The 279,826-nt window shown below is 42.6% G+C and overlaps 1 protein-coding gene and 1 long non-coding RNA gene across 9 annotated transcripts; one reads left to right on the top strand and one right to left on the bottom strand.

The window, feature by feature from the left end:
* Positions 1-47,656: 47,656 nt before the first annotated feature.
* On the top strand, positions 47,657-249,211 carry GRIK1 (glutamate ionotropic receptor kainate type subunit 1). 8 transcript variants are annotated; one of them, XM_077342505.1, is made up of 18 exons: positions 48,633-48,875; positions 165,106-165,273; positions 167,974-168,231; positions 173,660-173,841; positions 186,798-186,851; positions 189,115-189,288; positions 190,983-191,126; positions 197,965-198,072; positions 201,213-201,257; positions 204,524-204,637; positions 212,534-212,737; positions 216,014-216,237; positions 223,592-223,710; positions 229,024-229,241; positions 237,149-237,374; positions 238,503-238,753; positions 241,890-242,028; positions 248,719-248,876. In XM_077342505.1, the coding sequence occupies exons 1-17, from the start codon at positions 48,713-48,715 to the stop codon at positions 242,010-242,012; spliced, it is 2,775 nt and encodes a 924-aa protein (XP_077198620.1). In that variant the 5' UTR covers positions 48,633-48,712; the 3' UTR covers positions 242,013-242,028; positions 248,719-248,876. The 8 variants fall into 8 exon arrangements, with proteins under 8 accessions (XP_077198623.1, XP_077198624.1, XP_077198620.1 ...); XM_077342504.1 differs by having other exon boundaries at positions 48,639-48,875; positions 241,863-242,028; XM_077342508.1 differs by lacking the exons at positions 48,633-48,875; positions 241,890-242,028 and adding an exon at positions 47,657-48,380 and having other exon boundaries at positions 248,719-249,211.
* Positions 90,569-200,539, bottom strand: LOC143839869 (uncharacterized). The gene is made up of 3 exons (XR_013231918.1): positions 200,123-200,539; positions 167,938-168,099; positions 90,569-91,922 (listed from the first exon to the last, which is right to left on the bottom strand). It is a non-coding gene; the product is annotated as an uncharacterized LOC143839869 (long non-coding RNA).
* Positions 249,212-279,826: the final 30,615 nt, after the last annotated feature.

The following is a 279,826-nucleotide window of genomic DNA, read 5'->3' as shown; positions in this document are numbered from 1 at the left end:
AAACTGGGATTTTTCCAGTTCATGCCCATCTCTAATCTCCAGTAACCCTCACCTCCCTTGGCCCCTTACCTGCCACGCATGGCCATCAGCTCCCATCTTACCTTCACTCCCAAGTTCTATTATTACCTGGAGTGTTTATGCAATCACCCCTTTGGACTGACTTGTCCTGAACCAGAAGCACCCCAGGTCCTCTTGGCTTTCCCCACTGTATCAGTTTAAAAGCTGCTCTGCCACATTTTTGATATTAATTAACAGTAGCCTGGTTCTCTTTTGGCTCAAGTGAAGCCAGTCACTTTTGTACCTGTTCAGCTGTCTCAGAAAGTTTCTGAATGGCTAACAAATCTAAACTTTTCTTCCTGGCACATCTTTCTTATTCACACATTGAGACCTGTATAGCTGGCCCTGTGTGTAGAGCTGACAGCACTTCTGAGACCTACCTTTGAGGTCCTGTACTTTAACTTTTTGCATAGTTAACTTTTTAAACTTTTTTAACCTAAGTTTTTGATCCAGGACTACACAAAACTACATTTCCCAATATCATTGGTGTCAGCATGGGCTATGACTACTGATTCCCTACCTGCACAATAGGTTATCTAGACAGCATGTAATTCTGCAACCTTCAAACTAGGCAAGTCATTATGCAGTTACAATGTCTGTCACAGACGTTACTCCTTATATACCTAATTACTGAATCCCCACTACTCAAAGCCCACCTCCATCCAGTCCCTGATGGATATTCTCAGTACAAGAAAATATTGGTCTATCATCCAAAGGAGTCCTTTCTGAATGATCATATCCTTCCTCTTCAGACTGAACCCCTGAGACACCCTCCACAAAAGCAGAAGAGCTGTCAGAACAGGAATAGGACTGTTCCCTGAAGGTCTTAGCCTCAAGGGAACAAGCCTTCTGCTTGAGAACCAAAGACTATGAGTATTCCCTCATGATTTTCATCAAGTGGGTAGATAATCATGCATCTGGTGCTCTTTGTAAACCACTGGATAGTCCTTAGTCTCTTGCAGGTTTCTACCTTCATACATGGTTAGATGTTTAAAGATATCATAGTGAAGATTTCCATAGAAGGAAAGTGTCAAGCGTTGAAAGAACTCACAACTAGCTTCTTAATAATAAGAAAGCTTGCAGGTTTCTACCTTCAGGTAGAAACCGATAGAGGTCCATGAACCACTTTGCCGCCTTCCCTTCCAAGCACTCCCCCACAAAACGAATGCGCTCGGCATCGTCATTGAAGGTGAACCCAATGTCCATCATGTAGGCTTGAAGATGCACCAGGAACGACGGGAAAGTTGACGGATTACCCGAGAACTTGGCTTTGAACTTGTAGGTGCTCCGCATCTCCACTCCCCTGAGATGGGGAGGCAGACATCCCAGGCCCCAATCCATTGGAGCCCGCGCTCCACGACCAACTCCTACCGCTGCTCTCGCCGCCACCGCTGCTCTCGCCGCCACCGCTGCTCCAGCCGCTGCACCAGCCGCCGCTGCTGCTCCGTCCGCTGCCCCAGCTCCATCAGCAGCCGCCGCTGCAATTTGTAATCCACCGGCTCCAGCAGCCAGGCCTTGGGCCACGACTTGACCCAAACCCTGGAGTCCCGCTCCTCTCCCAGCATCGGCCCCACCAAGGCCGTCGTCTTCTTCCTCCTCCTGCAGCTGCACTGCCGCTCTCGCCACCGCCAGGGCTGCGGCTTCAGCTTCGGCGGCGGCATTCATCGCTGCCTCCTCGCGCTCCCTCAGGGTGGGAAGATCCCCCAGCCTTTGGCCGCCGGGCTCGCGGACGTCTACTTGCAACTCACGCAGCAAGCGTCTCGCCTCACACTGCTCTTCCGGATCCAACCGTCCCGATACACCCTGCAGCCAGCTGGTCACCTTGTCAAGTTTCTGCTGCAACTCCCGTCCCTCGAGGGTGGACGCCATCCCTTGGCTGGGCACCCCCATGGGCAGTTGATCAGGCCACTGCTCATCACCCGTCAGGTGGTCGTACTTCGATAGACGCCTGCGTTCGGTGATGTGCCTTTCCAGGAAATCTGCGTGACCCGGGGTCGCATCTCCCAAGGCTCTGACCATGCCCGAACTAAACGAGCCCGCGCCGGCCACTTCGCCCTGAGAGAAGTCCCACTCCAGGCCCTCTTCCTGCTCAGTATAGATATTGCCTTCGTCCTGCATGTTGGCAGGCGAAAGGTGTTGTGAGATTTTACTTAATGTCAAGCGTTGAAAGAACTCACAACTAGCTTCTTAATAATAAGAAAGCTTTATTGAGAAGCACTACAAACATCAAGACTGGCGAAGTCAAATCTGACTTGAGTACAGATTTGCTTCTTCTTATCAATACGATTCTCCCGCCCAAAACTTGAAAGTTCCCAAGGGAGGGGAGAAGGAGAGAAGAGACACATGCAATTAAAAACAGTGATACATTCTCATGACCTTGACTGGTTGATAGCAAAAACCTGGCCCAGCTGAAAGGCCTCAACAAGTGATAAGAGTTACAACAACATATTTTACTTTTACTAGTTAGCATGATTACAGGACCTGAAGCAGCCAGGCACCAAGCAATATAACTGTCATGGAAGAACTCAGGCTAATTTATGACAGAGATTCTAACAATCCTGACAGAAAGATATAGCAGCATAGCATCCTCCTTGATGAGGAGCTTTTACATTCCTTCTGAGGAAACCCAGATAAGAGGAATTCTCTCCTGCTCCCCCTTGAACGATCACAGTGAACTCTCAAGCCCAACTCCCTTGTTAGAAGTCCTGTACCAAGCACTGTGAGAAAGCCCCAGAGGGATTCTGTATGCCATTTACAGGGTCAGCTGTCTAATGTGCTAATGATGATCATGTTTGGTGGTCAAATGGATTTAATCTTCTGATTGAAGGACATCCTTATCATATATTTCTACTGAGCCACTCTCTTCCCATGCAGTCCTTCTTTGACATCAAGGTACCATTGTAAGTTTCATATTGGTAAGCATTTGACTAGCTCTGGATGTTAGACATAATTCTGCACAGTTCCAGAAGATACACTGAGTCGTTAGAGGACTAATTATTTAAATCTCTTGCAATGGTAATCTCTTTAAAAACTCTCTCTCTGATTGAGAAAGAAAGGATTTTTTTTCTAAGGAGAATGATAGCAGAAAAGTCTCCTTGCCTTTTGCATCTTTAGCCAGCATGAGTGAAATGTTTCATACCAAAAATATGCAGTTCTCAGGCTGGTTTTCTATGTATTACATTGTTAAATTTAACTACAGCAGTGAAGGAAATATATGTAAGGATGTAAGTGGGATCCACTTCATGAAACTTTAAAGTTTCATTATCAATATGAATGTACTGTGAGCTATCTTGCTGAGTCAATCCATATCCTCATAATAGATATTAACTACAACAATTCTGGCATATTTTGTTCATACTTCTTGGTATAGGTGCATGTCTCCTGTTCTACAAACGTGGCTGTTTAAGACTGTGCTTTTCTTTTCTTTTTATGATACATCTTATAAAATGATACAAACAGAGGATTGTTTTTTTTTTCACGCATTTTTCAGCACTCCAGTTTTACTGCCATGTGGGAAGATTTGGGCCTAAACTGCAGGGGGGCTGCAAAGGCTGCTTTTCAAGTTGCCATAGATGTGTCTGTGTGGCTAGCCAGCCCTGTACTGGATGAAGCAGGCCTGTCATTTAGCAGAAAGAGTGGAAGTAGGTCCATCAGAACCATGGAACTCTGTGCCTTGGCAAAGCCATGTTGGTCTTGCAAAAGAAGACTGAAGCTTTTAAAAATAAGTCTCTTGTCACTTTGGTTTGTCTCTTGTCATACTGATATTCCTTTATGGATTACTGCTCATATTAAACCGTGTTTTAATGACTGTGATACTTTAGGGGTTGTGCTATTGCTTATTTGCCTGGCAGCTACCCTGAGGGAATAAGCTCTTCAATATATAATACAGCAGTCTGGAACAGTGCCATATAAACACTAATAGCTATTCTTCTGTGATCACTACTTGTGAAAGCAGTTGTTCTCTTGCTGCGATGCCTGACATTGATGGTATCCCATAATGTTTGGTTATATCTGAGATTTTCTGAGTGGAAAGTATTGGGTTCAGAGGACTGCTGCTATTTCCTGTGATGTCTTCAGTACTAAATGCACTTGGGAAGCTTATTTTTCTGAGACAGTTTAAGATAGTAAGGTGAGGTTTATCTTGCATATCTTTGGCTCATCAAGAGCTAAGCTGAATGTCTGAGAATTCTTCAGACCATTTTGCATCTTATTGGTGACATCTGCTCTAATTTGGGAGGCATTTCTATTATTTAATGTACCACAGGCTCCCATTATCAGCTTCTCTGTTGAATATGGCATTTTCTACTATTTGGGTGCTGTTTTCATGTGTCTAGGTTGTTTTCTTTTAAAATAATTCTGCTCTAGGTATGTATTCAGATGAAATGTTTTTTGATTTATTTCATAAATCAATTGTTGAGTGATGCACAGCAGATAAGGAACAATGTTATGCTTCTTTTAACAGAGAATGTGGTATTCGTCACAGGGCTTGATTGAGCTTTACATTAACGTCATGTAATTCACAAGTCTTTTTTTCCTATGTCTTCAGTATGAATTTCAGGTTTCAACTAACTACATTAATTATCTTTGCATGACACAGGGGAGAGATTAGTAGGCTGTTGCTCTGAAAAGCAGTTGTAACAAAGGGGAAAGTTTGAAAAGGCTCAACTATGTCCCTCATTCTCAGAAGTAGAAATATTGTTAAAATTATTAATAGTTCCAGATAGAACTATTCAGTTTCACAAATGGTAAGATATTTGAAGCAGATGTCTAAAATATCTTTTCTGTTCCCCCTTTGGCTAATTGCAACCCAAAAATAAAACTGTGTGGCTGTGAGTGTAGGGTCTAGTTACAGGGCCAGTTCTGACCCAAGGCACTCAAATACTTGCTAGGGGCAGCATAAGAAGGTGAGTTGCTGTCAGTGTTGACCAGAGAAATACACTCTGGGTACTTACAGGCAGAATGCTCAGTGTGAGCCTTGCCTTCGTTCGTTCTTATATATCTGAAAATGGTCAGTTTCCAAAGGCATCTGCACTTGCTGTGCTTTCTAGTCAGGCGGGGGGTTGAAATGAGAGATTCTAAATTCATTGAGAGGATTTCCCCCTGCTTTTACACTCTGAAAAACATTATTCTTCCTTACAGGAGCAACTACTGAATTTGTCCAGTGCAGCTCCCATGAATGAAGCAGAGTCAATTTGTTCCTACCCATGCCAGGACAAACATTCCCACTCACTGCTGCCAATATATCTAATCAAATATTGTTAAAATCCATCTTCTTCCTTTCTACTTACTTCCTTCCTTTCTACTCATTTTACCGACCTCGGAAGGATGGAAGGCTGAGTCAACTGCTTGATGGAAGGCTTGAGCCGGCTGCTGGGATCGAACTCCCAACCTTATCGGCAGACAGCTTCAGACAGCATGTCGCTGCCTTACCACTCTGCACCACAAGAGGCTCTATAGAGCTAGACTGCACTTTATTCGAAGATGAGAAGGTTCTAGGATTTGAAGCCATAATCTGTTGTGGAAATCTTCTACCCTTCCTCAGTTGCTAGCAATAGAAAAGTGGGTGTTTCCCAGAATGTAGTAAGTTTATGGATGCCTGATATGATCTGGGGATCCCCTGGAATTACAGGTTATCTCCAGACTATAGACACCAGTTCACATAGAGAAAACAGATGTTTTAGAGCAGGGGTCATCAACTCCCGGTCCGCGGCGGTGCCAGGCCGCAAAGGCCACGGTACTGGACCGCCGGCAGCCACGCCTGCCTCCCCCCCACCCGCAAGGAGAAGGAAGGGAAGAGGCAGGCGCAGCCACCAGCACGCCGGTAACGCAAACGCGCATGCACGCAGTTGCTGCACATGTGCGTTAGCGCCCCCTGGTGGCAAAAACGTGCACGCGCAGTTGCAGCACATGTGCATTAGCGCCACCTGGTGGCGAAAACATGCATGTGCGGCAACTGCGCGTGCGCGTTTTCGCAGCACCCGGGCTGTCGGCTCTCCCCTCACCCTGGAGGTGGTCCCTGACCTAAGAAAGGTTGGGGACTGCTATTTTAGAGGATGGACTCTATGGCATTTTACCCCACTGAGGTCCCTGTTGCCCCAAGGTTCCCAAACTGGAATTGGCAACCCTAACCCCCTGCTGGTTGTCATGGAGGATCTGGAAACCCTAAATTCCAACTATGCAGTTGCATTTGAACTACAACTGTTTGGCCTGCAGCTACAATTGCATTTGAGCTGTCTTGAAACACAAGCCAGATCTGAAGATGGGTGAGAGCTGGTATGTGACAGCCATTTTGTATTGTAGAGCTCTCCAGTGTTTCTTCTTATGCTTTCTGCTTATATGAGAATGGAGAAGCTCTGATATCTGATGTTTTGAGCTCATTGGAGCTGGGCGGGAATGTGGTGTACTTATTGATAAATCAGACGACATGGCCTTTCAGGACAGCTGCAATCAGCGGTCTCCCTAGTTATGTTAGGCTGATTTAACTCCTGTAGTGTGACATAAATGCAGTTTCTCTGTTTCTCTAATTGGGTACAATAAAATTACTGATTAATTCTAATTCTGATATTCTTTATTCATCGATTATTTATGCTACAGTAGGAACATTAATCTTTTGGGTATAATAACATTCTTGTTTTAGGGAAGAAGGATAAACCATTAAAATATGTTCTGTCCATGAATGAGGGATGTCAGCCTCCAGGTGGGACTTGGAGATCCCTTGGAATTACAGTTTGCCTCCAGGTTATAGAGATTAAAATGATTTTTTGGAGGATGATTTCTATGGCATTAAATTCCAGTGAGGTTCTTGCCCTCCCCAGTTCTCCATCCCCAGTTCTTCAGGAGTTTCTCAATCTGGATCCAGCAACCCAGTGGCTATGGGGGACATGTAGTCCCTTCCAATGAATTAATGTTTGAAATTTTGATATAAACAAAAAATCACATTGTATTCCAAGAAACTGTTGGACTCAAGTTGTGCAGTTCAGGAAGTAACAGCAGGAGAGACAAAGGTATATCTTGCTTGGAGATGAAAAACTATTGTGAACCAGCCATGCCAAACTGCCAAGTGTGGATCTAGGCAGCATGTGAATAGTGGCAATGTGATCCTAAGAATGCACTTCTGGAAGCAAGAATTATTGAATAGATCCAAGTAAGAATCTAAGCTGTTACTTTTCTCAAGCCTCACCTATCCCATTGTATAAACTTCACACCCCTATCCAGGCCTGGACTGGTTCTGCGTTCACTTGTTTATTCCCGCTGTCAATCATTTCTGATACATGGTGAACGTATGATCAGAGCCCCACCATCCAGCTCTGTTTGCAGTCATTTCTTTAAGTTTTTATAAAGTCAATCCATTTACGTCTTTAAGCCCAACTACTCTACTCACAGTGAGTCCAGTAGCACTTTTGATACGAACAAAATTTTATTTTTGTGTGCATACATCCTTCATCAGATACAGAAAATAAATGATTCCCTTTGAAATTTGCCATCAAAGGGCATTTTCCCCAAAGCCAAATAACTAAAGTCCTTTTCAGCATGAGAGGTACTTCTGAATGAAGCTAAACCCTTTCACACCTTAAAGAAATCCTTCAACACAGTGATCCTCTAAACAAATGCTTGGAGGGCTTCATTTGTCCTGTTACCCAACGCCCAGGACTTGAACATACCATTTTTGCTCAGTCCCTACTCCCTAGATGCCATGTAGAGCGTAATATGAGACAGCAGCACCTGAAGGAAGATGCTTGCTTAACAGGGGACCTCTGGACTGCTTGCTTCCCAAGCCAGACCAGAGGCTTCTAGCAGAAAGGAAGGCACCTGACACGTGGGTGACCACATGGGGTATTGTTATTACTCCCCAGGACAGTGCAAATCATAAATGCGTTGTATGTGCAAACTGTGCACTCTCCCAGCAGGCAGAAGCTGGGGAAGGTGAAGGTTGTGCATTTGAGGAAAAAGCAGGTGCTGTTCTGAAATCTCCTATGAACAGCAACAAGGAAGACAAGATAGAATTACCACCCCTGGCTACCACATCCAATCAGAAACTGAAGGTAGTAAAGCAGGGCAGGCTGTCTTTTTGTATCGTCTCCTATCAGCCACTATAGAAATTAGCTTGTAGAGAGCTGCAGCTCTGCTGGCTTCTTTTCTCTTTCCTTCTCTTAGCACTGGGAGGCATATGGCTGGGAGGGGGGAGGAAAGTACCACACAGGGCCCCTGAAAGTGCAGGGATGGTAGCATGTGCTATGTTGTTAACCTGGCTATGCCCCATCCCATTCAATCCCTGTTTTAAATGTCCCCAAAAGTTTACAAATTGAAAAAAAATAGCCAGATTGAAATTGTGTAGGTTATATTAATTTTGGTAATTCCTAACAAGATTACTTGTCCCACTTAGTATATCCTCAAATTTCTGGTTGTATATTGTGACATTTTAATTCAGATATCTGGAATCTGTTCTCCTCTCTTTTGTCACTACTATTTGCTTTTGTTTCTCTTAAGCATGAGCAATAAACTCATCCCAGCAATTAAGGGAATGTGTTTGATTTAAATAGAAGCATATTTTGTATATTACTTATCTATATAGCTAATGACCTTCATTTAGATGCAACTTTGTGGTAATACATTGATAAATTTTTAGTATATGTTCTGGAATATTTCAGAAATTCTGTCATTCATCTGGATCACCTAACTCAATAGTCATATTTATCTACAGTGGATATTCAGAAAAGTAACACAATAGCCATTTAAAAGACATGGTTGCTATGTTGTTGACACTTTTAGGATAAAATGGTTTTGATAGCTACAACACAAACATTTTATATTTAGTATGTTATTGAATTAATGCAATTCTATAACAACAAGCCTTCTCTGCTAATTTCAAGGGGGATTTGTACTTAGCAAAATACATTTTAACACTCCAATGATCAAGTTCAGCAATAATCAGACATTTCACAAATACTTCTGCATCTATTATAAGCAGTCATAGCCTTCAAGAATTCAGAGAAGCAGAAAGCTGTAGATAGTATAGTGAGAATGCTGCCAACATCAGAATGATCTGTTGCATCTATCCCTGTGTAATGAAATGGAATGATTTTTCTTGACCCTTTTTATTAGCATTTTCATCTGTGTTTAAGCAATTCATAAGTTATATTTTGTATTCATTTCTTTCAATAACATTATCAGAATTCATGACAGCAGCCCAACAAGGATAAATTGTTCTTTCCATAACTAATGTCTTCTGTTCCATGTACTTGTTATAACTTAAGCGTTTACTGTAGTCTTAGACTTTCTTTTGAAAAGAACCATTGTTGTAAGTCACTGACTGTAAGAATATCAAATCCAATACATGACAAAAGAAGCTTCAAAAGGTTCTCCCCAAAAGCTGCAACTCCTCACCCAATTATGTTAATATTCCAAACAAAATCAGCAATAAGTAGTGGGAAATGCTCTTTAAAAGATATTTAAAAGACCCCTTCAGACCCTACAGGTGAATCTCTACTTCTTGCCCTTTTTGGTGGTAAAGTAGATGATGATGTGCCTGGAGGTATAAGGTACTTTGAAGTGTACCAGAGTGGTTCTAGAATGCTTGTAGTTGCTTGTGTTCTGAGGGTAGAGAGCAATAAAACACACCAAGAGGTCTGAGAGAGCAGCGATAATTTTTGGCAGAGAGCCAGAACCATTTGCTCTGTCTTCCAGGAGGGTCAAGATCAAATGCTGTTGTAAAGTACGATCTGGGTACTGAGATACTGAGAGCCCTGGGTGGATACTTGGGGTTCACGTTACCATGTTGGAGTAAATTCCATGTATCTGGACTGGGAGAGGCTTCCTGAGATCTGTAATAGGGATGCCAGACCCTTCAGTACAGATGGGAGGAATGCTCTGCTTTCAGGCTCTCAACATGGAAGAACACCAGAAATTAATGTGACATGCCTACATGGCCCACAACTGACATAGGCACATCAGAGATGTTGGGGGCAATGGTTGGGTTTGAAGGGCAAAACTCTGGTAGAAGCTAATTCTACCATAGAGGTTTTGTCCAAAAACCTGAAAGTCTCCCCCTGACATCCCCAACATGCCTGCATCACTTCTGGATTATGTAGGCATCTCATGTTAATTTCTGGAGTTCTTCCCTGCTCCTGGTAAGTACGCCGCCATCCCCTGCTGGCAGCTTTGAGGAGCCTGGCAACCCTAATCTGTAACAAGTAGGCTTGATAGATTCTAGCTTAATCTGTAGCAGCAAAGTATTTTTCTTGTTTAAGAGAGCAGACTGTGATTCAACTCTTACTTGCACATCTTAGATCACTGACCTGTATTCATAACATGCATGCACAGAAGAAGGGCTGGAATAGTTGGGAAGTTCTGTACTTTGTATTTTCTCAGAGGCAGCCATTGGTGGTGTTCCCCAAGTCATTGGTAATGTGGCAGGCTGGATTTCTTAACTTGGGATGGGGCCACAATGCAGAGAAACATTCTTTACATGTTCACATGCACAAGACACATATAAATGTACATTCTTTACAAGACACAACACACATGTAAGCACACACTGACACAAGGAGGGTTTATGATGAGTAGTATATAACCAATTCCAGTTGATGCTGAGTGTCCAGATTCATTTTGGTCTGATTTCTTGTCATGTTTTAAGATGGAAGCCTGGTAGACAATCGACAGAAGAGAGAACTGATCAGTATATTATTCAGGTATCATCAATATACTGATAATAGTTCACTCTATTTCTAATTTTTATCATTTCTAGCAGTGGAAGTCCTGGTCCATAAGAAAAGCACCACTAGATTTAGTCCAATATCTCATCTTATGCAATGAGTAATAAGTGCCAACAACAGGGCATGGAGGACAAGGCCCTGAGATTGCTTCCTAGCACTGATATTCAGAGGTTTATAGCCTCTGAGTGTGGAGGGCCCCTTTAGCCACCATAGCTAGTAACTACTGGTAGACCTATCCCCCAGAAATCTTTCTCATCCTGTTAAAACACCCGTCTATGTCTGTGGCCATCACTACATCATTTGGCAGCAAATTCCATACTTTAATCATGTTATATGTAAAGAATTTATCTAACCTAAATCTATTGCCCATCAGCTTCATTTGATTCTCTCAAGTTTTAATATGTTGGGAGAGGGAAAAACATTTCTCTTTGACAAATCTCTCTACTTTGTGCATGATTTTTAAAACCTCCATCATGTTCCCCTTTAGTTGTCTCTTTTCTAAAATGAAAAGCCTCAAACTCATAGGAAAGGTGCTCCAACACCTTAATCATCTTGGTTACCCAACAAGACAAAACTGATTATAGGGAAATACTAGTTTTGAATTAGGTCACCTTTTCCCCAAAAGCAATCATGTCTGGGGATTCTCTTTGGCTGGAAGCAAAAATACATAAGAACTGGCAATGCTCCTGGGACCACCATTGAAGCTGAAGGGCAAGGCCACAGTCATGGCCACTTGAGGAGATACAGCCTTATCTCCCTGATGCAGAAATGCTGATGTTGTGAACTTAGGCAGATTGTGAGTGGGCATCTCTTGTGGCACATCCTTGCATACACAGGGAATCGTTGATCGCTATTGTGGTATAGTAGGTGCATTTCCTCCAGACTAGGCTGGATTATGGTGATTTTTGGTGGTGTGTGTAGAGATCTTTGGTGGTGTGTGTGGGGAGGATCACTTGGGCATGAAATTGGGGTCACTGTGGGTAGGCAGGTAGCTGTGGGTTTCTGCATTGTGCAGTGGGTTGGATTAGATGACGTTGGAGGTCCCATCCAACTCTATAATTCTATGCAGAAGGAAATGTTGCTACTTCAGCCCTCTCCCTGGGAGTTTCCACATTGTATAGCCAAAGAGCCGCCTCTCTATTGTAGTATTGCAATACTGTTCTGCTGGGACTGTTCCATGGGGAGGTGCAGGAGGCACCACTACTAGCAATGCTTAGTGTGTAATCACTGTTAGTCATTCAGGTTTGAAGGTGAATTGCCTGTGTCTGCCACATGCATCACGTTTATACCAGTATAGCCCTGCTCAGGAAGAACAGTGCTGTGCTGTGCTGTGCTGCTTGCTTAACTGCAAGGGCATCTCTCTCTCCTTTCTGAACAGTACATACTTCCTGCTAGCCATGTGGCTCAGACAAAAATGTCTTGCCCCTTTAATAAAGACTGGAGGCTATATTGTTTACTAGGTGATGTTATTAGGAATCCACACTGAGGAAGAAAAATGCTATAATTTTGGATGCATGGTTTGGGAAAAATCTTTACTGTGATTGCTAGATTGTGGGCAGGACACTGTTGAATCAGGTTTTAAACCTGATTCAGTGATTTTTATGCACATTTTTGGCTTAGGAATTCTGGAATGCAGAATTTACTTTCATTCCATGACAAATTTCAGCTGCTCATTTTCACATATTAAACTTCTAATAAAGGTGCAGAACATTGAGGGCCATTCCGCACTCGTCCAAAATAGCACAATGGTTACAAATTGAAATCACTACAGTTTTGCCGTTATGCACAATGTCGTTGACAATCTGCAACACTCCTGAAACCGATCCGCAAAAAGAGCTTCGTTGTAGCGCTTTCAGGGAAATCCCAAAAAGTGGATTCACCCTCCGGAAAGCGCTACACTCTTGCAACCAATCAGCAACACTAACGGGAAGGTTCTGTGCATTACCATTGTTGCGGTTTCTGCAAAGTCCCTCCCCCTAGCTCTTTCCTCTGATCTTCCGGCGAAGCGATTGCCATTTTTTTTCTCCGAGCGAGCGGAGATCAATGCACCGGCGAGCCTTCGTTTACCCAGTGAGGCTTCCCTGGCTGCAGAGCTGTTTTAAGTCACCAAGCACGAAACAACACACAGCCCCGTTTGCTGGTTTATTTTCCCTTTATGTTTTACTGTATTTTTGGCCGAAAATCGCGCCCGTGCCGGGGGGGGTTCACTCGGGGGGAGCGTGGCAATGATGAAACGGCAGCTCAAACACCACCCGCTACCTAGATGGGTCTCTCCGTTGCAACGAATCAACGCAGATTCGTTGCAACGTTTTTTTTTTAAACTTCCTAAAAGGGAAAGGGGCTTTTTGGGATCATGATAATGGCCGCCCATTGGCTGCTTGACGGCCAGGGACGGGACAAGCTCAGCAATATCACTTCCTGGCTAGTGATTTTTGCCGAGACCGGAAACCTGTGGGAAACGATAGAAACGCAACTAGATTCCACTACAAAGCAAGGTATGCATAACGACAAGGTATGCATAATGGCGTTTTTTCATCCCGCAACCAATTTGTCACATAGATCCTGGTGCGGAATGGCTCTTACTCTAGACCTCCTGGTGGCTCAAACTGTAGGGAGGACCGAGCAGGAATAAGGGGAAGGAAGGAACAGTTGCAGTAATCCAAATTTGGGTCAGATCTCATACCCTTGTTTATCTATATTGCATAACCCCAGCTGAGGTGTAGTGATTCAATGTAGATGTCTGTATCTTGAGGAACTTCTAAACATTAGACATGCCACAACAGTATCTATTCTCTGCCTCTGATGTTTGCACAGGAGTTCTCAGTTATCTCCCTCCCCTTGTGCTTTTAAATGTACCCCAAATCTGTTACAAAATGCTACCAAAGCTTTTTCTTCTGCAATGACATAAAAAGGCTAAGGTTGCAACTAACACTACGGTAACCAGATGAACCTCAATAGTGCATGAAAAACTTGGCAGTGATCACTGGAAGGGAGTGAGTGGCTTGCCACTAGGGTTGCCAACCTCTAAGTGGGGACTAGAGATCCCCTGAAAATACATTGACAGAGATCAGTTCCTGTGGAGAAAACGGCTTCTTTGGACGGTGGCTTTTGTCATTATGTTGTTGTTGTTATGTGCGAAGTCGTGTCCGACCCATCGCGACCCATGGACAATGATCCTCCAGGCCTTCCTGTCCTCTACCATTCCCCGGAGTCCATTTAAGCTTGCACCTACTGCTTCAGTGACTCCATCCAGCCACCTCATTCTCTGTCGTCCCCTTCTTCTTTTGCCCTCGATCGCTCCCAGCATTAGGCTCTTCTCCAGGGAGTCCTTCCTTCTCATGAGGTGGCCAAAGTATTTGAGTTTCATCTTCAGGATCTGGCCTTCTAAAGAGCAGTCAGGGCTGATCTCCTCTAGGACTGACCGGTTTGTTCGCCTTGCAGTCCAAGGGACTCGCAAGAGTCTTCTCCAGCACCAGAGTTCAAAAGCCTCAATTCTTTGACGCTCTGCCTTCCTTATGGTCCAACTTTCGCAGCCATACATTGTAACTGGGAATACCATAGCCTTGACTAAACGCACTTTTGTTGGCAAGGTGATGTCTCTGCTTTTTAGGATGCTGTCTAGATTTGCCATAGCTTTCCTCCCCAGGAGCAAGCGTCTTTTAATTTCTTTGCTGCAGTCCCCATCTGCAGTGATCTTGGAGCCCAGGAAAATAGAATCTGTCACTATCTCCATTTCTTCCCCATCTATTTGCCAGGAATTGAGAGGGCCGGATGCCATGATCTTTGTTTTCTTGATGTTGAGTTTCAAGCCAACTTTTGCACTCTCCTCCTTCACCCGCATCAACAGGCTCTTTAGTTCCTCTTCACTTTCTGCCATTAGAGTGGTATCATCTGCATATCTGAGGTTGTTGATATTTCTCCCTGCAATCTTGATCCCAATTTGTGACTCCTCTAATCCCGCATTTCTCATGATGTGCTCCGCATACAAGTTAAATAGGCAAGGCGACAGTATACAGCCTTGCCGAACTCCTTTCTCAATTTTGAACCAGTCAGTGATTCCATGTTCAGTTCTCACTGTTGCTTCTTGACCTGCATATAAATTTCTCAAGAGACAAATAAGATGCTCTGGTATTCCCATCTCTTTAAGAACTTGCCACAATTTGTTGTGCTCCACACAATCAAAGGCTTTAGCATAGTCGATGAAGCAGAAGTATACGTTCTTCTGGTACTCCCTAGCTTTCTCCATGATCCAGCGTATATTGGCAATTTGATCTCTAGTTCCTCTGCCTCTTCGAAATCCTGCCTGTACTTCTGGAAGTTCTCGGTCCACATATTGCTGGAGCCTAGCTTGTAGGATTTTGAGCATAACTTTGCTAGCATGAGAAATTAGTGCAATGGTGCGGTAGTTTGAACATTCTTTGGCATTGCCCTTCTTTGGGATTGGAATGTAAACTGACCTTTTCCAATCCTGTGGCCATTGTTGAGTTTTCCAAATTTGCTGGCATATTGAGTGTAGCACTTTTACTGCATCATCCTTTAAGATTTTGAATAGTTCAACTGGAATGCTGTCACCACCACTAGCTTTATTGTTGCTCAGACTTCCTAATGCCCATTTGACTTCACATTCCAGGATGTCTGGCTCCAGGTCAGTAACTACCCCATTGTGGTCATCAGGGATGTTAAGCTCGCTCTTGTATAGTTGTTCTGTATAATTTTGCCACCTTTGTTTAATCTCTTCTGCTTCTGTGAGGTCCCTACCATTTTGGTCCCTTATCATACCCAACTTTGCATGAAACGTTCTCTTCATATCACCAATTTTCTTGAAAAGATCTCTGGTCCTCCCCATTCTATTGTTTTCTTCTATTTGTTTGCACTGTTCATTTAAGAAGGCATTCTTATCTCTTCTAGCTTTTCTCTGGAATTCTGCATTCAATTGGGTGTATCTTTCTCTTTCTCCCTTGCCTTTCACTTCCCTTCTCTCCTTAGCTATTTGTAAAGCTTCCTCAGACAGCCATTTTGATTTCTTGCATTTCTTTTTCTTTGGGATGGCTTTAGTTGCTACCTCTTGTACAATATTGCGAACCTCCGTCCATAGTTCTTCAGGCACTCTATCTATCAGATCTAATTCCTTAAATCTATTTGTCACCTCTACTGTGTATTCTTCAGGGATATGATTTAGTTCATACCTGAGTGGCCTAGTGCTTTTCCCTACTTTCTTCAATTTAAGCCTAAATTTTGCAACAAGAAGCTCATGATCTGAACCACAATCAGCTCCTGGTCTTGTTTTTATTGACTGGATAGAACTTTTCCATCTTTGGCTGCAGAGCACATAGTCAATCTGATTTCTGTGTTGACCATCTGGTGATGTCCATGTGTAGAGTCGTCTCTTGGGTTGTTGGAAAAGAGTGTTTGCTATGACCATTGCATTCTCTTGACAAAATTCTACCAGCCTGTGCCCTGCTTCATTTTGTACTCCAAGGCCAAACTTGCCTGTTATCCCGGTTATCTTTTGGCTTCCTACTTTAGCATTCCAATCCCCCATGATGATAAGCACATCTTTTTTTGGCGTTGCTTCTAGAAGGTGTTGTAGGGCTTCATAGAACTGATCAACTTCATCCTCTTCAGCAGCAGTGGTTGGGGCATAGACCTGGATCACTGTGATGTTGAATGGGTTTGCCTTGGTTTGCCTTGGATTCGAACTGAGATCATTCTGTCATTTTGGGGATTGTATCCCAAGACTGCTTTTCCTACTCTCTTATTGATTATGAAGGCTACTCCATTTCTTCTGCGAGATTCTTGTCCACAGTAGTATACCTGATGGTCATCTGAATTAAATTCACCCATTCCTGTCCATTTTAGTTCACTGATTCCTAAAATGTCGATGTTCAGTCTTGTCATTTCTTGTTTGACTACGTCCAGCTTGCCTTGATTTTTGTCATTATACCCCTCCCCAAATCCCATTTTGAGGGCTTCACCTCAAAAAAGACATTTCCCAACCCAGAGTTGGCCGCCCTACTTGTAACTTTGCCTTTCCCAAGCCTGGCTTAATCCTGGATCCCTAGGTCTGCTTTCTTCTGTGAAGGGAAGCAGTTTACAGTTGGGAATTAGCAGGCCAAGTCTGTTGGCTCTTCTTGAGGCAACAGCACTTGGTACTTTCACTAACAGAATAGGAGATGGTAAATCTAAGCACGAATCATGGTGAGTTTCTCTTTGTTCCCAGTCAACAGCATTCCTGCTTTGATTGTCATTTGTAATGCTTTGTTTCTCATATTAACCATTTTATTAAGATAACAAAGGCTACACCTCTTCTACAGAATATAATAGATTTGGAAACAGAATAGTTCAAGCAAACAAACAAACATCCTAATGCATGCAAGGAAAATAAACTCAGGGGGATTGAACTGCTACGTGCCTAACTAGTAAACAACCTGTATTTTCCATGGTTCCTCTCAGGTGATCACAAGTACTTGTCTAAGGCTGTGAAAATGTTTAGAATTTCCCTCCTCTGTGGTAGGAATTCACTTGTTGACAAACTAAAGCCATCTCTCATTGCTGGTATAAATACAGCATGTCATTTGTGACCTTTCTAAAGGGGGGAAATGTTTCTCTGGCAACAGGAGAAAGTAATGAGTTCTGGGTTGCTTTACAAGTTCTTCCCAAATGGGATAGCCAGGAAGAGACAGCTGCTTTATTGCAACAGCGCAACCATGCCCAGGAAAGCATTGTTGCAGGGCATCTCCAAGCTGCAAAGTACTGCAGTGTAAATTCACATGTTGTTCAAAAGACATCTTGCGCCAAGTATCTATCTACCAAACTCTGTTTTATTCCAAAGGAAAGGAATGTGTTCCCTGAGGAAGAGGTTTTTGTAAAAGAATGTTGCTTCAGTAGTCTCATGAATATTTTACAAGTAACTTAATGTTTCACTTTTAATCTTTATTAACAGAGTGAACAATGAATAACCAATGGCAGTTTAATGCCATTCAGATTGGAAGACTTAAGGCTAAACTACACATGATGCTGGGGATTCATGATACTGGCTGTGATGTGTCATTTAAAGTCCAATGCACCAAAAAGCCCCAGAGTGAATCAGGACCATGGTGATGGGCCAGAGGAAATTAACTCATTCCATTTCTCTCAGAAATCACCCCTTCCCCACCCCACAGGTACAATAGAGAGCTTTTCTCTCTCTCCCCCTACTAATAGAAGGTTAGGGGCAAGTTTTTCTTGAATATGGCACAGGGAATAGGGTTGGACCAGATACAAACCGCCCCCCATGGCTTTCTGAACATAAATTAACCATCTGGAATTCAGTCATAGATTTCATAGTTTTGCCCATAATATCCTATTAACATAATTGCCAAATGCATGCACTGTAAAATGGGCTCCCATAGGTCTGCCTGGAGGAGAGACAATATAGACAAAACTCTCTTAAAGGGAGCTTTGACGTCTCAAAAGCTTATACCCTGAAAATCTTGTTGGTCTGTAAAGTGCTACTGGTTTCAAATCTAGCTGTTCTATGGCAGACCAGCATGGCTACCCTCTGAAACTATCTTGATAGGATGAAAAGGAAACCTGTAATTAAAGGTATGGCTCAAAACCTGTTTGCCAATCAATTGTTCTCTAATACCAGTATTTCAGCACAACCTGAAATATTGAAATGCAAGGCATGTTTCAGCCCTCTTGCATTACAAGTCATGTTGCAAACAGTTAAAAAGAGTATGAGTCCAATAGCATCTTAAAGACTAACCAAACATGTGTAGCATATGAGGTTTTGTGAGCCACGGTTCACTTCTTCATGGAATCTGAAGAAGTCAGCAGCGACTGCCGAAAGCTCATACCCTACCACAAATTTTGTTAGTCTTTAACATCCCGCTGGATGCTTACTCTTTTGTACTACTACAGCTAGACTAACACAGCTATCCGCCTTGATCTATGCTGCAAACAGTCTTTGACTCCTCAGAAGGCCATGTCAAGAATAATGTCAGCAATAGGGATAAATAGGAAAATGTTGAGTGAAATCTGAATAAATCATAAGGAACATATATATATTTTGGTCATACATTCTCCTAATATGCTCTTGTCAACAAACTGTCATGCTAGGTCATATCCAAGGACAATTCCAATTCAGAGTAACATTGAAGAACTGAATGTTACTCATTAATATTAGAGGGAAAGGACAGAGATCATAAGTCATATTCTTAAAAGTTAACTGGTCAAAGTCTTTACCCTGAAGCTCCCTGGATCATCCAGGACAAATCATTATCTAGCATTATAATTTAGGACTGTAGTGAGGATAAATTAAGTATCTAAAATATTTCGCATATTGAAAACATTAAGTACTTTAGTACTCTGTAGGCACAGTTTACTCATCTTATCATGTACCAGATTGTGCTACATTATTCACCTGGTATTAATGCATATATAGCCCCTAATTCTTATCTTATCTTATATTTGACATTTTCCCAGTAAAACAACCATAATTTATTCTTTGTGTGGAAGTCATCATATGTCAGAGTAATGTGGCTGGCCTCCATGACAGTCATGACATCAACAAATCTCTCAGATTTGGCAGAGGTATCTTCCTACTTGATATGCAAAAAACATGACTTTGTAAATTAACCATATTGGGGAAATTGCCAAAAATTACCTGATGAGGACTGATTATCCTTCAGCAGCATAGAATATCAAGGGCAGATGAGAGTCCATTAAAGGAGAAAAATTCGAGGAGGGAAAATTAACTTGTGTAACCCCATGAAAGTTGATAAAATTTTGCTGGGAGATACTTGGAAGGAGAAAATCTCTAAAGTTTTGCAGATCACTCAGTTTGTAATATACATTACTTTTTTGTTTTTCTCCTTATAGCCATCAATGCACAATATATTTCTATATATTTGAAAGTTAGCATGGCCCCATATGCAGATATGTAAATCCTCAGATGGAGGCCATGTAGACACAAAATAAATATTTTTGCAAAGCTGGGACAAGAGAGTCTCATGTTTTCAGAATAATCCTGAAGTTAAAAGGGGGGGGGGGCACAAAAAATCCAAACAATTCAGTTGTCTGCAGAAGTATTTTCTGGATATAGGGTGTTTGTGATAAGGTGACCAGATTTTAACATTGGTAAAGTGGAACACCACTGACCGGGGGGGGGGGGGGTTCTTGATTAAAATTTTGGTCTATATGGAGCAACAAAAAATTTCATAGAATGCATAGAACATAAAAATAGTATTGTAATATATATATTTCTTAATTTCAACATAAGTACAATTTGTGGGACAATCTGGTCATCTTAGTTTGTGAGGAGGAGGTAAGCCAGGAAGAAAGAGCAGAAGATGCTGCCTTCTGTCACCCCCCCCCCCCAGCTGCTGAGTTGGTGAAACTGGAAACAGGTGGGAGAAGCAGGTACAGGATCTGGCTGCTCTCCCTGCTGCTGAGGAGGCAGTGCCTAGGTGCCAAAACTGAAGGCAGGCACGGGAGGAGGCAGAGGATGAGGCAGATGGTGAGTGGGTGGGCAGAAAGGAATGTGTTTGTCTTTTGTGGCCTTTCCTTGCATACCAGGGGATTGCTGGTTGCCACTGTGGGATGGTAGGTGAATTTCCTCCAGGCCAGGATGGATTCCGGAGATTTTTGATGGGGGAGGGAATCACTTGGACATGAAATTGGGGTCACTGTGGGTGGGAAAGTAGTTGTAAGTTCCTGCATTGTACAGAGGGTTGGACTAGATCAGTGGTAGTCAACCTGTGGTCCTCCAGCAAATGCCGGCAGGGGCTCATGGGAATTGTAGTCCATGGACATCTAGAGGAGCACAGGTTGAGTACCCCTGGACTAGATGACCTTGGTGAGGTGGTTCAGGATTTCCCCAGCCATTCCTGCTGCTAAGGTAGTGATGCTCCTTCCACTGGGGCCTGCTGTGGAATGATACTGAAAGGGGAAGGGATGAGAATCATTAATGCCCCCTGCTTACTGAGGTGGCAGGATAGATGTGGGCAAGGGGGGGCAGGATGTAAAGTCTGAGATGCCACAGGAGCAGCCCAGTCTTTTTATAGTGCTATCCTAAATTGTTCTATTGAAATCTTACTCTTGTTTATACATTGGAGCCTGTTGTGTTCTTAAGATTGCACTATTACACAGTTAAATTATTGTATTACAGCCTAGTGGGTTGTGGACACCTGATTTTATTCAGGTTTGGGAAAATGGCACATAAAGCTGATATATTTGGGGTATGGTAAAGAATACAGAACTGGGGGTGGAAGACTTTGAAATAAGTATTTATATTGTCCTTAGGTAGCCAGCTGCTTGGGGCCAATTTTGAAAGAAGAAGTCTGGAAATGAGTGATATGTATGATAGATAATGAGGGAAGTATATGTGAGTAGGTAGGATGACTAAAGGGCAAGGCCAATAAATATGTGATGAATTTCAGAAAATCTGAGAATATGAATCATTCTGTGAGAAATAGGTACTCAGCACTACAGAAGACCACACAGTAGAAAAATAGAGACAACAGATGGTTATATGTGTTCCCTGTCAAATTTTAGAGAAGAAAAAGGGTAGCAGCAAAATTTCCAGTGGACCATGCAAGAAGTGGAGGTAGTAGTTATAGATAAAACAAGGTTAATGAGTTTGAAATAGAAGGCTTGGGGATGCAAAGATGAACACTGCTGCAATTCATTTGTGGACTAGGCTCATGAGAGGTCATCTCACAGGTGCTAGTGGAGATTATCCAACTGCTTCTGAAAACTAGAAAAAAATTTCCAACCTTTACAGGATGTTACTGCTGATAATATATATTTACATAGGACTGGATGAATTTTCGGGCACAAATGAAATATTTGCAGACAGCTATTGTTTAGATCCCCTTCAAGGATCGCTGCCTTGCCATGTTGAAGGGCTTGCGTAGCTCAGTGAAGCTACCCAAGATGGACAGGTCATAGCTGAGAGCTCTGACAAAAGGTGATCCACTGGAGAAGGAAATGGCAAACCACTCCAGTATCTTTGCCATGAAAACTCTATGGACAGGTTCAAAAGGCAAAACGATATGACGCCGGAAGATGAGCCCCTCAGGTCGGAAGGTGTCCAATATGCTACTGGGGATGAGCAGACGGCTAGTATGAGTAGCACCAGAATGAACGAAGCCACTGGGCCAAAGCCAAAAGGATGCTCAGTTGTGGAGGGAACTGGTGGCGAAAAGACAGTCCAATGCTGTAAAGAATTTTATTCCATAGGAATCTGGAACATCAGATCCATGAATCAAGGCAAGCTGGATGTGGTCAAACAAGAGATGACAAGACTGAACATCGACATTTTAGGAATCAGTAAACTAAAATGGACAGGAATGGGTGAATTAGATGACCATCAGGTATACTACTGTGGGCAAGAATCTCTCAGAAGAAATGGAGTACCCTTCATAATCAATAAAAGAGTAGGAAAAGCAATCTTAATATACAATCCCCAAAATGACAGAATGATTTCAGTTCGAATTCAAGGCAAACCATTAAATATCACAGTAATCCAGGTATAAGCCCCAACCACTGCTGCTGAAGAGGATGAAGTTGACCAGTTCTATGAAGCCCTACAACACCTTCTAGAAGCAACACCAAAAAATGATGTGCTTATCATCATGGGGGATTGGAATGCTAAAGTAGGAAGGCAAAAGATTACCAGAATAACAGGTTTGGCAGTGGAGTACAAAATGGAGAAGGGCACAGACTGGTAGAATTTTGTCAAGAGAATACAATGGTCATAGCAAACACTCTTTTCCAACAACCCAAGAGACGATTCTACACATGGACAACACCAGACGGTCAACACAGAAACCAGATTGACTATGTGCTCTGCAGCCAAAGATGGAGAAGTTCTTTACAGTCAGTAAAAACAAGACCAGGAGCCGATTGTGGTTGAGATCATCAGCTTCTCGTTGCAAAAATTAGGCTCAAATTGAAGAAAGTAGGGAAAAGCACTAGGCCACTCAGGTATGAACTAAATCATATCCCTGACAAATATACAGTAGAGGTGACAAATAGCTTTAAGGAATTAAATCTGATAGACAGTGCCGGAAGAACTTTGGACGGAGGTTCGCAACATTGTACAAGAGGTAGCAACTAAAACCATCCCAAAGAAAAAGAAATGCAAGAAAGCACAATGGCTGTCTGAGGAAACTTTACAAATAGCTGAGGAGAGAAGGGAAGTGAAAGGCAAGGGAGAAAGAGAAAGGTACACCCAACTGAATGCTGAATTTCAGAGAATAGCTAGAAGAGATAAGAATGCCTTCTTAAATGAGCAGTGCAAACAAATAGAAGAAAACAATAGAATAGGGAGGACCAGAGAAAATTAGAGATATAAAGAGAAAATTTCATGCAAAGACTAGTATGATAAAGGACCAAAATGGTAGGGACCTAACAGAAGCAGAAGAGATTTAAAAGGGGGCAAAATTATACAGAAGAACTGTACAAGAGCGAGCTTAACATCCCTGATAACCATGAGGGGGTAGTCACTGACCTGGAGCCAGACATCCTGGAATGTGAAGTCAAATGAGCCTTAGGCTGTCTGAGCAACAATAAAGCTAGTGGATGTGACAGCATTCCAGTTGAACTATTCAAAATCTTAAAAGACGATACAGTAAAAGTGCTACACTCAATATGCCAGCAAATTTGGAAAACTCAACAATGGCCTCAGGATTGGAAAAGGTCAGTTTACATTCCAATCCCAAAGAAGGGCAATGCCAAAGAATGTTCAAACTACCGCACCATTGCACTCATTTCTCATGCTAGCAAAATTATGTTCAAAATTCTACAAGCTAGGCTCCAGCAATATGTGGACCGAGAACTTCCAGAAGTACAGACAGGATTTTGAAGAGGCAGAGGAACTAGATATCAAATTGCTAACATACGCTGGATCATGGAGAAAGCTAGGGAGTTCCAGAAGAACATCTACTTCTGCTTCATTGACTATGCTGAAGCCTTTGATTGTGTGGAGCAGAAAAATGGGAATACCGGAGCATCTTATCTGTCTCTTGAGAAATCTATGCGCAGATCAAGAAGCTACAGTGAGAACTGGGTATGGAATCAATGATTGGTTCAAAATTCACAAAGGAGTTCAGCAAGGCTGTATACTGTCGCCTTGCCTATTTAATTTGTATGCGGAGCACATCATGAGAAATGTGAGGTTATATGAGTCACAAATTGGGATCAAGATTGCAGGGAGAAATATCAACAACCTCAGATATGCAGATGATACCACTCTAATGTCAGAAAGCGAAGAGGAACTAAAGAGCCTTTTGATGCGGGTGAAGGAGGAGAGTGCAAAAGTTGGCTTGAAACTCAACAGCATTCTAAAAAGCAGAGACATCACCCTGGCAATGAAAGTGGGACGACAGAGAATGAGGTGGCTGGATGGAGTCACTGAATCAGTCGGTGCAAAGTTAAATGGACTTCGGGGAATGGTAGAGGACAGGAAGGCCTGGAGGATCATTGTCCATGGGGTCGCGATGGCTTGGACGCGTCTTCACACCTAACAACAACAATATTGTTTAGATCCATTGAGAGTGAAGCTGGAGCACAGGAAGGAGAATTAATGCATTTTATGTCAAAATTCATAATATGTTGATCATAAATATCTTAATGCTCTATTTATATGACTAGTTCCCCCCTCCTCCACAGGTGCCATCTAGCAAGAGTGGGTCAATCTTAAATTTGCATGTAGTTTACAGTCATTTATTTAATTCTGTTTATATTATATATAGTCTACTAAGTCTAATCAAGACCAATGCATGTAATTGGCAATGTAATAGGACTGGGAGCTGCACAAATTTGGAAATAAACTGTTGTCTAAACAAAGCATAAGTCTTGGTATTATATCAGTGAAACCACCATGTATTTTCTTGGACCAATCTATTTTGATGCAGCCCTGTTTCCTTTATAATGCCTTCCTGAATAATTCTGTTTTGCATGGCTTGGGCCCGTTCTACACACACTGGATAATGTATTTTCAATGTGTTATTGCAGCTGGATTTTTCTGTGCAGAACAGGATAATCTCCTAAAGTACATCAAAACTGCATTATCCAATGTGTTCATAATGAAACCACCTGTAGGGGAGCCTTCTTGATTCGCTCAGGCAGGCCATTCCACAGAGTAAGGGTTAGTACCATGTATAACACGTATAACAGTATTGGTTAGATATCAGGAATTTTTTTTTCACAGTCAGAGTAGTTCAGCAGTGGAATCCACTGCCGAAAGAGGTGGTGAGCTCCCCCTCACTGGTGATCTTTAAGCAACGGCTGGACAACTACTTATCATGGATACTTTAGGCTGATCCTGGATTGAGCAGGGGGGGTTGGACTAGGCGGTCTGCATGGCCCCTTATAGCTCTATGATTCTATGATTACTATCCCTAAAATGAGAAAAAGCTCAGTGAAACAATGTCTGAGGATCAGAAATTTAGTCTTATTTGGTGCTATGAAGAACATCTACAACAGTCCTAAGGGTTAAAAATAACAGTGTTGATTGATTTCTCACTTTGCAAAGGCATTTCATTATTGCTAAAAACACTGCATTATGTATCACAGTGGCTGTGGAGGTTGACCTATATCAAATGGATTGTTTCAATTAGCTGCACTTCAGGATAATTAAGAATCACAAGAAGCCCAAAGTGATCTATGGGGGAGGTTGGCAGTGCACTTATCAATGACAACATTACTAGAAGAGATATGACCGACCTTCCTTGACCTCAAGTTTGATCCATGTAGCAGAAAATGGCTGGAGTGTTATTCTACCTGCTGTCTTATTTTTGCCAACTGATGATGTTGATACAGATTTCCAGAGGTATTTCCAAGATTGAAAAATGGGCCATGCTGACGGAAATATATTATCTTGTCTTAGTTTGTATAGAAAACACAATGAAGTGTTTCTATTGGATCAAGATTGTCATCAGCTAGCTGCAGCAAATGCATTCATGCAGCAAAACAACGGAGTGGGCAGAATTTGAATTAGTCCATAGTTGAGGATCAAATCAGCCCAGGCTAGCCTGAAGTATGTGTGGGCCCACTGGGCCAGGAACAGTCCATACATTTCTAGGGCTTTCATTTTCATTTCTGAATGGTAACTATGATGGTTACTTTTACATGCTTCCCCACTCTGAAGTAAATTTCTCCTCCAAAAGAAAAATGTAGAGCTAGCCTTGTAGTGTGGTTTCGTAGTTACAAATGAAGCTCACTGTTCCACCCTGGTATAAACTGCACGGAGCTTTTATTCCAACCCAGATCGTTTCAGTCCCTGCCCTCTACACAGAATGCGATTTCCGTTTGTATTTTGGGCAATTTAAATTTTCCTTCTGCAGCAAGAAGGATTGATCTGGAGTGACCCTACCTTTATTGTGCAATATCTTAGAGTGCTTTTAATGCTCAATATCCGGATTGGGAAACCAAGCTCCGTGGTAGATAACCTCTGATAGGCCACCCCTGGTCATGTGACAAACTTGCCGTAAAGGAGAAGCCCGTAATTTCTATCAACTTCTGTCGGTCCTGGATTTTTCCTTCCTTCTCTGCCTTTTTCAATCCTCTCCACCACCCCCCTCCAAGAAAATAAAGAGGCTCCCTGCTTGGCTCCTCTCCCCCCCTTCAAGAAAAGAAAGAAAGACGTTTGTCTCCCCCACCCTTCTGAACTACCCTAACCACGTGCAGAAGACTTTCCTGTTTCAATGGGGGGGGGGGAGGAAGACCTGAGTTCAAAGCGATCTGAATTCAACAGGATTGACAATGGAATAAAAAAAGTAAGTGCAGACTCTGCCCCTGTTGCTGACAGATCTTTTTGGCTTTACTCAGCCCTGGAACTTTTGGGAACATACAGAGCCCCTTTTCTTATAAACTGATCAGAAAGGCACTGGGACATTTTTAATAACAAATAAATAATTTCATTTTACAAAGAGGAATAGGGAAGTAGGAATGAGAAATCAAACTTTCAAATAGAAAACAGATATTATTTAGTTAAAAGTCCTTAGTTACAGGCTTTTGAGATGTTCATAGGCCTATTCTTAGTGGTTGAGATTCATTTATAAAACAGAGGTTTTATTAGTGTATTTATATAAAAACACATCTTTTCATCTATTTTTATCCTTAACTCTCCTGACTTCTAGAAAGTGGGCATTCTTTTCCAATATTACCACTTTGTCCTTAGCTGGAAGTACCAGTATTCCACTGCCTACTGAGGAGTCTGAAGCATTTTCTCACATACATGAATCTGAGGAAATACCATCCCCTGATTTCCCCTTTCTAATTGGGCAGTGATCCTTTTTCCCTCCTAGAAGAATTCTCCTTCCAGTATGGCCTGAATTGGAAGTTAACACCTCACTGCCTGAATTCCCACTGTCAAGTGTCTACCCTAATTGAACAAAAACGACGTGGTTCTCCGTAAAAAGTTGCTACAGTAGTTTAATTGCTTTCTTTCTTTGTTGTTTTTGGCCTACATGCACTCAATAGCCAGCAATGCTGTGCTGTGCAAACTAGATTATTAAACACTCTGCTAACTTTTCTGGATATTGCATACCCATACCATGGGACCCGCCACTCTATATCCATAAAAAGAAGTATTGTGGGACTGATTCCACACTAGTGACATAGTTCAGATTTGCATTTTTAAAGGGTCAAGTATTCCATCCATTTCTACATTAAAATCCGCCTTTCCAGGCGCAGTCCTGAATTGCCCTCTGACTTATTAATCAGAGGAGTATGTTTGAATGTGCTCTTTTTCCTCAAATTCCAGTGCTCCATAAATTAGATTTTACCATGACTAAGGAGCCAAAGCATTGGCAGTGTTCATTATGTGTAGCAGCACAATCAGGGCCAAGATTTGGGGGCAAGAATGAGGTATGTTGCTGTAAGACACTTGGCAGCCAGCACTAGGAAGGCAACTAACAAAGCCAAAAACAAAGATGAGCTAAGTCAGCAATCATGAAAAGCTTTCAGCGCAGAAAGAAGGGAGCTTAGATATAGACAACCCAAGGTCCATAGCCAAAGAGAACAGGAAAGAATAAGTAACAGGCACAAAAGGCTGATATATTGGAGTGGATGAACACAGGCAAATAGCAGTAGGGATTACAAGGTACAAGAGTAAAATAAAGCAAAGCATCAGCAAGGCTTGGATTCAAGGCATCTGGAAAGTATTATATGCAGCAGGAATCAGAGGTGTCCATTGACCCTGTTGTTGTTGTTGTTAGGTGCGAAGTCATGTCCGACCCATTGCAACCCCATGGACAATGATCCTCCAGGCCTTCCTGTCCTCTACCATTCCCTGGAATCCATTTAAGCTCTGGACTACATGTATGGAGAAGACAAAAGTTGTATTAGGCTGAAAGAAGGAGCTGGCCTTTTTAAAAAATAGGGGGAAATGGAGTAAAGAGAAAAGGATGGAGGGAAGGTGGCATAGAATTGCCTGATCTTGTCATATCTCAGGAAGCTAAGCAGAGTCAGTACTTGAAAGGGAGACCACTAAGGAAGACTCTGCAGAGGAAATCAATGGCAAATCACCTCTGCTTCTCATTTGTCTTGAAAGACTCTTGCTGGAGTCACCATAAATCAGCGCAACTTGATGGCACTTTACACAAACACAAAGAGAAAAGGATTGTACCACTGATTCCAAACAATGGACTGCAGGCAGAGTTGAGGAGGATACAAGATGCTAAAGTAGCAAATGAAGGAGAGGGCAGGAGAAAAGAAAGGAAAAATCAATAATTAGTAAACAAAGAATCACTAATGGATGTTTTTACAAGGAACTGTAGAAAAGGAATTTCTGAAAAGTTAAATGAAAATAAAATGTTTTCTACACTGTGAGCTGAATGTAAGTGCCCACAAGGCAAATAGAGCTACATCAATTTAAAATAAAACCTACAATCCTTGTCCTAAGTACTTGTGCAGCAGCTTGGTTTCCACGCTATTTTAACAGCCCTTCTGTGTGGGGAGTTGTTGGTAGAGTTTAAATATGCAAAGTGGTTCAAAGCATCAAAGTGGTTCAAAGCACCAAAAGAATAAATGAGTTTTATTGTGATGATAAACAACTCTGTATAGAAAGAGGAGTGAGAGACAGAGACAGAAAGTGAGAAAGATATAGACTGTTTCTGCATTAGGGGACGTACCTTGTTTTAACTTCACTTTGGATTTCTTTTGGATGCTGTGAGACGATTCTAGTGTTTCTGAATTTGGGCTTTCATCCCCATATTTTCCAGGCTGAAAATTGCCACATGCTTTCTGTACTGAGTCTGATGGAAGCAGCCTCCCATCATGCTTTGCTCCCTTCTACTTTAAAAAAAATGCATTTTTTTCCAAAATGGTGCCTGCTTGCACCTTTGTTTTTGTTGTGCCCCTTAATCCCACCATTCTGCACCCTTGGTTGCCTCCCCGCCAAAGTGCCCTGAATGTAATTTTTAAAATAACGCCCTTGGTTATAACATTATAAAGCTACTGTGTAAGACTTTAAAAACTTTGAAACAGCTTTCAAATGCGGTCACCCCCTTTAGAAAAAAATAAGGCAGACTTTCAGAATGGAGGGAGGAAGGGGAGGAAGTGAGGGAGCATGGTGATTAGGAAATGTCTTAATGGTAGTTCAACTATGATTTTTACTGTGATTTTATATATTTCTTTATTTTTATTTATTATTATATTTGTGACCACTTCCCCTTGGAAACAGAAAAACAAGGAACCTATCCAAGGCAATAATCTTGTACTAACAATATATATTGTTATTCTATTTTAATACAATTCTTATATACATAAAGAATCAACCATAATGGTTTCGAGAAAATTTCCATTTTCAGTATCTTTTCTTCAGTGGATGAGTACTCCAATATAAGATTGTTGTAACAATAGTGAAAGTTAGTCAGTGTGGAAAAATCCTACAGTATTTCCTTATAATAGTGTTTTAATAATATCAATAGGCCATCAGCTCAAAGGTATTGGGGACCTGTATTGAAACTGAATATATATTGTTAGTATAAGAATATTGCCTTGGATAGGTTCCTTGTTTTTCTGTTGGTATTCTATTGTGAACCTTCCTTTTTTGTGTTGTCACCTCTCCTTGGCAGCAGAACTGGATTTTCCTCCTTCCCAACTCACCAGTCCCCCATGGGCCAAAATTGTCCTTCTCCTCCACACATTGCCTACTGGCCTCGGGAGGGGGGGGGTGCCTCCTGCCCTAGGTTTTCAGGGCATCCCGAGGCAGGACCCAAGTTATTCCACAGCCAACTATAGTTTCCAGGTAAGGGATAAGGAAAGGCCCATGTAGAGCAAGTTACAGAAGTCTAGCCTGGAAGTGACCATTGCCTGGCTCACTGTAACCAGATGCTCAAAGGACAGGTAGGATACTAGTAGCCTGTCTTGGCATAGATGGAAAAATACCTCCTGGGCTACTCTAATGATCTCTACCTCCATAGATAGGGAGGTGTCGAAGATCATGGAAGTAGGTATAATTTCAATCTGCACTCCATCCAGGGAGGGGAGGCACACTCCCCGGTCCTGCCCCCTTCTGCCAAGCCACAGGACCTCTGTCTTGGAGGTACTGAGTTTCAGGCAACTCTGTTTGAACCACCCAAACACTGCTTCCAAACATCTGGCAAATGTTTCCGGGGGGGGTCCAGTTAGCCATCCATCAGGAGACAGAGCTGTGTGACATCCACATATTGATGACAGACCAGCCCCCTGTGCCAACTGTGTCAACTGTGCCAGAGGGCACATATAGATGTTAAAAGACACAGAGGAGAGTATTGCCCCCATAGCAATACACAAAGAAGTATGTAGGAGCATGACAACTTCTCCCCTGCAGTCACCCTCTGTGTCCAGTTCTGAAGGAAGGAGATCAGGCATTGTAGGGCAGTCCCCCAAATCCCAGTCCCAGCAAGGTAATGGGCTAACATCTCATTGCTGATCATTATTGCATGGATTTCTGTGGCTAGGTGTTCCTGGGCCTGGTAGGGCACTAGTAGCCTCATTTGGCAAAGGTGGAAGAACTGGGCTGCCTTCATGACCTGAGCCTCCAAGGCAGAGAAGCATCAAAAGTCACTCAGAATCACAGAATCATAGAGTGTGAAGGGGCCATACAGGCCATCTAGTCCAACCCCCTGCTCAATGTAGGATCAGCCCAAAGTATCCTAAAGCATCCAAGAAAAATGTGTATCCAACCTTTGCTTGAAGACTGCCAGTGAGGGGGAGCTCACCACATCCTTAGGCAGCCTATTCCACTGCTGAACAACTCTGTGAATTCTCCCCCCCCCCGATATCTAGCCTCTATCGTTGTAGTTTAAACCCATTACTGCGCATCCTTTCTTCTGCAGCCAATGGAAACAGCATCCTGCCCTCCTCTAAGTGTCAACCTTTTAAATACTTAGAGAGGGCTATCATGTCCACTCTCAACCTCCTTTTCTCCAGGCTGAACATTCCTAAGTCCCTCAACCTATCTTCATAGGGCTTGGTCCCTTGGCCCCAGATCATCCTCATTGCTCTCCTCTGTACCCTTTCAATTTTATCCACGTCCTTCTTGAAGTGAGGCCTTCAGAACTGCACTCCAAAACTCCAGAGGCCTCCAGAACTGTCCTTAAAGAGGTCCTGAAGATGATGGACAAGGGTTCTGCAAGTTCTCCAGAAAGTTCTTTAAACACTCTCAGGTGCATTTCATGCGGCCCAGGGGATTTGAACTCATCCAGTGCAGCTAAATGCCTCTTGTCAACCGCTCTGTCCATGTCAACCTGCCACCCAGACACTATCCCTTGGCTACTGCCATCTCTAGATGTGCCTAAAACCTTTGACCTGTGGGAAAAAACAGATGTAAAATGGGCGCTGAGCCTTTCTGCTTTCTCTGCATCTTCTGTTATAGTGTGTCCATCTGCACCCAACAGTGGCCTATTGCCTCCTTTACTTTACGTTTGCTCCTCACATAACTAAAAAATCTTTTCTTGTTACAATGGGCTTCCCTGGCCAATCTTAGCTCACTCTCAGCTTTGGCCTTTCTGATGATTCTAAATTCCTGGCTGAGGTTGAGATCTCCAACTGTACTCCATCCAGGTAGGGAAGCCATGCTTCTTGATCCAGTCCTTTCCTATCTAGCCACAGGACCTCCATCTTGGAAGGGGTGAGTTTCAGGCAACTCTGCTTGAGCCAGACTGTCACCACTTCCAAGAAACTGGAAAAGTATCCAGGGGGAGTTGGGCTGTCCATCCATTAGGAGATACAGCTAGGTATTATCAGCATGCTGATGACAACGTAGCCTAAGCTGTGGACCAGCTTGGCCAAAGGGTACATGTAGATGTTAAACAGAGTGAGAGAAGGAACCATCCCTTGCAGTACTCCACAAGACAGTTGGTAACTGTGCAACTGGTTCTCTCCGGATGCTGCCCTCTGTTTGCAGTTCTGGAAAAAAGAGATCAGTCCCTGCCGTTTTATTCCAGCATTGGTGAGGCGGTGGGCTTACAAATTATGGTTGACAGCATCAAATGCTGCTGACATGTCCAACAGCACAAGGAGCACTGACCCACCTCTATCCAGCTTGTGCCAGAGGTCATCCATAACGGGGACCAGCACCATCTCCACCCTGTGGCCAGGCCGAAAGCCAGACTGGAATGGATCAAATGTTATACTGTGAACCACTTTAAGACTGCCAGAAGGGAGGGGCAGTGTATAAAACTAATAAAAATAAATAAAAATAACTAGCCTAAATACACTCCTTCTCCAAAGCCCCCTGTAGAATATTCTTCATATGCTTTTGAATTATGCACACCACATTTTCCAGTATTCCAGTGGTGCTATTTGCTTGCTATGCCAGTGCAACAAGTTTTAGGATTAGGCCAAACTACTTCCTCTTACAGGAACAATACCCCCCCTCCCCCAACTAGTAGAGGATACTGTGAACACTAAGATTGATAGTACCAATTCCTGCTGCCAAACTGGACAGCATCACCTTGTTTGAGCACAAAATCATCAACACTATAATAACTCAGAGTTCTTGACAGTTCAAAAGCTAACTGTGGAATTCCAAGTAGACTCATATGTGTTCAGTTTTGTGTTCTAAGCCCATAGATGGTGTAACTCTTCTTAGGGTGGATAAATGATGTACTCCAGCCAAAAACATCATGCATGTATCTGCTGGGTATTTTTTTCTTTAAAAAAGTGTCTTCGTGGTATTCTTCTGTATAATGGGCGGTATAAAAATCCTAATTAAATAATTTAATTAATAAATAAATAACAAAGCTGTGAATGTGAAGACCTACTTCTGTACATGAATGCATTTCCCGAGTTAATCAGCATGTATATTTGTTTGTTGAAGCCTTTTTGTGGTGAACAAGTTGTCTAAAACAATATGTAAAGAGGTTTTACCCAGCCTTTCAGAAACAGAATATTGACTTACAGTGAATACATTTAAATGGAGACACCTATGTTTGCGTTATGTGACTTTGCATGTCGACTCTCAAAGTGCTTGTCAAGTGTGATATCAGGTATCTGTTTGGTGATTTAAATGCTACAAATATCTACATTGCATGGCAGAATGTGGTTAGGTAAGATTTTCCAACGGTAGCCAAAAGCCTGCAGGTAAGTAGTTTCTCTGTAAAAATAGCTTTTACACAGTATTTCTGCAGTCCCCTGAAGAAATTCAAGACATCTCATTGTGGCATCAGTCACGTTCATGACATTTTCGCCTCATTGGGTGAAAGTCTCATGGGGACAACAATTCTCAAGCCTCGCAGTTTTCATTCCTGAAACAGAAATATGTTTCAGCATCATCAAAGCTATGAGGAAAATATTGAGGGTACAGGTATGCAGGCCACATTAACAGCATTTGTGGGCTTTATTTGACCACACTATATAGACTCCTTGCATTCAGAACCAAATCTGTTCCACTATATATTTCTGGAAAGGCCTTGGAGAAAGAACGTGTCTTAAGTGCTTAAGAGCTTAAGTGCCACTCAATGCTTAATACCCACTCAAGGCAGCTGTCCCGCCCCTGAGTGCCTCCTTTTCTAACCGATTTGCCTGTCTGTCCAGCAGCCAGCCAATTGCCTTCTGTCCCCCACCCCTGACCACTCCCTCCTCCTTCCATTTCCCTCTGAGGCTTGGAGGCTGCAGATCCCTGCTGCATGAGAGCTGCCCCTGCGGGTGAGTTATCTAACCGCTGCCTGCAACATTTCTAGATCCTGTGGGGAGGGGGAGGCTGTCCACAGAGTTCTTCCATTCCACCCCCGTAATCTAGCACCCATTGTATTCCTGATGCAACGGGCTTGGCCCCTAGTTCTCTCCATAAAAAACAAACTTTTGGAAGCAATGTAGCAAACATTTTATGCTAAAACTAGTAGGAAATGGGCCAGGGCAACCTCTCCAGCGATTCTGGCAGCTAGCAATGTGTGGAGAGTGGTGCAGCTATCAAGGAGCATGCCCATACATCCTTCCCTGCTCTTTCGCTGCAGCCAGGAGGCTAGGGAGAGTGGCATTGCTGATGTAGAACATGTGGCCAGCCTTCCCCATTCCCCTGATGGCATGTCTGCCAGTTGGGCACTACCCTTAGAAATTTCCCAGGAACCTGACTATTCTTGATTTGCAAGCAAAAGGGAACATCATATGATGTCAGAAATGCTTCTGTTACTTCTTGGGTTACTCCTGATTGCACTGTTTAATAATGGAACATTTCAAACTTCCATCAGATTATTCCTTCATGGGAATTTAGCAAGAACTGGAGATGTTTGGAACAGAAATTAAAACTGTACTTTTTAGTCAAACTGGCTGAAGCAGAGTCTGAGGCTTATAAAAACTGCTGTCTTGCTTCACTGCATAGGACGAAAAGCCCTTGAGATATTCTATAATAACAATAATATGGAAGGGGTTCGTAGACCCTGAGAACATAAATTTAGCACAAGTTTTAATAGTCTTCAAGTCTTACAGTAAACCTAGGAAAAATTCTGTGTTTGAGCGATAACAATTCCGACAATTACAAATGAGGTTGCTAGATTAGACAAGGTGACCAGATCACTGGCCCTGCATAAAACTGGGCCTATGGATATTTGCACAATGAAAACTCTTATAAGTGCTAAAGCTGGAGTTATGTCTGCAGAATCACATTCTCATACAATTGAAACACCAAGAAGTGTGTATCGCAGGGACAGGAAGCATCTAAGAAAAGATTGTTTCCTACTTCTGGTAGAACTTGTTGCAACACTTTGACCGTTTATGCACTAGAGGTTTCATGCCGGGCTGCAGGCTGGAGTTTTAGTCGTGGCGGGTTGCCCCACCTCTTCATGAACCCACATAGGGGAGCATTTGGCCTTGTGCACTTCATCCGCCCCTGATTTGTGCTCCTGCACGGGAGGTGGGGCAGTGAAGTTCCCCGTGCGTAAACGGTCCATATGAAGCAATCTGAGAACAAATCTCTGTTGAGGTTGTTATGCACTGATGTTTTCTGGCACTTTTCCTGTGCATGTCCCTTGGATTTTCTTTTCTGTTCTGTTTTCCCTATGCTTTTACCACACATGTCTGTTTGGGTTTATTTTTTGTTCTGCATTGATTTTCCTCCCTTCAGTACTCAGTTTGCTTGCCCATCACTGTTTCCCCACATTTTCTGAGAGTGATTTTGTGGTGTTTTTCCCCTTGCTTCACTTTGACCCATTATGCACGGGGGGAATAACGCACATTCGAGGTGGAATGGCGGCGACTAAAATCATCGATAACGCACAGTGTCGGCTGCAACCGGCCACAGCTTTGGTGCATGCCGCCGAAAAAGCCGTGTTAGCGAAACGCGGAAGAAAGCGCAGCTTCCAGGTGACCGGGGCGCAACCAGAAGCAGCGCCGGGATCACCGCATGCATAATCGGTTACTCTGGGTTTTGCCACCGTCGCGCCCCGTCCCATGCATAACCGGTGTGCTTCGCGTCTTCCCCCTCCACGTTTTCCACGTGACCTGAAATTGCCATTTCGGCAGCTGTGCATTATTATTATTTTATTATTATTTAATTTTTAGACCGGCCTTCTCCAAATAGGTCTCAGGGCGGTTTACAACATAAATAGTTAAAACACAATAAAATCCCCATAAAACCCCCAATTAACATCAACAAAAGTTACATATAACATATAGCGGCGGTGGTCACAATTCTGATCTTAGTTACCTGAGTTCCCCCCAAGTTCAGCCTGGTGGAGAGAATAATATTCAGAAGAGAGTGGCACCTATACAATAGATCTAACAATGATCTCGATGTTAGAAATCTCAATATTGGAGGGGATCCTCTGATGGATTAGTGGGAGAGCTGCCCTGGCCTCAACCATATGCCTGGCGGAAGAGCTCTGTCTTACAGGCCCTGCGGAAAGATGGTAGATCCCGCAGGGCCCTTAGCTCTTCTGGGAGCTCATTCCACCAGGTTGGGGCCAGGACTGAAAAGGCCCTGGCCGGGGTCGAGGCCAGGCAAACATCCCGTGGGCCCGGGACAACCAGTAAATTCATACCCGCAGAGCGAAGCAACCAAGCGGTCCCGCAGATAGCAACCATAAGCAACCAAGCGGTCCCGCATAATGGGCCTTTCAAGCCAAAGATGCATAAAGATTCCCTCAAAACTTTCCCACCCTCCCTCTGCCCCTTGTAGGTGACTCCAATGCCTACTTTGAGGTCATTCTCCTACACACCTTCTGCCATTTCTTCCCCCTTCATGAGTGATAAATCTCTGTTGCATATCCATTTAATTTTTTTATTTTGTATTAGTGAGATTAGTCTAGTGGTACAACTTTCTTGCTAAGCTTGTATCACATAGACCCATTATGCACGGGGGTTTTAGCGCACATTCGGGGTGGAATGGCGGCGACTAAAATCACGGATAACGCACGGAGCAGGCTGCAACCGGCTGCAGCTTCGGTGCATGCCGCCGAAAAAGCCGCGTCAGTGAAACGCGGAAGAAAGCGCAGCTTCCGGGTGAGCGGGGCGCAACCAGAAGCGGCGCCCGGATCGGCGCGTGCATAATCGGTTACTCTGGGTTTTGCCGCCGTCGCGCCCCGCCCCGTGTATAACCGGTATGCGTCGCGTCTTCCCCCTCCGCGTTTTCCATGTGACCCGAAATCGCCGTTTCGGCGGCCGTGCATAATGGGCCATAGGGAGGGTAAAAATTAGTAACATGGAAAGGTGTAAACATTGTGTGTAGTTTAAAGTCTTAAAAGTTGTGTGCACTCAGGTGGAGATGTGTCTTTGTACAAGTGGACATTTCATAAAAATCAGTAAAACCAGAGCAGGGAGGCTTGGAAGATCACAGCTCTCCTCCAAACCTTGAGGCAGAGTGAGTGAGAGAGTGAGAGAGAGTGCAGGGGACAGGCTGAGCACGGCTGGGCTACGATGGGCAGGACAATCCCTTTCTCCCCAGTGATGGTTTAGTCTAATGGAATAGAGTCTCTGCCTGTTAGCTGTTTGTAGAATCATAGAGTTGGAAGGGGCCATACAGGCCATCTAGTCCAACCACCTGTTCAATGCAGGATCAGCCTAAAGATAAGTATCTACTTGAAGACTGTCAGTGAGGGGGAGCTTGCCACCTCCTTAGGCAGTTTATTCCATTGCTGAACTACCCTGACTATTTTCCTGATATCTAGCCGATATTGTTTTCCACGAAGTTTAAATCCATTAGCGTGGGCCCTATCCTCTGCTGCTAACAGGAACTTTCCCCTGTCCTCTAAGTCAGGGGTAGTCAACCTGTGGTCCTCCAGATGTCCATAGATTACAATTCCCATGAGCCCCTGCCAGCGTTTGCTGGCAGGGCCTCATGGAAATTGTAGTCCATGAACATCTGAAGGACCATAAGTTGGCTACCCCTGCTCTAAGTGACAACCTTTCAAATACTTAATTACAGCACTCTTGTCCCCCTCTCAGCCTCCTCTTCTCCAGGCTGAACACTCCCGAGTCTCTCAGCCTTTCCACAGAGGGCTTGGTCCCCAGGCCCCAGGTAATTTTCGTCGCTCTCCTCTGAATCCTCTCAATTTTGTCCATGTCCTTTTTAAAGCAAGGCCTCAAGAACTGCACACAGTTAAAATTGTGCATGAGCTCGCTTGTTGTGAAGCCAGCTGCTCCCAGGTCTGTATCTTCTTGCTAATAAATGGATGCTGTTAAGATTGTACCAGTCTTGATACTTTGAACCTAAAAAGAGCTTGAGTAACTACCCTGTTCCTGATTTGCAAGTAAAAATGCACACCACATCCCTCAAGTTGCTTTAGGCATTGAAAAGACAAATACTAGCACAATGCAGATACCCATCTACTTCCCTAGAGATGCAGCCTGATGCACTTTTCCTCCCACACATCTAACTACCTTTTCGGGGGGGAGGGTCTGATCACATAGTCCCATCATAACATATAGTTTGGCCAATTAGGCCTACTTTAGATACAAAAATGATGCTAATAAGCATGACATAAATGCACTCTTCTGAACATGGGACTGATTTAAATTTCAAAAAAATAGGGCTGTCAACTGATTAAGGACCTCAGAAAGCCTCTTCAGTCCCAGAAGTGTCTTATCTTGCAATGTTTGTGCGTGAGTGTAGAACTGTTGAGCAGCACAAGTCCAAAGCTTCTGCATAGAAACAGGAATACAATTAATTGTGCAGTTATTAGATCCTAGCCAATGTGTCATTTTAAGTAGCAATGGGAATTTGGGATAACTTGTAATTTAATAAATTAAACTTTAACTCACTATTAAAAGAAAGTGGAATCTTTTCTTTTTTATTTCTTGTTCTGTTAAACAGAGCCAAAGCTGCCAAAAAAGTAAAACAATCACTGATTGTTACACCAAAACTGCGGATGCCCTCTGCAGAGAGATACCTCTCTCTACCATTATCTTCCATCAGTGGGTGAAAATCTTTTTGCTATGTTTGGCATTCCATCACTGACCCTCTGCCCTATGTTTTATGTTAAAAAAATATTTAAAAAAAAAACGTTTTCACTGTTTGCTGCCAGGGGGATCTTAACTGGATGGAAAGATGGAATAAAAAGGTTTTAATTAATTAATTAATTAATGTTCAAGATCAAGTACAGCAGTAAATTAACAGACATTTTCATTGATTAATCTTTGGCTTAAAAGCTGTCACTTCATGCTTTTGTATATTAAAAGGTAAAGGTAAAGGTATCCCCTGTGCAAGCACCGAGTCATGTCTGACCCTTGGGGTGACGCCCTCCAGCGTTTTCATGGCAGACTCAATACGGGGTGGTTTGCCAGTGCCTTCCCCAGTCATTACCATTTACCCCCCAGCAAACTGGGTACTCATTTTACCGACCTCGGAAGGATGGAAGGCTGAGTCAACCTTGAGCCAGCTGCTGGGATTGAACTCCCAGCCTCATGGGCAAAGCTTTCAGACGGCTGCCTTACCACTCTGCACCACAAGAGGCTCTTTTTGTATATTAGTGCTCCATAAAAGATCACAGTATTTGCAAGTTGACTACCACATGCACTTGTCTGGACTATTCTCATAGACAGTCTTAATGAATTTTTCTCCAGAACAGATTAACTCAGGGATCCTGCAAGTTTATTGCCTCCTTCTGGGCATACCGCAGGTGTCACCGAAGGAATGGGGGCTGGGGTAGGTGTGGATTTCCTGCACTGTGCAAAGGGTTGTCCTAGATCACCCTTGAGGTATCTTCCAACTCTTTCTTTCTATGTTTCTGTGTTCACACTGCGTATATATAAATCCAAATAAATATATAAAATAAATAAATAAATAAATATGCCTCGCAATCACATACATGGATATTCTCAAGAGGATCAGCTGACAGTCCGTGCAACTTGCAACTTAGCTATGCAAGGAGCTTCTTTGGCTCTTAGAACCTTTTCAAGCTATTCCAAAACATTTTACTAATGTACTGAATTAAATACTGGCAGTACAATGTATGAGTAAGCAAATGTGGCAGCTAGCCTGCTCTGAACACCATTTCACATGTAAAGCTTTGGGCACTGAAATTTGTTTGACACAGAAAAGGAGCACTAGTCAGCAAATGCTTGGAATTTCTTCTGACCCTGTTCACTACTTTTCAGGGTATGTCAGGCCATTGACCAAAGACAGGCAATTGAGAATGTGGTTTTAAGATTAAGCAAAACCTTAAAGCTGGTGCACAAATCTGTTGTCACTGTATACTAATTCTGGCTTTGAAGTCTATCTGGAAGTGTTGGTGCTGATCTCTAGCAGGTAAAGCCTCTCACCTGCAAATTTCTTAATGTTGCCTGTTGCTTTCAGAGTTATGAAATATGTGACACAGTTTATTTTGTCAACAAGGATTTGATAAAATTCTACATTTAAAACAAGCTGTGCATTTTATACTTCAATTCTGAAATCATATAAAGATACAGCCATGGGCTAAGTGGGCCACATGCCGAACTGAACATTGTGCCATAAATAAGGTGCGATTCTCTGTGTAAGGGACTGGAATGGGTAAGATTCAATCAGTCTTCACCTCATAAAAGAAGGCTAGAAGCTCGCTTATGATCCATTATTTATAGCAAACTAATCCTTTTCATTATCATCTGTAGAGAATCGTATCTGATTTATTACACCGATTTGTAACTCCTCCCTTTCCCTCTTTCATTTCTGTAACTTTCCTGATAAATAAAAGGAAAATTATTTTCTCTTCATTCTGAGAAGTGAACTCTGATTCACAAAAGCTCACACTGGGATAAATGTAGTAAGTCTTACGTTTCCACTGGACTTCTGTTTTATTTTTTGTTGTTTATTATAGCTCAGTTTCTGAGCTGGAACATCCCATAGTGAATTGTCTACTTCATATTGGCATTTCCCTGGGGATGCAAATAAGGGCCATAAGAGCCAAGCACCAAGACAATCTCTTCTGCCACTCACCCACTGCCAGTCACTACTCACAATCTGCCTAAGTTCATTTCTATCAGGTGGCTATCTAAGTTCTGCTTAAAAACTTCCAAAGAGGGAGAACCCACCATCTCCCAAAGAAGCCTGATCCAGAACTGCTCTGTTATGAACTTCTTCTGGATATTGAGTCAAAAATTCTTTTGAATTAATTTCAACCGACTGGTTCTGGTCCAACCCTCTGGGGCAACAGAAAACAACTCGGCTCCATCCTCTATATCAGTGGTCCGCACGTGTGCGCATGGTGCGTGTGCGCATGGTGCGTGTGCGCATGGTGCGTGTGCGCATGTGCGCGTGTGCGCATGTCTCACATGCACACGACACATGCACACATGGTGCATGTGTGCATGGCGCATGTGCACATGGCACATATGCGTATGCACAGTCCAGCCACACATGCACATTGCACATGCACGGCCCTGCTTCCCTCTTCCCCCTCCCACAGTAAGAAGCTTGCCAGGCCGCAAGCTTGCAGCCTGGGAAGTTTCTTACTGCGGGGGGGGGCGGGGAGAGGGAGCCGCGGCCTGGTGCCAGTCCACAGCCCGGTGGTTGGGGACCACTGCTCTATATGACATCCTTTCAAGCACTTGAAGATGATTATGGTATTGCATCTTAGTTGTCTTCTCTCATGTTCAGTGTATGGTCTACCCCTACACTACTGTCAAGACAGGTCTCCCCCATCCTATAATGATGCATTTGAGTTTTCCTTTCTAAATGCAGCACATTTATCACAATTGAAATTCATTTTAGAAGAAGAAAAAGAAGAGTTGGTTCTTATATGCCGCTTTTCCCTACCTGAAGGAGGCTCAAAGCAGCTTACAGTCGCCTTCCCATTCCTCTCCCTACCACAGACACTCTGTAGGGTAGGTAAGGCTGAGAGAGCCCTGATATCACTGCTTGGTCAGAACAGTTTTATCAGTGCTGTGGCGAGCCCAAGGTCACTCAGCTGGTTGCATGTGGGGGAGTGGGGAATCGAACCTGGCATGCCAGATTAGAAGTCCGCACTCCTAACCACTACACCAAACTGGCTCTAAGTCAGCTCAGTTTTCTGAAATAATGGACACTTCATAAATGCATTTGACTTGGAAAAGGTGGTACGACAAGGATGTATTTGATGACAGCTGCCACCCCCAAAACGGAATGAAACTTGTGTCCCTGTCATATTTTATGCAAATGATGATGTCGTTTTGTCTTGAACCGGAGTTGATCTGCAAAGGGCCTTGCATTCTTTCCTCAGTTACTGTTCCCAAGAAAGCCTGGTGATTAATTATCTGAAATCTAAGATCTTTGTTTTTACCAAGACCAGGAAATGAAACCCAGTGTTTAATCAATGGGTCCAAAATTGAGCAGTTTAAAGGCATTCTCTTATTTTTTTTCTCAACTGATTTATCTTGGGACCCAACCCAACTTAGAACAGTGTTCAACAAAGCACAACCATGTGCAAATGCTATAAACAGGTTCCATAATAAGGGGTGTGTGTGTGAAAGTATATTTTCAGAAGTGTGAAAGCCTTCAAACTGAAAGTGGTCCCTCTTATTTCTTATGACTCAGCTATTTGAATCAAAGCTCTCTCTTATTTATTTATTTAGATTTTTATACCACCCTTCCATAATATCTTTTCCCTCTTAATATAACAGTAAGGCGTGTTGGGGTGGGCTCAGTCCATGATGAAGAAGGGCAACAATTGGTCTCATGGCCCTGGACTGACAAGCAGAAGGGCCAATTGCGCCTTCCGATTGGCCCCTCACCAGGACAGACCAAAATTCCATCCAGCCAGGGGCAATCTGGAGAAATGGCTGTCAGTCTGCCCCTGACCACCAAAGGGAGAGGAGGTCAGTAGTGCTGCCAAGGGGGGTGAGGGTTGGACAGGCTGGGCTAGCCCTTTTCGTCCCAAGGCTGTCCTGTTATGTCCAACTGTAAATTGCCTCAGAACCCTGACAGAGCTGGCCGGAGGCTGCAGAGTGCTCCCCCTCCCCTCCCCCCCTTCAGGGCTGCTGCGAAGGAGCCTCTGACAGGCCCTGACTGAGGGGAGGGAGGCCTTTCCAAGAGCAACACAGGGGAACCTGGGGGCCTTCCTTTTGAGGGGGGGGACTATCCCCTTCTGCCAAACAGTTGGCTGACAGGGAGGCCACAGAAAAGCCCCTTTTCACTTAAAATACTGCTCTGGCCAGGGGTTAGACTCAGCCAAGCCATGTGTCTTTCTTCTTTGTAACTCTCTGCAGGTTTGAGGCCATTGCACAGCATTATTCTGCAGATGAAACTGGTTTTTTTGTCTCCTGTTTCATCTGTACAACAACCCTGTGCAGTAGGCCTCAACATTCAACCCCATGCCCTTACAGACTGGACAACTTCTCCCCTTCCTCTTCCCACTGCCAAGCTCTAGCACCCGTTGTATTCTTGGATACAATGGGCTTTGCCCCTAGTTGATATATGATACAGATCAACTTCTGGTGTAGTTTTTAAGAAAAATATTGAATATTCTTTGTTATATATCTAAGGCCCATTATGCACGGCCACTGAAACAGCGGCATGGAGAACGCGGAGGAGGAAGAAGCGAAGCAAACCACTTACGCAAGGGACAGAATGCAATGGTGGCAAAACCCAGAATATCCGATTATGCACGCGGTTACTCCGGAGCCGCTTCTGGTTGCGCCCTGGTCCTGGGAAGCTCCACTTCCTTTCGCATCTTGCAAACACAGCTTTTTCGGCGGCATTTTCTGCACCCGGTTGCCACCTGCAGTGTGCATAATTGGTGATTTTAGCTGCCACCATTCCACCCCGAATGCGGACCTTCCACTCCGTGCATAATGGTCCTAATGCTGTATTGTGAGCAAACTCTGCAAGCAAAAGCAATACAAAAGCCTTCAAACTGATACTAAAATTGTTCTGTGCTGAAGATGGCTGGCTAGCCACTCTTAAACAGGATACCCACAAATTGATACGGATAAAAGCCCTGGATAAGTAATTGACATTAGTTGGAATGTTGGCTAATCATATTTCTGTTCAGGTCAAATCCAAAGCATTTTCTTTGTTCAAGTAACTGATTATAGCTGTTTGATCTTAAGAGCCCACCAAGTTTGCTTACTCCTGTCTTTTAGTCTCTTTCTAACAAAATTTTTACTCCCTCCCACGTACTATTTTACTGTCCCAGGATACTGCAGAACTTTCTTATTTGCAAGATGGAATATTATACCTTAAATGGTTCTGCAGGAGAGATATCAAAATAGGCCTTATTACAACAGTATTTGCCTTTGGGGCCTTAATAAGATTGACACATCATTTCATTTTTTGCTTGAATGGAGATTTTTTAAAGAATATAATGGATCGTTATATTCTCTAATTGATCAATCATCCTCTTGCACCCTGGAAACTGGCTCATTAGCTAAGGATTTTAAGATCACTCTGTCAATAATAAAAATTAATTTGTCCTTGCATCCCAAAAATAAGGGATGAGAGTATTCTACCACTGCTCAAGATTTGTTTATCAATGAACTTCTAAGGGAATAAAAGGAAAGCAAAATTAATCAATGGGACTAGAGCCAACAACTCCCACCAAATTGGAGTCAATGGCTCTCTTCAACAAACTCTTCCTATGATGAAAAGAGACTTCTTCCACTTAGCAGAAGGAAATGATTGGATCCAACCCAATACTCTGACATTTTGAGTGATGAGAAGGACATGATACAATTGTTAGTAAACTGCAATATTAAGATAGCACTATTTCTGGATCAATATGGCTGGCTAGAGACTTTTAACTTCCATTTCCTAGCAGTGACAGGAAGGGAAGCAATTGGTGGCTTGCCACAGGGTTGGCACAAAGACATAGGTCATGAATAGAAGTAAAAGATAGAACTTCAAGATATAGGAATGTTTAACAGCTTTGGCAAAGTTGTTTGTTTTTTCTTTCTCTGTCTTACAGATTGTTTGTATGTCAGGAAGTGTAGGTTCAGACACAGCCAAAGAGAGAAACATACTATTTTGTGCCATGCATCTTATCCCTTTGTAAAGGTTCAGTGAGTTCATGATGCTGGTATGTCACACACATTTCCCCACAGGAAAGATATAAACTCACTTCCAGATATTCTTAACTATGGGGAAGGTAGAAATGACAATTGTTTACTTGTTTCTCTTTGGTCTCTCTCCACTCCCTTGATTGAAATGTCATGAACCATGCCTTCTCCCATTCCATGTGCTTCTGAGGAGCAAGGTAAATGCTGGAAGACAGATAAACAGATGGCAAGTGGAAGGAAGATGTTGGAACATCACATGTGGTCTCTTACCTCACTGTGGATGGGCATATGCACCGATGGGATCTGAAAACAAGTGGTGATCTGCTGTATAAATCTCTGAACAAATCTTACATTTGATTATTCACTCGGCTGACTTTGAAATAGCCTACACAACAATTAGCTTATATTCATCTAATTGCAGCTTTCCTGAAGCCAGTGCTAAGGAAGACTACATGTGCTTAAAGTGCAGAGTGGGTTTAGTAAGTCATAATTTTGCATAGGATTGCACTGCTGATGGTAATTCAGTTCAGATTGTTCCTAATTGGGTGACCAAAGATAGTTCAATACATTTACAGTTCAAGCCTTGACAGAAGCCTTTTTGTACCATTTGAATAGCTCTAGTGTTTGCTTTTGAAAATTATATCACAGAAATGTGTGTTCAGGAGCTGGCACTCAGTAATGTATTTCCTGGGTTTTGTTATACTGATTTGTGTGCTTATACTTTGCTTCCAGTTTGTAGGCATTTACATGATTTTAGAAGTAAAATAACTTACTGGTACGGCCAATGCATTTTCCATTCCAATTTTGTAATTTTCTGCTTGAGGAACATTGCCTTGTGTCAATGAACTGGAGAGTATGGTGACTGACTTTTAAATTGATACTTGTTCATGCATCCCCATTACAAATCAAGGCAGGAGAGAGAAAATAAAAAATTGTTAATCATCAGTTGACCATATTCTGCCACAGAGCACAAGACTGCACATGCTAGAAGCTGATGAATGTTCTGCTATAGCCCCACTGTTTCATTTGATCATAACGTCAAAGAATTCACAGGTAATTTTCTGTTAAGTACCTGTAAACTGTTTTAAAGCAGTACACTCTCAGGGTATTAACTGCCAGTCTTAATTTCAATCATAACACTACAGCATTTGACCCTTCTAGCCAGCTAGAAATCCTGGATAGTATTGTAATATATATTTTTAAAATTTCAACATAAGTACAATTTGCCAGGTACCTCCAGACATCCCTCCAAAAGTGGGACAATCTGGTCACCTTAGTAAATACCTAAGCTAGGAGTAGCTGTTTATAGGATTTGCTACAACAGTCTTTGGCTGGCTGTAATGGTATTCAGTTTAAAAACCATATATACCAGATTCTCTGATAAGAGATGGTTCTCGTAAACTGAAATCTCCAGTTGAAAACAATTTGAAATTTGATGTCCCTTGATAAAACCATGCAGCAAAATGCATCAGGATTGATTAAGAATTCTGCTTATTAAAGAATGTATTGAAGATTGAAGACTCCCTGGATGACCATTTAGTGCCTTATCGCTTGTTCCTTGTTTGGTTCCCCCCCCCCCCCACACACACACATTTTATTTTTGCTTTTGCTGCTAAGACACAGGCAGATTCTTTCAGAATGCGCTCTCTCTCTGAATCAGAATAAACTCCCTCCAGCACACAGCTACTATATCAATTCCTTCTCAGCTGTTGCAATCAGAGCACTTGGAGCTGCCTGTTGCTCAAGCTCTCTCTCTCTCTCTTAGTGAGGAAATGTATCCCTTCGCTCACTGTTACTTTGACTCTTCAGCACTTGGAACTTTACTATTATAGTGCTGTTCATCACTATGACCAAGGGAAAGGTAAGATGGGCTTAATGAAAAATTCCTTATTTTCCCCATGCAGAAAATATGGCATCATTGAATATATACACTCTACTACAATTGTACTGACACTTGCAACTGTCATAAAGGAAGAAGAGGGTTTGGTATTTGGCTTGTATTTAAATGTTAGGATTAAGTTTCTAGCACTAATACACCAGCTTTTTCCATAGAGAAGCATACATAAAAGCCAGTTATCAATGCCCAAACTTGAGACTCCATCAGTATTCCTGTGACATTTGGCTCCATGGAGACTGTCCTCTGTAACTAGGCAAAAACAAAATCCATGAAATACCTTTTATTAGGGCCAATAAAAGAACATAAAACACTTTCCAAGCTATCTCCAGAAATCTTCCAAAACAAAAAGGGCTGAGTCAGTATGCAGATTTAAATCGGTGCTTGGATCCATTTAATGCTGTTGACATAAGCACCATGTAACTGAAATCTGTATGCCTTCTCAGAATTTCACACAGGAAAGAGACAGGGCAAAGCCTTAAGACTACAGACGGAGAAACCTCTCCTTTCCTCCCTTCTTTTAGCATACAGCCTCATGAACAATACTGGAGAACTTGGAAGCCTTACATGTCAAGATGTGTTATTTTGGGTGGTCCTGCTAGAAGGGATTTTGCTTTGGACCAATATTGCTACATTCAGATTCTTAGATTTATACACATCGTTGCAATTCATGGTGTCCTATCCAGAAGTTTGCTTATGAGCTGGGCTGGTGCAATGGATGTGGTGAAGAAGATGGCAGCATTGGCCATCACACACCCTAACTGCAGTTTGGCAAAACCTTTCCTATGCCAAACTGGCCATCATCTCTACCCGACATTCACCAGTTTCTGAACCAGGCTTGAAAACAAGAGAGGTGTCTTGCTTGCCATACACTGGAAGGGAGTGGCCCTTGGAAGTTTCCCTGTTGCTTCTATGGCCGAGTTCTGCTGCTGATTCCCAGAACCACGGCAAAGAACCGATCAAAGCCGAGATTTCTAAAATGAAATGCATTCTGATCCTACAGGGTTGCTCAGCGGTGAGAGGAAGGCACTCTGCACACGCTCCGATGCATTCACTCGTCACCACCTCATACCTCCCCACGCTGGGCTGGCTTCCGAGAGGCCCCAGGAAAGATCCCGATGACTGCGGAGAGACACCGAGGGATCTCCCAGGAGAGGCAGAGGGAGGATGACGTCACCGGGGATTAGCGTCCACTTTCGTCGGACTGGCCCGTTGCAAGTTGCCCCCGACAGCAGCGCCCGCCCTGGCCACTACGGCGGCGAGAGGAGCCGGGAGCAGCGCGTCCGTCGGGTGTGGAGGCGAGGGGCAGCGAGGAGTTTCGCTGGTGCGCGGGAAGGAGCCGGGGAGCGGCGCCCGGGCTCCCACCCTGCCCCGCGCTCTTCCCCGGGGCTCGGGCGAATGAGGGGGCCGCGCCGGGCGCTTCGAGCGGCCACTTTGCCACCGAACGACTCGCTGCCCTGATCTCCGGCGCGAGCCTCTCTCCTGCCGGGCGAATGATGGGCTAGAAGGAGGGGAGGTCCCGGGAGATCGCAGCGGCTCCCCGAGGAGCCCGAGCGCCAGCTCTCCCGTGTGGTGAGCACCAGCCCTCTCCCCGCGGGGTCTCTCCTTGCTTACCATGAGCAAGAAGCCCAAGAAAGCATGAGGGGGGCCAGCCCCAGCCCGAGCCCGAGCCGCTGATGACTGAGGGCGAGGGAGCGTGGCCGAGAGGCCGGAGCATGAAGTGAGGGAGACGGAGCCCGGGGACTCTGCCATGGATGCCGGCACGAGGGGACTCTGCCTCTGCCGCCGCCGCCTCCTCCTCCTCCTCCTCGCCCTTTGTCTAGGCATCCCGCGGACTTCCCAGCAAGTGCTACGGATCGGTATGTGCGGGCCAGGCGGCGGCGGAGGGGCAGGGCAGGGCTGGCTGGCTGGGGTGTGTGTGTGTGAGGGGGGGGGGCTTTTTTTGCTGAATGGAGCTGACGGGTCTTACGCAAGAAAAGTATAATTTTTTTTTAAAGGGAGGGGGTGGGTGGGCGAGAAGCACGCACAGAGACGGTGATCGGTGGTGACAGTCCCCCCGCCGAGAGAGCGCCGAGAGGAGAAAAAGAGCCCTGGCCGATTTGCGTGCATGCCACTTCTCGGCACACGCATCCCTCGGAAGACTCGCCCGTTGCCTCCGGAATTGCCTATTCAGGTCCGCAGTGTGAAATGAATGGGCTGGGCACAGTCCGAGCCCTGCGGTGACATGCAGGCAGCAGAGGGGAGCGCGGTGACCGCTGGCTCGGGGAGACCCTTGCCAGGTGCTCCTTTCATCTGTGGATTGTCTCCGGGATCGCCCCTTTCCCTCCAGCCTCTTGGATTGAGAAAGTTGGCAGGTAGATCAAGCCAGGGAAGTTCTGTGTGTGCCTGCTTGTGTGTGTGTTTGCATGCCTTTGGAGCTTTTCAAGGCAAATGGCATTCCTTCCTTCAAAAGTTTCCTTTGGGTTTCTGTGCTGCTCTGCTTCCCTCTCCAGAATATCTTAGTAGAGATTTAGAGATCAGCCTACCTGGTGGAACATAAACAGGACTGAGATCTGTATTCCCACTCTGGTATTTAAAACGTGTTTGTGTGTCAAGCCAGTGAACATAATTTGATGTCATGGTAAATTGATTTTAATAGTTGTATCCTGTAGTAATGGCAATGTGTGTGTTGGAATCCTTAGAGTTAGTTGTCTCATCTCAAATAGCAGGAAATGAAAGAATATGCTCCTGCATATGTACCCCATGTCACCACTTTACTCCGCACTATAGATAAGTAAAATCTTGTAGAATTAGTAAAAAGCTATAAACCACTCAAAGGTGTCAAAGTGAGGCCTTTTAGATCTTGGCTGTGCTCATATTGACATTCATTTCATTGAGGGGGGAGGATTAACGTAAGAAGGTTAGGCTAGAAAATAAAACCTTGAATGAAATATGTGGCATTTAAAATAATGAAATACATGTTGGCAGAAAATGGTGTAAATGTGAGAAGACCAATTATTCTTTCTAAAACTGTGACACCAAAGAAACAAGAGAAATGACCTAAACAAACAAGCCAGAAAGTAATGAGATTTCTTTGTTCATTATGAAAGAGCTGGAACTAAACATGCAACATGAAGATTATATAGTATTTTTGTTCCACTGGTTGGCAGTTTGATTGCTTACCACAAGCTGGCCCTGTATAACCCTCGCTTGGCAGAAATATGCCACAAACACTGTACGTGTGTGTTGGCTTTGAGACTGATAACTGAGGGGAAAACTTTGCTCCATGGAAACCAAGCAAAGTTTGCAGGAAATGTTTTTTCCTTCAGTGAGTGGGCTTCTTGTGTCAGTTACGCAAGACAATGAATACCAAGTATAAAGAGTGAAGTCAAGTCGGAAATAAAATGAAATGTGAAATAGAATTGCTGACCACATTGTTGTTGTTGTTCTGTTTCAACCATAAACTAAGTTGATCTGACAGTCTACAGAAACTTGCCTTTTAGCAAGGAATATCAGGCACTGTCTTATATACATGCATTTCATAATTCTGAAGATGATTCTGTTACAGTGTAAATAAGATCTATCCATAGATATGCATCCATGAATCTGCTCCACTATTTCTGTTTATTTATGTCTTATATACATGCATTTCATAATTCTGAAGATGATTCTGTTACAGTGTAAATAAGATCTATCCATAGATATGCATCCATCTGCTCCACTATTTCTGTTTATTTATTTACGCCATTTACACATTATATTTCACTTACCTCCCCAGTGAGGACCCAAAGTGACTTAAAACATTCTTCTAGCACTGAATTTAATGCAAGGGTATTCCCATGTTAACAGGACAGGCTATTTAATAGCGCGTGTAATTTCTCTCTCTTCTCAAATACTGCTTTATAATATGGGAGCAGTGTGCATGTTTCATCTGTTAAGGAAACATATGTGGCAGGGATAAATTTATTTGATATACAAAGAAACAGTCCTTGAATTCATATCTTTGATACTTTATTTATCAAAAACTGACAAGTACTTATAAGATTGGGTAAGGCTCTACAAGTTCCCATAATTTACGGAAACAGAGCATGATATACTGATTTGAAAGTGGTTTGGAGGCATTTTGTTCTGCAAAGACTTTGTGTGCAATCCTGCTTCTGAGAAACCTAACCCCGATTCTGAGAATATGTCTGCATTTATCTGTATGAATAATCCCATAAAATCAGTGGATTCCATCTAAAGTTTAGTTTAGATACCTAATGATGATCAATCCGCACAGTGTATACATGGTTTAGAACACACATCACAAATTTAACTAGTTACATGTAATTTATTCACTGGTGTTTGAGTGGAGAAGATGCCTGATGAAGAACTGTAAACTAGCTGTCCAAAAAGATGGTTCTGCTTAACTGCAATCAAGTTCAGTACTGCAGCTAAAGCCTCTAGCTCCTTCTTGGGAAGCCAAGGATTCTGTTTTGTGCCTTGGAAAATCCTGATCCCTTCTAGGTGATGACACGGATAAACTGTGACCTTTGTATTTCTCATTAGCTGGAAAGGCCTGTTTAGGATTTTGGGGAAGAAGGCAGGCAAGAACTCTGAATATTTCCTTCTCCACCTCCCCACAATAATTTGTTTGGCATAGCCAATTGATGTAAAAGCCGTGGATAAATGCAGGCACAGAAATGCTCGTAGCAGTTTAGGCTTGGGTTCCAGACTCTCTCTTGTGATGTATCAACAAAAGTTGATAGGTATCAGGTTGATTGCTTGATCTTACATACGTTAGAAATATGGCAATGAACTTTAAGAATAAGGTGTTAAGAAAAGGAAAGGTTGTATTCTATTGGATTTCTTATATTCAGTATCACATGGAACTGTCAAGTAACTACGCTGGCATAAGAGTGCCCTGCTATCAAGATTGGATCACTATTAATTTATGTAATTCCATTAAAGATATCATAGGAAGGATATCATGTGAATGGGGAAGATACCATGTTATTAACATTTATCATCTATCAATCATCTATCAATCTATAGATTTATGTGCCACCCTTCCCCAGAGGCTCAGGGTGGCTTACAACATTTCATAGAATAAAACAATAGTTAAAACATTTTAAACATATTAAAACAATCTAATACTCTACATTTAAAAATCAGGGAACTCACCACTTTCTCTCTGATAGGAGAGAGGGGGAGGCAAAGTGCTTTGCTGTTGGAATAGTAGTGGTGTTCAGATTTGTGTAAGTTTTAGAGTGTAAACTATAGAGATTCTATCTTTTCCTTCCTAATTATGAATCCCAGTGAACTGATCTCTGTGCATTGTTTTCTGGAATAAGTCTTGACCTACTTGTCCCTTTCTCTTCCATATGTGGGTTTCTCCAAGGCTTATGGATATAACTTTGAAACTATAATGACAGCCTGCAGTGGAGTCTTCCTGTTAAATGGAACATTCTGAATCATTCTGAATCTATATTCTTCTTAAGTAATGTATTATAAAGGTAGAGGTCTGGTTGCTCCAAGAATTTCAAAGTGTTGCCATTTGTTCCGTGGTGCCACCATATCATTATCCCTGAAGTCAAATTGTTTTTTGACATTTTAATTTTTGAAAAAATCTTTATATCCTGACATGTGTGTTTAGCCCAAGGCAGCTTATAAAACCTGATCAAAAGACCAGTACATAGTTAAAATATAGAACTGTAGCCTGAAAAAATGCAGTGTCTACTGGAAAAAAAATGGGAACTATGTATCTCAACTTATGAATCCACCCTTTGAGTGAGACCTCACTAGAATGGAAGCTGTCAGTTTTGGCACTTTCTTGACTGACTTGGAAGGAGCATTCTAGGAGACTGAGAATGAACTGAGGGAAAACAAGATACACATTGGAGTAAGAACTGAGAAGTGGAATTGCTATGAGGAACATAATTAATACATTGGTTGGTAGTTTCACAGGGAAGTGACTCTTCATATATGTAGGTCCCAGATTTTGAAAGCTTTAAATAAAAGAACCTTGCATTGAACCTTTGAAGCCAATAGGCAACTAGTGCTGCTTAGTGTAAGATGCAGAAAATGACTATGGATTATAAGGTGTACAACTACATTGTGAATGAGTTGTGGCTTCTAAAGTGCCTTAAAGGGTGGCCCAACATAAAGCATATTGCAGTAATCTAATGCAAAAACTGTAGAAGCCTGAACCAGCATGATGAGGTCATTTGGGTCTAGAGGGAAGGCTGCTGACAAATCAAATGTAAACGAAAAAAGGCAATCCCAGCAACAGCTCCAAGCTGTTTCTTTATCAGCGGTGTTTGGTCCAAGAGCATCCCAAGCTACATAATCCAATAGAGACATCCAGTGTTGGCAGATTAGTCCTCACCAGGATGTAGTTATTAATAATATTCACATTTTTAAAAGCCCTAAATTCATGTGATTTTATAAACCCTTCATCTTGCAGCAGTTCCTCCTTGTTATTTTTACTTCATAGAGAAGGCAATGAGATGATGTACCCCCCCTCCATAGCTATGTATGTATTTAATTACAGTAGAGACATTTTCAAAAAGAATGGACATCAGTATGAATATTATATGCATTTACATATGCTCTGCTAAAGATTGCTTTTCATTTCTGTTTTCTGTATAAATTTTTCTTAGAAAATGCATTGTTCATATTAAATTAATGTAAAATGCATTGACACGAATCATACTTCAGGGGAAATGAAAGGCTGAACAGTGTGGTCCTGTCTCAAAGCAATGCGTGTACCATCTACTAGAATGTACTTTTGCACAAAGCCCATAGAAAATGAATTTGTGAGGTTCCACAAGAGAACTTGCCCAAGAAGTTAAGTTACTTGTGGAGTCCCACAAGGAGCGGTCCTCTCTCCTATCCTATTCAACATCTTCATGCGCCCTCTCGCACAGCTGGTACGGAAGTTTGGGCTGGATTGCCATCAATATGCCGATGACACCCAGCTCTTCCTCCTGATGGATGGCCGTCCCCTGACTCTCCCCCAGAAGCATTAGCCAGCTGCCTGGAAGCAGTGACGAGATGGCTCAAGCAGAGTCGTCTGAAGCTCAATCCTTCAAAGACGGAGGTCCTGTGGCTAGGTAGGAAGGGCCCATGCGAGGAAGCGCGCCTGCCTACCCTGGATGGCGTGCAGCTCTCTACGGCTCACTCCGCCAGGAACCTAGGCGTGATTCTGGACGCCTCCCTCACAATGGTGGCCCAGATCACAAAGGTAGCGTGGCTGGCATTCTACCATCTCTGCCAAGCCAAACTACTAGCGCCCTACCTGGCCCCGGAACACCTAACCACAGTGATCCATGCGATGGTCACCTCTAGACTGGACTTTGTAACTCGCTCTACGCAGGCCTGCCCTTAGCCCTGACCCGGAAACTACAACTAGTTCAAAATGCAGCAGCCAGGATCCTCACGGCAACACCGTGGAGGTCCCATATCCGGTCTATTCTCCATCAGCTGCAATGGTTACCAGTTGAATTCTGGATCAGACTAAAGGTTCTGGTAATTACCTTCAAGGCCATACGCAGTCAGGGCCCAGTGTACCCGAGGAACCGCCTCCCCGCCTATGCCGCCAAAAGAGCTCTACGCTCTACTGCCTCCAATCAGCTAAGGATTCCTGGCCCTAAAGAAGTCCGTCTGGTCACGACCAGGGCCAGAGCAATCTCTGTTCTGGCCCATACCTGGTGGAACGAGCTCCCATAGGATATCAGGGCCCTGATGGAGCTTAAACAGTTCCGCGGGGCCTGCAAAAAGGAGCTCCTCCACCAGGCATTTGGCCGAGACCAGACGTAATCTACAGCAGTGGTCCCCAACCTTTCTGAGGCTGGGGACCGGCAGGGCATTGGGCCGTACCTGCGGGCCGCGCCCATGCATCGGGCCGCCGCGCACCGGGTCGCACCCACGGCCCGCGCCCGCGCATCAGGCCGTCGCGCCCGTGTATTGCGCATGGCGCATTCGTGAATGCGCGGCCTGGCCGCGCACGTGCGATGCGCGGCCCGGCCCTGATTTCCTCTCCCCGCCCTCCCGCAGTAAGAAGCTTCCTGGGCCGCCAGCTTGCGGCCCGGGAAGTTTTTTACTGAAGGGGGGCGGGGAGAGGGAGCCACGGCCCAGCGCCATGGCCTTCGCGGCCTGGCACCGGGCCGCGGCCCACAGGTTGGGGACCATTGATCTACAGCGACCAAGGGCCCCTGCTCCCCCCCACCCCCCTCAGAATTCAATCAATAAGCCACCCCCCTCAGAATCCCATCAACAATCCCTGGACCTGTTTGTATTACGATTGTTTACTGTTATACTGTGTTGTGTTTCGTTGCAATTGTTGTTTATCGATGTACATGTTCTACAGACTGTTCTATGTATGGTTCTCTGTTATAATGTAAACCGCCCTGAGCCTCCAGGGAGGGCGGTATAGAAGTATGATAAATAAATAAATAATAAATAAATAAATAAATAAATATGTTCTGTATCCCAGAACACTGCTGAAATAATGGAAAATTGCAATGGAATAGAAGCTTTTGTTTATAAAGAATAAATTATTTGGCCATATAACATGTTAATACCATTGGCTTACTGACTTTATTATTTTCAAGTACATAAAAAAAAACCATTCCTTTGCAGTGCACTTCCTTGTAATAAATATATTATCTGTTTATGCCCACTGTCTTAAATATATTATGGAAGATATTTTAAAGTTCATGAACCCAATAAATGATCTAACATCACATAATTTTATTTTATGATCAAAGGAAGAGCAACATCTATACATCATCACCCTACCTATAACACTTCTGTGGAATGAATCAAAAGCCAAACTATCTTCTGAGAAGAAAAATAGTAATGCATAGCTCAGTTTGTACAGAATGAAAGTACTAAGTCACTTGGAAGAAAGTGATCTTGAATGATGTACTGGGGAAGGGGTAGGCAACCTTTTGGCCCAAGTACCTACCAAACTGCAGTGTATGCTTTTGAAGATGGTCAACAGAATTGGAAGGGAACACCTTAGACTCAGCTAGTGGCTGCGGAGATCTGGGATGTGATGAGGGGCATGCCTATTGCACACTGCTGGTCCCAGCACCACTCCTGGCAGTGGCTAGGTTGATTGGGAGTGCTATCCCTGTGTGCTAAGCCACATGGTCAGCATGTAGCTCAGGGGTTGCCTAGCCCTGCATCAGGAGCTAAGGAATCGTCTCAGTAGGGTTTAAGTAGGTAAGGTACTGGGAAAGCACCAATTGGATCTGCCCATGGTATTTTAAAAAATGTAGATGTGTGGGACCCCAGGTCCACAAGGACTTTAGCTTTCTACACGTGTGCAGTTTTACAGTTTGCAGTCTATGTATGTAAAAATGGATGTCTCCCTCTTGCACTATTGTTTTTGGAAGTGAAAACATTGAATTTGCCTTATAATTCATTCTAATTCAGAAGTCCATGTAATAATGTTAAATCATACATTTTTCTATTCACATGCTAATCACCATTTCATGAAAATACATGAATCCACAATATGTTATATCAATTACTGCTTGATTGGTTTTGCTTGTTCCAAAACACAAATATCAGTTCAGCCAATCAAATCAGGTCATTCATTGACTTCTGTGCTGACTAGACAACGACTCTTGGACTTTGTTCGTTCATTGTATCTAATGATTCTGAATATATACTTGTGAATGGAGTATTAACATTATGCTTGAGCTTGTAACACAACTTTCCTGCCTTAGACAAAACGGCTAATATACATTTTCTGAGTGTGTTGATTAGCTTCCAGTTGAATGACATTGTCATTTGTCTAAATGTTAATAGGAATTCTATATAAAAGCTTACATATTACAGCCAAGGTCAAACATATGTGTATGCAACTACCTATACATTGACTGAGGCTTACTGCAAGTTTCATGTCACTGTCAGGAAGAAATCACTGGTATTTGTGAGTTCAGGATGACGGCTTATAACTGGCTGGTGAGAACTATGTCTCTCTTTTTGTTCCTTCATGTTGCACGGTACAGGGAAACCACAGAAATGCTTCTCATCAGAGCCCATGGCTGATTTTGTTTCAGAAAAAGGTTGGGGGAAGGGGGGAGAGCTTACAGTGGTAGTCTGTACTCTCAGACTCCCAAACCAAGGTTGCCTTTAAAATTAAATGTTCCAGATTTGATTACTACGAGGTAATAGTTATCCCTTCCGGTTAATTTGATTGGACTCTCAGAGTCTAGCATCCTGTTACAATATCACTATGCGTCACTATAGAGGATGAGAATATTATTGTCCTCTGTTTTAATCTAGGCAACCTCTGGAAGCCAAGGGAACAAGTACAAACTCATCCCATGTAACTATTACTATTGTTTGTAACTATGGGTTCATACTTTTTTTTTAAAACCCACAGCAGTTTAAGCCATTCTGCACTCTTGTTCTTAATGAGGATCATCATATATAACATTGGGCAATCATAGGAACAGAATGATCACGGAGGTAGTTGCAGCAGTTCCTAATATGATAGCATAATGAGGGATAGTCCAACTGAATAAGCATCCTGAGAAGGACATATTTCCCTCACATTTTACAGGAAGTGCATATCTGTCTGTATGTGGCCATGATAAGTGGATGCATTGTATGCCAGGATCTCCAACACTGAAGATCATGTGGGGAGGAAGCATACATCTTGGAGCAACAAAATGGGCTAGCCCTGGGTGTAAACTGCACAGAGCTTTTATTCCAATCCCAGGTCGATTCAGTCTCTGCCATCTACACAGAATGCGATTTCTGTTTTGATGTTGGGCAATTTAAATTTTCTTTCTGCAGCAAGAAGGATTGATCCACAGTGACCCTACCTTTATTGTGCGATATCTTAGAGTGCTTTTAATGCTCAATATTTCAAGATTTGGATTAGAGAAAGCAGGCTGTTTTGAACCTTCGTGGTAGAGACGCCTGATTGGCCAAGGTGGCCATGTGACAAGTTTGCCTTAAAGGAGAAGCCCCTAATTTCTCTCAACTTCTGTCAGTCTTGGATTTTTTCTCCCTTCTCTGCTTTCTTCGATCCTCTCCCCCCCCCCCTTCAAGAAAAGAAAGAAAGAGGCTTGGCTTCCCCCCCTCTGAATTACCCTAACCACGTGCAGAACACTTTCCTGTTTCAATGGGGGGGGGGGAGAGGAAGACCCGAGTTCAAATCGATCTGAATTCAACAGGATTGACAATGGAATAAACAAAGTAAGTGCAGACTCTGCCCTGGCAAGGATCACAGGAATTACTACTGTGGATATCTGTAGTTGTTTGGTACCCAGTTATGTTTGTTGTAGGGCTTTGCAACCACTTTTGTGTAGGAATGCCACTTTTCCTCCTCTTTTACACTAGCATATTACTTATTTCAAACCCTCAGCTTGGTATACTGTGCTGCACTGTATTTTCATACCGAGCTTGGTGGAATATTGGAACAAGAGAGTTCTTTCTTCAGGTAATTCACCCTTTCTGCTTAAGTATGCTTGAGTTTATAATTTTACTCAAGCATAAAAAGAATGAATCAAAGAGCCTAGCAGATGTAATCTCTTGGAGGCCTATGCCTTGCTGTGCTATGGCTTTCAGAATTAGGTGAATGTGTTAGATTTATGCAAAAGGCACTTACTTGGGATCCAATTGAAACAAAATGATTAATAATTGGTCCTTGTAAGAAAATTCAAAAGGAATAATGAGAGAAAGGTGCTGCAATTAGAAAATAACAGATTGCTACATGCAGTACATACATTTCCCTAAACTGCATTAAAATGGGAATTCTGTCAGAAAAAGTGACAGTATTTAAATGAATGCAAATGACATAGCTAGCTGTTCAGTTACTCCACTCACATTCATATGTACAAAGGGCAATTTAGACTACGTAGAAAATTAAATACAGAACTGATCAATCATGGTGGGCCAACATAATAGTGTTTAACTATTTGCTGCAATGTGAAACACTGAAAGGAGGAGTAGTCAGTTGTAAGCTCCATAAATCACCCCAGTGTCACAAACATTTTCTTTCCACCTATCCTACTTCACAAGGGTATTGTGAGATTATAATAGAGATATCCATGTGTGCTGCCTTTGGTGGAAGAGTAGGATAAAAAGGTAATGGGTAGATAGGTTAAATTATTAAAATCGATCAAAATTTCTTACAGCATGGACTATTAATACAAAATCATTGCTGGAAAGGGTTCAGTTCATTTTTATTCTTATCCGAAGTACGGATTGCAAGGATTTTTAGAGGATTCTGTTAAACCAGTAAAAATTTGTACTGCAGATATGTCCTTTGAGAAGGATATCTTTGCTCATGTCCTCTGGTGACTCCAGTGGGTCTACAGTCTGTGGATTCTAAATCAATGTTTTATTTTCTTAAGGTATGCAGAAATCTTACATGTACATAGTTTTCTATTCTACTGACTGAGCAATAACATTATCATCATCATTTGTATACTGTCCTTCCAGACAGCTCTGGGTGGTGAACATCGTAGTACAATACAAGGTTAATACATACATAGTAAAAACATGTTCTACTAAAATTTATCACATAAAATTATCAAATTTACCACAGTATTAAACCGTCAAAAAGTCAAATGTGGGCCAATCTGTGGATAGTAACATTTGTGGATAGGGTACACACTGACTAAAAACAGATAGTTCTGTAAACTCAGAGGACTTGCCATGTTGGTAGAAAAAAACCCTGACATTTAAAAATACATTGAGGTGAAGTTTAGCTCCCCTGAAAGTACAAAAGTGTTGCCTGCACATACATACCTATAAGCATAAATGTTGGTCTACGAGAAGGTCAGTAAAGCTAGACCTTTTTGAAAAGATGGTGAATAATGATGACAGACATGAAAATATGTGCACATAATCTTATATGTTGGATTGCCAACCTCCAGGTGGGACCTGGAAATCTTATGGAGTTACAACTGATCTCCAGAGAAGATAGATCAGTTCTCTTGGAGATAATGGGTGTTATGGAGGGTGGACTCCATGGTATGACATCCCACTGAGGTTCCACCCCTCCCCAATCTCACCATCCCCAGCCTCTACCCCTAAATCTCCTGGAAGGGAAATTTACCAACCTGGAGTTGGCATCCATACTTAGTATGCTTAGCAGTTTGTTTCTTTCTCTACAATGTAATCCATCCTTCCAATTTCCCCTGTATGCAGTGTACAACTTCTAATTTTGTATGCTCTGAGGACAACTCTTATCTCCTAACTGTGCTGTAAACACTAAGCCGTTCCATATGGCCTGTCTTCAGTTAGCAATTTCTGTTTCCTCTGGTGGAGGACAACATCTCCAGTGCTTTTTTCTTTTTCATTATGTACTATTTTGTCCACACTGGGCAGTAATAAAGCTTAAATCTTTCCTCCTGTCCAAGTATTTTAAGCAACTGCCTTTAATCTTCTTTTCTCAGAAAGGCTTGATTTGACTGACTAGACCAGAGATTGTTCAGCAGTTAAAAATAATGAAAAAGGATCCTGTCCAAAGAACTGATTAGTTTTTCTGCGCTACTTTGGAGATGTGACCTCGAAGGCTAGGTTGACCTAATTTATGTTGAGGTTATGAGTATAAGAAAGATTCAGGAAGGTAAGTTCCTAGCATTTCTCTTTCTCTGAAGATACTGATAAACAACAGTTTGATCTGTAAAGCTTTAAAGCAAATCATTTCTTGTAAGATAAAGTTCATGGTCAAGCACTTATCACTTATGAGCATAGCTAGATAAGGGGTTTCTGCATACTCTGGAAACTCCTGAGGTAGAGAACTATTACTTGGTAACATAAATAAAGGGATCTCATTTTCACCCACCCTCCAAGTATAAAGAAGACCAGTCTCTCTTGTTGCCATCAGAATATGAGCAGTTGAGAATCATTTAAGGTGTGTGTGGGGATGGAAGGAAGTAAAGAAGGAAAATGGATGTTAAAATCCCTAAAATCTCCAAGCATCCAGGTGAAAAGATTGGGTCAAGTGGACTGTGGAAAAGGAGTTAAGCAATGCAAAAGTGGTTGCAGTATAATCTTAAATACAATTGCGCTGTTTGAAATGCATTGATTTAGAAGATATTAGGTTTGATTAGGATGTAAGTATGTAAGAAAATTTACTATTGTTCTGTTCTGACAATAACCTTACACTTTCAGTTCCATTGAAGAACAAACTCTTGAGAGGCAATGTGGCTTGGTGGATAGAATGCCAGATTATTAAAAATTCTCCAGTCTCCAATGACTGCCATAGAGCAGTCATCCTCTTTTAGGGGTCCTGTTAGGCTCCGATGGGAAGAGGAGAGCTATGTATATGTACCAGAGCTTTTTAGAGGAAGGGAGAAAAAATGTAACTGAAGAATACAACAACGTTCAGTGTAGGGACATTTCTGGAGATTTTGGGCTTAGGAGGAGGGTGGATTTGGGGAGCAGAGGGACTTCAGTGCAGTGTAATGTCATAGAGTCCACTTTCCTAAGTGGCCATTTTTTCCAGGTGAACTGATCTCTGCTGCTTGGAGATCAGATATAATCCATCTGGTGGCTGTCTGATGCTACTGCAAGAGACGTTGGGAAAAACCTCCACTGTAAAATTATGTCAACCCAGAGAATCAACTCTTCTTCTGTTTAAAGACCTTCTATCTGAAGGCTTATTGACTTTGAGAAATCTTCCATAGGGAAGGAAGGAATTTTTGTGGCACCCATCATTAATGATGAATCTTCGTTGGAGCTGGAACGAAGAGGGCTAGTATAGAATGCTACTGCCCAGGTCCTTACAAGGACCCCATGGAGAGCTCATATATGACCTCCAGCAGTTGCACTGGTTGCCAGTTGAATTCTGGATTGGGATTAAGGTGTCGATTTTGACCTTTAAGACTTTACGTAGTCTGGGACCTGTATACCTGAGGAATCATCTCTCCATATACACTCCCCAAAGAACACTTTGCTCTGGAAATTCCAACATGTTGGTTGTCCACAGCCACAGAGAAGTGCACCTGGCCTTTACATTTTTGCCCCTGGCTCAGTCCTGGTAGAATGAGCTACTGACTGAGATATGGGCCTTATGGAACTTCCAAAGTGCCTGTAAAGTGGCACTGTTCCATCAGGTATTTGGTTCAGGCCAAGATCTCAGGGTCATTCCACACCTGGAAAATATAGTGAGATACTTACTTTTTGCAGATACCATATTTTTGGCATTTCAAATGACGTTGTCAGCCTCCCAGCAGCAAATTGCAGGTACTTCCTCCATTTTAAAGTGCTAGTTGGGGAATACACAAAAACTGGATTCCCCAACTATGTAGCGCTAGTGGCCAGCAGGCCACATGCTAAGGAAATGTGTGAAGGCAAAATAGCGTGATCTCCGCCTCCCTCTCCCTTCTCCTGTTTGTTTGGTTTTTTTTGTAGCAAATGCCTGGAGAAATGAATACTCATTAATTCATCCAGGTAGAACAAAACAAAATTTTCTCCTACTAGTTGATGCACAAAGCATGCCACCCCCCCCCCCCCGCAAAATGGTGAAAAGAAAACTTTTTTTAAGCTTCAAGGCTCATTATTCCAAAAGGGGTGGCATTAAAATAAGCACTATGCATCTATGATCAGATGCATAGGCATAGAAACAGAGAAGATTTACTTTAAAAAAATGTTGTGCATTGTGATCCCTTTAAAATAGGGAGAAAGGTGATTGGCTGCCTGGCATGATTGACAGGCAGGGGAGAGTCATATGTATAGTGCATCCCTCTCCTTCACCATTGCAAGCAGCCATGCAGAGTGCCAGGAAGCGCCAAAACGTGGCAGAGGAAAGCAAGAGTTCAAGAAGATGAGAAATGGCAGGGTGCACAATTTTTTATAGCGTCACACAACTGCGGTGGTGCGACGCTATATTTTTAGATGTGCGGAATGGCCCTCACTCTTACCATCTGTTGCCCCCCCCCCAACTAATCCCTTACTCAGGTGTCTGCCTGAGCAATTCTCCCCCATCTAGGGAGGGCAACTGCCTCTATTCCAACGTGTTATAACACCAGACTCACAGAGATGTTTTAATTGATGGATTGAATGAATAGTTTTTATACAGATTAATTTTCTGATAGTAATGTTTATTGTATGAAATTTATCCTTTTTTTGTGAGCTGCCCGGATACCTTTTTTGGAGAGGGGCAGCCTAGAAATTTAAGTAATAAGTAAGTAAAGGAATACTGACTTGACGTCTCTGATAATTGGAAGTATCCTGTGAGTGCAGAACAGGCGTATGTTTCCTTAGCACTTCCAACCTTGCAGCAGCAAATTATTGCCTAGTCAATGCTCATTACAGCTGTGAGTCATTGCTCTAATGGTAGTTTAGGGTTATTGGTTCTGGTACTGCTTAAAATCTGAACCAGAAGCTTAGAGCAAGAAGCAGAAGAATAGGTGACTTTCCACACTGAGTCTCCACAGCAGGGCAAGGAAGCAAAGGCAGTGTTTAAACACATGGTCAGTCAGTATTACAGAAAGGTGGGAAACAGAGGCTAGGACCCACATTTTCTTTCTCCTGTGTGACAGAAAGACAGCTACCCACTTGTTCTGGAGAGGCGGGATTTTCTTCATGATGCGCACAAAGAAAATGTGAAAGGGATCAGTAGAATGAACAATCTGATCATCTTTCTATGCAAGAGAGTATTGTTGGTTCAGGACCTCTGCTTCTTCCTCTAATACTTACTTTCCTCTTCTGTTTGAAGCATATTTATGATACTGGAAGCCAAAAAGAAATGGAGCACAATAATGACCAAGCTACATGATACATTAAAAAAAAAAACAAGTCTCACCTGACTTGCTTTGCCTGCAGTCATGAGCTGCTGCAGGAATCATTGTTTTAAAAGTTAAGGAGGGGGGCTGTTTTTGCTCAGGACTGTAGTTTGAGAGGAGCTGAGGTTCCTATCTCTTCCGGTGCCATTTTCCTAAGCCAAAAGTTGAAGGGAGTCGTCTGCCCCATTTTTGAGTTGTATGTGCATAGAATATCTGTTAAAAATATATTGGGTAGTGCTGTCCTAAGGAATCATGGTTTAGCTGTCACTTTGCAAGTATTCATGTGAGAAAAGGACACTCATCCCCGTCTTGGAAAAGTAGGGAGAAGTTCTTTGCCGCCCGGAGCAGCATTCGATGGAGGTCTTCCCTCCCACCCTCCCTGGGGAAAGTTGTATCAGTTTTGCGGTTGGCTAATGTTACGGTTATGCATCGATTTTATTGTCACAGCTTGTGGGAGGGTATAGGGGGAGCCTGAGTTTTTTGGGGGGAGTATGGCTTGTGGCCCGACTCCCCAGGCTGGAACCTCTTAAGAGGTGGCTGGGCCATGGAAGTCCTGACCCTTCGTAGAGAAGATGGGGACTTCATACAGCCGGGTGGCCCAAGGTTGGACCAATGGAGGTGTGCGTCCCCTGCGGTACCTTGGGTGGGGCACTTCCCAGGTAAGGTCCATAGTGGTCAAGGAGCCCTGGTGTGACATACTGTTCAAGCAGAGTTCTATCATTTCTGTCTTCAGGGTATGTTAAACACTGTGGCATCTGTTTGGGAAACAAAACAGAATTCTTGATCTGAAAGTTGCCTTAATATCATAATTGTAAGGTAAAGGTAAAGGTATCCCCTGTGCAAGCACCGAGTCATGTCTGACCCTTGGGGTGACGCCCTCTAGCGTTTTCATGGCAGACTCAATACGGGGTGGTTTGCCAGTGCCTTCCCCAGTCATTACTGTTTACCCCCCAGCAAGCTGGGTACTCATTTTACCGACCTCGGAAGGATGGAAGGCTGAGTCAACCTTGAGCTGGCTGCTGGGATTGAACTCCCAGCCTCATGGGCAAAGCTGTCAGACGGCTGCCTTACCACTCTGCACCACAAGAGGCTCATATCATAATTGTAGCTAGAAGAATTTTGCCCTTATTCTGAATCTGTGGGTATCTGTGGGTACTTTGGGAATTTTGTGGACATCACCAAAAATGGCTGCTATGTTAGAGACCAGTCATAAAATGTTGGAGGGTTTCAGGGAAATTGTCCTATGATGGAGGCAACCATTTTCAAATGGCTCCTTGTGCTGTAACGGTGGAGCACTCTTCCCATGGATAGTTGGAACTTTGGGAACTATTGACAGATTCTTTTTTTGTTCTTGCAGTCTGTAGGCCGCATAAGTATGAAGACCACCTAAAAATCACAGTGTGAAGGCTCCTTAACCATACAACACTACATGGTCCCAGGAACTGAGAAGCCCATAGCATGTGCTACATGTTCCACTAGGATAGTGGAGAATTGGCTCTTTGTTTTGGGGAAGGAACTGGACAGGATACACAGATAGATGATACGGTCCCCAGTGCTGGGGACCACTGACATATTTACAGTGACAATCTGTGTGGAGTTACATCCTCCTAAATCCATTGAATTCTCCTTAGCATGGCATTGCTGATAATGTTAGCAGTTTGGGGGATATTTTCCTAATAGTCTATGGAAAAGTCTCATTTCCCAATGGTGTCTATCAAATATCTTCAAAATGCTACACAAAAGTTATGTGACTTGAGAGAAGAAGAGTTGGTTCTTATATGTCGCTTTTCTCTACCTGAAAGAGTCTCAAAGTGGCTTACAATCGCCTTCCTTTTCGTCTCCCCACAAGAGACACCCTGTGAGGTAGGTGAAGCTGAGAGAGCCCTGCTATTACTGCTCGGTCAGAACAGCTTTATCATAGCTGTGGTGAGCCCAAGGTTACCCAGCTGGCTGCATGAGGGGGAGCACAGAATCAAACCCGGCTTGTCAGATTATAAATTGGCACTCCTAACCACTACACCAAGATGGTTTATGAGAACAAGTTTATGAGAACAAGTTCATGATTATTGAATGAAGAAACTATAGATGTACCATGGCTGATTTACAGTTTGGCTAAAAATATATTATTCTGATGGAAGACAGCGCAAACTAATTTGTTATTATTCATCCATATAATTATAGCTTAATAAAATTATGGACTCAAAAAGCTTGAGTAACTAGGGGAAGTAGCCTTGCCTTCATCTTCTTTCTGTTTTTTGAACTGGTAATTTTATAAAGCTATAATCAGATTTGCTCAAATTTTTGCAGTATTAATTCATGAGATGTCCTGCAAGTATTGTGAGGTTTCTAAGAACAGGGCCTGACCTATGCAAATCACAACATGTCTGCAAATTGCTTAAATAACAAAAGATTTCTTGTTCTTCTTCTCCTGCATTTCTTAGAATAGCACAAGGGTTAATTTTGGTCATACTTCCAACACAGAATTGCTGCACATATCCATTCATATAATGAAAGAAGACTGCATTATACACTACTTTTCTCTGCCTCCGTTTCTTGAGTACTTAACTGACCCCTTTTAATCCAACAAAGTGAATATATTAAATAAGGTGAAATATAATGCGATTGAATGTCATTCTGGATTAATGTTCAGTATAGTTACCAGCCAATTCAGATGGTATGATTCCTTTTCAATTAAATGATTGCAGAAATATGTATTACATTGTTAATCATAATTTTGCTTTTATTTTAAAGCAAATGGCATGTCAGTTGGTGTGGTACCAGTGTATTCTTGTATTGCAAAAGCAATTCAGTCAATTTCTTCTGGTTGCACTGTGGTGTTCATATCATTATCCCTTATATAGAGCTCCAGTTTGGCAACTGTTAGGCTTTTAATTTTCAAAAATACATACAGAGATCAATGTTTATCCTTACGTGTATTCATGTAGCTTTTTTTTTTTTTTTAAGAAATGCATTGGCTGAGATCCTAGAGAACACAGGTGTATGGATGCCTGCAGCTTTTCTCTGCCAAATGCTACTTGAGGGCAGTTTGGATCAGAACTATGCCATTGGGGGGTGGGGGTGGAATCTCTGCTTTCCCCTTTGTATCATCTTCCTAACCCAATATAGCTACAAGGAGTGGGGTATCTTTGCCCTGTTGTAAGTTTGTTAACTTAATTAAGCAAATGTGTTTATATCCTGCTCTTCTGTTTGAAAGAATACTCAAGGCAGCTAACAAATATGGAGTCTTCCTACCATACAACAAATAATAACTATTCACAATTAACCAACAGCAAATTGGTCCTCAAGCAAATTCTCCATATTGTCATTCTTATCAGAAAGGTGGGTGGGTATGTGTGGGTGGGTGCTAAACTGGTGAAAAAGCTCAGAAGGCTGAGTGTCTCCTGATAAAAGAACGGAGGGCTTTCAGCTTCCTTCTGGGGCTCAGAGTTCTCCAGGACAACATAAACCAAATCCCCTGGAGGAAACAATAGCTTGGAGAGCAGATTCTGTGGCATCACATCCCTGCTGAGTTCTCTTTTCTCCCCAGACTCCACCTTCCCCAGGCACTGCCTTCAAATCTCCAGGAATTTTCTGCGATAGAATTGACAACCCTATGAAAGGTGTACAGGCTGATTGTGTCACTGCCAAACATTACTCAAGGGAAGCTTTTGGATCAGGGAATTCTCAGCTCTGGCCAAATATCCCATCTTGTTTGGCTCTGTCAGGCTGGCACTAGTCTCTGAGCTGATGGAAGACAAAGGAGAGGCTGATTTTGCCTTGTTCCCACAAGTCATTGCAGTTCCCTGGTCTGTGGCTTGTGCAAATCCTGCAGCCTCTAGCACTGTCGTTTTTGTGATCTCAGTGCTGGCTGAAAGAAGAGGAGAAAAGGAAATTGTCAAGTGTTGACCGGTCCCCAGTGATAAAAAGGTTGGGGACCATTGCATTAGAATACTTTGGATTCAGTGTTAGATGGTTTCCCTGAAGCAACCAGTCAAACTAATATCTGCAAGATTAGAGGGTTCTTCTAGAAAAGCTCTGATTTGCTGTTTCTTTTATCATCCAATTCACAGGTACACAAAGCAAACAGACAAAAAGGCCAACCCTTATTTTTGTCCCTTAACACCCATGATTAGCTGTGACACCCCTTAAAACATTTCCTGCTTCTTGCGCATTCTAGACAGACTAGGGGCAAAGCCCGTTGTCTCCAAGAATACAGCGGGCGCTAGAGCTTGGCAGTGGGAAGAGGAAGGGGAGGAGTTGTCCAGTCTGTAAGAGCATGGGGTTGAATGTGTGTGTTGTGTGGGAGGTTGTGGTGGCTTATTGGCAAATGAGGGCATGGTTGTGGAGATATGGGTGTCAAGAACCTGTGGTTTGGAATGTTTGTTGAGTGTGGGAGAAGACTGACCTTTGGGAATTGTGGCATAGTGGTTACAGGTGAGCTTTCCAGAGCCATGTCTTCAGATATGTGAAGGGAAAATCAGACTGGAGACTCTTCTTAAGGGAAGATTACATGACAACCAATTCCCCCCAGTTCTGCGTCATTTCCCTTCTTGTGGGAATTAGGCCACAGACACTGAAATGCCCCTCTGCCCTAATACACATGGGGTAGTCACAGTACACAGGTGTCCACCCTGTTCCTTCTTCTCCATTTTTTCACTGTTGATAAAATGTTACATGCCCACATGCTTCTTTCATGATTGCTCTTTAGAAGAATGGATTTTTGTACCCTGTTGTTTACTATCCAAAGGAGTCTCAAAGCAGTTTACAAACACCTTTTCAATTCGTCTCCCCACAATAGTCAACCTGTGAGGTATGTGAGGCTGAGAGAGGTCTGAGAGAACTGGGAATGGGCTGCAGTGACCCAGCAGGCCTAAGGTGTCTCAGAGTATTTTCCAATCATCTTCCTTTCCTCTCCCTCTCACTATTTACAGTTTCAGGCTGTAAGTATTTATTTAGATCTTCCTGCACTTTCCAGACTCATAGGACTGATGCTGGTCTGCCTGTCTGCGCCCCAGAATACAAACAGTTGCTGGCCATAGCCCATTGCCCAGGAGGGACACACCTGCACCACTCCCTCCCAACTGCAGGCACAAATGGCTCCTTTGAAGGCTGGACTCTGAGGCATTGTACGATTTTGAAGTCCCACCTCCAAACCTCCAGGAATATTTCCAACCCAGGGGTAGCTAACCTCCAGGTGGAGCCTGGAGAGCTCCTGGAATTACAGCTGACCTGCAGAGTATAAAGATCAGCTCCCCAGGCAGAAAGGGCTACTTTGGACAGGGTTGTCGTAGAGAAGAAACATTTAAGGCCTCCCACACAAGTTGTTGTTGTTGAATTGAAAGACTTGAGGCCTACTGCACAGGGTTGTTGTGCAGATGAAACAGGAGACAAAAAAAGAAGATTCATCTGCAGGATAATGCTGTGCAGTGGCCTCCAATCTGCAGAGAGTTGCAAAGAAGAAAGACACATGGCTTGGCTGAGTCTAACCCCTGGCCAGAGCAGTATTTTAAGTGAAAAGGGGCTTTTCTGTGGCCTCCCTGTCAGTCAACTGTTCGGCAGAAGGGGAAATCCCCCCACACCCTCAAAAGGAAGGCCCTCAGGCTCCCGTGCGTTGCTCTTGGAAAGGCCTCCCTCCCCTCAGTCAGGGGCTGTCAGAGGCTCCTTCGCAGCAGGCCTGAAGGGGGGGAGGGGGAGGGAGTGCAGTCACCAGCCTCCTGCCAGCTCTGTCAGGGTTCTGAGGCAATTTACAGTTGGACATGACAGTCAGGACAGCCTTGGGGCAAAAAGGCTGGCACAGCCTGTCCAAGCCTCTGTTCTCATCTCCCTCGGCAGTCCTTCTGACCTCCTCTCCCTTTTGTGGTCAGGAGCAGACTGGTAGCCATTTCTCCTGATTGCCCCTGGCTGGATGGAATTTTGGTCTGTCCTGGTGAGGGGCCAATCGGCCAATTGGCCCCTCCGCTTGTCAGTCCAGAACCATGGGACCAATTGTTGCCCTCCCTCATTACGGACTGAGCCCACCCCAACACCCCTTACTGCTTTATTAAGAGGGAAAAGATGGTGCATAGTTCTACTGCCAACTCCTGTGTGATTGTACTACTTATTTCACAGAAAGGGCAACTGGAAGAAGTTTGTGAGATGCCATTTAGGGTTGCTAAGATCCTGGTAGGGCCTGGAGTTCTCCCAGAATCACCACTGAACTCTAGATGACTGAGATCAGTTTCCCTGGAGAAAATTGCAGCTACAGAGGGCAACTCCATATCACTGATGAGCTTCCTCTCTTTCCCAAATGCTGCTTTCCTAGACCCCAGATCTCCAGGAATTCCTCAAGCTGAAGTTGGCAACAGTAGATTACTGTTTCTGCCAATCTTCTAGAAAGTTGTAGGGCAATGTTGTTTCAACAGACCCTTTCTTAAAAGTTGTTGGGGGTATTCAGTTGTTAGCCATGTCTCTTCTGTAACTTTTCTGCCTTTTTATTATACTTTGTTTTTAATGTGGTTATGATTGCAAGCTCACCTGGAATGACGTGATAAAAATCTTTTAAATAAAAATACAACTGCTCACATACACTTATGCATCTGGCACATTAATGTTCTATCTACAGAATTGTTCTTGAATTCTTGTTTTTCACCCTTTTGCTGAAGTATTTTTCAGCAAGAATAAGAAAATATTCTTCTGCCACTCTGATCCTTAAGGTTGCAAACCCCAAATCCAACAAAATGCCCCGAGCTGTATGAACCTTCAAGGAGAGCTTTATTGTGAACTCTGCAATGTTTCAAGTCAGGCCTGAATATTTTATTCAGCTGCGGCAGTCACATTTCATCAGAGTGCATGAACTGTCTATGGACAATGGTGGATTGATTAATTGATCATTTGCTGGTATTTGCAGAGCCAACAGTTACTTCCAGCATAAGGGAAGGAAAGGCTTGAATACTGGAAAAGCACAGTTGTGACTCCTCAATTTAAAATGGAAGTAATTCACAGGGACACAAAATGCAGCCACTGCAACAAAGCAATACTGCTGTCAGACTCTTACAGTCTCTTCTAGAGTTTTATTTCTCAGCAATAGGTAACACAGTGGGCTTCAGTAGAAGGGAAGAAAACAGGTTTCTACAGATGACAGGAACTTTATAACAGGCTATCATGATGGCTTTAGTGTTTATCCATGGCAGTACTAGTATAAATCACAGCAAATGGAGTTTCCCACTGGAGTTGGGATCTTTTGTTTTATTGCTTCCCTGGAGCAAATGTTTATCCACCAAACCTCAGCATTCAGCTGTGGTTTAAGCCAGCCAGGAAACTCACAGCTGAATCTCTCTGTAGCACACAAATGGTAATTGTAGGCAGCACACAAAAGTCATTGTGTGTCTCAAAATGCCAACACTATTACTGACTCAGAGGGAACCGTTGGGGTTATAGGCTATCGCTGCAGTTTACCTTGACTGGTGATGAGCAATCGTTTTTCAGAGAAATTGATTGGAGAGAGATATCTCTTCATATGGTGTATAAATACATTTCTTTCATCCCCTTGCTCAGTCAAGCAGATTTAGCAGGGTTTTTTGAAAGTATACAAAAAATGACACAAAACCAGACTCTGCTTACCAGAGTCAAAAGGAGGATATGCATACAGATGTATGTACAACAGGGATCTCATTTCCAAACCAACTTCAGTATGCCGATAAACAAACAACCTGTCTCTAGTCTCATGCTTGCTGATGCCCTGCTAATGCATCATAGAGGTGGCAAGCATGGATTAAGTGCTATACTCTGTAACTGAATCTTGCAAATACCACTAGAGGAAGATGGTAGTTTAGTCATACATGAGGAAATGTTGTCAAATCATAAAGATTGCTTTTGTGAGCAGTGGAATTGCATATTTGGCTAATCAGAGCAGAAAAAAGACCTTATTGATAATTTTGATGTGGAAACAAAAACAATTTTGGTGTGCTCGATGAAATGGAAGTCCTCATGTACGTGACATCTGTGAATCCATGAATCCGGAAATCATGAGAGAGGTAGTGGAGAAGAAGGAGGAAGTGGAGGGGAAGGAATCTATGTGTGGGTGGCTGTGAGTGTGTCTGTATGAGAGAATGAGGGGGCAGAGTCCAAGAAGCCCCAGAGCAGGTATGTGTTTCTACATACCCTGTGAGTGTCAGACTGTCACTAATTTTTGGATATTAATTCATCCAGATTTTTGCTAGTTTTTGGTTATATTTGGGATTTTTAGGACCACCAGATAGCTGCAGTTAAGGTATATTTAACGGGCTCTCAGTCCCTTTAAATGCATTCAGAGGGAACTCTCAGCATGGCGAAGGTACTTAAATACTTCGCATGGCGAAGGAACTCCTTTGGAGTTCACTTGCACCATGGATTGCAGAAAGTATCAGCTTCACATCCTCTCCTCTGTTGAATGTTGGCGGTCAGGCAGCAAACTTGTTTTAAAAAGAGCACATTCATTTATTCCTGTTGTGAACATCTCTTCCCTGGTGGGGTTTGGGTTTTAGGCGGACTCAGCACCCCATCTCTCTGCTCATACTGAACAAAGGGCATAGCTACTGGATGCCTTAACGGAGTATCTACATTTCTACACTCCCAACACTCCTGATTGTGAACATCTTTCCGTTGGCAGGGTTTGAGTGTTAAGTGGACTTGGGATTCTGATCTCTCCTCATATTGATAAGATGAGTGCCCTTTTAAATGGCACAGTTGGTATCTCTGGGGAAAGGACCTCTTGGAGGGGAGTCTGCCTTGATGTCCCATCCATAGCACCTGAACATGGGGAGTCTTTCTTGGAGGGAACTTTTGCTCCTCCTTTGTTTCTCCTGCTGAGAGGAAGTGGATGCCTGTTTCCTCCCACTGGCTGCTACTCTTTCATCCGGCAGCAGCATAGTCCAGTACATTGTTTGCAGGTGCTGTGGTGAATGGATGAGGACAGGTGTTGGGGGTTTATACCCCTCCAGACATGGGTGCCTTTGGCCCTCTGCCACACAGGAGTCAATAGGAAGAATATGGAAGTGTTTCCAAACTGTGGGCTGGAAATGGGGCTCCAGGATTGGAGAAGGTGGTGCTAGACTGGCAGGGGACAAAGAGGACTGTACTTGAGGCAGGAGCCCTAACAGGGAGTTGGGATGTGAAAGGAGAGGATACTCTTCCTGTCCTTTGAATCATTCCTTTCAGAGCCCTTCTCTCTAAATAGTAGTAGCAAATGCTGGCTTCTGAGTGGTACTAATAATTATTTTGCCTCTGTGAAGTTCAGGAATAGATCAGGAGAAAGAGGCTCCAAGACCCCTGGTCATCCTCTGCTAGCTCTCCTGAGTTGTTTTATACTCTTGTAACTGACACTGTCTTTTCCAAAGAAACAATTGGGGTGACCATTTTGGGAGGTCCATAACTGGGATCCCAGAAATATAATTTACCCTCAGCATTGTAGTTGTAGTGGTGCAGGCAGCAGAGTGAGATTCCCTATGTGTTTGGCGTGTGTAGCTTGCAGGGGGTTCATCCTAGACACTTGAACCTTAGCCTGACATTTTCCCCAAAACCACTTTCCTGGAGCACCTTCTTTGGAGGGCCAGGTCAGACCTCATAAATCCAATCCTCACTAGTTATGGAGGGCATGTAGAGGATACTCATCTGGAGATTTCCTGCAGTTTTGGTACCTCTGTCATGTTGGGGGCTGTTCTACTGAATCATGAACCTCACAAATTAAACTGCTTTGTTTGATACCTAACATTTCGTGGCTCATGAATTGGGCACGCTGTGAACCAAAATGAATCACATTTTCCTGGTTTGTGTTCATCCCTAGTCACATCAAAACATGTAGGGCATGACACACATTTACGTCTATAATGTTTCAGAAGTACAGCAAATTCATACATAAAAACTGTATAATAAATATACATTGAGATTGCCTCCTTTTAATGCAAAACCTTCTTGGCAAGGTTTCTCCTTTCTGTCCAATAGCCTTGTTAAAGGATGTGGGAGTCATCTGTAAAATTTCTAGTCCCTTGAAAGATGTTTAACATTTTAAACTGAGGCTTTATTAATGGTATGAGATTATCAAAGGACGTTTGCGAGTAGACAAAGGTCAACAGAAGGGCTTTATTTCAAATAGAGAATACTGAAGTGATCTGATGGGATATTGTAAGGAGGAAATATTACATTAAGAAACTTCAGCATTACTCATTTATGCTGGAGTACTCATTTTGAAATTACTGTGACCATTCCAGAGTAAGTGCCTGGTAAATCAGACCTAATGTTTGTCTCATTTTAAAACTGCTTGCTAAATTTCTTGAAAGGTCAGCTTGTATTTTAATAGGAAACGTATAAGGTGCTATAACAGCTATCCAAAGACATACATTTTTTGTTCAGATTGGGTATAGTAAAGCTAATTATAATGATGCTTGAATTTTAACACTGGAAGTATTGGTCACATGCTAATTTATTTTGATTTCTATCTTGCCCAATTCAAGGAGAATTTAAAAGAGTTGGTCATATATAGATCTGGCTACCCAGGAGTAGAGTGAAATACTGTTTCCACACATAGCTCCTAAATGTGATATGTAGATGTGGAGAGATTCCATATTATATATGTAAGTGGCTCACCATGATAGAAACTTTCTGCCGCAATATCAGCAACCCCCAGGAAGCAGCAGTCCAGAGAGCTGCACCTGCTAAACAGTGGGGAAGTTGGAAAGAGTTGCCATCACTCTAGCAGGCCAAAGAGAGTGTTTTAACAGTGGAACCCATTCAGCCAACTCAGAGAGTGATGCCAGATCAGAGTATGTCTTTACTGAGTGGTCAGCTGCAGAGATCCAGGTGTAGTCTGCACGGGGCTTTTTACCCAGTCCCAGTTCAAATGAATCCCTCCCATCTATACTGAATTCAATTTCCATTCTGATTTTGGAAATTGATTTTGGAAATTTTGGAAATGCAACATGCATGATTGATACGGAGTGACCCTATCTTTCCCCTGTGATATCTAGAAGTGGATATAACCCTCAATATTTGAAAACTTGGCATCAAGAAGTATGCAGATTTTTTTTTAATTAACTCCCTTATCTGTGCCTCGCAGCAAAGAAGTCTTCCCTCATTGGCCAGGGCATCAGTTCAAAGACTTCCAGGATCCCAGTTTCAAGGCTTGTCTTAAAGTGACTATACTCCAGAAGCCCTACTCTCAGCAGAGATTTGCCTCTTGTTCCCCCCCCCCCCTCCTCTGCTGTCTCCCATCTCCCCCTCCCTCATTCAAGAAAAGAAAGAGGCTCTTGCTGTGTTTGGTTCCCCCACCTCCCATTCTGAGCTTCCCCAATAAAGTGCAGAACACTTTCTGTTTCAATGTGGGGGGGGGGGGGAATAGAGGAAGACCCAAGTACAAATCGATCTGAATTCAGCAGGATCCACAATGGAAAAAACAAAGGAAGAAGAAGAAGAAGAAGAGTTGGTTCTTATATGCCACTTTTCTCTACCCAAAGGAGTCAAAGTGTCTTAAAATCGCCTTCCCTTTCCTTTCCCCACAACAGACACCCTGTGAGGTGGGTGAGGCTGAGAGCCCTGATATCACTGCTCGGTCAGAACAGCTTTATTAGTGCTGTGGTGAGCCCAAGGTCACCCAGCTGGCTGCATGAGGGGGAGCACGGAATCAAACCCAGCATGCCAGATTAGAAGTCCGCATTCCTAACCACTACACCAAACTGGCTCTCCAGTGCAGGATCAGCCCCAGAGAGATAAGAAAGAGGGATAAAGCCACTTCCTGAAGTTTTGACTTACCTGACAGGGAACAATAGAGGAGTTCATTATGCTTCATTATGGGAGAAGGTCATGGAAATGAAGGTGGCTACCAACCTCCAGGTGGGGTCTGGGTAGTAGGGAGATCTCAATGGGGTATAATGCCATACAGCCCACCATAAAAAGTCTGAAGTTGTTATTCCAGGAGATCTTCAGAAGCCCCATAAAGTCTAGGAGTCCTACTTTAGATGGCACTTGTATAGATGGAAGCAGAGCTGTGTTGTTGCTATTATTATCCTAATTTTCTATTTCAGATATAAATGACATCACAGGTAAGTATTATATCCTAGGCTTCCCATGCTGTAGACTATTAGTGTTATGAGTAACAATAACCTAAAATGACCACAAGAGACTTTCACTTCCAGTACTGCAATACTCTTATTGTCAAATGGAAATTTGAAGGGTATGCCACAGGATATATCCCCAAATTTAGCCTGAGTGTGCTCATAAAAATTATTCAGATTTATTTTTAATTCCAGAATTGAAAAGAGCATGCTTTTCCTTATCTCAGATTTTCAGGATTATCTTTACTATTTTGGCATGTTTTCCAAGTATGTTTTTGGATCTTAAACATTTATGATCATAATAGTTCCCCCGATTCTCCGCACCCCGGAGACAGCAAGAGTAGGGAGGGAAAGTGTGACAGGAATTTGGTCTTGGAGATCAGATGTTATTTTCTCTGGCTTCATTATTTCATATGGACGTGGAATTTACTTCTTAAAGGTACACAAACTTTTTTATATCAGTAGTTTGGAAGTTTTTTTTTTTTTTTAGATTTCAGCTTTTATTTAAACTGGAGGCTGAAACCAGTTTTTTTTTTTTTTAGGAAGATCGGTCTTTTCTGCCCATGGGCTTAATCTCTGGGTTTAAGTATCCACAGGTTCACTTTGAGAATTAGATGACCATTTCTGCACAAGGAATATGTTCCTGGACAGCCTTTGAATGTTGTCAGCTTTTAGAACCTCCTCCACATGACATCGCCTGCATCCCAAGGATGTCCAGTAGCCATTGTCAAAAGTAAAATAAAATCTTTAAACTGCCCACAGTCTTTTTTGGATCAGGCAGGCAAAATACAGCCCCTTTTCTGTTTTCTGGAGGTGAGGAATGAGCTGGGAAAGGGGGCGGTGTTTGGGCTGCCTTCTCCTGATCATACAGGGGTCTGAGCACCTTGTTTTAAAGTCAACCATTTACACAAAATGTCTTTTAGGGATTTAGTTACCTGTCCAGCCTTCCCACAACTCAGGCAGGCAAAAACAGCCCCATTTGCATTTTATGGAGGTGGAAAATGAACTGGGAAAGGGGGGAGGGTGGGTCATACAGGGGGCTGTACACCTTGTTTTTAAGCCAATCATTAGCACAAAATGTATTTTTGGGCTCCAGAGACCATGTTCAGTGTCTCAGAAATCCACCCAAACAGAAATAAACTGCAAAAGAACACAAATTCCAAAAAAAAGGGGGGATGCTGTATTGTTCTGGCATTTCTCCATAGCAATGCAGCAGTGTTGATTTTTAAAAAATTAAAAATGCACCTGTGTTGTGGCATTAATGCATAGCAACATGAAAGTGCCTTAAAAATTAATTTCAGAGCTGGGGGGGGGAGAAGGTTTCAGTCCATGAGAGAACTTCTGTGCTGTGATTAGTGGCTTGCTGTGATTACAAGAAATGGTAGATATATTGATGTAAGACATACACACTAAGGATGTACAGGGTTTTTTTCTTGACATTTGTTGATTTGGATATATTTATTTATTTATTTATTTATTTATTTATTTATTTATTTATTTATTTATTTATCATACTTATATACCGCCCTCCCCGGAGGCTCAGGACGGTTTACATCATAACAAAGAACAATACATAAAACAGTCTGTAAAAACATGTATAACTGATAACTAATAATTGTAACCAAATAACAGCACAATATAACAGTATAACAATATAGTGGTACAACAGGTCCAGGGCTTATTGATGGAATTCTGAGGGGGGGGTGGCTTATTGATGGAGTTCTGAGGGGGGGAGCAGGGGCCCTTTGGTCGCTGTTGATTACTTTGGTCCCGGCCAAATGCCTGGTGGAGGAGCTCCTTTTTGCAGGCCCTGCAGAACTGTTTAAGCTCCGTCAGGGCCCTGATCTCCTCTGGGAGCTCATTCCACCAGGTAGGGGCCAGAACAGAGAATGTTCTGGCCCTGGTCGAAACCAGACGGACTTCTTTAGGGCCAGGGATCCTTAGCTGATTGGTGGCAGTAGAGCGCAGAGCTCTTTGGGGGGCATAGGCGGGGAGGCGGTCCATCAAGTATATTGGAAAAAAATTGAAAAAAATTCGAGATTCCTCCAAAATCCAGATCCCAATACTGGTAAAGTATTCAGATCTGTGATTTTGTGGAAATCCTTTTTTTCAAGTTCAGTTGACCCAAACTGAAATCTATATATATAAAGTAGCAGCAAAGCTGCAAAAAACAATCAAACAAACAGTTGAGGGCTTTGGGGGGGCAGTTAAAAAAAAAACTGAACTGTCACAAAGAGCTCACAAAGCAGCTGATCTTACTTTGTGAGCAAGGATCAGCTGGGTCAACAAGGATCAGCTGGGGCTCTCTTTGGCAGTTCAGTCAAAAAGCCAACAAAGATCTCCAGCAGACCTGATGGGGAGAGTGCCTCCCTTGGCTGTTCTGCGGTCTGTCTCCTGCAGTCCCCATTTATAGAGATTGTAGAAGTAAGTAAAAAAAAAAAAAAAAAACAGCTGAGCTGCGGTAACAACATTCTCTGGTACTTCAGCTGTTCCAGGTTTGCTAGGATATTTTTAAGGTTCTCCTGAAAATTCTGGGTACCATTGGGATGCCAATATATACTCCCAAAATACCAATAAGGTGTTTTTCACGTATATTTTTGTTTGAGTTGATACAAATGCATACCCCTAGTATGCATACCACTGCTTCCCTGAATCCTAGCACCAAAGTTATAGGTCTTAAAATTTGTCCAGTTTATATGTAGAACTGCAAACTCTGTTGTTATTTTAAAAGAGCTTATTTCCTCCTTAGCCTTCTTCATCAAAGCCAAGTCCTTCTGCTTCATTAGATGCCTTTGGTAAGAAGTTGAATATTCTGGCATTTCTTTCCCATGGGCAAAGCCCTTTGGTGACCCAGCCAGCTTCTTATTTGGGCCTCCAGGTTTCTGTCATATCTCCCAAGATAGAAGACTAGATACAGTTCATCCAGTTAGCAGCTATTAAGTATGCTGCCTTACTGTTAGGTGTCTGTGCTTCATAAACACAAGCGTTCAACAAAAACCTGCAATGTTATCAGTTACAAAAGATTTACAGGCACAAATATGGTAGTGGCTAAATTATTAATATATTCCCTGAGGCCTGTCATTCCAAACAAGTGATTGATAAATGTTTTTAATCAGGCACACTCCATTTCTTGCATGTCTTCTATCTCTTTCTAAAATGTGCTATCTTTATATTGACATAGAAGATGGCCCTGGAGCAAAGTACTCAGCTGCAAATATATGAAGAATATAGAAATATAAGTCTAAAGACAAGTGCACAAGGAAAAGAAGTGGCTTGAAAGCCAGTGTGCTGTCTTTTAGATATCTTAATCTTCCACTTCTTTTTTAAGGCAGAAAAATATGGATCCCATCAATAGAAATACTTCTCCTGGTTTCAGTGGATTAAAAAAATATCACATGAGCAGTTATGTTTCACTGTTTGCAAAATAAAGTATTTAATTAGCTACAGATTATATTTTAATTGAAAATTTAAAGGTACATTAAGTTATTCAGGGCAGAGCAGTGATATCATTTACGTATTTTAGCATCCTTAAAACAATCAACTGTGAGTGGAAGTATAAACAAAATGATTAAAACTGTATACAGACATCATAGATTTATGTATTATATTTGCTCCCATTGAAGATACTGTATAGAAGCATAAAGAAAATAAAGAAAATAGTGGGAAGAAATCGAAACAACTGCATATAGTGTCTGATAAGGTCATCTGAGAGTAAAGAGAGAACAACATTTGGGCAGCAGGGTCAAAGCAACAAGGAACTGCAAAGCTCCATGAACACAAAGTGCAAAACCACAGATGAGCTCAAGCCCTAAGAAAAGGATTCTTCAGGGACTCAAGGCTAATTTAGTAGATAAGATTTCGACTTTGTTCAGCTTTGCTTGTTATAATAGGAACTGGTAACAAAAGGCCATAATTTTCCAGAGGTGGTTGCCTCAAGGGAGGAAAAAAGAATGAAAGACAGCAGTTGTCAATTAGAATGTACAAAGCAGAATATGAATAAGACATTGGCGGCAAACCAATACATAATTGCTTGAAAGTGAGCCACATTGAACCTAGTGGGCCTCATTCCCACATGACTATGTAAGAAATTAGGCTGTCAAAGAAACTTTTATTAGATTTATAAGTATACGTACTTGCGAGGATCAGTAAAATCTTATGCATATTTATTTTAACAATGGTTAAATGATATTGAGGTCTAAGAATGGAGACACTGCATAAATTTTCCAGACTGCAGACAATAGCCCCTACGTGCAGAAAAGGGCCTGGTCACACTTATGTGCTGATATATCATTTTTTTCAGATACTTTATGGTAAAATAAGGTGGCCAGATTTTAAGATTGGTAAAGAGGGACACCACTGACGGGGGGTTGCCAACTTCCAGGAACGGCCTGGAGTTCTGTAATAGCCACTCAGGCCTGCACAGCTTGGAGACTGGGGGGGGGGGTCTTGATTAAAATTTTGGTCTATATTTCTAGATGGATGCCTAATTCTCATTTGGTCTGAATTTTCAATGGACAGGTACAGGGACAAGGTGATTCTAAAAACTAGGTCCCCTTGAAATTGTTGCATGGGTTATCCAAAAGTTGACACACCTAAAGCAAAGCACATTTTAATTTTGAAAATACAGTCTTATGTATAAAACGCTTCTACTGTTTTCATTCCATGAATATTTCCTGATCTCCTTGGCATTTCTTTGGAAACTGTAATAAATAATAACTGCCTCTTTTAAAATCTCTCCCTCTCCCAAAGGAGGGGTATGTGCCTGTCTGCTGCCTAGGGAAGGAAAAACAGCTTGCTGTTATGTGAAAGGGACACAGTGGGGGAGATTAAGATCTCTATCAGAGCTTGTGGCTGCAGCAATTATTATTATTATTATTATTATTATTAGATTTATAGCCCGCCACTCCCTTGCGGCTCGTGGCGGGTAACAATATCGCAATTCCCCATTAAAACCCCATAAAACAATAATAAAATTGCCAATATTGCCGGCATGGCAAGAATGGCAGCTCAACTCCCCCCCTCCCTCCCACAATTAGAGTGCATTAGGGCTCCCTCAGTATTGACAAACACTGCCCCAATTAGGAACCTGGGACCTTCTACTAGTGACCTCCCGCTTTCCCCGGGGGCTCCGAGAGCTGTGTGGAGAAGGGCAAAGGGGAGGTTGGGGAAGGGGTTGCAGCCCGCAAAGAGCTCAGCTAGGATGGTGCCGGTCTTGGAGAGACACGGGGCGTGCCTTCCCGGTACCTCTCCTTCTCCGGGATCAAGTTTTTGCACCTGCCAAGTGAATCAAGCTGCTGGAAGGGAAGGTGGGAAGCGGAACAAAATTCTTTTGTGATACTTCTAGGCTGAGCAGGAGCTCTTTCTTTTGTTGCCATTGTTGTTTCCCCTCCTAATGAGTTCCTTTCTAAGCCCTTTGAATAACTCGACAGCTCCTTACAGCCAGGGTCGCAGCGGTGTTGCCTGTGCAGGGCAAAATAAAACAAGTAAGGGGACAGGTTTCAATCCTTTGCTTGCATCCACTAATTCTTCTCAATATTGAAAGGGGAGGTCCCCAGATTTCAGGCCCAGATTCCTCCACAGCATCCCTGAAATCTGCCCCCGCTGCCAACTCACCTCCAACCCAGCCAGGAAACCAATTAGGCCACTTTGTGTTTTCTTTATTGCTTTCCCCAGGGAGGGTCAGAACTTCCAGTTTGCCTGCTTCCTCCCACTCTAGGAATCAAGAACTCATGGTCCAGTTAACCATTGAAGAGCCGAGGGCCAGGCGCCAACTTCTTGGGTCCGCGCTTTTGGCTCTTGCTCTTGCTCTGCCCGCCTTCAGGTGCTTTGCATGGTCCCTCTGCAGAAAACTCTCCAAGGAAGGAGATCTCATGCGAACGTCAGATCAGAGCAGGAGTCCCACAGCGCCTGGAAGACTGACCCAATCGTGGAACACAGCGGGACGTGGGACCAGTCCTGGAAACCCGGGATGGTCCCGCGATATCTGGGACGCCTGGTCTCCTTATGGTAAAACAATGGAGTTTGAAAATTCTAGATTGTCAATGATATAACTTCTCAGTTTTGCTAGAAGTGACATCAATGCACTGACACAAAGCTGGTTTGCCCCCCAGTCCTCCCCCCATTTCCTTCCACCAACATTTCAGGTTCCAGCGGGCACAGTGAAAGTTTGTCAGGAGCACTATAGAGGGAGACATGACAAGTCTAGTTTGCATTGTAAAATCTCTTTACACAGTGAGACATTTCAGAGTATGAAAGATTCGGATAGAGGGAGGAAGCGTGGAAAAATATCGCCTCCTTTGCTTAGATTTCGATGAGACCAGAAACTTGTGCTTTACGAGAACAGCGCTAGTGAGAGAGCCTTTTTTTCGATTGAACCAGCTGTGTGCGTTATCGAGACCTGCCGCTTTTTCTTCAAGCACTTTTCAATAGCATTCAGACTTAGTGAAATTGCCCGTTGTGCGGAATGGCCGCTTTATTTGGTTGCTGTCTGTGAGTGCAGCAGAGAGAGCACTAAATTCAAACCTTGAAAAGTAAGACTTGGGATATTATGGTTTATGTTGTTTTGAAAATAAAACAGCAAATTATGTTACACAACTCCATAGAAAAGCCTACGGTTCACCCATCATTGGAAGATGGAATACCATGTGTGTGGTAGGGAAGTCAGCCTCCAGGTGGGACTTTGGGATCCCCCTGAATTACAGCTCATTTCCAGACTACAGAGATTAGTTCTCCTGTTTTGGAAGGTGGACTCTATGGCATTGTACCTGACTGAAGTCCCTGTCCTCCCCAGGATCCATATACAAATCTCCAGGAGCTTCCCAGCCTGGATCTGGCAACCCTATCCTTCCATCCCTGCTGGTGGCCAGAATGTACCTGGTACCCATAGTGTATGCATGTGTGGGAATATGCGGGGATTGAATGAAGTACATAGCTGTCACTGCTGCTTGATGGTAAAAGTGGGGCCCTGGTGGCATTAGAAGGGAGAAGGTTAGGGTGGAGAGAGTGCATGCAGATGGCTTTCTCTTGGAATACTACCGATAGCATACACTGTACTTTGTTTATCTTGTATACATAAATATTTACCCTGCTTTTCCTTTGTGGCTCAAGGCAGCTTACAAATCCAAATTTGCGATTCCTTTTCCCCTAAAGAATGCCTGCAGCCTACAATTCATTACAAGCCCTGTCAGATAAAAGGGCCTTGCAGTTCCACTGCCAATGGCCAATTTCCTTGCTGTGCATTGATAGGCATTCTCCAAGTACAGAGCCTTTACTCTGTAGCCATGGTGCAGAATAAAATATTCCAGTAATTGTTGTAACTCCAAGTTCTCACTCCTTTGAGCTCCCTCCCCCAGTTGCTAAAGGCTCTGTTCTGGCTGCCTTTTGCTTTCCTGCAGTCAACCAATGTAAAAGCAGGAGCATCTTTGTTATTTTTGTTAAAGATACACTAGAACACTTGCTTGTATGGAAAACAGGCTATTAATGGTTAAAAATACTTGGAGCACCTGAAATGATAAGCTGGCCAATGTATGCCAAGTTAGTACTAATGTGCAATGTATTTGCATGCATCTGCATGAAAGAGAAGATACATCCATATCCCACTTCGGATTTTACTCCTAAACAACTGGAAGAAGAAAAATAAACCTTGAAAACTGGCAGATCAGGAAACTCATTAATCAAAGTGTGAATAAAGCATTCCTAAAAGAAGAACAAAACAAAAACATTGATTTACCAGTGAGCAACACTAGGGAATGGACTGTCCTTAATACATAGCTATAGCTGAAGCATATGTCTAAGATGGCAGCTGATAGTAGGCGGTGCTGCATGTCCAGCCCCCATTCTTAACCCATTTACTGGTGAACTGGATAAGACCCTGTAAGTGAACAGCTAGACTAAAAAGCTCATGAGGTTGGACAAGTGAGAAGTTTACAAAATTTTGATCCGTGAGGAGAAACTGGTTTCTGTTTATCAGAATTCAGGGTTATTCAATGAAATTAGTTGATAATAAGTACTGGTGGTATATAAGACAGTATATACCTTGTCACAATTTGTTGTACTGGATAGTAGTGCTGACTATTTTTAAAAAGATGTGACAAATGATTAGAGGATATTTCTACCAATAGATATTATAATGTTTTTTCCTTATATTAACTTTATCATGTACTCCTTTTCTTTTTCTACCAATAGATATTGCCATTTTAGCCACAGGCACATCCTACATGTGCAGGTAGGGTTGCCTGGTCCATGGAGAGGGTAGAGTTGTCACCTCCAGGTTGGGAAACTCCTTGAGATTTGGGGCTGGAGACTGGGGAGGACAGGGACTTCAGTGGGGTACAGTGCCATAGAGTCCATCCTCAAAATCATCTATTTTCTCCAAGGAAACTGATCTGGAAATGAGCTGTAATTCTAGGGGTTCCCAGAGCCCACCTGGAAGTTGGCAACCCCATGTAAAGATGCATTATAACTCTGATTATTGGTCCCAAAAGGAAAAAAATAGCATGTGGCTACTACATCATGCTCTGCTTGGAGATTTGCAGGAACATCTGGTTGGTCACTGTTGGTGATAAAAGCTTAGAAAGAATTTTAGTCTAATCAAGCAAAATACTTGATTGTCTTTTGTAAAGACTTGATTGTCTTTTGTAAATTTAGAACAGGGGAAAACTATTAGCACTGAACACAAGTGTCAAGAAAACTATATTATGAGCTAAAAATATACTTTGTACTATTCGTTGCATATTATTAACAAAAAGGATATCACATTTTCATTAACACAGCAAACACTGGTGTTAAGACAAAGACTACATTCATGAAATATGAGTCAATTAAAAGAAACTTGTAGACAGCAGAAATCCTTAGGGCTGAAAGATGAACAACTTCATTCTATCCACTATTTTATCTGTGACAATAAAAATAAAGGTGCAACAAAAAGGCGGTGGGACTTACCTGAGACGCCCGTTGGCGGGGGAAAGTTGGGCAGGAAGGAGCGACACTGGCTGCTTAGAAGCCAAAAAATTGGTGTTGCATATTCTTCACGCCACAAATGGCCTTCTACCAGCCAACTAAATGTTATACTCTGCTCTATGTTGCTGTTTGTTTTAAACTACCCTAACTTATGCTTGTTGCTCAGGATGGTGTGGCTCAGTATGATGAGAATAACCATGATCTGATACAGGCTCCCATTCACGTCCTGACTTCCTTCCTTCCATTAAAACCTTTTGCCCTGGCACTCTGGCATTGCTTGTCCACAGTGCCAGCAAGAAATTGTTCCTGCCTTAAAGAGGCTTCCAGATAGCCTTTCTACAGAGATAGCTTCAGAGAGTAGCTGTGTTGGTTTGCAGTTGGTTTGCAGTTGGTTTGCACATGGTGGCTCTGCCTCATGTAGGCCAGAAAGGATCTATTTTTTCCTGGGGAACTTACCTCTGTGGCCTGGAGATGAGCTGTAATTCTGGGGAATCATCAAGTCCCACCTGGAGACTGGCATCCCTAGTCTCTTCACAGCTTAATTTCATATCCCCTTGCTGTCCCTGTTTTCTATACCAGTTTCCTGATGTCTCTCAAACCTCCTTTGTACTTATATTTCCCTGTGATACTCATATGAGGTTTGGTTTCCTCCTTACTGTAAGATCTGATCCATTTTTAAAAAGCACTGACTGCCTTGGTGCCGTTTTGTTTGGACACTGTAGCTGGCAACATCTTAAAAAATAACATGAATAATGGTGAAATAGTGCATTTTTACACATCAGGCATTTATTTCAATGACTTGCCTAGGACCCATGACATTTCTCTTTTCTGGAGTGGAGTTTGATTGGCATTTGGTTTACGACCCTGAGGGCTCCTGAATAAACCGCAGCAGGGAGGGAACTGACAAAAGAAGCAGGCTGTTTGCTAGAGCAATGAGGGCAGAGAAAGAGGATCCAGGAGCATGAGTGGAGCTGGCCCTCTGCCCATCAGACTCCCATTAAGGTTTGCTATAACAGAGAGAAAGGAGCTTTTTCAATGGGAGGCAGGGCTGTTTGATGCCCCACCAATGGATGGCTAAAGACTCCATCATCTTCTTTGCCAGATATGGAACAGGAGATTCAACCCTTCTTTGAGTGGAACTCCTTGGGAAGAGTACAAAGGAATATAGCCCAAAGTGAATAACAGCTCTGTGCAGGTTAGTCATTGAAAGCAAAAGCTTCCCAGAAGCAAAACCTAGCTGTCATCCTCCTCTTCGTGGCATGGTCAGCGGTTCTCCACTTTCCCATTGCACAGTCTCGCATAGCACAGTAGTCACGGTGAAAGAGAGAGCAAGACCCCTATCCAATATAGTTGGTCAAAGAGAAGAGTGTGTGCCAGCATGCAGCCCAAGGGAGTATATATGCAAGCTTGCTTCAGATCAAGTCCATTGCATTTAATAGGACTTATCTCTAAGTAATCATACCCAGGGTAAAAGCCAAGGAGAAGGAACTTTCAGAGAAGGCAAGCTACAAAGTGGTCATTTTCTCCAGGTTAGGCATGGGCTGGGCAAGGAACGAATTGCCTGTCATTGGGGACTTGCACAGTGGCCCCAACTGGCCCATGAGTCAATAGGGGAGTGTGGTGAGGGGGGGGGGCTGTGGCAGAAGAGATGTGGAGCATGTATGCATTTTAAAGAAGTGTTTAAAGGTGAGCATCAGAAGAGTGGAAACAGAAATGAGGAAATGTGGAATGTAACTGTCTGTGTGGATTCTCTGTTGCCAGAGGAGGTGCATCAGCAAAGAGGACGCCACACATCAGTACTGCTCTGGAAAGCAGCGAAAAGCAACTCTCAACAGTACAGGGAAGGCTAAATATTCCTATGTTGCTGAATGGTTATGTAACTAGTACTATTGTAGAAACAACCTGCTATTCCTTTCAGAAAGTGACTCATCATCCCAATCGGCTCTTAATGGATATTGCTTTGTATTCCAAAGCCTGGAGAAAATATCTTGCATCTGTTACTTATTAAATCAGGTTGTCAGGCTTACCCCCAAAGTAATTTATCAATAGGGATTTACAAATATGCCCTTTTAACTTTTATCATTTTGTATATTTCTGAGCCATTTCATTTTGCTTGTTTTCTTTGCTGGTGTTCCTAATTAGTTTGTTCTGCAAGAATTTTTACTGCCAATGGATGAAAAATAGGTGTCCAAATAAATGGTAATAATTGTATTGGATTTTGTTAATATGGCCAGGGGAACAATTTAACCCCAACAAGTAATAACTACATCCGAAACTGGGATTTTCAAATCCAAGCAATGTTTTCAAGAACCGTAGTAATATTTCTATTTGCGAGCATAAGCCAGTTTGTATGTTTTAATAAAATTACTTGGTTATAAATGTTTTTCTTTGTATAATTTGAGTAGATCCAATTATGTTGTCAACCATGGTTATTTTTTCTTTTCTTTCTACAAGTGCACAAAACTGATTCTGAACCTTATCTCTGTGGGTCTTCATTATCTCATTCATTAGTTATGGGGGCAAAAGAGAAACCCAGACATTATCAGAGTATTTTTAAAGTCTGAATTGACTCCAAAAGTTTAACTGAATACAAAGGAAAGTCTACGGAAAAACTAATTTGGAAGTATTCATTTGTCATGATCAGGAGAGTGGAACCTTTATGAAAAAGTAGTTACCCTCTTAGAAGAGATTTTTAGTGGAGATTTTTAGTCATTAATTTCATCTCTGCCCTTAAGTAATAACCCCCCCCCCCCACACCAAAACCTGTTCCAGATAGCAACCACTATATAATTATTAAAGAACAGGCTTGTGTGGATCTCTCTCTCTCTCTCTCTCTCTCTCTCTCTCTCTCTCTCTCTCTCTCTCTCTCTCTCTCTGTGTGTGGTTTAGAAAGATGAGAGTGAGCGAATATGTTTTGTTTCAAAATCATTAAACATATAGAAAATATAGGTTTTAGTGGAAGATTACTAAAATAGTTCTGCAACAATTTTATCTAGATAGACATGGAGAGGGACTGTGGTAGTAGGAGTGGTCCACTAACTTGACAGCCCCCAGCTACTGAACATGTGGGGACTTGTCTCCCCCAACCCATTGCCCTGGCCAGTGCTCATGATATGCCTTGCCAATTGATTGGCTGGCCAGATGGCCTGCTTGAGGCTGATTTTCCCATTGACGTGGCTGGAAAGTAGGATGAAGGAATTGCATGAGGATCCAGAAGCAGCAATTTTTACATTAGAGATTTTGAGAATTCCTAGAACACCACCCAAAAGTGCTATCACTTTTGGATTCTCTTGCAGTTCTTCCCCTATTTCTCTCAATTCATTTGTGGGAAATGAACCCAGAGATGCCCAGCTGATAAGTGGCTCAGTGTAGTCGGTGCAGGCACTCTAGCCAGCATGCTTAGGACAGCTCTGTTTTGGTTGAATTCACAGGAATCCTTTATTACGTTGCTTGGAGCCCCACTCTAATACAAATGTATCTAAGTAGGTTTGATGTGTATTTCCTACTGAAGTACTTTACTAGGACAGAGCAGAACGGTTTCCCATCCCATTCATGTGTATTGTTCTTAGTTACAGCACGTGCAGAGGGATTGAGTGAAAGGCACCAGAATTGCATGAGTTACTAAAGACTACTAGGAAATCCATTGATTTTAGTTAGAATTTGCCTTGAAGAGGGTTCAGTCCTCCAGCAGCCAAGACAAATGGGACAGATATTTTGACATGTAGAGCTCAATAGAAAGTGGTAGCTTATTGGAATAGAAGCTGGCTCAGATATTTTCTGAGACTTCTCAGCATCACTCAGCTACCTGCTTCCCACATTGGTCTGACTGTGTAGGCCACCATCATTTTAGAGACTGATCAGGTGATTTAAGATGGCCTAATGACCTTGCACTAGGTTTTAAAATGGTGGTGGCTTCCACAAGATGAACCAGAGGACTCTGTCAGGTTCAGTTTGACTGCAATAGATATGTAAATCCCTGTGTGCAGATACTTATAGAGTCTAATTAAATTATAGCTTTCCATGTAAATAAATGTTGTATGAATGTTTAAAAAATCCTGAATTCAGACACTTCTGAGATATTTGGCACTTACTTTAAAAATCAATAATGTAGGACAAAAGTACACTGATTAGTGTATGTCTAGTCATGGTACATTGCATTAGGCTGGATTTACTGGAATACTGTACATTTGAAGAATGTTCTTTGCACTTCAGACAACTAAGAGCCAATTTAGATGTTTAATATAAAGAAAGGAAGACAGAGGTGCATGTGAGCATTACTTCTGCTTTCAAGCTAGCAACAGGCCAGAACTTTACTGCTTACAGCTTTCGTGAGTTTGGAATAATGGAACACTCCAAAGTACATGGCAGACTGCCAGTGAACATCTGCATTTCTTTTGCTGCATATATTTTAGCCTTTGATCATATTTCCTATGTATTTACAAGTGTGGGGCCCATGAGTTGGTTTGTCAGATTTTAGGAAATATCCAAGAATCCCAATTCACTCCGGGCTATAGAGATCAGTTCCCCTGGAGAAAATGGCTGCTTTGGAGGGTGGAGTATGTGGCACTATGCCTGCTAAAGTCTTTTGCCTTTCCAACCCCTACCTTCACCAGGGTCCACACCCACAATCTCCAGGAATTACCCAACCTGGAGTTGGAAACCCTAATTTCTACATTGTTCTTCTTGGAGAATAGTCTAGATGGCCAGTGCCCTGGAACAGCAAATCAGAGTTATCTGATCCAGACTTCACGCACTGAATTATTAACCTAAGATCCATAACTGATTGACCCTTCTATCTACTGTCCAGAAATATGGAAATAATACTATATTCAGATTATCTTGTGGCGTAAACAGAAAAGAATGAGATATATTGTGACTGATGAGATGTTGAGTGAAATAAAGTACTGCCTCAAGCAAATGAAGACTTGACATAGGCTCCAAAGAAATATAAATCCGTGAATTAAATGTCAACTTGCCAATGAACTGAACTTCCTAAGAGATCCTAATCTGGGTACCCTTGCTTTCTGAGGTAAGGCTGCTGAACAGAAGGCCTTCTCTGTTATAGAGTTCCAGTTCTGGAACTTCCTTCCCAGACAGTAATTTGCTACCTAGGGTAAATCTATATTTTAACTAGAGCATTTAACAGTAACTTTTTAATAGCATTAGACCAGGGCCTCTTCTGCATGATGGATAAGCTAATGAAAACTCACTAAATACATAGTTGTTTTTCTGATCTCTGCACAGAAGAGTGAATTTACTCTGCAAAACTGATTTTGCTCTGCATGGTGAACTGCCTCTTCGGTGCTTTAAGTGTCTTTTAAGCATTGTTTCTGAAAGATGCTTTTCGCCAATTAATTTCTCTCCTGCCTGCTGAGACGATCTATTAGTCATGCAGAGAAGCTCCTTAGTTATGCAAGATTAGTGACTCCATTAGAGAACAAAGAGGAGTTGGCAAAACTACAGGGGGCAGGGCTATGAATTGTTTCATGCAGAGAGCATTGCAACATAGTTTTTCAACACACTATATTCAATGCAGAACAATGATTGAAATATAATAAAGCGGTCTAAACTGGTTGTATATAATAAAGCGGTCTAAACTGTTTTATTTAGCTCCATGCAGAATACCTCCAGTACAGATGTGCCATCATGTCGCAAGCAACTTACTTAAGGCAACCTCTATGAATGGTTTTCAAGGCAAGTGAGAAGCAGATATAGTTTGCCATTCCCTTCCTCTGTAAAGCCTTCCTTGGGGTGTGCTGCTTCAGAGATCTGATATGATTGGCTTATAGCCTAGACCAGTGTCCCAACCTTTTTAGCACTGGGGACTGGTCAATGCTTGACAATTTTACTGAGGCCCGGGGGGGGGGTAGTCTTTTGCAGTGGGACACCACAGCCACATGAGCCCCTGGTCCACTGGCTGACTTCCCGCCGCCCGCTGGAGGGGGGTGCTGCCAGCAGCAGCTGTGCAGTGCCATGCCGAGGGGGAGCCCCAGCCACGGCGGCCGCTGGAAAACACCAAAGGTGAGCCGGCGGCAGAGTAGCAGGGCAGCCCATGGCAGCAGCTGGGGAGGATGACGAGGAGGAGCCGTGGCCCGGTACCAACTGATCCACGGACTGGTACCGGTCCCCGGACTGGGGGTTGGGGACCACTGGCCTAGACTATACCTCCTCACCATGTTTTCTAGCATTACAGTTACCAACAAGATTTTTAGGATTCTTTTTCATATAGTTTATAGTGTTTTATTGCTGTATTATACTGTTGCCATAAAGATTTTGGACTGCTTGTCCTCTTTAATTTGTTGATGCATTTTACAGTGTATTGAAGACTGTAATTTTAATTATTGTAAGCTACCTTTGAACCTTTCTGCAGCAAGTAATTATAGTCAAAACATTTCTGGTTTTACTTATGTATATGATTATATTTCTTATAGGTTTTAGGATTTACACTTTTGTTTACCATTTATTTTCATATTTGTTTTGTGTTCCAGTAAGCACTGAGAACAAGTAAATTAGAGATCATATCCTGTATTCCTGTTCCTTTTTGTGGAACTGGACCTATTAAATATCATCAATCTCACTGTACTCATTGAAAAAAAAAATTACATCACAAGTTCCCATAAACAGTGCCTGCAAGCAAATTCTTGATATGGATGGAAAGGGGAAAGAAAGAGAAGGTAAAGTGATGAAGAGATCAAAGCAGAACAAATGTTCTGCAGATATTAGGATCATTATTATAAAGCACATTTTCTTTTCTGAAAAACAAGACCTTTATTACCGGCACATTCCTCTTATTCAACATTTCTGTTTTGATTCATTTGTTACATAGTTTAAATGTCTACTCTTGCAAGATGTTTACTTGCAAGATGTAATGTGTGATATATAGGGTTGCCACTCTCCATGTGGAGCTTGGAGATCTCACAGAATGAGGAAGGATCTCCAGGTGACAAAGATCCATTCTTCTTGGGGAAATGGCTGCTTTGTATTCTAGAGCGATTAACAGTGCAACAGTGCACACTGAGGTCCTGCCCCTCTCTAAGCCCCCCCCCTAGGATCCACGCCCAAAATCCCCAGGTTTTTGCCAACCCAGAGTTGGAAGCCCTAGATATGATTTCCTAAAAAGCTACTAAAGAAAGGGGTCCATCAAAATTATATAAATGTTCATTTCCTGTTGCTGGACCAAATTCACACAAATCCTTAATATTAGGTCCCTAACACTTACTCTGGAAGTGCTTCATAAATAGTGAATATTTTGGTAAAAGCAAAAAGGCTTTTTGACAGCCTCATATCCGATTAGAAACTAGAGGACCATGTTATAAAAGGTACCAAATGTAACCATATTCACATCCTTTTTTTTTTGTGCTCTTAGCAAGCCAACAAAAGAATGTTTCCAGCATCACCCCATAATAAATGATACACTACATAATGTGTGAATCCATCTTATCTGTGCAGACACAGCAGAATGAAAGGTATAATAATGTGGGAGTGAACTATCAATGCATAATTCATACCTGACGGTATTGAGTTCTATCAGGCAACACTCCATAGCAGAGAGGTCCTCAAAAGCATCTTAAATTCATTTAGTATCTACTTACTGTGTTTCTGCTTGGATGGTAGAATCGATCATCCAGAATGAGCAGAGTGCCATTCGGTGCCATTACTAAAGGAGAGAATGAGAGAAAAGTGCAGAACTACTCTACTGTTATGTAAGATGCCTCCATTCGAGCAAATCCTTTGGATGGTGTTTGTCAAGCAAATCAATAATGGACACTCTATCACCTAAAATATTTAGAAATATTTGATCAAATGAGTTATAACAGTAACCAATATAATAATAATTGTATCAAATTATTGCATTATCTGAATCTAAATACAATGGAATTCATACTATATAATGTATATTGTCTAGTTTGAAATTGGGTTTTCTATAAAAGTTAAACTGTAATACAATGTAGAGTGCAATCCTTAGAAGCAGTGGTCCTCAACCTTTTTATTACCGGGGACCGGTCAACGCTTGACAATTTTACTGAGGCCCGGGGGGAAGGTAGTCTTTTGCCAAGGGATGTTGCCGCCGCTGCCTGAGCCCCTGCTCCACTTGCTTTCCCACTGGTGCCCCTGACTTCCTGCTCCCCGCTGTGGGGTGCTGCCAGCAGCAGCTGCGCAGTGCCATGCTGAGGGGGAGCCCCAGCCATGGCGACCGCTGGAGAGCACCAAAGGTGAGCTGGCGGCAGAGTGGCAGGGCAGTCCCTGAGGCAGCAGTTGTGGAGGAGAACAAGGAGGAGCCGCAGCCCGGTACTGACTGATCCACGGACTTGGACCGGTCTCCGGACCGGGGGTTGGGGACCACTGCTTAGAAGGGTCTCAGATGGGCTGCCATGTTGGTCTATAGTAGAAGACCAGGATTCGAGTCCAGTAACACCTTAAAGATCAACAAGATTTCCGAGGTATACGTTTTCAAGATTCAAGGCGCTTTGAGTTTCAGAAATTTATGCCTTAGGAATCTTTTTAGTCTTTAAGATGCTACTGAACTTGAATCTTTTCTTTAGAAGGATGTAATCCCATGCTGGATGGCATTGGTAGCCTATATCTGAGGAAATGAGTTGGGAGTCACAGCATCTCAAATAGAAATAAATGCTGTTAGTCTTGAAGGTACCATTGGACCTTCATTTGCTATAATGGCATTTTCATATTTTCATATGCCATTATGGCATTTTGATATTCTCAAATATGAGAGAATTTACCTCATGAAGATTTAGCATTGAAAAACAGACTACAAGCAAAAAATATTCCATAATAGTTGTGCTAAGAAATATGTCTCTGTCTGTTGTAATATCTTTTAAAAACACAACAAAATCTTTGCTGTCCCTCATACTGAAAGGCTGGTGCTAAACCTGGTTTTGGACTACAACAATACATAATGCTCAATTTATATCTCTGCATACATAGAAGGGTAAATAAATATAAGAAAGTCACATAAGATAATGTATTCCATAATCTTTACTTACAGATATGTCCATTCTAGTTTCTTTCTGTATACTTGGCATTAACTGCATGAAATTCTCTGATGGCAGCTAACAACTCTTTTCACGATATTGTACACTGAAATATTATGCCACAAGTCTGTTATAATCCTACAAGAAATCTATAATGCTTGTTTTGTTGCTGTTGACAAAATACAGCCCTTCCTTCCTTGAAAAACATAGGCATTCTTCAATAAAGCTGAACCTGCATTGAGAGTGTAATTTATGCACAAAAGCACGCTAAGATAAAATGTATGCAGTCATTTTGTGTAATAGCTTAGATTAGAAGAAGGGAGGAGGAGTAACTCACATGGTATCATTTTCAAATCATTAGCACAGAGCACAAGAATTTTTCTTTTCAGAAAAACACACCTCAATTAGAGTTTCAGTGAGTGATTTTTCACTGAGAATTTATGTTGTCATAGATACATAATATCTTGAAAATCAATCAATGGGCCTTATTCCTGAATCAGTGTGAATAGGTGTGAATAGGATTGCAACCATAGTCACTGTAGTAGTGAAACTGGCCCAGTACAGTGCCATTGTGGAAATGCCAGCTGATGTCAAGCACAGAATCATAGTCTAAGAAGGGGGAGGTTGGAAGCCCAGCAGATCTAGTGTAACCGTCAGATTCCAGCAAGCCCAGTGCCTTCTTTTCATAATTTGAACAAAGGTTTGCTACTATATTTTTAAATACATTCTTTCACCAAGCAGGATAGGAATGAGAAGGTCTTGAGACCAAGAATTGAAAATAGGGGGGGGGGGGGCACCAAAATTAGATGGAGATTGAAATGAATGAGAAATGTGTAGAAAAGAGGGAGAAAAATTAACAGAGTGAAAGGTTCCTTTTTCTTGCTACAATACCCTAACTACTGTTTTGCAAGATCTCGGTAAACTGGGTGCAAGGAAAGGAAGACAGAAAAGCTAAACTTGCAGAACATGATCTGCAGGCTGTCAATTACTGTATCAGATGTCAGTTTGCTGGCTTGGTTGTGGTTGGAGCAAGGGATGTTTAGCCCGGTGTTCCCCAACCACCAGGCCGTAGCCCGGTACCGGGCTGTGAAGGCCTTGGTACCAGGCTGCGGTGGGGGGACGAAGGCACCGGCACTGGCACACCAGCAGGCCTGCCTCCCTCCCCCCATGGTGAACGCTTGCTGCACCAGGAGCGATCGGCTGCCTCCCGGTGCAGCGAGTGCCGTGCTGCAGGGGGGAGGTGCAGGTGGCCACAAACACACAGGCGTGGACCTGCCACGCCTGTGTGTTTGCAGGCGCTAGCACACCGGCACCCACACCCACACCTCTGCCCACACAGAGCAGCACCCGCTGCGCCGGGAGGCAGCTGATCGCTCACAGTGCTGCAAGCACTGTGCCGTGAGGGGGGGAGGGAGGCGTGCCTGCTGGTTTGCAGGCGCCGGCTCACCGGCAATCTCACCTCCCTCTCCCCCCCGGTCCCCGGGCCTCTCTCTCCCCCCCAGTCCCCAGCCTGAAAAAGGTTGGGGGACACTGGTTTGGCCAATTTTAGGGCAATTCCACACATTAAAAAAAACAGCATTACGCCAGCTCAAAGACGTAAAGCTAAAAAAATTGTGCATCTGGAAATTCCTCACCTCCTGGTTCCTCTGCTGCTGTCTCGCGCATCTTGCCACTCTGCATACCTGTTTGTAATGGTGGAAGAGGGGAATGGACTATCCACACTCCTCTCTTTTGCCTGTCAATCAAGAAAGGCAGCCAATCACCTCTCTCCATCTTTTAACAGGACTGTGATTGAAGCCAGTTTTTTAAAAATATAAGTTCTCCATTTAAATGTGTATGTGTCTATTCATAGACGCATGGGGCTGTTTTTATAGTCATCCCTCTTGGAATAACAAGCCTTTAAGCTTTTTAAAAATTATCTGTTTCCTGAATTTTTTTGGAGAGAGGGGGGGGGAGAAATATGATTTGTATGCAAGTGTGGGGAAATGGATTTTTTTTTTTGCTCTGCCTGGATGATTGTACACCTATTCGTTGCTCCAGGCATTTTTAATTAAAAATTCCCCCAGAGCTAGCACTACTATGGCTCCCCACATGTCCTTGGTGTGTGGCTTGCAGTTGCTCTCCTCCCATTTGCGCTAAATATTTTGGGGAATCCAGTTTATGCAATTCCCCCACTAGTGGTTTAAAATGGAAGATGTAGCTGCTGGTTTGTTGCTGGGTCGCTGGATGAGGATGACGTCATGCAAAACACCAAAAATATGGTGTTTGCAACAGGTAAGCATTTCACTATATTTCCTTTGTGTGGAAAAGCCCTGAGAATATTTGCTGTTATGTTGAGATTTCTCTGCATTCCTAGTGGCTGCAACCAGATCTTCATTTTAAAAACAGAAGGAAAGCTGTTGATCTGGATGCAGCATGATACATCAAAGACTTTACTCAAGCTGTGCCTGGGGCAAACTGTACCCCCATCCCACCCTTGGTACTCCAGTACTCCTATAACTGAATATACTGGCAATGTAGTTGTATGCCTCTGTTAGTTGACATAATACTTCCCTGGGCTGAATCACCATCTGAAGATCAGGTGGGAGCCCACCCTTATTTCGTGGAACTTACAGCAATTGTGTGGCATGACTACCCAGGCAGTAGAAAAAGGAAGAAACCACAATTTCACAGGGAGGTACAGAGCACCAGCCCACATGGATAGCACAATGAATTGGAGGGAGGTTATAGATTGACAGACAGGGCCACTAACAAGGTAAAGGATACTGGGAAGGGGTGAGGTGAAAGAAAAGCATAGGATAGTATCACTTAATAAACAGAGGAGAGCCAGCTCCACAGATAGACCCCCAGAAGCTCAGTAGAGCAAGCAAAGTGATCCAGACTTGAGTCCCGGTAATTAAAGAGGAAGAAATTATAGATTTCTTGTGTCATCAAGATAGTGCTTCTCTATGGACCCAAGCATATTTGCACCAGGAGGCAACACCAAGAGGAGACCTCTCTGCCCTGTTTGTTGGCTCTTCAGAACAACTGGCAGGCCAATGTGTGAAACAGGATCATGGTTTTGATGGACCACAGGCATGGTTCAACGTGATACATCCTACATTCTGATAAGAGCAGCCAAGTCTCATTGCTGTTAACTTATGGCCTGTAATATTCTTTAATTTTGTACATGCAAAACCCCTAGGGTGAAAGCAGACCATTCCTAAATGCTTGCAGAGACTCAACTCAGCAGAGATCATGTCAAGGTAACAACTGCTGGGAAAGGTGAAGCCTAGGGTTCACAGTTCCGGGTTGGGAAATATTTAGAGGGTGGTGCCTGAGAGGGGCTTGGGTAGGGGGAGGGGTTTCAATGGGGTACCTTCCAAAGCAGCTGTTTTCTCCAAGTAAACTGATTTCCGTCACCTGGGGAAAAGTTGTAATCCCAAGAGATATCCACCCACCACCTGGAGGTTGGAAATCCTAGTGGAGCCCCATGAAGTCATTTCTGCCCCAATATCACTTCCGAGGTCCTTCATTCTCAAACCCAGTGTGTGATATAGCAGTCACAGATTACTCCCTTCAGTGGCCTCAAGGCAAGGGCATAAAATGGGGCCCATGATGAGTTCTGCCTTTTTGGTCTAGGCACTGGCTGTTGTGGCAGTATCATGGTCCAGTGAAAGAATAGCTATGTGTCTCCATGGCTTCCTGGTGTGTATGCTGGGGGAAAATAGGCAAAGGTGCTCAATGTCATAGTTGTTCTCCAGATGTGATGGATGCAGAAATGATAAAACTATAGCAGTGCAATCTGAGGTTTCGGGTAGGACAGTGGGCTGCATGGATCTGCAATAAATGAAGATAGATGAAGATGTTCATGGTGAGAATCAGAAGAAGAGGGAGAAGACAGCCAAGAGGATATGGAGATCAGTGAAATTAAAAGTGATCAGGAGGTTGTTGTTGTTGTTGTTAGGTGCAAAGTCATGTCCAACCCATCGCGACCCCATGGACAATGATCCTCCAGACCTTCCTGTCCTCTACCATTCCCTGGAGTCTATTTAAGCTTGCACCGACTGCTTCAGTGACTCCATCCAGCCACCTCATTCTCTGTCATCCCCTTCTTCTTTTGCCCTCAATCGCTCCCAGCATTAGGGTCTTCTCCAGGGAGTCCTTCCTTCTCAGAAGTGGTCAAAGTATTTGAGTTTCATCTTCAGGATCAGGCCTTCTAATGATCTCCTCTAGGGCTGACCAGTTTGTTCGCCTTGCAGTCCAAGGGACTCACAAGAGTCTTCTCCAGCACCAGAGTTCAAAAGCCTCAATTCTTTGACGCTTAGCCTTCCTTATGGTCCAACTTTCACAGCCATACATTGCAACTGGGAAGCCTTGACTAGATGCACTTTCATTGGCAGGGTGATGTCTCTGCTTTTTAGGATGCTGTCTAGATTTGCCATTGCTTTCCTCCCCAGGAGTAAGCGTCTTTTAATTTCTTTGCTGCAGTCCCCATCTGCAGTGATCTTGGAGCCCAGGAAAATAAAATCTGTCACTACTTCCATTTCTTCCCCATCTATTTGCCAGGAAATGAGAGGGCCAGATGCCATGATCTTTGTTTTCTTGATGTTGAGTTTCAAGCCAACTTTTGCACTCTTCACCCACATCAAAAGGCTCTTTAGGTCCTCTTTGCTTTCTGTCATTAGAGTGGTATCATCTGCATACCTGAGGTTATTGGTATTTCTCCCTGCAATCTTAATCCCAATTTGTGACTCATCTAATCCCGCCTTTCTCATGATGTGCTCCGCATACAAGTTAAACAGGCAAGGCGACAGTAAACAGCCTTGCAGAACTCCTTTCTCAATTTTGAACCAATCAGTGATTCCATGTTCAGTTTTCACAGTTTTCACTTGACCTGCATATAAGTTTCTCAAGAGACAAATAAGATGCTCTGGTATTCCCATCTCTTTAAGAACTTGCCACAATTTGTTGTGTTCTACACAATCAAAGGCTTTAGCATAGTCAATGAAGCAGAAGTAGATGTTCTTCTGGAACTCCCTAGCTTTCTCCATGATCCAGCGTATGTTGGCAATTTGATCTCTAGTTCTTCTGCCTCTTCGAAATCCTGCCTGTACTTCTGGAAGTTCTCGGTCCACATATTGCTGGAGGATTTTGTAGGATTTTGAGCATAACTTTGCTAGCATGGGAAATAAGTGCAATGGTGCAGTAGTTTGAACATTCTTTGGCATTGCTCTTCTTTGGGATTGGAATGTAAACTGACCTTTTCCAATCCTGTGGCCACTGTTGAATTTTCCAAATTTGCTGGCATATTGAGTGTAGCATTTTTACTGCATCGTCTTTTAAGATTTTGAATAGTTCAACTGGAATGCTGTCACATCCACTAGCTTTATTGTTGCTCAGACTTCCTAAGGCCCATTTGACTTCACATTCCAAGATGTCTGGCTCCAGGTCAGTGACTACCCCCTTGTGGTTATCAGGGATGTTTAGCTCGCTCTTGTATAGTTTTTCTGTATAATTTTGCCACCTTTTAAAAATCTCTTCTGCTTCTGTTAGGTCCCCACCATTTTGGTCCTTTATCATGCCCATCTTTGTATGAAACGTTCTCTTCATATCTCCAATTTTTTTGAAGAGATCTCTGGTCCTCCAGATTCTATTGTTTTCTTCTATTTGTTTGCGCTGTTAATTTAAGAAGGCATTCTTATCTCTTCTAGCTATTCTCTGGAATTCAGCATTCAGTTGGGTGTATCTTTCTCTTTCTCCCTTGCCTTTCACTTCCCTTCTCTCCTCAGCTATTTGTAAAGCTTCCTCAGACAGCCATTTTGCTTTTTTGGATTTCTTTTTCTTTGGGATGGTTTTAGTTGCTACCTCTTGTACAATGTTGCGAACCTCCGTCCATAGTTCTTCAGGCACTCTGTCTATCATATCTAATTCCTTAAATCTATTTCTCCAAATAGTCAATCTGATTTCTGTGTTGACTGTCTGGTGTTATCCATGTGTAGAGTCGTCTCTTGGGTTGTTGGAAAAGAGTGTTTGCTATGACCATTGTATTCTCTTGTCAAAATTCTACCAGCCTGTGCCCTGCTTCATTTTGTACTCCAAGGCCAAATTTGCCTGTTATCCCGGTAATCTTTTGGCTTCCTACTTTAGCATTCCAATCCCCCATGATGATAAGCACATCATTTTTTTAATTAGGAAGATTGGATGATAATTGAGGAAGCAGAGGAGGAAAACAAATAATGAAAGGAACAGAAACAGGAAAGACACAAGGGGGGAAATGGGATGGAAAATAGGAGACAAACTCAGAAAACCCAAAGCAAAAATTGAGGTACCTTGAGAAAGAAGCAAATAGTCAAGAAAGTAGCCTCAAGCCTGGTTTTGGAAGCCAGAGCCCTAAGACTAGGATGCATTGGAAGGAGAACAAACATAAGATTGTAAGGGCACAGTAATGTTAACTGCTGCTTCCAGCTGAAGCTGAATTTAAAAGTATTATAATTGGAACACACTAACTAGCCCATTATAATCTTCAGTATGCTGATGACACCACTCTCCTGTCAGAAACTAAGGGCCATTCCGCACCGGGATCCATGTAGCAAATTGTTTGCTGAACGAAAAATCGCCATTTTAAATAGTGGAATTTGGCGTAACGCATACCTGCCTTTGTAGTGGAATCCAGTTGCGTTTCTATCGTTTCCCACAGGGTTCCGGTCTCGGCAAAAATCGCTAGAAAGGAAGCGCTATTGCTGAGCTGTGTCCCGCCCCTGGCCACCAAGCAGCCAATGGGCGGCCGTTATCATGCTCCCAAACAGCCCCTTTCCCTTTAAGGAAGGTTTTAAAAAAAAACACACACACCCGTTGCAACGAATATGCGTTGATTCGTTGCAACGGAGAGACCCATCCAGCTAGCAGGTGATGTTTGAGCTGCCATTTCATTGTTGCCACGCTCCCCCGAGTGAAAAAAAAATCCGCCCCCCCTCACGGGCGCGATTTTCAGCCGAAAACAGTGTGAAAAATAAAGTGAAAATAAACCAGCAAACCTCTGCGATGCTTGTGCTTGGTGACTTTAAACAGAGGGACTGCAGCCGGGGAAGCCTCACTGGGTAAACGAAGGCTTGCCGGTGCGTTGATCTCCGCTCGCTTGGAGAAAAAAAAAATGGCGATCGCTTCGCCGGAAGATCAGAGGAGAGAGCCAGGGGGAGGGACTTTGCAGAAACCGCAACAATGGTAACGCACAGAACTTTCCCGCTAGTGTTGCAGATTGGTTGCAGGAGTGTAGCGCTTTCCAGAGGGTGAATCCACTTTTTGGGATTTCCCTGAAAGCGCTACAATGAAGCGCTTTTTGCGGATCGGTTTCAGGAGTGTTGCAGATTGTCAACGACGTTGTGCATAACGGCAAAACTGTAGCGATTTCAATTAGTAACCATTGTGCTATTTTGGACGAATGCAGAACGGCCCTAAGGAGTGCCTAGAACAGCTGATTACAAAGGTCAATGAAGTAAGTAAGAAATTTAGGCTCTTCTTAAACACTAAAAAGACAAAAATAATGACAACTGCAAAAAACCCAGACATGTCATAATAACAATCGATGGTAAAGAGATTGAAAGCATGCAAGAAATCATTTTTCTTGGATCACAAATTGATGTGAGTGGCGATTGCAGTATGGAAATAAAATGTTGAATTGCTCTGGATTGCTCAACAATGATGAACTTGAACTGAACACGGAAAAGCAACGACATAAGCCTGACTGCCAAATGTTGGTTAGTCAGGTCTATCATATTTCCAATAGCCATTTATGCCTGTGAAAGTTGGATGATGAAAAAATCGGACAAGAGATGAATCAATTCATTTGAATACTGGTGTTAAAGAAGGCTTCTGTGGGTTCCATGGAGAGCAAAAGTCACAAACAAGGAAATACTATAGTGCATAAAGTCATTGCTAGACAAAATCACAAAACTCCAGCTTACTTACTTTGGCCATATCCAACTCAATGGAGAAAGCAATAATGCTAGGAGAAAGAAGAAAGGAAACCAGGCCAACAAAGAGCACGGTGGCTGGACAAGATTGAAGTGGACACTGACCAGAACATTGCACAGCTGAGGAAGGCAGTGCAGGATCGGGGATTGTGGTGACAGCTGTGCCCTGGAATCTCAAGGAGTCAAAAATGACTGAATGACTGACAACAACTAGGCCACGTGGGAATAAAGTGCCAAACTATATAATATACCCCAAGTGGAACCCTTTTCTCAGCAGTGTGGCAGCCATAATAAACTTCAGGAATAGATAAACCTCATAAAAGTCTTACAAATTGTGAAGCTGCTGCTGTTGGATCCACACAAGTTCTGCTATATTAGAAGTATGAGTGGGGGACATAAGAATATGGTGATATTCCTAAAAATTAATACATGGTAAAAGTGCCCCACTTGTCTTAAATGCATGTTAATTAGCAGGTTGCAGTGTGCTCTTAAAAATGTGGTCTCTAAGATTTAAAAGTTTAGATATATCCATTTCCATTTAATTGTGGCAAACCAGAAATCACAGAAGCAGCAAAATGATAGGTGGCAAGGGAAGGTGAAGAATTATGCTTAGCTTCCATGACTCTGAAACATGTTGTACAGCAGAGGCAAAATATAGATTTGGCCTTTAGCTGTGATTCATTTGTGAACTTTTTTCAGACAGGGTCTCAGAGTTCTACCAGGATCCCTCAATAAATTTTAAAGCAAATAGCGTACTGGAAGCTCAATTGCCATTATCTGGCTCTTTTGGGGAGCTCTTCTGCCCATTCTCATTGTTAGAGGTTGCCAAGATCCTGGCCGCTGTGAAAGTGACAACTTGTTTCTTGGATCCCTGGGAAAGGTAATTGAGAGAGGCCACTGAACAGGGATTTCCTAGATGCACTTAGTTCATTCCAGTCTGGTTTCAGGCCTGAATTTGGGACTGAGACAGCTCTTGTAGCCCTCATAGATGACCTCCAGGTTCAACATGACAGCATGGGTATGCGCTGCTGATATTATTAGATTTATTGGTGGCATTTGATACAATAGATAACTCTACTCTCCTCAGCTACCTACCCTCACTGCCTTATCTTGGTTTGCTTTGTTCCTCCAAGGATGTAGTCAGAGGGTAGAGACAAAAGATCAACCAGATAATCCATGGAGCTCTCTTTGAACTTGCTCAATGTGATGGGAAACTGGTTCAATTCATCTCTGTTAATTTGTCATGAGCAAACACTTTTGTCAGCATTTCCTGAATTTAACTATACGACATCTCCCCAAGAACTGAAAGTAAAAAATTGAAAATATTACATTCATGTATGGAGCTGCCAGGTTCCTGCTTTGGGCAGGGGACCTTCAGCTGGACCTTCCTGCTGCCACCTGGGTAGGCATTAGGGAATAAAGTGGGGAGGGTATGTGACATCATTTTGCCAGCAATGCCAGCAATGCTCTAACATTTAGTCAAAACTGTATGGTCAAACCATAGAACACCATCAATGTGACCTCGTTGCATCACCAGTGACATCATTACATTGCTGGTGAAGGACACCCTCCCAAATATGGCAGTATCCTGTTAGTTGTCAGCCTCGTGCTGGCAACCCTATATTTGCAGTCTAAATAGTATAGTCCATAATTCTATTTCAGTTGTTTTTTTTTACCCAGGCCTGGTTCACACATGCAGGTGAATTAGGTGGAGATGAGTTGTTACAATTAATTTTGCTACTTCAGATTACACATGTTGGATCCTATATGGTCGCATTTTGGAATGTTCCACTACGTTTAAAAGTACCCCTGCAAACAGAAAACCACAGCAAAGCAAATGAAGAAAGGTGGTGGAACCTTTTGTCTTTCGGTGCTTATTGGGTATTTTCACAAACTTGTTTATGCAGACATTTACCATCAGCAGTCTCATATGATGAAATCTATTCTACCATCACAGTGTGATTTGTGTACCAGGTATTGGTTGTGAATGTGTGAACCAGGTACAGGATTTCACACTGTGTAGTTTAGCTTGTATTCTTGAAGTATGGAATCTTAAGGAGCCATTCATGCTGTGTAAAGAATAAATCTTCTGCTTTGCAGTCCTTACTCTATTCATAATGGAATCAGATAGCTGGAGAATATCTACATATGCATAGCTCATACCTGCATAAAAGCCACACTGCTGAGGCACAGTGTTGGCTTCATAATGATGATGACTATACATAATACATATATTTTGTGATCTTGCACAAAAATAAACCTAAATTTATGCAAAGTAAAAACTGCCATTGTGAAATTGTTATTCTACATCACTTTAATACAGTGTGGATGAAATTAGGCTTCCTTTTTAACTCCCAAGTGCTACCATTTATCCTCCTTGACAACTGAAATTGATGGCTGTATCATGCTCATGCTCACCAGCAATAAAGTCCCTCTCCTTATGCTACAGCATGTGGATGGTGCAAATTTCCTTCAACAACCACCAGCGAGTTTCCATAATGATTCTCTGCACTACAGATGGATGAAAATGTCATTTCTGCCAAAAATATGCTAAAATTTTAAAACTGAACAATATATTTCATATGTTATATGCCATTTTAACAGCTGTCTTTCTTTTTTGAAATGCTAGAAGCACAAAAAAAGCTTGATTTTAATGATAATATAAAGGGTTAAATCCTGTCTTCCTTTCTTGTTATGCATGGAATGGGTGCTGCTATGCGTACACAATTTATCCGTTACATACTGGTGTAGATCAGTGATCTCCATGACATTTTTTTGCCCCTTTGTCATTTGACATTTCACCATTATAATGGCCCTGATCTTGCCAAGCTTTACAGAATGGAAACAAAGGTCTTTACATCTGTATTCCCTCCAAGAAGGACCAGAAATCTTTATTTTACTTTTTACTGTATTTCTTAATTGTAGTAGTAGATGGGAATGGTGATTGTAATGTAATGCAATGAACAGTAGAATCTTTAACAGCGGGTCACTGTTAAATAAAAGGCTAAGGCCTAAATGGGCGGAGAGTGGGTGGGGCCTTTCCGGGTGAGGGCCTTCCAATTGGGCCCTCACCGGGACAGACAAGAGTTCTATCCAGTCGAGTGATGGCCCAATCAGAAGCGCCTTCCATTTGGGCCCTCACCTGAGCCTGTCTGTGGCTTCCGAGGAAGCAGCATGACAGTGTGAGTAGAGAAGGAGGCCATGCTTGGGGGGTAGAGGGGGGGAAATAGGCCTTCCCCCCCAGGCCTAGAAGCACACCCGCAGCTTCACACCTGGGAGGGAGGGGGGAAGGAGGTCATGGCGCGGGGGGGGGGTGTAATATAATTTGTGTAATGTAATTTGGAATGGTAGATTGGAATGTATTTCTCTCGTCTGGTGAGAGAGGAGATAACACTGCACAACCAACTACCCTACCTTAAAGAAAAGGATGCTGTTTGTTACCTCCATGCTTGAGAGATGATGGATGGATCATAACAATTAGGAAGGATATATTTGTACACAAATCTCCCATTTTGATACATTTATTTGTTATAGTATGTTTTCTCCCCTGAATTAAATCCAAACAAATAGTGCACTTAAGCTTGTTATACGTGTTTAGTCCTTGCATCTGTTAAACATCTTCATAATGTTGTATGCTAATCTGCTGCTCACCTTTTACCTATATGTATGTACTTCCATTTAAATGTATCTGAAGAAGCATTCATGCACATGAAAGCCTATATCTTGATTAAACCTTGTTAGTTTTAAAGGTGCCACTGAACTTGAATTTTGATATGTTGATTCAGACCAAAATGGCTACCCACCTGAGTCAATGAGAGATATGAAGATCATAGGAAATTTGTATTCTTTTATGTGGTAAAGCTGATACAAAAAAGTGTGACTTTCTCTTTAGACAAAAAGCATCTGGGCAGTGTTCACTCCTTTAAAAAACAAAAAACAAAAACCAGAATCCATTGTGAGAATTTTAAATACTCTTTACAAGTCACCCATAGAACATACATCTTCATTGCTTGTCTGCTACATTCATTCCTCTTAGCAGTGTGATTATCTTTATGCTCCTGTTTTAGACAAGCATGATGTATTTTGTATTGTACTCATGCCAAATTATTCGGAAGCTGAATTAATCTGCATTTCAAAGGTACAAAGTAAAACAAACCATTTGAAATTACTTATGACAGACAGCAGGAAATGAAGGGTCCATTGCAGACAGTGTTCTCAGTAAAATTAAGTTCCAGTTCTTTTTTTCTGATGATGGTAATTTCTTTAAAAAGACAATGTCATTGAGTGGTAGTAGTCTACATATTTTTTTTTGTTTCATTTCATTTATTTTATTATCAACCTAGGCTTGAAAATATGTTCTCATAATGACTACTGTGGCCCATATAATTGCCAAGCCTGACTTTACCACTGGGCAGTCATGTGTCTTTACAATGGACATACTCAACAAGTAGAAATACTGTATCTATAAACATGCAGCAAACATGCACTGAGGAACTATCAGTCATAATTTTTGAGTATTTTTAAATTCCATGTGCCCCATGAATTTTAATGCATTTTCTCTTCCAATAAAATGATGAAAGTCAGATATATAGTTGATAAGCTGTTCAGATTTTATACAGGAGCTTCATGCCTGGCTTTCCACTTGTCTAAGTGACTGCTCAATCCAAGCACAGTGGATTGAAATCATTCAATTTTATATTTCATCTAGGAAAAATTGGACTAATAATATGGAAACAAAATTAAGAAACTTATTTTGCTTGATAGGAGCAGCCCTCTGGCATTCAACTCTTAGTACTGGGAGTAGGGACCTGCTGTGCCCTCTAAGATTCTCCATGCCATACTTAGAAAACCTGACCCAAGTAATGTGATGTATCTAGTGTGATGGTGTGATTTTGCCTTTATTTTGATGTCACTATTTTTTGCTCCTAACATGGGAACTGGATTACAAGTTATTTATAAAACAGCATGTTAAAATAATCAATTAAAATTTATAAAAATAGTATGAAACTGGGGGGCAACATAGCTGAGTGTCATTGAAAGGCCAATAACAGGAAAGTATAAAAGGATGGGAGGTTATAAAATACAAAGGCCCACAAAGACTTTGCCTGGCACCTACAAGCCACCAGGACTTCCATGAATGATGTGTAATGTTAGAAAAGATCATCTCCGTGGTCTCCACCAACCTCATTTCAGAAAGCTGGGGGCATGCGAAATGGGCCTTTGAAGAAGATAAGCAGGCAGGCTTGTAGGTTTCAGTCTTTCATGTCCCTGGTTCTAGACTGTTTGAAGAACTTTCAAAAACAAAGCTGGAGCCAAGTAGAATATGTTTGTGATGGACCCTGGCACTATTGATCAAAATAGTGGAAGTTTCCAATGACTGTTCATAGAATCATAGAATCATAGAGTTGGAAGGGGTCATTCAGGCCATCTAGTCCAACCCCCTGCTCTACGCAGGATCAGCCCTAAGCATCCAAGAAAAGTGTGTATCCAACCTTTGCTTAAAGACTGCCAGTGAGGGGGAGCTCACCAACTCCTTAGGCAGCCTATTCCACTGCTGAACTACTCTGACTGTGAAAAATTTTTCTTGATATCTAGCCTATATTGTTATACTTGTAGTTTAAACCCATTACTGCGTGTCCTCTCCTCTGCAGCCAACAACCCTGCCCTCTGCAGCCAACAACCCTGCCCTCCTCCAAGTGACATACTTTCAAATACTTAAAGAGGGCTATCATGTCCCCTCTCAACCTCCTTTTCTCCAGGCTGAACATTCCCATGTCCCTTAACCTATCTTCATAGGTCTTGGTCCCTTGACCCCAGATCATCTTCGTCGCTCTCCTCTGTACACTTTCAATTTTATCTACGTCCTTCTTGAAGTGAGGCCTCCAGAACTGCACACAGTACTCCAGGTGTGGTCTGACCAGTGCTGTATACAATGGGACTATGACATCTTGTGATTTTGATGTGATGCCCCTTTTGATACAGCCCAAAATGGCATTCACCCTTTTTACTGCTGCATCACACTGCCTGCTCATATTTAGTTTACAATACCCAAGTACCCCAAGGTCTCGTTCACACACAGTGTTACCTAGAAGCGTATCCCCCATCCAGTAGGCATGCTTTTCATTTTTCTGACCCAGATGCAGAACTTTACACTTATCTTTATTAAATTGCATCTTGTTCTCATTTGCCCATTTTTCCATTGTGTTCAGATCTCGTTGAACTCCGTCTCTATCTTCCGAAGTATTTGCCAGTCCTCCCAATTTGGTGTCATCTGCAAACTTGATGAGTAGTCCCTCCACCCCCTCATCTAGATCATTAATAAATATGTTAAAAAGTACCGGGCCGAGCCCCGAGCCCTGAGGTACCCCACTACTCACCTTCCTCCAGTCTGATGAAATACTATTGACAACAACTCTTTGAGTGCGGTTCTCTAACCAATTCCCTATCCACCTAACTGAAAATCCAGATTGCAGTCCTTCAATTTATCCATCAGAACATCATGGGGAACCTTATCAAAAGCTTTACTAAAATCCAAGTAAATGACATCAACCGAATTTCCACGATCCAGCAAACCTGTTACTTGGTCAAAAAAGGAAACCAGGTTGGTCTGACAGGACCTGTTGGAGACAAATCCATGCTGACTTCCTTAGATCACCAAATTGTCCTCCAGATGTTTGCAGATCGCTCCCTTTAATATCTGCTCCATTATCTTCCCCACAACAGAGGTCAGACTCACTGGTCTGTAATTTCCCGGGTCATCCTTCCTCCCTTTTTTGAAGATCGGAATAACATTTGCTCTCTTCCAGTCCTCCGGGACATCTCTAGTCCTTAAAGAGGTCCCAAAGATGATGGACAAGGGTTCTGCTAGTTCTCTGGAAAGTTATTTGAGCACTCTCGGGTGCATTTCATCCGGCCCAGGGGATTTGTACTCATCCAGTGCAGCTAAATGCCTCTCGATAACTTCTCTATCCATGTCAACCTGCCACCCAGACACTATCCTTTGGCTACTGCTATCTCTAGATGTGCCTAAACCCTTTGACCTGTGGGAAAAAACAGATGTAAAATAGGCGCTAAGCCTTTCTGCTTTCTCTGCATCTTCCATTAGAGTTTGTCCATCTGCAACCAACAGCGGGCCTATTGCCTCCTTTACTTTGCTCCTCACATAACTGAATAGCTCACTTTCAGCTTTGGCCTTTCTGATGATTGATCTACAGTGCCTAGTAACCTGTAGGTACTCTTCTTTAGAGCTCTGTCCTTCCCTCCATTTCCTGAACATTTTCCTTTTCTTTCTTAGTTCCTCTTGAAGTTCTCTATTCATTCAAATAGGCTTCTTAGAGCTCCTGCAGTGTTTTCTTCTTTCTGGGATAGTCATTGATTGAGCATGCAATAGCTCAATCAATAGCTGTTCCAAAGCAGCCTCATAGATAGCATGCTTGAAGCCCATTAATTGATATATAAGAAGAACCACTACCTGGAACTGGCTTCTGCTAACTGCAGAGATTTATTTATTTTTATTATATTCCATTTATATGCCGCTCTCCTGGTAGGCCAACTCAAGGCAGTGTACAGCATCAATAGAGCAATAATATAATTAAAATAATGCATATTAAAATCATCTATAACTAGTAGCAACATCAATTACAGCTGATATCTAGTGCCATTGCTTTGAATAGGTCTGTTGCCAGATTTAGAGTGCTTTTTAAAGGGGGGGGGGGGCTATTAGAGGTTATATTTAATTAGCTTCTTTGACCTAGGCTGGCAGAAGTTTGCCTTCCTGTATGTAATTAAAGTACATCTTCCATCATCTTGTGCAGCCTTACATCAGGACTGCACCTGTGCAGGCTGGCTGCAGAAATTTTCTTCTTAGTTTAAAACTCAAAAATAGGGGTGCTCTGCAATGGAACCAGTGCATGTGTGTGATTCCCACTCAACATGTCACATGCTCCAACAGTGGGCACCCCCTTCTATTTTTGGAACTGCAGGGATAGGAAACTTTCTAGCACACTCCATGGTTAGTTGTTGTTTTGAAAAATAGGCTACTTTCCCCACTTAGCCTACTTTTCTAAAGAGTGGTTTTGTGAGTCCTTTTCATGGAAGGCAAGCCATACTGTGGACCAGATGCTCCCCAATGTTGGTTTGTGGTCCTTCATCATGGTGTCCAAAGCACTGGTCAAATGTTCCAAGTTTGGAGCCAAAATGATGCACAGCAGCAAGCATGAGCTCCTTGTGCTATGCTTAGGAGAGGCCCATAACGATGAAGAATGTCCGATTTGTCAGTGATTTATACCTAAGGCTTAGTCAGATACAGTCTCTAGATTGAAAGCTGTGTTGTAAAAGAAGACTTCGTCCCCCTTAGTTCCATCTGGAATAATTCTGAATTTAGGGTTAGTAGTTTCAGTCCCACCTCCCCAGGCTCTGACTACTAAACCATGCTCTGGGCCCCCATCGGTCCTGTCGGTTCCAGTGGGTCCATTTGTCAGGACAACTCTATTCCCTCCAAAAAGGGCCACTTTGGTCACCATGGAGGCATAATCCAGATGTTCATATTTATCTTCTCTAGGACTTTCAGGTGAAGTCTCCAGATGTATAAGCCTCTGCCATAGTTCTATGGCCTCTGCCATAGTTCTCAGGAGACACTCATGGCTACTTAATACCATTTCCCCTCCAGAAATTCACTCTAAAATTGAAAATCTCCCCTTTGAGTGAATCAACTCTCTTCTCATTGATGATTTCCTCTTTGCTATGAAAAAGAACTGGTAGACAGCTAGATAGTTGAGCATGTTCTCCTTGGCCCTGAATACTAGGCAATATTTCTTTCAAAGTCAGCATGGCTTCACTACTCCCTTCCATAGCGGTCAAAGACAACACTCCAAGCCATTGTTAGTGTATCAATTCCCATCCCAGTTGATAAAAAAGATGATGGGCACAGGCCACTGATGGCTTCCCCTTCTGGAAAATCTGCAAGGTGGCAACCTGGTCGATAGAGGACTATAGATAGAAGCACTATACTTTAGACCTTCAGGTGAGAAATGAAGCAGACATGGGCAAGGCTATTCTAGAAGCTCTGTTCCAGTGAGAAACTCACCCCACCTCCTTTGGTGAGTAGCTCACTAATGGTCCCAATATGAGGTTTCACAGGAAGACAGAAGATGAAAACAGAGTTGCAGAACTTACCTGCAACTGTTCATCAGCATATTCTATGCAGGCATATATTCCATCCCTTCTGCCTAAATGTGAGCTCTCACAGAGCCTATTGTGCCATGGTAGGGAACTTGGGGTGGCTTAGTGGGAAATGAGGAAAGTGGGTATCCACTGTCAGAGCATATGTTGCATTGAGTGGGAATCCTGTGCATGTAGTGGCTCCAAAAGGTGTGGAGTGACCCTGTTATGGAGTTTTTGAGCTACTAAGAAAATGTCTATGGTTGGCTTGTACAGGCACAGTCCCAATGTATGTCTGCATAGAAGACGGCAATAAACAACAGTTACAGGTGCACACAACTATGTTTTCTTGTCAGTTGCTCATTTTCATTTGCAAGTGTTTTGTTAACAAATGCATTCTTATAATGATAAAGATATATTTGACAAACTTCAATAATTAGGCAATATCTGTAAACAAGGATCATGCTTTGTGTTCTAAGTGGCTTATCTGCTGCCCTCAGTGCATTTAGAAAGATGCAAGGTATTTTCAGAGACATGCAATGTTCAACTTTTTATGACTCATCAGGCATGTTGGAGCAAAGGATCTATCGTATCGTATACAGCACATCACTGATGGACTAAGGATAATTCCCTCTGTGAATACTTAAGAAAAAATTAGCATTAGAATAGTACGTAATGAGAAACAGAGGAATGATACATATGGATGTATCCCTTGCTGTACTTCGGAAAACGTATACAGTGGTGAAAAATCATTATGCTTTTTCCTGCTTTATGGAAATGTCCCCAAATTATATATTAATTGTTATACTGAATAGTATTTCCTGGTAGGCCTCACTTTTGGATTCAGTTTATGTTGTTAGACTACAAATTCTCTCTCTCTCTCTCTCTCACCAGTAATTTATTTGCTATGTAAGATTATGCTCTCATATATAAATATTTGCCTACACAAGCCCCTGGCACATTCCTGGAAGTTAGGAACCTAAAAAGGAAAATGAACTTAAGCCTATGTAGGGTAAAAGGTAAAGGTATCCCCTGTGCAAGCACCGAGTCATGTCTGACCCTTGGGGTGACGCCCTCTAGCGTTTTCATGGCAGACTCAATACGGGGTGGTTTGCCAGGGTAGAACACAGTTTTTCAGAAAAGATAGTATTAATATTTATTTCGGTTAAAAATCCAAAGCTTATAACATAGCCTCAATAAAATCAATGTGTACATGCATACTAATGCTTCCACTGACCAGACACATTTTGGCATCATTGCCTTTATCAGTGCTCAGGCATCAAATAAAACCAGCATACATAAAATACAATAAATTGTTTTGTTGTGTAATCAGGGAAAGTACATGGTTAATCTGGGGCAAGGGGCGTTGGAATTTAAAGCTAAAGCAGAATCACACTAGAACTAGAAAATAATTTTTTTAGCATAGTAGTTTGAAAAGTAAGTGTAAGTGATATTACATGGCGAGAAATTGAGCTTGAAAATATTTCATTCTGAAATATTTCCAAGCTCAATTTCTCACCATGTAATATTTCAATTCATTGCTCCATGAAATGAATGTTTAGCCTTTAAATGGGTTCCTTTAAGTACATTGTATATCTACAATGGTGAGATTATGTTAGTTTTGATCCATGTGATAGAACATAATTATCAAATTAAATTGCTGTGATTGGACTGTATCCTAGCATGATTGTGTTTCATATCTTTGAATGGGACTTATCTACATGGTTAATGCTTCATAAAACAAAACAGACTCTATGAAACACCAGTTGTAATTCCTCAATAACCGATCTTACATCTAAATGGCATCTTAATTCCCCCTCTCTGGTGTTCACAAAAAAGAAAACAAGTTTTGCTCGTTTTTTTCATTGCTTAACTCTCTATGACAGCAATGTACAGAATGCAATTCTATACAGTATTTTAGACTTGACTGCCTTTAAAGGCACTGAGGGCATTTCCGCACATCGCTAAAAATAGCATTATACTAGGTGAATGGTGTAGTACTAAATATTGCCATGCCTCCGGCCATTCCTCACCTTCTTGCTGTCTTCTTGTAGTCTGATGCCTTTTTGCACTTCTCACCCTTCACAAGTGCTTTTGGAAATGGTGGAAGAGAACAACGTGGTTTATACGCAACTCTCTTCCACCTGTCAATCAAGCCAGGCAGCCAATCCCCTTTCTCCTTTTTTTAAAGGTCCTGCCACATGTGTATAAGCTCGCCAATTTTTAAAATATCCGTTTAAGTGCATATTTAATCATAGATGCATAGTGCTTTTGAATGCCACCCCTGATGGAAACACAAGTCTTGAATCTTAAAAAAATTAATCTCATTCCCGTCCCTGGAAGGGGGGGGGGAGATAGGTGCAAGGGTGGGACGTTGGAGGCAGAGATAGCACTTCTTCGCCTCCATTCATTTCTTTAGTGTGTAGTCTGCTGGTTGTCCACTGGGGGAAAGCGCTTTTTAAGTTGATGAATCCACTTTTGGGGATTCACCAACTTGCACATTAAAATGGTGGATATTGTAGTTTGGTGTCTGCGGGGGGTGGTGGTGGTGGTGTATGACACTCAATTTATGGCGTGCAGACAGACCCTAAATATTATCTTTAGTTTCAACTGGCAGAGGGCACATACCTGAAGAGACGGTATGCATTACAACAGTAGTGAGAAATTTTAAAGTAGTCCTGTGATTCTGCCCATCCTAACCACCTGATAAAGTCTCATTTCACAGTTTGACAATAGCTGGAAATACAGAAAGTTCCTCTCTTGTTAATGATTTGTGTATATCCTGGAGACTGCTGCTCACCTCATCAACTACCACAGAATTTTTTTTTACCATTGTTGCCAGCTATGTCAGGTGATTGTTTGTGCTTGAAGTCCATAGGTTGTTTTATTGGTGGGGGTGGGGAGATCTGGGGTATGTCCATTTCACATTAAATTTAGACTGCTATGACAGCCAGCAGGGAGGAATACAAGAATACCAAGAGAAAAGTTGTTCCCCTTCTACAGACACTGAGCTAAAAATGAGCAGTACATTTCTTAGTTTAGTGGAGCACTTTAATTTCACATCAGCATTAGAAGTATTAATAAAGGGATGTTACATAGTCTGGGGGTATTCTTAGCTACTGGAGAAACTAAATGCTTCTGTATCTTTTTAGATGATGCTAACAAAATGCCTTTTAATGTGTAGAATGATATTCAGCCACATGTTGTGTATAAGCTTACTAAGATTGGTAGAGAGGGGGGGCATAACCCTCAATAAACTAAAGTCATTCTAGGTGCATTATCTGGTAATCCTCAAAAGCTCACTTCAGGAGAGAGCATCTGTTTCTCTTATTTCAGCTCCTTGTTCAGCATACAACGCAATGAGACCCACCATTTTGGAAATCCTGAACAAACTAAATGCACATGAATGGCATGCTGTCATCATAATCCACATGACAATGTTTGGAAGGGAAAATAATTTGTAGGATTGGTGTCAGTGACCTCTACTATCTACTCAATTTGTGGTGCAGGGTTTCCAACTCTAGCTTTTAAAATTCCAGGAGATTTGAGGCCAAAGCCTAAAAGGAGGAAAAAGGAGGAAAAACCTAAGAAAAGTTTTTATACTGTACTTTTCTCTACCTGAAGGAGTTTCCAAGTGGCTTACATTGCCTACCTGTCCTCTCCCACAATAGATACCATGTGAGGTAGGTGAGGCTGAGAGAGCCCTGAACTGTGACTGGCCCAAGGTCGCCCAGTTCCCCAGATTAAAGGCTGCCACTCTTAGACCGTTTATGCACTGGAGGTTTCATGCCGGGCTGCAGGCTGGAAAAGGATGTTGCAAACTCGGATATGGAGGTCAAATGATCTGATGCTTTGGGCTGTAGTTCCACCATTGCCTTGTATTCACTTCATAGTCTTGGGCTAGCCTTTTGTCACTATCTAGTCCAGACTTCAGCATCTTATCAGAACAGAGCCATAATGCTTCTAGGATCATGCACATGGACATACAGAACAGAATTCCCTAGTTCCTTGGACTCAAACATCTGGCTACAAATAAACTCCCTCTAATGATAGAATTCTAGTTAGCTAGCAAGGCTGCAAGGAAGGGCTTTCATGGACCCAGCAGGTGAACATGGCTGGGAAAATGTAGGGAGGGAGTGACTTAGCTGGAGGGTAGAACTTGCAACTTGCACTATTTTTGGAGGCATTGTCTTCTGGTTCCTTTCCTGGAAAATCATTTGGAAGGTCAAGAGAATACCAAAACATTTCAGAACAAATAGAGAAAAAAATAATGTTGAGGATTTCAGGATAAGAGGGAGATAATCGTCCTTATCAGAACCAAATAAAATGGAAATTTGGGTTAGAGGCCACTTACAAAATTATATTCATTGCAAGCAATACATCCCCTCTTTAGCTTCTGGGTACAGAAAGGATTTATTTTAAAACAACAAAACAAAATCTGGCAATTCATAATTAAGGGATAAGGGCATACCCAAGGCAATGAACAACTTTTGTGAGCACTGAAATTTTGAAATGAAGCCAAAGATATTTAGTAGTTAGAGAAGTGATTTCTTGAAGAGAAAGTGGGTTCAATAAGGAATGCAGACAGTAAAGCACAGAGGCATAACAGAGATGCGATCTCTGTTAAGTTTTCGCTTTCTAACAGCTTGAACTTTGATTCCTGTTATTTGTCACATTGGATTCCATTGCTATTAATTATTTGATGGATGAATAACTTTTGAAGTCGAAACTGAAAAGTGACTCAGTGTTCAGGGAATGATCTGCCAGGTGCTGGAGTGATTTATTGAAAACATGACATTTTCAACGGGCTTGTGATTTGTGTGCATACATAATATGAGCATTCTCATTGGAGTGCACAAGAGAGCTCATTGTCACAACTGAGCTGTTTAGGAAAAATACGGCTGATTAATTGTTCATAAGAAGTTCATTGTCATTTAGGAGTGCTTTAATTGTTTCTGCAAAAGACGGGTGGGAGGATAAGAAAGAAGAATCAATACCAAGCCTAAGAATGGTTTTCAGACTACAGAATTAGGTTCCTTTAAAAGGCTGGTGGGAAGTCATAACCAGAGACTAAGGGAAACTTATGGTTATTCAGGCGGAGGAGAAAATAAAAAGGCTTTCTACTATTGGAGTCCTCTGGTTAATAACATTCATAACATATTGTTGCCTGTTGATAAAGAGTCTTGCATAAGTTACCATCCAGAGAACACCACAGAGACCAAGGGGTAAATCTCTCATTTATACAGCCCTGACCTGGATAGCCCAGGCAAGTCCGATCTCATTAGAATTTGGAAGCTTAGCAAGCCTAAGCAAGCCAGACCCTGGATAGTATTTGGATGGGAGACCTCCAAGGATTTGATTGGAGTTCCACAAAGTAACACTAAGGGTCATAATGGTCATAACATGGAGGCAGGAAATGACAAATCACATCTGAACATCCCTTGCCTGGCTGCCAGACAATTCTCAGATCTCCTGGCTTCACCCTACACACATGATAAATGATAATAATAATGAATATATCACATCTATATCTATATCTTCTTCCAGGCAAGCAAGAACAATGCTGCTCAGTGCAATCCTGTGCAGAGGTACCCCAGTATAAATTAACATGGATTCAGACCAGATTCATTCCACATAGAATTACATTTATTGATTTATATCAGGGCTGGTATCAAGATGGGGCTGCTGCTAGGGGCTAGGACTTCTGCTGGGATCTGTTATCACTGATCTCCCACCCAGATGTCCTTCTGCCAGCCATGTACTTACTTGCCCTCAAGTTCTCCCAACTACATGTACTTCCCATCATGTAGTGGGAATGTGGTATATGGCAGGAGTAGTGCTCCTGGGACCCATAGTGGTAGCACTGCAGACCACATGTGCCACCAGAACTGTCAGGGGAATGGGTGTGCAGGCAGCTGTCAGCATATGTGGTGGGAGGACACAAGCAATTGGGAGACATGTAAATAGATGGATGGGAAAGGAGGATTCAGTGGGAAGCCTGGTGGTGGGCAAAGAAAGGTGGTGGGCAAAGAAAATTCACTGGATTTATATCTTTGTGGCAGGTGGAATCAACAGTAGTTACCAACCAATGAGCTTCATGTAGATTTAAACTTAGGTTTGCCAAATACAGCTTGGCATCTGGCAGGAATTTTGGAGTAGGAAAATGGAGACAGCAGGACATCACTTCTCTGGAAGGGATGCTATGTCTTTCTAGGAATCACTAGAAAAGCTATGGTAAAAACTATAGATTTGGATTTCCCTTCTGGAATTATCCTTTAAGTGACATCATCTCCTGACAGTGATTTTTCTTTCATTATTTTTCTCCTGCCATCCCCAGGAGCAGTGGGAAGGAATGCTAGTTCTGTTTGAACCTGAATTTCTTGTGTTCAAGTTCACTGAAGCAGTTGGTGCAAACTTAAATGGATTCCAGGGAATGGTAGGGGACAGGAAGGCCTGGAGGATCATTGTCCATGGGGTCGCGATGGGTCGGACACGACTTCGCACCTAACAACAACATTTAAATGTTCATGCATAATACAATACTCTATACTATATATCAGGATTTCTCAACTAGGGTATCATGAAACCCTGGGGTTTCTTGATGACCCTGGAAGAATTTCTCAAATGGGCGGGAGTTAATTAATTTTGTATATATTTTTTGTTAAACATGGCTTGGGTATATGACCAGATATATTGTGACCACGCCCCTGCTCAAAATAGCCAGTGATGGGCTTGGAGTGGAGGAGGAGGGAAGGAGCCTTGAAGTGTACGCAGCTATGCTTCCCAACCATATTCTGCATGATCATGCCAGTTCTGGGGTTTCTTGAAGCCTGATGAATGTTTCAGGGATTTCTCATTGGTAAAACACTTGAGAAAGGATGGTATATATATGTCCCTATATCTAGAGCTTCACTGATTAGGAATAATCTATGTGTACCACAGGAACACATATTGTGGCACAGAGTGGAAAGACAGCAGACATGCAGTCTGAAAGCTCTGCCCATGAGGCTGGGAGTTGGATCCCAGCAGCCAGCTCAAGGTTGACTCAGCTTTCCATCCTTCCGAGGTCGGTAAAATGAGTACCCAGCTTGCTGGGGGGTAAACGGTAATGACTGGGGAAGGCACTGGCAAACCACCCCGTATTGAGTCTGCCATGAAAACGCTGGAGGGCGTCACCCCAAGGGTCAGACATGACCCGGTGCTTGCACAGGGGATACCTTTACCTTTACCCCAGGAAAAACTGTTGATGATGATGATGGTGATGATGATTTATTTATACCTGCCCTTACCTGGGGGCTCCGGGCAGGTAACAACATTTTCAAAACAAAACATTTTAACGGCGAGGTAGATCTATTGTCCCCCCTGGGATTTGAAGTGTACATTGCTCCTGCTCCATTTGTCTATCGCCTTGGCAGCAGGGGTGGGAGTGGGTTATTTTCCATCATGTTGGGAGTTTCTGAGTCTTTTAATGGAAGTTTTAATGGGTGTTTTAAGACTGTTGTTACCCGCCATGAGCCTATTAGGGAGTAGGTCAGATTATTCAGTCATGGAAGGGGGTACCTGAGGGGGGGACCAGCAGATGTTGTTGGATCGGTCAGCCTCAAGCAAATGCCTGATGCAGGAGTTCCCTTTTGCAGGCCCTGCAAAATTGTGGGAGTTCGGACAGGGCCCTGATCTCTTCAGGGAGGTCATTCTACCACATGGGGGACAGGACAGAGAAGGCTCTGGCCCTTGTTGAAGTGCAGCATGCTTCTTTGAGGCCAGGGATCACCAGCCAGTTGGAGGTAGTGGATTGTAAGCCTCTTTTGGGGTTATAGGCAGGGAGACTGTCTCTCATGTACACTGGGCCCAGACTGCATATGGCCTGGAAGGTAAGTACCAAAACCTTAACCCTAATCCGGAATTCAGTTGGGAGCCAGATGAGCTGTTGAAGTATAGGCTAGATGTGGTATCTCCAAGGTGAGAATCCTGGCCTTTGCACCAGTTGTAGTTTCCAGATCAAGGACAAGAGTAGACCTGCATAGAGCAATTTGCAGAAGTCCAGGCTAGAGTTGACCATTGCATGGATCACTGTGGCTAGGTGTTCTGGGGCCAAGGCCAACCACTTGCCCACTAGACCCATACCCATCATGACTCCTAAAAACAACAGACAGAAGAATAGGAGCCCCCCTCTGGAAAATAATTAACCTCTCCATTTCAACAGGAAAATTTCCCAGAGGGAATAAAAGAGGCAGTGTTACGCCCGTTACTCAAGAAACCATCTCTGTCTGCGCAGGAGCCTGACAACTATCGCCCCGTTTCGCACTTAGCGTTTCTGGGGAAGTTGGTTGAAAGGACTGCTGCGGACCAAATATCAGCATTTCTGGAGGAAACTTCAGCCCTTGACCCATTTCAGTCGGGCTTCCAGCCTGGACATGGGGTGGAGACAGCGCTAGTTGCCCTGATGGACGATCTCCGATGCCAGCTAGACCAGGGCAGGTCAGCGCTGCTCATACTATTAGACCTATCAGCAACATTTGACACAGTAGATCATGAGCTCCTAGCTGACACTGGAATAGGGGGAACGGCCCTCAAATGGCAGAATTCCTTCCTCCGGGGCCCCCCACAGAGGGTAGTGATATGAGAGAGAATATCTAACCAACACCAACTCACATGTGGAGTCCCACAAGGAAAAGTCCTCTCTCCTATCTTATTTAACATCTTTATGCGCCCTCTGGCTCAGCTGGTATTGAGGTTTGGGATCGGCTGCCACCAATATGCGGATGACACCCAGCTCTTCCTCCTGATGGATGACCGCTCTGATTCCCCCTCAGAACCCTTAGCCAGATGTCTGGAAGCAGTGACAAAATGGATCAAACAGTGTCGCCTGAAGCTCAACCCTACAAAGATGGAGGTCCTATTGTTGGGTAGGAAGGGACCATGGGAGGAGGCGCGTCTGCCCAGCCTGGACAGTGTGAATCTTTCACCAGTACACTCCGCATCACTTGGTGTGATCCTGGATGCTTCCCTTACAATGGAAGCCAGGTCACAAAGGTAGCATGGCAGGCATTCTACCACCTCCGCCAAGTCAAGCTACTAGCGCTCTACCTGGCCCCGGAACACCTAGCCACAGTGATCCATGCGACAGTCACCTCTAGGCTGGACTTCTGCAACTCGCTCTACACAGGCCTACCCTCATCCTTGATCCAGAAACTACAACTGGTGCAGAATGCTGTGGTCAGGATTCTCACTAAAACATCATGGAGCTCCCACATCTGGCCGGCACTCCAACAACTTGGCTGGCTCCCAGTTGAATTCTGGATTAAGCTTAAGGTTCTGGTCATCACCTTTAAGGCCATACGCAGTTTGGGCCCAGTGTATTTGAGAGACTGCCTCCCTCCCTGTACCCCCAAAAGAGTCTTACGCTCCGCCACCTCCAACTGGCTGCGGATCCCTGGCCCCAGAGCAGCGTGTTGGACCTCAACAAGGGCCAGAGCCTTCTCGGTCCTGGCCCCCACCTGGTGGAACGAGCTCCCTGAGGAGATCAGAGCCCTGCCCAAACTTCCGCAGTTCCGCAGGGCCTGCAAGAGGGAGCTCTTCCACCAGGCATTTGATTAAGGCTGACTGACTCAGAACACCTGCTGATCCCTGACGCCCCCTCATGACTGAAAGAGTTAACCTCCCAATGTTAGTTAATTATTATTTATATTATAAATGTGGTTTTGTAATCTTTTTGATGCTTTATTGAAAGTTGTTTTGATGTTACAGTCTGTATAACGTTCCGTGTAAGTTATATAATGTTCAGCGTAAACCGTCCAGAGCTGCAAAGAAATGGGTGGTATAGAAACCTAAATAAATAAATAACTAAAAAATCGTAGCTTGGCTTGACGGAGGTGGTAAAATGACAGCTGTGCTAACTTTGTGACCTGGGCTTCCATTGTAAGGGAAGCATCCAGGATCATGCCCAGGTTACTGGTGGAGTGAATTGCTGAGAACTGCACACCATGCAGGGTGGGCAGACCTGCTTCCTCACATGGTCCATTCCTACCCAGCTACAGGACCTCCGTCTTTCAGATTCTGAAATTTGGCTGGTGTTTTGAATTGGGAGGCCAAGATTTTGACACTATTTTAGGCCTCAACTGTAGGCCTGGTGGAAAAGTTCTGCCTGCAGAGCTGTCCAGTGTCCCCTACAGTGCCCTGATTTCTCCAGGGAGCGTGTTCCATCAGGCTAGGACCAGGGCTGAAAAGTCCTGGTTGAGGCCAGGTTAATACTTTTGAGCAGATTTTGCTCCCTAGATCTTAAGTTCTTTTGCAGGACATATGAGAAGAGGCAGCTCCATATATATGTGCATCCCAGAACATAAAGGGATTTGAAGGTAATGACCGAAACCTTGAATTTGATCAGGTCTTCAATCTGGAGCCAGCACATCTGGTTTGAAATGGTGATAATCCTGCAAATCATGAAGGCTTGTTTCAGTATCTGTTTTTTGTTTTGTTTTGTTGTTTTTTTTACCATTCTTTCCTTTTTGATGCATTCTTTTCTATCTTAGCCTGTAAATAGACTAGCAACTTTTCAGTTACTTTCTACAATACCCACATGTCTAGGTCATCTGGAGGTCTTCTGATGATCCTTTTAAATTTCTCATGGCTTTTTTTAAAGCAAGCATTCTGAATATGTGTCCAATCCATCTTAGCCATTGTGATTTAATTTTTGCAACAATATCTGACTCCTTAGGCAACCTATAAAGTTCTTTACTCTTTCTGTGTTGCTATTTATTAGTTTTATCATCTGTATATTAGGCATATATTTTCCTTCAGATTTTCCCATTAAAACATTCTTAATTTGTTTTCTTCCATTTTGTCAAGGCTCAAACTCCCACAAGGGTGGTTTATAGTATCTGTTATACTTCATCAAGCTTTTCTTTTTTCAATAAATTTAATAAACAATGTTTTTTTTAAAAAAAGGCTCTTATTTCTGAGTCATATGACAGAGATAATCTTTAGTCTCACACAGTAAATAACATTAAAGGATGTAGAGCGCAGGCACAGTATCATAGGCAGCTTCATGGCTGAAAACCAGTTTGTGGCACTTCTGATTTCCCAATCTCTTTTTCTGAGCAAACCAATATTCTCTGCTGATATGGAAGGAAGGAATTGTGTGTAAATGAGATTGGATTAAACTAGGCCAGAGCTGTAAGTATGTTGGAAATCAGCACAGATGTACCCTATTGATTTTTTGCAGCAGTAATAGTTAATGACAGTGCACAGGTATCACATTGTTTCAACAGCTTTGATTCAGCAATGTACAGCAGGATTATCACATGCCTGGTGAGGATGGAATATCTCCTGCTTCACCCCCAGTGCTGTCTTCACTTGAAAGTTATATCATAGTGCCAACAGCTCTTTCTTCTCCCACACGTGACCCCCAGGGAGCACATGCAAGGCCCTGGCATACCTAATTTACACATTGCACGGGACACAAAAAGAACTAGCGCTGAAAGATATAAATTGAAACTCCTAATTTGTGCCTGCCCAGCTGCCCCTGCATTTCTGAGAAGACTAGCTTGGAGGTCCTGGCCTGGAGTCTCCTACCTAGCAGCTGAAATTTCTCCTACAGGACCACATGAGTTCACTTCCCCAAATCTTTGGTGCTAACATATACCACTGCCACTGGCTCCTTCCCAGCACTGTCTACCAGCCTATCTAGACCACACATAATGTCTACTACCTTTGAACCAGGTAGGCAGGTCACCATGTGGATTTGTACTCCTCTGTCTACATCAAGGTGACCAGATCTTGAGGAAGCTGAAGCGGGACACCAAGGGGGGGGGCAGATCCTGCTTGATGGCGGCGACGGGGTGGGGGCGGCGGTGGGGTGGGGGTGGTAGCAGGGCAATGGCACCTGAGGCGGGGGGTTGGGCGGTGTTTGGCGGCAGCTCTTTTCCTGGCCCCTCCATCCCGGCTTGCCCACCTGCTTTGTCTATCCAGTCGGCCGTGAGAGAGGAACTCAGGCTCGGCAGGAACAGGGAGCAGCCCGTTTCGGCTCTAGCAGCACCTGCCTCATTTGCTTGCCGCCCAGCTTGCCTTTGCCTCCTTTCTGACCAGCCAGCCGGCCGGCCACAACAAAATGGGGAAAGGGACGGAGGCAGCCGCCTGACCGCTGCAACATCCCCACTAGCCCTGGAAATGGGGGCGGGGTGGAGGCAGCCGCCTGACTGCCTGCCCCATCCCTGCTGGCCCGCTGCGTGGCTCCGCCGCCACAGCCTCCGCCTCCCTACAGATGCCTGCTTTGCCTCGTCCTGCACCACCTCGCCTTGCCCCACGCGACCTCGCCTCACGATGGGCAGAGCGCTGTCGCGGGACATCCGTGGAACATGGCGTGATGCGGGGCAAGTGGCCTGAAGGTGGGGCAGTCCCGTTAGAAGCGTGACGGATGGGCAGCTTAATCTACATGCCTAAGGATCAATCATCAACTGCCAAGAGCCCCTTCCCCCCCTCCATGTCAAGAATGGTTCCTTGGTGAGAAAGGATATCTGTTAACCAACTATTGATGGGGTCCCTTCTATGGGAACTTTCCCCCTTTCTTTAGCATGGAGCCTTGTTTCCCCTTGTCTCTCGTGCTCCCTGACAGTGGTGGGACTGCCATTTTTGGAGTGAGACACATCTAACAAGTCCCCAAGTTACCTGTGTGCCTAACTGATTGTCTCTGCTTCTCCAGCTGAGGATGCAAACTTGTTCCTTAAGAACTAGGAGCTCCTTGCACCAAGCCCACACCCTTGACTTCTACCCAGTGGCATGCTGCACTCAGTGCAATACACTGGATAGCCCACAACCTCCTGCTGACCTCCTACCTTCATAATTGCTTTTTAAAAGCCTTTTAAAATATATTAGAACTCTCTTTTTAGGTATGCTTACCCCTGTAGGAACTTGGCTTCTTTACCCTGCTGCTAAACTCGCACATCCACTAAACTCATCTGTTTATTTTCTTTTTCCAAACACTTCATCACTGGAGCTGGAACGCTTTGTCATTGGAAGTGGGTCTGCTACTTGTTTCCTGACATCTAATCCTTTAAACCAGTGATCCCCAACCTTTTTCTCACCGGGGACCCGTCAATGCTTGACAATTTTACTGAGGCCCGGAGGGGGGGGGGTAGTCTTTTTTGGAGGGATGTTGCGGCCGCCGCCTGAGCCCCTGCTCCACTTGCTTTCCTGCCAGTGCCCCTGACTTCCTGCTGCCCCTGGGAGGTGCTGCCAGCAGCAGCCGCGCAGTGCCATGCCGAGGGAGAGCCCCAGCATGGCGGCCACTGGAGAACACCAAAAGTGAGCCATCAGCAGAGTGGCAGGGTAGCCCCCGAGGCAGCAGCCAGGGAGGAGGACAAGGAGGAGCCGCAGCCCGGTACCGACTGATCCACGGACCAGTACCAGTCTCCGGACTGGGGGTTGAGGACCACTGCTTTACACTAAAGAAACCAAGAATTGTAAATGGGTCCTTTTGCATGCAAAACATGTGCTTTGTGACTAGGGTTGCCAGCTCTGGGTTGGGAAAAACCTAGAGACATTAGAGGTAGAGCCAGGAATGGGCAGCATTAGGGGCAGGGAGGGAATTCAGTGGGATATAATGCTATGGAGTCCACCCTCCAAAGCAGGCATTTTCTCTTTAGTCTGGAGGTGCTACAGTTCCAGGGGACCCGCGGGTCCCACCAGCGGACTGGCATTCCTCTCTGCCACTGAGCCCTGGCAACTGCCTTCACTATGAAGAAACTAGTTTCTGTTTGCAGATTTATGTCTAGTATTGTTTACCTACTCATTAATCTAATTTTCAGTATGTTTGATTGAAATTTGCAAACCCAGACTTTCTAAAATTTGAGTCTGTTGCATTCCTCACATATGTGGAAAAATTGTTTATTTTTAATACTTGAGGAGCATATTGTCTGTCTGCACATTTTTCAGAACAACACAGCTATGCTTTCAAAATGCTTATGTCAAGTAGATTTACATAAACTGCCTAACCTTTTAAAAGGTGAAGGTTATTTGAATTTAAAATTCTGCTTATACAAATTTAATTGATTTTGTTTAAGCCTTATTGATTGTGGCAGGCTGCTGTTGGTTACTGTCATGTTATATCAGGAGAGCCTCTCCAGCACCTGAAAGACATAATTTAGTGATAATGACTGGATGGCAGCTATTCAGCAATAGCCAGGTGTATGTTTTTAAAGAATACATTGAATTATTTCAATGTGACATATTGATATATGGAGATGGAATCCAAATTGTGCCAGTGTCACTGTTGTATAATTCTTCTGCAATTTTCTTGTAAAGGCTACATGTGAGAGAGTCAGTTCCCAGACCAAGCCCGATGAAGATAGGTTGAGGTACTTGGGAATGTTCAGCCTGGAGAAAAGGAGGTTGAGAGGGGACATGATAGCCCTCTTTAAGTATTTGAAAGGTTGTCATTTGGAGAAGGGCAGGATGCTGTTAGAATTGGCTGCAGAGGAAAGGACACGTAGTAATGGGTTTAAACTACAAGTACAACAATATAGGCTAGACCAATGAGGTAGCCAGTCATTTAATTGAATTATTTTTCTTTCCCTTCCTAAGCCTCAACCATTAACAGAAAGAACTGATGAAAACTCAACCTGGGCTCCCAAGTTCTTCACTCCCCCCCCCCAGGTCATGTAGTCTAGCTTCATATACTCCACAATGCAGTGGGCAGTATGATTTGTTCCCACAATAATGAGAAGGAAGGGATATCTGTCCTTGTGCTTTACAAGTCTTTCCACCATTTCCATGACATTGTGCTAGTTAGACAGCATACCTCTTGAGACAACAAGACCAGTCAACACACTTTGGCTCCTACTCCTCTCAATAAGCAGTTCACAATTACCAGCATGCATCTCTTAGTCCTAATATGTTAACGAGTAGAAGAGCTAGTCCTCTCATCCACAGTGGCCTGTGAAGTATCTTCTGAGCTTCGGGGGAGCTGGGGGAATAGCCTTTGTTCCTGTGGTCTAGAGTCCCTAATCTATGGGCAGATCCTGGAAACGATTTCTGATTATCAGAGAGGCAGAACATCTCATTTTTTTGACACGTCTGGGTAACATTCTTCCATCTGCTATCCTCTTGTATAGGGTTCTCCTCTAATTGGTGAGATACCTTTCCCATCTCTCCCAATTGCCTACCAAAAAGTGCTCCATGAGTTATTTCTAAGAACTCTTCACCCTCTTTTATAGAATAAAGTGTGGACAGGCATTCTTCTAGCTTCTGTACCTTCTGAACACGTTTCAAAGGCATCCCCACATAAACTGTATTGCAGTAATCTTACATTATGACACCAGCAAGACAGTCTCCTGTCATTACTTTCTTGCCCTCAATACAGTTTCTGCCTCAGAAACTGCTGATAAACATGCTGTTTATTATTTATTAACATGTTGCAGTTGTATCGGTTTCTCATATTAATTTGCTACCCTTCCCTGGAAAAGCTGAAAGCATAATGTAAATATAGTTCTGACTTCAGGGTGCTGGGAATCTGAATTTGCCCAGAAAAGTGAATACTGAGGCAGATCTTTTCTGGAGGAAAAAAAAAATAAGACTTAGGTAAAATCTGCTAAATGGAATGTCTTCACCTAAAATGAAAAGCCTTCACCTAAAATCAAAGCAATTAATCACAAATCTATGGGGGTTAGGAAAAGGACCAACAAGTTCTAGTTAATCTAAACAAAATTGCATTTCAACTACTGGGATAAAATGCACACACGGCACTTGGACAAGCTATTTATACCTTTTAAATTTAAACCTCTTTTATGCTTTCCCACTCTCACTAAGACTATGGATCATCATTCTCAAAATAATCTGCAGAAGATTAAGAATTTCTCCCCAGGAATGCTTATTCAGCCAATTAATAAGACAGAATTTATGGATATATTTATAGAAACTACTCAGAGGTGAATGGTATAGAGAAAAGGAGATAAAATATAGTGATGAGAATGGCTTGGCTCTTTCGCTTATTCTTGTTTGCCTTCTATCTCTAGTGCTCTCTGTTTTGCATTTAGAGGAGTTTCAATGTATGCTCTTTATTCAAACAAGAAGCATAACACAAGAAAATAAAGATGATAAGAAACTCCCAGCTAAAACAAGAACTCCTATACTGGGAGCGAAAAGAGGCTACGTTCACCTGCTGATCAGCTTGGCTGTAGTGCTGAGAAACAACTAAAGCTGGACTATTTTTTTAAAACAAATTTGGAGCTTACATCTGAAAATGTTTCACTTCATAACAGATATTCCATCCTGGGGGTAGACTCCCACATTCTAGAGAACAAGTGATTTACAAGTCCTTTGGAGTTACCTTCACTAACTGAGGAAGATACAGGCCTGCAGTCAATGGGTAAGAAGCAGGCAAGTAGCTTTGAGCTCCATATTAAACAATCAATTCTGAGACGGTAGTAATTTTGTACACAAAAATTGACCAAAAAACCTATATCTGGCTGAACTGAAGGAAGCTGTAAACAACCTTAAAGAATTCCACTTAAAGGGATGGAAGAGCAGTGTTGAGAAAGCGAGTTCCTCAAAAGACAAAACAAAAACCCGAAATAACCTCCTTAGAGCAAATACTAATCAGAAAACCATTCCATCCATTCATCAAGCCAGTAACCTGCAATCTCATTTTAAAAATATGAAAAACACTAGCAGACTCCAAAAAAAATCAGTGGGTTCTACTGGTGGGAAACCTTAGAGTAAATTACAATATGTGGAATAGTAAAAGAGCTGTGCTTAATTCCCTTAGACAAATTCTCCAATGTAAATTAATGGAGGTTGATATTGACAACCTATATTCGCTATCACGTAAGAACTCTTATAAAAGGCTGATTATTACATTCAGGTAGAACAAGACTGTAACTCTGCTTATCCACAGAACTTTTTGACAAGCACCAGATTTTTTAAACTAGAGTTTTTAAAATCTGTCTGTTCCCTCCTATGCAAAGTAAAGTCCAGTCAACAGCTATTGAGGAGTATGGCTTCAGCCAAAAGGGCATCAATGAGAAAGGGAAAGAAATTACAAGTTAGTTCTGGGCTTATGGCCATGTTTACTAAAATACAAAATAAAGAAGCAAGCTTACAACCAGATCCTCAAGCTCATAGAAAGAGCATGAACTGATCTACAATGGGAAAAACTTGAAAAAGAGCCAAGTGATGTTAAGAGGTAAAAACTGGATGGAGTTGGTCATCAACCAAGTAATAGTACGAAGTGAGAAAGGAGAGTCACAAAGTAACAAGAAACAGGATTCGTCTGGTGCAAGAAGTCACCTTTCTTTTGACTCAGTGTCCCCACTGGAAACATCTTATTGCTCAGAAATGGAAGTAAACAGGGGCAACCAATATCCCCAACAGACAAATGTCAAGCTGGGGGCAACCAATATCCCCAACAGACAAACGTCAACAGACACTACTGCTGGAGTATTTACAGTCCAATCCTTCCTTTCCCTTAGGGGCAGAATTAAGCCAGGAACTATCAGTAATTAAATCCCAAGAAGTCTTCCTCCTAGAGGAAGCAGAATTAGATCCTCCTGCCCTACACATGAGAGGTGAGTACAATCTAAGCCCAGTCCAAAGTACTTAGCACAAGAACTGCAAGAACTGCATGAAACAGGAGTGCAAGGCCAAATAAACCCATGATTTACCTCTGAAGGAGAAAGTAGTCAGGCATCACCTCTAATTGGACTCCACAATCTTCTGACTCCAAGATAGGCCCAGCTCCCACAGACCAGCCAACTGACTTAAGTTAATATCTTGGAATATAGTTGGCTGGTTCAGGGTTTTCCATAGGGGAGTTAAATTTGCCTCGATGACCCATACATTCAATTTATTTGTATTAAATGGGTCAACAAGTGGGGACTATCCTGGAGAATTTACATACTTGGCAGGAACAAGAGCTAGCACTATTGACTATTGACTATATGCTGACTGATGCGAATTTCAGCAGGTCAGTCAGTAACTTTCAAGTTCTTCCATATTTAGAAGGTGATCATCTCCCTCTTCTCCTTCATTTCTCCCTTCCTGACCAGCACTGCCACTATGAACCTGAGTACTTCCCCCAGATTGCTCTATTGGAACATCCTGGATGTCAGGTAAGATGGTCTCCACAACTAGATGAATCGGTCAAAAAAATGTCAGTTTCTGACAATTTAATGGAACTTCGCAAAAGGTTTCTTCTGCCTAGTTCCAGCCACAACCTTCTTTCCTTATATATTATACTCATCAACAGGTTTGATAAGGATTATATCACATTGAAGAAAGACCTGACAGCATATAGAAAATGGAGCTCGGTTTCTGAATAACGAGCCTTCACAAATTTTGAATCTCAAAAAAAAAGTATGAAAATCTATTAGCTAGTAAAGGGGGAAAAAATACAGTTTTGAGCTCTGGCATCCTTAACTGAATCTGTGAGGGATACAAACACCACTCTCTTTTGGAAGCAGACCTTGGGAATGCCCACTGAATTATGCATCCCCCCACAAAAGGGAGTCACTCACTTTCAAAACCTCTATAATGATTCCTTGGAAGCAAACCCACAAAGTACACTGGAGGGGCTTCCAGAGTGGCCCTGAGTCACTCAAAATGAAGTAAAATCACTTATTAATCAGCTAAAGGGAGGTAAAGATGAAGAAGAGTTGGTTCTTATATGCCGCTTTTCTCTATCCAAAGGAGTCACAAAGCAGCTTACAGTCGCCTTCCCTTTCCTCTCCCCACAAATGACACCCTGTGAGATAGGTGAGGCAGAGAGAGCCCTATTTTTTACTGTTCGGTTAGAGCAGCTTTATCAGTGCCGTGGCGAGCCCAGCTGGCTGCATGTGGGGGAGTGCAGAATCAAACCTGGCATGCCAGATTAGAAGTCCGCACTCCTAACCACTACAACAAACTGGCTGGATGGGATCCCCCCTGAACTTCTAAAGCAGTGGTCCCCAACCTGCGGGCCGCGGCCCGGTGCTGGGCCGCGAAGGCGATGGCGCCGGGCCGCGGCTCCCTCTCCCCGCCCCCCCCCCGCAGTAAAAAACTTCCCAGGCTGCAAGCTTGCGGCCCGGGAACTTCTTACTGCGGGAAGGTGGGGAGAAGGAATCGGGGCCGGGCCGCGCCCGTGTGGGCGCAGCTCGCGGGCGCGGCCCGATGTGCGGGCATGGCCCGCGGGCGCGGCCCGATGCGGGGGCATGGCCCGCGGGCGCGGCCCGATGCGGGGGCATGGCCCGCGGGCGCGGTCCGATGCGGGGGCGTGGCCCGCGCGGGCTGCGGGGCGCGGGCCGATGCCCTGCCAGTCCCCAACCTCAGAAATGTTGGGGACCACTGTTCTAAAGAACAATTAGGAATGGTGGATCCCTGTATTGTCAACTCTTTTTACATTTATTAACTCCTCAGGTCATGTCCCCAGTGGTTTGCAGACACCAGTTGTTGTATCTTTGAATAAATCTGGCAATCGATGTGACCCAGAAAACTATTGCCCCATCAGCCTACTGAGTATTCCCAGCAAATTATATGCTAAACATCTACTAGAGAAGTTCTCGAATTGGCTGGAGCAAGAAAGGCAAATAGGGACTGAACAAGATGGTTTTAGAGCAGATGCCTCCATCATCGACCACTGCTTGACCATTTAACACCTAGCGGAAAAATACACCTCTGCAAAATCTTCTGCTCTGTACACTGTATTTGTTGACTTTAAAGCAGCCTTTGATTCTATTTCTAGATCCCGCCTCTGGAAGAAATTAGAGAACTCTTCTATTGATCAACTGCTTCTTGCCTTTTGTTATATCAGGGCACAACAATAAGGGTCAAACCTAGTAACCAAGGCCATCTTACCAGTCCCATTAATGCCACTACAGGAGTTAGACAAGGCTGCATCTTAGCTCCTACCCTGTTTAATATTTGTATAAACTATGTAATTAAATCATTCCATGACAAGGAATTTCATCCTCCTAGTTTAGCCCATCATTCTATCCCTATTGTTTTCTATCCTGACAACGTAGTTTTACCCTCCAGAACTGCAGTAGGACTCAAGAGAATGTTAAAGAGGCTTAGCTGTAAAGAAGAACAACTCCAAGTGAACTATCAAAAGATGAAGCATATGGTTTTTGGTGAGCAGCCAAAACCAAAAATTTGGAAACGAGACAACTATAAAATAGAAGTAGTCAGTAGGTTAAGTACCTGGGAGTTGTACTACAATCTTTGTGTGCTAGGAATGCTCATTTTCAATATGCTGCTGAGCAAGCCCAAAGATCGGTGAACAATAATGTCAAATGTTATCATACCGAGGGTAAACACTTTGTGCCAGCTGCCCTAGAGCTTTACAGAGCCAAGATACTTTTTCAGTTGTTATATGATTCCTTGTTAGTAGCACCAACCTCTAGTATTATGTTACTGGAAAGAGTTCAGTCAAAATTTTTAAGGATCATCCTCCAGCTCCCCAACTGTGTTTCAAATGCTTGAATGAGATTGGAAACAGATATGCAAAGTGTGGAGGATAATATCTGCATGTTATTGATCCTCTGTTGGCTGAAGGTAACCTATGACCCAAGTGATTGGCTGCTTTGTTCTTAAGAAAACTTTCAGTCGGTCTGATTAAAAACTGTCAAGCGTAAACTATCACAACCTGGCTTTATGGATCAATGGTTAACAAATTTACATCAAGATCAGGCTAAATCCATAATCAAACAAAGGGCCAAGGACATTAGTCAGCAAAGGGATCTAACCAATACACCAGAGTTTCTGTGTCCAGATAAAATGCCAATGTTCTTGAAATTCTTCAACCAGCCTTTGATTTACCAAGTTGGTAAATTTAGCCATTTTATACAGCTCTCCAATTTTGTCTAATCAATTGAACATGGTAGGTATGTCTGTGCTTTCCAACACTTCACAACTAATAGTCTTGCGGCAGTAGCATGAAAAAAAGGATTATCTTGCCCTTATTGGTATTTCATCTGGAAGTATACTCAGTATCATATAATCAGGATTCATTGGAAACTTACAACACATCATTACTTCTAGCAGCTTATGTACATTAACCCAAAATTCTTTAATTTTTCCACATCTCAACAACATATGAAAAAAGAACCAATTGTTTCATTACATTTCCAACATTTACCATCATATTTAGGCTCGACATTCAACTAATTCCCTTTTGGGTTATATATCATCTGTAAAACATTTATATCAATTTTCTTTAAAAATTTGACACTTTGTAAGTTTGACATTGCTACTCTATAGTTGTTCCTATTCACCTAATGTTACATTATGATTCAGATTTTGCATCTACTTAACCATGCACTTCCCCCTTCAAGGATCGCTGCCTTGTTGTGGCAAGGGGGCTTGCGTAGTTCAGTGAAGCTATGAGCTATACCGTGCAGGGTCACCCAAGACGGACAGGTCATAGCTGAGAGCTCTGACAAAAGGTGATCCACTGGAGAAGGAAATGGCAAACCACTCCAGTATCTTTGCCATGAAAACTCTATGGACAGTTCCAATAGGCATAACGATATGACACCGGAAGATGAGCCCCTCAGGTCGGAAGGTGTCCAATATGCTACTGGGGATGAGCAGACGGCTAGTACGAGTAGCGCCAGAATGAATGAAGCGACTGGGCCAAAGCTGAAAGGACGCTCAGTTGTGGAAGTAACTGGTGGCGAAAAGACAGTCCGATGCTGTAAAGAATTTTATTCCATAGGAACGTGGAACGTCAGATCCATGAATCAAGGCAAGCTGGACGTTGTCAAACAAGAAATGACAAGACTGAACATAGACATTTTAGGAATCAGTGAACTAAAATGGACAGGAATGGGTGAATTTAATTCAGATGACCATCAGGTATACTACTGTGGACAAGAATCTCGCAGAAGAAATGGAGTAGCCTTCATAATCAATAAGAGAGTAGGAAAAGCAGTCTTGGGATACAATCCCCAAAATGACAGAATGATCTCAGTTCGAATCCAAGGCAAACCATTCAACATCACAGTGATCCAGGTCTATGCCCCAACCACTGCTGCTGAAGAGGATGAAGTTGATCAGTTCTATGAAGCCCTACAACACCTTCTAGAAGCAACGGCAAAAAATGATGTGCTTATCATCATGGGGGATTGGAATGCTAAAGTAGGAAGCCAAAAGATAACCGGGATAACAGGCAAGTTTGGCCTTGGAGTACAAAATGAAGCAGGGCACAGGCTGGTAGAATTCTGTCAAGAGAAAACAATGGTCATAGCAAACACTCTTTTCCAACAACCCAAGAGACGACTCTACACATGGACATCACCAGACGGTCAACACAGAAATCAGATTGACTATGTGCTCTGCAGCCAAAGATGGAAAAGTTCTATCCAGTCAATAAAAACAAGACCAGGAGCTGATTGTGGTTCAGATCATGAGCTTCTTGTTGCAAAATTTAGGCTTAAATTGAAGAAAGTAGGGAAAAGCACTAGGCCACTCAGGTATGAATTAAATCATATCCCCGACGAATACACAGTAGAGGTGACAAATAGATTTAAGGAATTAGTTCTGATAGACAGAGTGCCTGAAGAACTATGGACGGAGGTTCGCAACATTGTACAAGAGGTAGCAACTAAAACCATCCCAATGAAAAAGAAATGCAAGAAATCAAAATGGCTGTCTGAGGAAGCTTTACAAATAGCTAAGGAGAGAAGGGAAGTGAAAGGCAAGGGAGAAAGAGAAAGATACACCCAACTGAATGCAGAATTCCAGAGAAAAGCTAGAAGAGATAAGAATGCCTTCTTAAATGAACAGTGCAAACAAATAGAAGAAAACAATAGAATGGTGAGGACCAGAGATCTTTTCAAGAAAATTGGAGATATGAAGAGAACGTTTCATACAAAGTTGGGTATGATAAGGGACCAAAATGGTAGGGACCTCACAGAAGCAGAAGAGATTAAACAAAGGTGGCAAAATTATACAGAACAACTATACAAGAGCGAGCTTAACATCCCTGATGACCACAGTGGGGTAGTTACTGACCTGGAGCCAGACATCCTGGAATGTGAAGTCAAATGGGCCTTAGGAAGTCTGAGCAACAATAAAGCTAGTGGTGGTGACAGCATTCCAGTTGAACTATTCAAAATCTTAAAGGACGATGCAGTAAAAGTGCTACACTCAATATGCCAGCAAATTTGGAAAACTCAACAACGGCCACAGGATTGGAAAAGGTCAGTTTACATTCCAATCCCAAAGAAGGGCAATGCCAAAGAATGTTCAAACTACCGCACCATTGCACTAATTTCTCATGCTAGCAAAGTTATGCTCAAAATCCTACAAGCTAGGCTCCAGCAATATGTGGACCGAGAACTTCCAGAAGTACAGGCAGGATTTCGAAGAGGCAGAGGAACTAGAGATCAAATTGCCAACATACGCTGGATCATGGAGAAAGCTAGGGAGTACCAGAAGAACGTCTACTTCTGCTTCATTGACTATGCTAAAGCCTTTAATTGTGTGGAGCACAACAAATTGTGGCAAGTTCTTAAAGAGATGGGAATACCAGAGCATCATATTTGTCTCTTGAGAAATTTATATGCAGGTCAAGAAGCAACAGTGAGAACTGAACATGGAATCACTGACTGGTTCAAAATTGAGAAAGGAGTTCGGCAAGGCTGTATACTGTCGCCTTGCCTATTTAACTTGTATGCAGAGCACATCATGAGAAATGCGGGTTTAGAGGAGTCACAAATTTGGATCAAGATTGCAGGGAGAAATATCAACAACCTCAGATATGCAGATGATACCACTCTAATGGCAGAAAGTGAAGAGGAACTAAAGAGCCTGTTGATGCGGGTGAAGGAGGAGAGTGCAAAAGTTGGCTTAAAACTCAACATCAAGAAAACAAAGATCATGGCATCCGGCCCTCTCAATTCCTGGCAAATAGATGGGGAAGAAATGGAGATAGTGACAGAGGAAGCGCGCCTGCCTACCCTGGATGGCGTGCAGCTCTCCACGGCTCATGCCGCCAGGAACCTAGGCGTGATTCTGGACGCCTCCCTCACAATGGAGGCCCAGATCACAAAGGTAGCGCGGCTGGCATTCTACCATCTCCGCCAAGCCAAACTACTAGCGCCCTACCTGGCCCCAGAACACCTAGCCACAGTGATCCATGCGACGGTCACCTCTAGACTAGACTTTTGTAACTCGCTCTACGCAGGCCTGCCCTTAGCCCTGACCCGGAAACTACAACTAGTTAAAAATGCAGCAGCCAGGATCCTCACGGCAACACCGTGGAGGTCCCATATCCGGCCTATTCTTCATCAGCTGCAATGGCTACCAGTTGAATTCCGGATCAGACTAAAGGTTCTGGTAATTACCTTCAAGGCCATACGCGGTCAGGGCCCAGTGTACCTGAGGGACCGCCTCCCCGCCTATGCCCCCAAAAGAGCTCTACGCTCTACTGCCTCAAATCAGCTAAGGATCCCTGGCCCTAAAGAAGTCCGTCTGGTCTCGACCAGGGCCAGAGCATTCTCTGTTCTGGCCCCTACCTGGTGGAACGAGCTCCCAGAAGAGATCAGGGCCCTGACGGAGCTTAAACAGTTCCGCAGGGCCTGCAAGAAGGAGCTCCTCCATCAGGCATTTGGCCGAGACCAGACGTAATCAACAGCGACCAAGGGCCCCTGCTCCCCCCCCCACCCCCCCTCAGAATTCAATCAATAAACCACCCCCCTCAGAATCCCATCAACAAGCCCTGGACCTGTTTGTATCACAACTGTTTACTGTTATACTGTGTTGTGTTTGGTTGCAATTGTTGGTTATTGATGTATATGTTTTACAGACTGTTTTATGTAAGGTTCCTTGTTAGAATGTAAACCGCCCTGAGCCTCCGGGGAGGGCGGTATAGAAGTATGATAAATAAATAAATAAATAAATAAATTTTATTTTCCTGGGCTCCAAGATCACTGCAGATGGGGACTGCAGCAAAGAAATTAAAAGACGCTTGCTCCTGGGGAGGAAAGCTATGGCAAATCTAGACAGCATCCTAAAAAGCAGAGACATCACCCTGCCAACAAAAGTGTGTTTAGTCAAGGCTATGGTCTTCCCAGTTGCAATGTATGGCTGCGAAAGTTGGACCATAAGGAAGGCCGAGCGTCAAAGAATTGAGGCTTTTGAACTCTGGTGCTGGAGAAGACTCTTGCGAGTCACTTGGACTGCAAGGCGAACAAACCGGTCAGTCCTAGAGGAGATCAACCCTGACTGCTCTTTAGAAGGCCAGATCCTGAAGATGAAACTCAAATACTTTGGCCACCTCATGAGAAGGAAGGACTCCCTGGAGAAGAGCCTAATGCTGGGAGCGATCGAGGGCAAAAGAAGAAGGGGACGACAGAGAATGAGGTGGCTGGATGGAGTCAGTGAAGCAGTAGGTGCAAACTTAAATGGACTCCGGGGAATGGTAGAGGACAGGAAGGCCTGGAGGATCATTGTCCATGGGGTCGCGATGGGTCGGACACGACTTCGCACATAACAACAACAACAAACCATGCACTTTTTAATCTGTTCTGTCAGTCTCATACTTCTGTAGAAATGTATAGATTTGCCCTTGTATTTGTGGCTCATCTTGATAAACTATCATCTCAAATTCAGTCATTGTTGCTATAGGTGTGGGCAGATCACTCAAATTTGATCTGAGTTTAGCGGTTATTTGAAGATATTCAAACCAGCCAATGTCTTCCCCTTCTTTTTTAAGTTGATCCCAACTTTTTTATTTTGCACACACTAGTTAACAAGTCTTTATATCTTCAACACTGTTCTTTTTTGTCGTGATTAAAGAAACTTTAACTAGAGATTTTAGTGTTGATGAGTTCAAACTTATTCTGTTCTTATATATAAAGCAGCCATTTTCTTCAGGGGGTCTGATCTCTGTTGCCTGAAGGATCAGTTGTAATTCCAGGATATCTTCAGGCTTCACTTTAACGTTAGCAACCCTATTAAGGAACTCAGCTGTCACACCCTCCCATATGCTTCCCTATCTGCATGGTTCAGGTGTGCAGATTATGAGTAATTTACTGTCTGGGATCATGAGGAGGAGATAACAAGACAGACATATATAGGGCTATAACAACTATTTTGTGCTAGGTGAGGCTATTATATTTCCTAGTGACAATTCAAAGAAATAAATGAAAACTAGGGACTACCTCATCCCAACAGAAACTTTCCTAATGGTTTTACCAAGCCTAAGTGTATATGTGTTGTCTTAATATCTATGAATTTTTAGCACTAGAAATGCACAACTTAAACAGTTCTTTTAATTTCAGAAACTGGGGGTGGTGGTGTCTGTTAAAACGATCATGGATATTGGCAAATTGAGTAGCCTCTGTGAGGCCTGACCAGTGATGATCATGGCTGGAGGCCGGGTCTCCTCTCATGCCAAGTTTAACATTCCAAGTGGAAAGACTGCTCACTATTTACCCAGTTGCCTTCATCACTGGTCATATACAGGTCACTGGGAATTTTTGCAGTAACTTAATTTCTTAAAGAACAAGTAATATTCTTAAGTTATTGTTTTCCCCCTTTAAGCATACCATACCGACAGTCATACAAGCTAATATTTCAGGATCACTGAAGTGTAATAGTTACCTTGAAATCACTGCTGTAGTGCTATAACAGCCAGCTGCTGTAATCCATAATAATCTGTTCCATAATAAGGACTGCATAGTACTAGCAGCTGTGGGACTGATGTCAGGTGTCTGTGGGAGTTGAGATAAATGGTTTGCAAGCAGCAGTGCATGGCTCCAAGTCACCATGCAAAAGATGGCTGTTGGCTTGATAGACAGCATATTAGGAAGCACTTGATTGAACAGATTTGTCTGTGTACAGATTTTGTATAGTTTAATTATGATGTTGTTGGTGTAGTACAAAGGCAAGTGTATTTCGTTCAGTCAAAGGTTGCATTAATTTTGGCAAAATCTTATCTGTGATCAGGAAACAATCATATTTATAGGAATCAATATTCCCTTAGTACTATAGCAACAAACTACATCTAGTACAAGCATCTATTGTGTATTATCTTCTGAGTAGATAGGGTTGCCAGGGGAGAGCATTTAGGGGGGTGGGAGCATAGGGTGGTAGAGACTACAGGTTAAGAAACTCCTGGAGATTTAGGAGTGGAGTTTATGGAAGACAGGGACCTTAGTGGAGTGCAATGCCATAGAATCTGCCTTCCAAAGCATCCATTTTCTCCATTACCTCTGTAGTCTGGAGATCAGCTGTAATTCTGGGGGGGGGGGGGGGGAGATCAGCTGGAAACTGGCATGCTTACTTGTGAGAAAGATGATGACTGGACTTTCGGTACTCTTGGCATTGTGCAATAGAAAAAGAGTCACCTGGCACCTTGAAGGCTAATGAATTTACTGGCCAAACCCAGTCATGACCCAGACCATAGCCATGAGATTCCTTGGCTACAGCTAGCTAACATGGCTAACCTCTGTGAAAATGCCTTTTCCGCACATTGAAAAAGGGGTATGGAAAGCGGTTGATCAAGCAGCCTTTTCAAAATAAAACAGGCTGAATCAACCGAGACGTTAGTTTATAAGCCATCCTAACCATATGTCATCTGCCAGAGTCTTTCTCTATAATTTTGACTTTAACTTAAAATTTTTACCTTATATTTCAGAATATAACATGTTTACCACAAATGGAAAAGAGAAGGAAAGTTGGGTACCCGTGGGAAGGTGCAATGGGAAAATAAGGAGGTGGGATGGTTAATAATTAATGGTTGGGGATATGAGGGATTCTGAATTTGTAATTACTTTAAAAATAACTGCTGCAGAAAATACATTTTCTAAACTGCAAGGAAGAATAAATAGAAGAAAATACATTTATAGTATAGGCAATTCTACATGTTTTGCTTCTTTACATCCAATAGTGGTATACATGACTTAACTATGCACCCTTGAACTCTCTGCTACATTAGTGAGGATTCTGGGATTTTGGGAAGAGGGAGCCACACCAAAAGCAGTACAAGTGCCTTGGTTTATATATTGCTTCAGGCCAGTCAGGTGCCCCTCAAGGCACCAATGTTGGTTGTCTATTGTCTGGATCAGTCTCATCTGCCCATAAAAGAGCTATTTTCTTTGGGAGGGAAATCGGGTGTGTGTGTGGAGAAATACAGCCGCAAAGAGGGAATCTGTGCGGGTTTTTCTTGCTCAATTTGTTGTTTAAAACAGGGCAAATGGAACTTACATTATAGAAAAATAAGACTAGGATTAATTATAAGGCAATGCATACACTATAAAGTTAAATTACATATACCCTAAGCCTTATTCCTTTTGCATACCAATTAAATATCTCTCCAGTTGTTTCAGGATTTCTGACCAAGGTACTAAAGTGCTGAGAGTGTTGGATATATGATACCCATTAAGTAGAAAAATAAAAGTTGTTTTCTAAATTCTTGGTAAAATACGTTAGATGTTAAAATTATATTAACTAGCATTATCCACTAAATTTTAGTTAGCGTGTAATTTAAAATAGTCAGGTAACTGATAATAAGACTGACTGATAAGTTATAGATAAAATGAATAATGAGGTTGAATCTTATCACAGAAATAATAGCTGAAGGTCAGATCTGGTATAACTCAAATAGAAGGTACTACAAGGATAATCTCTGGCTAAATGTTAAGCTGTAAGAAGAAGCATAAGCTTCAATCAACTGTTGAACGTAATTTGATCCTAGGACCATAAGTACCTTAAATAAAGCCGTTCTCAACAGGATCCAATCTAAATCATCAAAAGCATGTCACACAGAACGCTGTAATCCTGCAAATATCTTCTACCTGTGCTTCATTCATGAATGCTATGTATAACAGATGAGAATTGCTAATTGGATAATTTTCCATCCCTGTCCATCCCTATCCATTTTGATAGCCTTTTTCACTTGCACAAACTGAACCCATGAATATTTGCACATCATTTTGTTCCCTCATATTGATTTTTCTGCATAAAATATATTATATTTCACAATTATTGATGCATTGGAGTAGATCCTGGTTTCTATTTCTATAGGTACACAGGCACTTCTATAGAAGGAGGAGTGTTTCAGAGGTATAGAGACTACAGTAGGGTGATGGGAGGTTGTTTGCCTAGTGTGAATAGGCCCAACTGGAAAACCTTTTAATGAATTTTTTAGCTAAACTGCCCCAAAACAAAAAATGATGCAATGGGAACGAGTCCACGAACACCGGAACCAAGAACCCATTATGCACACGGTGAAATGCCCAATCTGGCAATGATTACGGTTGGGCACTTCAGCATCCAAAGCAGCCGTTCGCCCCCAAACCGTGGGGGGGAGGGGAGGTGTGGGCACCAGTGTGCTGGCAAGTACACACATGTAGGTGAGCTCTGCACCTCCCTTCTCCCCTGCCACGTAATGCTGGCTGCTTGGGTGCGAACAGCCGCATTGGACATTAAAGCACCCAACACTAGTGGTGACAGGGCTTCAGGAAAAATACTTGATTATGCTCGACATCACCATCCCAGGTGCTGCCAAGCCCAGGCCCTCAAAAGACCCATGTTAAGGAAATGCAGATTCTTCCATGTTCTGCTGAGGGTGCAGGTGAGGGCTAGGTCAGGCTAGCCCTGTGCATAATCGGAGGAGCCGGGCCTTTGGGCCTTTGGGCCCAGCTCCTCCCCTGACCTATGGTGCCTCTCCCTGACGCCTCTCGCCCCTGCCAGCTCTGCAGTTCTGCAGAGCTGACAGAGGCATCCCCCACCCCCACCATGATGGGAGAGCAGCATGCTGCTCCCCACCCTCATGTAGTAGGGGCCTCATGCTCCCGATCCCCCCTGCTGCCACTGCAGTGAAGCTCTCCCAAAGCTTCTGGCCCCACATTGAATGTGTGGGGCCATTGCGCCGGGGCAGCTGGCATGCTGCAGGGGAGCTCTTCCCCCGTGCATAATCGGGGGATGGCGGGGCATTTTGCCCAGCCGCAATGGAACAGCGGCAGCCTGGTGTGGCTGCCACCGTGCATAGTGGGCCATAATGTTGAATATCTTCTCCTTAGAGGTTGGAAGGGTGATCTGGGCCAATGACCTAGGTTCTCCACACTTCACTCCATTTCCTGAGACCGCCCTATAGCTATCAAGCCAGCTCCCAGAAGCCGCTGACAGGGCTCCAGTTTGTCTCCCTGCATGGTACCACTTCATCTTACAAGTTTATATTTGTGATGGCAAATTCATTTCCCCTCTCTTCCTACTGGCCTAGTTAGGAAAGGTCGATTTTACCTTGTTGTCGTTAGGTGCGAAGTCGTGTCCGACCCATCGCAACCCCATGGACAATGATCCTCCACCCCTTCCTGTCCTCTACCATTCCCCGGAGTCCATTTAAGTTTGCACCTACTGCTTCAGTTACTCCGCATACAAGTTAAATAGGCAAGGCGACAGTATACAGCCTTGCCGAACTCCTTTCTCAATTTTGAACCAATCAGTGATTCAGTGTTCAGTTCTCACTGTTGTTTTCACAGTTTTCACTTGACCTGCATATAAGTTTCTCAAGAGACAAATAAGATGCTCTGGTATTCCCATCTCTTTAAGAACTTGTCACAATTTGTTGTGGTCCACACAATCAAAGCCTTTAGCATAGTCAATGAAGCAGAAGTAGAACTCCCTAGCTTTCTCCATGATCCAGCGTATGTTAGCAATTTGATCTCTAGTTCCTCTGCCTCTTCGAAATCCTGTCTGTATTTCTGGAAGTTCTCAGTCCACATATTGCTGGAGTTATCTTGAACATAACTTTGCTAGCATGAGAAATTAGTGCAATGGTGCGGTAGTTTGAACATTCTTTGGCATTGCCCTTCTTTGGGTTTGGAATGTAAACTGACCTTTTCCAATCCTGTGGCCATTGTTGAGTTTTCCAGATTTTCTGGCAGATTTTACCTTATTCTTAGCATATTATCCGTATGTTTCCTCTGTGCAACATCAAAAACTGCATTCCAAAAGACGTGGCTAATTGTAATATTTTACTTTAGAAGCACACCAGCATGGGGCCTATTGAACAAAAAAAGTGCAAACCCATAATCAGTTTCTAATACATGATGAATAGCTGACTAATAGTTTCAGAAAGTTGTCACCCCTTACCCCATCATCATCACCCACACCCTTCACCCTTCACCCTTCTTTTGCTCCCTCCTTCCTTTACTACTACTATGCAGGCTGGATAGAAGGGCAGAAAACAGCCCTGACCCCCCAAACCATGCCACAACCAATCCCACCCCATTTGATTTTAACACCCATGGCCTACCCACAAAGCCCTCCGGGCAGAGCAGCCAGTTCCCTAGCTTGTAGCCAAGTTAGAAGGCCACAAACTCCTTATAGAGCTGGGGGTATGTGGGACTTCTGGTTGGGAATCTCTGATTTAAAGGTTTGGTTGGATGTAAAATGGCCCTTGGTTCTTGATGACTAAGCACTTCTGTATTGTAACAGATGAATATTCATGTAGCTAAGGAACAAAAGTTGCTAATATAAGCAGAGCTACCTCTTCCCCCCCTAAGGCCAAGCTATTATAGCTTTGTCTGACACACTGTGACTATTTTAGAAACGCAGAGACCACTCCCCATAACAGAACATTATCTGGGACCGCAGGACTGGGGACCAAGCAGTGATGACACATATCACTTCACTTCAGCTCACGAACCACCTGTCAGAGTATTTGGTGATTCTGGAGTTAATTACCTCCCCCTGTAGCTGTTGCAGAGCAAACCACGTGAGTCATCCAGATTAGTTTTGGATGGGGCAACTGCTCTTTTCCAGGATCCCTGTTAATTAACAGGGAAAGATAAAATATCCATTTACTTACCAGCTGGGGTGAGAAATTTCTTGTAGAAGTCATGCAATGTCCTTTGTGAAAATGCAGACGCTACGCAAAGCTAATGTTATGGCTGGCTGGCTTGACTTAACTGGCTAATTAGTTCCCAGGAAGGGAAGGTCCTTTCTTCCTTGAACTTTTAATGTGGGTTATTAGAGTGAATTTTGCTTATGTGCATTCATAATTGAATGTAGGTTTCAAAGAGCACTTGTATTGGAGTCTTTTAATGATATGGGTCTAGAGTGGAATGAGTGTTTCCTGTGTTGGCTGTTTTATTTATTTGTTTGTCACTAGTTTCAGTTGAGAAAAGGATAAAGGCTGAAATATCTATAGCAGTTCACAAGTGGCAGGCCTATGATGATGATGTTATCCATTCAGTCGTGTCCGACCCTCGGCAATTCTACAGGAAAGTTTTCTCCATTCGTCTCTGTCAATGGCCGCTTCTTTCAGTTGGTTCATGGTCATCCCTGTGTCAGCTTTGATTGTGTCAAGCCAGCGGATCTTTTGGCGACCACATTTCCATTTGCCGCTGACCATGCCGAGCATTAATGATTTTTCTAACGAGTCTGATTGCATGATGTGTCCAAAGTAAGTGAGCTTTAGCTGTAATATCTTGCCTTCTAATGACATAGTTGGTTTGCTCCTCTCTAAAACCATCTTGTTGGCAACTTTGGCTGTCCGTGGTATTCGTCTCCAACACCATAATTTGAAAGGATCTATAATCTTCCTGTCTTCCTTCTTCAGGGTTCAGCTTTTGCATCCATAGGTTGTTATGGGGAAGACTAGCCAGCATTTTGTATTAAGGCTGATAATCCTTACTCTTCCATATTCGGTTCATGCCTAACATTGCGTTCTAGCCCAGTGTTAATCGCCGTCTGATTTCACGGATGCATCCACCGCTTTGAGTGATCATAGAGCCAAGAAAGATTAAATCATCAATACATTCAATGTTCTTATTGTTAATCGTGACTTTGATGCTACTACCAGTAGTTGTCATGAACTTGGTCTTTTTGATATTTAGGTATAACCCCATCTTTTCACTATCTTCTTTTAGTCTCTTTATCAGGTTCTTCAGATCATGCTCCGAGTGTTGTATCATCTGCATAGCGAAGATTATTGATGTTACGACCTCCAATTTTGACTCTGATCATAGATTTGTCCAGATTAAGCTTCTGCATAATTACCTCTTCATAAAGGTTAAAAAGAAAGGGTGGCCTTGGCTGACCTTAAACCAATTAGTGTTTTCATATATGGTTCGTACTGTGGCCTCCTGGTTGGTGTACAATGAACTGAAGAGGTGGGTTAAGTGGGATGACACTCCTAATTCATGTAAGGCATCCCATAGCTTCTTGTGATAAACATAGTGAAATGCTTTAGAATAATCAATGAAACATAGATGGTCTTTTGATATTCATTTTTTTTTTTCAAGATTCCAGCACAAATTTGCAATGTGGTCTCAGGTGTTGCAACCATGTCAAAAACCAGCCTGGACATCTGGTAGCTGAGCATCAGGGGTTGATTTTAGATAGTTCTGGATGATCTTCAATAAGATTTTACTTGCGTGGGAGATCAGGGCTATAGTTCAATAGTTTGAGCATCACCTTTCTTTAATAATGGGATAAAAATTGACCTTTTCCAGTCTGTTGATCATGTGCCAGTTTCCCAGAGTTTTAGGCGTAATGCTGTGATTGCTGCTGGTGGAAGAGATCTGAGTAGTTCCACTGGAATGTTATCTATGCCAGGAGCCTTATTATTTGGGAGCTGTTTCAGAGCCCAAATCACTTCTTCCAGTATGTTGTTGTTGTTAGGTGCGAAGTCGTGTCCGACCCATCGCGAAGATTATTGTCCAACCCATGGACAATGATGCTCCAGGCCTTTCTGTCATCTACCATTCTCCAGAGTCCATTTAAGTTTGCACCGGCTGCTTCAGTGACTCCATCTTCCAGTATAGGCGTTTCCAATTCGTGTCGGGTGTTTTTGGCTGGTGACTGAGGCACCTCGATGTTTGCAAACATCTGAAACCTGCAGGAAGTTGGAGAGCTAATGCCTTATGAGCCCTTCCTGGCCATGGGCTCCCTCCTGATTGGGGCTAAACTATGAGGGCAGGCCATTCCTGGCCTAGGGCCATCTCCTGTTGGGGTCAATAGTTCCAAGGGGTGAATCAGGTAGGGAGTAAATTGTATGCATGCAATTTGAGCTGATTGGCCCTCATTGGCAGAGTGTAATTTGAACTTATTGACCTCAGTTGGCAGACTGCTCTCTCCAAATTAGCAGTATACCCCAGGGAGGTCCAATTAAATAGGGATTGCGTTGTCAGTATGCAATTTGAGATGACTAACCCTCATTTGCAAAGTGCTCTCTCTCTATTGGTGGCATGCACCCTGGGAGGGCCAATCATATAGTGGGTGAGCAGTTTGGGTTTTTAAGGTTTACTGATGATGATAAGGAATACCCCAACTCATTATTGTCCACTAGTGGACTCAGGGTTACATCAGCAATGGAAAAAGGTTTGTATTAACCCCATCCGCAGCTTGACCTTGTTCCTGGACTGAAAATCATGACCAACTATTTCAGTTAAAAGCTCAGAAAGTATTTTTACTTATAACAATTTCACTCATACTGTCACTTTTTTCCTCATGAGTTGTTCTGCCTGCTTGTCATATCCTGACAGATGCAGTCAAGTGCAAATAGTCCCTTATGCAAAGGAATCAGGGAACAGTTCCGCTTGGATTGCAACGTTGGACTGAATGTGTTCAGACACAATTCATGATTACTTCCTTTATCAGATGATCTTAATGCACTTTGTATCTTTTAAGCTATCTCTTAGCTTGTTCCTTTACAGAAGTGATCTTTGCTCAGCAATCAAGGTTTGGAGCATTTGGCTGTATCCTACAGGGCTAAATCAATCACAGTAATTTCTAGCTAACCTAACATGATCAAATATGTGTTCCTGGAATGCACAGGAAAAATTCATCTGCAGAACCTGGCATCTATATTCAAAACTTGTTTCCAAACTGTGCAATCATTAAAGGTATCATGTAAGAATGTGCTGGCAGAAATTCTTAATAGAATAGAATAGTCAGCCTATTTCAGCCTAATATATTCAAGTGGGTAGCTGTGTTGGTCTGAAGCAGCAGGACTCTTGCCAATGAAGAGTTTGGGTCAACACACTTAGTTACAATGGCTGCATTTAGATGCCCTGATAAACCCCATTGTTGTGATACCTGGGGACCATTAGCTGGCACCAAATTGGGGGCCATTCCGCACAATGACCAATGTTGCTAAATGTTTGCAGTACGCAGAAAAGCTATATTTAATAGTGCAATTTCGTCATTCTGCATACCTTCAATTCTAGTGGAATACTGAATTCCAATTAGCGGTCTATTCATTCCCCACAGGCTTCCGGTCTTGCTGGAATCGCAACAAAGGAAGCGATATTTTTCCGCACTTCTTCCCTCCCCTGGCTGTCAATCAAACAGAACAGCCAATGAACTGTTGTGTTTGTGCTTCCAAAAAGCTCCTTTCCCTTTAAAAATTGTTTTTTTAAACCCCAAAACACCAGTCACAACTAATGCTTGTTCAATCATTATCTCAGAAAGACCTTATTTGCTGGCGTAGGAGCTGGCGCTTAATCGTTTCCACGCTCTTAAAGTAAAAGAAAACATCCCCCTGGGCTTAATTTGTGGCTGAAATTACAGGCAGTGTCGAACAGGGGGCTGTATTGTGCTCGGAAACTCTAAAGACAATTTCAGAAAGGAGTTTTGTTTTACTGTTAAGCACTTCTGTGCAGGGACTTAAGCTGGAGAAGCCTCGCTTATTTGTTGCTTTCCCCGGTTTAAGGGGGGGGGAATGGCAATTGCGTCTCCGGAAGCTCGGAGGCAAGAGCAAGGGAGGGACATTCTTTCTACCGCTATTTTGAGAATGCACATGTCTTTCGCTGTATTGCGGCTTGTGTTCAGAAGTGTAGCAGTTTTTTCAGGAATCCATTTTTCTGGATTTCCCCTTAAGCGCTATAAAATTCCGATTGTTGCTGGAGTTCGGCAGGAGTTTTGCGGTTTGTTTACGACGTTATGTGGAACGTTGTATTAATAGCGTTTACAAAAAGTAAGACTTTGGCTACATTTAAGTCATGCAGAATGGCCCTCGGATTTTACACTGGAGTTTGTGGCTGGTTTGTTTACCACAGTTTGCACGCATTGTGCTTTTATATGTCATATTTTGCAGAATATTGCTGCCTTTGACCAACTGAACAGCAGCACTGGGATAGTGAGTCCCCCCCTGGAGATCTTCAGGAGCCACTGCAAGGCCTGCATGTATACTGGGCTTTCAAGAGGGTTTTAATGGCAAGCATCTTGTAAGGGGGAGAAGGAAGGAGACATTTGGAATTTATTGTAAGCCACCTTGAATCAAGAGGAAAGGCCAGGTTTAAATGTTTTAATAAATAGTGTCATTCAGTTATATTAGTCAGATGTACAGATACAACGGAAAATATGACCTTTGGGCATCCATCAGTATCCTTGGATAGTTATATATTTGGACTATTTGTATGGGGCTACTTCAGAGTGCTGTTTAAGGTGGCTTAAAAGAGACAGGAATCTCTTCTAGACATGCTTTCATAAGTGAATGAAGACTGAGTGTAGATAATCAACCGTTGTAAAACACAGCAACAGCTTCTTTGGAAAGATGATTGGAACCTCATACAATGTTGGACTATATCTACACTGAAAGATGAAAGATGGGTTTCCAAGAGGGCTGCAGAACTTATTAACTGGCCATAACAACCACAATAAATATAAACAAACATGATAAAATTTAGATTTTGCTTTCATAAGATGAACAGCTTGAAGTCATATGTCATAGAATCATAGAATAGAATCATAGAGTTGGAAGGGGCCATACAGGCCATCTAGTCCAACCCCCTGCTCAACGCAGGATCAGCCCTAAGCATCCTAAAGCATCCAAGAAAAGTGTGTATCCAACCTTTGCTTGAAGACTGCCAGTGAGGGGGAGCTCACCACCTCCTTAGGCAGCCTATTCCACTGCTGAACTACTCTGACTGTGAAAAACTTTTTCCTGATATCTAGCCTGATATCTAGCCTATATAGGATTGGAAAAGGTCAGTTTACATTCCAATCCCAAAGAAGGGCAATGCCAAAGAATGTTCAAACTACCGCACCATTGCACTAATTTCTCATGCTAGCAAAGTTATGCTCAAAATCCTACAAGCTAGGCTCCAGCAATATGTGGACCGAGAACTTCCAGAAGTACAGGCAGGATTTCGAAGAGGCAGAGGAACTAGAGATCAAATTGCCAACATACGCTGGATCATGGAGAAAGCTAGGGAGTACCAGAAGAACGTCTACTTCTGCTTCATTGACTATGCTAAAGCCTTTGATTGTGTGGAGCACAACAAATTGTGGCAAGTTCTTAAAGAGATGGGAATACCAGAGCATCTTATTTGTCTCTTGAGAAATTTATATGCAGGTCAAGAAGCAACAGTGAGAACTGAACATGGAATCACTGACTGGTTCAAAATTGAGAAAGGAGTTCGGCAAGGCTGTATACTGTCGCCTTGCCTATTTAACTTGTATGCAGAGCACATCATGAGAAATGCGGGATTAGAGGAGTCAAAAATTGGGATCAAGATTGCAGGGAGAAATATCAACAACCTCAGATATGCAGATGATACCACTCTAATGGCAGAAAGTGAAGAGGAACTAAAGAGCCTGTTGATGCGGGTGAAGGAGGAGAGTGCAAAAGTTGGCTTGAAACTCAACATCAAGAAAACAAAGATCATGGCATCCGGCCCTCTCAATTCCTGGCAAATAGAAGGGGAAGAAATGGAGATAGTGACAGATTTTATTTTCCTGGGCTCCAAGATCACTGCAGATGGGGACTGCAGCAAAGAAATTAAAAGACGCTTGCTCCTGGGGAGGAAAGCTATGGCAAATCTAGACAGCATCCTAAAAAGCAGAGACATCACCCTGCCAACAAAAGAGCGTTTAGTCAAGGCTATGGTCTTCCCAGTTGCAATGTATGGCTGCGAAAGTTGGACCATAAGGAAGGCCGAGCGTCAAAGAATTGAGGCTTTTGAACTCTGGTGCTGGAGAAGACTCTTGCGAGTCCCTTGGACTGCAAGGCGAACAAACCGGTCAGTCCTAGAGGAGATCAGCCCTGACTGCTCTTTAGAAGGCCAGATCCTGAAGATGAAACTCAAATATTTTGGCCACCTCATGAGAAGGAAGGACTCCCTGGAGAAGAGCCTAATGCTGGGAGCGATCGAGGGCAAAAGAAGAAGGGGACGACAGAGAATGAGGTGGCTGGATGGAGTCACTGAAGCAGTAGGTGCAAACTTAAATGGACTCCGGGGAATGGTAGAGGACAGGGAGGCCTGGAGGATCATTGTCCATGGGGTCGCGATGGGTCGGACACGACTTCGCACATAACAACAACAAAGCCTATATCGTTGTACTTGAAGTTTAAACCCATTACTGTGTGTCCTCTCCTCTGCAGCCAACAGAAACAGCATCCTGCCCTACTCCAAGTGACCTTTCAAATACTTAAAGAGGGCTATTGTGTCCCCTCTCAACCTCCTTTTCTCCAGGCTGAACATTCCCAAGTCCCTCAACCTATCTTCATAGGGCTTGGTCCCTTGGCCCCAGATCATCCTCGTCGCTCTCCTCTGTACCCTTTCAATTTTATCTACGTCCTTCTTGAAGTGAGGCCTCCAGAACTGCACACAGTACTCCAGGTGTGGTCTGACCAGTGCCGTATACAATGGGACTATGACATCTTGTAATTTTGATGTGATGCCTCTGTTGATACAGCCCAAAATGGCATTTGCCTTTTTTACCGCTGCATCACACTGCCTGCTCATGTTTAGTTTACAATCCACAAGTACCCCAAGGTCTCGTTCACACACAGTGTTACCTAGAAGCGTATCCCCCATCCAGTAGGCATGCTTTTCATTTTTCTGACCCAGATGCAGAACTTTACACTTATCTTTATTAAATTGCATCTTGTTCTCATTTGCCCATTTTTCCATTGTGTTCAGATCTCGTTGAACTCTGTCTCTATCTTCCGGAGTATTTGCCAGTCCTCCCAATTTGGTGTCATCTGCAAACCTGATGAGTAGTCCCTCCACCCCCTCATCTAGATCATTAATAAATATGTTAAAAAATACCGGGCCAAGCACCGAGCCCTGAGGTATCCCGCTACTCACCTCTCTCCAGTCTGATGAAACACCATTGACAACAACTCTTTGAGTGCGGTTCTCTAACCAATTCCCTATCCACCTGACTATCTGTAAATCCAAATTGCAGTCCTTCAATTTATCCATCAGAACATCATGGGGAACCTTGTCAAAAGCTTTACTAAAATCCAAGTAAATGACATCAACTGAATTTCCCCAATCCAGCAAACCTGTTACTTGGTCAAAAAAGGAAACCAGGTTGGTCTGGCAGGACCTGTTGGAGACAAATCCATGCTGACTTCCTTGGATCACCAAATTGTCCTCCAGATGTTTGCAGATCGCTCCCTTTAATATCTGCTCCATTATCCAGTTTGGTGTAGTGGTTAGGAGTGCAGACTTCTAATCTGGCATGCCAGGTTCGATTCTGTGCTCCCCCACATGCAGCCAGCTGGGTGACCTTGGGCTCGCCACAGCACTGATAAAACTGTTCTGACCGGGCAGTGATATCAGGGCTCTCTCAGCCTCACCCACCCCACAGGGTGTCTGTTGTGGGGAGAGGAATGGGAAGGCAACTGTAAGCCGCTCTGAGCCTCCTTCGGGTAGGGAAAAGCGGCATATAAGAACCAACTCTTCTTCTTCTTCTTCTTCTTCTTCTTCTTCTTCTTCTTCTTCTTCTTCTTCTTCTTCTTCCCCACAACAGAGGTCAGACTCACTGGTCTGTAGTTTCCCGGGTCATCCTTCCTCCCTTTTTTGAAGATCGGAATAACGTTTGCTCTCTTCCAGTCCTCCGGGACATCTCCAGTCCTTAAAGAGGTTCCGAAGATGATGGACAAGGGCTGTGCAATTTCCCTGGAAAGTTCTTTGAGTACTCTCGGGTGTATTTCATCTGGACCAAGGGATTTGAACTCATCCAGTGCAGCTAAATGCCTCTCGATAACCTCTCTATCCATGTTAACCTGCCACCCAGACACTGTCCTTTGGCTATGGCCATCTCTAGATGTGCCTAAACACTTTGACCTGTGGGAAAAAACAGATGTAAAATAGGCACTAAGCCTTTCTGCTTTCTCTGCATCTTCTGTTAGAGTTTGTCCATCCGCACCCAACAGTGGGCCTATTGCCTCCTTTACTTTACGTTCGCTCCTCACATAACTGAAAAATCTTTTCTTGTTACAATGGGCTTCCCTGGCCAATCTTAGTTCACTCTCAGCTTTGGCCTTTCTGATGATTGATCTACAGTGCCTAGTAACCTGTAGGTACTCTTCTTTAGAGCTCTGTCCTTCCCTCCATTTCCTGAACATTTTCCTTTTCTTTCTTAGTTCCTCTTGAAGTTCTCTGTTCATCCAAATAGGCTTCTTAGAGCTCCTGCAGTGTTTTCATCTTTCTGGGATAGTCATTGATTGAGCATGCAATAGCTCCTGTTTGAATGAAATTGTCAGCCAGTCATGTCATTAATTCCCTTTCCACATCTTTTTTAATGCATTGTACAGAAGATGCCTCTAAAAATGTGTGTATTGAGATGGAATTAAAGAAGTTTTTTTAGCTTTGCTGCATTTGCTATGTACTTTGAAACGAAGAGATATAATTGTTTAGCCTCACTCTCTAGTAAGTCCTTAGTTTCTGTTTGTCTCTTATCACACTGGATTTATGTGTAAAGACCACTGAAGCTTTGTCATAAATATGTTTTGAGGAAAAATGCTCAAATGTCCATTAGTTTACCTCTAAGGTACTTGTAAACATATTTTAATTGTAGCTGCAGAAATCTGACCGCATCCTCAGAAAGCAAGGATTAGCTTAGATCAGCGGTCCCCAACCCTTTTGCGGTTGAGGACCGCCTCCAGGGGTGGGGGAGTGCCGGCGACCCAGGCGCATGCACGTGCGGCAGCTGTGTGCAAACGTGCATGCACATAGTTGCCACGCATGCACATTTGCACCAGCAAGGAGCGCTAACGTACATACGCAGAGTTGCCGTGCATGCGCGTTTGCATCCTGGCGAGCTTCTCACTGTGGGGGTGGGGAGAGGCAGGCACGGCCACCGGTGGCCCGGTACTGGGCCACGGACCGGGGGTTGACGACCCCTGGCTTAGATCACAAATGTTCCATATAGTTCAGTTTTTAAAGAACGATTGGATTTTTTTAAAAGAAAGAATACGATTGAAGTGTTATTCCCTTCCTGCACTTGCAATTATATTGTATTGATCAAGATGTAATAATTTCTTCTGCTGCTAGGCTTCAGAGAATAATCTACCTATAGCTTCAATACAACATCAAAATACTAAAGGTACAGATATTGGTTCTGTTATTTGGGCTAACCCACCCAATGTGTGTGTATTAGATTTTAAATGCTTCTGATAACCTGTGGATTTTCTCAAGTTTGTACAAAGATGTGTCCTTTGGATCTCAAGATTGCTGAGTGCATAACATAGCTCTCAAGTAACATTAGAAGATCAGGTGGGAAAGATGAGATATTACATCATTTCAGCTTTTTCCCTTGTTGTACTTCCATTGTAGAAGGACTGGAGAAGTGAAGAGGAAGAAAAGGGAAGCTTTAATTTCTTTTATTCTTCTCTTTATTCTCCCTACCCTTCCTTCTTCATTCTTGACTGCACTGAACTTGACATCAATTTTGTTGTTGTTATCAGACCATAATTTAGCTTGGCTTTGTTCAATTAACTACATCAATTTTACAATATTAATCCCTAAATCTTTTGTATTACTAATAGTGTGAAATGAAAGCATCTTTTTGACCTCCTAGTTAGCTGAAAATTTCAGCTTTGATTAAATGACCTGTTCATTTACAATATCCCAGCATTGTCTGAAACCTTTCCACAAGGACCCAACACTTACCCATCATTTTAGAATCATTAGATTGAGATGTGCTGTGTGTTGCTTATCTCAGTTGGGTTGATTGAACAGGGCCTAAAATACTGTTTTCTTTTGTTATAATCCAGCATTTGTCTATGACAGGGGTAGTCAAACTGCGGCCCTCCAGATGTCCATGGACTACAATTCCCAGAAGCCCCTGCCAGCAAATGCTGGCAGGGGCTTCTGGGAATTGTAGTCCATGGACATCTGGAGGGCCGCAGTTTGACTACCCCTGGTCTATGAAATGGCATCCAAACAGCTAGAGTGCAATGTGAAGAATGAAAAATCCTTTTACCTCATTGAACAGCATTTATAAACAGCACATGGTGTAAGATGTAGCCTTGAAACTTATCTAGACAATTCTACTTCTTTGTTAATTATTGTCACTTTTCCAAAGTGATTCCTCAATGCCTAAAAATCAGATGCAGTCAATATTATATTGTTATATTGGTAACTTCCCCAGCAAAATTCTTCTACACACTTAACTATCTCTCTTTGTAGGCATGTATATTATGTACTAAACAGATTAAAATGGGTCAATTGCCCTTTAAAATTAGCTTTATTAATGAGAAGTTTGGGAACATGAATTATGTCAATCGACCCTTTGGGAAATATTTCAGAGTTTAAAAGTCTAATTGAAAATGATTCTGTTGGGAACAGTGAAGCTCTCTATATTAATATCTTAATAAGTATAAGATCTATTTATCTTTTTACCCTACCACCTACATATATGTAGAGAATGGCAAAGAGAGTTCCTGCTGAAGAGTAAATATGCATTGTGATATTAACATTAGTAGACCCCTATACATTTGGATATTATATGACTATTTTTGGGATTGAACTGCATAAAGCTTCATATTTCCAGAGACTAAGCTATTTTCTATAATTTCATCACCCTATACCTTTTTTGAACATTGTTTTCATTGGAATAAATCACTTTCACCATCACCAGCTTGAGATTTTTTTCTTCTGTTTATATTACAGCTGACGGGTCATCACCTGTAACCATGCTTCTGGGCAAATGGAGAATGGTGTCATGAACCCACTTATGAGTACAAAAAAGGCCTATATGCTAAGCAGAATATATAGGGCAGATATTAAAATATTTAATTGTGCTAAAATCCTGCACCCTGGATGTTACTGAATAGGTGTCATTCCCAGTGACATTTACTGAACATAACAGAAATATAGGGTGTTGCTCTAGGTTTGAATTCCACAGGCAATTTCTGCTGGGATTTTAAATATTGCATGGCTAAGCTTTTATTATTATGTCGTGTTTCAACTTTATAAAACATTGGTCGCTTTGTAATCTTCACAAAGGATGTGCGATATTCACAGACTTGTGTTTTGGGATAGATTTGAAGGGGAAAAATATATTTTAATCCCTGCCATGGTGGCATTTAGAGCCTTAAAACATTCCCGATACACAAGTTTATCCATCAACCTCCTTGATACTTTCTGAAAACTGGAAACCGGAGAGGCAGAGTTCACAGGAACACTGCATGGGGAGTGAAGTCAAAAGAGCTGAAGAGTTGGAACAGGAATGTCAGGCAAGCCAGAGGCCGAAGAGCCGGGAGTCACAGGAACAGAGCTTAACCATGGTGAACCACAACAGGCATCTCAGGAGACAGGCAGGGTAAAGCACGTGTTGACCCCACAAAGAGCCTAGTCTCAAGGCCCTTCTGAAATAGCTGGAAACTAGATGGGGCAGCCCTCAGCCAGAGAGCTTGCAGTTGGAGCTAATCTTTGTCAGGGGAAGGAGCTGCACCTGGACCTCATCTACCCTGACAGCAAGCAGCCAAGCCTGCTGATCTTCTGACAGCCATCAGGGTAGATCGCCTCCTCCTCTGCTGCCATTCAAGGCTTGCAGAAGGTTTGACCTGAGCCTATTGTTGCTTCTCCTCTGGTGAGGACTGGTGTCTGCTTTATCAAGGGATTTGATGTAATATGACTGGGTAACAGCCTGGCTGGGCCCAGGCTGATCATCACCAGGTAGGTCAAGCAGCTCCTGATCTGTGACAGGTGGGTGTCCTGATGCCTCTGGGAGATCCTCTGGCTCCAGAACACCCCCTGGTGCTGAATTCAAAGAGGCGGGCATGATACCAGCCCGGCACGAAGCATCCAGCATGGAAACAATTTCCGAATGGCATCCTTTTCCACTGGGAGGGCCCTCTACCATCAGTCTGGCTGCTCCCTCCACAATTGTACGTTGCTAGGGACCCACCAATCCTTAAATTGGCTCTGTTGTTACCGGCCCCTGTGAATCCTTAAATCACTCCTGGGCAAACATTGAATATACATTCAGGGATCTGGGAAATTCTAACACAATGGCAGATCTGGATTTGCTATTGTGTAACATGCTTAACAGCTCCAATATGTAGTTTTATACATTGTGATAATTAATACATTCATTGTTCAGAAAAATAATTGATAGATGCTTAGCTGACTCAGAATTGTATTTCTTTATTAAGGCATGTCCTAAGGAGTTTTTTCCCCCTCTGTCCTGCTCCGATGTCTCAATATGCAACATGCCTAATCACCCCCTCCCCCTGTATTGCCAAATGAGATAGCTTTGTGTAACAGCAAACTGAACAACAGCAACACAATACAATAAAAAATATTCCCCTAAAATTGATCTCTTCTCATAAATCTTCCAGGAACACATAATGTTTAATTCTTGTGGAGTAGAGCTGTGTAGCACAGCTTTATTTTTCAAATAATGTTTATAATAACCACATCTCAGCCTCTAGTCATATATAACAGGCATCACATGTTGGATTATTTGTTTCAGTATATATAATCAGAGCTTCTGTACGAATTCACCCTTGTTGAATTATCACTGGGCTTAATTAATATGACAAAGTTGCACTGCATTAACTTGTCTACCTGAGTGCTTAAAACATTTTTATTAAAGTGTGCAAAGAATTTACATTCTACGGCCTTACAGGAAACAGAATAGCCCCTATTGTTTCCGACTATAGATCATAGAATAAAATCATAGAATCATAGAGTTGGAAGGGGCCATACAGGCCAACAGCCTGCTCAACGCAGGATCAGCCCTAAGCATCCAAGAAAAGTGTGTGTCCAACCTTTGCTTGAAGACTGCCAGTGAGGGGGAGCTCACCACCTCTTTAGGCAGCCTATTCCACTGCTGAACTACTCTGACTGTGAAATTCCCCCCCCCCCTGATATCTAGCCTATATCGTTGTACTTGTAGTTTAAACCAGCGGTCTGCAACCTTTTTAAGGTTGCGGACCGGCGGCGGCAGGGAGGGCAATTGCCTGGCCGTGCATGCCGTGCATGCACGGCCGTGTCGCACATGCGCGTTTGCGGCCGCGCATGGCGCAAACATGCATGCATGACCCGGTGTGGCCCTGCAGAGGCAGGGAGCCGCAGCCTGGTGCCAGAGCCTTTGCGGTCCGGTACCGGGCCACGGCCCGGTGGTTGGGGACCACCGGTTAACACCCATTACTGCGTGTCCTCTCCTCTGCAGCCAACGGAAACAGCATCCTGCCCTCCTCCAAGTTACATACTTTCAAATACTTAAAGAGGGCTATCATGTCCCCTCTCAACTTCCTTTTCTCCAGGCTGAACATTCCCAAGTCCCTCAACCTATCATCATAGGGCTTGGTCCCTTGGCCCCAGATCATTTTCGTCGCCCTCTTCTGTACCCTTTCAATTTTATCTACGTCCTTCTTGAAGTGAGGCCTCCAGAACTGCACACAGTACTCCAGGTGTGGTCTGACCAGTGCCGTATACAATGGGACTATGACATCTTGTGATGCCCCTGTTGATGTGATGCCCCTGTTGATACAGCCCCAAATGGCGTTCGTCTTTTTTACCGCTGCATCACACTGCCTGCTCATGTTTGGTTTACAATCCACAAGTACCCCAAGGTCTCGTTCACACACAGTGTTACCTAGAAGCGTATCCCCCATCCAGTAGGCATGCTTTTCCTTTTTCTGACCCAGATGCAGAACTTTACACTTATCTTTATTAAATTGCATCTTGTTCTCATTTGCCCATTTTCCCATTGTGTTCAGATCTCATTGAACTCTGTCTCTATCTTCCGGAGTATTTACCAGTCCTCCCAATTTGGTGTCATCTGAAAACTTGATGAGTAGATATGTATGTGCATAGTGTAAAGCACTGTAAACAGCTTAAGCATGCATATTGGCTTTATGTATGTACTAGGGGCAAAGCCCGTTGTCTCCAAGAATACAACGGGCGCTAGAGCTTGGCAGTGGGAAGAGGAAGGGGAGGAGTTGTCCAGTCTGTAAGGGCATGGGGTTGAATTTGTGTGTTGTGTGGGAGGTTGTGGTGGCATGGTGGCAAATGAGGCCATGGGTGTGGAGATATGGGTGTCAAGAACCTGTGGTTTGGAATGTTCGTTGAGTGTGGGAGAGGACTGACCTTTGGGAATTGTGGCATAGTGGTTACAGATGAGCTTTCCAGAGCCATGTCTTCAGATTTGTGAAGGGAAAATCAGACTGGAGACTCTTCTTAGGGGAAGATTACATGGCAACCAATTCCCCCCAGTTCTGCGTCATTTCCCTTCTTGTGTGAATTAGGCCACATTCACCGAAATGCCCCTCTGCCCTAATACACATAGGGTAGTCACAGTACACAGGTGTCCACCCTGTTCCTTCTGTCTCCCATATTTTCACTGTTGGTAAAATGTTATGTGCCCACATGCTTCTTTCATGGTTGCTCCTTAGAAGAACGGATTTTTGTACCCTATTGCTTACTACCCAAAGGAGTCTCAAAGCAGTTCACAGACACCTTTTCCATTCGTCTCTCCACAATAGTCAACCTGTATGTGGGGTTGTGAGAGATATGAGAGAACTGGGAATGGGCCGCAGTGACCCAGCAGGCCTCAGGTGTCTCAAAGCATTTTCCAATCGTCTTCCCCTTCTCTCCCCATAGCAGACTCTCCGTGAGGGAGGTGGGGTAGCGAGCCTCACAGGGAAGCTGGCAACCCTAAGAGGAAGACTGTCTGTGCACAGCAGTCTTGACCTTAGTAAGGTTTTAATACTGTTTTTTTTTATTTGCCAGGCCAAGGTTATTTGCCAGTTACTATTTCAGTGACGATGTGTCTCCAGACATTTACTTGTTCTCTATTTAGTTTCAGGCTGTAAATATTTATTTAGATCTTCCTGCACTTTCCAGACTCACAGGACTGATACTGGTCTGCCTGTCTGCGCCCCAGAATACAAACAGTTGCTGATAAGGGCCGGCCATAACCCATAGGCCAGGAGGGACACTCCTGCACCACTCCCTACCAACTGCAGCCAAAAATGGCTCATTTGACGCCTGGACTCTGAGGCATTGTACGATTTTGAAGTCCCACCTCCAAACCTCCAGGAATATTTCCAACCCAGGGGTAGCCAACCTACAGGTGTGTCCTGGAGAGCTCCTGGAATTACAGCTCACCTGCAGAGTTTAAAGATCAGCTCCCCAGACAGAAAGGGCTACTTTGGACAGGGTTGTGGTAGAGAAGAAACATTTAAGGCTTCCCACACAGGTTGTTGTTTAATTGAAAGACTTGAGGCCTACTGCACAGGGTTGTTGTGCAGATGAAACAGGAGACAAAAGAGCCAGCTTCCTCAGCAGAATAACGCTGTGCAGTGGCCTCAAATCTGCAGAGTTGAAAAGAAGAAAGACACATGGCTTGGCTGTGTCTAACCCCCGCCCAGAGCAGTATTTTAAGTGAGAAGGGGCCTTTCTATGGCCTCCCTGTCAAGCAACTGTTTGGCAGAAGGGGACAGTTTCCCCCCCCCCTCAAAAGGAAGGCCCTCAGGCTCCCCTGCGTTGCTCTTGGAAAGGCCTCCCTCCCCTCAGTCAGGGCCTGTCAGAGGCTCCTTTGCAGCAGGACTGAAGGGGGGGGAGCACTCTGCAGCCTCCTGCCAGCTCTGTCAGGGTTCTGAGGCAATTTGCAGTTGGACATGACAGTTAGGACAGCCTTGGGGCGAAAAGGGCTGGCGCAGCCTCTGTTCTCATCCCCCTTGGCAGCCCTGCTGACCTCCTCTCCCTGCGGTGGTCAGGAGCAGACTGGCAGCCAGACTGGGCTGGGTGAATGGAATTTTGGTCTGTCCTGGTGAGGGGCCAATAGGAAGGCACTTTGTGCGCCTCCCCATTGGCTGCTTGGCCCTGGATGGACACTCGGAGGGCCCAATCAGGAGCCGCTTTGCGGCTCCTGATTGGGCCCTCTGAGTTTTTATCCTGGACAGGGCCCGCCCTAACTCCTCCCCAGGTGGCCTTACTCTTTTATTTAATAGGACCCTGTCCTATTTAAAGATGTATGTATGTATGTATGGATGGATGGATGGATAGATGGATGCATGGACTCCTTTCTCGATTTTGAACCAATTGCTGAACTCCTTTCTCAATTTCCCTGCCCGGTTCTCACTGTTGCTTTTTGACCTGCATATAGGTTTCTCAAGAGACAGATAAGGATCGCTGCCTTGTCGTGGTGAAGGGGCTTGCATAGTAGGCTTGTGCAATTTGGCTGCCAAAGTGGCCATTCCCTCCGGGCGCAGCCAGCGCCGCGCCGCAGGGGGGGAGGGCGGTGCTGGCAGCGCCGTGACAGCGGACACAACCACGCAGGCATGGAATTCCGCTGCCGGCACCGCCCTCCCCCTCCGCGGCGCGGAGCCGGCTGCGCCCAGAGGCAACAGCCACCAAAGCGGCCGAATCATACAAGCCTATTGCATAGCTCAGTGAAACTATGAGCTATGCCGTGAAAAGCTTGGGAGACTCTCAATTGTTGAAACATATGAACTATCATCTGTTCCTATACTAATTATCTCAGTGTTCATTACTGATTTACCTCCCTGACTCTTGCTGCCAGCAGATGAATCCTGGAAATCAGGGGTGACTCCAGAAGCTGGGCAGGGGCCATGTGACTTAGTGAGACCAGGGTTCATTCCCAATCCTGGACAGAGTTCAAATGAACAACTGGTTCTTACTTGCAAAACTTTATGATAAGCTACGTTCAGTCCCTGTTCCAGCCTGCTAAAATATTATATTATTGGGATTTAATTCCAAGCACTGATATGAGTACAGCAATATACCAGTAATACTAAATTTAATTAACTTTTCATATAAATAATTTATAGTTTCCATCAGGATTTGCCAACCTCCCAGCTGGGCCTGAAAATCTTCCAGAGTTACCATTGATGCCTAGACTACAAAGATCAATTCCCCTCCAGAACATGGCAACTTTGGAAGCTAGACAGTATGGCATCATACACTTCTATGGTCCTCCCCTGGCTCAAACCCCAACTCTCCAGGAAGTTTCCAACCTGGAGTTGGCAATTCTACTTATCAGATACAAAGAGTCTGCCAGTTCTAGGTGTTTATGTGTATGCTGCACATACACTGGTATCCTGTGCACATGCCTATTGAAATGAATGGCACTTTTAAGCTGTGTGGGAGAAGATACAGGTAATTAGTCACAAAGATCAAATTCTGTTCTGTTAGAGTACTAAGTAGGTTGACTTAGTAGTAGTTTCCCAATGGTGCCTGGAGTTTTCCCAGAGTTACAAATTCCACAGTAGCAGCCTGTCTGGAGGAAATGGCAGCTTCCTTCCCCTTCCCAAACGTTGTCATCTTCAAGCAATCCCCTCCCCCCATACATTTCCAGAAATCTCCAAATAATCTCATGATCTTCCGTACCTGGTTCAATTTGGATTCAAACCTGGCTTTGGGATGGAGGTGGTTGCCTTGACTGAAGACTTTAGTCAGGAGAGTAAGAGGGAAATGTATCCCTGTTGATTTGCTTGGACCTCTTGGTGGTTTTCAGTACCTTCAGCTGTGGTATTCTTCTGGAGATGCTAGGCTGGGAGTAAGGGGCACTATGTACTTGACCAACCAATTCCAGGAGATAGTGCTACTCAACCTCATAGCGTTCCATTTTAGCTTTCTTATTATGTAACCACAGAACCACTAGGAGAGGCCATCAGAAAATTTGGAAAGAGATGTCACCAATATACTTTTTAGGAATTCCAGGAATAAGAAATTCGAGGAGCTAATCTTTCATTTGTAATCATGGTCTTGGGTCTTTACCAGTGAGTTAGAGCCATTTTGTTATGATTTTCTCTTCCTATAGAACATCTCATTTCAAGCAATTGGTTGTCTCACTTTATAAAAGCTATCCTATCTTTGGAAAATGGATTTTTGTACATGTTGCCTCTTTTTCATTTTTCTTCTGTATTAAAAATTTTTGAAGTTTGGCCTTTGCAAGCAGATTGACAATGACTTTCTAACAGATCACAAGACAATTTATATTCCTGAACAGAGTCCATTAATTTTATACAGGACAAGTTTATACAGGACAGCATCCTTCAGAATTGTGCCACACATACTCTGTAGCTGGAAAGTTGTATTTACAGTGAAAACAGGATTTAGCAGCCAAAGGAAAGCATCTGTAAACTCAGCTTCAGGGAAAGCTAACAAATTAGATTATTTGGTTTGTGTTCTGCCTGACAATAGAGCTGTCAAATGTTTCTGATGGCTGCAGGAAACATGTAGATATAAATCTGCCAGAGATTACAAGACTCCTGATGAAAGAAAACTATGACGAACACTAAAAAGCAGAGATAACTGACATTAATTTGTCCCTTCTTCTCAGTATGTAACTCAGCAGTTGGTGATATAATCCAAATGAAATACTGTTGGGGAAAACTAAATAGAAGTTAATCAAAGGGACAGTAGACTGATGGATAATGCCATTCACTATTTGTTAAAGGATTAAGGAATAAAGAATGGCAAAGGAGAAAGTAAATTATAAAGGGAGTAAATTATAAAGACATATTTAAGATGTGGCCAACTATACATTTACTAACACGTTACATGGTAAACCTCAGAGTGAGCAAATATTTATACTGTTTTATCTGGCTGACTTAAGACCCATTAGCATTGCTACTGCTGAGTTAGCATGTAAAATCGGCTGTAATTTTACTGGAAATATCCATTTTCTGATTGTCAGAAAATGACCATGCTAATCTATACTGATGACACATAAAAATCAAAAGGGCCCTTGCAGAGCATTAGCAGATACTGTTGACTAGGAAATATATGGCAAGATTCAAGTTGTAAATTTCACATGGGGAAATAAGCAACTGGGAAATACGAAATGTTCTCTAGTGGCTAGTACTAAAATGGGTAAATTACATATTGAAAACAGACAACTTCCATTAGAAGTTTTAAAAATATGTTGTTTATAATGCATTTATCAAATTTCACAATTGCAGAAAATCTGGGATATTAGATTTAAGAGATTTTATCAAACAAATTTATACTGGAGTAACTGAGAAATTCACAACATGAGATAAATTTCCTCAAGGAATAATAGAAATGCACTTCAACTTTGGTACAGAATCTCTTAACTAATTACAAAATTTGTAGGCTATTTATCACACCATAATATATATTCAATAACTACTAATGCCCTATATGAACCTGATATTCTCGGTCCTCACCATATTTTTACTAGCTGATCATAGAAAACAAAGGTTGAAATATAGACTCTACCCCTAGACCACTCAATACTGTTATTCCCATTCCCATTCTCTGAGGTGCATTTCTAAATTCCAGTATTAACCATTGGGAAATCTCAAAATAACATTTTTAATATATTCAGCGTATATTAAAAGCAGTTTCTTTACAATTTAACCAAAGATAGAAAGCCCCATTTTCTGGGACAAGCAGATCAATATGTTCAGGAAACAGGTGATTGCATCTGAAAACCAATTTGACCCTTTTTACATACATAATTGTATCTGTAAAGGAATTTATAAATTTAGATACAATAGCTTGCAGTTTAGCTATGAATTCAGCAATATAGTATAAGAAAAAAAATGGCTCAGTAATCCAGGATATTTCCAGTAGCACCTATAAACCATGATGTCAGGACTCTGTTATTTTGATTGCAACAGACTAACACAGCCCCGAAGCACGGTGTGAAGGACATGGGAAGGTCCTTCTGAAAAGAAGTTCAAACCTTTCAGTAACTATATTGACCTATTATTCTTTTTGTAATTTTATTAATATACATGAAATTCTTATTTCTTTCTCATCATGTGATATGTGTGCTATTGAGCCACTGGAAGAAATTTGGAGGTGAGGCTTGGGTGTGTCGGTATACTGATGTAGCTGGAATTTACATCATTAAATTATTATTATTATTATTAATTAGACTTGTTACTCGCCTCTCCCCAGAGGCTCGAGGCGAGTTACAGCATAAAAGCGCCAATAAAACCATACAATAAAATCCCTAAAACCCCAATACACAGTAATACACAACATCATCTTTAAACGTCCCACGGTGCCCCGCAGGGCGCCGCAGACTAAATAAAATAGTAAGCCCTTGTGGGGAGGAGTTAGGGCGGGACCCATCCGGGATAAAAACTCGGAGAGGGCCAATCAGCAGCTGCGAAGCCGCTCCCGATTGGCCATCTCCGATTGCCACTCAGGGGCCAAGTGGCGCACCTCCCTATTGGCTACTTGGCCCGGCCCAGAATCCCTGCCCGCGCTCCGTCCCCATATGGTTCGCTGCCGGCAAAGGAGCAGGGTGGCCGCGTCAAAGACGCGGCCGCCCTGCTCCTTTGCCAGCAGCGAACCATTGCCTCGCCAAAACATGCCCCCACCGCCCTGCTGCCTCCACGGACAACAGGCACTCTGTCTGCTTCCCACACTGAGGCCACGCTGGTCGCTCCCGCTGCCCGCCACACCGCCCCCACCAGCCGACACGCCCGCACAGAGCCACGACCACCCTCAGCCAACGGACGACTGCTACCATCGCCCCTGCCACCTCCCGACAACAGGTATGCCGCCACCCCATCTGCTGCAACCCGACACACCATCGCCGCCTCGCGCCTCCACGAACCCACAATGCCCTGCCGGCGTTCTCTCCACCACTCGCCACCCTCTGCCTGCTGCCTGGCCCCAGTGCAGTCGCCGCTGGGAGGCGGCCAGAAGGCCCCGCTATCAGCCCACCGGAGGCCTTCAGCCTCAGAAGCCTTCCCGTGAAAACTATCTTCTCTAGCGCCCATTTTATTTCAAGATAAAATGGGCTTTCTTTCAAGTAGAATAATAAAACAGATGCGGCAAAAGGGGCATTTTAGCCCACCTGCGGAGACTTATGGAATACAATGGATTCCTGAAGCTCTATGGGACCCAATGCCCTCCAGCGACTTGTTGTTGGACTTAGTTGCAGACTAGCAATCTCGTATGCTGGCCACTATCCTAGGTGCCATCTCTGCTCTCGCCGCAAGCAAGCTCCCTGGTATTCCCAGGAACTTTGTGAGTGGAAGAGGGAAGTGAGACAGCTAGAGCAAATGTGATGGAAAACGTGTGATGAAGTGGCAAGAATATCCTATTGCATGCTTAAGAGGGTTTATGAGGTGGTGGTGAAGGTGGTGAAACATGATTTTTTTTGCTGCTGAAATCACATCCATATGCTGTTGCCCGGTCCAATTATTAAGGGTAGTTCGATCTCTTACCACCCCCATGCACGGGCATCAAAATATTAGTAAATTAGAACTGAGCTGTGAGGCATTAACAAGCTATTTTGCAGACAAAGTTTTGTTACTCTGGCAAGACCTTCCCTCCTGTGAATTAGGAGTCAGAACAGGGATTGGGGGGACAGCCTTGCAAAGGCTGGCATCCGTTCTCCATAACCAGACACTGCAACAGAGGGTTGCAGTGGGTGAAGAGTTGTCAGACCCCTTTGCACTCCCTTGTGAGGTGCTGCAGGGGGCGATACTCTCATCCATGCTTTTAAACATCTATATGTGCCCTCTGGCACAGCTGCTACAAAGTTTGGAGTTATCATCAGTATGCAGATGACACTCAGCTCTATCTCCTGATGGATGGATGGATTCCCCCCTGTAAACATTTGCCAATTGTTTGGAAGCTGTATCTGCATAGCTCAAGAATAGTCGCCTGAAACTCAACCCCTCCAAGATGGAGGTCATCTGACTGGATGGAAGGGGACAGGAGCAGGAAGCTTATCTCTCCTGCCTGGATGGGGTGCAGCTTACTTCTGTGCCTGTGGCCAGGAATTTGGGCGTGATCTTCGATGCCTCCTTGTCTATGGAGGCTCAGGTCACAAAAGTAGCACAAGCAGTATTTTTCCACCCATGTCAGGCTAGTGCCCTCTCCTTGGACCACCTGGCCATGGTGATCCATGTAACTGTCACTGCCAGATTAGACTTCTGGAACTCACTCTACGTTGGCCTTCCCTTGTCTCTGACATAGAAATTGCAGTTGGTGCAAAATGTAGCTGCTAGGGTCCTCACAGGGTTATCTTGGAGGTTCCATGTCCAGCCTATGCTGATGCAACTGCATTGGTTGCCAGTTAACTTGTGGATCAGGTTCAAGGTTTTAGTTCTTACCTTCAAGGCCATTTGCAGCTTGGATCCCACCTATCTGAGGGACTGCTTGTTGCCTTTTGCCCCTCACAGGGCTCTTTGCTTTGTGGGCAGAACCTCTGATATATTCTCCAAATGTGAAATTCATCTGATCAAGTGAAATATTTGTTATAAATGTTATATGAATACAATAAATATTACATCCTGTAGTAATTCTGAGCCACCATTTAAGAAAGCTTCTGGTGCAGTTTTTACTTTGGAGTATAATCAAATTTCAGCTCCATTTCGTCTCACAATTTCCTCGGTTGTGTTGACCACAGCATCTTTTTCAACTGACTTAGTGACCCAAAGATTTCCTGAAGCCAAATCAGTAAATCAATATCAAAGTACCAGACTGGTATATACAAAATAAAACTCCTTCTTCCCACATATATTCTTTGTTTTGTCTTCTGCTAATGTCAAGACATTACATATATATGTAGTCATGATTTTCTTTTTATCTCTTTTCTTTTGCAGGAGGGATATTCGAAACTGTGGAAAATGAGCCTGTTAATGTTGAAGAATTAGCTTTCAAGTTTGCAGTCACCAATATTAACAGAAATAGAACACTGATGCCTAATACCACATTAACTTATGACATCCAGAGAATTAACCTTTTTGATAGTTTTGAAGCCTCAAGACGAGGTAATTATCTTGCTATTTTAATAAGGCTTTTTAGTTGTGTCAGTTGTATGCAAAGTTTCTTTTCTCCTCTGTACAATACAATTAAATTTTGGGACAAGAAAGCATATTTCTTCAATCACGTGCCTTGCTTTTAGACTGTAATGATCTCAAACGATCCAAGCCTTTGTTTTTGATAAGATCTAAAATGGCTGTAATTGCCTGCAGTTTTAAAATATCTGTGGAGCAAAGTTGATACGATCTTTTGCTAATATTCAGCTGTGTAATATTAACTGAAAGTGAAAGTCAGATGTTTTCTCTCTCCCCTGCTTAAGCAAGCATCCTCTCCTTAGTATGGGACTTTTGATATTGCAAGGTTTAATGTGTAAGCTTTATAAAATGGCTGCATTTATTAATGTACACCAGAGAAATACTATCAATATCTTAATAAGATAGACTGGTTATTAGCAGTGCATTTACTTTGCCCACAACATGAAGTGCGTTCTTCCAAAGTATTTTAATTAAATCCTTTTGTCCATAGAGGAGTATTGACTTTTTTTAAATTGCAGTGCAGATCGAGGCAGTTCAAAATTACATGTGTGGAAGCCCCATTGCAATCAGCACAGCCTTCAACAGCTTGCCCTTGAAAAAAGAAGCATTTTAAGGCCACTTTCCTAAACAATAACATACACGTTAATTGCAAAACAATCAGAATGCTAAAATTTATTTTTCTTGTATTTTTAGAGAAAGGGAATTCGAAGTCATAATTATATGAGTAGCAGCACTTCGACATTTCGTAGTTTATAAAATTGTTGCATTCTCAGAAACTCAGAAATTAAATGTCATAATTTAGTTAAGAAATGTGCAAAACAAATCCTGAGAATTTTTTAGCAGTTTATACTACCCACATCACATGTGGTTTCACAAAATAACTTATAATGACTAGATATGCTTAAGAAAAATTAGACAGTACATTGACATGCGTTGTTGCTCCAGAGAAAGATGAATGGATTATGTCTAACACTGACAACACTGGCCTAGTTCATAAATATCTTTAAACAAAACCTTTCTGAAAATTAATGTTAAGATTGAAGTGACCAAAAATCCGGGGCTGCAAGGTGGGAGGTGCTGCCGCCACTGCAGCAGCAGTGGCAGCAGGTGGGCCCCCTCCCCCTCCCTCCCCGACTGGCCTCAGAAGGGTGGCAGTGGGGCAGAGGTGGTGGCGGTGGCGGCGGCAACGGCAACAGCAGCAGCAGGCGGGCTCTCCCTCCCTCCTCCCTCCCCAACTGGCCTCAGAAGGGCAGCGGCAATGGTGATGATGACGGCGGAGGCGGTAGCGGCAGGCAGCAGTGGCAGGAGGGCCCCCCTCTCCTCTCCCCCTCCCCTCCGCCTCCCTCCCTGACTGGCCTCAGAGTGGTGGTGGCCAGGAAGCCCCGCCCCGGAGCCCAGGTGCCTGTGCGGGGCCTCCTGAGCCCGGGTACCTGCGTGGGGGCCTCCTGAGAAAAATAAATAAATAAAAAGAAATATTTTTTTTTCCAAAAAATTGGAGAACGACTTGGGACAGTTAGAAAATGCTGCAGGACACGGAGAAAATGCCCAAAATGCGGGACTGTCCCGCCACAGGTGGAACGTCTGGCCACCTTAGTTAAGATTACAAATCTGTATGTCACATGCGTTATTACCATTTTCCTACTCATTGCTAAAAATTTACAGTATAATCTCATCACAAGGATTTCGTTTCTGCTTCTGTTATAATGTAAAGTGTCAAGTGAACTGATAGCAGTGATTAATTAGTAAAATGTTAAATAATATATAATGCATATAGTAAACATAGAAAGATGGAGTGATCATATAAACAAATATATTTCACAACTAGAGTTGCCAATCTCCCAGTGGTACCCAGAGATCTAACAACTGAGAAAATGTCACCTTTGGAGGTGGAATAAATTCCTTCTCCTCAAACCCAGCCCTTCCCAGGCTCCACTTATAAATCTCCAGGAATTTCCCAACCCGGAGTTCCTGTTGCTGACCTGAGGTAGTAATACAAAGTATCTGTGATAACTCATTTTTCTTTACTAACTTGCCATGGTAATATAACCCATCAAGTAATGTAATTTTTAATTCAAATGGCTGAATGTGTACATGACTCAAGTGTCTGTCTAGTTATAGTCTGCACATCTCTAGTTCAGTGTTTGCTTTCATCAGATATCTTAGTGCACCTTGTAATACACTGTGTCATTGTGTATGATAGAACCATTTATCATTTATGAGCGTTTGGATTAAAATTAACAAATGATAGCACCTTTGGATAGCAATTTATCAGTTAGCTTGGAAATCCTCACAGGGCCAACTGCAACTAAATGTTATATATTTATGGCCACATTAACGGTACTTCATGACACCTTCAATTGAAGACTACATTGATAGAATAGCTCTGAGCTCACAAATGTCTCACCATTATGGGAGAGTGATTTAAGTCCAGTTCTGTGCAAGGGTAATGAACTGAAAGCATTGCATTGGATTTTGTGACAGGTTTCCCCTTCATCTATATTGTTTAAAAACACTGATGTTCTGGTGGTGTTTGGATATGTGTATCATCTTTTCTCAAGTGTATACTTATTTTTTCACAAGTTTAGCAATTTTGCGTAGCATTATTTGTTAGGGAAAAGTAGAAATAAAAATGCTTACTGGACATCATGGTTCTTTTTATTCCATCTCTTGTAGCATGTGATCAGCTTGCTCTTGGGGTGGCTGCACTATTTGGACCATCCCACAGCTCATCAGTCAGTGCAGTACAATCAATTTGCAATGCACTTGAAGTTCCACATATACAGACCCGATGGAAACATCCTACAGTGGATAACAAAGATTCATTTTATATCAACCTCTACCCAGACTACACAGCCATCAGCAAAGCAGTTTTGGACTTGGTGCTATATTATAACTGGAAGATAGTAACAGTCGTATATGAAGACAGCACAGGTATGCATCATCAGTCGTTTTCAAACTTTTGGTTAATGGCTCTTATGGGTAGTACTGTAAGTTCACATATAGTAACCTTCCTAGTTCAATTATCCTTATAACACTGGTTAGATGAAACAGTTTTAATCAGACCAATGGGCTGTTGATGTCAGTATTGTCTACAAAGACTTAAGAACACCTCTCTAGGCAGAGGTCTTTCACATAACCTGTTCCTGACCCTTTTAACTGTATATTCCAGAGATGGTGGCCTTCTGCATGCCAAGCAAATGCTCCACTACTGAGCCACATTCTTGCCTATTGTGGTAACTTGCATTAACTCAGTGGTGGCTTTCATTTCCTAGCATTAATGAAATGCCACAGAGTGGCAACTGATATATTACTTCTAATGCCTGAAAATAACAGAAACCTCTGGCAAAGTGAAGAAGAAGTCGAGGAGTTGGTTCTTATATGCCGCTTTTCTCTTCCCAAAGGTGTCTCAAAGCAGCTTACAATTGCCTTCCCTTTCCTCTCCCCACAACAGACACCCTGTGAATTAGGTAAGGCTGAGAGAGCCCTGCTATTACTGCTCGGTCAGAACAGCTTTATCAGTGCTGTGTCACCCATCTGGCTGCATGTAGGGGAGTGCAGAATCGAATCCGCCAGATTAGAAGTCCGCTCTCCTAACCACTACACCAAGTTGGCTGTGACAGTAGTGGGGCAAGGAGGATGGAATGGCCTGAATATGGAACATCCTGATTTTCCATGGACACATGGCCCCACCCTGACATAGGTGTGCAAAAACGGGGATCTGATTTGTACATGTCCCCAGCCTGGTGGCAACAGCACATGAATAGGAGAATTTCCCCTGCTCCTGGATGAGCAGTAATGCAGGGCTTCCTTCCCATGCTGAATCAGTTTCAGTGATTCCTGTGCATACTGTATTTGCAGTAGTAGATTTTTCTGTTCACTTTTTTATCCCAGAATTTTAAATAGCCTATAGTGCCATAAAAATTAAAAATGGTTCTGTATATAACCCTATGCACAATTAGTTTTCAATTGCTGTCTGAATTGAGATTTTTGTATTCCAGTGTGAGAAAAGGAGGAAAACACTTCTGAGTTCACTACACTCCATAGTCTTCCTAATTTCTGTGCCTTATGGTTTGCGATAGCTTTTTAAAACTCATTCAGTGCAGCAGGACATATTTTAGGACAGGCATTAAAAAAATGTCTCCCACTTAACAATTTATTATCTGAAGAATGTTTTAAATTCTTAAAAGTGTTGCCTACTTGTTAAGAAATGGTTTGCACAGGATAGAAATTTAGAGTTACACATGGCACCCCTGCCAGCTCCGTGGCTCCTGGGAGCTAACAAGAGCATCCCAACACCATGGTGGGAGAGCAGTATGTTGCTCCATGCCATCATACAGTGGGAGTGCCATGCCCCCACTCCCCCCTCACCGCTGGCACCGCTGGCACCCCCACAAAGTGCTCCCAGCACTTCTGGCCCTGTGTTGCGTGTGCGGGGCCGTTGCAGTGGGGCGGCCTCTGTACATGGGGTGAATGGCAGGGCTATTTGCCCCACTGCAATTAAACAGCAGCAGCCCAGCATTGAGTATGAATGCATAATCAGATGTAAGATTAATCAAATTGGAAGAGTAGATAAGACAGAATAATTAATGAATGAACTTCCTGTAGGTTCCTTGAGTGGAAATAGCGCCAGTTCTCACATGGTTTTTTCTCAGTATATTATATAATATAATAAAAACTCACAGGACTATAAAAAATAGTAAGTTTTAAAAAAAGCATTGCATGTAGGAATGGGCACAGACTGGGAAAATGCAGCTTGATTTGAACCATTTCTACACCAGGTATAGGCCCTGCCTTACCGCTTGTCTGGTGGTGGGGCAAATTCCCAGTTCCACTTTACATCGGTGGGGAGTCAGGGCAGTCCCAGGCATGGCTTGACTGTGACCCTCCATTGCTCTACAGCAAGGGAACACATATATGTTAGGCTGCCTAAGGAGGTGGTGAGCTCCCCCTCACTGGCAGTCTTCAAGCAAAGGCTGGATACACACTTTTCTTGGATGCTTTAGGATGGTTAGGGCTGATCCTGCGTTGAGCAGGGGGTTGGACTAGATGGCCTGTATGGCCCCTTCCAACTCTTATCATTCTAGGATTCTATATATTTCTGTTCCCTTTGTTGCTCCAAGCAGAAACAGGGCCTAGGTTGGGGCAGGCCCATGTGGCTTGGGGACGAGTCGGGTCATCCTGGCGCAGCACCTCTCAGAAGAGACAAAAAATGCCCCAGGTGGCTCTGTGGCAGGCCGCCTAGGACATTTTTTCATTTTTAACAATGCGGCATTGTAGCAGTTTGCAATACTACATTCTTAAAAATGAAAAAAGAAACCAGCTGCACGCTGCACACTGCTCTCTCTCTCTCTCTCCCTCCCTCCCTCCCTCCCTCCAAAGTTAGGAATAAAGTACAAAGTAAGACAAAATCACCATAAAATAATAAAACAGTCACCCACAAACCTACTAAAACCAATCTGAGCACAACATAAATGTAAATATAACAACAACAACAACAATCCTTATCCATTGTTGTTCCTCTATATATTTATGAAACAGCCTGGGGGGTGGGACGTGTTCGGCTGTCCAAGTTAGAATAGGGCCAATCAGGGTGCAGCCAGCTTTGCCCTGATTGGCCCTGCTCCTGCAGCTCCTGCCCTCCATCCCTGGACTCTAGCCTCTTTGCTCTCAGACGCCTCAGTGCCTGGAGCTAGCAGCAAGTAAGAGGAGAGGCCCTGGGCAAAGGGTCGTGGTGGAGGGCTTGCTAACGAGGACCTCTTGGCCTGCTAGGCTGGGCCTGCTGACGATGGCCTCCCGGCCTGCTGCCTGCTTTCCCAGCCCTGATAACGAGTTGCCCAGCCCCCACCTGCCCCACTTGATCTGGCTGCGAGCTGCAGCCCACATTAAGCTGCCTGGCCAGGGGAGGGGGCCCTTTCAAAGCCCATTCTTAGGAACAGGCTTTGAAGCTAGTAATAATAATAAAACCAACAAACCATTAACAGTGTCCATAAAAAGAACTTCACTACCCAAACCAGAACATAAATTTCCCTAATTCAAAACTGATTTAGGAACCCAGATAGTATATGTTCAAAATTATTACATGTATAGTTGTTCTTCTGGAAGTCTGTTCCAAAAGCTAGCAAATAATCCCTCTCCCCTAGAGAGGGAAGGAAAAGGAAAAGAAGTTGCTGCAAAGAACATAGTTGTTATATATCATCATTTCTATATTTGAGTGGAGAGAGGCTGACAGTGCATCTTTTCAATATATCTATTCTGTGGAGTATTTTTTTGTAAAAATGTTAAGTCACAAGAATACTGGGGGGTATGTCTTCTGAATGTCCATCCTGTATTAGAAGTTTCCCTAGTCAATTACATTTGACCCTCTCAGGTTCACCTCTGGCTGCATTGTTGATCTGTTACTGTAGAATATTATATGACCAGGTAATAATTTCTATCTGATGAGTTCTTATCAGTAAGTGGGAATTACACATGAAATTATTGTGCCCAAAGCACCATTTTTCTCTGCTAATGCCCTTTGTTTGTCACAGTAACTTAAGAAGCACCTCTGGCAACAGCTTACTTCACTGCCAAGCTGAGGGTTTGCTGCCAACTTGCATATATTTACTCTTTTTAGTCATCAAGTACATTATAAAGGCAGAAAGCCTGTGAAGCTGCATGTGGTATCTGGAGGCCCTCTTTTAGCAGCAAACATGTGTTTTGTATGGTGCTTTTGTAATTTCGACTAAAATTCGGATAATAGGATATATATAGTATTGGTTAAGCGGATGCATTAAAAAATGAAAGTAGAGAATCAGTTTACCAAGGAAAAGAGTCAGTCCTCCCAGTGCAATATGAGTCTTTGATCAAAACCCAACTTCTTGCAACATAGCACTACTTCACAGAGGAAGCAGGGCAATACTCATTGCTGCTTTATGTTCCCGTTTGGATTATATTAGTGCAGTTGCTATGCCAGAGATACTACATAGATTTATAAGGAAGTAAATATGTCCTCTCACAGTGATTTGGTGATGTTCAGTTTCATGATTGCCGTTTATGAGGAGTGGATTAAAAAAACAATACATCTTGTAACTGTATCTTTCTTATTGATTTTATTTTTATACCACCCTCCCATATGGCTCAGGGCCGTTCACAAGAAAAATTCCAGGAGTAATACATAAAACAGTCTAAACGCATAACGCAGTCATAAATAACATATCAACAATAAACTAACAGAGGCTTCAAATAGAACAATAACTCAAATAGAACGACAACCCCCCAATGAGGTCAGGCTGCTTCAGGACATGGAAGGAGTGTCTGGGGGGGGGGGACCAGTAGATGTTGTTGGGAATTCTTTGAATTCTCATTTTACTTTGATCCCATTCAAGACCTCAATAAGGGTATGTATGTATTTCTTGAATGTGGAAATTAGCTTTATACATAATTGGATAGAAAATGTAATTCAGACTTCAAAGAATTCTTGAACACCTTTCTTTAAGGCAGAATGGTTACATGTAGTTCTTGAACTAAATAGATAATAAACTGCCTAATGAATTTAAATGCTTGCAGCCAGTTCATTCTCTCTTTGGTTAATACGTGGGTACTAGATACAATGAAAAGGAAGATAAACCCTGAATTATATGCCTGCTAGGTAGATAAACCCTATATTAGATATCTTCTATCATATTAAATGGCATGCATCATAACAGTATACTGTTTCTGGATATTCAGAAAGAGAGCCAACTTGGTGTAGTGGTTAAGAGCGGCAGCTTCTAATCTGGTGAGCTGGGTTTGATTCCCTGCTTCTCCACATGCAGCCAGCTGGGTGACCTTGGGCTTGTCATACTCCTGTTAGAGCTGTTTGGACCAAGCAGTAACATCAGCGCACCCTCAGCCTCACCTACCTCATGGGGTATTTATTGTGGGGAGAAGAGGGGAAGACAATTATAAGCTGCTTTGAGACTCCTGGTAGACAAAAGTGGCATATAAAAACCAGCTGTTCTTCTTCTTTGTAGCATTGCAAATGGACTTTTCACATCATTCTTCACTAAATTTTACTGGAGTAAAATTTCAGGACATGGAGTAAAATTTCTGAAGTAAAATGTCTGGAGTAAAATTTCAGACTGGTAAATTTTCAAAGACATGCAGCAGGGTTTTTAAAAAAATTATTTTCTCTTTTCAGGTGAATGTGCCCATAAAAGAAAAATAACTTTATAAGCAATGTCAGCAAGGGTAAATGATATGCTAACATATTAACATTTATGTTTGCGGGGGAGTAAATTTGAACTACATTGTGGAATGGGGAAACTAAATGATGGCATTAAATGAAAGTAAAAATTTGTTGCATAGAGCAGCATTTGAATGATTGGATGTTATTTTCTAGGTCTAATTCGCCTGCAAGAGCTCATCAAAGCCCCTTCTAGGTACAACATCAAAATCAAAATCCGGCAGCTGCCTGCTGGGAATAAAGATGCTCGGCCCTTACTCAAGGAGATGAAGAAGGCCAAAGAATTCTATGTGATCTTTGATTGCTCACACGAAACAGCAGCAGAAATCCTTAAACAGGTAAGAAGGAGGGATATGCCCATTTATTTCTATCAAAGTTATCATGCCATCTGGTTTTCAGATTCTGGGAAGCAATAAATCTGCATTCAGGTGGATTAGATTTTGGCTCATTATCACACTGTTGAGCAGTTATGCTCAACACTGTGATTCTCTCTTGGCATCTCAGAGGCAAGAAAAATACCTCTGAGTATCTCTGAAGAGCTTGTTTAAAGGTTACAGCAACCATATGGAGGCTGCTCAGAGCCTTTCCCATGGTAGCACTTCATGTAGTGGACATGATGTTTAAAAGTGCACTGGTACATATATTGTGCCTATTTATACACCAACAGAATGTGTGCACCTAAAGTGCTGTCAAATTGAGGCCAATTTATGGTGACCCCCTTCATGTTTCAACCCTGTTTATCTTCTGTGATCTGACAAAATTGGGCTATACTATAGCATTCCACATCCCTGCATCAACTGAATACCATTGATATTCCTTGGTAAAATAACACGATAGGTGAAATTCAGGTGATTTGGATTTCTGAACCACCACTACAAAATACTAAGCTTTTGTGGTGTGACCAAATCCAGGCTACTTCAGTGGCAAATGTGAACATAGAGTTTGACATGGACCAAAACAACAGGAAATCAGAACTGGCTTGACCACTTTCTTGCTGCAATCCCATTGTGACTGTTCCCTTAGCTGACAGCCCCGGTTTGGGAGAAGTTGACTGAAGTCTTGTTCATGTATTTATCCAAAAGATGACTAATAATTAATTTGCTAGATCCTTGAGCTTTATTAAATCTGTAGATTCAGTAGACATAGATACAGCTCTTTGAAAACAATCAGTTCTTTATTAACTCCAAACTCAAACAAGAAATACCAAACGGTGAACATAGGCACAACACAGACTTATATACAGTTTGGCTAGCTTGCCAAACAACTTGATTGGTTCTTATTGCAGGCTACTCGTTGGTCCATGAGTCTTTCAAGCAAGACTCTGATTGGTTCATTTACTTGAATAACGATCAAGATTAGCACTATTGAGTTCACATACATGACAAGCTTGGTGTCCATCTTTTATGAATGTGTTCAACATGGGACTTTTTCAGTGCAATACAATGTGATTGAGGTGATATGAATCCAGTACCACCTGAATAAGAGCCTCTTGTGGCGCAGAGTGGTAAGGCAGCCGTCTGAAAGCTTTGCCCATAAGGCTGGGAGTTCAATCCCAGCAGCCGGCTCAAGGTTGACTCAGCCTTCCATCCTTCCGAGGTCGGTAAAATGAGTACCCAGCTTGCTGGGGGGTAAACGGTCATGACTGGGGAAGGCACTGGCAAACCACCCCGTATTGAGTCTGCCATGAAAACGCTGGAGGGCGTCACCCCAAGGGTCAGACATGACTCGGTGCTTGCACAGGGGATACCTTTACCTTTACCTTTTTTACCACCTGAAAGCTATAAGTGTTTCTGCTGAAAGTTTTGCTGTGCAGTGGGAACATGATTATATACCAGAATAATAGAGTTGGAAGCGGACATACAGGCCATCTAGTCCAACCTCATGCTCAATTCAGGATCAGCCTAAAGCATCCAGGAAAAACATCTGTCCAGCTGCTGCCAGTGACAGGGAGCTCATTATCTCCTTAGGCAGTTGATTCCACTGCTGAACTACTCTGGCTGTGAAATTGTTTTTCCTGATGTCTAGCTAATATCATACTCTAAACGTATTACTGTGGGTCCTATCCTCTGCTACCAACAGGAACCTTTCCATGAACAAAAGATTTCCTGTGAAACTATATATCAGATTGTTTGGATATACTTGTAATGTAAATTAAGCAAACCACACTTACCTTGTGCTGTTTTGTGGTTTCAGGAAGCAAGAATGGCAAACAGATTTCACACCCATGTGGCATTATGCTGCATGAGTGCAGCTGTGGCTGACTGGAAGGACCTGGCAGTAGCCAGCAATTTGCTGCCATGATGGCCTGGGTGGGGGGCAGCCTGGGGAAAGGCTTTTCTTGCTTGTGTCTGCCCATCCCCCTTTTAAAGACACATGATTACTGGCCCTTCTCAGTTCAGCTTTGGCCATCCTTTCCTCCTCTGTTTTCTGGTTTCTAGAATGGTTGTACTTTTTATTAGTCATTATTTGTCACAGCATTGGGTGGTTTTATTAGGCAATAATACATTTGGGGGGGGCTGTGCCTTTACGCCCACCTTCTCTGGGTGGGAACACCCCTAAGGGGTCTTGGGGATGGAGCCAAGTAATATAATGCTCAGCTTGCAGGCTTTCGCTTGGTTGCAAGAGAAACACCAGAGGTATGTGCCCACTTGAGACTAATGTTCTTGCAATTCCAGGTTACCCCCAGCATGTAGCTCCACTGCCTGGATCTTTGTCCTATGCCACAACAATGCTCTCGCAGTTGTAATCAATAAACCTGTGGGCTGCTTCATTTCAGCTTGGTTGTAGCATGTGTGTTTCTCCACCCTGCCTCCTCTCCATCCCCCCCCCACCTGCCCTTAGAATCATAAACTTACAAATCTGTAATACTATGAATATCTGAGGAAGATTTATCAGTTCATAGTTCATTACATGACAGGGTAATCCCTATAATCCCTATAATAAGGATGCATACAACCAAGCTTTTTGCACCTGGAGATTCCTTGCATAGCTAACTGTACATTAAAAAACCCTATATTCTAATAGCCAAGTCATTAAATCTTTGAATACTTAAATCCAGTGACTGCAGCTATAAACAGGCAAGAAAGTAGTGGTGTGCATTCAGCTAATCCGAGTTGATTACCCCCTGCCCTCACCCTGCTGAATACCTTATTTGTATTTGAGGGGTATTAATTCAACTGGATACTTATTTTGATATTTTTTGGCTACTAGAATGGCTAGGCCCAAAAAATCCTGAAAATATTAAGAATTTTGGGATGGCTGGATAGCTGCAGATGAAGTACATTTAAAGGGCTCTCTTCATTTGGAGAAGGCATTTAAAGGGACTGTAAGCCCTTTAAATGCCTTTGAAGTTTACTTATGGTGTTGCAGCCTACAAAAGTTATTTACATTTTAAAGGAACCATGTTACCTTTCAAATTTAAATAACTTTTCCTCCATTGAAAGCACTGGCAGATGGGAGCGCTTTCTTTGGGGGCCCTTAGAATTGGATCCCCTGGTCCAATCATTTTGTAAGGGGATGGAGGAGAAGAGTGGAGGCACCAAATTTGTAGCATGGCTTCTGGTGCCTCCACCTCAAAAAACAGCCCCCATTTGAGCCCCTATGGTCCTCATAGAATATGATAAAGTCAAGAAAATTTGGCTTTCCTGTAAGAGCGGGCTTTGAAAGGGGGCTGCAGTGGCGGGCGCAGTCCACGGGGCTGGGGAAGGCTTCCACGGCCCCATTGTGGCCCCCCTGGCATAGGCTAAGGCGTCTCCGGCCCCGTGGAGATGGTGGGCGTGGTGCATCGGGCGAGGGAAGCCTTTCCCAGCCCCAGCCCTCCTCCGCTGACAAAGCTTAAGGGCTCTCCTGCCCCATGGAGGCAGCGGGCATGGTCCGCAGGACCGGGGAAGGCTCTCCTGGCCCCCTCCCTCCACCCCTGGTGAAGTTTAAGGGCTCTACAAGGTCGGGGCCAAGACCGAAAAGGTCCTGGTCTAGGTTGAGGACAGGCATGCTTCTTTAGGGCCAGGACCTCCAGTAGATTAGCACCCACAGAGCGAAGTGCCCTGCAGTGGGCATAAGGAGACAAGAGCCCCCTCAGATAGGCATACCATACCAGTATTAGACTTCGGGAATATCAGGAAATAGAGATGTTTTCAGGTGTGATATCCCCAACCGCCCCCCCCAATGCTATATATATATACATACATACATACATACATATATTTGCATTCTCCATAGATGGATTTTTTTCCTACAAACATGAAAAAGGACCCAGATTTGCAAAAACCGCAGTGATTTTGGACCAGTCACATATTTTAAGCCTAACCATAATTACAAGGTTGTTGTGTAGATAAAAAGGAGATTATAATGTAAGCTGGTTTGGTCCCCACCTTGGAGAAAGAATACAGTTTTCGTAGGCCAAATGTGCAGGGGTGCAGCTGAGTAGGGAAAACTGAAGCCAGAGTGGCAGATAAAGTTAGGTTGGATATTGGGTGGGAAGGAAACAGAGTTTCCAACTCTAGGTCAATAAATTCCTGATGGGTGGACCCTGCAGAGGGTGGTGTTTGAGTCAGGGAAGAACACCAGACAGGTATAATACAATAGACTGCACCTTCCAAAGCAGCCATTTCTTCCAGAGGAATACCATTGCCAATGTCTGGGGAAATCACCTGGAATTACAAATGCTGTCCAGATGTCCGACATCAGTTCCCCTGAAGCAAATGGCTGTTTTGCAGGGTGTTTTGGAGACTGGAGTCTATGGCATTATACCCTGCTGAGGTTGCTTCACTCTTAATCTATAGTCGGGGGATCCATTATGATTCCTGGAGAGCCACTATCACCACCACTGCTGCTGTGGGGGTGGCATGTGAATGGCTTTGGGCACTGCTGCTGTGCAGGGTGGGAGGAAGCAGGCAGGAGGTCAGAAGAGTGATTAGGGGCAGAAAGAGAGTGATGGGGGCAGAATGAAAAAGAGTGATGAGGTTGAGAGGCAGAAAATAAAAGAGAAAGTGATAGAGTAGGGGCAGAAAGACAGTGGAAGTGACAGATATGGAGGCAGGTAAGAAAAGGGGTAGCAGAAGGGTAAAAGAATGTGAGAGATAGGAAGAAAAGGGATGAAGCAAAGGTGGGGAGAATGGAATAGCTAGCCTGCAAGTTTCTTGTCAGTTTGCATTTGTATTAACCAATGCTGAAAGAGCCAGAAGTACTATTCTTGGAGAAGAGCTTCATCCATTGTAGACTGTAAGTATTCTGTGATAATCAAATTCAGCCCAATGCAACAAATGCACTTCTGCTTTCCTCCATTTTTAATGAATTCTATAGGATTAAGGGAAGGGAAGTTCTGGATCAAGCTTTCTCTCTCCCATGACATTTTAAGCTTGGTTTACCTTCTTTTTAAATTTCTGGCCAGATTAGAGATTCTGAGGTGGGGGAAGAGTTGTTCCCCAAAAGACATTTGATAATATAATAAAATGGTTAGTAAAAGAAATTTAAAATGATAATCTCTTGAATTGGGTTTCAAAATGTATAAAACTTAATAAAAAATAAGATCTCCTTTAGGATTTTCAAACTTCTTGGACTTTGTTTACACAGCACATTAACAAATGCCAGAGTGAATTTAAGTTTAATAAACTAGTGGATTGGAGGTATTGAGTTTTTTAGAATTCCCCTTCCGAGAAGAGCTATCTTTTCTTAGTCAGTCTCCAGATTAATTTGTGGTTGTTATTACTACTCCTTTGTCTCAGCAGCTTTTCTCAGATAGTACAAACTTGAAGTTGTGGAACAGAAATTTGAGTTGAGGAACTGAAATCTCTTGGAACTGAAATTTGAGATTTTAGTTTGTGTTTAGTTTTAAAGATTTTTAAAATTAATTTCCTGGGTTAAATTCCTGTTTTATGTCACTAAAGTTAGTGATCATGGTTGTCGACAGACAGAGAACAGTAGCATTAATTCCAGCTGTTGTTCCTGGGTCATTCTGTGTCAGTGGTGCTAGTTTTGAGACTGTGGTACAAACCTACTCTCCTGGTAAAAGAGGATTTGGCCCTTTCACTGAACAGAAAATTTTGTGATGGATCGCTGCCCAGGAGAGCTGCTCATAGGAAAGAGTTAGCCAAGCCTCAATAGCATTAGGCCGTGCCACAGGGCAGCCTGAGGCCCCTAGCCACCCAGCCATGGCAAGAGAGGAAGCATGGACATCACCACTGGCTGGATCTGAGCTGAGCAAGCCCTACAGCACCTCAAGAACTGCCTGTCACAGCTGCCTCCTGGGATGTTTCAGTGTCCCTATGTGACCTGATTTAGTCAGCCTGTACTCTAATAAACCAGTGAAGTTGCATATAGGATTGGGCTGTGATCATAATATTATAATCCATCTTTTAATTTCCCGCATCACTCAAGTAAGTACACAACAGAATAAATTCATTACAATACATTTTGTAAAGTACCATCTCAAACCTAGTTATGTCACTGCTTTTTCTTCTCAGATTATCCATCCTTTTTCACCTGAGGAGGATCCTTTATATATGCCAACATTTAGATGGCTGTATTAATTTCCTCTGACATATCGTATCCGTAGGATGAATTCTGTGTCATATCCAAACAATACAGAAAAACAGAAAGTGTGAGGAATGTAATTCAAACAACAGCTGCTTGTGATTTACCTTTGGGCAACATTCAGGGAGGCAGCCACATTTGCAATATAATTATAGCTTGGAAATCTGAATGTCACATGACAAAATATTATGGGATATTGGCAGTTTTGCCAGAGAAGCAGAGAGGGATTTTACTTGAATTCTGTCTGCAATGGAGATATAATTACAAGCTCTTAAATAAAGCTCTAGACAACACAATCTATCTAGTACTAGATGGAGTTTGTTATCTCTGCAAAATAGAGATTTTGGACTAAACTAACATATATCACCAAACTATTTAACAGATCTTGTTCACCTCACTCATCCTGGGTATTTCTTCAAACTAAAAAGTTCTGTGGACATACATTATTATTGATGAAAACAAATTCTGAGCATGCTAAGCCTGTATCTTTGATCTGAGTTTAAGACTTACTTGGAGGCAGACATCAAATTCTTCAATTAATTTCCCATCCTCAAAGTGTTATTCTTTATGCTGCTAGCAGCTGTTGCGGATTTGGAGGAAAGCCTGCTGGAGGGGGCAAAGGCTGCTGAGGAGATGAGTGATCTTTCTGGCCCTCAGATGCATGTGATTTGGGATATTGTAAACCTGACTGCCTCCCTAAGCTTCCACCTTACTAGCCTTGCAAATAATTCTGGATGCAGTCTGGTGGTACAGAAGTGGTGATGTCTGACTAAACAGCTGGTGCTTCCAGCCCTGGATTCCTGATGAGGATTTCAATAAAACAGTGGAACAGAAATCAGGGGAGCTATGTGACCAGCACACAGTGGGAAGTGCATAAGAATGAAACATGGCACTAAACAATGATTATTGTGAACACTTGGATACAAAATACATGCTGTTTGAGGACTAGAGAAAATACTTTCTCCAGGAGTTCAAGAAAACTAAAAGAAGAAAATATTTGTATTTATGCAAGGATTGGACTAAATGGCCTATAAGACCCTTTCCAATTCTATAATTGTAAAAGGATAAATATAATGATTATCACAGTCTGCACTATCCCTTCTTTCGAACCAACCAATAGGAATCTATATGGAAAATGTGCTGGTGTATATCTGACTAGGACCAAAATGATGTCAGAAGACAAAGATAGTAGTAGAAGGAATAAGAGTGTCTAGAAAGGGAGATGTGGAAAATGCAGTCAACCTAGGAAGGGAGACAACAGGCTTGTCATGGCCCTCAGCCCTTTGGCTTCCCTTCTTCCTGCCTTCCCAATTGTGAGCAACCAAGAGGCTAGAGTGTCATATGTGTGTATGTCTGCCTGAATTTTCTTTATCAGGAAAAACTTACAGTCCTTTCTACCCATGCTACCAGTCAGACATCTTTGCCTCCCTTTCATCCCTTCAGTGGTCTGACTCGCTGAAAGTGGAGCTTCCATGTATATGAGGGGAGGATCTTTGTCGATCTTCCAACTGGTTCAACTAGGTGTTTGGTACCTCTGTTTGGATTTGTGAGTCAGAACTTTTACTAGCAACCTGAGACCTTTAAAGTGGAAAGATCTCTATCTCCTCATGGACAGCTGCCCAGACTCTCCCCCTCCCGAGCCATTTGCCAGATATTTTGAAGCTGTGGATCTAGCAGAGTTGTCTGAAACTCAACCCCTCTGATATGGAGGTCCTATGGCTGGGAAGGAAGAAGGCAAGACAGGAAGCACGGCTCCCTGTTCTGGCTAGGATGCAACTGATCACCGTGATGCAGGCCAGGAAATTGGGGGTGACTCTGGACACCTTGCTGACCATGGGGGCACAGGTCATGAAGGCATTTTACCACCTGCGTCAGGTGATACTACTAACACCCTACGTGTCTTCAGAACACCTAGCCATGGTGGCCCATGCAATGGGCCTACCCTTCTCTCTGACCCAGAAATTGTAGCTGGTGCAAAATGCAGCTGCTTGCATCCTCACAGGAACACCTTGGAGGGCCCATATCCAGCCAGTGCTGAGACAGCTGCATTGGTTGCTGGTTGCAGCCCAAATCAGGTTCAAGGTTCTGGTTTTGACCTTCAAGGCCCTTTGTGGGCTGGGACCCACATATTTGAAGGATAACCTGTTGCCCTATGCCTACTTATTGGTCATTCCTGGACCCCGGGAAGCTCACCTGGTCTTCACCAGATGGAATGAGCTCCCAGAAGAGCTATGGGCCCTGCGGGAACTTTCAGGGTTCCGCAGAGCCTGTGAGATGTAGCTCTTTCACCAGGTCTATAGTTGAGGCTCTGGAAGATACTGCCACCTTAAGCATTGAACATCATGCTGGTGGTTGTTGGCATGTGCAGTCCCTCTGGCGTGCTGAAGGCAGTTGTCCTGGTTGTGGGGAGGGCCAATAGTGTTTATGGCCAAGCTTGATTTAACATTAATGGGATTTTCAATGGGGTATTATTGTTTTTACTAGCTTCAAAGCCTGTTCCTAAGAACGGGCATTGAAAGGGCTCCCTCCCCTGGCCAGGCAGCTTAAGGAGACTTTGGGCCGCAGCTCACAGCCGGATCAAGTGGGGCAGGCGGGGGCTGGCCAGCTCATTAGCAAGCCCGGGACAGAACTCCTTAGCAGGCAGTCAGCAGGCTGGGAGGCCCTCATTAGCAGGCTCTGCTTAGCAGGCCAAGAAGCCCTCATTAGCAAGCCCTCCACCAGGACCCTTTGCCCAGGGCCCTCTCCCCTTACCTGCTGCTGGCCCCAGGTACTGAGGCGCGTCTGAAAGCAAAGAGGCTAGAGTCCAGGGAGGGAGGCCGGGAGCTGCAGGGGCAGGGCCTGATTGAACCTATTCCAACTTGGACAGCCAGACATGTCCCACCCTCCAGGCTGTTTCACAAATATATAGAGGAACCATGGATAAGGATGTGGGGGTTTGTTATGTAACTCACTACAAGACGGCTTGCCGTGAATGGCGGGAAATAAATCTAATAAATAATAATACTAAATAATAATATTAGCTATCCTATATCCTGCACAAAGCATAGAGGCATAGGGTGTGTGTGTGTGTGTATCTCCAAAGAATATCTTGGAGCAGAGAGTATCTTCAGTATTTGTGGTTGGAAATGCAAATATGGAACTCAGGAATCAGCTTCACCCTCCTGTAAGCACATTCCTAATTTTCTAAACAGTTATCTAAAGCTCTGTCTGAAGCAGAAGGCATCAGTGCCCACATCGGTTCTACTGTATATTTTGTATAAGAGCACTATAGTTGTAATTTATGGTCTAAGTACTGGAATTCAGCTTCTACCAAGGCATTAACTCAGCAGTAACAAAAAACAATGGCTCAGTATCCCCCTCCCCCACACACGCACATACAGATTTAATCTTAAATACAGGTTACTAGCATGAAAGGAAACTCTTAAGAAAAGAGAAGTCTAGCTCATCTCATCAAATTAGGCAGGAGTTCTGTGTCTGAAGCTTCCATTGCTTTTTGACTCTTAATTCTCAGGTGTGTTCAGGGATTATTTGGATTGGGACCAGAGTATACAGTGAGAGGAGGCTTAAGACTCTCCATAATGCCATTTCCCCAGCCTCAAATGACCTGAGGAGCTGCTAGTTGCCCCATTGGAGTAATATGCTGATGTGTGAGAGGGATCCCATCTCAGTGCCTGAGAATTCAGTTTTAAAAATCAATATGAGCTCTAAATACAGAGCTGTACTGACCACATCTAATCTGACAGGAAGTCAATCTGGAGACTTTGTGTAATATGCATTTAGGCTTTAGGGAAGGCATGCCTCTTCCCTTACTCATTATTACATGGATAGATAAATTCAATAGAAGTAGTGCAGGTGAACACATTTGTCTTCTGCAAGGGTAAGAAAGGACTGGAGTTAGGGTTTGATTTACAAGGGGAAAGAACAGGAAGGCTGATACAGAGTATGATAGTAGCCAATATTTGGCACTCTCAATTGCTTTTGCCACTGGGATTAATATAAAAGATTAGCACCAAACTGTCAGTTGGCCTGTGAAAATGAAGACCTAATCTGCCCCCCTTCAAAACCTTCCCCCTTTTACAAGTTGGCATGTTTATAACTGAAATTTTTGCCATAGTTTACAAGAATATGAACCATATGAAGCCTTCTAAAGCTATGTCAGCTCATTCTTTTAGCCTCTTTGTGGTTCCCTCAGGCAATAAATCTCCCTGGGCATTCACTGTTTTAAGAACAATTTTGTTTTGCTGCTCTGTCTGATTTATTGCCATACATTTACAGTAAAAGCTTGGGCACAGGAGACCACCCCAGGATAGCAATCTGCATTTAAAGTGTACACACAGCACATTAATATGACAGCAGCTGTTATCCGCTATTCTGGGCTTTGGAATTTACTCAGTTTCACAATTGGAACATTATTACTCTGATGAAGCTTACTGATTTCCCTGCTGAGGCAAGGAAATTGTAAATCGGTACCAAGTCCTAAACTGGTATGCTTAATCAAACATGATTATGGGTTACTGTTATGTAGATACATTTTATGCTAAGTTTCATTCAAATACATAATCTTAAAGTATATGATCAGTTCACTAAAAGATTGGCTTATTAGTGCATGTGCCCTGTGAGCCAGTATAGTTTAGTAATTAGAGTTTTAGACTCAGAATGAAGAGCCCTGATTCAATCTTCATTTGAGCCATGCAATTTCACTGGGTTACTATGGACTCATCCCTCTTTCTTAGAGTTTATTCAGGACTGCAAGTAGGGTTGCCAACTTACAGGTAGTGGCTAGAGTAAAAAATGGCCAGTTTGGAAGATGGGCTGTATGGCATCATACCCCATGAAACTCCCTCCCTTCCACAAGCTCCACCCTCAGGCTGCTCCTCCAAAATTGGGCGTTTCCCAGTCTGACCCTTGCAACACCAGCTGCAAGCTGGTAGTGACAGTGATGGTGTCACTGCGACCGTTTATGCACTGGGCACTTTACTGCCCCAGTTCTCGTGCAGGAGCACAAATAGAGGGCAGATGAGATGCACTGGGCCAAATGCTCCCCTGTGTGAGTGCAGGATGAGGTGGGGCCACCTGCCATGACTAAAACTCCAGCCTGTAACCCAGCATGAAACCTCCAGTGCATAAACGGTCTGCAAGAGAAAACTTAAAAGTGATGTCACTTCTCTCTAGGATAAGGTGACCAGATTTTAACATTGCTAAAGCAGGACACCATTGACCGGCGGTGGGGGGGGGGGGTCTTGATTAAACATTTGGTCTATATGGAGCAACAAAAAGTTTCATTGAACACATAGAACACAAATATAGTATTATTATATATATATATATATATATATATATATATATATATATATATATATATATATATATATATATATATATATATATATATATATATATATATATTTAATTTCAACATAAGTACAATTTGCCAGGTACCTCCAGATGTCCCTCCAAAAGTTGGACAATCTGGTCACCTTACTCTAGGAAGAGAGGTGCTTGTTTTCTTGTTACTGGTTACACCAAAACTAGACGATGTCTCTAATACATTTTCAGACTTTAATATTTTGTCTCAAAAAAGAGGAAGTACACACCTTTTTATTTGTAATATACTGGTATTAAAATCATGTAGTCGCCAGTCTGAATGTGTAAATCCTGATGGTTATTCCCCTATTCCACATAAATTTGTCTAGATAGTCCCATTCCACAGAAGCCGCCCACACACAACAGCATCAGCATGGAAACAATTGTACATAGAAGGAGAGCAGGCACAAGCATGCTGGTATTGCCTGCTTATGAGCACCTAGCCTAGGAAATGTATACAGACAAGCACTGTGTCTGTGATTGAGAATGATAAAAATCAGCGTCCACAGTTCCTATTTGCATAAGCTGCATGCTCACAAATCATGCTTAGAATGCTGTGTTTTCTACTATATGTAAACCACTGCAAGCCGTCTTGCTGGGAGCAGTGGCCAACAAATCTCAAAATAAGTAAATGCACTGTGTGTCAGCAGGGGGTGGAGCCAGTGTGCTTATGCCTGTGCCTTTTCTCTATGTACCGATTTTGTTTTACACATTGTCATTATACATTATAGACATTAAGGCCTACAAAAATTATAAGCTGTGTAGTTATATATTATATAACGCAGTATTTCCTAATCGGTGGGTTAGGATCCAGAAGTGGGTTGTGGAAATTCTGAAAGTGGGTTAGCTCTACCTAATGGCAATTCAGACCCTTTGAGAGCCAGTTTGAGGCAATGGTTAAGAGCAGTGACCTCTAATCTGGTTTGATTCCCCACTGCTACACATTCAGACACCTGGGGGACCTTGGGCCATTCACAATTCTCTCAGAGATCTCTCAGCATCATCTACCTCACAGAGGAAGGGTAGATGATTGTAAGCCACTTTGGGATGCCTTCAGGTTATAAAAAGTGAGATACAAAACCCCCAGTTTTTCTTCTTCTTCGCATCTTTTTCCTTCTTCCTTCTTAACTTCCCTCTCCCTCTCTGCAGTAAGATGTGTGTGCATAATAGACCATACTTTGCCTAGGGCACTGAAACAAAACAAACAAACAAAATTGGGACAGCTCTGTATGAGTCACTGCAGAAAGCAAATTTGGACTTGTGGATCACCATTGCAAACGGACCAGGGACCACTGGAATACCAAATATATATGCCAGTGATTTCTCAGGTCAAATATCCATCACTTTTGTTGTGTTTCATATTAGCTTATCTTCTCCACCGTCTTTTCTTTTTCTACAGATTCTCTCCATGGGAATGATGACTGAATACTATCACTACTTTTTTACTACCTTGGTAAGACATTCTGATAAATTTGTTTCCATTACAGCAGAAACTGTTGAAAACATCTGTGCTCTGTACACCACCATTACCAATGAAAAGTGCTCCTTAACTGCTAAGTATTGCTATTACTGCAGGAGCCAGTGTCTTGTAATAGAGTTGGCCTGGTAAATCTGTCACGAGCACCAAGGCTTTTCCCATCTCACTCACCTTTGAACACTTTACAAAGTAGAGAAAGTATATAGCCCTGAACCCATATTTCAAAACTGCATAACATTTTCATTACCCCCAGGATGATAATATTATTAGCCATATTCTAATCTGAAGGCAGTGGTACTTCAAAAGTAAGGTCCAATCCTACAAGACAAATGTCGATCAGCCATGTATAGAGTTGCATTTTATATGACTGTTGAATACAAAAGATTGACAAGCAAAGCTGTCATAATTGTATATACTGCTTAATTCTCAAAGAACACTATGGGTGTAATTTTATTTTAAATAAACTGATTTACAGAGGTGAAGGGTTTGAGATTTCTTGTATGGCTTATGTGACTCAAAAACTGAAAGTAATTTTTCATCCTTCATAAGTATGATCACAGGAAAAGTTATGTATCTTTTAATATAAACTGCTTTGATTAAAGCCAATACAAATTAATTAAATATGTTTTAACTGAGGTAAACTTTCTTTCTTTGTGAAAGATTAGCAATGTTAGATTGATGATGTTTTGTTTGATTTCTTTTATTTTAAACAAGAAACTACAGAATTGTGAATATTGTGGTTTTAAAAAAAAGTGACAGTGATACCCAAGCAGGTCATTAATACTAGCAAGAATTTTTTCCTTGAGATTAATCTTCCAAATTGTGACAACTGTCCCTCATAGTCTCAGTTAATGACATGTGGTTTTGAAATGTGTCACACAAAGATATTTAAATAAGCCATTATATTCTGCTTTGCAAATGTCATGTATCTAATATGCAGTAAAGTGGTTCTTCACCAGCTTGACAGATATATCAGAATAAGTGACAGCAAGTTACCAAAGCTAGCAAGGCAAGAGAAATATGGTGCTCATAAGCAGTAAAACTGTACTGCTTATTACATTGCTGGGAGTTTTGTTTCCTAGGAATGAAAAATATTCTTAGCATTGGCCAGCCAATTCTCCATGCTGGGAGAGGTGGAGGGGGTCATAACCATAACATTATTACCAGGTTGACATAAATCAACTCTAAAAAATTCAATGGAATTTGCTCGTACACTAACATTGTTAGTGTCTAATATCTGTTCCACAATGTTTCTGGTAAGGCCTTGGAGGAGGAGTATGGCTCATGGCTTAATTGGCACTCAGGGCTTAATGCCCACTCAGGGTAGCTGTCCAGCCCATGAGTGCCTCCTCCTCCAACTGGCTTTCCTGTGTCCAGCAGCCAGCCAATCGCCCACTGTCCCATACCCCTGACCACCCCCTCCTCCTTCCACTTCACTCTGAGGCTTGGAGGCTGCAGATCCCTGCCACATGAGAGCTGCTCCTGGTGGTGAGTTCCCTAACAACTGCCTGCAGCCTTTCCAGGTCCTGGGGGAAGGGGGAAGCCATCCCCAGAGTTCTTCAACTTCACCCCCCTAATCTAGCGCCCATTGTATTCCTGAATCTAGCGCCCATTGTATTCCTTGGCCCTTAGTACAGTAATAATTATCAACAATAAAATTTCATTTTAGTCCACCCTTCCAGTGTTGCTCAGGACAGGTAACAACATTCATAAAAACATCATATACAAGACATCTTATGAACATTATTAATCTAGTATTTACAAACAGGGTTTTTTTTCCCATCAGGCGCTACTCTTTTCACCTCCCCAGTAGTGGGACAAGCATTTATTGGTAGTTGTTATTTTGGGTATTGACTATAAACTTGGTGGAATAGTTCCATCTTGCAGGGCCCTGGTTAAGGTCCCACAAGACTCGGATCTCCTTTGGGAGCACATTCCACCAAGATGGTGCCAGCCTCAAAAAGGCCCTGGCCCTGGTCAAGGCCAATATCACCTTTTTTGGGCCAGTGATCTTGTTCCAACGGATCAGATATGACAACTCTAATAAATGCTGCTCAGTACATACATTTAGATTTCACAGTTAATTGTAGTTTCTAGTGGGATCTGGTGACTAAAATAATTATACAACTTTGAGATTCATTAGCAATCATGGCAATTACCAAAACTGAGGTATAAGTTGTTTTTTTAATCATTAATATAATTTATCTCTTTCTTAAAAACAAAAATCTTGGTGACACAGGATTTGTTTGCACTTGACCTGGAACCCTACAGATATAGTGGAGTCAACATGACTGGATTTCGTCTACTCAACATTGACAATCCCCAAGTGGCATCAGTTATTGAGAAGTGGTCCATGGAACGGCTGCAGGCACCACCCAAGCCAGAGACTGGTCTCCTAGATGGCATGATGACTGTAAGTAAAAATGCACATTGCTGACTTAATTTGTATTAGTTTCAGGAAAGCAAACTCTAGGTTTAGTGTTGAAGAAAAGTGATGGATACATTGGTTCCAGGTCTATATTTAACAAATTTCCATGATTCATAGTTAGATCAAGCTCCAGGATATAATAAGACAAGCTTTTGCTGCACACAGCACCTTCTGTTTTAGCAAAATATGCATTCAAAGAAAGTTCAGAGACTGTTATCTTAGGCACATGTGACTGATATGCTGTTTTATAGATCTGCCACTACCATGCAGAAATGAAACAGGGTATGCTATGTAGAAAGCATTCACATCTTTTGACCAACCATTCTCTGAACACAAACTGCTTTTCAATACAAACAGTCCTACTCCAACATCTTGTTCACAACACAGACAACATACATTCCAGACTTAAGGTAGCCACTAGTAGAATTTGGGTCTGTAAGAATTTTTGGTTCTCTCAGAATGGACTAATGGTTTGCATTTACAGGAAGACTTACTGAAATGTTGCTTTTTCAAATCCATTGAAATAGTTACATGGGCCACCCTTGATTAGAACACTGATCCTTCTACATTCCTGCGAAATGCATCTTCTGGTATAATTCACAGTCAGAGCAGTTGAACTCTGTCTCTATCTTCTGGAATATTTGCCAGTCCTCCTAATTTGGTGTCGTCTGTAAACTTGATGAATAGTCCTTCCACCCCCTCATCTAGTCTAGATCATTAATAAATATGTTTAAAAGTACCATTGAAACACCATTGACAACAATTTAAAAAAATTAGTTCCAACTTGGAGGAGAGGTGGTCAAATGGCACTAGAAAGTGATTGGGAAGTTTTCACCACATCACAATGATTGATGATTGAAACAAATGGTGGGAAGTTTCTACTTCCTATCCATCAGCTATCTTGTGCAGTAGTAAAAATCCAGAGCGGACAGGTGGAAGCAGGCCACATGCTACCCGGTGTGATCATGGGAAGACTCAAGGTGAATAGTTCTGGACTGAAAACCAGGTGGCAGCATGGTTTTGCATCTTCCATGTGGTAAAGGTCTGTGACAGCCATTTTGTAGCTGCACCCACCATGCTTTATCAGAATTCCAAAGGTGCCCACAGGCTCAAAAAAAAAAAGGGACACCTACTATAATAATTTAGATAAGTAAATGAAACAGAAAATTAACTCTCCCAGTCTCTCAAAATATTTATAGCTTTTAAATCTAAAATGGCTTAGCATGGCAAGTTAAGTCAAAGTTTATTGTTACAGTCGTTCAGACTAATTTATACAAACAAAATCGTAAGAGACCATTGCAATATGGTCATAAAGTATAGGACAATTAAGACATATACAAGTAAAGCTTAAACTATCCTGCATGGCAGTTAACACAAGCAGTTTGTGTTAATGTCACATCAATTCACTTCTGAATACTTGTGAAGTTCTATCAAATAATACTTTACTTCTTTACAAAGCAGTTGTTGACTCTATACAGAGTCATTTTAAATTGCACACAAAATCTCAGAATTTGCTGCTGTAGAAAAGACTTCATCATACAGTCAGTCTAGCATGGTACCATGAACCTTGAACAGAGATCCAAGTATTTTTAAAGGAAAAAAATGAAAATAAAAAACAAGGATGTAGACACTTGAAGATGTCTGCTAAAACAAACTTTATGTGTTTTCCTCACATACAGACAGAAGCAGCTCTGATGTATGATGCTGTTTTCATGGTAGCAGTGGCTTCTCAGCGTGCCTCCCAAATGACTGTTAGCTCCCTGCAGTGTCACAGGCATAAGCCATGGCGTTTTGGACCCAGATTTATGAACCTGATAAAAGAGGTAAGGGTGGGCCATTTGCTGCCACCAAAAATGGTGCCTTCTTTCATATTTTATGCAATTTCTGCCACACACAGCTCAATGTCAGTTTTAATGTTCATGTATTTGCTATCAGAATGTTTGGTTTCACTTACTAAAATTTTCTGGTACAGGTGTATCAGCCAGCATTACAGGAAAGAACTGAAATAAATTCAGAAAGGTCTGCCAAAAAGAAATAAAACTCACAATCCATTTTTGGTTTAAGCTCTGAGAGAATTTTTTTTGAGGGCAAGTGTAGGGGAATAGGTTCCACTTTCTACAAGCCTTTACTAATAACGGATATTTAGACTTTCAGGAAACTAAAGTGGGAGAACAGAAATAGTCATAATTCTCAATCAGAATCATCAGACAGTGATTCTGACCAAAACACTCATGCCCAATTTTTGGAACACAAATATTTCTTTTTTTCAGCATTAAAAAGTTCAGAAAATCAGTTTATGTTATACTAGGGGGCAAGCCCATTGCATTCAGGACCTTGAAAGGCTGCAGGCAACTGTTAGGGAACTCACTGGCAGGAACAGCTCTCATGCGGTAGTGATCTGTATCCTTAAGATGGAAGTGGAAAGAGGAGAGGGTGGTTGGGTAGGGGACGGAAGGTGATTGGCTGGCCGCTGGACAGTCAGGCAAGCCTGTTGGAGGAGGAGGCACTCAGGGGTGGGGCTCAGTGCTCAGTGGTACTTGCCATGAGACACACTCCTCCTCCAAGGCCTTACCAGAAATATACAGTGGAACAGATTTTGAGTCTATATTTCTAATAAAGAAGCCCTCAGATGAACAAATTCTAGACCTATAGCTGAACTGTACAATTGTATATAAGTGTGTGATAGAAGATGATCTGTTCTTTGTTTTTTTACCTTACAATGTGAAGAACATCACAATATTTTAGAGCAGGGGTAGTCAAACTGCGGCCCTCCAGATGTCCATGGACTACAAATCCCATTCGCTGGCAGGGGTTCATGGGAATTGTAGTCCATGGATATCTGGTGGGCCGCAGTTTGACTACCCCTGCCTTAGAGTGACACTACTGATGTTTGGGGCAAAGATTCATCATCATCATCATCATCATCATCAGATTTATAAAGCACCCCTCTCTCTCTATATCATATATAGTAATATTATGGGCCCATCTTTAGAGCTGCAATTCCAAATTGGCATTGTTGAAAAAGTTTACATAATTATATTTCTACATCTAGAAATTTGTTCCACATCTTATATTGGCCTTTATACAAGGCATGTGTCTTAATTCACATTTGGCTCCCTTCCCTACTTAATTACTTACTGATAATGAAAAACTTTAAAATATGTTTGATTAATTTCCATCCATATTGCATCATTTCCTTTCAGCTTAAGTGTAAAGTAAGTAAAATTTATTATTACAGTCATTCAGACCAGATTGCACATAGTAAAAAAAATGAAATCATCTTTATCCATTGGATCCTCTTTATATTTATGAAACTGCTCCTGGGGTGGAGCGAGTCCAGCTGTCCAAGGTGGAATAGGGTCAATCACCCATGCCCGGTCGAGAAGGGTCTCTCCGCTGCCCCTGGGTCTGGGAAGGCCTTTCACCGCATCGCAGACGTGGCAAGAGGCCTCCTTAGACTCAGGGGCAGCTCTCCGCTGCCGCACCCGGCAGCCAGGGGCCTTTCCGCTGCCCCACTCGCCAAGGGACTGCTCTCAAGTGATGATAAGGTAGGTTGGGGGGGCTTCCCCCTTCTCCTTCCCTTCCCCTTGCTCCTTCTCCCCTTTCAAAGCCCATTTTTTATGAATTGGCTTTGAAGCTAGTATTAATATAATCATAAAACATAGTGCAATTAGAACATATCAATATATGTGAACAAGAAATAAACTTGAAAATTATCTTACTAAAGAACTACAAATTTTAATGGCAACCACACAGAACTTGACAACCTGCATTGTTGCTTGACTGAGGTTTCAGCTTGATTATAGGCTAATTTAGACAGATGAAATAGAAAAGCCCAAACTTTGAATTTTACTCTTAACAGCTACAAGCCAATATGATTGAAATGTGTCTTTCAGAGATAAAGAAGCCGAACCTGTGGGTTATGAGACTCAGTTTAAGTGGTTTTGAAAGAATCTTAATATTATGTTCAAAAGCAACAGAGTATTATCATTTGACCAGTTCTAATATGTGTGAAGCTGCTAAACAATTCATATTTGTGAAATACTGCTTGATTCTCTTTACTTGGGGGAAAGAAAGAGAGAGAGATCTGATCCAATTACTGATAGTTTCACAGCTAATTTCTTTTATGGTCTATAAAAGACTGATTTTTAAAAACCTCAATTTCCTTAGTGTTTTTTTTTGTTTGTTTTTTGTACTTAACAAAAAAGATGGTTTCCTGTGAGGAATAGAAAACTCTGGCCCTTCTAATGTATGGGTTAAATAGATGTCTAGAAAACATGCACACATTTTCCTTTATTGTTGCTTTATTTTTGCAAAAAGAATACTGTGATGCTGAGAAACCCAAAGGTGGTACCTGAGAATAAGCAGAATCATGGCCTTGCTGTAGATAAACATGAGAAATTTGTAGCTGGGTTTCTTTGCTTTTGTATGGTCATTTTAAACTGTGGGGCAGAAAGAGGGCTGCTAGTTTATTCAGACAACAGCTAGGATGCATGTAAATGTTCTTCCATATGTTATTTTCCAAGTCAAAATATCCCTCCCCTGCTGCTGTGTGCTACATGGGGATGGGAAATACAGTTCCCCCTTAGGTCAAATAGCAACTAGAACTGACGGGGGTGGAGTTGGGGGATCTCAAATATGCAGCTTGCTTTTCATTTCACTAAATCCTCTCCAAAAATATCAAGAAATCTATCATAAATCTACTGGGTAATATATACATTGGCTCTTTGTTACAGGGCTGGACTGGTGTCTAGTTTTTCCACTGCAGAATCAGGAGTGTACATCATTCATACATAGGCTTGTTACTATTTTATTTCAGGACTTGTCTGTATTTAAAAAGTTGCACAATATGCAGAAAACCATATTGCACAATATGCAGAACCCCCTCCCCCAATGCCAAGAAAAACCTGTTGAATTTCTGCATATCATGCAGCTGTTTAAAGTGAGCCTTCATAAAAAGAAAAGGGAATCAACTGAGCTCTTCCAAAGCAATTGCAGAGTCAATTTTCACCCTAGGAAACAAAGCACTTTATAGAGCATTAAAAGGGAAGCATGGTAGGAAAATGTTAATTCATTTTAATGAGAGAACACAGTGATTTAACTGCTGTCGTTCCTAGATTATTTTTCTAAAGAAAACTGAATTTCTGAGACAATGTTGATCTTATCAGTCTGAAAAATCTGGAAGGACAGCTAATAGGGAATATTTTATTCAGAACAGTTATTCCATTTCCTCAAAATGAGTAGCAGATAGTCAAATACATGACTATATGCAATATTCTTTTGAACAGGTGTACATAGATGATTAAATGCTGGTATCAGTTCAGCTCATACCAGAGTGATTTTATTTTTGTCCTCTTTGATGGTTTGTGTTAATATGAGGTTTAAGTTTTTGTTGGTGAGCTCTGGAACACTCAACGTGATGTGTTTTATGGCTTATTTTTAGGATTTATTATACCAATTTATTTTGTAAGGCATAATCAGCAGGTCTATGGAGAGGTGGTATAAAATTTTTCTAAATAACTGAATAAATACTTCATCCTGCCTTTACTTCCTGAATGTTTGAAATGTTAAAACAGACAATGCTAAACTGTTCTATTTCTTGATTAAAAGAAGAATCATTAGTTTTAATTTGGATGGCACATCTTACCGTATACCTTGAACATATAGAAAAAGTGTGGCAATATTCAAAGATGCACAAAGTAGAAAATATTCAAGGACAGGCAAGGGAAAATATCATTATACTCAAAACTGGGCGTTTCTTAAGTATCTAGGAAGCATTCATTATTTGCAGAAGGAATAACCTGCTGTAAGGAAAGGTAATGAGAGTTCATCCACTGTTTATTTCTGGGTGGGTTCTACATTAACAGCATTGCCTAGGATCAGCATTCAGTTACAATTGAGCAAGCAAATGAAATCCTTGCCAGAACTTACTATGACCTGTTTATTTATTTAATTTTGGGGGGGAGGGCTTGGGGTGTGTCAAATCCCCTATTTACAGCTTCCCACCAAATACACTGTTTTTTTCAAAACTCTCCCTCCCTCATTCCCATGTTAATCATTTTTATCTCAGTCCAAGTCTATGGTATATTGTATATTCATAATAGAACAGTCTGATTCACCCTAATATACATGTGATTTAGTTTGGATCTATTGGGTGGTACTCTTGTTTCAGTTTGCAGTTGGTATGTTCGCTGAAGTTCTTGGTATTGGAGTTGTCTCTTTGTAAATAAACCTTGTAATGTTTTGAGCCAGCTTGTGTCTGCTGAATGGTTGCCTGAATTAGTACTATAACCGGGGGGGGGGGGGGAATTACAAAGACAATGTTTGTTAGATTTCAGCACAGGAACTTCCATACACAAAAAGCCTAGTCCAGGATGTAGTCTGCATGGGGCTTTTTACCCACTGCCAGCACGAATAAATCCCTGCCATCTACACTAAATTTGAATTCCACTTTGATTTTGGGCACTTTAAATTTTCCCTCTGCAACATGCATGGCTGATCCAGAATGACCTTACCTTTCCCCCATGATATCCATAAGTGGATATAAACCTCGATAATTCAAAAATCACCATCAGTAAATGTGCAGATCTCTGCTTTTGTGAATTAACTTCCTGCCTTGTGCCTCTAACACTGTGGCAAAGCAGTCTTCCCTGATTGGCCAGGGTGTCAGTTCAAAGACTTCCTGGTTTCTGGTAGCAAGGCTTGTCTAAAAGTGACTGCATTCCAGAAGCCCTAACTTTTCATAGCAGAGATTTATTCCCCCTCCTCTGCTGTCTCCAATCCTCTCCTCCCCACTTCAAGAAAAGAAAGAGACTTGTGCTGCGTTTGGCTCTCCTCCACACTCTGAGCTTTCCCAATCAAGTGCAGAACACTTTCTGTTTCAATTGGAGGGAGGGATAGAGGATGACCCAAGTGCAAATTGATGTGAATTCAGCAAGATTCACAACAGAAAAAACAAAGTAAATGCAGAATCAGCCCTGGTCTCACTCCCACCTTTCTACTTTCTATCTCGGCCTGCTAAAGTTTTATTCCCCAATGAAGCTACATTTCCAAATTAAGGGAAGGAATCTTGATCAGGATTTGAATGTCCTGTTTTCTTTCTTTTTTCTTCTTTTTGTGTATATTTTGGCAGACAGAAGGATGCAGATAAAAGGTTATCCATCCCACATTACAATTTACAAACTGTTTTTAAAACTACTCCAGGCTTTAGAAGCATGTAACATGTGGCTGTTTTTCAATATACAAATGTCCCAAACCAGCCTAACATTGTAAATTTCTAGATAGTATGGCTTGAATAGTGCATGTGTGGAAAAAGAAAGTCAAGAGGAGTTGAAGATTCAATGAGTTTGGAAAATAGTAAGAGAATTCAATGAATGCCTTTGGAAAGGACAGAAACTTCTTCACTCCTGTCATATAGATATTGGGCATGTGAGCATTTACATCTTAAAACACCAGTAAGTTGAGAGTGTTGGGTTCACTAACAGTATTTGCAAAATTCCATCAGTATTCTGGTTTTAAGACAGTATATAATATAATAACATTATTAAGAGCTTCTTGTGGAGCAGAGTGATAAGGCAGCAGACATGCAGTCTGAAGCTCTGACCATGAGGCTGGGAGTTCAATCCCAGCAGCCGGCTCAAGGTTGACTCAGCCTTCCATCCTTCCGAGGTCGGTAAAATGAGTACCCAGCTTGCTGGAGGGTAAACGGTAATGACTGGGGAAGGCACTGGCAAACCACCCCGTATTGAGTCTCCCATGATAACGCTAGAGGGCGTCGCCCCAAGGGTCAGACATGACCTGGTGCTTGCACAGGGGATACCTTTACCTTAATAACATTATTATCACAATATATATATTGATAATGCCACAATGAAGACAGATATGAAAAACGATGACATCTGATAGGGGGAACTGGAATTGGCAATGATTTAGTTTGGTATCTGTCCGAGTTTACTTTTTCATTTTGTCAGGTTTGACTTGGGGTTGAGGGTACATCTGGTTGAGCCAATGTGGTAAAGTCATACTCAGTTATTCTTCTCAGTTTATCTCATAAGGCTCTTATGAGGGGAAAAAGGAAGAAGGGAAGGGCTGGGCACTCTGAGTTCCTTGAAGGAATTATGACAATCTAAATAAACTCTTTCTTTTATTTTTGGTTTGAATACTGTTGCTAGCATCCATGGAGCTATTCAGGGTCAATTTAGCCATTAGACACAGTAGGCACAGTGCTGAGGGTCTGTGATACTGTTAGGGGCCCATGGAAATGTTTTAATTTCTTTTAAGGTCAAAGAAAATGTTTTAATTATTTTTTTCTCACATAAGAAAAAAATGAAAAATGAAATTTTAGGGCTCATGAAAACCTATTACACTTTGCCTAAAACAGGAAAAAGTTGACATATTTAAAGTTATATCAAAATAATTTTTTAATATTGCTATTATAAGGGCGGGAGGGGTCCATGAAGACTAAAGTGCTTGGGACCCATGAAAGTCATAATGCAGCCCTGGAGATACTAATGAAGACTTACCAAATAATATTTCATTATTACATACAGGCAAAGTTTTGATTTTCAAATGAGAGATTTTTATTCTGAGTGCTTGAAAACGCCAATCATGTGGAGCTGAGCCTAAGCATTAAACTAAAGTGAATCCTCTTTTTCTCTCTAGGCCAGATGGGATGGTTTGACCGGGCGCATCACCTTCAACAAAACAGATGGCTTAAGAAAAGATTTTGATTTAGACATTATTAGCCTCAAGGAGGAAGGAACAGAAAAGGTAACCAGTTTGGGACCTCTGTGCTCCTGCTGTGAGTCACACAGTATAGCCAGCAATGTAAAGATTAGTCTTAGAAAAGCTCAGTGAAATAAAGGTACATACTGGGCAAGATCAACCTAGAATTTCTACAGTTCAAGACCATTGAAATGAGTGTGTGTGTGTGTGTGTGTTACACACACACACACACACACAGAGAAAGAGAGATTGGTCCTTCTCATGACGTGTTGAACGTTCAAAAGGCATCCTGCAGAGGTGGTGATAGGGCCAGGGAGTCTCTCCAATGGGGGATGGTACTGCCTGGCTTCTTGAGTCCCCTGCCCACTCTGGATTCAAAGAAAAGTCTGCCTATTTGCTCTAAATGAACAATTTTAGTTTAGATCAACTATATTTAGGGGGTAGAACCAAACATTGATTATCACTTCTATCCAATGATCTTCTATTCACAGTAATCTGGCAACATTATAGCCATCCACCCACTTTGTGACCTCAGTTATCTATGCCTATTAACAACCACCCTCATATGTGAAAGTCTGATCTCATTTGATTAGAGACATGGATATCTGATTTCTATGCTACCTTTTATTGGTGGCACTACTCAGATAACGACCATTTCCACCCAGAGGGGCAAAATGCGAGTGGCCTCCTGCTTGCAAATGCAGATGGTAAATCTTGCATTTGCAGCCCTCCCCAGGGGGAGACTCCTCCCGCGTTTGCCCTCTGCTTCATCATGGCTTTTTGCCTCTCGAGGAGGCTGCAAGGGAAAACAAGCTGAACTTCTCCCTCTGCTCCTTGGCTTGTCAATCACAGCAAGCCACCAATCACAGCACAGCTGTTCTCTCATGGAGTGAAACTCCCTCCCACCAGCACTGAAATTATTATTTTTTTAAAGGTACTTCCACATTGCTATGCAGTAATAGCACAACACAGATGCATTTTTTAAATAAAAATCAACACTGCTGTGTTGCATCCCCCCCTTTTGGGGGGGAATTTGTATTTTGGGGGGGCTTTATTTCTGTCTGGGTGGAATTCTGAGACACTGAACATATAGTCCCTGGAGCCCAAAAAGATATTTTGTGTTAATGGTCGGCTTAAAAACAAGTTGCTCTGATCCTTGTATGATCAGGAGAAGGCTGCTGGATCACCTGCTCCCTCCTCTTTCCCAGATTATTTCCTACTTCCAGGAAACAGAAACAGGGCTGTTTTTGCCTTCCTGAGTGGTGAGAAGGCTGCACATAGTAACTGAAGCCCAAAAAGACATTTTATGTTAACATGATAATGTTTATTAATATTAATATTGTTTTACTCCTCTGCTAATTATCCACGTTTACACACTGCAAAAAATGTATTTCTCAATGTATGGATATGAGTTTTTTGGGTATGAGGGTGCATTACCTATATACAGAGGGATCCCTGTAGGCATACCCTGCATGGTATGTCCGCATGAACATTTGTGAAGCTAAAGTAACTTAACTAAACAAAGGAGTAGACCTGGGCTGAATCTGCACTTACTTTATTTATTCCTGTTGAATTCGGATCGATTTGAGCTCGGGTCTTCCTGATTATTTTTCCCCGATTTGAAACAGAAAGTACTCTGCACTTGATTCGGGGAGGGTGGAGAATTTCTCCTCCATTTGACTGCCGGTGGAGAATCAGCTGGAGGCTCTGTGACTAGGCTCCGCAGGGGGGAGGGGAGCCGGGAGCCGGGAGCCGGCTCCTTGTGTTTTCTTTCCCATTATTCCAATACCAGCCCCCCACTCTGTGACTTACAGGGAATTTGATCCATCTCAGAGGGAAAGCTTGCAGCCGTCCTTTTGAAATAGGAGGCTTGTCTAAATTGTAGGCACTGGAAGGTAAACGCCACCCCCTCCCCTCCCCTCCCTGGGTTTGCAATAACGTTCATTAAAAAAGCAAAACGAAAGCCAGCTAGCCAGCAGCTTCTCAGAGAAGAGGCAAATCCAGAGGGAAACAAATTCCAGAGAGAAACAAAGAGAAACAATACCTCTTGGAAAGAAAGTTTCGTAACCCGAAGCATTTGAACGGACTCCCTTACCAATTGGAGGCTCGGCAGCTTTTAGTTCGGGGAAACGCAAACAGCTGCACGTTTTAGGAATGCGAGTTTTAATTTATCCAGGGTTAAAAGCACTCCAGGAAATCACAAAGAAAAGGTAGGGTCACTCCGGATCAATCATGTCTGTTGCAGAGGGAATATTTAAATCGCCCCAATTCAAAACGGAAATCGCATTCCGTGTAGAAGGCAGGGACTGAATTGACCTGGAAGTGCAATAAAAGCTCCGTGCAGGTTATACCCTGGAGGGGGAAGAATTGGATATGCTGCCCTGGTATGCTGTTCACATGTAATAATGTGTATGCACACTGATGGAGAATGGAAAGTCTTACAGGAGTCCTTATGTTCATGGGTATAACATCTATATGTGGAAAGATCTACTGCATATATCCTTCATTTTGGTTTAGGTAAGGTTTCAAATTAGGCACAACACAAGCTAAATAGTCTGGCATAGGGATGTGATTTTTTTTAATGAGCGCAAGCCTGCAAATCCTGTAAACTGTATAGCTCTTTCAATCTGCTGTTTGTCATATCAAAATAAATAGTCTATCTTTCATAATAACATGCCTGAAAAAGCCAAGATTTCATTTCACTTGAAGAGCAGTTGAAAACTACCCAGAGAAACTGGGTACAACATGAGCCACGCAGCTACTAAAGCTCTCTCAAGTGTTATGATCCCAGCCAATTTATCCTATAATAAGCCTGTTGTTACATTGTGGAACTGGCCTCTTTCTGTACTTCAGGAAAGGAAAGAAAGATGCTGAGACCCAATGCAGGGAATCCATAATGTTTTCCACAAGCAGTCAATGGTTTACTGAAAGAAAGGGACCAGCAGTGAGAAGAGATGAGGCACTGAATTCATTCTAACCTAAGAAAATTTCTTATTTAGATAGATGAAAGGTCAGTACTACTGATTATTAAACACAATAATGTCTCAATCCTGCAATAACTGGCTCAGTAAATCTTTATGTTGTTAAAATGAAAATGCTACAACTGTGTACATCAGAATATATTGTTCTTTCATTTTTAATGAAGAATTGTTTTGTGTTCTTTTCTGTCCTTTTTCTATATTAAGGCTGCTGGTGAAGTTACTAATCATTTATATAAAGTATGGAAGAAGGTTTGTATATAGACAGATGATGAAAGAAACCTTCAGGCTGAGTCTCAAAACAACTCTTCCTTGAGGTTTTGATAAATGGAACTCAAATTGCAGTTTAGTGACAATAATCTGTGTTAGAATGTGTTTTGTTGAGAAGAATAGATCTTTGATTAACCTTTGCATTTTATCTAACCCACTCACTACAGTTCTAGGTTATAAAAGTCATTTGCTCTTGCCCAATTTTCATTTAGCCGTTCCTGTGGAAGAGTTAACTTTAGATATAATCCTGCTATCAGTTATATTCCAAACCCAGTGTGATTTGTGCATATATAACAAGATGCAGAGTTAAACAATAGCGTTTTGCTTGGTAGAATCAGTGCCTTGGATCCTATGTAGATTTTCACAGGTGCAAGTGAAACTATATTCACTGATCCCCTCTCCAATGAGAAACCTCCAGTTCCCCCAAGCTATTCTTGGGGTCCCTCACTGCTCCATTTCAGAGGGTTATTTGGGCAGTCACTGGAAAGGTAAAAATCATCTCGCTTGCATCTGTGAAAATCTACAGAGATACAAGCGTGTTTTGATTTTCATGTGTTTTAGTTTGTGTATATTTTGAAGATATCAGCCTCAGTTTTGTCACTTTTAAAGAAAATGCTGATCACCTATAAACTGTATCTGATGTCAAAGGGCACCAAAATACAGACATATTTTATACACTAACAACTACATAATACAATAGTTGTGGTGATATTTGTCCTCTTTGGGTATAAACACCACATCCCAGTCCTCAACATATGATAGAATATTAGATTCCCAGTATTACATGATGCTTACTTCCATGTAAGTGTAAATTCCCTTTCTTTAAGTGATGTTTGTTTCCATTTAGGTACCCTATGGATATTCTGTGAGAAGGTTATTGGTGAAAGCAATAGGTCTGCAACAGAGCTCACAAACTCTAATCTCCATCAGATAATTTTTGCACATTGATGCTCCCAAATGCAGTCAAATTTTTAAATTCATATATCATGTTCTGTGCAGAACTATTGTGATTCCAGAAAAAGTAGTTTTTATTTGTTTTTACATCTTATATTACATACAAAGCTGACATCAAACTAACATTGTGTACACATCTGACTTTGTTGCTGGGCTTGGGCATATGCTTGCTTCCTACCTATTCCCCACGCATATTTGCATGGATAAATTATTTGGCCTTAAAACATATTCCAATTAGTCATGAATATGGTTAGTCTGGCTAACTCTGGTTAACCAGAGTTAGTGTCTCCTGAGAAACGGATGATAGATGGTTCAATCCAGAGTTTGAATTTTAGTTTGGGGTGGGAGGCCTGATTCCAGTTGTTTGTGCCTATATTGACACTATAGTAACAAGTAAATGGAGGTGGATTTAGACCAGGCTTCCTTCATCATATTCTGCCCTGGAAACAGAGGGTAGGAGCAAGGTATCTGCATATGCTGGAACAAACTGGGTTTGTGCCTGATGTTGACTTAATGTTATGTCTAAATATAGCCACACTATGATTAGTTTAAAGCTTACTATACTAGTATTCTTTCATCACTATGCCTAATTCTTATGTATCTGTATCAATGATAAATAGCTAGATCATTATCAAAACAAGTTCAGAGATTCTTGATTTCTCTTTCTGGGTAATTCAAGTTACATATAATTTAATCCATTCTAATACATTCAGAAAATAAGTTGTATGCTTTGAGCATGTCACTAAACTGCAATAAATCTTCTGTCTTCACCATAGATATGATCTCTTAATCTCATTTTTTTCAATGCCCTTCTAAACTTTCTCATTGCTGTAAGGTTTTTCCTCTAAGGCTAATGTACAGTGTATATATGTTCCATAAATTGTGATTGTGCAGTGCCATTTGTGTGAGAAAACCTTACAATCTCGTTGCCAACAATGTCAAGCACAATTTAAGTGCATTAGGAAACACAATAGTCTATAGGTCTGTGACAGCATACACGCACATAAGCCCCTGGAATTTCCAGTCATAGATTCTCAGAACTAAATAATAGACACAAAGTGAACAGCTAATTTAATCTTTGAACAAACTATTCACTGCTTATTGTTCAGTGTGCCTGGAATATCATTGATATATTTTAAGTTTCTTACTATATGCCTCCATTTATTAACTGTCAAAAGACGATCAGTTCAACAATATGGATTCTAAAATAAATGAAGTACCATAATTCAGGTTTATCCCAGAAAGGTATCATTAAAGTCTAAACATTTTTCTCTAAGCAGTATGCTTTATCCAAAAAGTTGTTAGATGTAAGAGCTGCATGTTGAGTAAAACCAGTAGTCTATCTTGTCAAATGGCATCTAGCCTGCCTAGCAATAGCTCACAACTCCGTCTCCCTCTAACCCCAACCCTATTAGCTGCAACCATTGGTAGTGTAATTTGTTGTTTATGGCTTAAATTGTTATTTGCTCATAGGTTGGTAGTCAAAATGTCTTGCTTGCTCCATCAGCTGAATACCATAGAGATGTGAAACTTTTCATATCACATTGTATCACTTCAAAACAAAGGTCTTCAGAGTTTAAAATCTGAAAGAGCTACTTCAGATAGATTTTATTTTTATACTTTTAACAAATTTTATATTCTACCTTTCTGCACTTATAATGGCCATCAAGGCAGGCAACAAATTTAAACCACATCTTAAAAACCATTCAAACAAGCAACTCCCACATCATCAAAACAATTAAAACCATCATGCAAAGACATAAGAGCAACAACAATTAAAACATGGGCAGGACGAAGGATCACAGAGGGGATAAAAAACAAAACAAACAAAAAAGTCTTCACCCTCTGAAAGAAGATGGTGTATATATCACATTTGGAAATCTGACCAACAGTTTTATCTGACAGGCTTTGAATGCAGTCTCTCTGGAATATAAACTGGAAATTGTCATTAAATAATACAGGTTTATAACTGGCATGTGCTAACATAAGCACTACCTAAAAGATATATTTCACATATATTCAAATAGCTTAAGGAGTAGCAAAGAAATGTAGGCCAAATAAAACTGATCAAACATTCTAGGATATGTTATAGCATATATTACCACAGATTCTATATGTTAAATCCTAGACCCCTTCAATATGTCATACTGGTGGTGTCTGTTCCTGTGATGTGCAGTCTCAACAAATGCGAATTTCTTGTACACAACTGTAATACACATTCATTTATATGAAGCATTATTACCTTAACATCATTAAGAAAAGTGGCAGCCAATTATCTAATTTGTTTTGTGTAGATTGGGGTTTGGAACTCAAACAGTGGCCTTAATATGACAGACAGCAATAAAGACAGATCTACCAATATTACTGATTCGCTGGCGAACCGAACACTCATAGTCACCACTATTTTGGTAAGTTCTGTTAAATTTTGTTATTATCCATCATGGATTGCTTCAGTTATGTTGTTTCACTTACCAAGCAGTCCTAAATAGAATTGTAAATCCTCTCTAGTCTTAAAGCCATGTAATTTTTCTTAGTTCTGCACTGTTAAATCCGCAAACTGGAATTCTGCAATACCGACAACAGGAAGTATGAAAAGTGGTTAATCATCAATATGAGGGAGAGGGAATTGTAAGTTATATTTAAAAACACACTTGATGGCCTAACTATATTCATAGTGCAGACTAAGAAGTGTGCCGCCTAGTAAAGTGGACTGAGAGGAGGCTTTGCTTATTTGCTAATTTAGCATATATAAAGAATGGGTCATATATGAAGGGACCCCTCCATGATCTGCTGAAGATATCTTTTATGTGAAGCTTGTATAGAGGTGCATTTGTTTGCATTGCTTGCATATCGAGAAGTATGCATAGATTCTCAGGGCCAAACCTCCTAGATGTGATGGCATCTCTGGCTCCCACCGATGGACAGCATTGTCATTTTAAAGCCTATCACAGATGTAAGAATTTTAAAAATAAGCCATATTGTATCTGGTCAATGACCCATCCAGTCCAAGATGCCAATGAAGACCTGCAGCACAATGGATGAAGCCATTTTGTTCCCCTCCTCAGATGCTTTTTCAAGTGCTAAAATGGACACCATTTCAGCACTGGAAAGGCATGAGTGAGGAACAAGAGTGCCTTGTCCCAGTGTACTGCAGGTCCAATGAGGATGAGTGGCATATCTAAATGAGCTGTGTTGTGCTTTAAAATGGCAGTGATGTCTCTGGGCTTGACCCAGGGATGCTGTAGCATCTAGTTTGGCTCACTGTTCCTCTGATCAGGAAAAGTACTGACAAATCACAGGATTAAAGACTGCAACAGACTATCTTTAGGGAGGTCTCAGTTTACACTAGAGGAGTCTTTACACAATTGCAATTCAGCAGCGGCCCTGCACCCTCCCCAATTGTACTATGTTTAGATTCATCCACGGTGCTTTAGCAAACTATTCATTTTTGAGTTTTTGAGCCATTCCACGTCAGGTCATTCCTTTTTGAGCTTTTGAGCAGGACTATACATATACCTTATTCCAGATATTTTTAGTCAATTTCACTGCTTATACAGAGGAACTCTGATGAAATATAGAAAAAAAACTCAATCTGTGTATTGCTGGCTATACAGATTATATAGAGGTGTCTTGAAGAAACGTTCTTCATACAGTAGTCTGCTTTAATATGCTTTATTTAGTCAGCTTTGATATTCTTCAATATCAGTCTGCAGTCGTAATGTGGCAAGCAGCTAGTTCAGATTTTTTTCATTAATACTTCTTCAGAAACTACAACAAATGTGAAATATGTGAAAGCAGTATTTTGGTGAAAAGAAAGAAGAAGAGCTAGGCTAGCTCCATCTAGCTTTTGTCTTCACAAGACGTTTTGGAGATATCCGCATCAACTAAGTCAGCCTTTCTCAACCCCTGAAACTTTTTCCAGGCTTCAAGAAAACCCAGAAGTGATATCAGCAGTCCACACCTCTTTGCCATGCCCCAGAAGTCACATGTCATCATAAGTGACATTCCTAGACACTTCCACCAAATGTGGTTTGGTTTTGTGTGATATTAGGCTCCGCTGCTCTCTGTGAGAGCCTCTCCCTGCCACCAATGCAGTTGAGTTATATGTGATATTAGGCTCCGCTGCTCTCTGCGAGAGCCTCTCCCTGCCACCAATGCAGTTGAGTTTTGTGTGATATTAGGGTCCGCTGCTCTCTGCGAGAGCCTCTCCCTGCCACCAATGCAGTTGAGTTATATGTGATATTAGGCTCCGCTGCTCTCTGCGAGAGCCTCTCCCTGCCACCAATGCAGTTGAGTTTTGTGTGATATTAGGGTCCGCTGCTCTCTGCGAGAGCCTCTCCCTGCCACCAATGCAGTTGAGTAATATGTGATATTAGGGTCCGCTGCTCTCTGCGAGAGCCTCTCGATGCCACCAATGCAGTTGAGTTTTGTGTGATATTAGGGTCCGCTGCTCTCTGCGAGAGCCTCTCCCTGCCACCAATGCAGTTGAGTAATATGTGATATTAGGCTCCGCTGCTCTCTGCGAGAGCCTCTCCCTGCCACCAATGCAGTTGAGTAATATGTGATATTAGGCTCCGCTGCTCTCTGCGAGAGCCTCTCCCTGCCACCAATGCAGTTGAGTAATATGTGATATTAGGCTCCGCTGCTCTCTGCGAGAGCCTCTCCCTGCCACCAATGCAGTTGAGTTTTGTGTGATATTAGGGTCCGCTGCTCTCTGCGAGAGCCTCTCCCTGCCACCAATGCAGTTGAGTTATATGTGATATTAGGCTCCGCTGCTCTCTGCGAGAGCCTCTCCCTGCCACCAATGCAGTTGAGTTTTGTGTGATATTAGGGTCCGCTGCTCTCTGCGAGAGCCTCTCCCTGCCACCAATGCAGTTGAGTTTTGTGTGATATTAGGGTCCGCTGCTCTCTGCGAGAGCCTCTCCCTGCCACCAATGCAGTTGAGTTATATGTGATATTAGGGTCCGCTGCTCTCTGCGAGAGCCTCTCCCTGCCACCAATGCAGTTGAGTAATATGTGATATTAGGCTCCGCTGCTCTCTGCGAGAGCCTCTCCCTGCCACCAATGCAGTTGAGTAATATGTGATATTAGGCTCCGCTGCTCTCTGCGAGAGCCTCTCCCTGCCACCAATGCAGTTGAGTAATATGTGATATTAGGGTCCGCTGCTCTCTGCGAGAGCCTCTCCCTGCCACCAATGCAGTTGAGTTTTGTGTGATATTAGGGTCCGCTGCTCTCTGCGAGAGCCTCTCCCTGCCACCAATGCAGTTGAGTTTTGTGTGATATTAGGGTCCGCTGCTCTCTGCGAGAGCCTCTCCCTGCCACCAATGCAGTTGAGTTATATGTGATATTAGGCTCCGCTGCTCTCTGCGAGAGCCTCTCCCTGCCACCAATGCAGTTGAGTAATATGTGATATTAGGCTCCGCTGCTCTCTGCGAGAGCCTCTCCCTGCCACCAATGCAGTTGAGTTATATGTGATATTAGGCTCCGCTGCTCTCTGCGAGAGCCTCTCCCTGCCACCAATGCAGTTGAGTAATATGTGATATTAGGCTCCGCTGCTCTCTGCGAGAGCCTCTCCCTGCCACCAATGCAGTTGAGTAATATGTGATATTAGGCTCCGCTGCTCTCTGCGAGAGCCTCTCCCTGCCACCAATGCAGTTGAGTAATATGTGATATTAGGCTCCGCTGCTCTCTGCGAGAGCCTCTCCCTGCCACCAATGCAGTTGAGTAATATGTGATATTAGGCTCCGCTGCTCTCTGCGAGAGCCTCTCCCTGCCACCAATGCAGTTGAGTAATATGTGATATTAGGCTCCGCTGCTCTCTGCGAGAGCCTCTCCCTGCCACCAATGCAGTTGAGTTATATGTGATATTAGGCTCCGCTGCTCTCTGCGAGAGCCTCTCCCTGCCACCAATGCAGTTGAGTAATATGTGATATTAGGCTCCGCTGCTCTCTGCGAGAGCCTCTCCCTGCCACCAATGCAGTTGAGTAATATGTGATATTAGGCTCCGCTGCTCTCTGCGAGAGCCTCTCCCTGCCACCAATGCAGTTGAGTAATATGTGATATTAGGCTCCGCTGCTCTCTGCGAGAGCCTCTCCCTGCCACCAATGCAGTTGAGTAATATGTGATATTAGGCTCCGCTGCTCTCTGCGAGAGCCTCTCCCTGCCACCAATGCAGTTGAGTAATATGTGATATTAGGCTCCGCTGCTCTCTGCGAGAGCCTCTCCCTGCCACCAATGCAGTTGAGTAATATGTGATATTAGGCTCCGCTGCTCTCTGCGAGAGCCTCTCCCTGCCACCAATGCAGTTGAGTAATATGTGATATTAGGCTCCGCTGCTCTCTGCGAGAGCCTCTCCCTGCCACCAATGCAGTTGAGTAATATGTGATATTAGGCTCCGCTGCTCTCTGCGAGAGCCTCTCCCTGCCACCAATGCAGTTGAGTAATATGTGATATTAGGCTCCGCTGCTCTCTGCGAGAGCCTCTCCCTGCCACCAATGCAGTTGAGTAATATGTGATATTAGGCTCCGCTGCTCTCTGCGAGAGCCTCTCCCTGCCACCAATGCAGTTGAGTAATATGTGATATTAGGCTCCGCTGCTCTCTGCGAGAGCCTCTCCCTGCCACCAATGCAGTTGAGTTTTGTGTGATATTAGGGTCCGCTGCTCTCTGCGAGAGCCTCTCCCTGCCACCAATGCAGTTGAGTAATATGTGATATTAGGCTCCGCTGCTCTCTGCGAGAGCCTCTCCCTGCCACCAATGCAGTTGAGTTTTGTGTGATATTAGGGTCCGCTGCTCTCTGCGAGAGCCTCTCCCTGCCACCAATGCAGTTGAGTTATATGTGATATTAGGGTCCGCTGCTCTCTGCGAGAGCCTCTCCCTGCCACCAATGCAGTTGAGTTTTGTGTGATATTAGGGTCCGCTGCTCTCTGCGAGAGCCTCTCCCTGCCACCAATGCAGTTGAGTTTTGTGTGATATTAGGGTCCGCTGCTCTCTGCGAGAGCCTCTCCCTGCCACCAATGCAGTTGAGTAAAGGTAAAGGTATCCCCTGTGCAAGCACCGAGTCATGTCTGACCCTTGGGGTGACGCCCTCTAGCGTTTTCATGGCAGACTCAATACGGGGTGGTTTGCCAGTGCCTTCCCCAGTCATGACCATTTACCCCCCAGCAAGCTGGGTACTCATTTTACCGACCTCGGAAGGATGGAAGGCTGAGTCAACCTTGAGCCGGCTGCTGGGATTGAACTCCCAGCCTTATGGGCAAAGCTTTCAGACGGCTGCCTTACCACTCTGCGCCACAAGAGGCTCTTATGCAGTTGAGTAATATGTGATATTAGGCTCCGCTGCTCTCTGCGAGAGCCTCTCCCTGCCACCAATGCAGTTGAGTTTTGTGTGATATTAGGGTCCGCTGCTCTCTGCGAGAGCCTCTCCCTGCCACCAATGCAGTTGAGTTATATGTGATATTAGGGTCCGCTGCTCTCTGCGAGAGCCTCTCCCTGCCACCAATGCAGTTGAGTTATATGTGATATTAGGCTCCGCTGCTCTCTGCGAGCGCCTCTCCCTGCCACCAATGCAGTTGAGTTTTGTGTGATATTAGGCTCCGCTGCTCTCTGCCAGAGCCTCTCCCTGCCACCAATGCAGTTGAGTTTTGTGTGATATTAGGGTCCGCTGCTCTCTGCGAGAGCCTCTCCCTGCCACCAATGCAGTTGAGTTTTGTGTGATATTAGGCTCCGCTGCTCTCTGCCAGAGCCTCTCCCTGCCACCAATGCAGTTGAGTTTTGTGTGATATTAGGCTCCGCTGCTCTCTGCCAGAGCCTCTCCCTGCCACCAATGCAGTTGAGTTATATGTGATTTTAGGCTCCGCTGCTCTCTGCGAGAGCCTCTCCCTGCCACCAATGCAGTTGAGTAATATGTGATATTAGGCTCCGCTGCTCTCTGCGAGAGCCTCTCCCTGCCACCAATGCAGTTGAGTTTTGTGTGATATTAGGGTCCGCTGCTCTCTGCGAGAGCCTCTCCCTGCCACCAATGCAGTTGAGTTATATGTGATATTAGGGTCCGCTGCTCTCTGCGAGAGCCTCTCCCTGCCACCAATGCAGTTGAGTTATATGTGATATTAGGCTCCGCTGCTCTCTGCGAGCGCCTCTCCCTGCCACCAATGCAGTTGAGTTTTGTGTGATATTAGGCTCCGCTGCTCTCTGCCAGAGCCTCTCCCTGCCACCAATGCAGTTGAGTTTTGTGTGATATTAGGGTCCGCTGCTCTCTGCGAGAGCCTCTCCCTGCCACCAATGCAGTTGAGTTTTGTGTGATATTAGGCTCCGCTGCTCTCTGCCAGAGCCTCTCCCTGCCACCAATGCAGTTGAGTTTTGTGTGATATTAGGCTCCGCTGCTCTCTGCCAGAGCCTCTCCCTGCCACCAATGCAGTTGAGTTTTGTGTGATATTAGGCTCCGCTGCTCTCTGCCAGAGCCTCTCCCTGCCACCAATGCAGTTGAGTTATATGTGATTTTAGGCTCCGCTGCTCTCTGCGAGAGCCTCTCCCTGCCACCAATGCAGTTGAGTAATATGTGATATTAGGCTCCGCTGCTCTCTGCGAGAGCCTCTCCCTGCCACCAATGCAGTTGAGTTATATGTGATATTAGGCTCCGCTGCTCTCTGCGAGAGCCTCTCCCTGCCACCAATGCAGTTGAGTTATATGTGATTTTAGGCTCCGCTGCTCTCTGCCAGAGCCTCTCCCTGCCACCAATGCAGTTGAGTTATATGTGATATTAGGCTCCGCTGCTCTCTGCCAGAGCCTCTCCCTGCCACCAATGCAGTTGAGTTATATGTGATATTAGGCTCCGCTGCTCTCTGCGAGAGCCTCTCCCTGCCACCAATGCAGTTGAGTTATATGTGATTTTAGGCTCCGCTGCTCTCTGCCAGAGCCTCTCCCTGCCACCAATGCAGTTGAGTAATATGTGATATTAGGCTCCGCTGCTCTCTGCCAGAGCCTCTCCCTGCCACCAATGCAGTTGAGTTATATGTGATATTAGGCTCCGCTGCTCTCTGCGAGAGCCTCTCCCTGCCACCAATGCAGTTGAGTTATATGTGATTTTAGGCTCCGCTGCTCTCTGCGAGAGCCTCTCCCTGCCACCAATGCAATTGAGTAATATGTGATATTAGGCTCCGCTGCTCTCTGCGAGAGCCTCTCCCTGCCACCAATGCAGTTGAGTTTTGTGTGATATTAGGCTCCGCTGCTCTCTGCGAGAGCCTCTCCCTGCCACCAATGCAGTTGAGTAATATGTGATATTAGGCTCCGCTGCTCTCTGCGAGAGCCTCTCCCTGCCACCAATGCAGTTGAGTTATATGTGATATTAGGCTCCGCTGCTCTCTGCGAGCGCCTCTCCCTGCCACCAATGCAGTTGAGTTATATGTGATATTAGGCTCCGCTGCTCTCTGCGAGAGCCTCTCCCTGCCACCAATGCAGTTGAGTTATATGTGATATTAGGCTCCGCTGCTCTCTGCGAGCGCCTCTCCCTGCCACCAATGCAGTTGAGTTATATGTGATATTAGGCTCCGCTGCTCTCTGCGAGAGCCTCTCCCTGCCACCAATGCAGTTGAGTTATATGTGATATTAGGCTCCGCTGCTCTCTGCGAGAGCCTCTCCCTGCCACCAATGCAGTTGAGTTTTGTGTGATATTAGGCTCCGCTGCTCTCTGCGAGAGCCTCTCCCTGCCACCAATGCAGTTGAGTTTTGTGTGATATTAGGCTCCGCTGCTCTCTGCGAGAGCCTCTCCCTGCCACCAATGCAGTTGAGTTTTGTGTGATATTAGGCTCCGCTGCTCTCTGCGAGAGCCTCTCCCTGCCACCAATGCAGTTGAGTTATATGTGATTTTAGGCTCCGCTGCTCTCTGTGAGAGCCTCTCCCTGCCACCAATGCAGTTGAGTAATATGTGATATTAGGCTCCGCTGCTCTCTGCGAGAGCCTCTCCCTGCCACCAATGCAGTTGAGTTTTGTGTGATATTAGGCTCCGCTGCTCTCTGCGAGAGCCTCTCCCTGCCACCAATGCAGTTGAGTTACATCCTAAATATGAGCCCAATAGCACCTTTAAAAGATTTATTCAAAATGTGAGCTTTCGAGTGCATGCACTCTGTTAAAGATACCTGAAAGTTTTGTGATTTTATAATCTCCAGTCTCCTTATAGAGACGTGAGTCCAACTGTACTTTTCAAACTAAGCATCAGTACAATTTTAGCAGACAATTTGTCTTTCCTTGTGATTTATTAAGATGAAATACAAAAGTCATAATCCTAAATATCTGCTTTCTTTTCATATAGGAAGATCCCTATGTCATGTACAAGAAATCTGATAAACCCCTTTATGGAAATGACAGATTTGAAGGGTACTGTCTGGATTTGTTGAAGGAGCTGTCAAATATTTTAGGATTCATTTATGAAGTGAAGTTAGTTTCTGATGGTAAATATGGAGCACAGAATGATAAAGGAGAATGGAATGGGATGGTCAAAGAACTCATAGATCATGTAAGATTAAACTATTTTTATTCTACTGCAATAATTTAATGCAATTATTTGTTTGCTTTGGTTGGTTGTTTAGACATAATTCTTCCAATATGCCTAGTCAGTGAAAATAGAATTTTTAAGCAGAAAAACTATTTACATTTAAAAAAAATACAAAGGACTAAAATTCACCTTATAATAAGATAGCTAGAATATATTCCCATAGAGCCAAAGGGAAAGCCCAATTTCTGGTCTTAGCCAAGTAGACTACCTGTGATAGATGAATATGTATTTAGAGACATTACATCTATATCTTCTCTTCTAAGGAGAAGTTAAAGACACCACCTCATGCTTGAAATGTACATTTAAATATCTCACTTGAAAAACTATGCTAGGAGAAGACAGTTTAGGGAACTAGGGAGAATTAGAAAAAACAAATGGGAACCTGCAAGGACATGCACGAGGCATCTCATTTCTCCCTCCCCCATTATTTACTGTATCAGTTTCCTAAAAGCTCCCATACCCTCTCCCCTTTTCCAGCTTCCTTCTTTCCTTCTAGGGTTGACAACTTCCAGATGGGACTTGGGGATATCTTGGGATCTACATAAATCTCCTAGCTACAGAACTCCTAGCTAAGTTCCCTTAGGGTTGCCAGCTCCCAGTTGGGAAATTCCTGAAGATTTCAGGAGAGGAGTGAAGACTTGGCACAGCAAGGTTTGAAGAGGAAAGAAACTTCAGCAGTATATAATGCCATAGAATTCACTTTCCACAACAGCCATTTTCTCCATGGGAACTTACTTTGGTCATCAAATGAGCAGCTGTAATTCTGGGTGATCTCCACCCCTCATTAGGGCACAGCAACCATAGTTACTCTGAAGGAAATGGCTGCTTTGGAGGGTGAGGTCTGTGGCATTAAATCCTCCTGATGCCCTTCCACTTCTTAAATCTCACCCTCCCCAGGCCACAGCCCCAAATTTCCAGGAATTTCCTAAACTGGAGTTGGCAATCCTATCTACTTCCCACTGCAGGCCATTGGAGGCCCTAATGCAGGCCAGGACTGGTAGGGAGCTGGACTGGCAGCAATGCCATATGTAAGTGGGGATTATGCTGCCATGCTGCTGCCATCTCAGCCTTTCCTCTCTGTGCATAATCGGTCCCAGACACTGCTGCCAGGCCTGAAATTGCCAGAGGGCGGACTCTGTGGCATTATATCCAGCTGAATCCCCTGCTCTCCCCAAACATTGCCCTCCTCAGGCTACACTACAAAATATTCAGAAATTTCCCAAACTTGAGCTGGCAATTCCAGTTAGGCCTGGCCCTAGTGAGTTCTCCCTCAAAGTCCAAAATAGGCCTGGAAAGAGCCTGCCTAATTCACTGAAACACAGCCGGAAATGTTGCCATTGTCTAGCAATAGCTACTGAATGAATCTCATTATTAAACCTGCAGACTTTATCATTTTTAGATATTTTAAAGCCCCTACTGTATTTTGTTTAGATTTCGCAATCCTTTTCTGCAAAATTTGGGCCCTTTGCAGGTTTGTAAAAAGGTCTGTCTTGCCCATTTACAGTTCCAGTCCCCAGATTTAAGTATCCAAAGATTTCACACTTCATTACTAGAAAAAAAGATTCCCCACTCTTACACAACATGATGTTGCATTTGCATAAAGGAACAGGAAAATTTCTGCTGATTCCTCGCAGATTGCCTATTGGCTGGTAGGTGGCTAGTTTGGAGAAGGATGACACAACACAGTTCGTTGGCAAAACATTTCCACAGCTTTTATTAACACTCAACCACAATACCACAACACATAGGGTTGGGGCAACAAGGGTATGAGTCTAAACTAGCAGTCTGCTGACTGCACAACATGCTTCACCCCAAAAGGAGCCCATCAAAACCCCGCTGGGTTACGGGTCTCCTCCTCCTGCAAACGAGGGAGACAGCCCATGTGGAGGGCCAAAGGGCACAAACCTCCTTGGTTACCTCCAGGGCCATCTGGTCATGAACGAGCTCACAAGCCTACCCCACTGGGTCCGCATGTGGCTCATTACCACCACCCCCATTAGGGGGCCCCATTCCCCGCAGGGATGCTGATCGCCCACCGGCTCTCATGCAACTAGACTCATGCTCTTGTGCACATACTGCTGTGACAAATGAAACAAGAACCCAGTTAACAAAGGGAGGGTGGGTAGCTTGCCTGTGCTCCGGCGAAAGAGGCAGGGAGGGAACAGGCAAATGTCCTAAACAGACGCTCAAGATCCCGCAGCTACAGCCGCCTCTGCCGCTCTCCTCTCCCACCCCCCACACAGCCAAAAAGCAGCATGGGTAAGTCCGTAGTGCTCATTCTGATCCCAAGGGAACAGATGAAAGCAAACAAAGGCAGATTTCTGCTCTGTGATCTGTCTGTTAACAGTTCATAGAATCCAACCCATAATCTTAGGTTTCAGTGTATTTAATTATTTAAGACTTTTTCTTGGGCCCTCACGATGACCCATTATGCACGGGGGTTTTAGCGCACTTTCGGGGTGGAATGGCGGCGACTAAAATCACCGATAACGCATGGTGCTGGCTGCAACCGGCTGCAGCTTTGGTGCATGCCACCAAAAAAGCTGCGGAAGAAAGCGCAGCTTCCGGGTGACCGGGGCACAACCAGAAGTGGCTCCGGGATCGCCGCGTGCATAATCGGTTACTCTGGGTTTTGCCGCCGTCACGCCCCGCCCCATACATAACCGGTGTGCGTCGCGTCTTCCCCCTCTGCGTTTTCCATGTGACCCGAAATCGCCGTTTCGGCGGCCGTGCATAATGGGCAGATGGCAAGCAATATTAAAAAACAACTTGTAAACTGTACAACTATAAAACAACAATTAAAACATAAATTGGAAGGATGCTTAGTTACAGAACTGTGGTTGCCAGGCCAGGCCATGCCTCTCAACCAAAATTCTGTTATTACACATCCTTCCTATTTATGACACGGGGGGCATGGGGCAAAGACATGGGAAAGTGGCCACTAGTAATGCCATGGTCACTTATACCCACAAGCAAGACTAGGGCCACAAGCAAGACTAGGTTGTGACATAACTCAGATGATAGATACACCTGAAGCATAGCTCAGGACCCTGAAGCATACAGGACTTTAAAGGTTAATGCCATTAGCTTGGGTTGATCCTGGAAGCAAACTGGAAGCCAATATAGAAATAAAAAGACTGTCCCTGAAACCATGTCGCTGTTCTTGAGAAATTGGAAGCATAAACTGTATATAAATGATAGTTAATGAAAATATTTATTTCCACCTTGTGTTTCCAGAAAGCTGACCTGGCAGTTGCTCCTCTCACAATTACCTATGTAAGAGAGAAAGTAATTGATTTTTCAAAGCCCTTCATGACGCTGGGAATCAGTATTTTGTACCGGAAGCCCAATGGCACAAACCCTGGTGTTTTCTCCTTTCTAAACCCTCTTTCTCCTGATATTTGGATGTATGTCCTCCTAGCCTGCCTTGGAGTCAGTTGTGTGCTTTTTGTAATTGCAAGGTGAGTTCAAAGGTCATATCTATCAACACACCAGATTAATTATTTCTTTGCTTAATGTTTTATACTGGTCATGCAAGTTATTCTTGTTCCAGAAATAAAACTGAAATTATATTCTGATTACAATCCTGTGCTATAATATTATGATATACAGAGAATTATTATTATGAATACAGATATTTATGCTAATAAAAGGCTACTGACTGACTGACTGACTGACTGACTGACTACTGAATACAGATAAAAGGTAAGAGCATGTATCAAGTACCTGTGGCTCCTTCAGTTTAGGAGATAATCACCATACTAAGAAAAGATGCTCTAGAATACTGTTAGCGTGTTTTATGGTTAAAGATACATTTTCTTAGTAATGAGTAATATCCAAAGTAATGGGAACACTATAACAATGATTGTTTGTATTGTCAACATTTAATTAAATGTATATTAAATGCCCTTGAACACATATAATAAAAATGCTTATCTGGACCTCTCCACTTCATATTGTCCTCTTTACTGAGGTCAGTTTCCTGTATTATGAGCCCTTCTGTGCCAGGGTACAAATACCGGATGCCCTTGTTTAATTCAAATTTGTCTTTATTCAGTTGCTCACATACTACAATAAGTGCTATAACTCAAGTTTTGCTTAAATGCCAGAATGGTACAGCTGAGAACCTAAAGGCATGACTATGACCAGGGTCTACATGTTTGTTTGTTTGTTTCTATTCCACCCTTTCCCCGAGGCTCAGGGCAGTTTACACAAAACGTAAAGATAATACAGGGCAATTCATAACATCACATCATCAGAAATATCAAAAACAACAATATCAGTGGATTCCGTAATTCAAAACAACAAGAATTACAACATTTCCCAATAACAACATTAATGTTATGTGAGAAGCTGGATATTCAGTGAGTTGTATTATAGTCAGCTCTGTAGCCAGGATTTTTTTTGTTAGAGGAGCAGTCTTTTTGGTAAGGGAAAGTATGGTGGAGAGCAGCCCATTATATTTATCCTTGCAGAACATACAGCATATACCATTTGCCCTGCAATTCAAAGAATCTTGCAGTGCTTGCATGGCTAGGGGTCAAGTTTACCCACAGAAACCTAAGACCAGCTCTCTGGGAAGCCAGGGCTGAATCTGCACGGAGCTTTTATTCCAATTGCAGGTTCATAGAATCATCTGTTCCCTCCTCATAAAACAGTAAGGGGTGTTGGGGTGGGCTCAGTCCAGGATGGGGGGGGCAACAATTGGCCACATGGCCCTGGACTGACAAGTGGAGGGGCCAATTGGAAGGCGCGAAGTGCCTTCCGATTGGCCCCTCACAAGGACAGACCAGAGTTCCAGGGCAATCAGGAGACATTGCTGCCAGTCTGCCCCTGACCACCGCAGGGAGAGGAGGTCAGAAGGGTCAGAACAAATTATACTTTTTAAGCATGTAAAAGTGTGTGCTTCTGTTTCATAAACCAAAACAAAAGAACAATTTAAACAACATCTCTTAAACAATTATTCTATTTAGTTTTTGAGTGACAAAGAAAGAGATTGACAGACAGGTGGTAAAATAATGCTGCAGTTTCCACGAGGATCTTAAACAATTCTGAAATGTGTGCAGTCATAAATTCTCAAGCTAGGCTCTCTGTACTATGAATAATAGATCTGGTTGTCATAGATCATGATTGTATACATTGCCATCATAGTCATATTCCCCCCCACCTCCGGTGTAATGAACCAGCAATGAAACTGTCTTCATTTGTGTCCAAGAGGAAGATGAAGTTAAAATAAGTAGCTTACAACTGCTTCTTTTCCCTGTAAGGTCTGGACTCTTCAATGCCATCACTTAACCTGTAGCTCTGAAGCAGATGTTAATTTCCAAAGGTTTATGTATCCATTGAGCTGTAATGGGTGACTTATAGGCTCGTCAGTTTTCTGTTCTGCCAAAGCTTAAGTGCTTTCAGACTGTGAATAATTTGCTTGGTGTAGCTTTTCTTAACTTGAAGCTGAAATGATATGAAAAACTTCACCAGTTAATTTCTGTGAGGCAAAGCAGTCTTAAAGGCACAGTATACTTATTTTAGGGCAAGTGATGTATACTTATTTAACGCTTTTATTCTGTTTTAACCAAATGGAACAGTGTAATCATTTCTCCAAAGTAATTCTCATTTTCCATTTTGGTTTGGTAGCAGTGCCACTATAAATGAAAAGGTCATTTATTTTTAATTGTGGGAGTTAAAATATTCAGGAGTTTTTAAATGAGCCTTAGTTACTGTTTCCATAGCATGAACGATTTTTGTTTGTTTTGTTTAAAGAAATAAATCACTTTTAGCAATTTATTTACTGAAATTTTGTGGAAAAAATATTTTGCATTAATATAAATTACCATTAGTAATCCTAAAAACTTTATGTCTGATTTTAAAATATGATATCTGTGCAATAACATTTTTTATTCGCAAACAATGCAGTATATCTCTGATGTGATTTTTAAAAATTAAATGTGTCGTCAGTGGGACTGATGAGGTTTTAGAAAGTATATCAGTGATTTCCTAAAGAACCTAATGAATGTGACTCAACTGAAAGTCTTTAGACATCTTGCCTTTAACATTTGCAAAAATATATTTCTATCTATTGGACCATCTATTGGACCATCTATCTATGGACCATCAAAGTTTGTGACACAGCGTGCTTCATTTCTGGATCCTGACTGGAGAGTTTCTCCATAAATCTAGTCTAGTAACCTGCACTAACATTCAATTCAATTAAACTCTGCCTTTGAGCCCTGAACTCTGAGCAGAAAATGTAATGCTGTTGCCTACAGTCTCAACATAGTTTCACTATGACATATTCTTGATGCTTCCCAAAAGAATTATGTATGCATGACTTTGTGCCTGATCACAGCCATTGACTTTTGTGGATCTAGGATATAATCCAGTTTGATTTGTCTCTTTCACAGCAGCTCCTTCATAATGTGGTAAAAGCCTCAGGCTCACACTGAGGTGAAGGTGAATTGGATTAGGTGTTGAGTGTTGATTGCTTGCAATCGTTCAGGCTTGTTTATTGTCCCTTATTCTTTATTTTTAATTTGTTAATGTTTATCTTCATTATATAACAGTGAATGCTGTGCATTTTGTAAGCTACACTGTTTCCATGGGTTTGTACCTTAAAGGAAATAAAAACTGAAGTAGTGAACTTTCCAAGAACAATGCAGAGGTGATCTAAAGGAAACAGCAGATTAATTTGGGCAGTTTTATTAATTCAGTTTTAGCTCTAGTCAAAATGAGTTTGACTCCAGAACCAAGGTCCAATCAATGAGATTTACCAAATGCATCACCTTCCTCCTGTAGATCAGCTCCAGTGCTTTCTGGGAATGCAACAGAGTTATAAAGTATTCTATAATATAGTAGTGACCACATGCTTACAATTCTGATAGCGCTTCCCATTATCTTTTGCATAAATATTAAATGTGAAACATAATCAAGAGATTAAATGTCAGTTACCTTGTTCAGATATAGCCAGGAGCAATCAAGACTGGTCAAAATCTTTAACTCTGATTTCATTGGCAGCTACAATTTGGGGTTGGGCTTTTTTTGAGAGGTTGGCTTACAATCTGCTGGGCAGAAACATTTCTTAAGAGTAAAATCCTTGATATATCCAGGAGATACTATTAGAATATTTTTGCTTAAAGTTGAAAGACAGTTGAATGGTTTGAACGCAATGCTAAGTCATGGTATTACATGAACCAGTTCTGTGTTTGTGTGAATCTCTGCCTGCATCCTCTAAGTCAATCAATGACTTCTGCATCAGCACAAAAATAACTTACCTTTATATTTTGTGCTTGCCCAGTAAGCTGGATTTGCAAGCCATGGTTTGTGCATAGTTTTCAATACCAGCCTGGAGGGAAAGTTTAAGTCATAGTTTTCTGGTTCAGCTGTAACAGCAACCTGTTCTGTGCACTCAATGAGAAGCTTGTTATTATAATAAGGGCCTGTTCGAATAGCACCAGACCATATTTTCATATTGTATTTGAATCATGCCATAGCCTGCCAAAAAGCCCCCAAGACTCATCTAAAGGGGGCCATTGCCGCTGTGGGGGAGCAATGCCGACAGGGACCTGGCTGGTGAGAGAGAACTCCCAGTGTGTGTGTTGGCATGGCAACAGGGGGTGTGGCTGAGCTAGGTGTCAGTTAAACGGATGGCCTGACATTGCTCAGCCTCTTTTTCCCCATCAAAAAGGCAAATTTCTCTTCCCATGCTTCCCACGCTCAATGTTGAATAAAGGCTGTGGTCAAATATTTTATGCCAAATTATGGTTGTCAGTGTCCTCATTAGGCGGTCAATATCCCCCTGCAAGGCAAACATTATTCTTGTGCACATGTATGGGAATTGCACAAGAGCTGGAAAAAGGAAATGGTGGGCCTAGATAGGAACAAATCTCACCTCAAAATATATTTGCTAATGAATTGATTTCATTAAAATTAAAGAATGGCAGAGGGGGGGGCAACAAAGTAACATTCTACAAAGAATCTAGGGTTTTGTTAGATTCTGGATTTTCTTAGTTTTCATATTCAGTTGGAAGAATCTGTCGGCTTTTTATCCATAAACCTTAACACCAAACTGCTGGTTATTTGGACTACCACTGGGTTTAATCTAGCATACAGTTTTATACTAGTCCTACAGCTCTTGCACAAGTGGAATGACCATGGTAGCTGCTTGTGCTATGACCAATTTACTGTACCTCTACTTGCATTTCTTCTCAAGCAAGATCTTGTGGTATAACTGTTTTCTAAGCAGGAAATCATGAAGTATTGGACAAGTTCTTGCACAAGAGGAAGTGTGTATAGTCTTTTTAAGTTTCCACTTGTGCAAAGCTAGATCCAAGCCATTGTTTCCTGCTTGTATCCAGTGTTGTGTGCTGCTACTGTTCTTTTTAGTGTGCACACTCCATTTAATTGAAAATGGTTGTGGAGGGAGCCCTGGTGAGTGGAGGCTCACAATAGCAGCAAAGAAGGCAATGGTTAGCGAGGGACAGCAGGTAGGTCAAACTGCCTTTGCAGTAAGTTAGTCTTATGTGAACCTGGAAGCAGAGTTTATTCATCAGGCTGTGGAATTGTTTTCTTGTACTTTAAATTCAAAGGTTTGGGTTTTGACATTTTATATAATGCAGGCAAGCCATTTTTCCCCCTTGAATCTGTTTTGTGCATTCATTTTTTCACAAAGTTGTACCAAGAATGATGATGTTATTTAACTAACAGCTTCCTAAACGACAGTGTTACAGTTAGTTCTTACATTATTATCAGTGTTCATTGCTTCAAGGCTAGCACAGCACTTTAGTTGTTGCAAGAGTGCATAAATTCAAAGCTTAATTATATTGTTAAAACAGCAATTAAAATGTACTAGCATGACATTGTCAATTAAAGCCATATTCATAAACATCACCTAAAACTAAGTCCTGCAGCTGTAGAAGTTGGGTAACAGAGTTTCATGGCAAGGGACAATCTGTAATGTAATTTTTCAAAGTATTTTGAATATCACAATAGGACATAGTATACACTGGCGAGGCAAGGGGAGACTTTGTTTTTAAAGATCCCTATAACTTCAATATATCTCTGAAGCATTGATATTTTGTGCTCACAACACATTGTTACTGAATCTATAGACTTCCAAAACCAAATGATAACTCCACAAAATATTAGTCCAATAGCACCTTTAATAGATTTATTCAAGGCATGAGCTTTCGTGTGCATGCACACTTCCTCAGACCCCCAGAACAAGGATCATAAGAGTTCAAATAACTCAGTAAGATCAGCACATGGAAACAGGCATCCTCAAGTGGAAATGTTCTAGGGATGCCAGCCTCAAGGTGGGACCTGGGAATCACCTGGAATTACAGCTTATCTTCAAACTATAGTTCCCTGGAAAAAATGGATGCTTTGGAGGGTGAACTCCATGGCACTGTACCCCACTGATGTCTTTGTTCATCCCCAAATCTTGAGGAATTTCCTAACCTGGATCTGGAGCCCCTATCTCTCATCCCCTGCTGGTGGCTGGCAACCCTATATTCTACCAGATGAGGGAAAGCATTATGGTGAGGACTAATGGAGCACCTTCAGAATTAATTTGTGAAGTTTGTGCACTGCCCATGTACTATTTCACCGATGAGCAACATTTGCTATCCTGAAAGCACTTGGCCATCAGTTAAGTTAGGTGAAATTGCTGGATTTGGATTTGATTAATTAATATAATATGCTATCAAGTATAGATAATATAAAGAGAAATATCTCCAAACACAAACTCAGCAGGAACCGGACAATCATTCCAATTGTACATCTCTGGCATATATCCACCACACCTTCCTCAGAGTTAAAAAATAAAGGTCACCTATTCATATTTATCCCTTGGCAGCAAACCAACATGTTATAGATAACTAATTCTGCTCCTGCTGAGTGGATGTGAATTGCCCTTAATTCTTACTCCATGGTTATATTGATCTTTACTGGATACACATGAATATATCCTACATAAACAGAGAATCCTCTTCATGATAATGATCAGCATGTATATGTGGATAATCAACATCCATTGAAATGAGGCCTTTCTCATCTGAGGAGCTCTGTCTGCACATTGGAGCACCTGTGCCAAGAAGACTGATAGATGGGGTAGTCTTTGGTGATCACTAAGACAGTTTATGCACTGGAGGTTTCATGCCGGGCTGCAGGCTGGAGTTTTAGTTGTGGCAGGTTACCCCACCTCTTCCTGCACCCACATGGGGGAGCATTTGACCTGGTGTACCTCATCCGCCCCCGATTTGTGCTCCTGAGCAGGAGATGGGGCAGTGAAGTTCCCATAAACGGTCTAAGAGATGACTCTAGAATGGTTGCATTTCAAGTGACATGTTTTTCCATTTCTATTTTAATGTGCCTACTGAAGAGCAATCGTATGGAAAAGAGTTTTCCCTATTTATTTATTAATCAGATTTATAGACTGCCACTCCTGGACCAGCCATCTCATCGCAGTTAACAACAAGAAAACTATACAGTCTAAAACAGCTAAAAACAGTCCCACAGTCAATGTCCCCTTCTTCAGCCATATTTTTCAGGGTTGGTGCTTATAGGAGGGGACCAAGATCTTAGAGGTATGCTGTAGTTTTACCTAATTAATAGTACAAGGCCTGTTGCAGGAGTTCTAAAACCTGCAGTCTGCTTCGGAGCTTTCATCCTGCAGCTGTATATTTATGAATATGGCCTTAATCTCTTTTTCTTTTTCTCATGAATCTTTGCATTTTGTGCATTGTTCAGCAGGATTGCTGGTGCTGTTTGATTTTTGTTTTTAATCTGATTTTTACAAACTGTTTCTGTTAACTACCACAGGTTTACACCCTATGAATGGTATAACCCCCACCCGTGCAACCCTGACTCAGATGTGGTGGAAAACAATTTTACTTTACTTAATAGTTTCTGGTTTGGAGTTGGAGCTCTCATGCAGCAAGGTACTCCGGTTACACATCTTTACTGCACACATCCCACAGTCTGCTCAAAGGCTTCTGTGCTGGTAAACTCCACCATATGTAGCTAGAGCATATACTGTAAAACCTGATATAGAAAGGAGACATGGAGCTATGTATATTCTCAATGAAAATAGTGGAAGAAGTGAAACTGGCACTTTTTGTGACCCAAAATCTACAAAAGGACTAAGGGAGAAAAAACATGTAACATTCATATGAAGTTTTATATCATATTGATGCTTCAAGAAGCAAAATCAAAAGGCTTTGATGTTGTTTACATAGAACTTAGGTTATCACCATAAAGTCTTTTCAAGTTTACTCTGTACCATTATAAAACACTAAGTGATAAAGCATCTTTTAAATGGATAGCCCAAAAGACATTTTGTTAGAATTATTATTTCCTGAGCATTTGTTAAAAGTTATTGCTTAAACAACCCACTTTTAATTCATGGCTTTTCTTCAGGTTTTTAAAGGTTTTTGCCTCTTGTAAATGCATCCAGCCTTTGAAGCCCACAGCGTTCTAACTGCCGTTGAATCTGGAAGCCACAGAGATGCTCATTTTACAGTGCAAGGAAATGAGGGGCACTGGAAGTGGAGACTCAGCCTGGTGCATATACTGACAATGTGTATATATGGTGTGTTTATTCTGAGGCTCCCTGTTATAAGACTTGGCCTCTATGTGAGGTGCGTGTTCAGAACATATGTTTCATAAGTGTGAACCCCCTCAAAAATGACAACACACTCTTAAGTCCTAGAAATATACAGCAATCTGAATAAAGTCATACAAATGCAAACAAATTCCTACATCAACTAAAGTACAATTTCTCATTTCACACCACGTGTAACACTTGGGAGCTCGGTTAACCAAAAATCTTACCAAGAGCTTGCACAAACCTGCTAGTATTGGTAGGATTTTCACCATTAATTGAGTTAAAACTGTGGAACATCAGGCATCTCTTTTGGGGAGGTGAGCATAGAGAAATATACTGATGCACATCTGTATGCATGAGGTATCCTTCATATGAGAATGGGTTCTACAGAATGTGGATAGACAGCCTGGTCCTCTGCCTTAGACAGCCCATAAAGCATATTCAAAGGTTTTACAGTATCAGGCAGGTGTGCGTCTAAGCTGTGCCTGCTTTGTGTGTGAAAGTGCCCAAAATGTTTGTGTTTTTTGAGTGACCTGCCTTCACTGGAGTTTACCACCATCCACAGCAAACTGTGGGATGCCGTGCCTACTAGTTACCACTACCTTGGGTACATGACAGTCAGCCCCAACCAGACTCTGCTTGTCTTTGAAGAAGCTTTAAAACTGAAAACAAAAACAAAACTAATTTGTAAGTTGACGCGAATGTTCTCATGTACAAACTTGTGGTACGTGTGACTGTAAGTGCACCCCCATTAACATGTAGAGTTTGAACAAGAGATGAATGGTTGCTAACCTCTGCATCTATTGTTATGCTCTTTCTTGTTAACAGAAGCTGCTTGTTGTGCTTGATTGGAAGCCACTGGTTTATTAAATTTTTAAACTGTGATGATCAGACTTTCTCTTTTCTACAGAGCGTGAGCAAAGTCTGGATCAGGATTGGCTGTCATGTCTGCCATATAAAAGCACTAGAGAGACTTCAGCAAGTATTTCTCTGGTTCTTGCTAAAAGCATTGCTTAGGCCTTATTTCTCCACCCTCCTTATTTTAAACCCTCAATCCAAATACAGCTTCTTTTGAAACATTACACACTGAGCAGATTAATTGGAAATGTATGGAAAACTGTTGCATAATGGCCATACGCCCCCATTTAATGACAAATTGCTCTGATGCTTGTTGTCGTCTATGGTAAGATAACCTAAGTAAACCTAAGAATGCAATCCGATGCACATTTACAGGACCATAAATCAAACTAAACTCAGTGGGGCTTATTCCTGAGGGGGGAAAGGCATAGCCTAATGCTCAGGCTATTAGACATATTCTGAATATTCAGAAACATGTAAAATGCTATTTCATAGGGCCTAACATTCAGAATATGTTTTCTACATGTTTGTGAACTCTGTTGTATCTACAGAGCTCCTTGCTTACAAAAATCATTCACTTCAGCGGGATGAGCAAACAGCTGTACATACACAAAGTCATGCATGTATAGCCCTTCCCCCTCAGAAACTGGAATGGACTGCACATACAAGATTGTCAAGTACACAGTAGTTATGGATTAGGGGAAAGAGTGCCACATAAGCAAAAAGCCCATTTTTTTCACAAGAATCTTCATTTCACTGAAAATTGTAAGTCTGAAGTCAAACAATAGTTTTGCATTGCTGGGAATCAGAATTTGATGAACCACCACTGTCGTATGAGCCAATAGCTTTTTATTTTCCTGAGATAGTTACTGTTATTATTTTCTAACTGCTTACAGAATCAGCAGTTTTTCAGAGAAACAGCTTGAAGTATACTTTGGCTGTTTCACATGGACAACTTTTGACATACTAGAAAACCCAAGGGAAGCTGGAAATCAGTTACAAGAATAAAATGGTATCAGACCTTCCAGTTTTCTGTTGGGGAGTGCCTACTATGGAAACTGATCTGTGAGATTAGTCTGCCAAGTTATATGGGTCTCTTAAAATGTATCTGGCCATTTTTACTATTTTAATTAAAATAAGGCATTGCAAAAGTCTCTACATAATTTATATTCCTTTGCTGAGCTTTTAGTAAATAATGTTTTCATAAAGATCTGAGTCAGCATTCTTTTGCAATTGCTTCTTAGATGGCTAGATCAGCAGCAAGTTAAAACTGAATGAAAGAAATCATTTAATACAATCTTTAAATAAACTTTCTTCCTGAATAGTGCACCAGAAGAAACATTAAAATGTAGATATAGATAGATTTTCAGAAAAATGGTTCTGGAATTAAATAGGAGACAGAGTTCCATATCCAGCTGGAGCCATGCACATTTAAGAATTCTGGATGGATAAGAGCATCCTCTTCCAGTTGCATATAGCCAGATCAATGAGACCCAGGTGAGCACTGTACAGCAAGATGTTCATCAGCATTAGTCCCCCATAAGGAAGGCTTCTTCTGTAGGCTGATCCCTCTTGGTAGATCAATCTGTTCATTTTTAAGTAAGTGCACACCTGACCTAATCATATAGACCCAAATCTAGAGTTTAACGTATACCAAAGATTCCCAGTAATTCTATGAAGATATTGTTTGTTGTGCCTTACAAGCGTTTCACATTAAACAGATTATGTAGTTCCATAAATGTGCATAAACTAGACTGGACTAAATTAGAACAGTGAAGCATTTGGATGTCCTTAGATCCAAGCTGTTTTAAGTAAGCAATTCCCATTGATTTCCCTAGGCTATTTCCACAGCAAGATGTTTTGGCTTTGGGTCACAGCTGGCACTGACTTTTAAGAGAAAAATGGACATGTTTATATAGATTAAAGTTAAACTGCTTATCATTTTAGCATACCATTATAGCATATCACATAGATGTCTCAGAAGGCCCAACACTTCAGTGCCAAAAACCTTTGCTAATTATAATGCTGCACTTGCTTAGTGTCCAGCTCAGCCAGGATTTAACCATATGCTGATCTATACTTTATGCCAATAAACGCTTCTGCGTGTCCTTGATTCCTGCTAAATTTGCAACTGAATTAGGGCAGATTCTGAGAGAAGACAAGAATGAAATACAAGAATAATGTTGGGCATATGCCTTCACAATTGACCTGTACAGGAGACAATATAAGTCTTGGCAAAATCCTTTCCTCCCTCCCTTGCTGCTGCTCTTTCTTAATCTACCTCTTTCTGGTGAAAATTATCAAATTAATCAGGGTGCTTTGTTAATTTGTGCCAGATAGAAGTGGCAGCCAACTAACAAGGACAGGAGTGAGCAAGACTGATTAAATGAGAGTTCACCTCACTGATATTCTTCTCAGTTAATTAGTTGTGAACTAGACTAACAGAGCAGCCATGTTCAACCTACACATGACATTAATCCCATGAAGGTATTTTCCACACAAGGACAGACTAGTCTAGTGTTCCTGTTGGGTCTGCCAATGCAATGCAGAAACAGGGCTTCCACATGGCAGAGTTCCCTGCCCCAGCCCCTAGGAAGTGGCTATCTCTTCAACAACAATGAGGTTTTTTCAGGTTTTAATTAGCTCCTTTAATTGTACAGATAATTAGCTCCTTTAATTGTACATATTTATACCTCCTAAAGTGGCTAGACACTTACTTAAAAAAATAAAATCTGGGAATTCAGGTAACCATAGCATTATAACAACAGAATAATATTTGGTCACTGATTTTAAAACCCACAAAGGTTTCCTGCTGCTGTGGCTGCTGTGGTGACAGGCTTTCAAATTGGTGAGATTGGGAAAAGCTTAACTTCCCAACCACATGGCAGACAGCAAGTCTTTTCTGTGATCTTTCCAAAGCTTCTAATCAAAACACGTTTACAAAAAACTGAGATAAAAAAGGGGGAAAGCCCAGTCGGTGCACAAATGCACCACAATGCTTTGGGGTGGGAAGTGAACCCTCTTTCCAGCAGCACTGAGTCTGTCTTTTCTCTCTGGTGTGTTTAAAGGCTGTGATAGGGAACCCTCATAAATAGCATTTGGGGTGAAGTTGAAGGTGGAAATACATAAAACTATCCTGCCCCTTCTGATGGAAAAGGCCTTCTGTCATTGGGAAAGGATCATAGGATACAAGCCATATTTTGAAACAATAAATGTATGGGTTGCACTCAGTGTTTTATTGTGAGGGAAGAATTTCTCTTTGAACTAATAAAATATGTATGCATTATTCATGTACTGTCCTCCTCAGCTTCCAGCACCTTGTGTTACTTTGTTATTGTTGTGTCATTTTATAAGACCACCACATTGTAATTGTCATATTCACAGCATATTCTGTAATTCATCTCAATCATCAATATAGTTATTAGTATTGCATTCTATGGCTATTGTGGATTAAGGTTTTAACTGTTCCAATATTTAAACTATAAAGCTAAAGACATTGTATAATTGGTTAAAGCAATTGAAAGTCTTCAATGACTAGGAAAAAATGTGTGGAAAATTGGGAGTTCAGATCCAAGAACATCCATAGATTTGTCAACTGTCATAGCATTAATCTTTTTCAAAGTGTTGTTTCCATGTTTACTGTTATCTGTATGTGTCTGGAATTATTACATCATATCATTTCTTTACTCTGTTCTTCATAAATTTATCATGTTCCTAAAAGTGACATCCTTTAGAAAGAGTCTGAAATTTCTTTCACCCTAACACAAATGATTTGATGGTGTTGTAACAGGATCAGAATTGATGCCAAAAGCTCTTTCCACCAGAATAGTTGGAGGGATATGGTGGTTTTTCACCTTAATCATAATCTCATCCTACACTGCTAATTTGGCTGCCTTCTTGACTGTTGAGAGGATGGAGTCTCCTATCGATTCAGCAGATGATTTGGCAAAGCAAACCAAGATAGAATATGGAGCTGTTAGAGATGGATCAACAATGACCTTCTTCAAGGTAAGATGACAGGTACCAGGTTTTATATCAACAGGAGATGTGCTTTGTAAATAGTAAATTTGGATGAAGAAAAAAATGACAGCCCTTGAATTCCTTGAGATATACATGCCAGATATACATGAAAAAGATTGTGTAACCAAATCTCCATTTGCTCAAAACCATGGTAGATTGTATTTATTTATTTTTATTACCCTTAGCAGCTAAAACTGATCATAGAAAAAGACAACCACAGAACACTGGTCAAAATGACAAGTTGATAGAGAACAAATGTTTTATAACTTCCAGGTAAACAAATGTTTTATAACTTCCAGGTACCAACGTTTGAGCCAGTTTGGAGTAATTTTGGCACTATAAAATAGTTTAGAATGTTCAGTATTTCTGAAAATGAAAGTAGTTTAAATAAAACAAAGCAAAAAGTAATTTGGGTACATAAGAGACCTTTTCCCTAAAAGGTAAAGGTAAAGTTATCCCCTGTGCAAGCACTGAGTCATGTCTGACCCTTAGGGTGACACCCTCCAGCGTTTCCATGGCAGACTCAATACAGGGTGGCCTTGCCAGTGCCTTCCCCAGTCATTACCATTTTACCCCCCCAGCAAGCTGGGTACTCATTTTACCGACCTCGGAAGGATGGAAGGCTGAGTCAACCTTGAGCCGGCTGCTGGGATCAAACTCCCAACCTCATGGACACACAGCTTCAGACAGCATTTCTGCTGCTTACCACTCTGTGCCAGAGAGAGCTCAAATACATTAGAAAGTGTATGGACAATTTGAATAATGGGATTTTAGGCAGCAGAACACAACTGCAGAACAGAACATGGTTGCTGTTGTAACTGTTGGGACTTGTATACATAGTGGGTCCAGATCCAGGAATATGGGATTGACAGGCAGAGATTCAGTTTGTGTGTTCACCACCCATTCCTAGCCAGAACAGTGACTTGCAGGATGATCCCGTCTTTTAATAGCAGTAGGCTAAATCTGATGGAAATATTTTCTCTGATCCTTGTGAAGGCTTCCAAATCAGGCTTGTTCACTGGTCTGAGCAATTGGGGGGGGGGGGGGGTAACAAAATCTTCATATCAGGAACATTTTAGATTTTTGTCATTATGTAGCCCACTTTAATATTTCTCTAATTGCCTATTTTATATACAAAATTAATTTAACTCAAAATAAACCACACCAGTTTAGAATTTTAAATCATCTTACTTGGGCATAATCTCCTTAAATTTAATTTGCTCCATAATCTCCTTAAATGTAATTTACTTCATCGGGATTGTGCTAGAATAATTGGTTTGGAGCTCTGAGTCCAAGTACACCAACAAACAATGAATATGGCAAATATAAACAGCAGTTGGTAATCTCAGGGAAGCCAAACCTGAACAGATGCAGGTAATTATAGTTATCATCATTCCCCTGTGGGGTGCAAGCATGATACACTGAGACAAAGTTAACCTTTAGGAAGCAATCAATCCAAAGAAACTGTAACAGATTGGCAAAGCAATGGGAATTTGGAAAGAAATATGCTTCTGCTATCATTGTAAACAAATATTTTCCATTTCTTTAGTTGCCAGTCTGACATTTTTAAGTGGCAGATCTCAGTTAGGACCTCTGGATCATATTGAAACTCTGTTGCAGATGGAGAGGAGAAATGAGCATGTTGCTTCTCAAAATTAGCAATTTAAATTATTTTAAAATCTGATATTTATACATAGTAGGATAATTATTGAAAAAAATCAACTTCCTTGATACTTTCTGTCATGTTAATCATTCTTATTTCTTGAAGAACAGATAAACTAACTATTGCTCAGGCAACTAATATCCTCTGTGTTTGCTCTGTCTGTGTTGTTCAGAGGGATTTACTACTGTAAAAAAAGGGGAGGGAATCTTTCGTTGTGTCTTTTAATTTTGAAATTCTCTGGTTTTGCCTTGCTAGTTAAATACTTTCATGTCTCTGGAATACAATTTAGACCATCGTTAATCCGCTCCTGCGGAGCGGATTAAATAAAAGAGTAAGGGCTGTTGGGGAGGAGTTAGGGCGGGCTATGTCCAGGATAAAAACTCTGAGGAACGAATTAGGAGCCACGAAGTGGCTCCTGATTCACTCCTCAGAGTGGCAATCCAGGGCCAAGTGTTGGCCACTTGGCCCATCTCCCGAACGGCCCGCCCCTAACTCTACACTCCTCCCGAGCAGCAATCATTGCCAGATGGCTGCCGGCCAAGAGCCTTGCCCCACGCCGCTGGTCTCTAGGGGAAATTCTTTCCCTGCGCCCAGCGACTGCCCTTCCCCACAAACTGCCCTCCACTATGTCCTACCCCGCCAGCCGCCACCCGAGCACTTCCCACCCCTTCCCCCAGCGTCCGTACCCGCCTGCCCAGGACCGTGCCCTTCCCACAACCATCTACTCCGTCCATCCCTACCCGCTGAAGCCCGCGCCCTTCCCACCCCCAGACCCCCACTTGCATGCCACCGCTGGCCCGCCCGGCCCCGGAATTCGACGCTGCCGCACCCACAGCAAACCTTTGTCCGACGATTCTCCAGGACGCTGCTGCCATTCCACTGACGACGACCGTGAACAAGATGGTGCCGATGCCAACGACCACGCCGCTGAGCCGCTCCGCTGCCAGCGGCCCGCACACGACTCCCACGGCCACCCCAAAATGGCACCGCTGGACTGGGGCCCGCCGCAGAGCCGCTCCGCCGAAACCACCACCCCTGGCCATTGCCCGGATATCTGAGCCGCCTCCCCTCCCGCTGGCCGCTGCGGATCCTGGCTGCTGCCGCCCGCCCAAGCCCCGGTGAGTCTCAAGCCCAGGGAGCGGCCTCACTCAACAACAGCAACCAATCAACCCCCCCTGGAGAAAGCCCCACACACGCTCCAGCCTGCGGAGGTGAGTCCCTGCCTTCGCCCAGCCGCAGGGGCAGCCTTGCCGCACAGTGGATCCGCCGAGCCCAGTCCTGCAGCTGGGAGAAGCTGCAACCATGCGCAGCCATCGCCAGATCACTCCCCACCTTCTCGCCTCAGGTCACTCCCCGCCTTCTCCTCGACGCCCCGAGCCCCCTCCTGCGGATGGCACTAGGAGCCAAGATGCTCCAGGGTGGGGGGCCGCCTCTCCGCCTTCTCCCGGCCACAGCAGAACAGCCCGCAACCGGGAGAACAGCCCAGGTCGCGACCCAGATCCCCAGGAAGCCTTCGCCCTGCGAAGGCTTCCCCACGGACTGCCCGCTAGTGCCCATTTTATTTCCCAATAAAATGGGCTTTATTCCTAGTTAACCATAAGATAGAAGTGGAATTTACACCCCAAAATGATAGTGATGATTGTATTACTGTTAACAGAACAATTTCAGCAGTAGTGTCCAATATTTGGGTTGCCTTAGGATCCTAATCAGATAGTGAGGCATACAGCTCATATTCTGTCATGTTGCTGCTGGACTTTAGCAAAGAGGGGTTCTTGTGAAACTTTGGGGAGATCTATTCAGACTGTTCAGTTTAACACCCACTGTTAAAAAAAAAAGATGGTCAACAGATTTGGAGAATCTGGTCCACCTCTGGTCTGAAGGGTGGACAACAGCAGAGGAAGGAAAGGATGTGAAAGCCCCACAGGTTCACCCCTTCTTACTGCATTCCAAAGAGTAATTGGGGTTGTTTGTTAGGAGAAATGGCCCTGTGTCATTTCTGACAAGGAGAAAACAGAATGCTAAAACCACTGAAAATACTAAAATAGTTTAAACTAATTTATTACCTTGTTGGCTTAGTTTTTTTTCTAGATCGCAATTGTGGAAATATATGCTGCCTTATGCTAAAATATGATTAAAGAAATTTTTTTGGTGATGCATACACAAAAAAACTATCTTGACATTTAAGTCAAAACTATGTTTTCCAACGGAATAACAAAACTGACATAACCAAATTTCATATACTGAAAAGCTTTAAGTTGCAGCTTGAATGTACATTGTACCAAAGTATCATGTTTCATAGTGAATTAGCTAGACCAATTTAGGAGAGTGACTAAAGTGGTGAAATCTAGTTGTTGTTTGTTTGATTGATTGATTCATTCATTCATTCATTCATTCATTCATTTTATAGTCCATCTTCCTCCTTGGACTCAAGGTGGATCACATAATAGTACCCCATAAAACCCCATTAAAACCCTGAAACTATAAAAATCACAAGTTTGTCGAAAGAAAAATCCTCCAGCCTTCCCACAGCTGTCCATGAAGGGGTTCATCAGATGGAATAGCGTAGACTAAAGGGGAGTGTGGACTATTATAATCTGTGCCATATATAGACATCTGGAGAATATTATATAAATGTCACTGCGGTTTACAAAAATCTGGAAATAACTGGAATCAAGATAGAAAAGACCCTCATTTTTTATAATCCAGAAGAGAATGCATAGGTTTCATTTTGTTTCATTTTGCTGTCATGTCATAGCTGATTTATAGTAACTCTGATGGGATTTTCAAGGCAAGAAACATTCAAAGGTAATTTACTATTATCTGCCCTGTGTAATAATCCTGGTATTCTTTGGTGGTTTCCCATTCAAATACTGATTGACTTCTGATATCTGATGATATTGGGCTAGCCTGGCTTTTATTTGGGGAGCTTGTACTATCATATAGAAGATACACATGGCAAAAATTTTTTAGGAAAGTTTAGAAACACATCTTCAAATAATCTAACCACTAAAAGTATTTAAGAGCAGCATTAGAGAGCCATAATGTCTTTATTTAGCATATAGACCAGGCTTCCTCAACCAGGGTTTCTTGAAACCCTGGGGCTTCTTGATGGCTCTGGAATGGTTTCCCAAATGGGTGGGAGTGAATTAATTTATATATATACTAGGGGCAAAGCCCGTTGTATCCAAGAATACAACGGGCGCTACAGCTTGGCAGTGGGAAGAGGAAGGGGAGGAGTTGTCCAGTCTGTAAGGGCATGGGGTTGAATGTGTGTGTTGTGTGGGAGGTTGTGGTGGCAAATGAGGGCATGGGTGTGGAGATATGGGTATCAAGAACCTGTGGTTTGGAATATTCATTGAGTGTGGGAGAAGACTGACTGTTGGGAATTGTGGCATAGTGGTTACAGATGAGCTTTCCAGAGCCATGTCTTCAGATATGTGAAGGGAAAATCAGACTGGAGACTCTTCTTAGGGGAAGATTACATGGCAACCAATTCCTCCCAGTTCGTCATTTCCCTTCTTGTGTGAATTAGACAACAGACACCAAAATGCCCCTCTGCCCTAATACACATGGGGTAGTCACAGTACACAGGTGTCCACCCTGTTCCTTCTTTTCTATTTTTTCACTGTTGATAAAATGTTACGTGGCCACCAGCTTCTTTCATGGTTGCTCCTTAGAAGAACGGATTTTTGTACCCTATTGCTTACTATCCAAAGGAGTCTCAAAGCGGTTTACAAACACCTTTTCCATTCGTCTCTCCACAATAGTCAACCTGTGAGGTATGTGGGGTTGTGAGAGGTCTGAGAGAACTGGGAATGGGCCACAGTGACCCAACAGGCCTCAGGTGTCTCAAAGCATTTTCCAATTATCTTCCCTTCCTCTCACTATTTACAGTTTCAGGCTGTAAGTATTTATTTAGATCTTCCTGCACTTTCCAGACTCACAGGACTGATACTGGTCTGCCTGTCTGCGCCCCAGAATACAAACAGTTGCTGGTAAGGGCTGGCCATAGCCCATAGCCCAGGAGGGACACACCTGCACCACTCCCTCCCAACTGCAGGCAAAAATGGCTTCTTTGAAGGCTGGACTCTGGCATTGTACGATTTTGAAGTCCCACCTCCAAACCTCCAACCCAGGGGTAGCTAACCTCCAGGTGGAGCCTGGAGAGCTCCTAGAGTTACAGCTCACCTGCAGAGAATAAAGATCAGCTCCCCAGGCAGAAAGGGCTACTTTGGAGAGGGTTGTGGTATAGAAGAAACATTTAAGGCCTCCCACACAGGTTGTTGTTGAATTTAAAGACTTGAGGCCTACTGCAAAGGGCTGTGCAGATGAAACAGGAGACAAAAAAAAAACAATTTCATCAGAATAACACTGTGCAGTGGCCTCAAACCTGAAGAGAGTTGCAAATAAGAAAGACACATGGCTTGGCTGTGTCTAACCCCCAGCCAGAGCAGTATTTTAAGTGAAAAGGGGCTTTTCTGTAGCCTCCCTGTCAGTCAACTGTTCGGCAGAAGGGGAAAGTCCCCCCCTCAAAAGGAATGCCCTCAGGCTCCTCTGCGTTGCTCTCTGAAGGAAAATGCCTCCCTCCCCTCAGTCAGGGGCTGTCAGAGGCTCCTTCGCAGCAGGCCTGAAGGGGGGAGGGGGAGCACTCTGCAGCCTCCTGCCAGCTCTGTCAGGGTTCTGAGGCAATTTACAGTTGGACTTGACAGTTAGGACAGCCTTGGGACAAAAAGGGCTGTCACAGCCTGTCCAAGCCTCTGTTCTCATCCCCCTTGGCAGCCTTACTGACTTCCTCTCCCTTTGGTGGTCAGGAGCAGACTGGCAGCCATTTCTCCAGATTGCCCCTGGCTGACTGGAATTTTGGTCTGTCCTGGTGAGGGGCCAACCCGAAGGCGCTTCATGCCTTCGGATTGGCCCCTCCGCTTGTCAGTCCAGGGCCATGGGACCAATTGTTGCCCTTCCTCATCATGGACTGAGCCCACCCTAACACCCCTTACTGTTTTATTAAGAGGGAAAAGATATATATTATGTGTTAAACATTTATTAGGTGATATAACCATGTGTTATCATGTTGATCCTCCCTGTCTCCCAATATGGCCAATGATAAGACTGGAGGGGTTGGAAACGGGAAGGGGCCTGGATGGGCATGTACACTGCTATGCTTCCCAACCATATTCTGGATGATCATGCCACTTCTGGAGTTTCTCAAAGCCTGAAGAATGTTTCAGGTGTTTCTCAACAGTACAAAAGTGGAGAAAGGCTGATATAGACACTTTCCCTTTGGCTTTACAGCATCCCTATAAGGTACATTCATTTGTGAGAAAATGACTGACCTCTGGTCACTCAGTGGGGTCTATACTGAATGGTGATTTGAGCCTGGGCAAGAAACATCCATCAAGTACTCTAAAAAAGCTTAACCACATTTTATATTCCATATATTGTTACCATATATCCTGTTGTTTATTCAATAACAAATTGATATGTCCAAACTTTCTCATCTTTTAAAATATAAATTTTTAAATATAAATATATAAATATAAATTTTTTTTAAAATCTAAAAAATTGTTCTAAGTAGTAAGCATATTTAATCAATTCCCAGAAGTCCCAAAATCCATTTGCATAACAATACATGATATATTGTATTGTTCTTGCCTATGAAAAAAAATTCCCAAAATTATATTTACAATTAACATCTATGATTTAGTTTCTACTATATTTTGATTATGATCGTACCAATCTCAAAATAGTATACTTCATTTTATAATTATGTAATATCCACACCTCTTTTTCTCCAGTTCTCCATACACTGCATATACTTCATACAATTTGATATAACCATGACCATTCATTTTTTAAGTGTCTCCACTTTTTTTGTTTGAAATCAACAACATATAACTATTTTGAAAGACTATGCATTAGATAACTCCCAAGCAGAGTAGAAATAGCTCTTCTGGTCTATGAGTCCTAAAGTATAACAGTGCTTATATGCCTTCACTATGTTGCCTGCATTGTATCCTGTGTGTGGCAAAAGGCACAAAGAATTCAAGTGCTCAATATGCTTCCTGACAGAAATGGGACACACAGTGCCTATGTGAAGCTGAATGCAGTTGAAAGTGGGAAAGGATCCTAATCTCTCCTATGTTTAATATTTCGTGCTGCCTCTACCAGAAGTATTCAGGGATATAATTCAAATGTATAAACAATGTCTGATGCTTTTGATTTTTCTCCTTAGAAATCCAAAATTTCAACATATGAGAAAATGTGGGCATTTATGAGCAGCAGGCAGCAGACAGCATTGGTGAAGAACAATGATGAGGGAATCCAGCGGGTACTCACCACTGACTATGCCCTCCTGATGGAATCTACCAGTATAGAATATGTCACCCAAAGAAACTGCAATCTTACCCAGATTGGTGGACTCATTGATTCCAAAGGTTATGGTGTGGGGACTCCTATTGGTAAGAGACAAACATTAAGCAGTTATTGACAGACTGTGACAGGTAGAACTGGTGTACAGTTTTAAGAAGTGGTTTGAGAGCATCTGTCAACCAAGCTAAAGAAGTAAAACTTTCCTCTATCATGCTAGCAAGCAGCTTGTTCTTATCCAAGTCTGTGACAGGCTATGCAGAAGCCAGGAGCCATGCAGAGATAGGGAGAAGAATGAGATACTAGTTACTCCAGGGGAAAGGCCTCTTTTGACAAGTGGCACTGCCAGACATCCATTACAGCAGCAAAATTCTGGGTTGATGGAGAAGAAAGTTATATTGATGACCAGGGGAGATGCCATCTTTCACATGTGCAGGGCTACATATACAAACACATTCAGCAATTTATGTTTGCACATAATCTCACTCCACTGCCAGAGTAAGGGTGACATTCTTATTTTTAATATTAAGATTGTAAAATTATGTTTTAAAACCTGTTTTACCTGTTTTACATATAACGTTTTCTTTCATTAAATAATCCTTCTACTGCTTACAAGAAAACATTCTCCAACCCCAGGAAGGAAATACACACACACACAAAAATGTTTTCTAGTATAATGATTGATGTAGTGTGAAGGTTTCAAACTAGTGATAAAGCTTCTATGCTACCAAAACAACAAAGGATTGAACTAGAACAGATGGTTGTTCCTCAGACAGTATAAGCATCAGAAATACAGCTGGAGGTATAGTTGTTATGAGTGGTTTCCTATGTGATTAATAGATGCTGAAAGAAAGATTTGAAAAAAAAATACATTTGTGTGTAGTAAAATCAATAATCTCAATGTTATACATGCATTTTAAACAAACTGGCAAGTTAAAATATCCATTCACCCAGCTGAATCAAAAACAATGAACTTGCTGTTTCCATTTCATCATTTCACACTCTGTAGTCTTATCTCTGTTATATTTGACTAGGAGACATCTAGAAACCGTTCTGGTTGGATCCTACAATAAAACAACATAGAAAGAAGAGATTTTTTACTTTACTTTTCTTTATTCTGTATAAATTTTGAAAATATTGGTAGTAGCCTTGGGATAGGATATTTTGTGTGATGTAGAGGACATAATCAGTGCCCTTGTTTTCCTTCCTTTCTTATTCAGGCTCTCCTTACCGAGACAAAATTACCATTGCCATTCTTCAGTTGCAAGAGGAAGGGAAGCTGCACATGATGAAAGAAAAGTGGTGGCGAGGCAACGGCTGCCCTGAAGAGGACAGCAAAGAGGCGAGTGCCCTTGGTGTGGAGAACATTGGGGGCATCTTCATAGTGCTTGCAGCAGGACTGGTTCTTTCTGTCTTTGTTGCAATTGGGGAATTTATTTACAAGTCAAGAAAAAACAGTGACATTGAACAGGTAAGTCTGCTTTGGGTTCAGTACAGTACAAACTTAGTGGGAAAAGGCAGGCATTTGTGGGGGATTGGTGTGGGATCCTTACTCTCTGGGGCACTTAACTGAGCTGAAAATTCTACAGAACTTACCTGGCGAGCCAAGGTAGTTACTGGCAGCCATGTCAATAACATGCTATGTTCTGGTATTTATTGTGGATCAGCTACACATCATTTTGTTGAACTGACTGATTTAATGGCAGAATGCTATGCTTATGCTTTGTACATTCAGGCACATCAGGTTGCAACCTGTAATGGCAGAATTCAGGTGATGGTGCTCTAGTGTGAAAAGCTTTCTTGGAGATTTCAAGAATAAAATAAACCATGCCTGTGAGAGACCGTTTATGCACTAGGAACTTCACTGCCCCAGCTCTCATGCAGGAGCAAAAATCGGGGGCAGATGAGGTGCACTAGGCCAAATGCTCCCCCGTGTGGGTACAGGAAGAGGTGGGTCAACCTGCCACGACTAAAACTCCAGCCTGCAGTCCAGCATGAAACCTCCAGTGCATAAACGGTCAGAGTCAAGCTCTTCCACTGGGTCTTTTGGCATTGCTTTATACGTATTTGTTAATGAGGAGATACAAGTACTGTGTCCAGATTTGGCTATGAAATAGAACTGTACAGGCTTTTTTGGTTCAGTAGGGGGCGGAGAGGATCACACAGTTGCTAGTTTGTTTTTTAGTCTAAACTGTCTTAGAAAGGAATAAGATTGAAATACGGAGTGCTGGATGTGGATTGAAAATCACTTGGACCATTCATGCACTGGAGGTTTCATGCCAGGCTACAGGCTGGAGTTTTAGTCGTGGCAGGTAGCCCCACCTCTTCCTGCACCCACATGGGGGACCATTTGGTCCTGTGCTCCTCATCTGCCCCCAGTTTTTTCTCCTGCATGGGAGCTGGGGCAGTGAAGTTCCCAGTGCATAAACAGTCTTGTTGGAAACAGGAACCTGATCTTGTACAGGCAACAAAGCAATGGCATCTAAATTTCCATCAACGGCACAAGGGGATTCTGTTGCTTCTCCTGGCTGCTTAAATGCTACAAAATACACCACAGTTGGGGTGTTGGGAAAGGAGTAGCTATTAGGATAGGGCTGCCTGGAGCCTCCTGCGCTCCCATCAGAAGACCTGCCAGAGCAGCCCCATTCCCCTCCTCCAGGAGTAATTTTTCTCCCCTGGAATCTTAGCATGTGTATTCACACTGCTACTTAGCAACAGGAAGCTGCTGAAACTGATAAAGTATGTTTAAGACCCATTCTTTTCAGTATGACCAATAAGAACATAATTGTGTACTGTTCATAACTTGGTCTTTATGCATCTGAGATGAGAAAACTGGTATAGTATTGATTTGTAAATAACGAAGAATATATACACTGTGCAGATGAAAAGATATTCTTCAGTTTTTGTTCCGTGATCTGTTGTCCCCTACAAACATAACTTAAGTTGCCTTATGCTAAGTCAGACCATTGGTCTAGTAAGTTTTGGGCTATCTACTCCAGAAGTCTTGTGGGCACCTTTAGAGTTCTGAAATTGTGTGGTGGGCACAGCCATAAAATAGCCATCGCAGCTTACTTTCGATCACATGGAAGATCCTTGTGCTGTGGTAGAAAAGTTTGTTTTAAAAAGCAACAGTTTTTTTTAAAAGCTAATCAAAATCCCAGGAGCCAATTAGAAGCCTTGCAATGCAAAAAAAAAACCCCAGATGAGCCACCCACTTTCTAGAAAGACCTAGTGGGCACCAGAAAGGGTGGCAGCAGGCACCATGTTGAGGAGCCCTCATTTTCCCTGTTTGTCAGCAGCCCTTAGAAGACTTTTTCATTGTCTACTTCAGAGTGCTTTAAACTGGAGATGCTGGGGACAGACATTCAAACCTTTTATGCACAATATTAATGCTGCATCATTGAGCCACACTTCTCCCTTATTCTGCTCTGCCTACCTTCCAGTTTGAAAAATTATCTAAATTCAATTAATTTCTGAATTGGTGTCCGTGTTGTAAGTGGCAATTTTCAGCATGCCTCCTCTTTCAAATTACCACTGCACATGGAATAAAGCATTGCATAAAAAGGAATCTTGATGGTACAATTTTCATTTTATCAGAGCACATGAATCACCTCAAAATTCCATCTTGCACAGCGTTTTTATCAGTGCATTGATAAACATCCATAAGTGGGGGCAGGGGGAGAGACACAAGCTGAAAACTACAGCAAACTCTGCATGTGAAGTAGTCTGAACAGTCTGGGAATCAAAACCAGAAGAGTGGCAGATTGCTAAGGCATCAGTGCCACTCCACAGACGACAAAATCATATCAGGTAATTTGAAAAAGAAGGGTTGGAGCAACATGGAGAAGGGGAGAATTTAGAAGAAGAAGAAGAAGAAGAGTTGGTTCTTATATGCCGCTTTTCCCTACCCGAAGGAGGCTCAAAGTGGCTTACAGTCGCCTTCCCTTTCCTCTCCCCACAACAGACACCCTGTGAGGTGGGTGAGGCTGAGAGAGCCCTGATATCACTGCTCAGTCAGAACAGTTTTATCAGTGCCGTGGCAAGCCCAAGGTCACCCAGCTGGCTGCATGTGGGGGAGTGCAGAATTGAACCTGGCTGCCAGATTAGTGCAGAATCGAACCCAGCATGCCAGTCCGCACTCCTAACCACTACACCAAACTGGCTTTGAGTAAACTGTCATGGGCTTTCTTGGAATACGTTTTATTAAAGAGGAATAAGTTTTATTAAAGAGGGAATTCTTGGAATGCGTTTTATTAAAGAGGGAATTTAGTGTACGCTCTTTGAGAATCATGTTCTAGTCAGCTATTTTGAAAAAAGAAGGATATTTCACATTAATTTCTATTTTCTCAGCATTCTATCAAAAATTTTAAAATAATGCAGATAGGGAAACCTCCATACAAATTAATGTTGCAGTCCTGATTCAAAGTCTACCTATGCATATTCTTCAGAATTCAGCTTAGAGTTGCATTACAGTTTCCATTGTTTCGTAATTATGTTCTGTATGTTTGGTATCATTCTCATTTTATTTTTTTGTTACATTAATCACCTTTATCTTCATTTTCCTTTCTGCATGCGACAAGGCCTTTTGTTTCTTTTATGGACTGCAGTGCAAGCAAACTCATCCATCCAACTCCACTTCTGGAACTACTTTATCTACGGAATTAGACTGTGGCAAATTAATTCGTGAAGAGCGAGGGATTCGAACACAACCCTCTATTCACACTGTATAATTACCGTAAAGCAAAGGTGTGTCCAGCTAACAGTAAAGCTTTTCAACAGGGAAAAAAAATCACAATGGGATCCAAAGACCCACATCCCCAAGGAAAATGTGGGCTCATTTTTGTTGTATGGCTGTTCCTACACCTCATCTAAAAGCTTTGAAAACCTCAGAGGCCTTTCAAAAGCCAATAGGGGTTGGTGGTTTCTGGTTTAAAATAAATCAGAATCCCATTGAGTATGTCCATGTAACAAGTTCCTAAAGAATATTTCTTTGATCATATTCCCCTAGCTAGAAAAATTGAAATTGTTGGTTGATTCAAAAGAACTGAAATTCCTCCTCTCCCCAAAAAAAGAGAGAGAGAGATCATTTTGCCGTATAATTAACTCCTGTAAAATGCCTGAATATATGTGTTTTATAGAAGAAGAAATATCCAGATATCTTTTAGTGATGATACACTGTCACTCCAATCCAGGAAGGGATATATAGAAGGGTGGCGGGAGGGGGAGAGGTTGATTCTTACAGGCCTGACTTGGACTGGGAATATCAGACAGGTGCAAAGCCTCCAGTGCAATCCACATTTTCTTCCATATCCAAGCAGAACTAATTAAAATCTTGCTTTTCCAGAATACTAAGGTCTGAAATGGAAGGTTTTCAGTTTTGATTTTTAGCCTGAGCTATACATTGCTACATTTCCTTCTTTCAAAGCAAAACCTTCAGGACCCTGTTATCTTCCTGCAAGCACCCAATGGAGACAGACGTTACTGTTCTAGCTGACAGCACTGTATTCATTAAGTCAAGATTTGGAAAATGTTTCTATCTAATTGACATTCATTAGATGATGCTTCCAAATAAAATGTAGAATGTATGTATCTGGAGATAATTGAGCTAGGCTCTCTGAATTAGGGATTAATCCTGTTCTACATCATTCTAGCGCAGGAACTGAGTAAATCTATTAACAAAATGCAGTTATAGAAGTTACAACCCAGTCTTCTGTTCTGCTCCAGCTTCATCAAATATGTGGAGGCAAGGATAGTCCAGGCAAGCCTGATCCATCAGACCTCAGAAACTAAGCAGACTTGACCCTGGCTAGGATTTGGATAGGATGTCTCCAAGGATCTGGGTGGCAGTTCCTCCAATGAACTCTAGGGGTCATGACACAGAAGTAGGAAATGGCATACCGACCTCCGAATGTCACTTGCCTGGCTACCAGATAGTCCTTGGATTTCATGGCTAAACCACACACATCACATGATTGATAAATAAATAAATAAATAAATAAATAAATAAATAAATAAATAAATAAATAAATAAATAAATAATTAATAAATAAATGTGCAGGCATCTGTCAGTTGTGGAAATATTTTTGTTTTTAATGCTGTAATGTAGCATTAAAAATTAATGTAGTTTCAGATTAAAATGGGTTATATTTGTATCCTGCCTAGGATTGCCAACCTCTAGATGAAACCTGGAGTTCTCCTGAAATGACAGACGATCTCCAGATCAGAAAGATCAGTTCCCTTGGTGGAACAGCTTTTCCTGTGGCCTAATATCACTCTCTCAAACACCATCCTCCATTGGCACTGGCCACAGGTCTCCAGATATATCACTAACCAGAGTTGGTAGCCATAATACTGCTCTTCACCTGCATTGCTTTTCATCAGGCAGGATCCATCTTGCTCCCAACAGACCCATCCCAATGATTCAGCAAAGCTGCATCTTCATGTGAGGTTGCAATATGTGCCTTCCAGCTGTACTCAACGTCATGCAATGCTGGGCTAGATGGCAGAACAGAATGAATGGACAGCTGGAGTTCCACATATGAAACCCTTCTCTAAAAAGCTAAAATCCCATCTATTGACTGTATTGACAAAGGCTTCAGAACCCGTTAGACACCTTGTTCTACTGCTAATTTGGTCTGACACAGTTTTCACTGCCTATGCTTTGGGAGTAAGTCCCATTGACTTATATTTAAAATATTAGTGACCAGAAGTGCAATCTTAGGCTTAAAAAACAAAACAAAAACCCAACAACCCAGTCATCTAAATGAAACACACTTGCATTGGGCTTCCTCATATTCTGATGTGGTGTGGATCCAATCATCCTCCAAGGAATCTCCTTCCAATTTAAATGGCTATTTCAGTAACAGAAGAGCCACTTAAATTGGAAGGAGGCATGCTGGAGGAAGGCTTTTGACTTACTCAGATTGATAGGGGTTGCAGCCACACCACCTGAGCTAGTCTTCCCTTTGATTTATATAATAATACAGCACTTTCCTCCTCATCTAGTCTTTACTTCGACACTGGATAAGAAAGTGACAACTTTCAATTAGACTTTGTTTCTGATTTATGCTATGAACAGTTATGTATTGCATTTCCATATATGGGTGCCTATATTGTTCTTATATTAACTATTCTTAACCATGGCCCAAATCCAGGTGGCACATGTCATTTGTGATACCAATGTGGCATTTCTTGGGAGGAAGAAACCATCTGATTTTTGTAAAGCCTTCTTACAGTTTCCAGTGTTCTATAAGGCATTCCAAGATATCTTTTGCAATTGGCACTATTTTTATAATATAGGAAAATTGCATAGCGTTTTGCAGACAGTTTCCACATACAGCTCATGTTCTTTGGATCACAGTGAATACATATTTCTTATGAACATCTACATCATGGGCTGAAACTTCAGTCCATTTGACTAATGGTCTGTAACTGCTCAGTATGTCCCCCTCCCCATTTTTATCTTTCCTTCCCTCCGTAATGTTCTCTAATCTTCTGTCATACAGCATCTTGCCTAATATACCTACATTTCTAATTTTATTCTTATAAATTGTGAATACTTTTTTTCTACACGGAACTACATTCTTGAAATTTATCCTCTAAGCCAGGCTTTCTCAACCCTGAAAGGGTTTTCCAAATAGGTGAGAGTTAATATTTTGTTAAACATTTAGAAGAAGAAGAAGAAGAGTTGGTTTTTATATCACACTTTTCACTGCTTGAAGGAGTCTCAAAGCAGCTTACAATCACCTTCCCTTTCTCTCTCTGGAACAGGTAAGGCTGAGAAAGCCCTGATATTGCAGCTCAGTCAGAACAGCTTTATCAGTGCTGTGGCAAGCCAAAGGCCACACAACTGGAAGCATGTGAAGGAGTGGAGAATCAAAGCTGGCTCACCAGATTAGAAGCCACCACCCCTAACCACTACACCATGATGGCTCTCAGGTGTATTGGGTGACTTGGCTATATATGGCTGTATCATTTTGCCCCCCACAAATGGCCAGTGATGGGCCTCGAGGGGATGGGAAAGGGAGGGGCCCCCAGGTAGGCATGTACACAGCTATGCTTCCCAACCATATTCTCCATGATCATGCCACTTCCAGGGTTTCTTGAAGCCTGAAGTATGTTTCAGGGGTTACCCAACAGTAAAAAAGCTGAGAAAGTCTGCTTGAAGTTCCCCTCTCCCCCACACAAAAGAAAGCAATGGTAATTAGTGCATTTTTCCAAGACATACTGTCTATGTCTGCTTTTCTTTTTTCTTAGATGGTTGCATATGCTACAGAGTTAATATATAGGCAATAGTATTTTCTGATATACAGAATATATTCTGTGGATTACAGTGCAAAATGTTATATGTATTCATAGAATCAGCTATTGTGTATAATATTCACATCACACCATATTGCAGTTTTTTAAACATGGGAAAACTATAAAAACAGTGCAACAGATGGAAAGAGAGAACAGAATCCTCCCTTGTTTAGTACAAGTTTTACTGTATATCTAAACTGCCTTGAGAAATTATGGCCACTGACACCTTTTTTATTTTTTTACATTTATTCATTTGGCTACAATAGAATAATTTATAGAAATTTTTCTCTTGGGTGAAAAATGGAAACTTAATTTTCACTATAAAATTGGGTGTCAATAATTTGGGTACTCTCAAATATATATTGCAATTAATTTGATTTCTTAAGATGTCTTGCTTTGGTTATCTGGCCAAAACACAGTACTCAGAGATTTATCTTAACGTTTTAAAAATTCTGATACTGAAGTGATCTCATCTAAAAAATTCAAAACCTGTTTCCTGATCTCTTATTTTCTGTGACATTTATTTAGTCGTATTTATTGAGAAAAGTTATGACTTGCTTCTCAGCAGGGGTTCTCAGGATGAGTTACAAATAAAAATGTTTATGATTACATTTTAAAATCAACTATTCTACAATACCATAACTGTAAATTAAGGCTAGCACCAAGTCAAAGTCAGATCTCATTAGACTTTAAAGTCTTGAGTAATCAAAAAAGTATTTGAAGCCTTTTTGAAAAGTTCCATATCCCGGGTTCTTGTCAAGTTCATCAAGCAGCTGGTTTTATAGGCTGGGGTCATGATGGAAAAACATTCTCTCAAAAGCAACTAATAACCTGACATTTTACATGGAACCATCAACAAAATTGTTTTTGCTGGATCATAGTGAGTGGGAAGGAACACATGCGCACACTCAAATGAGAAAAAGAAAAAAGCTTCCATAAGTGCTTTTTGGTATTTCATTTCCTGTTGAGCATACATTGAAAATGTGGCATTTAGTAGGCAGAAGACAGTGGTTGGCACCCCAGGACATGAATGAAAGGCACTGAGGACAGTGGATGCTTTCCCATCTCTCTTTCCCCAAAAAACATCCCCTAAAACTTCTGAGGACTGTGGGATTCTTGTGGGAAAATCACCATGGACAATGAGGAGAGAAAATCAGGTAATCCTTGGGGTAATAAAACCTTCTCCAGTAGAAGAGTAAAGAAAAACAATTTTGCCTAGTTCCACTTCATTCTCTTCTAATGTTTGATTGTATTTTTTTCCATGATGCTTTTCTAACCTCAAACAACTTTTCTTGGGGTTGCTGGGAGGAAAAGGAAATTGATAGATAACTACTGCCAAGACAAGTCTCGTCCATTAATCTAGCCATGATTAATCTAGCCATGACTCAAAACCTGATCAAAAGATCAGGACATATTTGCTATTGACTGATATACATTCATTTTTTGGACAGCATTTATTTGTAAATTGAAAAGCTAGAAATATTTAGTATTTACTTTAAAAGCTGCATATGTATAGCATATAAATCTAACATTAAACCATAAAACAAGAATCAATCTTATTTACATTTACATAGGGATGGACATGAACCAGCTCATGAACTAACATTTATCACAAGTTTGGGGCAGTTCATGGTTCATGAAGCAGTATTTATTTTTTATTTCTTTAGTTTACACATCCTAGACCAGAATACAAAATCATTAAGGATAAAAAGAAAATGCTTGTGGTACTTCTAACCATCTAAACCCCTGCTTTCTGTTCTTCACAAAAATCAGCTAAGAGGCAGGAGGTTCATGCCACTCAGCTGTTTGGGTTGCTTTTCTGCTCTCCGTTAAAAGTTGTGGGGAGCAGAAAGTAGGGGTTTAAATTATTTCATGTTATTTTATCTCCAACTTTCTGTTGCCTGCACCTTTTCACAGTCAGGAGAAATGTGGGGGTGAAATGGCTTGGAGGCACTTCAACCCCCTGCTTTCTGCTGGCCAGGAAAAATGTAGCCAGCAGAAAGCAGGGTGTGAAATTTCACCTCCAGATTTCTGTTGACTGTAAAAAGCCCTTCAAACCCCTACTTTTAAACCACTGCTTTCACAGGGAGCAGAAAGCAATGGTTTAAATGGCTCAGAGCTTTCCTTGGGGAGCAGAAAGCAGGCGTTTAAACTTTAAATGATTCTTGAACCATACAAACCAGTTTGGTTTGTGAACCAGCCTCTTGGTTCATATTGATTAATAATCTCGCCAGGAACCAAACCACAAAAATGCAGTTCATGCTGATCCATAGTCTTACACTCTTCTAAGTTTATTTAAGTCAATTGGCTTAGATGGCTGTCAATTTTACTTCAGATGGTACTGCTAATTTTGATTCTGAAATTCCAACCTAATTTGTATCTATGCAAGGACACACTTCTCATCTAAACTTCCCACATTTAATCAAGTTCCCAACATTTGTTCAGCCTTTATGTTAGTAGTTTAGTGGATTGGATCCAGCCAACATTATCACTGTATCTCACTAAGTATGACAGCCTACAGCCCACATGGCTTTTGCACATATAGAGCCAATGATCCCTATCATAACCTGTTTTGGTGGTCAAATGGGATTGCACTTTCATTTCTTATTCAGGAAAACAACTAAGATCCAACTCGTCATTTTTCAGTTGCTCAGAAAGGATGGTGGACTTCTTCATATAATTTATTTTCTCAAAATCTTACACTGTTGTACAAGGATTCTTTCCCCTTATCAAAGTGGCTTAAGTATATTTCTAAATATTGCTAAGGAAATTACTATCACAGTTCTATGGTAATATCATTCTACAACACTATAGCAAACAATTATGTTTTTCTATATACTGTATCATAGAAGGCCAGCTCATTCAGCTTTCTTATAAGTTTTATTTTCTGAAGAGCTGTAAAGTCAATTAGTCTTCACTTGATTCCATGCTTTAATTAACCATTTACTTTTTCAGGAAGAGGTCTGTGATATCTGCTACCGTGCAGTTGTACAGCTGCCAACACATTTAGAAGTTATGCAAGAAGTCTAAGTTTATCATATGGTGTAAAAATTGGGTATAAATTAAACAAAATACAAAGTAGTATTTTTTTTCATATGCAAAAATTCTTAAGCCTTTTTTCTTGTTTTCTACCAGTGTCTTTCTTTCAATGCCATAATGGAGGAACTTGGAATTTCCCTCAAACACCAGAAGAAATTAAAGAAAAGGTCAAGAACTAAAGGGCGGTCATCATTCACAAGTATCCTTACCTGTCATCAGAGGCGGACACTGAGGAAAGAAACTATGGCTTGATCGAACACAGCTGCCTACATGGGCAATATCCACAGTAAAAGACAAAGAGTACTTTTAAAAAAACTTTGAGGCCTACTCATCCTTCATATGGAATAATTTCTGAGAAACATTAATGCTGTTCAGAAATTCAATGTGGTTTTCCCTTCTTTAATCTAGGGAAGGTACTGCAGATTCAACATTCTCATAAGACTGGTGTACTAATAATCATCTGGAAACTCTTACTTTTACTTTTTAAATGATTTGTATGCTCACCACTTTGGCATCGCTCTTCTCTTTCCCCTTTCATTGCTGTATGTGCTTTCTATATGAATAAAACCAGGGATTTTTCAATATTGAATTATTCTTTTTTTCTCTCATTGGGTATGTCACCATGATCATTTTTGAGATACATTTAGCCTAGCACATTCTCTGACTATCTGGAACTCGTTATGAACCTAGAATGATCACTGATGGTGGGCTTCACACCTAAGAAGTGAAAATATGTAAATGGGGTTTTGGCATTATGGTAAGGTAAAGGTATCCCCTGTGCAAGCACTAAGTCATGTCTGACCCTTGGGGAGATGCCCTTGAGCGTTTTCTTGGCAGACTCAATACAGGGTGGTTTTGCCATTTCCTTCCCCAGTCATTACTGTTCTACCCCCCAGCAAGCTGGGTACTCATTTTACCGACCTCGGAAGGAGGGAAGTCTGAGTCAACCTTGAGCTGGCTGCTGAGATCAAACTCCCAGCCTCATGGTCAGAGGTTCAGACAGCATGTCGGCTGCCTTACCACCCTGCGCCACAAGAAGCTCTTGGCATTATGGTAGAAGCAGCTTATTTGCATAGTATATCCCACGTTACCAACTCTTTTATGATATGGTCTTTATGATATGGTCACCACACACCCACTTAAATATAGCCAGAGTCATGTATTCTTCCTTCAATTGTCCCAATCAAAAAGTTTTACAGGAAGCCTATCTCACATTGGGAAGATTTAGGTTTGTTATTCAGATAGTTTCTTAAATCAAGGATAATTGAATGGGGAATGGTGCACACTCTTGGTACCTTCTGAACAATGTAGGGCATTCTAGAAATCTAATTAATTAATTATTAGTATGTATAATTAATCATACATACTAATAATACTACTAATAATAATGATGATGAACATAGGTCAAACTTAAAATATCTTTAATGGCATCATAAAAACAAAATTAAGAAAGATGATTCAGCACCAATACAATGCATATAGTTAATCCATATTGTAACGATATAAAGCTTTACACAGAAAGAGAGCTACAGCTGCTGAAATTTGAGGAGCTTTAACTCCTCAAATAACTCATCAGAGTGTAAAGGTTTTATTTTCAGCAGTGGGGTAAGATATTTCATGTGAACGGATGAATGTTTAGGACAATTAAGGAGGACGGTTGTAGTCTCAACTGAGTTAGCTGGGCAAGAGCAGAATCATTCATGAGAAGGAATGTGATTATATCTGCTTCTAAACCAGGCTGTTGGTAGTAGATTTAACCAAGCCAACATAAAGCAGCATCTCAGAAAAGAGTCAACGGGTGTGGAGAAATATGATGGCATTGATCTATAAATAGGTAAGATGTTGTAGAAAGATAGTGAACAAGGCCTTTATTGAACAAAGGTTTTGCTCTACATTCCCTCCCTGATGGCCTTTGTTTAATGCTTTCACATGATGTCATGTTTTTTCTTAGTACCCTCTGTGGATCCTGGGACTTTCCCCTTTAAGTCTAAGCACAAAATACACATCCTTGGTTCTGGGTCAAAATGAAAATGGAAACTGCCTAAAGCCAATCCAGGAAAAGGAGTAAAGATAAACTTTGCCTTCAAAATGGTGGGACTTCAGTTCTGTTTTTCTTCCCTGACCCCTTCAGCCCTTCTAAAGGACTTTTCATATAACTGCTGAACCAAGGCTCAGTAGTTAAGAGGGAGAGGGGAACTGTCAAGCTCCAGGGAAGCAAGATTCTCATCCTGTCTGTTTTTTTGTACCAATGAAACCAAGAGGAAAGAGGCAAGATGGGGCAGCAACAGTAGCACAGGGGTTGGATGCTGTCCTTGTGTGCATCAACCCTTTCCGCTCCTGATTCTCCCAACTATGTGAAACAGCCCTGCGTATACTCAGGCTACTTACAAGTTACCTTTCCATTACCTCATAACACAATTATTCATTATTAAAAATATTCCTATCTCCCATTCTGATTTGTCCAAAGCAGCTTATAGCAACAAGTACAGTAGACTGGATTCTGTTCTGGCTATCAGATAACCAGAGGTGTCAGGTTTCAGCAGCCGTCCAGCATGCTAGAAGTGAGACAGAAAGTATGAAGATTAGTCAGCCAGGCCAGGTCAGAAAGGCAGAGGTTCAGTCAAGAGGGCAGATGAGCTCTGAAAAGGGTAGTCTGTAGTCCAGTCTGAGGTCAAACTGTCTAAGAAGTCTGGCAGAATTTCAGGCAGGAATCAGACAAGGTGGGTGTGGCTCTCATTTGTGTTCATGTCAGCCCAAGTTCTCAACTCCCCTAATAAGCCTGATACCAGAGATACTAGCTCTCATCCTGTGAATACTCTCCCTGTTTTGCTAATTGCCAGTGAGACCACATGCAGACATTCTTTCTATACGCTGACAGTTCTCTTCCTTTCCTTTGGTACCAATTTATTTATTTATTTATAATTAATTTTTTATACTGCCATTGTCAGCAAACTGGCTTGTGGTGGTTCACAATAAAATATCTCATAAAATACAGTATAATCATTAAAACCTCATAAAATACAGTCCCCCATAATCCTCAAAAAATCACAATGGGCCACAGGTTTTTCAGACAGACTATCAGGATACCTGTCAGGCTGATCACCAGCAGCTTGTGCCAAGCATGGCTGACTGCTGGAAGGAGAGGCTTCTGATGGTGCTTCTGGTTCAGCAGCTGGTTCCTCCAACTATCTCAGTTGAGCCTTTGCCTATGTCCTTGGGTTGCCATCTAGTTCCTCCACCAAGGAGTCTGAAGACTGCGTCTGACTCATGACAGATTCAATAAACCACGAAGGGAACAAATTCATGAAACAAATCCATCCCTACTTCTTCTTCACCCCAACAGGCAGACACATGACATGTACAAGCCATGTTGCTCTCTGCCACCTCTTCCAGCAGGTGAGGAGGGTAAGATGCACAAAAAGAAAGGAGACAAAGGCAAGACAGCAAAAAAGTGAGAAGGGCCAGGGGGGCACGATATAATTTCGCACTTTGCCATTCCGCAGGCATGATGCTATTTTTACTAATGTGCAGAAATGCCCCCAGTAATACTATTTCACTAGGCAACTATAGAGTGCATTTTTAATCCTGCTCTTTCTCAAAGTAGCTTGAGGTGGTTTGCATGTCTCTCCATTTCCCATTTTCTCCTCACAACAATGTGATGCATTAGGCTAAGAAAAAGTGACAAACTCAAAGTCACCGAGCAAGCTTCATAGACCTAGGGAGAAGGTACCTCACAATACCTATTTATAAATAGACCAGCAACAAATGCTCCTGAAGAATCATTCACATATATAAAATACCCACTTATTCTAAATGGGAATCTTTTTTTGTTTTACTGCTGACCATCACACCCCTCTTCATGCTTGAATCTTCTGTTTCTTTTTACTACTCACTGAACTTTCACTCAGAGAAACTTTTTAAAATGGCATGAGCAGAGGAAAAGGCTATTCTGCTGATAAAATCCTGCTTTCTGGTGATATACCAGCTATGTCACCATTGTGGGAGACTTTCATAGGCTAAAAACTACCAGTATATCCACTGGGGTTCACAAATTCCTACAGATCAAGTATATCCAGCTGGAGATGGTTTTGATCCATGAGGAAAACAGAATTGTAAAATGATGTACAGTGATCATGCAGTGTTATCTTGCAAATCTGGTTCTTTACACAGATTAAGCAAATTTTTTTAAACACAAAATAAAAATGATAGAACTTTTGGCATTTGCCGATGAAGGTAAAGTTAAAAATGACAAAAAGAATTGCAACGTCATGTTCATGTGGAGAACTACTCTGTTTCCATTTTATGTATAACTATACAAAATCAAATATTCTTAGTTTTTTTTTTCATGGCAGAGTCATCAACCTTTTTCTGTAATTTTACTCAAGAAGAACAAAATTCAGATAATGTTTTATTTGACCTGTACATTGTTAAGACCAATAATTTAGGTCCATAATTAATTTACTTCATGACAATTTTTCAACATGAAAGATACATTAATTTTATAGTGAGACCTTAAAAGAGATCCTACAAGATGATATTGTAAGTTAAATGTTAAAGACCTTGAGAAAACTCACCTTGGCCTAGTTTGAATCTATTTCATTATAATCTATTTCAGATGGTAGTTGTACAATGGGATAATCCCATATATGCCATGCTGAGCTCTTTGAATGCAGTGAGAGACCAATAATGACTAATCACTTTATTAATCACTAAATACAAGCAATTTGTATTAAGGAGCTTCTCAATGTCTCTGCTGCATCATTGGAGAGACTAATAGCAATTCAATGTGAACTTTCAACAGAGCATGTGATATGAAGATAGCAGATTGGTATTATTGTGGCTTGTTTAGGTGAATCTTCACTATGGTCTCCTCTTGACCTCCCCTCATATTTTCCAAAGAAGACAAAACAAGCAAACAAAAAAAGAATCCAAAGCATATTCACAAGAGAACAGTGGTGCATCTGTAACAGCTGCAGGAATATGCTTTAAAGATAATGTCAGATTGAGTTTGGTCAGATTGATTTTAGGCACTTTATGTTTCTTAGCTGATTTAATAATCTACCAAATCAAAAAAACATGTTATTCAGTATAACAAATTCAAGTTAGGGAGGAAATGATCCCCACATTGTTAACTGGAAATGAACAAACAAACAATATACCTAATTTTTAACATGGCCAAAGAAGTGGATATTTCCTCAAAAGTCTGAATTTTTAAAGAAGGTTAAACTCCAAAATTATAGATGCAGAAGACTCGTGATGAGGTTACAAGAACATCTTATCACACGCTTATGAGGGTGTATGAGATGGCGGTGAAAGTGGCTAAATGAGAGTTTTTTTGCCACGGAAATCGTGTCCGCAAGCTCTCGCCCGGCCCAATTATTCAGGGTAGTTAGATCACTCGCTGCCCTTGAGGGGCGCCAAAATACTAGACAATTGGCACTCGGCTGCGAAGCATTTGTGAGCCATTTTGCGGATAAAGTCTTGTCACTCCATCGCGACTTTCCCACCACAATTATTACAGTAAATGAACTGGAGACCTGTTGGCCGCCTTTGGTAGTGAGGTTTGATGGCTTCAGGCGGCTCTCTCTTCCTGAAGTGGACAAGTTGCTGAGCTCGGTCAGGGCGACCACTTGCCCCCTTGATCCCTGCCCTTCCTGGCTCCTCAAAGGAAGCGGCCAGGGGATAGGAGGCCAGCTCAGAGACATCATCAACTCCTCCCTAAGTTCTGGGGAGTTTGCTGAGTGGCTAAAGGGGGCAGTGGTTCGCCCTCTCCTAAAAAAATCAACGCTCGACCCGCAGGACCCTGCCAACTACCGCCCAGTATTGCATCTGGCGTTCCTGGGCAAGTTGGTAGAGAGGGCTGCGGCTGACCAGCTCTTGACATTCTTGGAGGAAACTTCGGCACTCAATCCATATCAGTCAGGCTTCCGTCCTGGCCACAGGGTGGAGACGGTGTTGATCGCCCTTTTGGATGATCTCCGTAGCCAGCTGGACAGAGGTGGGTCGGCCGTGTTGGTCCTTTTGGACCTATCAGCGGCCTTTGACATCGTGGATCACGACCTTCTGATCCATCGCCTCACCGGCACGGGGATACAGAGCACAGCCTTGCGCTGGATATGCTCCTTTCTCCAGACCTGGACCCAGAGGGTTGCGGTGGGGGAAGAGTTCTTGCGTCCCTACAGACTCCCCTGTGGGGTACTGCAGGGCGCAGTCCTCTCCCCCACATTATTCAACATCTTTATGCGCCCTCTGGCCCAACTGGTGCGGAGTTTTGGGCTGGGTTGCCACCAGTACGCTGATGAGACCCAGCTTTATCTCCTCATGGACAGCCGCCCAGACTCCCCCCCCCCGGAACCATTCACCAGATGTTTGGAAGCAGTGACTGAATGGTTGGAGCAGAGTTGCCTGAAACTCAACCCCTCCAAGACGGAGGTCCTGTGGCTGGGAGGCAGAGGGCAGGACCAGGCAGTGCGCTTACCCACCCTAGCAGGAGTGCAACTTACTATCGCACCCCAGGCCAGGAATTTGGGTGTGACCATCGATACCTCACTGACTATGGAGGTTCAAGTCAAGAGAGTAGCCAGGCCCGACTACTAGCGCCCTACCTGTCCCCTGACCACTTGGCTACAGTGATCCATGCAACAGTCACCTCCAGAATAGATTTCTGTAACTCGCTCTACGCCAGCCTACCCTTGTCTCTGATCCGGAAACTCCAGCTAGTGCAAAACGCAGCTGCTCAGGACCTCACTGGTACACCTTGGAGGGCCCATATCCAGCCTGTGCTGAGGCAGCTGCATTGGTTGCCAATTGCTGCCCGGATCAGGTTCAAGGTTCTGGTTTTGACCTTTAAGGCTATACGCGGGTTGGGACCCACATACCTGAGGGACCGCCTACCTCCCTATATCCCCCGCAGGGCTTTACGCTCATTGGGGGAGAATCTCCTGATCGTTCCTGGCCCTAGAGTAGCATGCCTGGCCTCAACCAGGGCCAGGGCCTTTTCAGTCCTGGCCCCTACCTGGTGGAATGAGCTCCCGGGTGAGCTGTGGGCCCTGCAGGATTTACCAGCTTTCCGCAGGGCCTGCAAGATGGAGCTCTTCCGCCAGGTTTTTGGTTGAGGCCGGGGTCAGCAAATGAGTGCCAGCATTCCCCCCCCCCCCCGGACCTAGTAAGTTAGATCTCCTCCCCACCCTCCCTGCTGCTCTGATAGCAGGGGTGGGAATAATGAGAGCTTCCGCCATGTTGGGATTGTTTTTAAAGTCTTTTAATGGGTATTTTAATGGGGATAGGACTATTGTGACCCGCCACGAGCCTACGGGGTGTGGCGGTAAAATAAATCTAAATAATAATAATAATAATAATAATAATAATAATAATAATAATAATAATATTGCTTTAAGAATTGAAAGTCTTTAGTAGCCATTGCTAGGCAACCAAAACAGTAGTGCCAGCCTTCAAGACTTAGCTTTTGCTAATAGAAGGAAGGCTCTTTGTGGTGTTGTTTTGGCCTTTAAAGGTGGATATCTTGAGACCACCCCTGGTAGCAACCACCAAGAAACTCATTACCATGCAACCTGTATTACTTCCCCAGGCCTAGCTTCTCACTACTTTTCAACAGCATCCAGCCACCACAGCAGGCTTGGTGGGCAGAAATCCCATCCTTTGGTGTTCATTAGGAAGTAGAGTTGGGTGTCATCTGTGTATTGATGACACCCAAGCCCAAATCCACAGACCAGCTGGCCAAGAAGGCACATGAAGATATTGAACAAGGTTAGGGAGAGAATCACAACTTGAGGTACTTGAGGAGAAAGGAGAATCAGTAATTGGAGGGCTGCCTTTCTGGTGGTATAAGAAATGAGATAACAGAAAGTACAAATAGTCATTTGCTGGTCATAATATCAATCAAGTTGAGCAGCTTAGGTATCTGGGAGTAATGTTGCAGGTTAATCTTCCCTGGAATATCTATCTGAGCAATGACAGCTGCCACTAGTTCAGCTAGAGCCACAATTATCTGATATATTATGAACTTGTAGCTCAGATTTAATGGACTCTGTTGATCATGTACTGTTAGATTGTCCTGTATTTTCCGATCTAAGATCAAACGTAATTCTCCCTTTACTTAAAGCTGGCTATATTCCCCAAACAAGAACATTGCTTCCATATTAAGAGATGCAGAAAACTAAGTTACTATATAGGTGGCCAAAATTTGATGCCAGCTATAGCACAGTGAACAAACCACTAGCCTGGTTTGTTTTATTTGATTGTGTGCTCCTGTTCATGACAATGGTTGAAGGAACAATAACTGGGCTGGATTAGCTTGGTCTTAGTGCAGAACTGCATATGATGATATGGAGACCAATTTTTTTTTTACTTTAAGCCGTAACATCTTGGGGCTCCAATTCAATTTGAAACAATGGCACAGCAATTGAGGAACTAACTCTTTCCCTCTGCATTGTGTTTGTCACTTCCTATGGATGACAGAGGCTCCAAAAGCACTGGCAAATGGGGCATGGGCACTCTATCAGAGTCCCAGGCAACCCCGAAGACAGCCAGCTGCTGCCAGTCACATACTGTGTTTGCCATATTCCTGCAAGTAGCCCATCCTAACACTTTCATTTTGAGGGTTTTTTTTCATTTTAGTTTTGAAAAAAGAAATAAGACTATAATAGATATATTAAAGAAAAGAAAAGGGGGCTATTCATAACCATTCATATAATTATTCAAAATTTACTTTGTACAACATAATATATTAAACAAACAAGCAAAAGAAAATGGTTCTCCCCAACATCCATCTCCTTATAATCTTTATAGTGATCCTTGCTTCAATTGCTATAAAAGATCTATTTTGCCAATATAGCTTTGTAAAGATTATTTTCATCATTACTATGCATATCTCATGTTATATACCACATCATTAACTATGACTGATATAGCAAAATCCATTAAATAGCTCATATTTTAAAAGTGAGTTAGATATAATAATAATTATTATTATTATTTAAATTCTTTATACATTCATGTTCAAATTTCCCACTTTGACAAAGTAATATATTGATATACTAGGAATAAGGCCCATTGTAGTGGGAATACAATGGGCGCTAGCAGGCATCGCGGCTTCCCATGGGGTGCTGGCAGGGGTCCCTGGAAGTGTCCCTGGGGGAGTAGGCCGGAGTAAGCGAGGGATTCCGGGGGCAGAGGGAGGAAGAGGAGAGGGGAGGTGTAGGAAGGGAGGAGAGCGTACAGGGCAGGGCGAGTCATACCTGAGGGAGCAGGCCTGTAGCGGCGCGGGCTGCGGCTCGGCCATGGCTTGCTGTTGTGACTCAGTGGTGTCTGCGGTGTCTCGGGAGAGATCTGTGTGAGCGGGTGGCGGCCTGTGTTCGGCGTTTTCCGTGAGCACGGGCTCGTCGTTGGGGTCTCGGCCGCCATCTTGGAGCATGGGCGGCGGGCCATCTTCGGCCGTGCCGTCTGCGCGGGCCCCAGCGGCAGCAAAGTGTCTTAGAGGAGGGCAACTGGGTAAGGGGGGCGAGGAGTTCGGGGCTCGGGGCGGCTGCAGCGTGGATGCTCGGGGACGTTGGGGGAAGTGCCGAGGCGCATGTGGGGTGGGGTTGGGTTTGGGTGGGGGAAGTATGCAGGCCGCGACAGGCATCACAGGACATCAGGGATGGGGAGTGGAGGGCAGGGAGGGGCGTCCGGGGTCTGGGGTGCGCGGCGAGCATCCTTCCTGGCAGCCATCCGGCGAGGATGGCTGTTCAGGAGGACTGCAGAGTTGGAGGCGCGGCGTCCGGGAGACGGGCCAAGTATCCAATAGGGAGGCGCGCTTTGGCCCTGGAGTGGCACTCGGAGGAGCAAATCAGGAGCTCCTTTGCGGCTCCTGATTCGCTCTTCCGAGTTTTTATCCCGGACAGAGCCTGCCCTAACTCCTACCCCCCACAGCACCATCCCCCCTCCTACTTGTCCTCCAATGGATGTTGAACTGGGATATGCACCTGGATGCCCTTGAGAGTGTGGGCATCCTGCTGGATGACAAGGCCATTGGTGATCAGAAGGATTTTGATAGCCATTTTCTGTAATCACAGGGATTTTGCTTACTAGAGAAAAGCAGTATCCTTTGTAATTACTTTATGGTAGGGAATATTTAAAAAAATCAAATGGTGTCATTTCTGGTCTTTATACAAAGAAGAATCAAGATGCCTATGAAAAAGTATAAATCAAAGCTGCATACCAAAACCAAATACTAACATACAACATGTCAACACATTTCCTTGGCCTTAAAAGCAATATGTATGGTTCTCTGTTATAATGTAAACCGCCCTGAGCCTCCAGGGAGGGCGGTATAAAAGTATGATAAATAAATAAATAAATAAATAAATAAATAAATAATATCTAATGGATGACATCAGGCCATTTTAAAAGATGTCCAAATTATGTACTAAAATATATAAACAATCAGTGAAGGAAAAAATTGGGTTAAACACAGGTGAGGGGTAGAGTAACAGGGTAGTTCTGCTCTTGACCATACAAAATCTATTCCAATATTGGAAGGACAGTACAGAAAGATACCTGAATACAATGGAACCCCGGTGTTCTAAGATTATTCAAAGAATACAATAAAAGCCCTCAAAATCTCTGCCTGAATTTCTGGCACACTCTGCTTTGATCTATATACAGAAACAAAAAATTCTTTTGGAAAGGGATTGACTGTAGCACTCACTGGGTGGTCAATGCGACAGAGCATTATGTGTGGAATGTTGAGTACTCAGCTTCATTAACTTCAGAAAGACATGGTGATTGAAGCACCACATCAACATGCAGATCTCGTAGGATTTAACTGACAGGTGTGCAGATGATGCTATCTTGAAAATGATAAATGATTAATACTTTTATAAATTCAACAACTTTCAAAACAGCTTTAACTAAGATTAGCAGTGGAAATGGAAAATACATCTTCATATAGCTAGACATACTAAGGTGCAGATTGTTAACATCGAGATATGCAAATAATTTGCAGAGGAGGATATATTCACTGCAGGGTGAAGGAAGTGGATGATGAACTCCATTCCTTTATCACCTTCCTCCCTACACCAACAACATTGTCTTTTCCCCGCATAATCTTTTCAGCAGCAGAGGAAGTGCTGCTTCAAGGACTTTTGAGGGAGGCAGGAACTTCCCTCCCAGAACATGTGTCACCAGAATCTAATTCTGCCTTCTCTTTAGAAGAAGAAGAGTTGGATTTAATATCCTGCATTTCAATACCCAAAGGAGTCTCAAAGCACCTTTTCTTCCTCTCCCCATTACAGGTACCCTGTGAGGTAGGTGGGGCTGAGGGAGACAGAACTGCTGTGTGAGGACAGCTCTCACAGGACTGTGACTAGCCCAAAGTCACCCAGCTGGCTGTATGTGGAATAGTGAGGAATCAAATTCAGTTTCTAGATTAGAGGCCGCCACAGTTAACCACTATACAAAGCTGGCTAATTTATTTCAAGGCACAAGGAAAAACAGTAAAAAAAAAAAAACAGCGTCATATGGCAGCCAGGATTGATCAGGGTATAAATTGCACGGAGCTTTTATTCCACTCCCAGGTTGATTCAGTCCCTCCCGTCTGCACTGAAATCGATTTCCAGTTTGATTTCCATCAATGGAAATTTTCCATCTGCAACCATCATGCCTCGACCTGCATTCACCGTACCTTTGCCTCGGAATATCAGGGAGCGCTTATTTTCCGGAATATCCACCAATCCGCGCCAGATGCACCAAAGGATCCACACGTAGATGTCCTTGGCACTCGGATTAACCGGCATTCCTCCCCCCCGCTCCTCCCCGATGGTGACGTTATGGAACTGTCTTTTGCTTAATGGTCAACCAACCCCCGCGTTTCCAATGCTGACACTGCGTGGTTCTCTCTTGCTGATTGGTTGACAAACCCCCCCCCCCCCGTTTTCCAATGCTGACTGAACGTGTTTATCTCCTGCTGATTGGTCGACTCGCGAAATCGAAAGAAAGGGGGAATAATTGTTTCACGAGTAAATACACTGTTCTGCTCTGTTTTGAGAGCTTAGATTGTTTGAGACAGCACAGAAATGGAAAAGTGTACAAATACGGTAATAAAAAAAACATATCCAGGCACACTCTGGTGGGAAGTACGTCAGAACGTCAGGAATCGATTTAAACTAACGTGATGCAGATGACGCAAGTATGTTAAAGCTGTTTCGTTTCAGAAATAATGTTTGCTGCAGATCACTCATAATGCCCGAGCCCGAATCGGGTGGAGATCGGCAAGAATAAAAGCGGGAAAATCAAGAGATGCAGAATAGGCCCAGGTTTATCCTTGTTTTGTCTGAGTAAACTGTATATTTCCATTTCTGACAACACAATTCCATCAAATCTCTATGAGTCGCAGCCAAACTAGTGCCTATCAAGAATATTGCCTAGAAGCTGACAGACGAACACATGAATAACAATTAACAGATAGAAGTTTAACACAAACAGAGAATTGGAGGAAAGTTGGCAAAGAAATTTGGGAAATAGATGGAAATTCCTATTCAGGCCAAGAAAAGGGGATAGATCTTCTAAAGAGAGAAGAAAATTCCTGACCCTGTCTAAACAGGAAATTAGCTCTAAAGTGTGCAGAGATCCCTGGCCTGGTGCAGTTAGAAACTGCCTTTATAAACATTAAAAGTTAGTTAAAATATCAAAGACGAGTGCTGATGTCCCAAGGGTTTGGGTACTGTAAAGAGTGTACTAGCCTTCTGGAAACCAAAAGAGTTAGAGATTACTCAAAGGAAATGTAATGAAGTATTTGAGGAAAACACTAGAACAAAAGCCTCTCAATATAAGAAAGTTGTTCTTTATGCCCCACTTTCTACTACTTGAAGGAATCCCAAAGTGGCTTATAAACACATTTCTCTTCTTCTCCCTATAACAGACACACCATAGAGTAGGTGGGGCTGAGAGAGTTCTGAAAGAACTCCTCTGTGAGAACAGCTCTACGAGAACTGAGACTGGCCCAAGGTCACCTGGCTGGCTGCATGTGAAGAAGTGGAGAATCAAACCCAGTTCACCAGATTAGAGCCCACCACTTTAACTATCAAACCACAATGTATAACACTTAAGAACTAAAGTCTGTGCTTCTACTGGCTTTACCTCAGAATTTTCAACCCCTGATTACATCTTACCTTTCTCCCATGTGAAATAAAATAATTTGTTATTTTTCAATTTTAGAACACCTCCTGTGCCATTTTAATTCCCAGGTTAAAGCAGGCTCCTGATTAGGGTTGGCCTTTTCGGCTGCCGAAGCATCTGTTCCAGCCTGAAGCAGGAGGCTGGTGCACCAATTGGCACCCGCATACAGGCACAGGCCAAAGCGCCCAAACCTACTCGTGATCTTTTCCACAGATTCCTAGGTTGAGCCAACAGTCAAAATATACTGTGACAGGGTGGGACAGCCACAGTTCTTCAGCCAAGAAGAAAGTATGTTACTAGGGAGGCTCAGTCAAAGGTAAAGGTAAAGGTAAAGGTATCCCCTGTGCAAGCACCGAGTCATGTGTGACCCTTGGGGTGACGCCCTCTAGCGTTTTCATGGCAGACTCAATACGGGGTGGTTTGCCAGTGCCTTCCCCAGTCATTACCGTTTACCCCCCAGCAAGCTGGATACTCATTTTACCGACCTCGGAAGGATGGAAGGCTGAGTCAACCTTGAGCCGGCTGCTGGGATTGAACTCCCAGCCTCATGGGCAAAGCTTTCAGATGGCTGCCTTACCACTCTGCGCCACAAGAGGCTCTCTTCAGTCAAAGGAGGGATAGAATAATGGAGGAAAAATTCTTGCCTCTGAGAGAGGGAAATGGATGAGGCCATCATAGCTGCTTTAACCTGCCCACCCCAATGTCTGCACATGTATATCATAGAATCATAGAATCATAGAGTTGGAAGGGGCCATACAGGCCATCTAGTCCAACCCCCTGCTCAACGCAGGATCAGCCCAAAGCATCCTAAAGCTGTTAGATATGTTGCTGTTAGATTTTGGGGGTGAGATTAGCCCTGTCATTTTAAGAAACTGGGTTTTGGCCAGATTTCCCCAGGTTTTCAGAAATATCTGAGGCCTATGGACCTCACTCCTGATTTTTTGGTTGGCATGGAGGCATACTAGACTATTAGATATATGATTTTTCAGTCAATTTCAGTTGATCTTAGGGCATTGTCAGCTTTCCGCAGGGCCTGTAAGATGGAGCTCTTCCACCAGGCATATGGTTGAGGCCATGGTGAGTGCCCCCGGAATTACCATCAGGGGATCCCTTGGATGTGATGAAATCGGGACCCTCGATCCCAATGAGCAAAAGAGCTCTTAACCGCTAGTTGGACAAGGGCGGGTGTGAGAACAATGTGTTTATCAGTATTTCCATTTTGCTGTTTATGGCTAATGTTGTTAAGGCTTTTAAGTGGTTTTAGGGGATAACTAGTTTTTACTGTTTTTATTGTGAACCACTGTGAGTTCAAATGGAAAGTGGCGGTGTACAAATTTGAAAATAAATAAAATAAAAATAAAATTAATCTTGTAGCATTTTCACTCCTTCTGCACAAAAAGAATCAATATATGCTTGCTTAGCAGGAGGGCAAAAAGGGTCAGCAAGGAAGACACGCAGACAAAGCAATAGATTTTGGTGATGATTTTGGCCACAGCTTTATTTTCCAGCTGGAGCGATGGCGCAGCCTGGGGAGATTCTGGGCTACCTCAAAGTCAGCCAACTATGAGGAAACCAGATCCCAGTGACAAACCCATGGTTGCTGAGTGCTCAACACCGCAAGAGCCGCTGGGATAAGTGCGGGGAAAACAGCCCCTGCAAATTGGGTTTCCAATGGGCGTGAGCCTCTGATTGGATCCCCCAGCTGCCCGGTGATGTGAGCTTCCCTCCCCAGTCAGGGAGGTACAACAGCTCAGCATCACCTCAACCTCTTACGGAGGCTCCCCTCCAGTAGCTGAGTCTGGTTCGCAGATGCAGACTACTCCAAAAGATTCTCCCCGGGCCTAAACCGCCAGCTGTGACAAATATTCTGCAAACAAACAAGAAGTAAAACAAGATAAATAATGAAGACTTACAAGCAATATCGAATAACATACGCAATGTATGTTGTTACAAGCCTAACAAGAACATTCCAACAAATGACAGTAAATCTACCTAACATCTAGCCTCCAGCTGGACTGGGTCGGAGGCAAGAGGTCAGTTAAACGGCTGAGCTGCTTCTATAAAGAGGCGGCTCTGCCCACATGCAGGATGAACGGAGCTGCTCCGAGTGCCTCACGCGCAAACCTCCGACCACACACAGCCTTCCAGCCGGCCCTGTCCGTCCACGTCAGCAACTCACGGCCAAATGGTGAAGGCACGGCCACAGATTACCATTAGTATCTTTTTACAGTTGCTGTTATTTATGGCATCCCATCCAATAATGATTTAGTTTAATTATTTACAATAATAAAAAACTAGCATACAATAAAGTAGAAAAATCAGGCTCCAGATACTGATCATAGGCTTTAAACTATGTAACTTTGTTTAACTGGGTAGAATGCTGACATATAACTTAATTTCAGGTTATTTCAGAGTTCACCTGGCATGTTTCTCCTATTAATCTGATACTTCTAACAAAATTATGAGCCTGCATTTCATTGTATTCATGCAGTAGGAAAATGAGCATCAATGGACAAGTAGCATCACTGTTGATTGTACTGATTTCCTTATAGTTCCAGGCTTTAAAATGCAATGTTTAGCTCAGGGTTATTTAACACAACATAGTGTGCAGGGAATTGTCTTCAAATGAAAGTTCTCTAGTCTAATGCAATATTTATAAATACTGAAAATTGTAGTTAGCTGAAAAATCCTATTATTTCCGAAACTGTCCCTTTAAAAGAAATAGAATACACCAAAATAAAACAGACATGAAATATTACCATAATGAAAAATCAAGCAAATTTTTGGAGGATAAAAAGTTTAGAAGAGTAATACATTGCTTAACCATATGAGAACTAGTTGGAAAGTAACTGTGCTCTTACCTTACAGTGCACTCCCATGCAGATCTAGTTTAAACCCATTGTATTCAATGTGCTTAGTCTGGAATATTTCTGTATGGAATTGTACTGTAAAAGAAGTGAGAGCTAATGCACTTAGAAACAATACACAATATGTTGCTACGGCTGTTTATATGACAGGCCACCAAAATATATGTTGGCTATTTACACTGCGGACTCTATGAGATGAAGTTTCCTATGCAGCAATAGCTCTCAGTGTAAGGAAACAGTAACATCAAATCAAGGTCCAGGGAAGCTTTGCATTAATCCTGTGTTGTAATGACAGCTTAAAATTTGGTACTTTGATGAATTCTGAGACTGGATTTAAACCTCTTTAATTTGGTTCAGTCGGATTTAATCCCTTAATTTTGCATTCTTAATCAAAACTCAAAGTAGATCTTTAATCTCGTATGTATAAAATAGAAGATTAGAGACTCCTGACCTGCCTACGATACACAGATGCTTGCTTCCCATTCTTCTTTTCTAGCAGCAGCAAATGTATAAACTCTAGGAAGGGATTGTAGAAAAGTAAAAATTGCATGTTAAATAGTCAGATTTCTTTTTACCAATGATGTGCTCTTTCCCTTTCTGCCTTCACTGAATAATTACATCTTTCTATGAGCATTTATATGGTTTTAAAAAACATTAAGACTGCGCTATTCCAGATCCAGTGTGTTTATCAGACTAGATTCTGAAAGGGTCAGAAGCTCCATTTTGGTACTGCTTTAACTGGTAGGAACACACTTTGCAAGGTTGGATAGGACCCCTAACTGACAGTGGTGACTCAATCTAAAGAGCCTTCCAAGCAATATATCAACCCTAGGCTTCCTTAGTGGTCTCCTATCCGGCCATGGCCAAGCTCTGCTTAGCTTCCAAACTCTGATAAGCTTGGGCTAAGCAAGGGGAAATTTCAGCCAGTTTCTCATCCTCATTTTAGCCCCTCGTTTTATCCACACAGCTTTTTGTCCTGATGGGCCCTGTTACTTGCAGCATCACCTTTTCAAAGGGACTAATTGAAAGGGAAGTGAGAAAGATATAGCTACTACTCAATATGTTCATTGTATAGATATCACATAATAGCATCCAAATTATAACTGTGCAAGATTACAACCAGGAACATTCTTGGCTCCCATTTTAACTGAGTGACTGCAATATAGAGAGCTCCAGCCATGCCAAAAAGCTTGTGCTTGTTCCAGCATGACCTTTGGCGTGCATGCTGGGAAGTTCCTGTGGCAACGCATCTTCCCTTTTCACAACCACTTCCTTTTGGGCAAGGGCCTGTAGGGAAACTGTTGATCTTGCTCAAACAGGCATTTAGCATAAGAGAGATGCTCTGCAGGAGAGAATATACAGTGCACACCAAACTTGTTCATAGAATCCAATCCTAAGAATATTTTTTAAATTATTTCAAGCAAATATCAGAATATTTTTCGTTCTGTTATGTTTTGCTAAATGCTTGCACAAGGTTATTTGTCTAAGCCAAAGATTTGCAGCAGATGCTATTCCCTCCCCTGAGGAAGACAGTGCAGGATCAAGAAACCGTCTTTTGACAAACATCCTTCAATGAGACTCGCCAGATCGGCTCAAGATGAAAAACAAGCTGAGCCATGCAGAAATATCACCGTGCTTAGAAAGAAAGCCGTTTCCTTCACGAGTTGATTTTATATAAAACATCAAAAAATCTAAAGACATTCAAACTTGACATGCAAAAGTCACCAGCTGACATGTAGATGATTTGATTTGGGGTGGGGGATGGGGGAAACTGAGAAGGCCTGTTAAACTTGCAACAAACAGAAAATACAAACAAGAATGTTCTAATTCACTGTTACAATGATTTATTTCTTCCATCCAAATGTCATAAACTATATAAATAGCCCTGTCATAGTCTCACTTGGTGTTCCATACTGTTATAGATACAGCCAGGAGTGGATTAAGGATTTGCAGGGCCTATAGCACCAGAGCCAATTTAAAGGATTCATGGGGTCCTAGTAGAGTACAATTTCGGCAGGAGCAGCTAGGGAGCAGGGGGACCCCCCACCATGGAAAGGAGTGTCACTATAGATGAGCAATTGGGATGTGAGTGTCCTGCATAGTGCAGGGGGTTGGACTAGATGACCCATGAGATCCTTTCCAACTATTATTCTATGATTCTATGACTCCAAGAGTTCTTAAAGAGGGAAAAGGGGGGAGGAGAATAGCTACAGCCCTGATCCATGGGTAGGGAGGCATTGCACAGGGCCCCTGGAAGTGTGGGGCTCATAGTATATGTGCTACACTGATAAATCACTCCTGGATACAATGGGTTGTAATCAGTACTGGGCAGGGTGGGGGACATGCTGAGGTTCACCTCTGCTCACATTGCAAAGTTCACACCACAGTAAACTACCAAATAGAAGCTTTATTAGTTTATGTTGAGGAATGCTAAGCTGTCAACAAAGTGCCAAGGGACACTTTGACCAATCTAATGGGACACAAACCTCTCTCTTTGTTAACAGAAAATCAGTGGATATCAAGAGGAATATTTGGATATTTCTGCATGTCAAGGGGAAAGGTCTTGCATGCATTGTGTTCAGCAGGGTGACAGAAAAGTATGGATTGCTGCTGTCTAAAATTTTTAGCCGATACTGTGATATTGCTGCCAAAGCAGTGTAAACCATTGTTCTAGAGAGAAACAATTTCCAGACATTTTTTATCTATTCTATCCAGAATAGGAATGTTATGTTGATGCATGCTGCAGACAGTTATGGCTATGCAAAAGACTTTGGGCGCGGGGGGGGGGGTGATCAGGGGTACTATTACATCACATTCAATTTTTTCCATGCTGGGAAAGTAGCCTTTACCCAAACTGACTGTAAATGTTCTTTCTTGGGCATGCTGGAGTGCTACATGTTGGAGTAAATGCTGTCAAGCCAGTTTTGTTGCAGTTACCATACCAGAGGGGCTTTCTCATGCTATTCATCTGGATCATTATGGGTTCACACAAATTTTTGCCCTAAAGGCATAGAACAGCTAAAAAAATTATATGTACTATTTAAAAAATAAAAACGATAGTTAAAGATTAAGATTGTCATATTTATTGGTGAATTAAATTGGTTGTATCAAAGTAACTCAGTTTTTAAAAAGGCGCTTTGCACCTGCCGGTGAGGACCCTAGCTGCTGCATTTTGTACTAGCTGGAGTTTCCGGATCAGTGACAGGGATAGGCCCGCGTAGAGCGAGTTACAGAAATCTAATCTGGAGATGACTGTTGCATGGATCACAGTGGCCAGGTGTTCGGGGGGCAGGTAGGGCGCTAGTAGCCGAGCTTGGTGAAGATGGAAAAATGCCTGGCCGGCTACTTTCCTGACCTGCGCCTCCATAGTCAGGGAGGCATCAATGGTCACACCCAAGTTTCTGGCCTGGGACGCGATGGTAAGATGCGCCCCTGCCAGGGTGGGTAAATGCGCTTCCTGTTCCCGCCCCCTACTTCCCAGCCACAGGACCTCCGTCTTGGAAGGGTTGAGTTTCAGGCGACTCTGCTCAAACCATTGTGTCACCGCTTCCAAACATCTGGCGAATGGTTCCAGGGGGGAATCTGGGTGGCCGTCCATGAGGAGATAGAGCTGGGTGTCGTCAGCGTACTGATGGCAGCCCAACCCAAAACGCCGTACCAGCTGGGCCAGAGGGCGCATGAAGAGGTTAAATAGTGTGGGGGAGAGAACCGCGCCCTGTGGGACCCCACAAGGGAGTCCATAAGGGCGCGAGAGCTCATCCCCCACTGCAACCCTCTGGGTCCGGTTCTGGAGGAAGGAGCGTATCCAGCGCAAGGCTGTACCCCGTATCCCCGTACCGGCGAGGCGATGGACCAATATCTCATGGTCCACGATGTCGAAATCAGCCGACAGATCCAGAAGGACCAGCACGGCTGACCCGCCTCTATCCAGCTGGCGATGGAGATCATCCAGCAGGGCGACCAACACTGTCTCCACCCCGTGGCCAGGGCGGAAGCCAGACTGATATGGATCGAGTGCCGAAGTTTCATCCAAGAAAGCTAGGAGCTGGTCCGCCGCAGCCCTTTCCACCACCTTGCCCAGGAACGCTAGGTGCGACACCGGGCGGTAGTTGGCAGGGTCCTGCGGGTCCAGCGTTGGTTTTTTCAGGAGAGGGCGAACCACCGCCTCCTTCAGCCGCTCGGGGAATTCCCCGGAACTCAGGGAAAGGTTGATAATATCCCTGAGTTGGCCTCCTATCCCCTCTCCGCTCCCCTTGAGAAGCCAAGAGGGACAGGGATCAAGGGGGCAGGTGGTCACCCTGACTGACCCCAGCAACTTGTCCACTTCGGAAGAAGAGAGCCGTCTGAAGCCATCAAACCTCGCTGCCAAAGACAGCCAACAGGTCTCCAGTTCGTTTACTGTATTAATTGTGACAGGAAGGTCACGGCGAAGCGACAAGACTTTATCTGCAAAAAAGCTCGCTAATGCCTCTCAGCCAAGTGCCAATTGACTAATATTTTGGCGCCCCTGAAGGGCGGTGAGGGATCTAACTACCCTAAATAATTGGGACGGGCGAGAGCTTGCGGACGCAATTTCCGTGGCGAAGAACTCTCGCTTCGCCACTTTCACCGCCATCTGATACGCCCTCATAAGCGTGCGATAAGATGTTCTTGCAGCTTCGTCACGAGTCTTCCGCCACACTCGCTCTAGTCGTCTCACCTCCCTCTTCTTTTCCCGGAGCACCCCCGTGTACCAGGGGGCCCGTTTGAGTCAAGGGCAGAGAGGATGCTTAGGGGCAATCTCATCTATAGCGGCTGTCAGACGGGACTGCCAGTCCTCTACTAACGCCGCCAGTGAGTTGCCAGGAGGCATCGGGTCCCACAGAGCATTCCGGAAACCAATTGGATCCATGAGTCTCTGCGGGCGGGCAAAAGAGGGGGTGGCATCCCAAGCCGGGCCTGCAGGGCATAGTGGTCTGACTATGGCACGGCCAAAGCTGGCTCCAGAACCACCTCTATCCCGGCACCGAAAATCAAGTCAAGCGTGTGGCCAGTGTGATGAGTGGGACCGGCAACAAATTGCGAGAGCCCTAGTGTCGCCATGGATGACACCAGGTCCCCACCAAGTCCTGAAGTGGGCGAGTCCGCATGGACATTGAAGTCACCCAGGATTAAGAGCCTAGGGAACTGCAACGCCCAGGCGGCCGCCGCCTCCAGCAGGCGGGGCAGGGCATCTGGTGGCGCGTTGGGTGGACGGTATACCAGCCAGATGGCCGCACTTTCGACCGAGCCCCACCCAATACTGACACACTCCACTCCACTGATTTCCGGCAGGTGAGAGTCTCCCGGGCCAGAATTGCCACCCCCCTCCCCTCTTATGGGTCCGAAATTGGTGTAGGACCGAGAATCCTGGGGGGGGGGCAGTTCTTTCATTCGGAACTATTAGGCAATCACAAAACTTTCACCAGTTTAAGCTTTGGGTTTTCTCAGTAAAAAGCAGGGGGGAAGGGGGCAGAGCCAAAAGCCAGTGTTGCATTCTAGAGTTCAAAATAGGGAGCTCCAAGTTCTAATCTCCACTCTGCTGTGCATAACTCAGACAGACTTTCCCTAGGGAGAGGCTACCAGGAAGAGGGAAACTGGAAGATGGTGGCAGATCCAAGTAGGCTGTCTGGTGGGGGGAAGGGAAGTGCAAGCAATCCTGTGGGTATTTACATCCAGTCTGGTTCAGTTTTATTTTTGGAGTGTGCAGAATGTCAGGCTGTTCCCCCCTTCAGAGCTACCTTTTACCAATGCTTTGGTGAAGAAGTTTTCCTTTAGTATGAAAAGAGATACATTTTCCATAAATTCTGACATGTTGAGGCCAATTTTGCAGAGTTCCCTGCACCAGTCCTCTGGTCTATGTAAGCCAGAGGAACTTTGGGTTGTGGACATAACTGATCTTGATGGGGACCAGGGGGGTATGTAACAGTATTATTACTCTGAGCAGGATTATAGTATCTGTTTATGAGTCTGTGAACTACCTGGGCATTACATTGTTTTGCCCTTCTTAATCCTATTACCTGGAATTATTTTTCTCCTGTCAGATTTCAATAGTTCATGAATTGTATTGAAACATCCAAGGTCCACATCTATAGTATCACATTAACTGGACTGGATAAAATCACTTCTACAAAGGGTGCTAGGAGGTTGATATATGAGGTCAGCTCCTGTACATGGTAGGAAAGACTAGGGGACAGTTGAATAAGGTGGTTTAAAATTCAATCATATGTCATGCTGCCATGGGTTTAAATTGTATACAAACAGTATTTTTCTAAATTAGTAAAACAGATATGTTCATCATGTCTCTATTGGTTGCATTCTCACGCGTTCTAATGATACATGTGTCTAGTTTTTGTGTTCCAAGAGGCAATGCTTTTAATTACTTTGGAATGAGATTGATACAAACTGTTTTTTCTGAAGGGTTTGACCTATTTCTAGTTCCACCAGGCATTCTATAACTGCAAAATTATGCTGAACCGTATGGCAAGAACAGTGATCATGGGACATTTTGAACTATAATTTGCCTAATGTGTATAATTAAGCTTATGATGAACTTGGCTTTACATTGTATAGAATTCTGGCTTTTGGTGTGTAGTAAATTGGTTAAATGAGAGCTTCAAACTACTATTTCCCATATGAGATAAAAAACCAAGCCAGATCAGTGTACTGCCTGAAATTTTGTTGCTGTAGAAACTGCTTGAGATTATTATACAGGTCAGGTAAAGTGAAACTTGTGAAAGTTCAGGAGTGTTTTTTACAAATTTTAGGAGTTGTGTTTCCAACTATGTCTTGCATCTGTATAACATGTGGTTCTGTATGCCTTTATACATTTTTCACATGCTCAGCATCACTGTATATATATATCACTGTGTGTGTATATATATATATATATATATATATATATGTATGTATGTATGTATGTATGTATGTATGTATGTATGTATGTATGTATGTATGTATATATGTGTATATGTGTATATGTGTATATGTATATATGTATATGTATATGTATATGTATATATGTGTGTGTATGTATATATGTGTGTGTATGTGTGTGTATGTGTGTGTATGTGTGTGTATGTGTGTGTATGTGTATATATATATATATATATATATATATATATATGTTGTTGTTGTTAGTTGCAAAGTCGTGTCTGACCCATCGTGACCCCATGGACAATGATCCTCCAGGCCTTCCTGTCCTCTACCATTCCCCGGAGTCCATTATGTGTGTGTGTGTGTGTGTGTGTATTTATATATATTTACCACAAAAAACTGAGAAAACTTATTGATTTGAGTATAAGCCAAGGATGGGAAACGCAGCAGCTACTGGTAAATTTCAAAAATAAAAATAGATACCAATAAAATTACATTAATTGAAGCATCAGTAGGTTAAATGTTTTTGAATATTTATTTTAAAGAAAAACAGTAAACTAGCTCTGTAAGTGCAAAAGAGGATAATCCTTAGCAGGATTATCACATGAACTCACCCTCCTGTCCTCCAGTGGAGGAGCTCAGGGTGGCCTAAGCACTTAATCCATGCTCCATCATCACAGGCTCTCCCATCCAGCCTCCCCCACAACAAATACAGAAAAGTCAAGAGGATGAATAGCTGCTGGATTTTGTACTCCGCTATTTACTAACAAAAGGAGTCTCAAAGCAGCTTACAATCACCTTCCTTTCCTCTCCTCATGCCAGACACACTGAGAGAGCTCTGACAGAACTGCTCTGTGAGAACAGCTCTGGCAAGAGAGCTAAACAGTGCCCCCCAGGCCAGCAAGCCAGAGCAGAACAACAGTACTCAAAGTTGGCAACCTACTACAAGTACAACAGCTACCAAACTGGGAGAATGGACAACTCTGACTACAACAGTTCCCCCACAGAACAAAACACTGAAATAAAGAACTGTAAAACTGAACACAACTCCAAGAAGAAAAGGCAAACAATGGTGCCCCTCAGATAAAAGAAGAAAGAAACACTAGAAGAAAGAAACTGAATTTCAAAGCACCCCCAAAACCCATCCCACCCCAACCACAGAAACTAAAAGAATAGTTGGGAAGAAGTGATTAAGAAGAGGAAGAAGAAAAGTGAAGGCAAGAGGTAAAAAAGATCAGAACCATCGATGTCTTCTCCAGCGATGAGCCTCCAATGTTCAGCACAGCAGCCCGCCAGCCAGCAGCACACTCTCTGGGAGTCAGACTGTGAAAGTCTACTCTATGAGACAGAGCAGCACAGGCCAGGAGGCCAGCAACAGAAGGCAGGTAAGAAGACCCCTAGCCTTGTATACTTTCCTGGCCAAACACAGAAGATTTTCAAAAAGGAAAAACCTTCTATGCTTGGCCAGGAAATGTTTTTTTCCCCAAAACATGCCTTCCTGTAGGCTAACTTACTCAGCATTGCAATACATTTTGAAGATACAAAATGCATTGCAATGATTGGCTGGCTTCCCACAGCCTCAGCAAGCAGTTTGAAAGAATTTATTTCAATTACCATATAAAGGTAAAGGTATCCCCTGTGCAAGCACCGAGTCATGTCTGACCCTTGGGGTGACGCCCTCTAGCGTTTTCATGGCAGACTCAATACGGGGTGGTTTGCCAGTGCCTTCCCCAGTCATTACCGTTTACCCCCCAGCAAGCTGGGTACTCATTTTACCGACCTCAGAAGGATGGAAGGCTGAGTCAACCTTGAGCCGGCTGCTGGGATTGAACTCCCAGCCTTATGGGCAAAGCTTTTATATATTACCATATATACTCGAGTAAAAGCCAGAGGGGGGCTTTTTAAGTGTAAAAAATGCTCTGAAAACCTTGGCTTATACTCAAGTATATATGGCATTTATTCTTATTTTATTTGTATTTTTATAGAGTACCTGAAGATTGACAGATCGTACCCAAAGGGTACTTGTTATTGGTTCAGCATCCTCTTGAAGAAGAGTGACAAGTGGAGTGCCCCAGAGATCTGTCCTGGGGCCTGTGTTGTTCAACATATTTATAAATGATTTGGATGAGGGATTAGAGGGGGTTCTTATTAAATTTGCAGACAATACTAAAGGGAGAAGAGTAGCAAACACAACCAAAGACAGAATCAGAATACAGGATGATCTTGATTGGCTCAAGAAGTGGGCTTCATTAGGGACAAATATAAAGTTCTGTATTTAGGTAGGAAAACCATATACACCAATATAGGGTGGGGGAGACTTGTCTTGGCAGTAGCATGTGCGAAAAGGATCTAGGAGTCTTAGTAGACTATACATTGAACATAAGTCAGCAGTGTGACTTGGTGGCTAAAAAAAATTGGGCTATATCAAACGGAGTATCATGTCCAGATCACGAGAGGTGATGGTACCACTTTACTCTGCTCCAGCTCAGCCTCACTTGGAGTACTGTGTTCAGTTTAGGGCACCCCAGTTGAAGATGGATGTAGACAAAGTGGATCATGTCCAGAGGAGGGCAACAAAGATGGTGATGGGTTTGGAGACCAAGATGTTTGAGGAAAGTTTGGGGGAGCTTGATCTGTTTGGCATGGAGAGGAGTCGATTGAGAGGGGATCTGATAACCATCAAGTATTTAAAAGGTTGCCATGTCAAAGATGGAGCAGAGTTGTTCTCTCTTGCCCCAGAGGGATGGACCAGAACCAATGGGATTAAATTAATTCAAAAGAAATTCTGTCTAAACATCTGAAAGAAGTTCCTGACAGTTAGAGCAGTTTCTCAGTGGAACAGGGTTCCTCAGGAGGTGGTCGGTTCTCCATCTTTGGAAATTTTTAAACAGAGGTTGGATAGCCATCTGATGGAGAGGCTGATTCTGTGAAGGTTCAAGGGGGTGGCAGGTTACAGTGGATGAGCAATAGGGTTGTGAGTGTCCTGCTTAGTGCAGGGGATTGGGCTAGACCATCCAGGAAGTCCCTTCCAACTCTATTATTCTATGATTCCAGGATCTGAGGAACCATTTGTCCATTTGGCATTCTTACCCCCAATAGATTTGCGCAACTTTTCAGAAACATTGTTTCTGCACCATGTAATTTATTTAAGGGTTGCTCTGTTCCTGATTTCTAGATCTTTGTTAAAAACATGCATTTAAGCTATTTTGTATGCTGATCATGCTACAATATTAGTTTTGGCATTATACAGAAGATGGATAAATTGCTGGCATTTTGAATCTTAAAGAGATAAAACTGGCCTTGAACAGGGTCATGGCTTTTTTGGCCCTGGCCCCAGCCGGGTAGAATACCATACCAAATGAGATCAGGACCCTCTGGAACTTAAAACAATTTCAGAGACCCTCAAAATGGAGCTGTTCTGCCAGGCCTATGGTTGAGGCTAGGGAATTAACACCAAGAAGATGCTAGCCTTCCTGCTTAAACTATCCAGCCAATTTTAATCTGCCCCTTCCCCAACATATTTTAATTGTAAAGAGGATACAGCCTTAATAAAATCTCAGTCAGAAACTAGGTTGCAATTAGAAAATGAACTACCTGACTTTATACAATTATACACAGAACCTGGGTTCAATGTGTGGTCTACTAAGACTCCTATATCCTTTTCACATTTGGAACTGCCAAGACAAGTCTCCCCCATCCTAAATTGGTGTATTTGATTTTTCCTACTTAAATGCAGAACTTTACATTTATCCCTATTGAACTTCATTTTATTCAGTTTAGCCCACTTCTCGAGCCTATCAAGATCATCCTGTATTCTGATTCTGTCTTAAGTCCTGGGGATCTCTGCTCCAGGACAGATCCCTGCAGAACTCCACTTATCACTCTTCTCCAAGAGGATGCCGAACCAATAACAAGTACCCTTCGATTACGATCTGTCAACCAGTTATCAATCCATCTATCAGAATAAGGATCCATACCGCATTTTACCAACTTGTCAACAAGAATATCATGTGGAACCTTATCAAACGCTTTACTGAAATCCATATATACTATGTCCACAGCATTCCCCTGATCCAGTAAAGTAGTCACTTTATCAAATAAAGAGATAAGGTTGGTCTGACATGATTTGTTCTTGAGTCTTACAAATTACAGCTTTCTGTTCCAGCTGCTCAAGGACTGACTTTTTTGATGATTTGTTCCAAAATTTTGCCAGCTACAGATGTCAAGCTGACAGGTCGATAGTTACCCGGATCCGCTTTTTTCCCTTTCTTGAAGATGGGAACAATGTTTGCTCACCTCCAATCATCTGGCACCTCACCTGTCCTCCAAGAAGTGTAAAAAATAATTGAAAGAGGTTCAGAGATTACATCTGCAAGTTCTTTTAGTACTCTTGGATGCAATTCATCTGGCCCAGAAGAGTTACATTTAAAGCAACTAGGTGTTTGTGGACTGCCCCAACCATGATCCTTGGGCACCATTCACGTCTCCCCTGTTGTGTTATGTTTTTTTTTCACATTAAAATTTGCTTTCCATTAAAATTTGTTTTCCTGAAGTCCAGTCTATATGTCCGGACAAATAGCTCACTTGGAATTTTTCATGTAAGTTATTTGGCCAGTCCACTCCTGAATCCAAGGGGGCTTTAATGTAGCACCCATAAGACTTTTGAAATAAAAGGAAGTCCAACAAACAGCTTGTGATAGAGCAGGTTTGTTTGGCGTTTGAAGACAAGAAGTTCAGAAAGCCTGAGTTAGTGCAAGCCCCTTACATGAACCTAAGCAATGCTCTACATCTCAGCCATCCATTACAGGTAGAAATCTTTCTTAAGCCACAGAATGGTGAATTTCAGGGCATTTGATCAAAACAGTTTTGCCTTGAAACCAAATCCTAAAGGAATTTGAAAAATCATAGGATTTTTAAGGAACTCGCTAGACTAGCCATGTCATTTTCTATAAATCATGCCTCAGAATTTCTCTTTCTCAGCTTCTTCCTGGTTTTTGACTGACAGCATTCATATTCATACTCTTATATAATTGACAGGGAATATATCCTAAATGCTTGGTTATAGTAAATACACTGAAAATCCATACTCTTGTTCAGCCAGAGTACTTATTTACACCCAAGTGGTCAATATCCCAAAGGACTGAAACACACAAATTGATCCTTTTCTTATTCTGTTTTCAAAGCACCAATTTAAAGTCTGTGGTTTAAAAGCAAATAAAAATAGCAAAACTCAAAACGCTTTACACTTCATTCGATTTCAGTTTATGTCAAAGGTATTACTTCACAATATTTGAACTTTTTTTTAGCTATATATTGCACTTTGCAATATTTCTTCCATCATAGAAGTTTTAAAGTAAGGTGACCAAATTTTAACACTGGTAAAGCAGGACACCATTGACCGGGGGGGTTCTTCATTAAAAATTTGGTCTATATGGAGCAACAAAAAGTTTCATAGAACGCATAGAATGCAAAAAATAGTATTATAATATATATATTTTTTAATTTCAACATAAGTACAATTTGCCAGGGACCCCCAGATGTCCCTCCAAAAGTGGGGCAATCTGATCAACTTATTTTAAAGTGGATTTACATATAGGTGTCTCTGGAGATTTCCCACCCAGATAGAGAAAAAGAAGAGGTGGGTTTTTGTATCCTGCTTTTTTACTAGCTGAAGGAGTCTCAAAGTGGCTTAGAACCGCCTACCCTTCCTCTCCCCACAACAGACACCCTGTGAGGTAGGTGAGGCTGAGAGAGTCACAGCCACGCCTTCATCACTTGGCCGCAAGTTGCCGATGTGGACCAGAAGGGCCAGCTGTAAGGCAGCACACGGGGCTGCAGGGAGTCACTTGGAGCAGCTCCAAATTCCCATGTGTGGATGGAGCCGTTATGGCTGTTAACTGGCCTTTTGCCTCCATGACCAGCCTACACCAAGCTGACCCACATATATTCAGGTGTGATAAGGACATAACAACATAAGACAAGACTCCTAGATCAGACCAATAGTCCATCTAGTCCAGAGTCTGGAGGACTAAAATAGGGTATATTACCTCCTGGCACTTTACTTCCCCTGTCTGTGGAGTGTCTCTTTAGAGTGTCAGGATTGTTAGAATCCCTGCCATAAATTAGCCTGAGTTCTTCCATGACAGTTATATTGCTTGGCGCCTGGTTGCTCCAGGTCCTGTAATCATGCTAACTAGTAGAAAGTGAAATATATGTTGTTGTAACTCTTATCACTTGTTGGGGCCTCTCGGCTGGGCCTGGTTTCGCTATCAACCGTGGAGAACAGTCAAGGCCATGAGAATGTATCACTGTTTTTAATTGCATGTGTCTTTTCTCTCCTTCTCCCCTCCCTTGGGAACTTTCAAGTTTTGGGCGGGAGAATTGTATTGATAAGAAGAAGCAAATCTGCCCTCAAGTCAGATTTGACTTCGCCAGTCTTGATGTTTGTAGTGCTTCTCAATAAAGCTTTCTTATTATTAAGAAGCTAGTTGTGAGTTCTTTCAACGTCTGACATAGAGAGCAATTCTAAGCAAGCCTACTCAGAATCCTATAGAGGTCTAGTCAGTGGGGCTTAATCCCTAGAAAGCACATTTCGTATCGTAGCCACCATGGCTAGGGGCCACCGATTAACTTATCTTCCATTAATCAGTCTAATCTTTTAAAGTTTTCTGTGCCTATATCCATCACTATATGGCAGAAAATTCCAAATTTTGCTGGGTAAAGTAGTATTTGCTTTTGTCTGTCCTGAATGTACTCACATCAACTGCACTGTGTGCCTTCAAATTCCAGTGTTGCTCCAATAAGGAGAAAAGATTCTTTCTGTTATCTTTCTACCCCATGCATAATTTTATAAACTTCTGTTATGCCCTCTGTAGTAATCTCTTTCCAACACTTTAACTGTCTTAGTTGCCCACTTCTGTACATTTTCCAGCTCTTTTGTTTGAAATACAGTGACTACAACTGTACATATTACTCCAAATGAAGTCACACCAGAGGGCATCATACAAGGGCATCATAATACTGGCTGTTCTAATAATCGCTAGCTTAGAGTTTGCCTCTTTCACTTCTCAGACACCCTGTGTTGACATTTGCATTGTTCTATTCGCCATGACCCCACTTAGTCTCTGCAAGTTTGGTCCCCATTATCATATATCTCAGATTGGGATTTTTGTTCCACTTGGATCATCTTGCACTTAACTACATTGAACTTCATATGCCAAATTGCTGCCCACTCACCAAATTTGTGGAAATCCTCCAGAGATCTTCACAGTTGGCCTTGGTTTTCACCATATTCAATAATTTTGTGTCATCTGCAAACTTGGTCAGTACACTGCTCACCCCAAAGCAGGGAATCTGAGAACTCAAATTGTTTGTCTTGATACTTTTAGTAAACTTAACCTACATTCTCTCTCTCTACCTCTGTCTGTCTGTCTGTCTGTCTCTTTTGAATGCCTAATTATCAACAGCCTGTACTGCCAGATTCTGTTCTACTTCTGTTTACTTCACTGGGACGTAACTTCCACTTGGTGTAGTGGTTAAAAGTGGTGGCCTATAATCTAGAGAGCCAGGTTTCATTTCCTACTCCTCCGCATGCAGCTAGTTGGGTGATCTTGGGCTAGTCACAGTCCTGTTAGAGAGCTCTCAGCTTCCAGTCCAAAATCATTTAAGATGTATAGGCTCATTTCCACAGCATGACAGGAGCACAGTTTCACAGACAATGTGATGGTAGTTGAAGTCTCCCAGTATTACAAATGTATCTAGTTACCTCCCTTATTACCTTCTCCATCTCCAGTTATTCGCCCCTATTTTTAAGTATCCTTTAGGGCTCAGTATTTATACCCATATTGTTTGTTGGGGAATTCATTCCCCTAATATTTTCATTAGATTCTATGCCCTCTGTCTGTTAATCTATTATTATTGTTATTATTATTGTTATTATTGTTGTTGTTATTGTTATTTAGATTTATTCCCTGCCGCTCTTGTAAAATGTCTCACAGCGGGTTACAGAATAAAACCTCACATTAAATAAAAACATTAAAAACATTAACAGTACAAGATAACAAACTGGCAGTGAAAAAAATCAACTCATCCTATATCCCCCCTCTCCCCAGTCAACCTTCCCCTCCCCGTCCTGCCCCCCAGTCAACCAATCTAGACAGTGTGTGATGCCAAGAAGGCAACTGCAGCAGGTAGGAAAGACACTATGAAGTCAAAATACCTTCCACAGACCCCACTCTTTATATATTCCTAATAATAGAATTGCCCAA

Source organism: Paroedura picta, chromosome 6, assembly GCF_049243985.1.
Source record: "Paroedura picta isolate Pp20150507F chromosome 6, Ppicta_v3.0, whole genome shotgun sequence".
Classification (NCBI taxonomy): Eukaryota; Metazoa; Chordata; class Lepidosauria; order Squamata; family Gekkonidae; genus Paroedura; species Paroedura picta.
This window is presented reverse-complemented; position numbering and strand designations above follow the sequence as displayed.

Coding starts and splice junctions, on each gene's coding strand:
- GRIK1 (XM_077342503.1), top strand. CDS start 48,713: ATGGGCTGGGCACAGTCCGAGCCCTGCGGTGACATGCAGGCAGCAGAG. Junction 173,842..186,797: donor CAGCAGAAATCCTTAAACAG/GTAAGAAGGAGG, acceptor CTTTTTCTACAG/ATTCTCTCCATGGGAATGAT. Junction 198,073..201,212: donor AGGAGGAAGGAACAGAAAAG/GTAACCAGTTTG, acceptor TTCTATATTAAG/GCTGCTGGTGAAGTTACTAA.